This window comes from Lissotriton vulgaris, chromosome 1_2 (genome assembly GCF_964263255.1).
Source record: "Lissotriton vulgaris chromosome 1_2, aLisVul1.2, whole genome shotgun sequence".
Classification (NCBI taxonomy): domain Eukaryota; kingdom Metazoa; phylum Chordata; class Amphibia; order Caudata; family Salamandridae; genus Lissotriton; species Lissotriton vulgaris.
Window position 1 is genome coordinate 216,902,788 of NC_141686.1, and position 288,358 is coordinate 217,191,145.

General features: G+C 45.1%; 1 protein-coding gene across 2 annotated transcripts; it reads right to left on the bottom strand.

The window, feature by feature from the left end:
* Window positions 1-5,609: 5,609 nt before the first annotated feature.
* LOC147735036 (E3 ubiquitin-protein ligase ZFP91-like) lies at window positions 5,610-140,161 on the bottom strand. Of its 2 annotated transcripts, XM_086953136.1 has the most exons (11): window positions 139,735-140,161; window positions 124,121-124,152; window positions 112,239-112,457; window positions 95,267-95,303; window positions 76,774-76,860; window positions 73,696-73,815; window positions 73,489-73,539; window positions 67,958-68,036; window positions 52,477-52,591; window positions 41,104-41,203; window positions 5,610-8,512 (listed from the first exon to the last, which is right to left on the bottom strand). In XM_086953136.1, the coding sequence occupies exons 1-11, from the start codon at window positions 140,097-140,099 to the stop codon at window positions 8,056-8,058; spliced, it is 1,662 nt and encodes a 553-aa protein (XP_086809262.1). In that variant the 5' UTR covers window positions 140,100-140,161; the 3' UTR covers window positions 5,610-8,055. The 2 variants fall into 2 exon arrangements, with proteins under 2 accessions (XP_086809262.1, XP_086809263.1); XM_086953137.1 differs by lacking the exon at window positions 112,239-112,457 and having other exon boundaries at window positions 139,735-140,144.
* Window positions 140,162-288,358: the final 148,197 nt, after the last annotated feature.

A 288,358-nucleotide genomic window follows, 5' to 3' on the forward strand; every position in this document is an offset into this window, starting at 1 on the left:
AAAATAAAAATTTTTACAAAAAAAAAGTGACTAAGGTACGAGCTCTAACCGGATCTGCGCTTGCTGGCGCGGAATAAGAAAGAAATAACCTCGGCGTGCATGGGTGACGCATAAGTAGTCTCTGTGACATCATCTCGGCGCATAAGACGCCAGCGATGGACGCAGAGCCGCACAACACCACCTACCGCCACGCAGGGCTACTGCTAACGAAAAACGTTCCAGATCCAGTCTGACGCCTGGGAAAATTCTAAGGTAAGGAATCTATCTCGGACATGTCTTTCAGATTTGCCGTCTACAGCTGGTCCGAATATTTGTTCACCATTGAACGGAGTGTTTAATATGTTGTTTTGTACCTCTGGTTTGAAACCGGAAATTCTTAGCCAGGCATGCCTTATTTCAGTGACCCTGATCATCATCTGTTTGCTAGATGTTTTTGCTGCATCTAGGGCGGATTTTAAACACGTGTTAAACATGTTCTTTCCTTCTTCCACTAAGTGGCTTAACCTTCTTTGGAATTATTCTGGCAGATGTTTTAGTAGTTCACCTACTTCCTCCCAGTGTTGATATGCATGTCTATTGATTAATGGATTTGAATTTGCGATGCGCCACTGAATTGCCGCACTTCTTTCCACCTTTCTTCCCTTGAGAGCCATTCTTTTGCTCTCCTTGTCTGGCGATGACCACACATTAGTGGGTACATTAGCTCTCTTCCTAGCTGTGGAAGTTACCATAGAATCAGCTGGCACTGAACCCCTGATATACATAGGATCCTTAGAGGAATGTTTGTATTTTTTCTCACCCCTTGGTGTTACAACCTTGCATGTAGCAGATCTTTTAAAGGCTTCCTTACCCTGGTCCAGCACACTTGGTAGCATGGGAAGGAATGGACTCCTTGTTTGTGTAGGCGGCAAGGTCTCTGTGATTTTTCCTCCTCTAACTGCAATCCATAAGTGTCTGCTGCCTTCTTTATCACCCGATTGTACATCCCAATGTTATCTAAAGGTGAGGGCCTTAGGGTGGGTCTACCTCTTCTTCTGGTGATTCGGTGGCGAGATCTTGCCACTGCATGGATTGCGCCTCCGAGGTTGACGAACCGTGATCGGTTTGGTCTTCTTCCTCTCCCTCGGCCTCAAATTTGTACTCTTCTTCCTCAACCAGTTCTAGCATTGTCGGCAGCTCTAGTACTTCGACGTCTTTCGACTTTGGTCGAAATTTTCAGGGGAATTTTCAATTGTTTCATTTTCTCGTCGAAATCTTTCTTGCGTTGCAAGATAATCGCCCTTTCGGCATCAAACCTTCCCTTTTCTTTTCCAACTCAGACGCTTGTGTTTCGGTGTTGGTGCCTTTCTTTTGGAGCTTGTCGAAATCGCAGCTGGTTCTCTATTCGACGTCAAAGAGTCTTTCGTGAATGCTCTTCGAAGACTGTCTTTTCTAGGGTTTTCGGTGTCTGGGAGTCCTTGTCAAATGAACCGACGGACTGTTTGTCTTTGGACGCACTTGCAGTCGTTGAATGTTTTTAAGCTAAGGCTCCTTTCGAAGACTTGGAGTCACTCTTTCGGGGGTCATCTGACTGTTTGGAGGTTGATGCTTCTCTTACCTCCTACGTAGTTTTCTTTTCGACTTCGATGTCTGCGTCCTCTCCGCGTTCAGGTCCTTCGGCAACGTTGTCAACTTCTTCGCTGGAGAGGCCTAGGTCTCGAGGTGACTGAGGTGGTCCTTGACTCTGCATGTTGTGATTAGCTCTTCTCTGCCTCTCTCTCACCCTTAACGTCTTCGGGGTGAACGGCGAGCATGCGTTGCAATATTCGCTTCGGTGGTCCAGCGGCAGGCAAAGGTTACAGACCGGATGCTGATCCTTCTGTGCGTACTTGTGGTGACAATTGTCGCAGAACTTGAATGGTGTCTTGTGCATTACCGAACACAGGGAGCCCCCTGTATGTGCATTCTCAGTAGGACGTTAAAGCTCTGGTCTTTTTCCTTTTCGCTGTGTCCCGGTTCACCGACTCGAGGGCCGGTAAAACAATAGTTATTTTCTTGGTGTTTGTTATTTTTCGTCGATTCTTCTCTCCCAAATTCTGGAGCTCCTTCCGTATTGATCCAGTCCCAACGACGCAAAAAAAGAATCTGTAGATGGCGACCAAAGGTGATCCGTCGATGTCACAGAAGGCCACAAACTGGTGGTATGTCGACGTCCACTGGCCACAAAAAAAGTAGAAATACTACAATTCCGGACCCAACCACTAGATGGAGGAATAATGCACAGCATAGTAAATCCAGAAAAGATTCACGCTGCAAAACTAGTGTTGATAGTCACACACATATCACACTCTACATTGGTGGAACCAATACAATTTATCCAAGGGGCATCGTTTCTAGACCCTTTTCCCCAAGTCATTCTAACAGCGGATGCCTCTTACAGGTTGGGTAGCCCATCTGCAACATCCAACTATACAGGGGATATAAAGCACCAGAGTCTCCATATCAACTACCTCAAGCTTCAAGCTGTACACCTAGCAATGAAAGCATTCCTAATTTACCTAAAGAACAAAGTTGTCCTAGTCGGGACGGACAATATGAGGGTGGGTGGGGGAGGACAGACTCTTCAGCTATTACGCTTAGCAGAGACAATATAGCGTTTAACTCTACATCACAATATCTATCTCTTAACTGAACATATTCCAGGAACGAGCAATCAAGCAGGACGCAGCAACAAGTCCATGAGTGGTAACTTCAACCCAGAGTCCTACTCACATACTTTCGCTAATGCGGGTTCGCTCAAATAGACCTATTCGTAACCCCAGAAAATGCAAAATGCCAAAACTTTGCAGCCAGATTCCCACACCCTCAATCCAAAGGCAATGGATAAATTGGTCAGAGATATATGCATACGCTTTTCCCCCTCTCCCACTACTTCCATTTGTGGTCAGGAAGATACAATAAGCTTCACTCACACTAATACTAGTGGCACCCCCATGGGCTCGTCAACCATGGTTCACCACTCTACTGGCATTTTTTCAGGTGCCACACGAGAAGCTTGCTCTCCACCCGGACCTTCTCGCACAGAACCAAGAAGAAATAAGACATCCCAATCCCAAAGACAGATCTTAGAATATGGCTCATGAAGTGAGTTTGGGTAGCTTAATCTTCCCCAAAATTGAATGGATGTTCTTGAGGAGGCGCGTAAACTAAAAACTAGACAATCTTATGAGGCCAAACAGAAAAGGTTTGTTTTGTACTGTCAAACCAAAATTTGCAATCAATTTGATGTACAAGTACAACCATTATTTGTTGTCTTTTATATCTACAAACATCAGGTCTTGCCGACACTTCTATACAACTACATTTGGCTGCAACTTCTTAGCTACAAAAGAGGCAACATACATCTTTGTTTAAAGTACCGGTCATTATGCTTTCATGGAGGGACTTAAAAGAAGTATCCCTCGCAAACTACCACAAGCGCTAGTTTAGATCCTTAAATGTTGTCCGAACAAGTCTCATGGGTCCTCCTTTTGAGCTACTGCATTCCTGTCAACTTCAAATTTTATCTTGGAAAGTTGCTCTTTTAATAGCAATCGCTTCACTTAGACGAGTTGGTGAACACCAGGTATTAAAATGAGAAGAATCTTTCTTTCAATTGCACAAAAATAAGGTAGCTTTAAGAAACACCTCGAAATCCCTTCCTAAAGTGGTCTCTCCTTTTCATGTGAACCGACCTATTGAATTGCCATTGATCTTTCCAAACCCAGACCCTGGGGCAGAAAGAGCTATTCATACTTTAGACGTTAAGAGCGTTAATGTATTGTATAGACAGAACTAAAAGTTTCGAAACGACAAAGCAACTATTTGCTGCTTTCTCACCTTCACACACTGGAAGATCAAGTTCAAGAAATCGAATTGCTAGATGGATAGTTAAATGCATCCAAACAGGTTATGCTGAAGCTGAACAACAGGTCTAGTTACCCCGAAAACCCACTCTACTAGGAAAGTTGGAGCTTGAATGGCATTTTAAGGGAATATTCCAATTGCTGAAATAGGCAACTCGGTCTACACCACATACTTTTACTAAACATTGTGTAGATGTAGCAGCACAACATCGACCAATGTTGGACAGGCTGTACTACGTACTCTATTTCAAACTACTGCAGCCCCCACAGGATAGCCACCGCTTTGGGAGAGGGACTGCTTTACAGTCTATGCAAAGCAGGTGTATCTACAGCCACACGTGCCTTGAACAGATTATGTTGCTTACCTAGTAAGCATCTGTTCTTAGCATGTAGTGCTATAAATTCACATGCGCCCTTCCTCTTTCCTGGTTACCTGTGAGGTTGGTAGTTTCCATTTATTTCCATTAATCACATGGTCAACACATGTTCTACACTATTTTGAACTACATTTTCACCCATTTGCTATAAAACAATCTAAAGATGGACTCGATGCCCATGCTCATGTTACCGACAGGAGGAGTCACAGACTACGACTAGAAAATAATTCTTTGAAGAAAAACAACTTGTAATCATTTGAGCCCAACACTAGAAGGCAGACTTATGCAAAGTATGTGAATCAACAGCACTACATTGCATTGTAATTGCATGAGTGCTACTCACCAAAAAAGTGCTTCGACATGCCAAGAACAACAGACGCTTATTAGGTAAATAACAAGCCTTCTCTTCTAAGGATCAATTGGTTGATCCGTTTCTGCTAAAACTGAACAAGTGGAGCAAACTTAATAACTTAGAAGTAATGGATGCAATCTGCAAATGTATTAGTGATCTGTACTATAGCCCCAAAGGTCTGTTATAAAATTCAGGTGGGGGATCTTTGTTTCTGTGGTGGATTTGAGGAGGCTAATTTGGTTCAAGTTCTTGTTTCGTGGCCTACTTTGCGTTTGTTCTGGGAATTTGTTTTTGAAAATATGTATCCTTGGATCGGGTGGAGAGAATTTTTTAATGTTAGCGTGCTGCAAATGGAATTATACGATCGGGGATCCATTCCGGCGCGGACTAGCGGATTTGGCTGCTACCCAGGACATAGGTGCTTAATTTATTTTTTTCCCCTCTCACCATGTTGCTCCCCTCCACATGTATATGCACTTCAGCTTTGTATTACATACAAGGAATCCATATCTGGGTTGCAGATCTGTTTTGCTGCTCCTCTGGGTGTATCCTTAGTTTAAGCCTTATTCTCACTTCCTATTGGACATGTAATCTATGTCGTTCACTTTCTCTGCTCGGGTTTTAAAAATAAATAAATAATTTAAACAAAAAAAGATCGTAAAACAAACAAGGAGACCCCTCTCCCCGATCACCTGCTTAGATAAACTCTGCACTCACATCCGCAGGTTTCATGTTCGGTAATGTTTTAAAAATGCTGCTGTGTAGTTGCAGTATTCTGCATTTTGCCCATCTTCCACTTAATTTAATTAGCATTAATGACAAATCAATATAAATTTCAGGTATCTTGACAGCATAAACATCTTTCCCATAACGCAATATGCTCTGCGAGGACTTGTTTTCAATTAGAGTACAATAAATCCATCTACATTCGTGTTGAGCACTTTAAAAAAAAAAGCAGATATGCATTTCTTAATGAAACATAATGGACACGAATAGTACATGTTTGTGCCACTCTATATTTCTTTTCTTGCTGCAAACTATTGAAATAAACATCACAATATTGTGAGAGGGGAAAGGTGGGAATCTGGTGGAAAAGTGCATTTACAGGATGCATAACAAACAGAAAAGAACATTGGAAAAAACATATGCTAAGAGAAGACAGAGGCAGTGGCCGTTCACAAATAAAAGACAGATTACAGATTCCCAGGATCGAAACAGTGGTACAAGGACATGCTGGTAGAACAATTAGGAAGGTGGTAACGCACTCGATGTCTGCGTGTATTATTAATTCTCAGTGATCCATTTCCTTTTCTAACAAAACCTCCATTTGTGAATCTTTTACATAACCAGCCCCCAGGGGCTCCCTGACAGTCCAGGAAGGGATACTTCAAAAATCCTCCCAACTATTCGGCTGTGACTTCTGTTGGCATCCTGGGCTGAGTTCTCATAAGTGAATTGGAGGTCGGTTCTAACAAGGAAACATTTGGATTTCATTGGCGAATTAAATAACAGCTTCCCACATCCATTATATTAAACTAGACTAGGTATCGGACACATCTTTTCATTAAAACTGGGCGGCACAGTTAGTGTTATGGACTCAGACTTAAGCCCCAAACTTATGCACCTGACCAGCGCTCTTCATACAAACATTGGCCCATTCAGAACCATTGACATAAAATTGATTTTGCCAAAACATGGAAAGATTTAAGTCCCTTACACCCTCAATCTTTTATTGAAACTACTATTCACTGCTAGAGGGAAACTGACATTGCATGAAGTCAGTAATCCATACACATATCCGTGGTCTTAGAGTTAGAGGAGGCCACAAGTTAAACAAAACGGAATTTAGGTATGGTTGTCGCATATTTCTTTCTAGGACTTGCAGAAAGACTACCCTTCCTCTGTTGCAATTCATAACAGCCACAAGACTACCCAATTTCCTTCGTTCCCAGACAGGCATAAAAAATATCCTTTCAATAATAAATACAATGGATTTAAACAGAATAAACTCCTCCCCTTTCCGCAACAAAAGAAATATTTACATGTCAAAGTGCACCAATATGATTTTCTTCACAACTAATCCAATTTCTTCTTTCAACTACTGTAAGGGGTGGGTCAAATAAAGTACATTACCCCAATCTACCCTTTGTGTTTGTCATTAAAATTCCCAAAACGTAGGATTTCAAGTGAAGCAAATATAGCGTTTTTCCTCCTGTTAGCGACATTACTGTTGACTTTCTATCACTATGCAGGCTATTTCCAGTGCATACTTCCTACACAGTGACATTTAACCATGTAATGGGCATAGGTGGCTAATCTCAATGAAAACGTTAATCGTTCATGATAAACCTACTGGGAGGTACTGCTGGGACGCTCCAATACATTGCCTGCCTGACTAATCAACAAGGTGAATCCCAAGTGTCTATTTCCTATGGATTTCGCCAGCAGCAGTTTCATCCTTAAGTGAGACTGGTGTGGTGAGGTGAAAATCAGAAGAGATTTCCTATGAATCGTTCACTGGACAGCAGACTTTCAGACAAGTTACATGGGCTGTAACATACTGTGCACCAGGAGCCCTACCGGCAATTTTGAAAATGAACTGCCTTTGTTTTTTGCTCTGTCCCCTAGTCGTACTTCAGTGTTGTACTCCGGGCAGTACGGGAAGGGTAATGAAAAAGAGGACGCTGATTGGGAACTCTGTATGTAGCGAGGAAGAAAGGATAATATCATAAATCCACACACAGCTGGATTCCTACATGATACAAACTGGCCTTCCCACCAAGGAACAATAAAGTGCTAAGTTCAATAGCCCAAAAAAGAAATGTCTGGCATCGACCCCCAGAGGCACATATGATTGCTAAGATGGCGTTAGAAAGGACAGGCTTCAACAGAATACAGCTGGCGAATTAAAACAAAACGTTAAAACATTTCTTGAATCTGCAGCATTTCTTCTGGGTCCAACTTTTCCTCCTTTTATAGAAAGGTGCCCAAAAAAACGATGGTTTGAAAAATGGATGCCACAGCTATTGCCTCAAATTAGTCGATCGAGGAGCAATCTCACCAGGAGAATGTTCAACAACTACCTACAGAAGCCTGGATAGTTAATTTGGGCTACACCTGCCCCAAACAAACAACAAACTGATTTTCCCCACCTGAAAAAAATAAATAAATGTATATTTATAGTCAAGCCTTTACTCTCACTTCATCTGTGGCACACTCCTAAAAACACGGAATGGAAAAATGCAGAGAGGACCGTAGAGCTGCAAAACGGATCCATATTTGTCTATGGTAGACATCTCACTGAGTATACTAATGTTTAGTTTTTTATTGGTTTAACTTCCTCCTCGGTTTCCTTACATGTTTAACTCAATGTTTTCAAGGTCTAGTTGTAAAGAGCAAGGGAAAATAGTTATTCTGTGCCCACAAATCTTTTTGTGTTCTTTTAAGTTCCAGCAGAGTCGGCAGAATCTTCTATCAAAACTTCTGTTGTGGCACCCAGGATGCCAGTACTCATTACAAGTCCTTCCATGTTGCTTCCACACCCAATGAGCATTTTAGTTTCGCTGGCCACATTCATTCGGTCCATTGGGCTGCAGAAAACATCACCCGCGCCTGGGAGTAAGGAGAGACCCTGGGAATCAGTGGTAGGTGCAATAGACTCAGGGTTGGAAGCCAATATGTCTGTACTTGTTATGAGGGCTCCTGCATTAGCAGCCAAAGCCTCAGCAATAAGCACTTCTGGGTGACTCTTGGCCTTGTGAGCCACCACACTGTCCTTCTTTTCAAACTTCTTGCCACAGATGTTGCAGGAGAACTGGTAGAAAGAATCTGCATCATGCTTCTTCATATGCCAGTTAAGGGAAGCTTTCTGACGGCAAGTGAAACCACAGATTTCACACCTGTAGAATTAAAAAAAGCAAAATTATAAAGTTTGAAACTGTAGCATACAAATCTAACAAGTTACTTACTCACAAATATACTTTATGATTAAACCAGCTATCAAGGTAGATACACATCAATTGCCATAACCAAAACTGTATACAACAAAACAAAATCAAATTACTATTTCTCAATTGACATAAGCACACCGTGGGGTGGATATAGGGGCACAGTCTTTTGAATGGAAATTACCGGTCCAAATATGAACGAATTAAAAGGCCACATGCTCTGATTATGGACCAGAGTGAGAGGAAGGATAATAGCGATAATTTCGTGCAAGTCTAGCTCTCTATAAGGAATACTTAATAATTCCGGTCCACTTACATGTGCGATTCATACAACACTATTCAAGAGAATCTCGTCCCCTTTCCGATCCATCAAAAGGCACATTGTATTTCCTTTTTAAAGATGGGATACTAAACTCTCAAACTGACATAATAGTGGCAGTCCAAACTTTACACATACTTTTTTTACGCCTGAAAAACGAATGGAACATTCCCAAATAGAGTACAAGCAGGAAAAATTCACGCTGCATTTAAGCTAGGGGGGTGAAATTGCCCCTATCAGATTGCATGGGTTTAGCAGTCGGCAGCTGATTTTAAAGCTTGTATGAGGCATTCGATAACAATGAAGGCATGTTCACCTATATCCAATCTGCTGGCTTCATGTGAGACAAGGACGTTTTCATGATGGGTTCACTTAAGATTTCCATGATAGAGAACTAGAAGTAAGAAATGCGTTACTTACCTGTAACTGCAGTTATCCAGTATTAGTGTCTTTCATAGATTCACATGCCTGAATCATTCCCCGTCGTCGAGACGGGAGCCTCCGGTAAATAAAAAAGTAATGTCCTAAGACATACATAAAGAGATTAGGTCTAAGGGTCTCACCTTAGTAACCTATCTAGGTCCTTATGCAGGAAGGACCAAATAGAGTAGGCTCCAGGGTCCCACCTTGGTAGCCTGAGTCCTTTTGTAAAAAAGGACCAAAGTAAAAGAAACAACCAATCAGCAACTACCTCCCTCTAGAACCTTCCTGTGAGGAGCCTCAGTCTTTCAGATATTCGTACGCACCAAGTTGGTAGGTGTAAACCTGTTAGAGAGAGGTGAGTCCTGCCAGGGGAGGCGGGAGGGTGCATGTGAATCTATGAAAGACACTAATACTGGATAACTGCAGTTACAGGTAATTAACGCATTTTTTATCCAGTATTTGGGTGTCTTTCATAGATTCACATGCCTGAATCAGAGTAGCAAGCAATACAATATGCACATCCTGTGTTGATACAGAACGTATACACCTGCAAATAAGGAACATTTGTGACTGTATAAGCAACAGCATACAATGTCATGCAGAATCTAGTAATAAAGAAATGTGCATACCAGTCAAGGATGGCGGGAAGTAGGAGGGCTCACCTCACTGGAATAGATGGCGAAGCACTGCTCTGCCCACTGCTGCGTCTTTCGTCAGCTCGGCATCCAGGCAGTAGTGCCTGGTAAAGGTATGCGGGGACTTCCAGGTCGCCGCTCTACAGATGTCCAGGAGTGGCACTCCAGTAAACAGTGCCGCAGACGTAGACATGGCCCTGGTGGAGTGGGCTTTGGCCCGTGAGTCCAGGGGTCGTCCTGCCTTTTCGTGGCAGAGAGTTATAGCTGAAGAGATCCATCTTGATATACTTTGTTTTGATAGGGGCATGCCCTTCCTAGGTCTGCTGAATGCGACGAAGAGTTGGGATGACTTCCTGAATTGTCTTGTTCTATCAAGATAGAATTTGAGGCATCTCTGAAGGTCTAAAGAGTGCAGCGATCTCTCAGCCGGAGTAGATGGGTTCGGAAAGAATGATTTAAGAACCACGGGCTCATTTAAATGGAAGTCCGAAGGGACTTTGGGTATGAATCGTGGGTTAGTACGCAGGATGACTCTGTCCTCTTTGAATTGTAAGAACGGGTCCTGGATGGATAGGGCAAGCAATTCGCCTACTCTTCTGGCCGAGGTTAGTGCCAGTAGGAGGGCTGTCTTCCACGACAGGAATTTGATATCCGATTTGTGGATAGGCTCGAAGGGATGCCTCATCAGCTGGTGGAGAACTACGTTGAGTTGCCACGTTGGAGGGACAGGTTTTGGTCTAGGGAAGGACCTAAAAAGGCCTTTTAGGAATTGTTTAATGAGCCTGTCCGCCCACAGGGAGGGGCCCCTAGAAGTTCGAGTGAACCTAGAAATTGCTGCCAGGTGGACCTTGATGGACGCATGGGCAAGGCCTGAGTGCGCCAGGTGTAGAAGATATGGCAGGAGTTGTTGGGGAGTGACCTGGAAGGGATGTAGACCTTCCTTCTCACACCAGACGCAGAAGCGTTTCCACTTGAGAGTATAAGTCTTTTTTGTGCTGTCAGCTCTAGCGTTGGACAGGACGTCTTTGCACTCTTGTGGTATGTTCAGATGACTGAACTCGCGGTAGTCAGGAGCCAGGCTGACAATTTCAGAGGGCCCAGGTTCGGGTGGAGAACCTGCCCGTGAGACATCGTGAGTAGGGTCGGGTGGCTGTGTAGGCGAAGAGGCGGATGGACCGATAGACGATGGAGCTCCGTGTACCAGTGCTGCCTCGGCCAGGATGGGGCGATGAGGATCAGGGTGCAGGGCTCCGATTTCATTTTCCTGATTAACCTGGGTATCAGTGGGAATGGCGGAAAGGCGTAAGCAAACACGTTCTGCCAAGCTATGGAAAATGCATTCCCTAGTGTTCCTGGTTGGGGAAGCCTGCTTGCGAAGTTTGGGCATCTGGCGTTCTCCCTGGTGGCGAAGAGGTCTATCTGTGGTGTCCCCCACTTCGCGAAGATGTAGTCCAATGCACTCTCGTCTAACTCCCATTCGTGGGACAGGGACTGTTCTCTGCTGAGGGCGTCCGCCAGGATGTTGTCTTTGCCTGGAACGTATTCGGCTTTGAGGGTAATGCCATGTTGTAGAAGCCAGTTCCAAACTCTCTGAGATTCTCGAGAGAGAGAGAGAGAGAGAGCGCGTCCCTCCCTGTTTGTTCAGGTAGTGCATCGTCGTGGTGTTGTCTGTCCTGACTAGCACTGGGGAGTTTCGGATGCGCGGGAGGAACGATTGGAGCGCCAGGAAGACTGCCCGTAGCTTCAGGATGTTGATGTGGAGCTTGGATTCTTGTGGCGTCCATTTCCAGTTGGTCTGTAGTTCTTGCAGGACTGCACCCCAGCCCTCCAAGGATGCGTCCGTGGTGATGATATGCGGTTGCGCCGGAAGCAGGAACGGCAGTCCTTGCGACAGGTGTTTGTCTGATCTCCACCATTGTAGACTGTTGATCATAGGTTGGGTGACTCGTAAGCGGTCCTCGAAGGATCCCGCCGCTTGTGTCCACTGTTTTGACAGTTCTTCCTGCAGGGGGCGCATTTTTAGGCGGCAGTGCGGGATGAGTAGGATACATGACGACATCATGCCGAGGAGCGACTTGAAGATACGGACAGTCAGAGTCTTTTTGGATGCCACGGACCTGGCCAAGGAGATGAGTTTCGACTTTCTCTCCTGTGATGGAAAGGCTTTCGTGCATTCCGTGTCCAGGGTCGCTCCTAGAAAAGTGATGACTCGGATTGGTGTTAGGGATGACTTTTCTTTGTTGAGGGTCAAGCCGAGGCGGCGGAAAAGATGCAGACAGGCGCTGGAAGATGCGGCTGCGGCTGCTCTCGACGGAGCCTTTACCAGCCAGTCGTCCAAGTAAGGGAAGACCTGGTGACCCTGCTGGCGGAGATAGGCTGCGACAGGAGAAAGGCATTTCGTAAAGATCCTTGGAGCAGATTTGAGGCCGAAGGGGAGGACGCGGAATTGGTAGTGTACCCCTGCGACTGCAAACCTTAGGAACTTCCTGTGTCCCTTGAGGATAGGGATGTGGTAATAGGCGTCCTGTAGGTCGAGTGATGTCATATAGTCGCCTTTTTCCAGGAGTCCCAGGATCTCTTGTAGCGTGACCATCCGGAACGACTGCTTCTTTAAAAACACATTGAGAGCTCTCAAGTCGAGGATCGGTCGCCATTTCTTCCCCTTCTTGTGGATGAGGAAGAAGTGGGAATAGAAGCCCTCCCCCTTCTGGGCGTGTGGAACTTTTTCTATTGCGCCCTTCTGGAGCATGGAAGCCAGTTCTTGTAGAAGCAGCCGTAGGTGTTTGTGAGGACGCTTGACAGGCGGTGTCCGTGGGGGGTTTGAGAGGAATTCCAGAGAGTGGCCGAATTGAAGAAGTTGTAGAACCCACCGGTCCGTTGTTATTTGCCGCCAATTCTGAAGGTAAAAAGAAAGTTTTCCTCCAAGTCGCAAAGAAAGCGATGGTGGAGGGGCTGGCCAATTGGTAGAGTCATTGGCGATTGCCTGCTGGTCTCTTCTGCCCTTTTCCTCTGTAGGACGATTTGTTGAAGGAGGACTGACGTCCCGACTGGTTTTGGCGCTGTTGGAATTGCGTCTTACCCTGTGAGTATGAGTAAGAGGACTTATTTTGATAAGAGCCTCTATAGGAGGATTGTCCCCTCCCCCTGTTGGTACGAAAGGACTGATTGCGAGATTGCAGAGTGCCTAGGGCTCTGGCTGTGTCGGTGTCCTTCTTGATTGCAGTGAGGGCTTCGTCAATTTTCTCGCCGAAAAGATGATCACCATCGTAAGGCATATCAAGGATTTTGGTTTGGACCTCCTGTCTGAAAGAGGTGGCCTTAAGCCAGCCTTGGCGTCTAAGGACAGCTGCGCCTGCCAGCTGTCTGAACCCAGTCATGGCCACGTCGATGGCGCAGTCGATCAGTTCGGAAGCCGAAGTTTGGCCCTCAAGGAGGAGCGAGTGTGCCTCCGCTTTTAGATCGTCTGGCAGGTCAGCAAGGTAGGGCGCGATGTCCGCCCAAAGTTGGCGGTTGTAGCGCCCGAGAAGGGCAATGGAATTGGCGATCTTCACCGTCGTCGCAGAGGTAGTGGAAAAACGTTTCCCAACTGCATCCAACTTCCTGCCTTCTTTATCTGGTGGTGTCGATAAAGGTGATGCAGGGTTACGCGAGTTCTTCTGTGCCGCCTGGGTGACCACAGAGTCCGCCTTGGGGTGACCTGTAAGGCATGCTGGAGCAGACGATGTAGCTCTATATTTTTTGTCCAGCCTGGGTACAATGACCTGCAGGGAAGCTGGAGACTGCATGAGCTGTTTGCCCTGTTTGAGGAGGTAATCGATGATCGGGATCGATCTTGTAGTTTTCTTTGTTGGTTCCTTAAAGTCATAGAGGAAACAGTCGGTTTCCTGAGTTTCCATGGACATATGGAACCTTTTGGCTGCCCTTTCCATAAGGTTATGGAAACCTCCAATATCTGCCGGCGGAGACTCAGAGGATTGTGGCTCCGGAGAGGCTGTAGAGTGAGTGACGTAGTCTTGGTCCGCATCCGCGTCTGTATCATCGTCTCGGACTTCCCCTTCTTCATGTTCCCTTTCCTCATCCTCGGACGAGACGGGGTCTTGAGCCGGGTCCTGTGTCCTAGGAAGAACCAGTGGAGGGGGCTTATGTCTTGGTACCTGCGCAGGAACGGTCACAGCTGGTTGCGGAGTTGACGGAGCAACAGGAGTGGCCTTCTGTGGAAACCGCTCTTTGTAGTCCTGAATGAGAAAGCGCAAGTCTGAAACTAAGGAGGCTGGCAGGGACACCATTGGAGTCCCCTGGGTGTGAACCTGGGTAGACACAACTGGAGGAACAGATTCTTCGACCTCCTGCTCTTCGTCCGTACTTTGGCACTTGACAATCAAGTCTGAAGGGCTAGTGGCCTGGGTAAACATCTCCTCCTCCGGTTCTTGGTCCTGTAAGAAGCAGGATGGCGTTAGCTGTTGGACCTTACTAGGTGATGTCATCTCCGGAGTAATCGGAATTTTGGTGATTCTGATGGAGACATGGGATGTTTGAGCGTCCATCGCATGTGAAAGGAGCTCAGATTCTTTCCAGGTACCAGCCGCCATCGATGCTTGTGACGATGGCTTCGTCAAGGAGCTTTCCATTGCTGGTTGAATTTTGGTCTTCGTCGACGGTGCGTCCGTCGACGACGCTCTCGTCGACGGTGTCTTTGGTAACTTTTCCGCTGTCGACTGCTTCGTCGTCGGCGCCGTCGACGATGGAGCGCCCTTCGTCAACGGAGTGCCCTTCGTCGACGGCCTCGTCGACGGTGTGACCTTGGTCGATGGTGTCGTCGTCGACGTCCTCGTCGACGGTGTCGTCGTCGACGGAGCAGAGGATGAAATCGGTCTTCCCGCTGACGACGAGTGAGTTAGGGTCGTCGATGAGGAGGACGCCGACGATGCCATCATCGTCGATACCGTCGTCGATGTAGAGACGGTCTTTAGCGATGAGGTGGTCGCCGATTGCGCCGTCGTCACCGCAAGCAGTGGTTGCTTCCTGTGGACAGGAAGGTCCTTGCTAGACACGGCAGGCTTGCCCTCTGAAGACTTTTTTGACTTCTTAGGAGGGGTGTCTGAGTGGCCAGGCGAGGAAGCCCTAGGCCTCTTCAGGGAAAACTGTGAGGCGCCAGACATGCTCTCACCTTCAGAGATCAGGTCGCCTTCCGGTTTGTTCTTAAGCCTGTTCAGCCAAATTAGAAGTCTCCCTTCCCGGTCTTTCTGGGTCTTGAGGGAGAATTCACGGCAAATCCTGCAGTCTATGGACTTGTGGTGAGGATAGAGGCAATATAGGCAATCCTCATGTTCGTCGTCCACATGAAGCCTCAGTTTGCCACAGGAGGCACAAGGACGAAAAAGTGCTCTTTTCTTGCTATCAGCCATAGCCAGAAAGTCGAAAGAAACTGTAAAGTTTGAAGAAAATCCAAATTCCTGAGGAGAACTCAGGTGGAGACTCCCTAGCACAACGTGCGGTAGAAAATCTGAGAGACTGAGGCTCCTCACAGGAAGGTTCTAGAGGGAGGTAGTTGCTGATTGGTTGTTTCTTTTACTTTGGTCCTTTTTTACAAAAGGACTCAGATAGGCTACCAAGGTGGGACCCTGGAGCCTACTCTATTTGGTCCTTCCTGCATAAGGACCTAGATAGGTTACTAAGGTGAGACCCTTAGACCTAATCTCTTTATGTATGTCTTAGGACATTACTTTTTTATTTACCGGAGGCTCCCGTCTCGACGACGGGGAATGATTCAGGCATGTGAATCTATGAAAGACACCCAAATACTGGATAATATAACCTTTCCCTCAAGGAAGTTTCACAGAAATTCTTGAACGCGTAAAGGAACTCGTCCCATCCCCTCTATCAGTAGAGTAGAGGGAAGGCACATATAACGTGCACCTGCTAGCTCACAAAACACGTTTCACAAAGAAGCTTGACCCTCTTGGCCTCCTGATCTGGAGCGTAAGATTACACATTATAGCCTTTCAAATGGGTGGACTAATTTCCTGGTAGTCGCAAAACAGACATTGGAAATTGTGGTTAATTTGATGTAAAAAGAATCAAAGAGTGAACTTGAAAATATGCCTGTATAAATTATCTAGCTGGAATCACTTTGTTACCTTTTCCCCCATATACTATCAAAAAGCTATGAGCAGACTAAACTAGCCCATCGTGACCACCAAGGTAATGTCTTTTTTGGGCACCCTCTGCACCTTGTTCCTCTGGAGGTCAAAAAAAATAAAGCTTGTTGATGCAGCTAGGGTCCAAGTCGAAGTTCAGTAGTGGGCAGCTCTAGCCAAGATGCGTTTTCTGGTCCGGAAGCTACAGAAACACAGTTGGCTTCACCCTTTAAACCATCTCTGAACCAAAGGTACAAAGGAGAAGCAGGGTTAAAGTCTCAGTCCTTCTCCGACAATACAGACTCTTCTTGTTCCGATATTTCTCATCCAGGTTCCGTTTGCAGTATCTATTGGTGGGCATTAGTCATCAACTGGGGACAATTTTATAATCTTTCAAAATGGCAGTACTAACGAGCCACTGTGTGGAGCTCAGAATTCACACCCAGTGGCTGTCAATTTAGCTGCAGCTGCAGGAACTTAATAAAAACAAGCATTTGCAATGCAATAGGTCTCGCATTTTACAAAGTTTGACCTATTGGTATTGTAAATAACAATGCCTTTTATTAATGCAGGTTTTTTAAACACAAATAAAAGGGATTGTCATTTACAATGCCAATAGCTCAAAATCTCGCAAATGCGAGACCTATTGCATTGCAAATGATTTTTTCCATCTGGCTTCATTACTTTGTGCCGGGAAATCTTCAACTTCTCAAATTCATAAATTTCCCAAGCTGCTGTGCAGTTAGTCATTCTTGGCTTACTAGCCAGGTTGGCAGTGTCTGTTTCCTGGGGTAGTTGGGCACTGTGTTTCCCGGTAGGTGGGTTAGAGTCTGTTTCCAGGATAGGTGGGAAGAGTGTGTTTCCTGGGGAAGGTGGACACTGTCTGTTTCCTGGGGTAGGTGGGTAGAGTCTGTTTCCTTGGGTAAGTGGGCAGTCTGTTGCATGAGGTATATGGGAAGAGTCTGTTTCATGCGGAAGGTGGGCAGTGGCTGTTTCCTGGGGTAGGTGGGCAGTGGCTGTTTCCTGGGGTAGGTGGGCAGTGGCTGTTTCCTGGGGTAGGTGGGCAGTGGCTGTTTCCTGGGGTAGGTGGGCAGTGGCTGTTTCCTGGGGTAGGTGGGCAGTGGCTGTTTCCTGGGGTAGGTGGGCAGAATCTTTTTCTTGGGGTAGGTGGGCAGTGTCTGTTTCCTGGGGTATGTGGGCAGTCTTTTTCTGGGATAGATGGGCACTTTCTGTTTCCCTGGGTAGGTGGAAAGAGTGTTTCCTGAGGTAGGTAGGCAGTGTCTGTTTCCTGGGGTAGTTGGGAAGAGTCTGTTTCCTGGGGTAGTTGGGAAGAGTCTGTATCCGGGGTAGGGAGGCAAAGTCTGTTTCCTGAGGTAGGTTGGCAATGTCTGTTTCCTGGGGTAGGTGGGCAGAGTAGTTGTCCTGGGGTAGGTGGGATGAGTCTGTGCCCTGGGGTAGGTGGTCAGGGTCTTTTTCCTGGGGTAGGTGGGAAGAGTCTGTTGCCTGGGGTAGGTAGGAAGAGTCTGTTGCCTGGGGTAGGTGGGAAGAGTCTGTTGCCTGTGGTAGGTGGGAAGAGTCTGTTGCCTGCGGTAGGTGGGAAGAGTCTGTTGCCTGGGGTAGGTGGGAAGAGTCTGTTGCCTGGGGTAGGTGGGAAGAGTCTGTTGCCTGGGGTAGGTGGGAAGAGTCGGTTTCCTGGGGTAGGTGGGAAGAGCCTGTTTCCTGGGGTAGGTGGGAAGAGCTTGTTTCCTGGGGCAGGTGGCCAGTCTCTTTTTCCTGGGGTAGGTTGGCAGTGTCGGTTTCTTAACACGTTCATGTGCCAGCTGAGCTCTATGTGCTTCTTACTGTTTCTAATTAATTCTCTATTGATTGTGGCTGCATTTTGAAGAGTTTTTTGTCATTTTGTTTTCTCCAGGCTCTAGTCCACCCCTGATTATGTATCTCATGCACCTGGTGATTACTTTTAATGCCATTCTCTGCTTAAGTCTCGCCTGGAGATACCTTAAGCTGTCTCTTCAGCTGCAGGTGATCAAAGCTATTCTTACATGAACAAATACTTACAGATACATATGTGTAAATGGCGATTGATTCGCCCTCTTTGTTGATTGCCTTATCCATCTGTCATTCACATTCACGAAGCATGAGCAATAGGTCACCCCACTTCAGCCATTGCTTTGTGAGGGACATGGTTTTGCCTGATTGCCTGAACACATCACCCGAAAAAGAAAGTGAAGTTCATGCCAGGATTAGCAGGTCAATAGTTTACTTTTTTTCTTTTAATTCTTCATATATTTTTATTTTTTTAGTCATCCTGGTGTGCTTAAAAAAATTTCTTCAGGTTACAATAATGAAAAGCAAGGAGTAGTTTCTGTCCTGTAACTCCAGTTCTGTAGTAGGAGTATCTCTGTTATAGTCATAATCTAGTGAATAGTCCCGCCCATGTGCGTGGACCCCGGCAATCAAAAATAATCTCTTAAGTTGTCAAATCATGCAGACACTGCAAGACACTTAAGAGAGAATTTAAAGACAAATAATGCAGCCTATATCCACAGACTACACTGTCCAGTACTTCAACTAGAAATTCCACCAAACACCACCACACACAACACAGCCTGCAGTTTCTACCATAGAGAAACTTGCCTCCACCAGTAAAAGACTCTGGAATGATAGAGAGGAAGGCATGGACAGACAAGCCCCATAGGCTGCCATTATGTGGCTTAAATAGGATACTGTGCCTTTAAGAGAACTTTCCAGAACTTTCTCCCAGTATCCCAGAATGCATAGCAGGTCCCTCTTACTTTCAGTTCTTTTTGAAGGCGTAGCACGCCAGACCTGTAGCATTCCTTACATGAAGAATTATCTCCACCGGGGAGGAGGGCGGGCGCTTATGACTATAACAGAGATACCCCTACTACAGAACTGGAGTTACAGGACAGAAACTACTCCTTCTGTAGTAGGGGATCTCTGTGTATAGTCATAATCTAGTGAATAGAATGGCAAGCCCATCCCCACACCAAAGCGGCGGTGGAAAAAAGAAATTAACACCACTATCGTGCGAACAAATTCCGCAGCGAAGCCTGTCCAACCTGAGCATCTGCCCTGGCATCAGTGTCCAGACAGTAATGCTTAGCAAAGGTATGAACTGACTTCCAAGTGGCTGCTTTGCAGATTTCAGCAATCGGCACGTTATGGAGCAAAGCTGTCGTGGCAGCTTTGTCCCTGGTGGAATGAGCCTTAGGCTTACCTCCTAAGGTCTTATTAGCTTTTTGGTAACACAATTGTATGCAGGACACAATCCACCTAGAAATGGCCTGCTTAGAAGTAGCAAGACCCGTCCTGACTGATCCATAATTGATAAACAACTGGTCAGACCTACGAATATCTTTGGTTTTATCCAGATAAAATTTCAACACCCTCCTAACATCCAGGGAATGGAGAGACCTTTACGCTGGAGATGAAGGATTCTGAAAAAACGTAGGCAAAGTTATGGTCTGGTTGACATGAAAATCAGAAATAACCTTGGGAAGAAATTTAGGGTGAGTACGCATAACAACCTTAGCAGCATGAAATACAGTATAAGGTTCTTGGCAACACAACGCCTGAATTTCACTCACCCTGCGGACCGATGTAATGGCCACGAGGAACGCCGCCTTCCAGGACAGGTGCTGCAACGAAGCCTTATGAATAGGTTCAAAAGGCTCCTTCATCAACCTGGACAGCACCACATTCAGTTCCCATGAAGGCGAAGGAAGCCTGACAGGAGGAAATACTTTCTTCAAGCCTTCCAGAAAATCTTTGATCACAGGGATCTGGAAAAAGGAAGTCTGTGAAGGGCATTTCCTGTAGGCAGTCAATGCAGCGAGATGAACCTTAATGGAATGAACATTAAGTCCAGACTGCGCCAAATGTAGAAGGTAAGGAAGGATGACATCTTCCTTGCACGTCGACTGGTCATGGTTCTTAGACTGGCACCAGATACAGAACTTCTTCCACTTGTAAGCATAGGAAGTCCGAGTGGAAGGTCTCTTAGACTCCTTCAGTATGTCCATGCAATCCTCGGGCAGATTCAGATGGCCATATTGCACTATCTCAGGAGCCATGCCGCCAAACTCAAAGACAAGAGGTTGGGGTGTAACATCTGTCCCCCGAACTTCGTGAGAAGGTCCGGCCTGCACGGCAGCCGATTGTGAGGAAGTAGAGACCGGTGAAGCAAGTCCGTGAACCACCACTGTCTGGGCCATTCCGGGGCAATGAGTATCATCCGAGCCCTGGACCGGGCCAGCTTGATGAGCACCGCCGGAATCAGGGGAAGGGGAGGAAAAGCGTACAGAAAGCTGTTCGACCAGTTGATCCATAACGTTTCCCCAGCGTTCCCTGCTGGTAGTACCTGGAGGCGAAGTCTCGGCATTTGCTGTTTTCGGCGGTGGCGAACAGATCTGCGTCTGGAATTCCCCACCTTGCGAAGACTTCTCCTAGTACTCCCTCGTTTATGACCCATTCGTGGTTTTCCTGAACCAGTATGCTCAGTGCGTCTCACTGAACATTCTGCACACCTGGCAGATGGGTAGCCGTTATCGTCAGTCCTCTGGCTAGGAGCCAGTGCCAGATCGCCTGCGCCTCCTGCGACAGAGTGCGTGATCTCGAGCACCCCTGCTTGTTGAGGTAATACATCGTGGTGGTATTGTCCGTCTGTACAAGCAGAGAGTTGGTCTGGAAGGACGGAAGAAAGGCCTTCAGTGCCAAGTGAACAGCTCTGAGTTCCAGGAAATTGATGTGATACGTGGCCTCCATCGGAGACCACGTTCCTTGAATGTGTAGGTTTCCGGAGTGCGCTCCCCACCCCAGGAGAGAAGCATCCGTCACAACAGTCTGCATGGGAATGTCCTTGTGGAAGGGAACCCCTCTGAGGAGATTCTCCGCTGAACACCACCACTTCAGAGACTGAAGAGCATGCAGAGACAGTCGTATCTGGTCGTCCCAAGATCCTTTCCTCTGATCCCACTGGTCTTCCAAGCACTCCTGCAGCTGTCTCATGTGCAGCCGTGCGTGTGGCGTCAGGAAGATACAAGAGGCCATCGATCCCAGTAGAGAAGACACCGTCCTCACTGTTGTAGATGGAGTTGTCATAAGAGCCTGAGCCTTCCGAAGGAGAGATAATCGTCGCTCTTCCGAAGGAGACACGCTTGCTGACAGCCTATTGATGGAGGCTCCCAAGTACTGTATGCATTGGACCGGAGTCGGGACAGACTTGGACATGTTGATGTGCAACCCCAGCTTGTTCAAGAGAACACACGTCTTCTGGAAGTGTGCTCGCGTTTCCGAGAAGGAGGATGCCTTGATCAACCAATCGTCCAGGTACAGGTAGACAAACACCTTGTTCTTCCGTAGGTGTGCTGCTACCAAAGCCATGCACTTCGAGAATGTTCTCGGCGAAGACTTTAGTCCGAATGGGAGTACTGTGTATTGATAATGATTGGCGCCGACTTGGAACCGCAGGAACTTCCTGTGTTTGTGTGCAATGGGCACATGGAAGTACGCATCCTGTAGGTCTATAGCACATATCCAGTCTCCCTGTTGCAACTGAGGATAAATCTGATGCAATGAATGCATGCAAATCTTTTCCCTGCAAATTCATCTGTTTGCCTGTCGCAAGTCCAGAATGGGCCTGAACTCTTTCTTGTGAACCAGGAAGAACCGGGAGAACAGACCTCTTCCTCTCTGAGACAGAGGTACGTCTTCTATCGCCCTTTTCCTTAACAGGATATCTGCCTCCGCCTGAAGCTCGCGCAGCTGAAACTGCGAGCTGACCGGTGGAATTGCTGGAGGCGTGCTGGTGAACCGAAGACTGTATCCATTGCAAACAATATTCAGCACCCACTTGTCCCGAGTAATTTTTCTCCACTCGGCCAGAAAAAATTGAATGCTTTCCCCTACCGGAGTGGGTAACAGTTCCGGGGAAGTAAGCGCTCAGGGCCTAGACCCGGCCGGGCATTTGGTCGCTGGAGCCGATGGTTGGCCTCCTCTGCCCTTCTGGCGTTTCTGGAACGGCTTACGGAACTGTTGATGTTGCTGTGACTGTCCCGAAGGTTGGCCACGTCCTCTGCCCTGCCCACCGAACCGCCGTGTGAATGGGCGGTAAGATTTCTTCGCTTCCTTGGGCTTTTCCAGGCCCACAGCCGTGAGCGTTTCGGCCTCCGCCTTCATGGGGGCCATTTCGTCATCCACATGTTTCCCAAAAAGGGTCTCGCCAGAGAATGGAAGGTTGGCTACCCTTTGCTGTGCGTCCGGTTTTAGTGACGTAAGGTGGAGCCAGGCGTGACGTCGCTGGTTAACTCCATGGCAAAAACCATGTGCCGCTAATAGGGATGAGTCTGCTGCAGCGCTGATAATCTGATTCGCTACCAGCATCCCTTCATTCAGCACTTCCTGAAAGTCCTCCCGCTTCTCGCGAGGCAAGTGTTCCGCAAACTGCTGGAGGGAGTCCCAGAGGGCGCGGTCGTAGCGTCCCAACAAAGCCGTGGCACTCGCAGCCTTCATAGAGGTCGCCGATGTTCCACATACTTTCCTTCCAGCTGAATCCATCCATCTAGACTCTTTATCCGGGGAACCGTGGATGACGGGGTGGTGGCATGTTGTTTGCGGGCCGCCGTCACAATTACAGAATCCGGAAGAGGTTCCGCCCTTAGAAAGACCGGGTCCGAATCGGGAGCCCAGTATTTTTTCAGCAAGCTCGATGGAGCCGCCTTTGTCACCGCAGGGGTGAGGAAAAGGTCCATGGCCGGTTCCTCCAGGCCCGGCACCAGAGGCAGCAGTGGACGAGACAGGTGTTTCTGGTGCAGTGTCTCGAAAATGACTGATGTCTTAGGCGTGGGCAACGTCAAAGATATGCCCAATTTTGCAGCGCCTCTCAAAAGAACATCATGGAACGCCACCAGGTCATTAATCAGAGACACCCTCGTGTCCGGTGATCCCGACAAGGTCGGAGAGTAGTCCCTGCTCCCTGAGGACCTCGTGCGAGAGCGAGATCTGTGCCTCCTATGGCGGTGTCTCGACCGTGTGGACGATCTGTGGCGCGATCGCTCCTTCCTCCTAGAGCGAGAGCGTGATCTGCCAGCCAGTGGCCGCTCCACAGGTTTCCGTGGGAGAGTCTTCCTCGGTTCCTCCTGGGGTCTAGGTTTCGGTGTCCCCTTAGGAGGTGTCGGCAGAGGAGGTAATGACGTGGACCTCGGCGGAGGGACCGGAGGTATCACCAACCGAGGGGCAGGCCCATGCGGTGGAAGCGGTGGTAGTGGTTTGCTGCGTTTCCCTAGGTGCAAAAACTACAGCTAGGCACTTTGCCATTAATGGGGCAATTTTTAACTGCAAACTTGGTGTGACCACGTTGTATTTTGCCCAGTTTCCTGTCGCAGGCACAAGGCCGACCCACACAAGTGAGGTACCGTTTTTATCGGGAGACTTAGGGTAATTCAGATTTGTAAATCAACTGTTATTACCCATTGACTTTTTATGCATTTCTCCCTTCCCAATGAAAGACATTGTGTAAAAAAAAATCATTTTGAAAAATGACTAATAATTCTCATGCTAGTATGAGTATTCCCAATTTTGAAAATGTGCAAATATATACTGTTTCTAAACGCTATAATTTGTACCCAATTCAAAAATACATAGGTGTCTTTCATACCGATTTTTCCCTGTATACATTTTTCAAGAATAAGTGCTCTATACCCGGTAAATAATAAAATACCATTGCAAGTTGCTGCTCAGTTTTTGGCTCTGGGTTCGTCGGGTTCTTGGTGAAACTACAAGTCCTATATATCCCCACAGTCAGGAAGGTCAAACGGATGTAAGGGTGTATTGCTTTCTAAGAGCTGTCAAAACTGCAAGAAGTTACAGGTGAAAACGTTGAGACAAAAGGCTGTTTTTTTCAACTAATTTTCAATTATTCCAATATTTAACTGTTAGTTTCTATAAAGAAACTTCATGGATTTAGACAAATGACCCCTTTCTGAATTCAGATTTTTTTCTACGTTTCGAAAATGTATAGCTTTCCAGGATCCATTATTGCTTTCAAACTCATTTCTACCATTAACTGGAAGGAGGTTGAAAGCTCTAAAATTAGCAAAAATAGGCTATGTCCCAGAAAAATGCCAAAACTGTGTGAAAAAATGTTGGTTCTCTGACAAAAGACTGTCATTCGCTAAAAGCAAAGAAAATGGAGATTTTAGCCCCACAAACTTTTTTTTATAACGTTTGCAGGGAAAACCCCAAAGGCTTTCATTTGCAGCCCGTTTCCCCATTTTTCAGAAAAACACAAAAATGTCACTGTATTTGCTTAATTTCTGGGACCCCTCCAAGGGAATCCACAAACCCTGGGCACCTTTAGAATCCACATGAAGTTGGAAGAAAAGGACGCAAATTTGGCGTGGATACCTTATGTGGTCAAAAAGTTACAGGGGCCTGCCTAAGCGCGCACTACCCCAAATCGCCAAAAAAAGGCTTAGCACAGGAGGGGAAAAGGCCTAGCAGCGAAGGGGTTAAAGATGCAGGAAAACACAAGCCAGACCAATAAAATATACTATTATCTTAGGGAGGTAGTCTTCCCAACAGTCAAATCTGGAGGCAGCCACTGACCTGGGTAAAAATAGCCTCTACTGGTTCCCAACTTTAACAGTCATTGCATAGTAGCCAATCCCAACGGTGGCAGTCAGTAAGCAAATAAAGACTTTCTTCACACTCCTAGGTCTTCAGGGTGCATAAAACGTTCACCGTTGTGGGGACTCCTGAAGGAAAGGTTTCACAAATAATACTGGCCTTCAGTTAGACTATAATCTGTGTCCTGTATCCATCCACTTACTATCATCCACACAATGAGAGGGTCTGGCTATTTGGAGGGATTTTAGTTTGGAAACTTTGCATCTCCTCCTAGTCATGCACAAAATTTGAGGATCCACTCAGGCAACTGTCATCAAAATAAAACATTAGGCTGGTAATAAGTCAGGGTGGAGACAGTTTGGACAGCTCGGTTTTATTATGCCTGCTACTGCACAGTCACATGGCTGGGTTTTGTTCAAGGAGCATTTTTGCTACCTTCACTAGTAGCATTCTTCTGACCATTGAAAAAAGGATCACACTTCCATTACGGGTCTCCCATACTGGGTTAGGTGGAAATTCCTATAGACATTTTCATTATTCTAGTGTTGTCTCTCATTTCCCTTTTTCACTAAAAGAGAGAGAGTTACCTATGATGAGAAGTGGGTACACTGACGATTGTCAGCCAGCAACCCCGTTGGCGGTTTTACCGTGAGGGACTCTCTCTCTCCTTCCACATATTTTCACTGGATGAAAGGTGGGGTGTTTGGATGGTAGTGGACATTTTGTACCTTTCTACACTTTCAATGAAAAAGTGACAATGTGACTTAAATAAACAGTTGGACTGCATACATGTAAGGGTATAGTGAAAGTTTTTGCAAACCCTAATTTTTGTCACATATAATTAAGATTTAGTGTCTTGAGGGTGAGGCCATATTTGGTATATTAGGACAACTAGCTAGTCAGGAGCCATGTTTCTCCATCAGGCTAGTTCGACCCATAGGGTGGGCTACCTGGTGAAAACACAAAACTTAGAATCCAACCAGCTTGGCTTTGGCAAAATTAGGCTAATTGGGTCAGGGTCATGCCCACGTCCCACAGAAAGAGGTCAAATAGAGGTTGTAGACACCCTAAAGGTAAGTAGACCACTGGCTACCACCAGTCACTCCGTTTTAAGTCCCTAAATGTAGTATTTAGGAGGTACCTCCGATGCCAGGGACTCAGATTCAATGGATCCAGAAGGGGAGGACGACAGCCGATTGACACCGTGTACTGAACACTGCTGTGGATTTTAGCGAGTGACTCGTTCTGCAGCAGAACAACTACTAAGACAACAGGTAGACTGCCAACCCTTCACAAATTGCCAGTAATCTTCCTCGGAGTGGAGGCGCTACTCCCCTGAAGTCCTCAAGCACCAAAGAAGAGTCTAGTTCACTAAGCTGCTGCTCCCCGGCCAGCCTGACGCAGCAGACCCCCAATAAGAGGTACCCGGGCTCCTGAAGGTTAGCTCCGTCTCCCCACTGAGTGCGAGGACACCCAGACCAACTGGAGCCGCACAGGACGAATACTCTGGGTACTAGACCCCTTGCAGCAGCCAAGGACTAGTCCAGTTGGGACTCTAGCAGCACCGAGACTGAGCTGCCATAGAGGGCTGTCCGCACCGCAGGCACCCACTTCCAGAGTGGCACAGTAATACTGATTTTCTGCACCCTCAGCAGGCGAGAAAGACAACCAATAAGGCCTTTGGACTCTCAGAGCCCAGCCGACCTTTCACTCTGCAACTAAGCGCACCAGCCTAGGTACCAACAACCAGCTGTGCCCTTTGTTTCCAGGACCTTTGTGACCCAAGCCTGCCGTTGGGAGCTCTCAAACGTGTCCCCAAGACACCCTCTGCAGCCTGTTTCTAGGCGGTACCCCTTCTTTTCTTTCCACTGGCGTAGCACGCAAAGCTACCAAGTCGACCAACACCTCTACACCTGGACACCCCAGTCGACCAACACCTCTACACCTGGACACCCCACGGCAGGTATAGAATAACTATAGGTGGTACTTAGGACCTTGGCCCCTGCAAACCTAAGTCCTGAAGGAGATTCTCCCCCTTCCTCCCTACCCCCCAAAAAACCGACCATAAATAACTTTGCTTTTTCTCCCATAGGAAAGCATTGAAGCAAGACTCATTTAAGTGAACAGCAGTGCATGGCGAGGGACCGAGTTATGGTTACTTGAGATAACTAACTGGTGAATTTGTGTTTTCTTTTTTTTATCTACCCTATGTTTGTTGCTGAAAATTTCACCCAACTCAAATATTCTTTAACCTTTGAGTTTTACAGTGGTTTTCTATGTTTTTAACATAGTATTTTTTTTAAATCATACTGAAGGCCTGGCTTTTGGCTGTGAGCAGTGGGAGATTTGCTAAAGTGCCTGCCTTTGAGAAACCATCCCAGAGGCAGCCATCCCAACACTGGTTGTGTCTGGTTGGAGGTTGGCCGAAGGGGCCTCAATCCCATGATGTGCACAGCAGGCCTGTGGGCAACCAACTCTGAGGCAACCAACCTCACACTGTGCACGGCGAGAGATTGGCCACAGGCCTCCCCTCTCTGCAGGTGCCCAACCCCTTGCTGTGCACAGCTTTTGGCCATGTCCAACGAGGGGTTGATCACAGGGCCTGGCCGCCAACCTACACAAAAGCAGCCAAACACCCTACCCCCGTAAGCTGCCAGCCCAATGTTGTGTGTGTTGTAGGGTTTGCCTCTGGGCTTCAGGAGCCCCCAATCCCACCCCCACGGCCAAAATATTTATATTAAGGTGGAAGAGAGGGGCTGCAGTCCCATTCACCAAGCCTGAACAGGGCCAGAGGGACCCAATTCCTGGGGCACAATTCCATTAAAAAAGGGAGGGGGCCATGTGGCCACCCTTCAGGAGCCCCCTTAGGGCCGTACCTTATTAAACAAGCATTTGCAATGCAATAGGTCTCGCATTAGTAAAGTTTGAGCTATTGGTCTTGTAAATGACAATTTTTTTATTTATGTGTTGGTTTTGAAAATAGCTAAATTAATAGCTTTGTCATTTACAATGACAATAGTTATAACTTTTGCAAATGGGACACCTATAGCATTTGTAATGCAACATGTTTTGTATTTACGTGACTTAGATGTATTGATATTACAAATAACAATGGCTTTTACATTTATTACTTAATACTTAAATAAAAGTGATTGTAATTTATAATGGCAATAGCTTAAACTTTTGTAAATAACTTTTATGAAGATTATGTTCAGTGTATTTTATTGTGACGAAAATCCAAGAACAGAAGTGAAATATTAACATCTTTTTGTGACATTTGTAATAAAGCTGAAACATTGAGAGAACATATTTGAACCAGTTGTTGTTGAATGGTTGCAGAGATTGATGCTGTGGAGGCCGTGACTGATGCTGTGGAGGCCGTGACTGATGATGCTGTGGAGGCCGTGACTGATGATGCTGTGGAGGCCGTGACTGATGATGCTGTGGAGGCCGTGACTGATGATGCTGTGGAGGCCGTGACTGATGATGCTGTGGAGGCCGTGACTGATGATGCTGTGGAGGCCGTGACTGATGATGCTGTGGAGGCCGTGACTGATGATGCTGTGGAGGCCGTGACTGATGATGCTGTGGAGGCCCCGAGTGATGCTGTGGAGGCCCCGAGTGATGCTGTGGAGGCCCCGAGTGATGCTGTGGAGGCCCCGAGTGATGCTGTGGAGGCCCCGAGTGATGCTGTGGAGGCCCCGAGTGATGCTGTGGAGGCCCCGAGTGATGCTGTGGAGGCCCCGAGTGATGCTGTGGAGGCCCCGAGTGATGCTGTGGTAGTGCATAGTGATGCTGTGGTGTTCCAGAGTGATGCTGTAGTGTTCCAGAGTGATGCTGTAGTGTTCCTGAGTGATGCTGTAGTGTTCCTGAGTGATGCTGTAGTGTTCCTGAGTGATGCTGTAGTGTTCCTGAGTGATGCTGTAGTGTTCCTGAGTGATGCTGTGGTGGTGCTGAGTGATGCTGTGGTGGTGCTGAGTGATGCTGTGGTGGTTCTGAGTGACGCTGTGGTGGTGCTGAGTGATGCTGTGGTGGTGCTAGCTGTGGTGGTGCTGAGTGATGCTGTAGTGTTCCAGAGTGATGCTGTGGTGTTCCAGAGTGATGCTGTGGTGGTGCTGAGTGATGCTGTGGTGGTGCTGTGGTGGTGCTGAGTGATGCTGTGGTGGTGCTGAGTGATGCTGTGGTGGTGCTGAGTGATGCTGTGGTGGTGCTGAGTGATGCTGTGGTGGTGCTGAGTGATGCTGTGGTGGTGCTGAGTGATGCTGTGGTGGTGCTGAGTGATGCTGTGGTGGTGCTGAGTGATGCTGTGGTGGGGCTGAGTGATGCTGTGGTGGGGCTGAGTGATGCTGTGGTGGGGCTGAGTGATGCTGTGGTGGGGCTGAGTGATGCTGTGGTGGGGCTGAGTGATGCTGTGGTGGGGCTGAGTGATGCTGTGGTGGGGCTGAGTGATGCTGTGGTGGGGCTGAGTGATGCTGTGGTGGTGCTGAGTGATGCTGTGGTGGTGCTGAGTGATGCTGTGGTGGTGCTGAGTGATGCTGTGGTGGTGCTGAGTGATGCTGTGGTGGTGCTGAGTGATGCTGTGGTGGTGCTGAGTGATGCTGTGGTGGTGCTGAGTGATGCTGTGGTGATGCTGAGTGATGCTGTGGTGGTGCTGAGTGATGCTGTGGTGGTGCTGAGTGATGCTGTGGTGGTGCTGAGTGATGCTGTGGTGGCGCTGAGTGATGCTGTGGTGGTGCTTCCCTTTCGCCCGGGGCCTCAGAAGCTCTAGGACCGGCCCGAGTGCACCTGCACTGGCGCTGCAGAGTCCGGGGCAGGTACAACCCTGCACATGAGCAGCGGAGTCTCTTCACTGCGCCTGCGCCAGGGCTGCAGAGATTCCCTCTCCGACGTCTGCCGAGGTGACCGCCACCTGCAGCCGTGCTAACCCTACATCCCTACATCCGTGGCAACTCGGCCTCGGCCACCCCAGGGGGTACTCACCCCAGCCGGTAGCCCCATCCATGGCACACAGGCCCTGACCACCACCGAAAATGATCTGAGATGGACTGTTATCAGCCAAATCACTCTACCACCAAGAGGTGGAGACTTGTCCAAACTTCTAAATAAGGAAGAGTTGAAATGGATACTACGAACTAATAGCTTAAACTCTGGACTTAACCAGCAAGAGTACTGGACCAATCTAACATAGATTACTGTGAATTGGGTCCTTTACAGTTAATTTCGAAGTGGAATGTGTGGAGCCTTAAAATGTGCATGCTTTAATTTGTCTGTTCTGTCTTCCACCATACAGTGCCTTTTTATCGCTGTCACTTGCTCACTTGGATCTCACCACAATTCCTCTTTGGGACTCTCCCTCACTTAACATGGCTGCCACCAATGTCCATCCTTTATTTTCATCCCCCAGCCATGTGACTGCTCTGTCCAACCTCTGGGTCTCCACTCACTTACTAGTTGCCCTGGCTCGAAAAGAGAGTCCTTCCTTTGTGTTTATCCTAGCATGTGACCACCCCCTCCAATCACATAGTTATAACTTACTTCCTGGCCGGTTTGCCATTGCACCAGCCCGGGAAGCGACTGCAGTCTGCCGTGAAGGTAAGCTATGGGCAGTTCCCTTCCTAGATTCTGCGGGGATTTCTCTACTCCTAATATGCCTCCACCCTTTCATGCCCCTAGGCTCCCTCTGACGACTATGCCCATTGCTGGCGCGTCGATACTCTAACGGGGTAAGCTCCTTTTCTGCACGCCCCGTTTTGCACGTTCTGCCGTTAATTCCCGGCACTTACTAGTTGTCTCTCCCTTGAGGAGATTGTTCCCCGACGTTAATCCCGACGCATTGTAATCCCGTTTTACATTTGCCCAAGTGTTCGAGAACCAACTGTTCTTCCACGGGTAAGTAACCGCCCCACAGCGCGGTTCAACCACCTACTCTCCGATGTGTCCAATCTGCTCTTAGACCTCCCGGTCTCTTACAGGTCACCACTGCAGCCCTCACCGTGTACCGGCCGGTACCCACTGCGTGCCTCCCGCTATCGGGGTATGTTTGAACTCGTGCGGCATGCTCTCTAGGCACACATTAAATCTTTTACGAACCGTTTTTTATCAATTCATCACTGATCACTGCTTGCTTCCCGTCCACCACGGTATGTTGGAACTTGCGTGGCAGGTTCTCTAGGCACGTATTAATTCCTCTACGCGCCGTTTTCATCACTAATCACTGCGCTACCACTACCGCGGCTACCCACGCCTTGACACAAGTCAGTCACCACGATTGTAGCACCTCCATTGGAGTTATTCACATTCGCCGGAATACTCTATTATAGATCGTATGTTCACACACCCACCAAGATCATCCTTGCCCTTACTAGGGACAGTGATACCGGCTTGAAAACGTTTTTTGCATGAATGGCGCTGTCTCAAACAAATGGTTCTGCTAAACCTTATATTCTCTGCAAACTACCTGATTTTAATTCTTACTTCACCTTAAATTGCACACCCAGGATATAGGCCTATAAGGCAACACTGAATGTCACACATGTCTTATATTATGATCATTGACAAATGTAAACCAGTAGTGATCACTAAAATGCGTCCTCTCTTGGACAAATCTCTTTATTTTTCCCCTTTTTCCTTTAGGCTATCATGGCTAGGAATAATTAGGCTTTATTCAGTCCTGATGATGATCCCTGTAACTGTGTAGTGGGATCGAAACGCCGTCAACAATTGCTACACCATATACTGTTTTCTGTACTAATCACTATAACTTAAGTAATGGTGTGAATGCGAATTCTGTTATTGCTATATGCACAGAAACATAATAGCTTTTTGCCTAAATACTCTTTTCTGCTTTCTATCCACTCTGCTAACCATGACAATTTGTAAACGTTTGGGTACAGGCTTGTTCCCTCCTCCAAGAAATTGTTGAAGATATTTTACAAAAACTGTGTTGAGAATTAAATATTAGACCTCTGCCCGGCTGGGCAAGTCAACTGAGAATATAGTATCCATTGTGTCTATATTTATCCTTTGTGTATAATCATTCCTTGCATAGGACCACTGTTGTTTTCACTCCTGACCACCCCGGGGCCACTGACCCCAGCCTGTATGCTCCCCCCTGCCCCCATCCATGGTACATCGGTCTCGGCCACCCCAGGGGCTCTGGCAACATTTCCACCAATGTGTTTCCTGAGGGCTATCTGGCAGACACAGGCTTGCTTCCTCCTGCCGTTGTACACTAATACCAGGAACTTGTGCCCCGGCACCCCTACAGTGCCCGTCAGCCACTATGCACACCCTGCAGCTCCGCCAAGCGTGGGAGGGAGGCTCTCAGAGTTGAACTCTCACCGCTGACTAGTAATGCGATCTTTAAGTTCGACCCCCGGCATGGCAGACTGAACGATCTCCCCATCATTCCGGGGGTTATTATTGAATGAGTGAGTGCGCTTCTGAACTTATGCCCGCACTCACAGGTAATAATGTGGACGTAAAGGCGGGTGATTCCCGTGAAGAGTGGTTGACGATGTGGCACTGTGGCTGGATCTGCCGCCCGGTGGTAATGTCTGCGTTATTGTTGCACTTCGAATACAAATCCTGGGCTGTCGGATTCAGTGCCACAACGGTTGGCTTCTGCCTGGTTTAATGCTGTTAAGTATGCTGCACCGAGGTACTCGTCTAGCAGCTAACATTGTTATTGTAACATAATTAAACGGGGTACAGACTGACAAGCTGCGGCCAATAACGCCGAATCATATTAATAATAATCGCCTCTGCTCAAGCACTGCAGGGCCTTTGAGTCACCGTGTTTTCGTGTGTTTCCTGTCTGAACAGCTTGAAAGACTGCATTGTTTTTCAGGATTTCGTTTGCGTCAGTGCCCGGCCGGGCTGCTGCAAAAACATCCAGCCCCACAAAAAATAGGAAGCGGCTGGTTATTTTAGCTGCAATAAACTCCCATCCAACACAGAGGAAATGAACAATATCAGAACAAGCGCTGTGGTGCAACCTAAAGTGAGGTGCCAGTGTTGTGAAAATAAAAGCAAATCACTTAGGTTTCCCATGCGTGAAAAGAGGGGAAAAAAAACACTTTAAAAAAAAAATGTAAACTGCTGTGCATATAGAGCACTCTAAATGCTGGTAGCAAATGTTGAAACACGACGGAAAGGAAAAGCAACGAGAGAAAGAGAAGGCAAGAACATGCATTCTAGTGGAATGCTCACACAAAGAACCAGCCTGTTTACCAGCGCCGCGCGCCTCGTGAACAGCGCCGCGCGCCCCTCTGCAGACCCCCCCTGCATTCCACGAGGCGCGTGTCGCGAACCGGCTTTGTCTGCCATGCAAAAGCACACGCGCCCAACGTTATCCTATGGGACAACACTGCGCGCGGCCTGGTCTTGTCTCCACATTCCGGCTAAACTGACAGCTATAGTGCGCTCTGCGAGAGCGCGCTTTCGCATGCTTTTTGCAGTGAGCCCTAAAAATCATGTCCCCGGGAATTTGCTTTATTTTTAAAAAAAGGGGAGAAGGGCCGGGCCTTCCTTTCTCGAGCCTACTTTGGCCTCAGGAACCCAATCCCCCGGGGCCCACATCATTTTAAAGGTGGGTGCCCTGCAAGCACAATGCTAGGGGGGACAGGGGAGCAGCTATTTAGGCTGCTCTCTCTGGGTGGGAGCAATTAAGACTTCTGTTTTCCTGCCCCCATCAGTGTGGACAGGGAAACAGATCTCAAGTCTGTTCCCACCCGCTGGGAGCAGATTTAGTGTTTGCTTCCATTTGGCCGGAGATTCCAAAATGCTTCTGTTAGACCGGAGAAACATGATTCGCTGTCACGCCAGTGTGGGCAGGGAAACAAATGTCTCGGGGTGGGCTTCCTGGGACACATCAAGTTAGCAGGCCCTGGGGCCTAATTAGGCTGACGCATGCTTCCCTCTCTTTTTTATGCCTTGGCCCTAGAGGCTGGGGTCCTGGGCACTCAGGAGGGTCAGGTAGAGGTGTCCATGCACCCCATAAAAGAAAAAAAAATACATGATGCATCTCCCCCTTATCCCACCCTGGCTCTTTCCTAATAAACAAGCAAAGGAGCCTGTGCTCTTTTCTTTTTTTAAAAACAATTTGCGGATCATTAGCGTATTCACGACAAAGCTAAAAAAAAACACTAAAAAGAAACATGACCTCTGGGACCCTACCACCAGGCCTACGGGGTATCCTTACCCTGCCTCCATATGTCTGCTTTTTTGTTGTTTTGTTATTTTTAAGGATTAAGGACTCAGCCACGAGTTCAAAGATGGCTGGCACCTCTTCCTTGCTGATGTAGTGGCAGCCAATCAGGTCACAGCAGAAGATCTATCGGATCCACAGAGGCTCTGCGTCCCTTGATGTACACGTTTTTGAGCATTACTCAAAAACTACTGAACAGATTTACAACAAAAGCTCTCTTTCTGGATGGAGATCTAGATTTGTGCAAAATTTGGTGTAAATCCGTTCAGCGGTTTGAGCTGTAGCTGCGTTTGAAATTCGCATGGAAAAAAATAAATGGCGAAACGAGTTTTGGGACCCGAATTCTTTTTCAGCCCCTGCTAGAGGGTTCACCCCAAAACTTTACATGTGCAAACTAGTCAAAAAGTAGTACTTTTTCTGAATGTTTCGTGGAGATCCGTAAAACAGCACCAAAGGTATCAGTAACACAAAAAGGCCCTCTACCTATGGAAACATGATCCTAACTATAACTACACAGCGGGGACTGCAACCAGGTCAAAATTAATAAATATATAATACACATACATTTATACACATACATATACTCCCACATACATCTTTAGCATACTATTCATTAAATGTATGTATGTATGTATGTGTGTGTGTTCCTATATAGCGCTCGACTTACCCTAGGGCATCTCGGCGCTTGCATTGGGAACCCGTCCTGGCTTTTCCCTGTTAGATAACCCGTACTGGGCATCCCCAAGGTGAAAGCCAGGCATCCCGCCGCGGGGGGCCGTTTTGGAGATTAAGCAAGCTTATTGCCCAGAGCTGCATAGTGTGAACTCATGCTTAGAGTAGGCACCGAAGCGAGAATTATCGAGTTTGTGGACAATTGGGCTCGAGACCCTGCCGCGTCGGGAATTGAGCCCTGGTCCGACCTCTGCTTCGGGGTATGCCTCCTCTAACCAGTGAGCCACACTTCTCCACGCTTTTAGTAAAAACTGGAAGTGTTCAAGTTCATTGTCTATGGACCCTGCGACAAACAGTTAGCAGAAGAACGGATGTGTGATACAAAATGTTTATATTCAATGGTTTTGTGCAGTGTCTGTAGTCAAACAATTCTTAACAGTTCTGCATATGGCATTTAGACCTTCACAGAACTCATAGGAAAAGGTATAACGTTTATGTCATATGTATCACACTTTTTCATGCTACTTGTGAGGATGTTTTGCCCGTTCCCGCTTTGATTAGCGGTGGTCTTAATAAGAGCCTGTGCTGTCTGATATAGATAACACAAGACCACACAGAAACCTAAATAAGCATTTGCAATGCAATAGGTCTCGCATTTAACAAGTTTGAGCTATTGACAATGTAAATTACAAAGCTTTTTATTTTTATGTTTTAAAAGCCAAAACATAACTAAAAGGCATTATCATTTGCAAAGCTAAAAGCTTAAACTTTTGGAAATGCGAGACCCCCGCCTATTGGCTTTGTCAATGCTTGTTTTCATCATCAGAACTGGACCCAGAGGAAGTAAGAGCGAAATGATAGGTACACACTATAAACATACTTCAGAATACAAAACAAGCCTGACAGAGTGAGATAAACAGGATGTGTAGGGCGATGAAAGTGTGAGTCAGGAACTGGAATCCATGTTAAGCATCCTTGGCTCCTAAGAACGCCTTTGGGACATTGCACTCTTCATTTTTTCCCAATAAACCAAAGCCGTTGTGGGCAAGAGGCTGAATCCTTTGCTAATGCCGACATAGCTGGAATCCTGCTTTCGTGCAGGCAAACCCCGTTAATGTCTCCGAAACCTGAACCGCCATCACCACATTCCCAGAGAGTCCCCGAGGGGGTAGGGGCAACTGCCTCCCCTGGGACCCGTATCTGGAGGGAGCCGTAACTCCTGCGCCACGTGCCCCTGGCGAAAGAAGGGGGGTTTGGTGGGGTTGGAGTCACAGACTAGGGAACGCAGTGGCGTAACATAGGCTCCTCGCGGTGGGGGTGGGGGGTGGAGGCCAGCTCCAAGGGGGCTCTCCGCACAGTACACTGTCCTATAGCTTAACCTGTTATATATTGAACACTTATGTATTCTATATATATTTAGTGATAGCGATCTCACAGCTTTATCTGCAGTGATAGTGATCTCACATCTATATTTGCAGTGTTAGTAATTTCATACCTAGATTTGAAGTAATGGTGATCTCACACATATATGTGCAGTGATAGTGATTGCACACCTACATATGCAGTGATGGTGATCTCACACCTATATATGCAGTGATGGTAATCTCACACCTATATCTGCAGTGATGGTTGATCTTACACCTAATTCTTAAGTAATGATTATCTTATACTTATGTCTGTAGTGATAGTGATCTCACACATATATCTACAGTGACAGTGATTTCTCACCTATATGTGCAATAATGGTGATCTCACACCTATATCTGTAGTAATAGTGATTTTACACCTATATTTGCAGTGATAGTAATCTCACATCTACATCTGCAGTGATGGCTTATATCTGCAGTGATGGTGAGCTTACATTTATTTTTGTAGTGATCGTGATCTCACACCTATATCAGAAGTAATGGTGATATTTTACCTATATCTGCAGTGATAGTGATTTCACACCTATATCTGCAGTGATGGTGATCTCACACCAATATTTACAGTGATAGAGATCTCACACCTATATCAGCAGTGATAGTGATGTCATACATATATGTGCAATAATAGTGGTTTCAAACCTACATCTGCAGTGATACTGATCTCACACCTATATCTGCAGTGATGGTGATTTTTTGCTTTCTATAGTGATAGTGATTTCACACCTATATCTGAAGTAATATCTGCAGTAATTGTGATCTCACACCTATACCTTCAGTAATGGAGATCTCACACCTATATTTGCAGTGATAGTGATCTCACACCAATATCTGCAGTGATGGTGATCTGATACCTATATCTGCAGTAATTGTTGTAGTCAAGAAAAAAGAATAGTTCATATTTGCCCAAATTTTACGTAGAGTACGGACCCAGGAGACTCCGTCAAATTCCGTAAAATAAAACCAAGCAAGCACTGTGCTAAATACAAAGTGCTGCGCCCATATACATTAAAACACGAGCATTACTTAAAATAATATTTTGGGGTTTTCTGTAGGTGGGCGTGCCAAGGAGAGCCTTTGCAGTATAGAAGGTCTCAAGGCTAGACATTTGATCAGTGTTTAGGTTCACTGCTTTTAAAATAGGAACCACTATCCTCTGCTTGCATTGATGACCCCTGTTTGCGGGCCCCGCTAGACTCTGTGTCTTGGTGTCACTGAATCTGCTGCACCACTGATGCACACGCCTTAATATGAAGTATGAACCATGCCCATTCTGTTATTAGGATCTCTGCTAACATTCCGGGCACATTTTAATAGGAGCCCCGGCAACTCTGAAGCAATAATTATTATTTTTTTTAACGGAGAGGCAGGTAGCAGTAGCCGTGGCAGTAGGTGTGATAATGATAAGGTGGGGGCACAACAAACGTGCATGAATAACTGCTATGCAAGGGCGGGTAGCAAACGGCAGCAATGCCGCATAACATGTATGAGCCATGTCTATGCTGTTAATCTAATCCCTACTAACATTTGGTGCATACTTGCGTATTGTGTATTTAAATCCATAAACCCCGCTATTAGGGAGGATATTAACTTGCCAAGGAGAGCTTGTGCGGCACAGAAGGACTCAAGGCTATTCATGTGAGCAGTGGTTAGGTTCAATGCTTTTAAAATAGGCACCAGGGGCCTCTGAGTCTCCCATATGCTACATAAAATCATTGGTCTTGGACTCAAGGGGGTGGGGGGCCCTAGAGGATTTGGGGCTTCTTCTGATTGGCAGAGCCCTGCTTTACACTCCTGCAGCAGCTTTAACTAAAAGTCAGCAGAAACTCTGCACACCAGTCCTGGTTTTCAAACCAGCAGCACTCCGACTTCTGGGAGTTGTAGTTGTGCTTTGGCCGCTGCAAGCTTGAGCCTACCCTGATTCAGCATCAAGGTGCTATAGGATAAAAAGTAAAAACTTGGTCTTGTACTTTGAAGATATGCCCCTGCATGTGAAATTCAGATTAAAACCAATCTCTCGGATGCGTAGGAAAGAGATGTAGCTGACTGCATGAAATATTTTCATTATAGCCCATGGTAGGCCAGTACTGTCCGATACGGAGTACCAGCACTTTTCTAATTTGAGAGGGAGAGTCCCTCACTTCTGAAGAAAAAGTCATATTTTTCACTGGAGATTACCGGAACTTCTCAGAATCAAGCAGGCACTCTGATACAGGGTACCTGCACTTCGATTTTCCATTTCAAGCACTGCCCATGGCCCAGTGCTTAATGTTATGGAGTGCGCTCTAAATACATCACCACTTAATAAAATCATATTACGAAACAGCAGAGGCGCAGAGGGAGAGCACATCTGTCACTGAGCGGTGAAGGTTTTGTCACATAAATGGAAGGATACACTAAATATTAAATCGGTTCTACAACTCTGGCTTTTCCCTCTGCCCAGCCGGGGAGAAGCTAAACCTATGTTTTTAATGAACCTGCTAATTTACCGGGTATACACCATAATACATTTCTTCCTGGACCATAAAAAACATGGAGTTATTACTGAGTTTTGGAGTACTTGTTACATTGACCATGGCAGGATGAAGGGCTTGGTTGACTGTACTCAGAGTCGAACGTACACAAATATGTCAGCAAAATTCTCACACATACTAGCTATATAGGATAATTGCATCCCTGATTTTTTTTAAATGCTGTTCTATCACTGCTTTATACGAAATGACATGAGCACCGAGTTACATGAGATGCGATTTCTTAGATCGGTGTGGAGCAGTGGGCACACGGTCGGAGTAGAAAGGCATAATGTATACTCACCAGTGTATTCGAACAGGACTTCCATGCAGGAGCAGAAGTATTAGCGCGAGGATACCTTTACAAGTAACAGTTGCGCTTAATAAGTAAATAAATGAATGAACTGGCCGCTATGCATGGGCCTTTTAGGTACAGATTACTGACGAGCAGCCATGGAGGGTGTCTGGTTGGCGGCTATGAAACGCCTGAGTCTAGGGGGGCCCCAGCTGCGGCTGCTGTACAGGGTAAGGACTTAAAATGGTCATTTAAGAGCAGAGAAGACCATACGGACAGCTTTGTATACAAAAGTAATAACAATGAGCAACTGTCGGTCAGGATACGTCGAGGCAAGAGTCTTAGAGGTAGTACACCCCCGTGGACGGTGCCCGCCGAACGAGGCATATAGAAAACCATGCCCCAGTCTGCATCTCCAGTATATTTATTTACTGGTCTGCACGCACTGCCAGCTTCCGGGTGATCTGTGACGTTGCACTTGACGATTGGTGCACATTTAACTAATTAGAAAGCGTGGGGGCGGGGTGAGGAGGTTGACGTCACAAGCGAGCACCAAGGTCTTTCGACAAAACACCGCTTAATCGTCTGAGATGGGTAAATGCGTTGGTCGGGTCCTGTGAGGTGTGTGTGTGTGTGTGTGCCCGTGTGTGTGCGTGTGTGTGTGTGCCCCCGTGTGTGTATGTGTGTGGCGGCGGGGGTGGGGGGGAGGTTGGGTGTCTCTATGTGTGCGTGCATGTGCGCTCGTGTGTGTGTCTCTGTGTGTGCGCTCGTGTGTGTGCGCGCATGCGTGTGCGGAAGCAGGGGGAGGTGTGGCTGTGTGCGTTGGAGCTTCCCAGGAGACAGGAGATGTGCACACGCGCGCGTGGCCCGCTCCGATCCCATTCTTGAAGATGCGCGTGGCCATCTCTTGTCTCCTGGGAAGCTGAGCCGGTGACTATAGGTCACTTTCGCGCAGTAATGGCCACGAGACCTAAAAATTAAAATGATAGCAATTATTAAAATTAAATCTAAGTTATAACTTCTCTGTAAATCATAAGTTACGTAACTCAAGATTTCAGCCAGATATCACTTGAACCCAGAAAAAAAAGGAAAAAAACAACAAAACATTGTTACATCAACATTTGCCCTTCTAGATCTGTACAGCACGGTCTACTGAGAATTCTATGCTAGTACTACAAACGCCTTTAAACCTAACTTTGGGAACGTCAAAATCGTTTTTGGTACAAAAGAGTTTTTGCTGCATTTGTCTTCCTTTAGTTTGAGCAAAAAGGGACACCCATGCAGATGATTATTAATGAGTGTTAACCTTAAGTACCATCAAACACTAACTTCTATATGTAAAAAAGATATTCATACTGATATTGTTAGGATGAAGAATACATTTCAATGTTAAATCATTTTAAGATGACAGTTAAACAGAGAAAACTAGGTGGATAGCTAGATACAGTGCATCAGCCATAAGAATTTAAAGACCAACAATGCCATATTTATTTCCTTGATGTACCATTGAAGACTAGGAAGCACTGAACGTTACAAGTAGCAGCAAAACTTTTTCTCCGAGTGTAATCATTAGCTCATATTGCATGCTAGACGCTATGAGCTGCACAGAAGCGAGTAAGCAAAGGATTAATATATCAGTGTGTTTTTACCAGTAGATAAGTGTCAGAAACAAAACCTAAAGGAGAGAGTTTAGTGACTAATGGCACCAGTTACAAAGCTCACCATAGATGTATAGGTAGCAAATGTTAAAGAAAGCAAAAAGAAACCATGAGATCATAATGAATTTTAAAAACCTATTACAGTCGACACACAAAGCTGGTTTCATTGGGGATGTGGTTATACTATATTAAGATGCTGAACAAGATAAGGTACAATCAGTTTTGCCTTCTTTTTGCAAATATAAAGTTATGAGATCCCTCTTCAAAAGACAAAACTGCCCCAAAGATTACAGTGTGTGATGTTTAATTACTGATTAAGCCATAGCTTTATGTCAATGACATCTATGTCTATTTGAATTTGAAAACCTATTTCATTAACAATCCCCAAAATTAGATGGTTGGCCAAGAAATCAAATAACATTAAAGACAGTGCAAAGCAGATCAACACTTGGCAGAAACATAACCCATGTTGACAGAGGAAGCATGGACCAACGTACCAAAGACATGCAAAACCTATGCTCATCCACTCCTTTTTCATGACTGGCATAAACAATCAATTAAAATCTCAGGATCAGAATGCATGGCATGAGAAGGAAAGTCAACCATTACTCACTGTAAGGGCTTTTCTCCTGTGTGGATCATTCTGTGAACAGCTAAATTATGGGAACTCTTGAAGGCACGGGCACAATATTCACAAATATAATCCCGTTGGTCTGTGCAAAATAAAAAAAAAAGGATGATTTCAAAACATTACAAAGTAAAAATCCCATAAAAAATTTAAAGGTCAATGCATAACAGGACGTTAAACAAAAATTACACCCATACCTGCAAATATTAAAATTAGCTCTCCCCTGCCAGGAAGATTACATTAAAACAGTGAATCGCTGAGCTATGTGAAGACATTTCTTTAACTAGATATCAGAGATGAATTATAACTTCATATTCAGGGACCGGTTTAATAAAGACAGAGCAAGAGTTCTCAAACAATAGCAATTAACAAGTGATAAAGAAATAAAAAGTGGTCTAATGTTCCCATGTTCTGCAAGTTGCATAAGAATCTGTCGACCATTACAGTACTGCTATGGTATTTTCCATAGACTGCCTTCAGATGAAGTAAAAAATAGCCAAAAATATGAAGAAGCAAGGCTTTCGGAAAAGTTACTTAATTTGAAATACAGGTTCTTCATTAAGTAACAAATCCATAAAAAAGCAATCCTTTATTTTTAGGGCTTTCTAATCTCTGTGGTCATTTCAAGGTAAGAATGTGAAAGAAAAACCTGCTAGAAAGTAAGGATTATGGAGAAAGGATGGAGGTGAGATTGTTTTATTAAAACATGAAACCAGTTTTGTGAGAAAAATGTTGAGTTCGGAGAGAAAACATTTAAGACATTTTGTATGAGGAAAAAAAGCTTGTATTTTGTTCACCCTTCTAGCAAACAAGACTGCAACGAGAAAACACATTCTCTATCAAAAGTAACTTCATTGAATTTATAAAAACTGAATAATCCTGCACATGGGCCTTCTATCCAGAGTTTATGGCTCGTATTGAAGTTCCATTGACAGAAGCCATCAGACAGTCATGGGGGTTACTTGACTGACCTTCACAAAGTAAAGACTGATTTTGCTAGATAATGGAGGTGCAGAGTGGTTAGTTCTCTTAAAGACAGATTTTCTTATGAATCTGTTTCTCCGGGAACTAAATGCAAAATAAATGACGTTTCATGACAAACGGAAGCTGTGCTTTTGGAGAAAGTTCATGCAGAATGCAGGAATTCTGTATGGAGGCCAACAAGTTCAGCACTGGCAGGAAGAGTCTGCCAATACTAAAGAGAAGATTCAGCCTGCAAGGATATCGCTTGTGTGGATTCCCTACTTGGAAAAGTAATTTGGGAATCCACCACTAGTGTTGGCGCTCTGGAAACTCCAGCATGCAAAACTGTTGACGGCACAGGCAAGCAGATCTAAACCAGGCTTGTTGAGACCCACTGCTTAAAGAGACCTAGTGCCATCTTTGGGTGGAGACGCCATTTGTGATCAGCTAGGCATAGACGGCTTAGTTTGTCCACCCTGGTGTTCAGAGAACCTGCCAGGTGTTGAAACACCAGGGATATGCCCTTATGTTCCAGCCATGTCCAGAGACGTACGGCCTCTTGACAAAGGGACCATGGCCCCACCTGCCCTGTTTGTTGCAGTATTACATGGCAGTGGTGCTGTCCGTAAACACCTGCACTAACTTCCCCTTGACAAAGGGAAGATATGCTTTCAATGTCAACCGGACCACTCGAAGCTCTAACAAACTGATGTAGAGCCCCTATTCTGCCGAAGACCAGTGTCACATGATCTCCACCTCTCCCAGATGGCCGCCCCATCCCAGGAGTGACGCATCTGGCACCACTGTGTGATATGGTTGGAGAAGGGAGAGGCGTTTGTCTCTAAGCCGAATCGCGGTTTGTTAGCCACCACTGCAGGTCTTTTGCAGTTACCTTCAAGATCTGGACCATGTCGGAGAGATTCCGCTGATGCTGCACCCACTAGAACTTCAAGTCCCACTGCAGAGCCCAAATTCGCCATCTGGCGCTATTTACCAACAAAGTAGGGTGCAGGAAGCCAAGAGTATGTGTAGTCTCAGAGTCATTCTCACCGAAATCCAGGGTAGAGGCTAGAACATCGTAATACTAACCTGAATCTCCTGAACTCACTGCTTGGAAGGATATGCCCGAAACTGCACTGTGTCCACAACAGTCCTGATGAAATGGAGCGTCTGAGGATTCAGGTGGCACGTTTATAAAGAACCCTAGCACATGCAGGAGGTCCCCTATAGTCTGAAGCTGGGACACGATATCCTGGGACGAGGACGCCTTCAACAGCCAGTCGTCGAGGTAGGGGGAAGACTGAAATATCTAACCTGTGCAGATAAGCTGCGACCACCGCCATCACCTTAGTGAACACTCGAGGGGCGCTGGTAAGGCAAAAAGGTAGCATGGTGAACTGAGAGTGCTCTTGGCCTACCTTGAACAGCAGGTAACACCTGTGGCCCCGCAGGATTCAGATGTGAAAATACACATCCTGCAAGTCCAAAGCTCTTTGTTCTAAGGCAGACAAGACCTGAACAAACATTAGCATCTCGAACATCTGCCTTTTGAGGAAGAGATTAATTGTCTGAAGATCTAAAATGGCCTATAACCCTTTGGTCTTTTTCTGAATCTGAAAGTAGCAGGAATAGCAACCACTGCCTACTTTTGAAACAAGGACCTTCTCTATAGACCCCCTTGGCCAGGAGAGTTGCAACTTCCTCTTGGAGTAAAGGTAAATGATCATCCGTCAGCCGCTATTGAAGTCGCGGAATAGGAGGAGGAAAAGAAAGAAAAAGCAGAAACAGCCCTCCTGAATGATCAGCAAGATCCACGTGCCTAATGTTATGGACCTACAGACCTCCAATTCCACCTTGATATTCCTGCCGGTTCTCTGGCCAAAAGTGGAGGTTTGGATCGGGGCCTTTCATCTGCTGGTCGCAGAGGCGGCTAGGCCTTTGAAGCTCTCTTCTTGAGCATTTTTACTCATTCTGGGGGAGGAGGGGTGACACCTCCGCCCAGGATGTGCTTTGTTTCAGGCCTCAGAGAGCATGGGCTCTTGACCCAGGGGTCCAGAAACATGCCTGGTGGTTGCAGGCTGCCTAAAGCCAGTCAGAGACCACACCAGGGTTAGTAGGTTTCCAGGGGGACCTCTGAGGTGCCCTCTGGGTACATGTTTCAATAAATCTCACACTGGCATCAGTGTGAGTTTATCGAGGGGAGTTGTTTGGTACCAAACACTTCTTCGTGTTTAGTGAAGCAGTCCTGGTGCTAGGGAACTCTATGGATTCACTGGCACTTACAATATTTAAGAATAGGCTTGTATATTGTAGGGGCATATCAATTTCTAATTTCTAATTTAAAACATTTGTAGAGCGCGGCGTGCACCTGACGGTTTCTTGGCGCTGGTGGAGGGTATTGGCTACAGAGACAAAAGTGAGACCGGTAATAGAGCCGGGAAGGGAGGGTTACACAGGGAAAGCCTGTTTAAAAAGAAACGTTTTCAATTCCTTGCGGAAGGATACGTAATGGGTGGAAGCACGAAGGTGGTCAGGAAGGGAGTTCCAGAAAGTGGGGGCCAAGGTGGAAAAGTTGGACCCACCCCACTTTTTGCGTCTGAAGCGTGGGATTTGAAGAAGGGACTTGGTGGAGGATCGAAGTTCTCTTGGGGGAACGTATTCTTTTATAAGTGAAGAAATGAAGGCAGGGGCGGTGCCTTGACGGGCCTGGAAAACCATACAGGCGGTTTTGAACAGAGAACGTTCCTTGACAGGTAGCCAATGAAGCTCCCTGAGGAGGGGTGTGGAATGGTGAAAGCGTGGGAGACCAAAAACCAGCCGAGCAGCTTGGTTTTGAACCAGCTGTAGCCTTCTTAGGCTGTATGCTGGTATGCCATTATAGACGGCGTTGGCATAGTCCAGCCGTGATATCACGAGAGCGGCCATGATCATTTTGAGTGCCTGGGGGGTGAAGAAACGGGCGACAGTGCGGATAGTTCGAAGGGTAAGGAAGCAGGAGGAAACTACAGAGCTGATTTGAGAGTGAAGGGTGAGCTGATTATTCATTTTAACCCCCAGTGTTTTCACCGTGGTTGAGGGGGTGGGGGCGGGGCCAAGGGTTTGGGGCCAGAAGAGGGAGTTCCAGGGACTGGAAGAACCACCGGTAAGAACCAACTCGGTCTTGTCCGGGTTCAACTTGAGATGGTTGTGGTTCATCCAGTCCCTGATGAATGTCATGGTGTGCTGAAAACTGGAGACAGAGAGGGGGGAAGAGGATAGATCGAAGATGAGCTGGAGGTCATCCGCGTAGTTAAACACGGTGACCTCCAGCTGCTGAAGAGCGAAGATGAGGGGAAAGATATAAAGATTAAATAGTAGGGGAGACAAGGAAGAACCCTGGGGGACACCGCACGTGACGGGGAGTGGGGTGGTTGTGAATTCACCTAGCCGGACCGCCTGGGTGCGGTCCCTCAGGAAGGAGGAAAGCCACACCAGGGCGGAACCCTCAATTCCAGCCGCCTTGACACGGGACAATAGGATGGTATGGTCTACCGTGTCAAATGCGGCGGAGAGATCATCGCCTCATGCAGATATTCCCACACCTGAGATATAGTGTACCTGTCTTAGAGTTTATAAGGCCTGCCAGAGGGGTGACTTACTTATATCTTAGACAGTGCTGCTGGGCAAGGTACACAGGCAGTGTGTCATGTCGACTTTGACGTTTTTGTCTGCACCAATGCATGCATGCTGCAGTGGCAGTTTACATGACCTAGGTGAGGGGTCCCTAAGGGACCTTCTTCAGTCCCAATGCTCTAGGTACAAGGGTACCATTTACTAGGGACTTACCGTTGAGTCTGAAGTGGCAATCATGGTAAAGTTTTAAGAAAGGAGCCCTGGCACAGAGAACATGGTTGGCAGGGACCCTGTTCAATTACAATCAAAACCACATTTTCCAGGCAAAAATCAGAGCGTCTGCTGATGGGAGTCCCAGTCTTTAAGAGGGTCAAGGCAGGCAGGTCCTCCGGGTGTCCCAAGGTTGCTGTCCGCAGGAGTCGCCGGATTTAGGCAGGAGCAGGTTCCAGGATTGACAGGCCAGCAGGGCTTGGGCCAAGTCAGTTGTTGTCGTCGTCCTGTTAGCAGCTGCGCAGCGGGTGGTCTTCTTCTTGATCTTCTTTCTTCTTGTGGTATCGGGATCTGAGGAAGGAAGGTTCAGTGAGCCCCTAAATACTGAATTTAGGGGCGTTACAGTTAGGGCAAGGACCAATAGGTCTCTGTCCTGGGGTGGGTACACCCCTAGCCTGCTCCTCTCCTGTGGGAGGGGGGCAGGAGCCTAGCTGGGATTGGGCAGGGCTCCACATCTTCAAGATGGCCGGAGCACGGGGTCGTGCTTCACCTCATCTCCCCCACCTGAGAGGCGGGGTTGGCACAGGCTGGCACACCCCCGCCTTCCTGACGTAGTTTTTCCTGCTAGTCTTCCCGCCAGAGTGGGGGGTCAGAACTGGTGGGGGCCAGTTGCTGGGTACAGCAAATGGTCTGGAGAAGCTCACAGAGGCGGCATGCCTTTGAAGCTTCCCCCTGCCCATCCTGGGGGAGAAGACCTAGCACCTCGTCCAGGATGTGCAATGTTGCAGGCCCAGGAGAGCGGGGGACTCTCCATCCAGAGGTCCAGCAACATGTCTGCTGTGTGGCAGCCTCTGCAGCCACTCAGCCTAGACGTGGATTGTAGGTTAGGTTTTCAGAGGGCATCTTTAGAGGCCCTCTGGTGAGATATAGATATATATAGCCTGTATGCTGTGTTAAGTTAGCATGAGCTTTTTAGGAGTTTAAACACCATTTTACCTTTCTGCTGCTTTTGCACACGACACATAGTTGTTGCTTTAGCTTTGAGCCTAGTAGAATGTTTTTGATTCATACGAGAATAATATGTTGTTACACTTATATCAGCCTTGCTTGGCGAGCTGTGTCTGTACAGTGAGTGCTGAAACCTTCAAGGATATCTCAACACAGTGGTTGTTGTGAGCACTGATCTTCGCACGTTCCTAGACATAACATACATGCAGCCAAGTTCTGGCTTTAGGCGCGTTTTACATTGCTTTGCACAAGAGCATACAAACACACTTGATGGTGCTTCGCATGCAGAAGAGCTGGTTGCTGATGATGTGATCCCTTACCACTAGGATCTTGAGGTATGAGGCCGCTCTGCTAAAACCCACAAGAGACTTTCTTAGATATAATATAATATACTAGCTAGGGAGGGTGAGAATTAGGTTTTGTTAAACCCTATTCATTTTAGCATAATACTATGCTTTCACCGTTTGTGTTCTATGGACTAGTGGACTAGTGACTATGCTGACTACACTGCATTAGTGAATAAACATTTCAAATATGCACGTGTCCTCTTTTACTCCTTGTTCTGGATTGAAATGATTGTATAACGAAAGAGTGTTCATGTGTTCCACGTTACCGGAGGTGTACTAAGTCCATGTTCTGGTTTGTCTAAGCATTGGGAGTGTATGATGACCAATGAGACACTGATTGCTAGTCTGGTAGGGGAGTTTTGGCACACCCTAATTCACCGAGGTTCCAAGCCTCTATGCACAGTTCTGTCTGAGCACGGAATCGCTGCGACATGGTGCCCAATCGTTGGTGGTCTTATTGCATGATACTTGAGTAGTACATCATTCGGTCCTTAACCCCTTGGATGCTAATGACAAGGGTAACTCGTCATGCACTTACCATTCATTTCAATGGAAATTACAGCAGAATAATAATATTGCCTTAGCACTAAAGGGGTTAACACCTTCCCTATTGTTTCCGGTGAACAGTGGTGTCGGACAAACCTACCTGTATGCGTATAGGTCCTTTCATGCTTGAATCTTTCTAAAACGGTTTCATTGAGTTACTACCCAGTTGTGCTACAAAGTTTCCTTTGTATCTTTTTTCTTTCTGTGTCACTATGGCTGCGGTGGACATTGCGCAACATAGCCGCATTGCGGTGCGCAATCATTTGCAGAATTATAATGTCTCCGAAGATCGCTTGGGCGTGATAATGGTGGTGAGTGCAGGGGTGGCTTACCCGTATGAGATTTTTTACTCATGGGTGACCTTCCCAGCACTCCCACGGCTGTGCCACAGGAATATGCTCCGTATAGGGCACAGGAGATTGCTATAGATACTTGGCAGCATCGAGTTTGGTTTAATGGCGCCCTACCCCATTCATTATCAGCTTCGAGGTTAGGTCCTTTGTCCATTCCAGGCGCAACTTGGCCTGTTTTGGCTGGTTTTACACCTCATCCACTGCATGGAGCATGTAACGTAGCTGAGTTAAGACGACTACATGTAGTCGCAATTAGCGTGATTAGGTCGTTAGTGCAATACATTACCCGCAATCTCCCGGGCGGAGCCCCGGGTGGTGCGGCGCTTCCTGCCGGACAGGGCAGAATGAAGCTCAGTCCCGTTATGGTCAACGCAGTGATGGGCAAGCGTCCCCAAGAACAGGATGAATTTCCTTTCTGCGGGCTTGCCGAAAAGTTTGCCCAATTGGAAGCGGTATTTCCTAACGTGTCTCCTGGTGAAAAACACAGGATTCTGACAATTACCTTCCAGAAGGATTTGACTCCCGAAATCGGTGACTGTGAGACCTGGGGAAAAACGTTTGCGGCGGTCTACGCAAGGTGTTACGGCACTCCGTCTATGACTGTCCTGCCGACGGTCCTTAAACGTGTTCAGGATGAACACGAACTGGAGGCTGTGGTTGAATTGGGTATGCGTCTCTGTGGCACCTTTGATGTGGTTTCCGATCTCATACTTGCGAATGTCAAGGGGGATGCGGTGAACTTTCAGGTTGCCAATGCTTTGCAGGCGATTCCCAATGCCGAAAAACCACGGCAGTTAGCGAGGATTATTAATAATAATAATACTGATATTTATAAAGCGCGAACAGCTACCTCGCGAGGAGGTGTCCCGGCGCTAAATGAGCAGTTTTAGGCAGAGCGAAAGGGGGGAGAGTGCTTAGGTTTTCTGCATAAAGAGCCAGGTCTTTAGTTGCTTCTTAAAGCTAGATTCTGTTGTGGCAGATTGGATGGTGGAAGGTAGGGCATTCCAGAGTTTTGCCGTGCCGGTGGAAAAGGACCTGCCACCAAGTCTAGCTTTTCTGGCTCGTGGGACGAGTAGCTGAAGCAGGGAGTTGGATCGCAGGCACCTCTCCTGATGGTATCGGGGGAGTGTAAGCTTTAAGTAGTTGGGACAGGTCCAGTTTAGTGCTCTAAACGTCAGAGTTAGAGCTTTGAATTTTATTCTGCTACCCACTGGGAGCCAGTGCAGCTTGCGCAGGTGCGGAGAGACATGCTGTCTGAAAGGGATGTGTTTTATCAGTCTCGCAGCCGCATTGTGGCGGCTTATAGTGGCCGCAATAGTAGGGGTCTCAAGCCTTTTTCTACTAAAGAGAAAAGACAACCCCAAGAGCAGAAGTCGGAAACCGACGACCAGCCCATGTCCAAAAAACAAAATTGGCCTAAAAAACAAAAACAGGGAAAGAGACAACAACAGAAACATCAGTCTCGTCCTGCGTCTCCATTGCCTGCGCCCACAGAACGTGTTTATGACATGCGCGATCGCACGATGATAAAATCACCTGATCGCTTTCAGGTTTCTGATCAACGCTCTCCTCGTTCTTTTCAGGAGTCATCAGCTTTTTCATCCGGTGGTGGAGGAGGTGGCAGGGGTCGGGGCGGCCAGCAAGGACGCGACCAGCCCCACCCAAAAGACTGCAAAGGCAAGCAGGACGATTCTACACCGAAGAGACCCCAGTTTCAGAAAAAGAAAGTCGCTGCTTTAACAGCACATAGCTATGACACAGATAGTGGGAACCAAGCTTCGGAATCAGACATGGGCTCTGACCTTGCTGGACAGCGCAGCGGAGATTACCATAGTGCGTGAGGCCCTGCCTCCACTACTGAAGGTGACAGCGACTGACCGTTATGTTGTTGTGAAAAGAGCTGACACTAGAGTAGCTCCCCATGACAGGATCTATGAAATAGTCTTATTCATGGAGGGTAACATTCAACGCACCATAGAAGGGGTATTTTGGTAGAATCTTAAGACTACCTATGACATTTTGTTAGCGGAGGCTGACTGGCCCCCACCTTTTGTGCTCGCAGCTCTGAGAGGGGAGGAGGTAATCTCCCTAGTTTCGCGTACACAGTCTCGAAGGAGCATGCGCTGAATTTTGCAGAAGAGTGGGCTAAGGCCCTTGCGTCGGCTCTGTACCATACTCACTGTGGATGGGATCAATTTTCCCCTCACCACGAGATTCCTTTGCGGTCTATGCCTCAGCCTCAATATCCCTTGAAATCCTTGAACAATTAGAATATCAGGGTGTTATTGAAACTTGTGTGTCACCAATGAATAACCCCCTTTTTACTGTGATTGTTTGGTATTGGAGTACCGGCATTTAAACTAGCATTGCCGTACATGTGCAGTACAGAATACTCAGGGCTCTGCTTTAGTGGATAGTCTTGTGTGTAAGCGGTTTAAAACCACGCTTGACATTTCCAACGGTTTTTTTGCCCACCATTTGGATGGTCTGAGTTCCCAATGGACCTCCTTTACTTGCGGCGGTGTCAAAAACATTTCAAACGTTTACCGATGGGCTACAAGAATAGTCCTGGAGTGTTTGCTGCCCGCATAGTCTCTCTCTTAGAGAGAGTTGACCCAGATGCTTGTTCATATGTGGATGACATTTATCTCACGGATGATGAACTGTGGGAGCATCTGTGTCGAGTTGACCGCTTAATTTGTAGGTTTGCGGACTTCGGTTACAAATTCAACTTTGCAAAATCGCACATTGCAGAGTACACTGTGATGTTCCTGGGCTACGAGCTCAACAATGAAGGTCGAGGATTGGCTCCTCACTTCTTGGAGAAATGTGCACAATTGGAGCACCACAGCATCACTCTGGAGCACCACAGCATCACTCTGGAAAACCACAGCATCACTCTGGAAAACCACAGCATCACTCTGGAAAACCACAGCATCACTCTGGAAAACCACAGCATCACTCTGGAAAACCACAGCATCACTCTGGAAAACCACAGCATCACTCTGGAAAACCACAGCATCACTCTGGAAAACCACAGCATCACTCTGGAAAACCACAGCATCACTCTGGAAAACCACAGCATCACTCTGGAAAACCACAGCATCACCCAGGGCCTCCACAGCATCACCCAGGGCCTCCACAGCATCACCCAGGGCCTCCACAGCATCACCCAGGGCCTCCACAGCATCACCCAGGGCCTCCACAGCATCACCCAGGGCCTCCACAGCATCACCCAGGGCCTCCACAGCATCACTCAGGGCCTCCACAGCATCACTCAGGGCCTCCACAGCATCACTCAGGGCCTCCACAGCATCACTCAGGGGCACCACAACATCACTCCGCGCCATCACAGCATCAATCTGTGCAACCATTCAACAAGTGGTTCAAATATGTTCTCTCAATGTTTCAAGCTTTATTACAAATGTCACAAAAAGATGTTAATATTTCACTTCTGTTCTTGGATTTTCGTCACAATAAAATACACTGAACATAATCCTCACAAAAGTTATTTACAAAAGTTTAAGCTATTGCCATTATAAATTACAATCACTTTTATTTAAGTATTAATTATTTTAAAACATTAAAAGACATTGTTATTTGTAATATCAATACATCTAAGTCACGTAAATACAAAACATGTTGCATTAGAAATGCTATAGGTGTCACATTTGCGAAAGTTATAACTATTGGCATTGTAAATGTCAAAGCTATTAATTTAGCTATTTTCAAAACCAACACATAAATAAAAAAAATGTCATTTACAAGACCAATAGCTCAAACTTTCCGAATGCGAGACCTATTGCATTGCAAATGCTTGTTCATGTTTGATGTTCTCTCTGTAAATCTTCCTGCTTTCGCTCCTATGTTTTGTTAGCACTTAAGCTATTAAATAAATTACTGGTTCAAATGAGATCAGCCTCTTATCTTTAACAAAACTAAGAACATTTTCTGTCAATATGCAATCAGATCAGTGCCTCCCACCAGCTATACTCATTCTTGTGTATTGTTTCTGACTCTTGCTAAGTACTTTGTAAAAAGCACTACAATAAATAAAGGTAAGTTTGCTTAGGCAGATGGTATTTTCTTTTTTTAACAATTCCTAAAGCACATGTGCATCTTCTGAATAGGAAGCAACATCATTACCACGTATTTCATAACTTGAAATAATTATTTCTCCTTGTGGACCCTTTAGCCAGACAGTCCTTGGCTATACCTAATCCTCACTAGAAACATGCCATCTGCCTGGAATATCAAACCCGTCATCAGTGCAGAAAAAAGTACCTAAAGCAATCAGTCATCAGTGCAGAAAGAAGTACCTGTATGGTGCTTTGCATGCCGCAACAGCTGCTTTTGTAGTCTAAAAAGTCGTCCACAGGAAGGATGAGGACACACATACTTCTTCTTTAAAAGGTGTTGGTACTTGATGTGGTGCTAGAAGAGACCAAATGAAGTGAGCTTAGACATCAAAAGTATAGTTAGCCATGAACTGCTAAAATACACCAGTTATTTACTAGCATAAAGTATGTACTTACCTTTAACAATCGTCTACGGCAATGGTAGTTTGTGCAGATTCACAAGTTTGCTTCTCTGCCACCTGCTGTCTCATCGTGGAACAATTGCAGAAATACATTTTTAGGTCTTGCCTATTTATCCCGCAAGGGTTAATAGACTAGAGTATAGAGGGTCATTCAAGGTCTGAAACCATCGCACAGATTACGTTGAGTGCAAGTGCACATGCACGCGCTTTTTACCATTTGCTCCCGAGCCGCCTGCCTCAGAGAGCTTCACTTCAAAGGCATCCAGTCCCCCGCCCCCTGCTTCACACTTCATGGCCGCCAGGCCGTGTCTCGCATTTCTCCTCCCCCTCCCCACAGCAATGCCAAGAGCTTGTTATAATAATATGGGTAAACAACGGAACATACACTGTGGAAGCAATAAACTATAGTAACACACATTAAATGCTATTTAAAATAAAAACATCATAACTTGTCATTGTATTTCTAATCCATACATACATGTTTCAGAGTGTTACATTGACATTTTAACTTAGTCTGGAAATCTTTCTGGTTTGCCCGCGTTTCTTTGCCTTCTCGTATACTTGCAGCACCTCATGTTGCTCAACATTCTGTTTCCTTGAGCGTCTGAGCCCTAAAAAGGGCTCTGTTCTTGTTTGGTTACTTCAGGGCACCAAATTTCTAGTCGACCGTTGTACTGGCATTAATGGTTATGGTCAATGAACGCAATTTTTAAATATTTTCTTTCTATTTCCAAGTAGTAGTTCTTTTCCCACCTTCACAAATGTGATGAATGGAAATATTACACATCTTTTGCATTGATTTTGCTTCATGGAATCTAAACAAGACCACCCTGTCTGTGCATGTACTTTTAGTTTTTAAAAGTTTTGTGATGATGAGGTCTATTTTCTTTCCTGAAATGTTTCACTTTCACAAATGTTTGAAATCAGTTTCTTTCAAATTGAGCAGTGCGTTTACATTTTTGTGTGCACGATTGGCCAAATACATTATTTTTGGACACATGGCATTGTCCTTTCCACAGTACGTGACTATCCTGCTTTTATTTTATGTATTTACACCGTCCAACTGCTTTTCGGTTTAATTCTATAAAATCCACGGAGCGAGGGGGGGCTTCAGTGCATGTGAGCGGGCGCGTGCGCGCACCACTCAAATGCTTCCCCCACCCTCCCCTCCATCACTTTACCTGCTGGCATTCACCCCTCCCTTCTAGCCCAGTCCTTGTCACCTTGCCGTGACCCCATAAGTTTCTGCTGCTTTTTTAATCACCTGATTGTATGTGCCAATGTAATCTGGGGGTGATGGCCTCGAAGGGTATGAATTCCCAGCCTCCTCAGGAGATTCGGAGTCGAGATCTTGCCATTGGAGGTCTTGATTCACTGAGCTCACCGATTCTGCGTATGCTTGTTAGTCTTCCTCGACGGCTTCCCCGAAGAAGAATGATTCTTCCTCTTCGATCAGTTCGGGGTTTCTTGGCGGAATTGGTTCTTCACAACCTTTTCGCCTTCCGTTTTCTTTGTTTTCGGCTTTTGTCAAAGTCTTTTTTGCGTTGAGGGATATTCGCCATTTCGGTTTCGAGCCTTCTGCTCTTTTTTTCTATCTCAGTCGCGTGTGTTTCGACGTTGAGATTTTCTTTTTTCCCGTTTTTCGGCTGTCTGGGTTTGTTTGGGCCTTTCTTTTTCGACACAGAGGCATCCTTTTCCAGACTGTCTTTCGACGTCTGTTTTTTTGAGGACCGTTGCCGTTCCGGCGTCCTTATCCAAGGATCCTACGGTCTGTTTAGGTCTCGCGTAGAGAGAGACCTAATGCCGTCCATCCACAAAGCTGACTTTTACGATCCGGATTTCGAAAGTGCACGCCTCGTGCACGAGCTTCTGCCTATCAGCCTTTCACTGACTGGCTCTTCAAAGGCTCTGCTCCCCGCCCCCGCCTGCACTTCACGGCCGCTAGCCTTCTGTCCCTTAATGGAGAACTACGCATTAACAGCGGTTAGTGTGTCCGCATTAACGTAGGTCTTTCTAAAGAAAGATTCTCTCTGAGGCACAATTTCTATTCAGACCCAGCACCTTTAATTGCAGCACCGCGTTTTCCTTTTCGCCGGCTAACTTGGTGAGAAATGACAGTCTTATGCGCGTAATGATACCTCAAGTGTCCCACAGTCATCCCCCAGCGTGCGCTGTGCCAACAAGCCTTTGAAGTGAAGCCTAGCTTCACTTCAAAGGTATCCGCTACCCCGCCCCCTGCTTCACACGTTTCTCGCATTTCTCCTCGCCTCCCTTGCCCTTCAGCGTGCCTTTTCCCAATGTCCAAAGAGTCTGCGGCTACGTTTCTCCTCAATGTCCTTCCTTCTGTTGTTCACCCTGCACCCTTTCTTCCTTCGTTCTTTCCTTTCCTTCTTTTGGCCCGTCAGCCTCCATCCTTTCTGTCCCTCTTCCTTGTTCATATATATTTCCGTTCCAACTGCATTTATTTATTATTTTTTTGCTTTTCCTTTGCTCGACTAATAGCACGGCGTCTGTGAAGCGGACGCCATACTTCATGTTTTGGACGGCATTTATATTACGGCCGCCTTATCTTTCCTTTCCGTCGCTGCCTCTATATTTCTGGCTTTCCCCCTCCCTCCTTGCGATAGGAGCCCTCCTCCTACCCTCCGAGCACAAACGCAGCTGTGGGTTTCCCAGTACACGTAGGAGAGCTGACACCCACACTTTGCATGGCAAATATGCTATCAGAACATATTAAACAATGTAAACAAAATTACAAATGCTGATCATACTAGGAAAAAATTCCCAATATGATACATTTTAAATTTTATTTCCATTGTTTAATTTGATGGCATATTTTTTGTAGGCACAGGGGAGAGCTGACACCGAAACTCAAATCGGTGTCCAGCTCACTAAGTCAGCAGCTATGTAGCTTACATTACACCCTCTCAAAAGTGTAGCTGACCCCGAACCACCACCAGTATGGCTGCATTTGAATGCTCCTACTTGGAAGTGACTCAAGAAAATAACAACGGAAGGTGAAGTGCTAGCCCATACCAGCAAGCAGTTTTGTCCGTGGAGGAAGAAAGAAAGCTGATGCGTTCGTTGGGCTGTTATTTTATGTTTCACATGTGCGTTTAAAGCATGCATATGCCTACAAAATAGCACAGGCCGTCGGCCACATCACTTTGCTTATTTATTTTGTATTCCTTTAAAAAAAGTCATGCCTTGCAAGATCCGCTTTGCTGTACAGCTTGTTATTATTATCACTCTCCTACTGACTTTTTTTCTCCCCCTCATCTCACCCTCTTAGTACCTCTCACTCATCATCGTTCTCCTCACCAGTCTTTAGTTCACCCACCCACTTCCTTCACTCGTTGAGCCTGCCTCTCCCTCACTTGAAGCTTCTCTGATCATCTGTGTTTGCTGCCCTCTCACCACCAGCCCCCCTCACAGCCTCTGCTCACTAATCCAGACACTCATTACACCTTTATCAGAACCTCTCCTCACCCTTTCACCATCCACCTCCTCACCCCTATCTTGGCGTCCCTCTCTTCACTCCAAGTCGGGACCCCTCACTTTATTTTTCTGTTAGTGACTCGACATCATTGTCCTACCATCTCAATTAGTCCATCTCTTCATCCCTCACTTTACTTGTCTGTTAGTCGCTCCCCCTCCTTATTATGAACCCCCTCATTCTTCACCAATCACTCGCTATACATTTGCTAATGCTCCCCATTGGGGCTTCTACTCCTCACTAACAGTCCCTCCCCTCACCTTAGTTTACCGATCCTGTCCGCTTTCCCAGACTCACCCACTGTTTCCCAAACCTCAATTCCGAACTACTCCATAATAATTGTTTACCTACATTTTTCCCATCTCCCCCAACCCTCTTCTGTTACTGCCCTCTGCTTATTCCTATTTAAGCGTGTCTTTTCTCCACCGCTCACCCTTCCCTTATAATCCAGATGCCTTCCTTTGCCCGCAATATTACCTCTCCTCACTGGCACTGATTGCAAGGGACACAATTTCAAACTGGGTGTAATTTCTCTCTTTCCCACGCCTTCTACTTCCCTTGCTACGACATCTTTCAATCCCTTTATTCCTCTTTTCCAATCCCGCCGATGACGTTTTTCCTTTTCTACCTCCCACCACTCTAACCACTCTCCCCCTCACTCATTCCATTGACATTGTTCCTACCTTTTGCCCCCCTTTTCACCACCTTGCTATTACCCCCATCACGTGTGTGTGTGTGTGTGTGTGTGTGTGTGTGTGTGTGCGTGTCTGAAACAGTTTATCTCAGTGTACACTGGCATGCGAGGACGTGTTTGTATGCGACGATGTGGTTGTATGCGAGTATATCTGAATAGTGTTGAAAACCCATCCCTGCATGTGTGCATTGGAAGTGTGTGTGTGTGTCTGGTGTGTATGCATTCAAGGATAGTCGTGTGTGTATATTCTATGTAATGTGTAAGTGTGTGTTAACCGATGTTGGTGTATGCATTCAAGAATCCATCTGTATGTGTTTTTGTGTATGATGATGATCTTTTTGTGGTGGTGTTATCTGCATTCAAAGACGGAGTTGGGTGTTTTTCATTTTAATGTATCTTTTGTTTTGTGTGTGTATCATGCCTGTGTGTAGCATAGACGACGATTTATCTGTTCAATAATGTTATCTCGCCTATATTTATATAGTAATTAAACAACAGGGGGTGGTGATGGACAGAGTTTCTGAATTGAGCTGAATACTCTCACCCAGTCAAGAGATCAGGGCTTAATCCAACACCGTTTTTTTAGCTCACTGCACCATCCCAGCTCAGAACCTGGCTATATGCAAATTAGTCTGTCCCTGGCCCAGTGCATCATGGGAACAGGGCAAACCAAACTACCAAGCCAATTCTTTCACTGGGAAGGAAACAAGCTTCCGGGGACCGATTTCTGGCATTTCAGCCGTCTTCGGCCCGGCTTGCTTGAATCCTGATGGTGCAATGAGCAAGGGACTCACGTCTGAGTATACCCTTCCACGCTTATGGTGGACAAAATAATTAAACAACAGGGGGTGGGGATGGACAGAGTTTCTGAATTAAGCAGAATACTCTCACCCAGTCAAGAGATCAGGGCTTAATCCAACACCGTTTTTAGCTCACTGCACCATCCCAGCTAAGAACCTGGCCATATGCAAATTAGTCTGTCCCTGGCCCAGTGCATCATGGGAACAGGGCAAACCAAACTACCAAGCCAATTCTTTCACTGGGAAGGAAACAAGCTTCCGGGGACCGGTTTCTGGCATTTCAGCCGTCTTCGGCCCGGCTTGCTTGAATCCTGATGGTGCAATGAGCAAGGGACTCACGTCTGAGTATACCCTTCCACGCTTATGGTGGACAAAATAATTAAACAACAGGGGGTGGTGATGGACAGAGTTTCTGAATTAAGCAGAATACTCTCACCCTGTCAAGAGATCAGGGCTTAATCCAACACCGTTTTTTAGCTCACTGCACCATCCCAGCTAAGAACCTGGCTATATGCAAATTAGTCTGTCCATGGCCCAGTGCATCATGGGAACAGGGCAAACCAAACTACCAAGCCAATTCTTTCACTGGGAAGGAAACAAGCTACCGGGGACCGGTTTCTGGCATTTCAGCCGTCTTCGGCCCGGGTATTCTGCTTAATTCAGAAACTCTGTCCATCACCACCCCTGTTGTTTAATTATATTTATATAGTAGCATGCATCTGAATTAGTGGTCTGTCTTGACTGTCCATTTCTCCAATGCTTTTGCATATTGTGTTGACCGGAGTTGATTTTGTGCAATTTGCTGTGTCTAATGCAGTGTGTATTTTATCAGGTACTTTTATCTGGGGCTATGGGATAAACTGAAAGCCATTAGTCGTCCATTGTGTGAGGTGATTTAGGGGTTGGAACCATCAAAGGCGGAATAGTACAACACTCGGCGACCCCGCAATTAATCTTACCGCTTGAAAAATATTGTTACTGAAACTATAGGCATCATTTAGATTTAATCGAGCTGGGACTTTGTTAGGAGTGAAGGAAACACCAGGCTTGCATTGTTGGAGCCTCTGCTGGCTCTGCCTGCAAAAACATCATACCTGGTGGCCTATCAGCCACTGTGGTCACCTCTCCCTACTTCCTACCAGCTCTACATTTCCATGTCTTGCTGTACATTGAAGGAATGGCCGTCCAGGGCAGAGTAATCAAGTGAGGACTAAATGCATTGTTTGTTTTTTTTATTTCAAGAAACAAACATACTTTGGGAGCTTGTTTCTTGAAAACATAATTTTTTGAGTTCATGCATCAAACATGACTGTTGCTCAGCAATCATCTGTGCCTTCAGTGGTTCCACTGAAGGCACACGGGTCCTCCACCATAGGATCGGAGGCTAAACGCACCAATGACTGAAGATGGCATCTGCCAACACCTGCTGAAATGGGGTGCGCACTCCAAGCAAAGGTATCCCTTCATCGCCACTGTTTGCAGAAAATGGACACTTTTTTAAAAATCCAACCCTGCTCTCTAGAGATGTGGCCTAACGACCTGAGCGGCCATCTAAGTCACGTAAATACAAAACATGTTGCATTCCAAATGCTATAGGTGTCACATTCGCGAAAGTTATAACTATTGGCATTGTAAATGACAAAGCTATCAATTTAGCCATTTTAAAAACCAAGAAATAAAATATTTGTCATTTACAAGACCAATAGCTCCAACTTTTCTAATGCGAGACCCATTGCATTTCAAATGCTTGTTTTGTTTGGCTGCAGCTGTGATCGCCGAATGCTTAGACGGCGAGGATCCCTTTGGAGGTCTAGAGTCTGATTTTCAATCAATCAATCAATCAGAGAACTTGTAAAGCGCGCTACTTACAAGTGAGGGTCTTAAGGCGATGGGGGGTGTGGGGGTGCTGCTACTGTTCGAAGAGCCAGGTCTTGAGGAGTCTTCTGAACGAGAGTAGGTCTTGGGTCTGCCGTATGTGGGTAGGGAGGGTGTTCCAGGTCTTGGCCGCGAGGTAGGAGAAGGATCTGCCACCGGAGTGGAAGCGGAGTCTGCTGTTCAGGTAGGCTGGTCTGGCGTTGTGGAGTGCTTTGTGTGCTTGGTTGAGGAGCTTGAAGGTGATCATCTTGCCGACGGGGAGCCAGTGTAGGTTTCTCATGTGGGGGGTGATGTGTCTGCGGTGGGGGACGTTGACGATCAGTCAGGCGGTAGCGTTTTGGATGCGTTGTAGTCGTCGTAGGTGTTTGGTTGGAATTCCTGCGTAGAGTGTGTTGCTGTTGTCCAGTCTGCTGCTGACGAGGGCCTGTGTCACCGTTCTTCTTGTTTCGGTCGGGATCAACTTGTAGATCCTGCGGAGCATGAGGAGGGTGTTGTAGCAGGAGGAGGACACGGCGTTGACCTGTTTAGACATGGAGAGGGAGCAGTCTAGGATGAAGTCTAGGATGAATCCTAGGTTGCGTGCATGGTTGGTGGGTGCTTTTCCCAATGTGGTCGACCACCACTAGTCGTCCCAGGCTGAGGGGGTGGGTCCGAGGATGAGGACCTCCGCCTTGTCCGAGTTCAGCTTCAGACGGCTGCTCCTCATCCAGTCGGCGTCGTCTTTCATTCCCTCGTGGAGTTTAGTTTTGGCGGTGTGTGGGTCCTTGGTGAGGGAGAGGATGAGCTGGGTGTCGTCGGCGTAGGAGATTATGTTGAGGGCGTGATGGCCGGCCACTTGTGCGAGGGGGGCCATGTAGACGTTGAACAGCGTCTGGCTGAGGGATGAGCCCTGGGGGACACCGCAGATGATGTCGGATTGGAAGGGTGTGAGGCGGACGATCTGGGTTCTGCCGGACAGGAAGGACGTGGTCCAGTCAAGGGCCTTTTCTTGGATCCGGGCTACTAGGAGACGTGTCTTTACGGTGTGATGGCAGACCGCGTCGAAGGCGGCTGACCGGGCCAGGAGGATAAGGGCTGATGTTTCGCCGTGGTCTAGTTGGCGCCTGATGTCGTCTGTGGCGGCGATGAGCGCCGTCTCGGTGCTGTGGTTACGTCTGAATCCGGACTGAGATGGGTCCAAGATGTTGTCGTCTTCCAGGTGGCGAGCCACTTGCAGGTTGACGATTTTCTCAATGACCTTTTCCGGGAACGGGAGATGGGACGGAAGTTCTTGAGGTCCTTGGGGTCCGCGCTTTGGGCTTCTTGAGAAGGGCGTTGATTTCGGCGTGCTTCCAGCTTTCCGGGAATGTCACTGTTTTTAAGGAGATGTCGATGACCTTCCGTATTTGGGGTGCGATGGCTGCGTCTGCTTTGTTGCATACGTGGTGTGGGCACGGGTCCGACGGAGATCCTGAGTGTATGGAGTTCCTGACCTTGGGTCTCTCGTCGTCGTTGGACCAAGAGGTCATGCTGGTGGTGTTCACAGGGGGGAGGGGCAGGTGGAGTCTGGCGTAGTATGGGTGGTCGTGGTGTTGAAGCTGTCGTGGATGTCGGCGATCTTGCTGTGGAAGAAGAAGGCTAGGGGGTCACATAGCTCTTGTGAGGGCGGGATGTCGTTGGCGCTGGGGTTGGAGAGTTCCTTAACGATGCTGAAGAGCTCTTTGCTGTTGTGTGCGTTGTTATCCAAGCGGTCTTTGAATGAGGATCTCTTGGCTAGTCTGATGAGGTGGTGATGTCTGCGGGTGGCGTCCTTGTGGGCTGCGTGGTTGTCCGCTGTGCTTTCGTGGAGCCATATCTTCTCCAGTTTCCAGCATGCGCTTTTGGTGAACCAGGTGGCTCTCTTGCTGGTGTGGCTGTTTGAGGGTTTCTTGAGTGGGGTGAGGGTGTTGGCGCAGGCGTCGATCCACTGTCTGAGGTTGCGGGCTGCGGCGTCTGGGTTGGTGGGGTCGGGGGGTGGGTTCTGGGCGAGGGTGGTGATCAGCTGGTCTTCTGTGACTTTGCTCCAGCAGCGGCGAGGCAGCTGTTGGGTGTGGTTGGTTTCTTGAAGGTGAAATGGTTACAGCGGTGATTGGTCCAGTGGAGTTCGGTGGAGTGGTCGAAGGAGACATGGGGGCCTGTGGAAAAGACGGGGTCCATTGTGTGGCCGGCGGTGTGGGTGGGTGTGGTGACGAGTTGTCGGAGGCCGAGGTTGTACTCAGGGTGGGGGAGTTGGCGTCGTCGTTCGCGAGGTGGAAGTTCAGGTCCCCGAGGAAGAAGTAGTCCGTGGAGGCGAGTGCGTGGGTGCTGGTGAGGTCTGCGATGGAGTCGCTGAACTGAGCCCGGGGTCCAGGGGGTCTGTAGATGAGTGTTCCTCTGAGGGTGGTGTTGGGGTCGGTGTGGATCCGGAAGTGCAGGTGTTCGAATTTGAATTTAAAAATATTTATTGAGCGCTCGTACATCAAGCGGTTTCATGGCGCTGTAGAGGAAAAGGATACCTGAATGAGAGGGTGATGCGGCTTAGATTTTAAAAACCTGTGCAAACAAATCGGTTTTCAGGGTGCTCCGGAACTCCAGATACGAGGGCGTTGATCTCATTTGGAAAGGTAGAGAATTCCAAAATTGTGGAGCAAGAACGGAGAACATGGAGCCTCCCATTCTGCTCTTCTTGAATCTGGGCACCACCAGTAGGGAAAGAGAGGAGGATCGGAGTTGTCTGCAGGGGATGTAGGGGACTATTTTTGACGTGATAAAAGATGGGGCTGTTCCTGCAAGAGCCTGGAACGTGATACATCCCATCTTGAAGAGGGCCCTTTCTCTAATTGGGAGCCAATGGAGGGATCTAAGAAGGGGAGTGGTGTGGTGTGACTTGGGTAAACCATAGGCCAGGCGGGCAGCTTGGTTTTGCACCAGTTGGAGCCTCCAGATGCCGTAAGCGTGGGCGCCGTTGTATAGGGCATTCCCATAATCCAGCCGGGAAAGGACCATAGCCATCGGGATCAATTTAAGGGCTGAAAAGGAAAAAAACGTGAGATCTTGCGAATGGTGCGCAAAGTAAAAAAACAGGAAGAGACCACTGTGAGTGTAGGGTCAGTTGTTGGTTGAGGGTGATTCCCAGTGTCTTAACGGCGGGAGAAGGGGGGGGGACCAAAGGAGGGGGACCAGAAGAGGGGGGACCAAGGGTTGAGTTTGCCGCCAGTGAGAAGGAGCTCTGTCTTATCAGGGTTGAGATTGGGGTGGTTAAAGCACATTCAATCCCTGATAAAGACCATCACCGACTGGAAATTTAAATAGAATCTGGGGAGTTAGAGAGGTTAAAAATGAGTTGGAGGTCATCGGCGTTGTTAAAACACCGTGACCTCCATCCTCTGCAGAACACAAATGAGCAGGCGGACGTATAAATTAAAAAGAAGGGGGGGGAGCGAGGAGCCCTGAGGGACGCCACATAGCACTTTGGGGGCATCGGAGGAAAAATTTGCCAGGTGGACTGCCTGTGAGCGGTCGCTCGGGAACGAGCTGATCCAGGCGAGGGCAGAACCTCCAATGCCTGCCGCCTCGACACGGGAAAGGAGGATGGTGTGATCGACCGTGTCGAAGGCGGCCGACAAATCGAGGAGAACCAATGCCTGAGGGAGATTAGCATCTTGCAACACTCTGTTCGGCGGTGTTGAGGGTGTCATCTGCGTGGGTGGCAACCTTGAGGGTGGACTTGTGGACGATGGCTATTTCTCCTCCGATTCCGCTGGCGCAATCCCTGCGGGTGATCTTGTAGCCGCCCAGGATTGTTATGGCGATGTTGGGCGCCGATGAGTCGTACCACCAGGTCTCGGTCAGGAAGGCCACGTCTGGGGCGGAGGTGTTAAGCAGATCCCAAAGCTCGACGGCGTGTTTGCGTGCGGAGCGGACGTTGAGGAGTATGCTGCGGAGGTGGTTGGGTCCAGTCCTTGGAGGTTTGGTGTCGCAGGTGACTCTGTAGGTGCGGCAGGAGAAGGGTCCGTGGATCCGTTTCGGGGCTGCCTGGAAGCAGTTGCGGTTTGAGCCGGCGTTGAGTGCGTGGAGGGTGCTGGCGTCGTAGTGGATTCTGGTGTTGTGGCGTCTGCAGGGTTCTGGCGTCTGCGGGGTTCTGGCGTAGGGCGCGGTCCAGGCGCAGACGGGCTTGCCTTAGGCGCGCCTTTGGAGCGCACTCTGCCCGCGGCCGCCATTATAAGGGGAGGTGGGAGGGAGGAGCAGCTGGGTGGCAGGGGGCAGTGAATGGGCGCGGGCTGCAGGGGCAGCAGTGGCGGGAACTGCGGGGAAGGGGAATGGGCACGGAGACTTCTAGTTTTTTCAAAGTCGACGACTTTTCTCCTTCGAAGTCTTCTTCTCGACATCCACGACAGCAACATCTCTGTCCACGTCATCTTCTGGTCCTTCGGCGACGTTATCTTCCTCCTCATTGGAGAGGCCCAGGCCTCGCAGCAAAGGTGGTGGTCCATGGCCTTGCACATTGCAGTTGGCTTGTTGCTGCCTTTCTCTCACCCTCAACGTCTTCGGGGCGAAGATGCAGCAGGCCTTACAGTCGTCGCTCTGATGGCCCAGCAGCAGGCACACGTTGCAGACCGGGTGTTGATCCTTTTGAGCAGGGGTCTCCAAACCGGTCCTGGAGAGCCGGATCCATGCCAGATTTTTAAAATTACTACATGTATCTCAATGGGAATATCCCAAAAATCTGGCATGGATCCTGCCCTCCAGAACCGGTTTGGAGACCCCTGCTTTTGAGAGTATTTGTGGTGGCAGTTCTTACAAAGCTTGAACGGCATCTTGTCCAATACCAGGCCCAGGGAGCCCCCTGCAGGAGCATTCTCCGATCGTTGACGAAGATCTTGTTTTTCTTCCTTCGTCGAACTGGGGTTGTCTTATGATTTGAAGTTGAAAGTGTAAAACACCGTCCTACCGATTTTCCTCGATTCTTCTCTCCAATCTTGGGAGCTCCTCCGTATCGATCCAGACCCAACGGCGGAAAAAAAGAATCAGAAGATGGCTACTAAAGGTGGGCGCTTCGGAGGAAGCCCGTCGACGACACAGAAGGGCACCAAATGGTACTACGTCATCGACGCCCACCAACAACAAAAAAATACTACAATTCCGGAACCTACCACTAGATGACGGAATAATGCACAGCATAGTGAATACAGAAAAGCTTCACGCTGCAAAACTAGCATTACAGCTTTTCATCTCTTTGAGCATAAAATATTTTTGTCCACGTGTTTGAGCTTTCCTTGCAAACCCAAGTGTCAAATCTGCAATGGAAAACAGCTTTTCCAATGGTGAGTGATAATTTCAGCTCACAGAATGAGACCGATTCAAGCTTCAAGTGCCCACACAATATACTTCATATAAGGTTCTCCCAAGAACAACTTTTCTCCAAGCCCGCATTTTTGAAATGCGGTTCAAGACTGCTTACACAGGGGCTACACAAGTCCTCACTGCTTTTGGGTCCTCAGAAGTATTTAACCTTATCTTCTAAGCTGGAGAAGACAGAAAAAAATCCTCCCTAAGGAGTCAGAAGGAACATGGCGGCTTCTAGCTAAGATTGTTTGTCTGGACCCATTAAGAGAGCAGGCATATCTATCTGGGCTGACTTGGGGGACGCAAATGGAATCCATCCGTGGGAGCTGTTAAGAGCCAAGATAGGGTCTGGTTTGTCTTAGTTTAAGTATTTAAAACTTCAATCCTGGTTTGATGCAGAAAAAGGGGGCATAAGAGGAGACTGGGACATAGAGATTCTTTTCCAATCAGTCCAGCTAATGAAGAAAGAAATCTCCATTTGGTATAAGAAGTTCCTAGACGCAGAAGACATAGCAATTCCATCACAATCATCAATCTTGAACTATTCCCCTGTTGAACCCACTATAGTTGATCTTTTAGAACCATCTCTAAAACTACTTTATAAATTCATCAAACCAGCCAGCTTAAAGAAAAATCACTTCTTTGAAACTAACTGCCTTTACTATACGCCTGCCGGAATTGCTAAGTTTGCCCCACTGCCCACACCAAAATACCCTAGATGTATGGCCTTTAACGCCAATGATATCCACATCTTCTAGGAGTGTCCTGAATTAGGAGCGTTCTGGAAGGGGGTGGAAGATTCTCTGTGTGGCATTTTTAAAGTAAACATCGAGTCAATATATCATTAGTGATCTTTGGCAACGACGGACTATCCACCTTGGACCTATCGCAGACACATAGAGGGTTGTTGCTATACTTGGTGCTGCTCGCCCAGAGAGAAATATGTATAAAGTAGAAAGATTCCCATCCCCCAATCCTATGATTACACCAAGCCCCCATAAAAAAGGGGCCGGTCGGGTCGACCTAAGCAAGTGCAGTAAGCTAAAGGGCACCCAGGTAGAAAATGACAGCTTTTTAAGATCTGCAGTAGCTTATTGGTGAGATGAGAATCCCCCCCCCCCCCCCCCCCCAAAAAAAAAGTTGGAGAGGACAGTCGTGGCAAGTCCCTAGCGTGCCACAGCCACATTCCGGTCAGTGTTCTTACGGAGTCCAGACTCAGTTCTGGAAAATTGTCCATGCCACGGATCCAAAGCATGCACTCCTCCAGGGATCCTGGTAAATCAGTATAAAACAAACCAACTGCCTTGCATCAGGCTAAGCTCCTATGTGTCTGCCACTATGACAGTCCCAGGGATCACTGTAACAGACTAGGCAAATAGCACAACAGGGATGCCATGCATCTGCAATTATTTAAGGCATGCCTGTTAAGGAAGACAATTCCCTGTGAGGTTAGGAAAATTCAGAACTCTAACCTATGCAGCTGTCAACTTTTCCCTGGAGTGAGCTCTTCATACTTTGTCACCTCTTCAGGGTCAGGCAGTCACATGATCAAGTGAACTGATGCTTTCAGCTTCACATTGGTTGTGCACAGCTGCTTAGTGTCTCACGTAGATGCCACTACTCAAAGGGAGAGGACGTAGCCTTACGGCTAGAGTTGTTGACCTCGAAGCAGGGGAACCGGGTTCGAGTCTCGCCAGCGACGCTCAACATCCTGTGATTCTGGGCAAATCACTTAATCTCCCCTTGCCCAACAAAAAAGAATGTGTCTGTTTGTAACGCCACTGGTGCTCATGTAAAGCGTTCTGATACCTGATCTATGCGGGTCTAGTTCGCGCTATATAAAAAACTCAAAAAAAAAAAAACAGCAACAAAAAAAACCTGGCGGTACAAAAGGGGGTGACGATGGACGGAGCATCTGAACCGATCAAACACTCACACCCAGTCAACAGATCTGGGTTTAATCCATCACCGTTCTTTAGCCCACTCTGCCACCCCAGTTCAGACATGCCCATATGCAAATCAGTCTGGCCCTGTGCCTTATGGGAACAGTCCAGCCCTTACTGCCAAGCCATGCCTTCCCTGGACCGGATTCAAGCTTCCTAGGACCGGTTTCTGGCATTACAGCCGTCTTCAGCCAGGCTTGCTTGAATCCAGTGGCAAAGTGAGCCAGGGACTCACATCTGAGCATACCCTGCCAACTTATGGCGAATAAAGCGGTACAAAAGGGGGTGGTGATGGACGGAGCATCTGAACCAATCAAACACTCAGACCCAGTCAACAGATCTGGGTTTAATCCATCACACATCTACTCAAACCTAGGACAACTTTCTTTTGGGTTATACATTTAGTGCCTCTGTTATGCATTCAATACGCTGAAAGACCTGTTAAAAGCCGGTTATTTGCAGCACAAAATGATAATAGAAAGGAATTAATTTTCTTTTCCAACTGCACCTATTGTAAAAAGCTCAGAAATTAGCAAATTTAGAAATACATGCTTTTTGCAAGTGTGCTTTTTTGAAGCTTTGAATGTAAAGATTTTAAGATGTTCACAATGGTAACTGGCTCCAGGAGATTAAATCCCCAAGCAGCCAAGAGAAACCTATATATAACATTGTATGGGCCAGAGAAGGATACAGAAGTTGGTACGATGTGAAAATGATTTTGTAGTATTTCCACCCACTCACCTTCTCATGTGTTAAGCATTAGGAGCAGACTACATATAACCCCTGGGCATGATTACCACCATGTCCAAATTAAAATATTAAAAAAGGGAATCTAAGAATCGTTTAACAGTTTGAGAATCGTTTTTAAATTAAATGCAAATTGACAGGTCACACACCACAACAAAGTTGTGACTGAGTTTACCCAAATTGAGAGCACTATTCTTCTATAGCAAATGGTGGAAATCCAGTTTAACAAACCTCCTCTTCAGCGACGACACGCCACCAAAAATAACTCACAATTGTAGGGCATACTGGAGAATTCGATGTAAGCAATCTGCTACTAGTGTACGGTGTAATCTTGAAAAAGTGTAGAACATGTATTCACTGACCTGCAGATAGCGTGGATGTGCGAGTACAGTGCCACAGCCTTCCATTTCACATCGTACATACTGAATAGGCGGTTTCTTTCTAAAATAGGAAAAAGGCAATTAGATAATTAACATAAGTAAATAGTCATTAAACATAATTATATTTGTAAACAGTTAATTTAAAGTCAAACAACCAAAAATGTGTTACAAGTATAATCAATGGCTTAGCATTAGCAGCCATAACATAAAATAAGTAGCTAAAATGTCCAAATCAAAATTCCTTCGTTGACAGAGCACAAGCATTCATATTCTGCAATCATTTTGTAGTAACTATTAGAACAGTGTGTACTGTCCTCTCTGTTCTAAAGAAAATCAAAGCTCCTCTATCCTATATGTACAATTAATTTTCAACAGAAGAGCTACTTAATTTCTTGTTATCCTGCTTCTACATCAAAGGTACCACCTATAAATTCACATCCTCTAGAATCTCTCATACTGTAGGTTCACCGAAGGAATGGTTCCTTATCTCCAATGCCTTGTTTGCTTATAGAAATATAAACAACGTATCAGCCTATAAAAACTGCAAATATTGGCAAACTTAATTTATTTACTTTCAAAAATGAAAATCCATTTTAAATATATAATTGTCAACGGAAAACTGGGTGCCAAGGAAAACAACTCTTTCTCTAACATATGTGAAATTACAAGAAGGGAAAGGAAGCAAGGGAAATGCAGCTCGATAGGTTGCAGTCATACTAGGCTCAAAACGGATACAATGTCTTTAAAGCTCTCCGCCCTACAGTATCACATTATGCCCTTTAGGTAGCAGTTATTGCGTTTGTATTTTAGTCACAGAATACTAAGTATATTAACTTCCTTTCCAACTTCAACTTAGGAGTAAGGTATTGTATTGTATTGTAATTGCATTTATATAGCGCATACTACCCCTGATGAGGCGTCGAAGCACTTTTTCGGCGAGTTGCACGCTAATCCGGGACCCAGGATTAGTGTTGAATTAATATAGTGATACATGCAAGTACATTTTAAGTGGTGGATAGCTTAGTCAGTTATTTGGATTTGGAATGATAGAAGGATAGAGGAGGACAAAGGTTTGTATTTATATAGAGCTTGTTGACGCACGCTATTCAGGAAGCCTACAAAGGATTAGTGGTGAATTATGAAGTAATTTCAGTGGTGGATATTAGTCAGTTACTTGGAGTGAGAAGGATAGCTGAGGGATAAAAGGGGAAGAGAGATTTGCATTCATATAGCACTTGTTACCCCTGATGGGTGTTGAATTGCTTTTCTGGTGAGTAGCACGCCACTCCGGAACCCATAAAGGATTACTGTTGAAAATTAGTAAAGTAAAAAAAATAAGTAATTTGAGTAGTGGATATGTTATTCAGTTGTTTGGGTAGTATATTAGTATAGTTTAATATGGAATTTGAGAATTGAACAGGTTAGTCTTAATTTCGATTGAAAAGGATAGTGGAGGGATAAAAGAGAAAGATTTCTTATTTTTTATAGGTCTAGCAATAGGAGGAGGCTTTTGGATGAGTAAAAGGAGTGTTGCTGCTATACCGATTTCTATAATTATAACATTTCTTACTAATGTAGCCATGTCCACTTTAACTCTGGTTGAGTGGCTTTTGGTTTGCCAGACATTGTATTATTTATTCACTTTTTGGTAGCATAATAGAAAGCGGAAGAGTATTCACTTGGATTGAGACTGTGTGGAAAGGCCCAACGGTTACAAAAAAACTCACATTTTCCTATATCTTTTATGATATATCTCAATTCTGGAATTCTCTCCCTCTGGAGGTTAGATCACTGACCTCCTACGCTTAGTTTAGGAAACAGTTAAAGACTGGCTTTTCTGCCAGGCACATGACTAAACCTCACAAGCGGCAGTACCTCTGGACTCCATCGCCATGAAATTGTTTGGTGAACATGCGCTTTACAAGCTCAATTAACATAAAAGTTAACATAACCCAAGCTACAGAAGCAGTTGTGCTGTAAGGACGGCGTCCACTCATTCAATCTACTTGTTAAGAACAAGTATGTCTTTCCTAATAGACCCATCCAGCGTTGGGTAGCTAGCCTTGGTGTGGGTTAAAGCTTCCCTTTTGCCCATACTGATCTTTTAAGAGAGAGCCTCCGGTCACACAATGTCAATGTCCTGTTGGGGTTTGAGGTTCGCCCCCCCCCCCCCCCCCCCCCCACCAGGTCTCAGCTACACAACATTTGTTTGCCGCGCAGCGGGAGCACCCACAGAATTTCTAGGGCACCTCCGGATGCACAAGGTCGGTGGCGATAGCTAGGAAAAACCAGTACGATACAGTCACTAAGTAGTACAGGCAGAATGGTAGATGACTAGGAGAACAAAATGGTGGGCGAACAGCATATATCCACTCACCTCCTTGCCCTGGTCCACCCGCACACAAAGGAATAGGTACAAAGCAAAAGGCAAAAGCATTCAGTAGGTTCTAATATCAGATAGAGCAAGATATCAAGCAGAAGGATGGCAAAAGAAAGAGAGGGAAGAACAGGAGAGGTTAGTGCTAAAACAGGAGATGAAATCCCTGCCTTATAGTCTCTGGACTCAGTTCTCAGAATCCAGGCATTCAGGGTATGCCCTAGTTTTCCTCGAGGGTTGCATGCACCACCCTGCAATGACCAGAGGCTTCCCCAAGTGTGGGAGACTACTCCTGCAGTAGTCAAGATCAGGCAGGTCTGTGGCAGACCAAGCCCGGGCAACACCCAGCCAACACCAGCACCCTGTGAAGTTGAGCCCAAATTCCTTGTCCTGCCGTACACCCAAATTCACTCACTTCTTCGAGTGGAACGGGCACAGTGCGAGGCAGCGAACACAGTGAGGAACTGCTGGTGCAACAGTGCTAGGGGGCTGGAGTTGAGAATGAGGATGGGGGTTGGAAGAACGTATAATTTTGATCAGTTACTTGCTGATGAAAATTCGGGAAGATCAGCAGCACTCCCACCTGCGCTCTCCTTCCATGATGTGGGATGCTCACATGGTCGGGCACAAGCACAGCATCAGGGGGAGGGGATTGCTAATAGTCTATTTCCCACCCGAGACCTGAAGGGAGCTGTCTTACGAGATCTACACCATGAAGTGCAATTGAGATGGGTGATGACTCACCTAGGCCATTCTCCTCAAACATGAACCTGAGAGGTCAGGAACAAAAAAAATCAATTCTAGATTGAGAGGAATTAACTGGAGAGAAGAATGTATATTCCTGTAGAGTTGGATTGCAGGCTCTCCAGGAGTCCATTAAACCTCTTTGTTTTATGATAGAAGTAAAGTGGGAGTGCATAGAGGATGATGTAAATTTAGAAATGGAATATCAATAGAACAAACATATAGTAAAGGGTGGTGAAACCACAGAAGGGGTTGAAAAAAACAGACGCAAGGCAGTCGACACACGGGAAAGAAGCAGACCACAAGAAAAAGGGCTTCAATTAATTCTTGAGTACACAAATTACAGTTTGAAGAGAGGTTGTCATGAGAAATTAAGTGTTCCTCTCCACAATTTTCCACTTCCGCTACCCTTTCACTGCACTGCTAACTTTCTGCCTGGGTACAAGTCATTATTACTGCCCGAGTGCTCATCACAGCAGGCCTGGGTTTTCAACGTCCTTCACAAATTAAGTGGGGTACCAATTTAATCTAGAGAAGTTTGGAAGTGCAGGTTGGTAGGAATGTTGTGATCCCCACAGTGTCTGCAACTTTACCTCAAGAGAAAATGAGAGCTTTCAGCTAAAGTTTGACGTTTGCATGGAATTCTGGTAAGAACTTGGGGTTCGTCCTAAGATGAACTCTACTTGTAGACCTGGAAAAAAAGTGCCGGGGGTGCAAGAGCCTGCAATTCATGAATACTCCTGAGGGATGTAATAGCTACAATAAAGGCAGTCTTCCATCAGAGGAATTGTACAGGACCAGAGTGTAGTGGTTCAAAAGGAAGGCCCATGAGCATATTTAGGACAACATAAAGGTTGTAGACGGAGAACACTGGTGGGATGACTCTTGGAATGCGATTTGGTGCAAGGTTTGTGTGCTTTGGCTTTGACCATATTCACAGCTCTTATAGTCAACTTTGCATCAGGGGCGGTGTTGAATCGATGTAACACCTTCTCAACCCTCTTCTTCCAGAATCTAAGACCTCTGGACTGGGATGCCTGATGACTCTGCATCCTCTTCTTCTTTAGCACTCAGGGGGTAAGCTATGTCGAAGATGCCCTCTGACCTCCTCCTCTCGATGTGAGCCCAGAGCCTGTCTCTCCATGGGTGAGAGGCCTTCTACTGAAAGGCCAAACAAACACCTACCACTGAAAGGCCAAACAGAAGGTGTAGATGTTGTCAGGGAAAGACAGATTACAGGCCACGGGGAGGTTGGAGGAGGTGTATCTGTCAATGAACTAAGGGCAGTTCCTTAACCCCTTCCATGCTCATGACAAGGTCAGCTCTTCATGCAGTACACTGGTTGTGTGCTTAGGACGAGCTGACCTCGTCATGAACAATGGGAATTAAATAAGTTCAGCACAGGAGGGGAATTCCATCAGCAGCCAAGGTGTTAAGGGCATCCATCCCATCACCATCCGCGTCTTTTCATTCTCTAAAGCCGATAAGGGCCCAGAGAGCAGGGAATCAGGTCTTCAATAAGGATCTCCTAAGCGCATTGAGGGAGCGGAAAGGGATGACCATTCGACCTTGCGGGCCCAAAGCAAATAAACTTGGAGGCGAAGAGTCCAGGAGCATTGTTGATACACATCCAAACCAAATGGGGGAAAAGGAGGAGAAAAACAATTTAACAATAGAGTCGGTAACCAGGTGCATCACCAGCTAATGGAGAAGTCACACAACACCTTGTGGCTTGAAAGATTTCTTAGAACAAAGACAGGCTGCAAACAGGTGCATTTACAGCCACACATGGTATTAACATGTCATTATAACCTACAGTTCCGTAGCTGGTTCTGGTTGTCAACCAACAAATACTATATATTTCTTGAAAACAGAAAAGTATATTACTTTTGTACATTGGCCATCCAGACAAAATATGAACAGGCCTTGGGGCATCTTTCTTTGACTAATTATAGTGCCACTTCGGCAATACGAGCATTTCCAAATATTCCAAAATAGAGGTTGATAATGGACTAAAAGTTTGCCTTTATCTACAAAATCGCATCTAAAAATTGTGACTAAGTACTGGCACACTGTTGGCCTATGCTTGATGTCCTAGTGAGTTATGTGGTCAACAGCTAAAGTAAAACCTTTACAATAGGTATAATTCTGGGACCAGACTCTAGATAACAGACCGCACAGAATGTGAATCATCTATAATAGGTGCATGTTCAAAAATCTATCCTACAGGGATACTCTCACAGCTATTTATGAATAGAGAGAAGAACTCATTATTTTGGAAATAGTTCTTCTTATGTCTGTCACAAGCAATAGCATGCATCTCTCCGTCCAGTAAGAAAATATTTGGTATGAAGCAGAAGATGAGTGAATACCCAGGCTACTGCAGACTCACCTTCTTTTGGGCAGCCGAGGAGTTTTGTCATCTTTGCGCCGCCGGCCTCTTCTATTAGGAGAATGAGGAGAAAGACATGTAGAATTAATGATGTGAGCAAGCATCAACATTACTGTGCACATATCTACAGCATTTTGGAAATATAAAGTAGAAGCAAGACGTATGAAAGTAGGTGAATGAATAGACACACTACTGATAATTACTCACTTTCTGGGAAGATCCTCCACTTCTCTAAGTGCATTTTCTTCCTCTTTTACTTCTATCTCTACTTTGATTTCCTTTTCCTCTTTCCCTTTACCGATTTTCCGCCGGGGTTTTGGAAGATCCCTGCAGGCACACAAACATGCTTGAATCAACACGTGAGGTCAAATGACTATAAGAACATAAATGTGTTCCATACTCCAGGTAATCATGCAGTAGTGAATGATGCCCCATACTCCTTCAACATCTTGCCAAAATATGCAGGTTCCTGGGGTAATGCATACCTCTCAAAAAAACAGGTTAGGTTTGAAAAAAATATCCAGCCAGGGTCTTTTTAGTCTTTATTATCTGTTATGTGTTGACCTTCATTTTTAAATGGAACAAGCAAAAGAACATCATTAGAGATGGATGAGCTCACATGACATGCACAGATGTAGAGGTCTGTGGTTTAGGATACCCAGTTTCATAATCAGGGATTTTTGAAATGTAAAGTTAATTTGCATAAAAGAAAAATTCGACCCGTTTTGACAACTGCAGTCACAGGTGGAGAGTGTTCTGTAATTTCTGCACATACAATCTTAAACGCAAACTTTCCTTTATTGAGGAGTGGCCTCTTAATCTCAATGTATAAATAGGTTCATCATTCGTATCTTCTCTTGAACAGCAATCACAACATAATAGTGAGTGCAAGAAACAAATGGAAAAAAATAAGTAATATAGCAGGAAAAGCACGGAAGAGGATAAGAAAAAGGAGCATGAAATAGTGAGGTGAATCGGAACTCTGAGTTGAGAATCTTCAATAAAAATTGAATTGAGAACTTCTTCAGCACAAACAGTTTTTGTTTTAAAAGCCAAACGAAACTATGGGTTTTTAGGACTTCTTTTTATTGGATTTAAAGCATCTCTCCAACAAATGCTCAGATTTGCATGAAATGAAATAAGGAAGATAATTATGATTATTATTAACCTTGTAGAGCGCCTGGTTACTCCAACAGCCTATGGCCCCAAGATGTAAGATGCCTACTTCCAGCCCTCCGGGGGGTGCTGGAAGAACCAGGTTTTTAGTTTTCTCCGGAAAAATGTCTCCGATGGGCAAGTCCTAAATTCCACAGGTAGGACATTCCAGGCCTTAGCCGCGAGGAAGCCAAAGGAACTGCCTCATGCCCGTACTTTCCGTACCTTAGGCACAATCATCTTCTCTTTGCCCAATGACCACATGTTTCGAGCAGGTCTGGATGCAGTGAGAAGGGGCACAGAAATCTTGGCCCTTTCTCGTTGAGGATCCTACAGCCAAAACACAAGAGTGACTAGCCTGTATAGGGTAGCCAGTGTAATTCCCTCAAGGCCTCCCACACCGAGACCCGCCTAGAGATATTCAGCATTAGCCGAGCTGCAGCATTCTGAACCTTCTGCAAGATGTTCAGATTTCTTTTAGTCACCACTAGGTAAAGGATGTTACAGTAATCTTGACTGGACGTAACAAGGGCCTGTACAATGGTTCTTTTGGAGTCTAGTTAGAGAAGGCCCAAGATTTGTGGCAACATTTTAGGAATACCAAGGCAGGCCACAGCTGATATCTGCTCTGAATAAGAGGGTGTCGTCGAGCCATACTTCCTAATTCTTGACCTTTACCTTGGTGGTCGGAGTAGGCTCCGACTCCTCCGGCCACCACAAATGTGACAATAAAGAGGGCTGCTTGCCAACCACCATCACCTCAGTCTTTCCCGCATTCAGCTGCAGGCAGCTGAACTTCATCCAGTTACCAAGCTCACCCGTGTAAACCTTCAAATCAGATGTCGTTCCTGCCCCCTTTTGCTCCAGAGCAAAAATCAACTGGGTGTCATAGGCATATGACACCTGTTTCACCCCATGTCTCAGCACAATATCTGCCAGGGGGCGCATGTAAATATTAAATAGGGTATAAAGAAAATTGTGCAGGGAAATGCACCATTTTATCACATTTTTAAAAACTGTTCTCAGTGCAGAACTCCCCTAGTTCACGTAGAGACAGTTGTGGCCGATTGCTCACTACGCTTATACAAGCAAACTGAGGATTTCCCCCCACAACCCAACATTTTCAAAGTTCGTCACCCAGCATTGTACCTTCTACCACCAAGAGCTACCTGCTAGTGCGTGGACCAAACCAAATCTCTTGGAACTTGGCTTTCAGACTGATTTTGTTGGGCTTAGTAAATTTGAACATGTAAAGGAGGTCCATTGTAAACTTAATTGGCTTTCAGTGAAATAGAGAATGGAGTTTCAGTTGAGTGCACTGTACCTGGTTCACTGGACTTCCTTTACTCTGTCTCCCACTTTACACAATGGTTTCTAGTATTAGGAAAAACCATATGGGAGACAGAGTCTATTCTGCCTCAGTCTGACCTGTATCTCACATTCTACCTCCTTCCCTAAAGTCTTGAAGACAATTTTTTTTCAATATATGCGTCTTTTTCTTTCTTTGAGCAAAATAGAACCAGTTCTTGTGCCAAGATGCCCTTGATTTAACATGCTTTATTAATTTACTAACACATACAATTTTAAAGAGGGCAATAAAGTACCAGTGTGTATTGCACTCAGTTATCCAGATGCTTCATTTCACCCAGAACAAAAATCTTCATTCCTAATATCTACACAAATTTAGAGCAACCATGGATGATCAGAAAATTGCTAATTGGAGCAACTGTCTCAATGACAATTGGATTCAGAAAGTGGCAATTATCAAACTAATGTGATATATTCCATTTGTTTTAGGCAATACCCCCAATGGGTAATCACAAACGAGTTAAGAAATTCTAAATGTGTGAAATAAATCAATATCCTATTAACCTGGTGTACATATAAAGTGCCTGTATGGTGCTTGACTATTGCAAGATTTTTATGTATTGAGGGGTCCTTATATTTAAAACGCCATCCTAAGCCTTTTGGAGCATGGCATGGATTTTAAATAGATATTTCACACTTCTGCTCACACGCAATGGTCAGAATCACAACGCTTAAATAGGCAAAGGTATGTTCCATATAAATATTTAACAGGCACAGATTCATAAACCCTAAATTCATACAAGAAGAGGGAATTGGCAATACCTTTGAAGATGTGGTTTGTAAGTTTCATCCCTGGGATCATCTTTGAAAGGGGTTTCTTCTTCACTGATTAGTAACTCATCTTCGTCACTAGTGTACAGATTGGAGAAAAACAAAACATAACTGAGAAACAGGCATGAGACACCATTCCTACAATCGGAAGAGATGCCAAAACCATTACAAGTTATGTTGTGTCAGGAAGGTATACCATGCTACAGTCTCTGGGATACTGAATAAAGTGCCCACCCGTATATGTTCAGCACCAAAGTGCTCAACCTCCATAGAGGTTGGATTAATCTGGTCTAGTAAAATATAATCCACCATAATGGCTTTTGTCGTCCTTCAGTTAGCTACCTAAAACTCATTCTGGTAGGAGGAAACTACCCGTTTCACACACTGTGCATTATAAAGTAGTATTCCACTCCTGGAGGCAAGCCGGATGTGGGAGTAGTAGCAAACAAATGTTTGAAAATAATCTGCCCACATTGAGCGCACACCAAAACTCCTTGACATACATGACTATTCATACTGTAAAAATCAGTAACTGCGAACAGAACACCATAAAGTTATTTTGTGCGCATAAACAAATGACATTCTCAACCAAGCACAGGAAATGTCCTTTTATCCTGCTGAAGAGTGTTTTGTTTGATAAATAATATTCTGTTCAGTTAACTAAAGAATTAAACAACTGTGTGGTTGAAACAATTCATATTGCAATATTTCCCTCTGTACAATGATATCCAAAGTCTTTAGCTCCTTTTTTCGTTTACTCTGTGTCTATTTTATTGGTTTAGTCTTATCTGTGTAATACATAATAGCTTGTTTGCCATCATAAATTTGTAAAGGGTCTATAAACGTGGAGGTTGGAGTGGGTGGAAAAACAGAATCATTTAATTGACATTAAAAAGAGAAATAACCTTTGACTAGCAACTTAGGAAGACATGTGCAACATCACCTTATCAAGGTCTGTTTAGATATGGTTGTCTTTTGATTTAGGCTTGAATCTCCATCAATCACTTTAGCAAGGTGATGGCATCCTTAAGTAACAAATAATGTTCACTTCATAAAACAGTGTATAATGGCTTAAAAGGAATTAACAGCCAACCTACTAAAGGCATATTTAGATTGCAGGTTGGTTGGTGGGGTAAGCAGAGTAGTGGGTAAACAAGTTTGATGCCTTATAACACATTTCCACCTAGAAATGATGCTACCAAATCATAGTTTCTATTTTTGGCATAACAGGTTTGTGTTGCCAGTCTGCGAATATCTCCAAGCATCTTTGCAAAAATTGTAAATAGCCAAATTAAAGGATTTCAAGAAAATTCAACAACTTATGGTCACAACATGCTTTAACCCTTCTGTATGTTCATTAAAACTGTCAGGGTTAGCAACTTCTTGTATTTTGTCAATAGGTGCATAGGACATCCGAGTATGCAAAGGTCCCTGATCAATGGGCAAACAGTAGATGCACATACTTGTAAATAATGTTTTGGAATCTACTGTCTTCGGTGCAACAAATCTATAAATGGTGACTCGAGATCAAAAACGTTAGGTACGAGAAGTTCCATTCTGATAGCAAGGCATCACTGTGTTCCCAGGACTCAACAGGCCCCTTTCTGTTTCGTCTGATCATGTGCGCTCCCCACCCCTTGTTGGGATGATTCTGTAGTTCTGGAGTTGGGGGGTCTAAAAAGGCTGTATATTATGATTTTCTTTTTGTTTCTACCATATTATTTCCTTGTGAACTCATCTTTTAAAACAACTATTTTCTTCCCAACTCTCCGTTGCTTCAGCAGTGTCTCTGCAACCATTCCTGGACCGGTCTCATGTGGAGCTTGCCATTTGACATGAGTGGTATGCTAGATGCCCTCATACACATGAGTTTCCCCACTGTCCTTACTGTACGAGCTCGCACCTTCTGGTTGCAGTGAACTTCTTGTGCCATTGCCCCAACCCTTTTCTCCATGGGGTAGGCTTTCTACAGTCTAGAGTCTAGTCTGACTGCTAGGAAGCTCTTTTCCCATTCTGGGACTGTGAACTACTTTTCCAGGTTGACTGAGAAACAGAATTTGCGTAGTATTTGCATGATCTTGAATGCGTTGTTTCTGATTGCAGGTATGATTTTGCCTTTAAGAATCAGTTGTTCAGACAGGGGTAGCTATGTATTCCCTTTCTTCCCTACGGGTGGCTTATTAATATTAACAAGCATTTGCAATGCAATAGGTCTCGCATTAGGAAAGTTTGAGCTATTGGTAATGTAAAAGACACATTTCGTATGTATGTTTTGGTTTTGAAAATAGCTAAATTAGTAGCTTTGTCATTTACAATTCCAATAGTTTTAACTTTCGGAAATGTGACACCTATAGCATTTGTAATGCAATATGTGTTGTATTTACGTGACTTAGATGTATTGATATTACAAATAACAATGGCTTTTAATGTTTTAAAATAATTAATACTTAAATAAAAGTGATTGTAATTTATAATGGCAATAGCTTAAACTTTTGTAAATAACTTTTGTGAAGATTATGTTCAGTGTATTTTATTGCGACGAAAATCCAAGAACAGAAGTGAAATATTAACATCTTTTTGTGACATCTGTAATAAAGCTTGAAACATTGAGAGAACATATTTGAACCAGTTGTTGTTGAATGGTTGCACAGATTGATGCGGTGGTGGCGCTGAGTGATGCGGTGGTAGCGCAGAGTGATGTTGTGCCCCTGAGTGATCCTGCGGAGTGATGTTGTGGTGATGCGATAGATAGAGTGAGGGAATAGATAGATAGGAGGGCAATAGATAGAGGGAGGGAGGGAGGGGAATAGATAGAGGGAGGGAGGGAGGGGAATAGATAGAGGGAGGGAGGGAGGGCGATAGAGGGAGGAAGGGCGATAGAGGGTGGGAGGGCGATAGAGGGAGGGAGGGCGATAGAGGGAGGGAGGGCGACAGAGGGAGGGAGGGCGACAGAGGGAGGGAGGGCGATGGAGGGAGGGCGACAGAGGGAGGGAGGGCGACAGAGGGAGGGTGGGCAGTAGAGTGAGGGAGGGTGGTAGAGTGAGTAAGGGAGGTAGAGTGGTAGAGTGAGTGTGGTAGATTGGTAGAGTGGGTGCGGTAGAGTGGTAGCGTGAGGGCGGTAGAGTGAGGGGGGTAGCGTGAGGGGGGTAGCGTGAGGGCGGTAGAGTGAGGGGGGTAGAGTGAGGGGGGTAGAGTGGTAGAGTGAGGGTGGTAGAGTGAGGGCGGTAGAGCGAGGGCGGTAGAGCGAGGGCGGTAGAGCGAGCATATGGAGTGTGGCGATCTGTCGCTAGATCGACAGTGTGTGAAATCAAGCATGAATTGAGGTGGCTAGAGAAAGAACACCAGAAAAACTTGTGGCGGAGTGAGGCAGCGGCACACGGTATGCTGGTGACCAGTGCGCGTTAAGGATACAAAGCAGCAATCTGAACCAAAACTAAAATACGGATGGGTTCATTCCAAGGGGGCCTTAGATATGGAAAAGACACTGGCTGAACCGGATTAGAGCAGGCTACCGTGGCATACAAGCCCTAGAGTTAAGAAATGAATCACTGTGGGCTTTGGGGTGGAGATTAAGAATGACCTTACCACAATTTGGACAGGCACCCAATTTAATTGGTTAGAAAAGTGATGCTTAAAGTTGAGGGTCCAAGTCTAAAAGGTATATTGGACATCAATTTCACACCGGCCAGGGTAGCACTTGATCTTTGGAGGGATATTGTATTTGAGTTTGTGGTTTTGCAATGTTAAAAAGCGATGGGTTGATTCCGCACAAGTGGATACAATAAAAATAATTGATTACCTGAACTAAGCAACAATACAAAAGTTGACAGAAGAACAAAGGAAATATTATAAGCCCCATTTGCTGGGTGCAGAAATAATAAATGTGGTAATAGAAATGGTAATAGGTAAAATGCTAAGTAGTGACGGCAAACTTATAGATATGTCCAAACGATTGCCAGCACCATGGTAAACAAGCTTATGGAAGGTAGTGAAGAAGCAAGATCGGTGGTTTGTTTACTCTTTTTATGAGAGAAATATTGCCGATATTGATCACTAAACTAGGGAGAGACCATGCAGAGAGATCATCTTACAGGCCATGCAATGCTACTTATTAGTGGATTAAAAACGTGGAAAAAGAGGCAGAGCTAAAGCGCTTTCTTACAATTGCCCCGTGTCAGTTTATGGTCACAACAATGTATTAAACTGGATGAGACTGTACAGCGATAGGTTCGCGGGTGATATTTTGCATGGTTAAGTGATGCACGACAACTGATAACGTGGGCACTTTAACGGAGAAACCTTGAATTGACATCCATATGGAGTACGGACTATACCATTATCTTATTCTTACATCCGCTGTTTTCTTGAGTGCATTAGGATCGCAGTACTCAGTGCCTAAAAACTTCCGACCACCTCACACTGACCACTCTGGCTAGAGAAGTCTGCTCCGTGGTCACAACATTGGGCATGTTAAAATCAGCAAGAATCCTGGCAGTAGATTAGAATGGCTGTCTTTCTAGATTTAAACGAGGCTCTCCCCAATCGCTGGTTGGCCACCGACCCGTTAATGTGCCAGACATGCAAGTGCACCAGCACGATGACCCGGGCCACTTTTGGCATGAACGGAAACCACTATTAGAAGTCCATCAGTATCCCAGACTCCGAAAAGTCTGCCAATAGTTGCTTTTTTAAAATTTTATATAGCGCTTTACATGTGCGCCATTCACATAACAGAAGGAGACATGGGGCAATTATGTCATTTGCCCAGAATTACAGGATGTTGAGCCAACGCCGAGACTCGAAGACGGCAACCCTGGCCGTTAGTCCACATCCTTTACTCACAAGTGTACAATGTACAGCCTCTCCGGCCCAAAGTGGAGCGGATCCCGAAGAGCGTCCAACACCGCCACGGATGGGAAAGGGTGAAGACTGTGCTTGAACGGACGTCTCACTTACCGCGCTCTCAGTGCAGGCTAGAGGCGGCGGTTGGAGTGGGGAACTTGAGCCGTGTAGGTAGGCTAGAGGGGGAGTTCTAACTCCGTACCCGCACACCGAAGACAAACTTTCTCCGGGGAGGCGACGGAGCGAGGTGGGGGGGTCTGGGGGGGGGGGGGTTTGTGGTGGGGGGGTAAGGGATTGAAAGCGTGCGATGCGCGCGTGCAAATCTCCTGTCCTGCGTGCGCATTGCCTGTCAGTCTCTTGCGCGTGCCCAACTCCATAACAATACTTCTTGCTGGTGGCAGCGCTTCGCGCTGCGTTCGCCAGGCTCTCCATAAAAAAGGAAAACATTTTTTTGGGGGAAATAAATTTACACCTCCTCGAGGCAGGTGTAGCAGATAAAAGTTTATTTCGCCAAACCTTTCCAACTCTGCTTATATGCTGTACAGTACAGGACACATGAAATCTTGGAAACATTTTGATTTATGTGTAAGCCTAGTATTTAGATTGGGCTCGGGGTATTTGCGGAACATTATCTTTGCTTAGTTCTGCTGGGGTGTAGAATTTGCCCATTTGCAGTGCTTAATTTGAGCTGTTGCTGGCAGGTAGGGCCCACCAGCACATATTTTACCTCATCGAGTTGGACCCAGAACAAGAGAGAAGAAGCATTAAAAATGCAATAGTTCTTCGCTTTCATGAAGTTAAAGCCATTCATACAATACCATTAGCAAACCCCGTTCAACATCTACATGGCCCCCCTCGCACAAGTGGCCAACCAGCACAACCTGAACAGCATCTCCTACGCCGACGATACCCGGCTCATCCTCTACCTCACCAAGGACCCACACACCGCCAAAACCAACCTCCACAAGGGAATGAAGGCCGTCGCTGAGTGGATGAGGAACAGCCGCCTAAAGATGAACTCGGACAAGACCGAAGTCCTCATCCTCGGCCCCACTCCATCTGCGTGGGATGACTCCTGCTGGCCGACCACACTGGGAACAGCTCCAACACCCACGGACCACGCACGCAACCTAGGATTCATCCTCAACTCCTCCCTCTCCATGTCCAAGCAGGTCAACGCCATCTCCTCCTCCTGCTACAACATCCTCCGCAGGATCTACAAGTGGATCCCGACCGAAACCAGAAAAACAGTGACCCATACCCTCGTTAGCAGCAGGCTGGACTACGGCAACGCATTTGCTTTGTTGCCAAAAAGGAGAATACCATCAAAGGGCATGTCCATCAAGGTGTTTGGACATCCCCCGAAAAGCCAGTTGCCCTCAGCCAGGCGTGGCGCCTAAGCGCCACCGTCTTGGAAATCGCCCTGCCCAGGGAGTCGGCTGTATCAAGCCCACAACCGATGGTGAACTTAGCTGCGTCCCTCCCAGCTGCGATAGCCTGGGCGAGTACTGTCTGGGCCTCCTCCGGACAGTTGGTCAGCACCTGCGCAATCGTGTCCCACACAGAGTGGAAGTAACGACCCAAGAGGCATGTGGTGTTCACTGACCGCAGCCCTATGCTGGCAGATGAAAACAGCTTCTTGCAAAGCTGCTCCAGCTTCTTGGATTTCCTATCTGGGTGTGCGGAAGGTCATGCGCTCTGAGATGCAGAGGCTTAGACAACCAAGCTCTCAGGGGTGGGGTGTTGGGAGAGAAAGAGGGGGGGGGTCGCCCAGGGCCGGGTGATGGCTTTTGGGGCACGTTCCTGTCCACAGGAGCCCTGTGTTGGGCCTGGACCAAGTGCCCAAAAGAAAGTCAGTCAGTGCATCATTAAAAGGCAGCAAGGGCTCGGAAGAGGTTACCGCCGGTTGAAGCACTTCTGTCAGGAGGTTAGTCCTGACAGCCACTGTAGGGAGTTCGCAACACCACTGCGTAACTTGCTCCCACCTTCGTAGACACGGAAGGAGGAGACAGCATGCCAAGGTTAGGCGAGGTGTCTAGACCACGGGCATCCCCTAAATCCTCCGCCCAGTCCGGGTCATCACCGCACTGTTGTGTGAGAGGGTCCTCAGACCCCTCCCAGTCCTCCCCTAAAGTCTGTGAAGCAGGCTGAAAATAAGGACGGACGGACGTCCGGTTCAGGGCTGAAACCGGGGAGGACGTAGACGGTGGCACCGGACGACAGTGCTGGAGGTGGGGTCGAAACCGGTGGAGGTGTCGCCCAGGATCCGAGCCCGGATCCAGGGAGGTACTGCGGTGCCCTGGCCAGAGCCAAAGGCATCGCCAGGGTCGGAACCACCGGCATCGGAAGGGCAGGACCTCCAGTCGGGCCGCGCGTCGCGAAGGAGAACCGGCAGGGCCAGATGGCCCAAAGAGTCGTACCATGGCAGCAAGAAACTCTTGCACCTGTGCAGCCGTCGCCGGACCCGGAAAAGGTGGGTAGGCCGGCAGCGATGCCGCAGGCTCCGCGGAGCTGCGGGGGTGGCACCACCCGCAGCTGCTCCTCCGGAGCTGCGGGGGCGACACCACCCGCAGCCGCGTCACGCGACGGTTGAGGAGAAGTCGAAGAGCGACGGCTTTTTCTTCGAATGCTTCAACTTACCTCAACCGAGTGCGAAGACTTAGATCCAGAGGAACGATGGTGACAGCTCCACGACCAGTCCCTCAACCTCCCTCGGGGCAAGGACCTTGAGCGGCGCAGAGCCGACTGCTGGACTTCCACGCTCCCGCAAAGTTTCTGGTGCCATGGCCCGGGGCACGACTAGTAGTCGTGGTAGCGCCCCAGGCAGTAGAGACACAGGTGGTGTGGGTCTGTCACCGACATCATGCGGTGACAGTCTCCACAGTTCTTGGAGCCTGGCATACCTACGACACCAGGAGTCGAACGACTCGAAGAAATTAGGTAAAAGGCCTTGAAAAAACTGTTAGTCTTTGTTACTGGCTTGCTGAGCACCCTACTCACAAATACCGGAACCAGGAAATGAATGAGCCGTCGCCTGTACTCAGGTGCGGAGGAACGTGGAATCAAGGTATTTGACAAGTGAGGAGTGGATTTGAAATTGGCGGCGGTGAAAAGATTTACTTGAGGAACCGAAGTCGAGGATAACGGATAACTTGGAGCTACTAAAACCGAGTGACTGAGTATAAACGGGTGGGTATACTACAATTATCAACAACAAACTATTACGAGAGGGTCCAAGGGATATAAGGTTTAAAGACCCGTGCCTGATTATTATCCCCAGCACCTTAAATATGTATAACACAAAAACACAGGGGGTCTAACAGCCTAATTATGTAGCTGCGCTGTCAATCCGAATTACCAGAATCTCGGAGTGTTTGAATCACATGGAGACAGCGTATTTCAACAGAAGGTGAACACTATGTGTATAGGAAAAACCAACACAGTACAGATCATTCACAAATGTTCAACGAATCCAGAACATTTAGCAATGGGTTACCATCAAATTGACTTGGTGATCAGTCCTATCATCTGGCCAAACCCAGGTGTGAGTTAGGCTAGTCCCCTGATCATTGGGACATCAAGCGCCACACCATTTGTTGCTGGTAAAGGATTTGGTCCACCAACACAAATGAACCATCAATGATGGCTGATCTTTGATGGTTGAGTGAATAATATACTACAATTTGCACCACGCCATAGGATATTAAGATTGAAAGATTGGGACTGATTCAACTCCATTGTCTACATGACTGTCTGACTTATTCTAGACTTGTGGGTGATGATACACCATCGAAGAGGAACCCTAGACTAAATACTTCGGAGCCCTGAGGAAGCCGGTTGGTTATCCTAACCACAGCGAAACGTGTTGCCATAAGGGATTGGAGTTGAGAAAAGAAGAAAGAAAATCATCAAGAGCCCAATGGATTATTATTGTTGTGTTCTTGATTGGATATTATCTAAATTAGACTTTAATGATTGGTGTGCTCACAACATTATTTAAATAGTGTTCAATCCTAGGATTGTATGTGGGCAAGTGGTTTTTTCTCTTCTCTTATATGATTTGGAAGCACCTAAAGGAACTGTGTTCAGGACATTATATCTAGTGTGATTACTATATGAGTGACAGTGTCTCCTGTACACCCAGTCTTAGTGAACAGTGTGATAATCCTCCCAGGGGTCAGTGTCCTGTGGCCTATCCTGATCCTCATCCTGTGGGTCAGTTGACCGTGGTGGAGAATTTTTGGATGTGATGGGTAATTTGGGATTTGTGGGGGAAGGAGGTGGAATGTACGGTGGCGAAGGATTAGTACCCACACTTTTCTTTTTGAGAGGAATGTGGTAATCCTCTGGCTGGTCTATTTTCCGTATTTTTGGAAGGGTGGCATGAATATGTCCTGTATCTGGGTTTATCACCAGCTTTTTCTGTTTAGGATCCGAAGGCGAGGCATCGGGCAAAAGTTCTTTAGACAGAGTGTCTTCGTCCTTACTCGCCAGATTCAGCGTCGAAGGTTTCTGCTCCGAACCTTTCGGTGCAGACGGTGGATTCTTCTGTAACAATGGTACTGTCACAGAGATGTTTCGGTTTGGGGTTAGGTGCCGAAGGTGGTGGTTAGGCACTGAATGGGGTTGGCTCAAGCCCGAAGACTTTTCTTTGTGTTTCGGTGCAGTGCCTGAGGGCGGGGCATCTTAAACTTTTTGTTGGCGTCGGCCTTGGCCCGAAGGCAGAGGTGGGACCGGAGCCTCTTTCTTTGTTTCTTGAGGGGGCACAGGGATGTCTTTACTCATGGTACGCTGACCCAGAGAAACCTGCTCCTCCTTCTCCATGTCGGAGTCGACTTAGGACACGGAGATATGCTGTTCTTCTTCCTCAGCTCCCTGAGCGTGATGTTCTGTGTTGGAATCTTCACCGAGGATGTCCAGTGCGGAGCCGCTTTGATGCTGCATCCTGTGACGTTGAGCCTAACGGTCACGAAGCGTCATCTTCGATCGAACCAATTGACACCTGTTGCAGACTTTCTCGTCGTGTTGTGGGGACAGGCAGAGGTTGCACACTTCATGCGTGGAAATTTAGCACAACACCCTGGGCAGAGTTTAAAAGGAGTCCATTCCATCGACTGCTATCGCTGTCGGCGCGGTTAGGCCTGACGGCCCGCCGCCAGTTTTCCAATCGAAGTGGTCTTGAGATGAGACTCTGAGCGAAGACTGGGAACCGCGATCAATAAAAATACAGCAGAGGGTAGTGGATTGCGTGTCGTAGTGGTCCAAGAAACAGTGCCGAACCGGAGCACAGCAATACAAATCCGAACCCGATGGCAGATAAAAACAATCTAAAGATTGAGTCGATGCCCAAGCGCACCATCACCGAAAGGAGGAGTCACCTACCTCGTGACTAGAAAGACTTCTTCAAAGAAAAACAAAGTGCAAACATCCGGACCCAACACTAGATGGCGAGCTATGCACAGCATGTGATCTACAGCTCACAAGCCTCGAACATACGGCTTTAACCAAGTACAACGTACGCTGAGCAGGTTTGGTCAGACACACACAATATGCAACAGAATTTCTTGCAAAAGCCCACACAGTCTATAGTTACTAGTGGTGCATTGCTTGGTCCATTTCTGCGTGTTGTGCTTCGTAGATAGCTGTCAAGTTTTATTTTTTTATTAATTTGTCCCTCATACATAATGTTAAGTAGGTAGTCAGATAAAGCTGAATTCCCAAACTCTGATGTGAATTGATCACTGACCAGGTGTGCTTCTTTGCCGCTACAGCCTCTTTATCTGCCACAAATGAATGAATTTTTAATATTTCTGTTTAAAACCATGCTTATTCATCTGAAGAGACCCAGACTACAAATCAAAACTTTGGAAACACGTTAAGATGTATGACCTCCCAGTCCCAGCATATTCGGAGGGATTTATTTCATGCCAACAGATGTTTGCTAAGGAGCCAGGTTCAGATGAGGACAATGCATGTATACATTTCAGAAATGATCCTTTAACCACCAAGGACTATATGAAGACCAAATTCCAGGCGTATTTGCGCTTCGCGAATTGATTTAGGAATTTCAAAGACAGACGTGCAAGCCTTAATTAACAATAAATACAATAATTAAGAGTCTTTTCCCTTGGTGATGGGTGAGCCATATGCAAATGTTGGTAGTAACTGGGCTCCAGAAACTTTAAGATGTTCATACGACTGGCATCTTAATGAATTACATAATTACTTAAAAGCGTACATATATTAAATATGATATTTTTGCTCTTAAAACATTAAAATTACTTTTAAACAACACTTTATTATCGAATAAAATTCCCAGATGTTTGTATGCTGTCACCACCTCAATTTGCCCTTCTCTCTCTTTCCAGGGTCGTGTCTTAGAATACTGCACTGCTATTTATCTCGACAAGATTCTTAAAAATTATTATTAAAAAATGTGAACTGTCCCAGAACACGACAGCCAGACAGGCATTTATTTTGAAGAGAAACGGTTCTGTGCCCATCACCACTTTACACTGGCTTTTAACCCAACAGGTATTTTCGCAAAGCTCTCTCCGTGGGCCACGACGCCTTGTACGATTTAAAGCAGAATATTTTATACTAGAGGTCTATGTATTATTTAGCAAGTCATAAATGGAGATCAGATCTCGGAACCCTGCTTAGAGTAGCAAAGTTTAAGTGCAGCTCTCAAGGCGGCAGAGGATGTTCTATGGCACAAGCCGCATTGGAATTTACTGCCATTGTCCCTACAGACTCAAACCTCGCAAGTTTAGAAAACTGTTAAAAATATGGCTTTCCCAAAAACATCTGCCGTGAATTTTAACCTTATCCCTTTTGGGGCAATAGAATTTGATGGCACCATAATACATTTTGGGTGAACATTAGTGCTCTACAGATAAAAAAGTAACTCTATATACGCATAAAAGTAAAATAGTGCTCAGTTAAAAGAAGGCCCTAACATTTGAAAGGTGGCACCTTGTGGCTAATTGCTGCTCTATTGCACAGCTCTCCAGTCACCAGAAAAGTGACAGGGGAGCTAACTACACAGAATGGGAAGGTGACAGGGCAGTGAAGAAAATTCAGTGCGTCAACAGAATCGTAAAAAACCCAGTCGATAACACCACCATCAAAAACACAGCACCAATGTGGTCAACCAAAGACTAAGCAGGCTCCAACTGAGGCAGGTACCCTAGGCAACAGCAAGATGACAGAAAACATTTGAGTGCCATGCACTCTACAAGTAGGTTATAGTGGACTATAAAGTAGCCCCAACTCTGTACCTTCTTGCAGCAGACAGCGGGAGCAAGGTCTACTCCAATCTGTTGTAGGCACACTGCATGTGAAATATGGGTGGAATCCTAGCAGATACCCCTAAGGCAAGGCCAATTACCATAAATTAAGTGATAGTTGGTAACCCTCTATTGGCACAAGAGACTCACATGCTGGCAAAAGATAGCCTAGAGATAATAAAAAAGTATTTTGTATCCCCTTGCCTGAGGGCACTGTCCAAAGTATGTAGCATACCTGTGTAGCAAAAAAGAAAATGTCGAACTAGAGAGAAACAAAAATCAACCAAAGTCATTTTAGTCCAAATAAAGGAAATCAAGCTTTCCTTGTGGCTAGTGTAATGTTAAGCAAATAACCAATGTGGTTCTAAACGATAGGGTCAATCAAAGAAGTAAAATAGATTGCAAGTGCATGAATTTCTGAAAAAACATTACAAGGAGGGAGGACCAAATTAGGGAAGCTCACTAACAACTGAATTTCAAGGTGCTCAAAAGAGTTGGGACAATTACACAAATTATGTTTTGGTGGGGTGGAGCTTCAAGCAGGTGCTGGACTGAGCTGCAGGTAGTGTTTTTGGGGAGGGGTGGGGGGTTGCTAGTCTGGAGCACACATTTTTAAGTTTAGTCGTCTCTTCCGTGTTTCTATATGCTGTATGTGTAGATAGTTGTTGAGTTGGCCCCAGACAGTAACGACTGTGCTGGAACGATTTGTCAAAACCTTAACAGTTTTAACTTGGACTGTGTATTATATAAAAATAAAGTCACTTGATACGCCAATTTTACCACACCCTTCATTGCATTTCCTGTATGGCCACGTTCATGACTGATTTCATGTACATACTTTTACAACATCAAGATAAACACATTTAGGGAAATTAGATTCTTGGCTTCTAAATATAACAAGTATCTTAAACACGATCATCATGTGTAATCATTCTTCTCTTCATAATAAATTGTTTCGGATAAACTTACAAATAGTGGTAAATTGCCAAGTAAAAGTGCACATTTCTGTCTAAATTGCTATACATTTCAAAATTTAAAAAAATTAACATCTGAGAAAAATGTAAATACTGGAGAAGTATTGTGGCGATACTTAATAATTTATTAGGCCACATTTATTTTCATAAAGTAATACAGCCTGATAAACCAGTAATGCACACATTCACACACTTATTACTGCAAGGCAAGGTCAAATTTCATGTACTTCTACAGTACAATAGAAATTACATTAGAAAATCATTTTAATGCCTCGAAGACTGCTTGTTACAATGCCTTTTCACAGAGAAACACCTCTGCCGCTTTAATGTGATTTTAGAGCACTGCACAAATTTAACCCATTGCTTGCCAGTTTAGCTTCAATGCATGTAAACAAATACATATCAAAACGACCATGGCAAATGTCATACATGTAGATGTGTAATGCGTTACTTCTTACCAATAATGAGGGAGGCTAGGATTATCATGACCCACTTGAAACGTAGTCTCTCGTGAGTCATGGCCCCTACAAGGACTGTACCCCTTCAGTATCTAGACCAATTTTTAGACGCAAGTACAGTAATGCCATTAAGAGTATATGGCATTGGGAGTTTTTCCATTATGAACTCCACAGCAGCATAACTGCTTTACTGAAATCTGGGAAGTTTGGTATCAAACTTATCAGCACATTAAACCCACAATGATGCCAGTGTGGGATTTAATGAAAAATGCACTCAGAGAGCATCTTAGAGATGCCCCCTGAAAAACAACCAGCCTCTGGTGGTTTCCGTGACTGGGACACACCAGCTTGCCACCACGACACATGAGCCTCCGCTCCCTGAGCCCAGAAACAAAGCCTTTCCTGGGAGGAGATGGTCAAACCTCCCCCAGGCCAGGAAGAGCCATCTATTGCAGGGGAGTTTAACCCCTTCGACGCGGATGACAAAGCCAGCTCGTCATGGGCGTTACCTGCGCTGCGCGCATGACGAGCTGGCTTAGTCACGTAACCCGTGATTTTCGAATATTCAGCGTGCAGCGAGAAAACCCGCTAGCGCGCAGCGGTTAAAGGCCTTGCCGCCTTTGTAATGCGACCTCTTAGCCTCTCCTGCTATCAGGAGCAGGCTCCCTTCCTGTCTCCCCTCCTTTTCGGCAAGACGACAGACAGGAAAAATTAGCACAGCTCAGAAAGTGGCCCCACCTCGGCCAACCCCACCCTCAGGTGGGGATGGCGAGGTGAAGCACACTCTTCAGTGCCTGCTAACTTGTAGATGGCAGGCACTCTCCAATCAGGGAGTGAAACATCGCTAAGACACCTCAAAGGATCATGTGAGGGACAGACTAAAAACTTGGTGAAAACACACAAAATAGTTGTTTTAATAACATATGAGGGGATAGAGACTGCCCTTAGTATTGCTAATAAAGTTGGGCACATTTGTTTTGATAGCAAAAGTACACGGCCCCTTTAACAATAAGCGGAAGAAGCAGCGAACACAGAGTCACGTGTCCATGTCACATGACTGATGCAACGCTATCTCCAACTACCGCGCCCAGGTTCAGCGTTCATTCGGGCCGCGGTGGTGACAGGCTAGGTAGCCTGCGGGGAGCCGTCGGCGTATCAGTAAGTGGGAACCTGATCTAGCAGTATATTGGGTGGGTTAACAGACCGAGAAATCAAAGATCTTTCACGTTTGGACATTCGGGAAAAAGACATTGACTTTGTCCTTATTTTTCAAACAACTACAGATAACGCGGCGAGAAGATAACCCCCTGCCGTGTCCGCCCATGCAGCGCGGTGACAAACGCCTTTAATAAGTTAGTTGAGAAGCCTGTTTTATCTTCCATGTTTTTAAATACTTAACGGAGTCCAATGGAGGTTCCGGCTTTTATTAGTGCAATTTGCTTCAATACTCAATATTTTTTCGTATTCCCAGTTGGGTAATAGTTCGGGTTAAATAAAATAAACTGAACCTCATCCTATTCACCAGATAACCACTCTGGCGGAACGTGATAATTGCGCCTGCCACATACCAGCATGTTTAGGAGACAGATATTGCTACACGTTGCTTACAAATAGAAGCAGAATGTGCTTGGCATGCATATCACTACACACACCTGTTCCTTAATTTAGATCACTGGTACTGGTGTAACTTGGTGAAGGGAGTAATATGATATTGTTTTGACAAATGGATTCCCAAGGGTGTAATATTTATCATAGAAATGATTTATCCTTTGCCTTGTCTGATACATTTTCTCTTTACAGGTAACTGGCCCCTGGCAAATAGCGGAGTGTGCCTAAACGGCGATAGCCGTGAGTACAAGTAATAAATTTGACTTTTTTCACACTAATATCCTCACGGTCGGGTGCACCTTAGCGGGTACATACCGCCGGAGGATCACACTACTGGTCCTGTAGAATGCTGAGTACCCCGCCTCTTTAAGCAGAAACATGTCGACCAAATTTGATTGAGGACTAGGGGTCTCTAATTAATGAGACCAATCCTATGAGTCCACTCATCACCTGTTTTTAACTAGTGCTGGTTGGACTATTAATAAAATAGTTGACAGTCACAACTATGCATTTTTTAACTCCCCCTTTTTTGCACTCACTTAGCACAATTGGGTTATTTTCACCACTTCAACACACACAAGAACCAGCTCCGCTGTAATCAGGCGTTTTAGCACACTGGAAGGACGCTAGGTCCTTCCAGTGGGAACCCGATGATTAAGCACGTCACCACTAGGCTGGTGAGTGAGTGTTCTTAAAACAACTATTTTGTGTGTTTTCTTCATTAAGTTTTTAGTCTGTCCCTCACATGATCCTTTGAGGTGTCTTAGCGTTGTTTCACTCTTTCGTTGTTTATTAATACTAATATTAGGGTTAAGAGAGTGAACACTTGTACCCTTACTCTCTTGTTGTTTGATTGGGACTCTCCAATCAGGATCAGGTATTGTGCCCACTCCCCCATGTGGGGTGAGCACACCAAGGGAGACGTCAGCCTAAAGTCATTAGCCCATTGGCTACTGACCTCGAGACGCCTAAAGCTCCCCCTAAATAAAGTATTTAGGGGGCTGCCGTGAACCAAGAAGACAGGTTCCCGCAACCCAACAAGAATTGGGCCGAAAGAAGATACCCAGCAGAGTAGACTGCGGAGAAAAACTGACTTAGCCCCAGCCCTACCGGCCAGTCTGCAGTATCCAGAGATCCTAGGCCAAAAGTTGCCTTGTCCTGCAGCCAGCGACCTCCAGAACCCCTGGGAGGAATGACTGCCTTCAACAAAGACCGGATCTCCTGTGAACAGCACCTTTGTTCAAAAGAACAGCCAAGAAAGACTCCGAGCCTGCTGTGGACATGGAACCCAAACGCCTGAAACCACTACTGCACCCGACGCCTACAGCCAGAGTCAGAGTGGCTCACTGGTCCCAGCAAAGTCCTCCAGCGCTCCAGAGTCCGATGCCAATGTAGGTGACCCCTCCAGGACTCCCCGACGTCGCCTGCTGCCTCTGCACGGAGACCCCCCCAACCGCGAGTGGCCCAGTAAGGTGAAATCCAATCTCAAAAGACAGCCCTGTATCTAGCCGCCCTGGAGAAAAAAACCTGAGGTGCACAGACGTCCCGAGCCCTCCAACTTACCTGCCCAGCTGTTGGTTCATCTGGAACTCTTCCGGGACCGAGCCTGCAGCTAAAAACCAACACCGAACATCCCCATTGAAAATAGGGCACCAGACGCAAAAACAGCACCCTGCACCCAGCCGCTGCTGCATGTGTACTTTTGGTGCTAACTCGGATCCCCCTTTGCCCTGAGCTTAAACCCCAGAGCTTTGCTCCCACAACCTTGAGGCACGCTCGCGAGCAGCCACCAGCCGGAGGCTTCCTATCCCCCACTGGATAACATAGGGCCTCAGCCCTCTGTACCCGGCAGCCCTAGCGCTGCTGAAAGTGTTTTGAAAGTGCCAAGGCATTGGCCTTGGGGGGGGGGGGGGGGGGGGGGGGGGGGGACACTAGTTCTAACCCCAGAATACCTACTCCCACTACAAGGTTCTCACCTGTTAACCGATAACTTAATTTCTCTCCATAGGAATACACCGACTGAAAAATGTTTTAATTGTGGACTTGCTTTTGTATTCAACTTTGAAAATCTGCCAAGAACTAAACATTGCTTACTTACCTTTTTTCTAGGAAATGTCCCAGTGTGATATCTAGGTGCATCACATTGAGTAGAAAAAGTAATCCAGAAAGTAATTCAAAATAATCCACAGTAATTTCCACTGTATTGAAAGAATTTACAAACCGGTAACAAATTCATTTTCATTTAGCTTGTCTGTATTGTTCAACCCGCCTTGAAATTTATCAAATAACTCACATGTGCCAGGATTGCTTGGTTCTAGGAAATAAATGCAGCTAAATAATATTTTTCAGTCTTTGAGTGTGTGACATCATTTGCTGATTGAGTGTGTACAACAAATGATTAACACTACCCTCTGGTAAAGCTTTACTGCTCCCCCACACTACCACAAATAGAGAGTAAGGTGCTATCTACTTTCACCTCTGACTATCTTTGGGGTTCCACTGGACTGTGCACACTATACCTCATTTTGGTATAGTATATACAGAGCCAGCTTCCTACATATATGTCAACTGTTAGGCATTTTGCTCGGCTTCTGCTTTTTTTGATCCTTTGAGGCTTCTTCTTATCCCTTTTTTCTTGCATGATCCTCCTGATCTGCTTGATTGTTTTATTAGGCTGTCTCTGCCCATGGCCTTCACTGCCCTTTCTCAAATTTCTTTCTAGATTGATAGCTTCTTGAGGTCTCAGGATAAAGAGGCAGTTGACATGGAGCTGTAGTCCTACATATGTGGAGTGATGTTACGGTGATGTCATAATGTTTATTTTTGTTCCTTATTGGTGTAAAGAGAATAAATGTGTTTCTGCTAATAATCTTTAATAAAAACACAGATTTTCTCAGCACTAAAACTGTTAGTTCCATCAACCTCTTATGCCAAAATCAGTTAGTCTGATGGCAGCCAAATTATCAGAGTAAAAGTTTTGAAACTACAATTCTTGAATCGACTAATTTTATGCACAGAATCAGGATTGGACATGGGATTGAAGAGAAGAATGCATGGTTGGGTCAAACTAAGCACATTTTATGAACAATGTTGTTCAGATGGTCTGTCACAAGAGCACGGACACGAAATAACAAGAGCCATTAGGGTTTAATAACAGCCATTTAAAGACACTGTAGCTAAAAGGAAAAAGTAATGCAGTGCAGTTGACAATAGGCTGCACTTCATACTGTTTGAAGTAAATTTTAACCTCTGAACAATTCAGCAATTTAACATGCACACATACATGCATTTTATAAATCAACATGAATCTTACCTGATTCCGATAACAGGCAAATCAGAGTCTTTTACGTCTAAAAGAGAAAAAACAATTAGTGGAGGTTCGGCCGGAACTGGTCTACTATTGGAATAAATGTAATACAATATTAAAGAACGCACCCTGTTGGTTGCACCTATGATATAAGTAAGAATGCGTTATCATATTTATAGAGAAAACAAGCACCAATGTTTATTTGTGCAAAAACAAAAAAACAGAAAATAATTAGCATTACCGGGTTAATAGCTAGGTATTCAAACCTTTCTCGAACAGGGATGTGGAATTCCTATAGCCAGATGCCCAGGACATATTGTTTGGGGTCAAAGGCAACAAGTTTTCATGTGTATGTTGTTCTTGGGACAAGTAAGCCCAACACCCTGCAGCACAAACCCTTGGGCTGCCAGTTTGCAGTACCACATTATGGATCAGGGAAGGGCACAGTCGGCAATTAAGGTAATATTTTTGTCCACATGTCACAGCTACTAATGCTAAACTAAAACTAATGCTGTTCAAACTTATATTCGTGGTTCATTAATTGAAAGCCTTTATTATTAGGGAGCGCTGTAAGTAATTGTGGTAAGCTCTGACTGCACGATTGACAGTGGTTCCTGTATAAAAATGTGTACACACGTTTTCAAAGTTTAGCAATACTATGTATAATGCTCCCATAATGGTCTCAGATTTGATGCACATATTTGCAGAAGCTTGAAAGTAAGATTGAGGATTCTTTGCTTTCAAAATAAAATGTTCATAAAAAATGAAAGCTGGAAAAAAAACATTTAGCTAAACTACTGTAAAATTTCAGGTACCATATCTTTGCAGCATCATTTAGTAACATGTGTTAATGCATGCTAGTATTTCCCAAAAATATTCATAAAGGAAAATCAGTGTAACCAGTTTCAATAAGATTATGGGAAACAAAAATAAACAAGCATAGGCAAAGCCAGTGGGTTTAGAAATTGGTTGGTAGCTTTTTAGTTTTAGGTCTCGCCTGTCGATGCGCATGCGCATCGAGCAAGCGAGACTATAGGGGCTCATCCACTCTTTATCCAACTGCAAGGAATCGTGGCGATTCCTTGCAGTGCCCGTGACTTTTAAGGTCAATGCGCATGCGCATTAAGCTTATGCGCATGCGCATTGACCTTAAAAGTCACGGGCGCGTGCACGTCCGTGTTTGTTTACCCTTGCCTACTCTCTCTCTCCCCTCCCCGCCCCCGTTCCGCCCCCTCCCCTTCCCGCCGTGTCGCATTTCTCCTCCCCCCTCCCCTCTCTTCCCTCCGTCTTCCTGCCATGTCGCACCTCTCCCCTCTCCGCCCCCTCCCCTGCCCGCCCCCTCCCGCCCGTGTTTGTTTACCCTTGCCTACTCTCTCTCTCCCCTCCCCGCCCCCGTTCCGCCCCCTCCCCTTCCCGCCGTGTCGCATTTCTCCTCCCCCCTCCCCTCTCTTCCCTCCGTCTTCCTGCCATGTCGCACCTCTCAAGCCAAAGCGCTGTTGGAAATGCAGCAAGCTTATCCGTGACCTCCTTTGGGTAGCCTCGGGCTTCGTTTACTCTACCTGTCTGGGCTGTTGTAGGCAATCCCACTGTCCTCGCTGTGGGCCGCCCCTGAAAGTTGCGCTCGTCAGTCTCTCAGAATCTCTGGGTACTGGTAGAATGTCTGCAGCATGCTTTTGGGCAGTCTCGCTGCACTTCCGGTGGGCACTTTTGTCTGGTCTGTTCTGTTGGAGCCTCACACCCTCCATGGCAGTGATGCTGGCAGTCTTATTGCCCTGACAACGGAGGTCTCCTATGTGTTCCTGCCGCAGTCTCTCTGTCTAGTCTATGAACAGTGGCTACGAGGTGCTCTGTTGCAATCTCACTATCACCCCTCTGCCGAGCTGTCTACACACTGCCCCCAGTCTTTTAAATGGAAGGTGTTTTAAAGCCGCTCTTCATCCTTCCTTACTTGCGTCCTCTTCTTTCGTTTCTCCCCTCAGGCCCTACAATAAACGCTCCTCTCGCCCGTCTGCTCCTTTCCAGGCGCCCCCAAACCCTGACGGAAACCCCTCACAATCCTCTCTGAACCCCCCTTTATTGTGCTACTGCCTCCTTCACTCCTCCACATCACCCCATGCCCCCCCCCCCGACTCCCCTGCCCCCCATCTTCAGGTTTATTTCAATAATCCTTATTCTCCTTTCGTCTCCCCCTCGCCCCCTCATACCCCACACTGTCCGGTCAGCCGGCTGCCCTTCGTTCTCTCCCTCTCCCTTCTTCACGGCCCTCCCCAGAGTCCTCGCGCACCTGTGTTCACTCACACCTCCATTCTGGTCTCTCTCCTGTCACTAATGGCTGTGTTCGCATCTTGCTGTCACCGTGTCAAGTTGGTTTAATCATTTGGATGCTCCGTCCCGTCTTCGCGCCCCTCCCCCAGCACCCCGAGAGCCACTGAGCCGAGATGAAACACAATAATGGAGTCTCTCAGCTGAATGTTGTTGGATGTGGTGTAGTTAACAGCACCCAGCCGAAGCTAACTGGTTGGGTGACGTAGCTCCTGCCCCCCGTGCCCCCTCCCCACACACACACACAGAGCGAGGCTCTCCTTACAAGCCGCCCCTGCTACTAAGAGAGGGGCCTAGACCATGAGATTGTGAACTTGATTTAGTTAGTGTTCCAGGACCCTGCCTCTTTCTTTCGGGCGCCTGGAGGGATACACAATTGTGCAACCGGTAGACAGGGGGCCTCTGTCACAGCGACCTGGCCAGGGCTGGAGTGTTCGCACTAAGCACCCCATTTGTTCCGGGGTATAAGCCTGTTTTTTTAAGCATTACTCTCACTCACCCTCACTCACCCTCACTCACCCTCACTCTCACTCACCCTCACTCACCCTCACTCTCACTCACCCTCACTCACCCTCACCCTCACTCACCCTCACTCACTCTCACTCTCACTCACCCTCACCCTCACTCACCCTCACTCACCCTCACTCACCCTCACTCACCCTCACTCACCCTCACTCACCCTCACTCACCCTCACTCTCACTCACCCTCACTCACCCTCACTCACCCTCACTCACCCTCACTCTCACTCTCACTCACCCTCACTCTCACTCACCCTCACTCTCACTCACCCTCACTCACCCTCAACCCCTCACCCTCACTCACCCCCACTCACCCTCAACCCCTCACCCTCAACCCCTCACCCTCCCTCACCCTCAACCCCTCACCCTCACTCACCCTCAACCCCTCACCCTCACTCACCCTCACTCACCCTCAACCCCTCACCCTCACTCACCCTCAACCCCTCACCCTCAACCCCTCACTCACCCTCACTCTCACTCACCCTCAACCCCTCACCCTCACTCACCCTCAACCCCTCACCCTCACTCACCCTCAACCCCTCACCTTCACTCACCCTCAACCCCTCACCTTCACTCACCCTCAACCCCTCACCCTCACTCACCCTCAACCCCTCACCCTCAATCACCCTCAACCCCTCACCCACCTTCACTCACCCTCACCCTAAACCCCTCAACCCCTCACACTCACCCACACTCACCCACACTCACCCACACTCACCCACACTCACCCACACTCACCCACACTCACCCACACTCACCCACACTCACCCACACTCACCCACCCTCACCCACCCTCACTCACCCCACCCTCACCCACCCTCACTCACCCCACCCCCACTCACCCTCACTCACCCTCAACCCCTCACCCTCACTCACCCTCAACCCCTCACCCTCAACCCCTCACCCTCCCTCACCCTCAACCCCTCACCCTCAATCCCTCACCCTCACCCACACTCACCCACACTCACCCCCACTCACTCACCCACCCTCACTCACCCTCACTCACCCTCACTCACACTCACCCATCTCACTCACCCTCACACCCACCCTCACCCTCACTCACCCTCACACTCACCCTCACTCACCCTCAACCTCATGCTAAAGATTTACAAAAAAACCCATTAACAATTCTAAAAGCACTAACTCTAATGCTGCGAGACCTATTGCATTTCTAATGCTTGTTTCAATGTGTGACTTTTTTTGGAATGGTTTTTGTAAAACCTTATTGATGGGGGAGCGGCCGGGCCCTCACCATTATAACAAACATAGGCAAAAGTAAAAATTGGTTTTGGTCTCAAAAAGCACACTGCCACAGTAGTTACAGGCCCTGAACAAAACTACTTTGTGTGCCAATATTCTCCTTGTGAAAGAGCAGAATGCTGTCACTCACAGTGAAGCCAGCCGATACAGAGAGAGGGAAACAGAATTTTAACCCCTTCGATGCCGATGACGAGCTCAGCTCGTCATCAGCCACGGGTGGCGTCTGCTGATGACGAGCTGAGCTCGTCATGTAACGCAGCTTTTAAAGAAAAAGCCGCACAGCGCAAAAATCGCCGCAGCAGCGATGCGGTTAATAAACACAAAAGGTCATGGTCAACGCCAGACCAAATTAGGGGCCCAATTATTAACGAAAGTCTCAAAAGTGCACCTATGGTATATAGATGTCCTTACAATAAGTGCAGCTACACGGCTTTCAAGAATTGCCAAGGATTTAAAGAAGGACAAGAAATAGTACGCATATAAAATATTTGTGAACTGCATTTTAGCATGAGCAAATATGCATGTGTAGATTTGCTCATGCGAAAAGCTGAGTGTTTGCTTGTTCACTTCCCTCCAACCATGTTTTTCCCCAACTCTGGAAGAAGGTTTACGTTTGCCATAGTCAGGAGTAAATTTCCAACATTTCTCAGTACGGGAAAAGATTAGAGAAGAGTGGTTGAAAACCCCTAAAATATGCAAGTTAGTAGGTTTGCACAGACTCAAAAGGGCATTCTAACCCTGGAACTATTGCTTACCACTACCTTCAGCCCCAGTATGTATATTTGCGGAAACGTGGCAACATAAGGGGATTACAAGTATTCAAAAGCTACTAAGGTATGAGGACTGGCACAATCAGAGAGGCTACGTCAGAGCTCTTATATAATGAGATTGCGGCCATAATTTGTCGCCACACTACAAGCCAACATAAGGATAAGTGGATTTTGTTACGGGACAAGTAGATTTATTAAGCAACCTGCCCCATCCCACACCCCTGCTTGAGTCTTAGCCAGAAACGTTCTCAATTGAGTTGTAATGCAAGAGTTCCTGACCTTGAAGATTGCAACAAAAATTGCTTACCTGTTCTTGCATTTCCCATGACCCACTACGAACAACATGGCAAGATGGACAGACTCGGTTGCTTAGCAGGGAAAATACAAAGTTGAATTGTGTGGCCACAAAATAGGGAAGTGCTGATAAGTAGGTTTGTGTGTACTTGTAATGGAAGAGAGCTCATCTCCTTTTTAAAGACATGTAATCAAGTTGGCTTAAGCATTTCAAACTATTTGTAGAATAGCAGAATGCAGTGTTGTGATCCGGTTCATATGTTTTTAAAACTTTGCATAATACCTACACATTTTAAGTCTATTCATGTCTGAATATGTATATTATTGCAGCTTATTTAAATCCTAACGTGGGTTCTTGTAAATTTTGTCCAAATAACATACCTACATTTTTCTTCTTACATGAGACTGCTAAAGCCCTAACATTCATTCATTACTTTATGCACTCTGAGGAAACAGAGTATCATCATTTAGGCCTTAAGAGCAATGCCCTTAACTTTTTTAAGGTTTACATCTAGCCACATGAGAGAAATGTAAAGTATAAACAAAAGACTACAGATAAATTCTAATCTTTTCAATGTTGAAGCTGTCGGATAACAAACAGAAAAATGGAATAAACCAATCAATCAAACTTTATATTGGTTTGATCAGGTGTTCAATATAAATACTAACATTCTGGTATCCTGGGTTTTTAATGGCAAATGTAAGAAAAAATGAAAAACAAACAAAATTCTGAGAATTTCAGTACATAAAATCAATGTCCATCATGGAGTGCTATACTTTTAATCTCAGTACAAAAATGAACCGCTTGTGACTACCAAAGACCAGGTCAATATATAACATTTTCCCACCAGCTGCAAGACCTAGAGACCATCCTTCACCAACAATACCCAAGTTGTGTCAAATCCAACAGTTAGTAGGATTTAGACTTCTTGAAATTCTATTCTTCTTCCACAATGCATTTTCAAGACATAGGCTAACTGCCCACTGTCAATAACGGTCTCTATGAACTTCCTAAAAGCAAGAAAAAACACAGTAGCACAAGCTAACACCTTTCACATAAGCGTTCTTTCACCTATAGTGTGGGTCAAATATTGAGCACCTTTTCCGTTGCAAAGTGAGCAGGCATTTTGTAAAATGATATGCCTTTCATTCCAAGCAGCTGGTAGAAGGAGTAATAAATACTTGCTTAACAAGTCTCAAATTAGTTTTAAATAATGCTTATATCACCGGTGTATTTATTTATGTAACACAACAAGGGCACCCAATCGAGTCAGCACAGGACCTCGGGGAACATATTAGTGAGAACAACAATGGTCCCATGCATGGAGGAATTATAAACAAAGGATAAATATAGACACAATGGAAACTATATTGTATATTAACTTGCCCAGCCGGGCAGAGGTCCATTATTTAATTTTTGACACAAATTTTCAGAAAAAATACCTTCAACAATTTCTTGGAGACGGGCACAAGCCTGTACCCAAACATTTACAAATTGTCATGGTTAGCAGAGTAGATAGAAAGTAGAACGAGATTCTTAGGCAAGAGCTATTATATTCTGTGAATATAACAATAACAGAATTTTCATTCACACCATTACTGGAATTATAGTAGTTAATACACAACACAGTATATGGTGTATTAATTGTCGACGTCGTTTCGATCCCATTAAAAAGTTACAGGGATCATCATCAGGACTGAATAAAGCCTAATTATTCCTAGCCATGATAGCCTAAAGGAAAAGGGGAAAAATAGAGAGATTTGTCCAAGGGAGGACGCATATTAGGGAAAGCTTCAAGCTTACATTGTACATGATCTTAATATAAGACATGGGTGACATTCCGTGTCGCCTTAAGGGCCTATATCAATGGTGTTGTGCACAAGAAGTGAAGTGAAGTTTATACATTGGAAGAGAATTTAAAGCTTACCACTGTAAGGCATAACCGTAAGGTATGTACTGTTTTTAACAAAAGAATAAACACATTGTGTATGGCAGCAGCATTCATGCAGTGCTCGCGTTTTCAAACGGATGTTATTACAACAAGGAGAGTCATTCTGGGAATTCATAGTGCCCTGCGGGTGTGAATCCAAAATGTAAGCCATACGATAAATAGTTCAAACATGTTAAAGGATCTTTCAGCGATTGTGAATATCCCCGTGTACGAGACTTCAGGTTGGCAGTAAACCTGAGTTAACAGTAGTGAGTGAGGAGTGATTTAGAATGGAGAACGACGCGTCTAAGAATTTTTATAGTGCCTGGGGAGCCCGTGAAAACATGCAGCGCGAAATACAGTCTTACCGCGATGAACAGCTTGCACGCAGTGGTGCCGGCCGGTACAGGGTAAAAATTATTGCAGTCGTGACCTACAAGAGACCAAGGTGGTCTGTAAGCAGTGTGTAACCACTGGGATTGGAAGAGCTAACAGAGTCGCGAGCGCGGGTTCTTACCCGTGAAGGAACTCGTCGTTCCGTATTAATCCGTGCAATGTTCCAGCAATGGGACGGGGAACAGTCTCCTAAACAAAGGACAGCTGGTGAGTGTCGGCGATAAGGGAGAACCATGCAGAGTGAAAGCGAAACGCGCAGTTATTAGGCTTACCCCGTTTTAGATCAGACGCGCCAGCGGTAGGCTTGGTCGTGTCAATTGGAGCCTAAGGGGATAAAAAAGGGGGAAGGCGTGTTAAGGATACGGGTGGATTAAGGCCCGAATATTCAAAGGAACAGTGCAGCCTGGAGCTTACCTTCACAATGGACTGCAAACGCTTCCCGGGTCGGTGCAGGGGCAGGCCAACCAGGAAGTAAAATATAGCTCAACCATGATTGGAAAAGGGGGTCACATGGTTTGAGTAAAAATAAAGGAAGGACACGGGGGCGGCCATGTTAAGTGAGTGGAAGTCTCATTGACCTATTGTGACAGTGATTTGGATGACCGGGTGACAGGGTGAGATCATGCCGTGGTAGTGGTGCAGATAAAAAACGGGTTAAAACATACACAGATTAATGACCCACACATTTCACTTGATAATTGACTAAATGAGCCCAATTTGCAACGGTCTATGTTAAGTTGGTCCAGTCCTCTTGTTGGTTGAGTCAGTTCGTAGTATCCATTTCAATTCTTCCTTATTGAGAAGTTTGGACAAGTCCCCACCTCTGGGGGGTAGGATTATTTGGCTGATCATAGTCCATCTCACATCATTTTCGGTATGCCCTTTGTTAGTAAAATGTTCAACGAGAGGGGCTTTTTCAGTTTTGCATCTAATCCTACTGCGGTGTTGTGAGATTCTCAGTTTAATCTTCTGTTTGGTCTGTCCCACGTAGATCAGATTGCACGGGCACAGAATTGCATAAACCAAATTGCAGCTGTTACAATTAGTAAACGTTCGCATTACATTTTTCGCTTCACCAAATTAGTTTTAAATAATGCTTATATCACCGGTGTACTCCTTGGAGGGTAACCCTACTTGCAGATGAGCTAAACATGTTGCCGATGAGCAGAATAGCGAAGACGAATCACAACCACCACATGACTGGACTACCACAGCAATAAAAACAAAGTGTATAAGCAACCATATTGCGGCTAAAAATGCTAAATGCATGTATTAGTGAAAAGGTACATGTGGTTGCCTGTTTGTCTATAAGACGCAACATTAACAAATCAACATTGGCAATGGCAAAGATAAATGCTGCTTAAGGCTAGACGTAGTAGATAAAAAGAGCAAGTCACGATAAATATAACAGACAGTACTCGTATAGCTTTCAAACATTTCTGGACAGGCTGAAAAAAGGGGCGACATTGGAGATCAAGCAAATGTAGGACACAGATGTAATAAAATAGTGCTTATTTGACCACAAATTCAATTTCTATGCGTAAAACAAACATGGATTTTCAGTTTGTACCGAACCTAACCTAAAATCAAAGAAAGTAATCTATTCCCAAAAAAATACTAAGTGGTGGAGAAAGAATTTCAGACGCCATTCAAGCTCTCAAAATCAAGAGGCATAGGTTTTGTTCATTCAAGCAAAAGGCATCCCTTTAGTGATACCACACCATTCGCTAGGGAAATCAAACATGGTCACTTAACAAAAGATGGATGAGCAAGCGCAACAACTTCTGTTAACCAATTGGGGTAAAAGCAAACCTACCTGGTGGATAGGTTTGCTTCCCCCCCAGCCAATTGTAAAAGCAAAGGAACTTTACAAAGCTATAGGACCTAAACCACTATAAAGCATGCTCCAGTTCTAAGATTAAGGAAAGAATGTAGGATCACTTATTTATTCCGAACTCCAGCCAAATCTATCGCTGTTTGGCTAGACTTCAATGTACTTTAGTCAATCAACGGAACAAAACGGTTCTATATTGGAGACCTACCATTTAATTGGGGCCATGATCATGCAAACCTGGCTAAAACCCTGAAGAGCCATCAACCCACAAAGACTTAAACAAATTAAAACATCTTTCTAACTGTAAGAATATGGATTAATAGCAGGCGAGGATGAGAGCCTTTCCCAAGTTATAAAGTCAAATCTTGTGAGGTTCAACACGAAAATAAAACAAAAAACTGGTCTTAACCCCTGGTAGCTATGGAACATAGTGGACAGGCTTACGATAAGGAAAAGTGTGCATCATACAAAAAATCAAAAAAGTCGAACACACAATAAAAATCATGAAACCAATTTCTAAAAATAGATTTTAATTTGAACAATATCACAAAAACTACTAACATACAATAAGGGCAACCAGAAATATGAATTTGTAAGGTTGGAGGATAAAAAGTGCCAAAAAAATTAAATGTAAAGTATCAATTCTGAAATAATTATTCGCAGATGAGTGGGACTTAGACACAATTTCAGGTCCTCTACGATGGAGCGATAGTTGGATACACACTGCCAAAAACCTTACCTTTTCACTTGGCAATGGAGGTTGAAAACATCAAGTGTGAAAAGGTTGTGGGCTGTATCTGGTGAAGTATTCTAGAAGATGGACAGTCGCTGGTCAAGGTGGGAAAAGATAAGATACATGTGCGAAAACTGACATTTTACAGCAGCTATTGTACTAGACATTTAGGTACTTTTTAATGTATTTGCCCATCCAAGATTTCTACTCTCAGAGCTAGTCTTCTTTGGATCTCAAATCCGCCAGTGAGGGAAGTCTGGAAGCTGTATTCAACGACGTACATTCAAACTCAGACACCTTTGTCACAAGGTCCAGCTGAACCTCGGAGATCTTGGAAGTCCAAAAATATTCAACGTCCCAACTTTTCAGATCTTCTGGAGCAGTTCCTCTTGGCATTTCTAAGGCTCCCAGGACCATAGGAACAGCAATTAGCAACCACGACACACTCCAGCAGTGGCCATCAAGAGGGTCCAGTACAGGTCCAGTTGCTACTAATTAGCTGGTTACCCCATAAAAAGGCCTTTTGCAGTTTCTTGTGTCCCTGTAGTCACACAGGTGGTCTGCAAATTGACCATTGGAGCTCAATTCCTGGGTACAAGTGTGAGCAGGTCCAGCTCTTCAGCACTCCACACAGGTCACAGACAGCAGGTTCAAATCCTCGTCTGTTCTCTGAAAAGTCAATTTTTCACTTTTGATGAGATAGTGGTAAGCTGCCACTTTTGTAGGATTATGTAGCCAGTGGGTAGAGTGACTTCTGAATACTCCCTAACCAAGTTCCCAAGGGCAACCTTCCCATTTATTCGACACATCCTTTTTGCCTTTCTACAAACTATCCCACCGTGAACTATTCCGAGTTAAATCCACCCATGGTGGGACCTTTCTGCCATTGGAGGTAGCTGGTGTTCCCACCATGATGTGTCTAGGGAAATACTCATTCCCATCCTCCTCAAACCCAACTATTTTCTGGGGCTAGTTAGCCACTCACTGGGTTGGTTGTTCAAGATGTCTACAGCTGCCTTAGGGAACAACTACTTATTTTCCCCACATCTAACTATAATGGGCTTTACTTGCACTGCTCTATTTAAAAAAATAATGAAGTTCTTGAATCCTTCACATGCTGTCCTTCCTGAGCTAAGAGAAATTACATGCCTCACACTCAGGTCTTCCTGCAAAAGCCTTAAGGTTTTGTTTCTGCTCTGGAAACACTTTTCACATCTCATTAGACACTGTAAGAGGGCGGCTGAAGGCAGGCTAATGCCAATCATGCTGCGGTTTCAGGAAAAGTAAAACAATGTATCATCCAACTTCACCATAAAACTTGATTTTTGGGAAACATTAAAAATATATGTCGAATCATTTCTGAGAGTATCCCAAAGTAGAGCTAGCAAAAATTGCATTTTAATTGCGATATAGTTTTCCTTTTAGGATCAGCTACAGCTCTTTACAATGAAAATAGCCTTTGAAGGCTAGTGACACAAACATGCCAACACTCATGTCTTCAAAGCACCACTTTTAAACAGTAGGCATTCCATTTCTTATGGGCTACAAGGGATATTTAGGGGAGGCATTTCACATTTAAACATAGGGTTCTTTCCTGTAAAATAGTGTAATTTTGGACGGTTTACTTGCCGGTTTAAAACTGTAGCAATCAGGCTACACATGAAGGCCTATAGCCAGACTATGCTATGTCAGTCTGGTGGACGTCACAACATGCGCTGCAGTCCACAGGTAACATTTAACTCTCTAAACAGCGTATGTATTATGTATTCTCCTGCACCATATACTATGGTCTTAGCAGGAAGATTAATATCCCAAACCAGGATTAACAATGTTTTAGGGTTAAGATCACACACTGGGGATTGGACAACAGTACCACAGTGTGTACAGTTAAAAAAAAAAAGCAAGCACAGTCAGCAAAAAATAAATGTGATCATGCAAAAAGAGTGAGGTCTTGTTGGACTTGGCCCTTTTGGCAAGTTCACCCCGAACCTTTTTGCTTTGATATGTGACTTGGTGTTGGTTGTTTTTGGCTGCTGTGCACTTTAACACTGTGTCCCAGTGTAAAGTACGTGCGTGTGGTGAGATTGGCATGCCCTCCCATAGGAATGCATGGGAAAAGTGTGTGTCCATGGTAGTTCCTGATGCGTGGGGAGTGCAGGCTCGAGTTTGGTATGTGCGAACTCGTGAGGGTAAGTGCTGTGAGATGATGTGTGCAGTGTTAATGTGTCTAGTGTGGAAGTGCCACTTCTAGAAGTTGGCATGTCTGTGTAATAAATGTGAAGTGACTGTCTGGCTTGTGATTGGCTGGAGATGGCTGGTGAGCTTTGCTCCAGGAGTCAGGTTGGGTCTGCCCCGGTGGTGAATAGGGAGATTTACAACCAGATGGGTGGGAGGAGTGCACCTGGGATCTGAATAGGGCTGGGCCTTCCCTCCACAATGCTGGCTCTGCCCCTGTGGTACGTCTGATGGCCCTCGTCTGTCCTGTGAATGGGGAGAGGGGCTGAGCACAACAGAGTGCTCCAAAACCAGTTGCATCTGCTTGTTCCTTAACCCTGCAGCCTTAGTCAAAGGAAATATGAGTATAAAAGAGGGTCTGTGACCCCATGAAAATGTGTACTCTATGTTCCTAACTTGAGGGGGGCCTGCTGCTGCTGGGCGCCAGGAGGAATCGCCACTGGGGACTGCCTCCCTGTCTGGAGGGCCCTGTGAGCTGGCCCCTGGGCCCAGCCTTTGCCCCCTTTGCCTTCCTAAGAACTTTGCCTAGACGTGTGACTTTGTTTTCCAAAGCGCCTGGGAAGCGCTTTATTTCTACTTTCCAGGAGGAACACTATCATTAAAACCTGCAGCGCCGGGCTGCAGCGTTTGGAGGGATTCCCCCTGTCTAGGGATTCCTCCTCTTTGTGCTGATTTACGGCGCGGTTGCCCACCGCGCTCATTTGCCATTTTTTTCCACATCCCTAGCGGGTGCCCACCCCGCCAGGGACTTCGTGTGCTAAGCAGCGGGTGCCTACCCCACTTATCTGTGTGCTAGAGCGGGTGCCCACCCCGCATGTCCGGTATTTCTTAGTTTCGAGGGAGCCTAACCCTCATTATTCCCCCCCTCACCCCCCCCCCCACCCCGAGAGCGAGCCGCTGACGTCAGCCGGCAGAGACTCCTGCGGCGTCATCAGAGTGGAACGCAGGGAACAGCTCCACCTGAAGAGTTTCCCTGGCGCTCGGGAACCAGGAAGCCCCACCCCCAAGAAAGACCATCCCGCGCCTTGAGAGGATTCGCCCAGAGTCAGAGGCTCCCTCCCGAAGTCCCGGTCCCAGAGAAGCGGAGTCCAAGTGCCCACGAGAGCGGAGGCCCCGGAGAAAGAGAGCTGACCGGGGAGGCGCCCAGACCGGTGAGGGGGCTCCGGGCTGACATAGTTGCTGGCACAGTTGTATTCAGAGCCCATGAGGGCTCCGGGGGCCATTGTTGTCAGAGGGTGCGTTGGGGCACATTGCCGGTGCCCGCCCCCCCCCTGCCGGTGCTATCTTCGTTCTTGGGCCACATTGTCCATGTAGGAGTCCCAGAGCGGGGCTCCGACGTCAGGGGGCATTGTTGTGTATTTCGAGCCCACGAGGCTCCACGTGCATTGGGGTTATCAGAGCCTGAGAGGCTCCTGGGGGCATTGCTGCTATCAGAGCCTGAGAAGCTCCAACGTGGGGCATTGTTGCATACCGAGCCCCGTGGCTCCCACATTGTTTTGGGCACTCTGTTTATTTAGAGCCAGGGTGCACACAGTTCCCCAGCTGCCCAGCACTTAGTGGGCAGCGGCATAGTTTAGGCCCTATGAACCTGTGTGCATTCTTCTTTGGCTGACTGCGCAGCTCAGCCCTGACATTCTATACATTGGGCCTGTGAGGTACTGAGAGGCCAAGTTGGCCTGGGGTCAGTTATGTGATTTTTGGCGCAAATGTGATTACTTGCCTAATGTGATTTATGCATAATATGCAATGCTTTTTGCCTATACCTCGAAATGTGTGTTTATGCTTAGGAGGTTGTTTTTCCTAGTCTAGGTTATGCTAGTGAGTTCATGGTTCCCTGCGTGATATATGCCTATGGTGTGTGGGATTGCGTAGCGTGTACCTACCTTCTACCAGTGGTTACTGGTTGTGTGCTACATTTGCTATTTGTTGCTACAAGTATTCTGTGTTCTAAAAGTGATATTTCAACAAAGTGCTAGTTCTACTAAGTGCTGATTATGACAGTGGTCCATGTGGCCCTATCCTGTGTAAATAGTCCCCTGTAAATTCTGCCTGTGGCACAGGGTAAATTGTGTGTTTATCTAATATGTTTGGTATAATACAAAGGCTATTTTTATATATACAACTAATCAATGGGGAAGGATCTCTTGTCCCGCATGAACCAGGGTATGCAAGAAGTACGCGAAGTGTCTCCAATAAAAAACCCTCATGCACGTGTTGGGAAGTCGTGGTCGTGGTCGCGGTATATACCACGACCACGACTTCCTAACACGTGCATGAGGGTTTTTTATTGGAGACACTTCGCTTACTTCTTGCATACCCTGGTTCATGCAGGACAAGTGATCCTTCCCCATTGATTAGTTGCATTGAATATAGGAAACTGAAGGATCAGCATTTCCTCCTCCCTCCTTTGATTAGTAAATATTTTTATATATAACCTTGTGTGGAGTTTCCTTTGTGGTGGGCCTTGGGTGTTGTTGCTGGGTGCGCGTGCAAACGCTTTACACATTGCCTTTGAGATATGCCTGACTGCTCGTGCCAAGCTACCAAGGGTGAGCAGGGATTATCTTTGGCGGGTAACTTCCTTGCCCTGACTAGAGTGGTGGTTTCTGCCTGGCTTTGGTGGCAAGACTTAGCCAACCAGAAATTCCTATTTCTAACAGGTCTATACTGAAAGTGCCCCAACTGTGCACTTCCAGTTCTATGACTTTCAACTGATTACAATCCTATACTTCTCAGCACATTGGAAAATAGGGACCTCCTATCAACATATGATCTTGACACATTCCTAGGATAACACCTGCTGGTTTATGACCAAAGTTTGCCGTCCTTATGAGCACACTTCTGGTTCGCAACTAATATCTCTACGGTCACTGTTAAACAGCTGTCACTGGCATCTCTTAGAATGCATTATTAAACAATTAAAATCAAATTATGCATTATAACTTTCCTGCAGCCATGGCGATTTAATTAATATTTTCACCTCTGGATCTGAAGGTTACACATTAAAAAACGGGTGAAATTTCATTCCTACTTTTCTTTCCCATGAGTAAATGGCGAGGACAGCTTGCAAGTCAAATTTCTTTCATAGAGCTTATATATAAATGTGGCAACACACTTGCCTCTGAAGGAACATGTACAACCACTGACAGCCAGAATATACAAGACTTATACTAACAAGATTATGCTATCTTATGTATAAATGTACCAGCAAATCTCACAGTAACCCAATGTTTGCTGCTATATATAAAGTACCCAACTGTATCTGAAAATCTCTTCCCCCGAAGATATTAGGTCTCTCAACACAACCTTGCAAAAGCCATAAACTGGCAAACACGTTAAGATCTCAACTAAATGCTCTCAAAACATAATTCATCTTAATTGCCATACCCAAACACTCACCGAACATCTCAGAATGGATGAAACCACTAACAGCTTGTAACTGCTTCCCACACATTATAGATTCAACAAGATCCACTGGAACAATGCTGAACAAGAACATAAACATGCAGGAGAAAAACAGCTCTATTACCAAAGGAGCAAACTTCCACATGAACATCTTAGGAAAATTAAACGCTTACTTCCCCCTGAGGACTTCAAGTCAGCTGTTCAAGCACTAATGATTCCCAGGTTGAACTATGTAAGTCCAAACTGATACTACTAAAGGCCTCTCTTAACTCTGCTGCTAGACTCATCACAAGATCTAAAAGAAACTATCACATCACTGCCGATCCGAAGTCTTTAATCATTTGTAAATTTTTGTTTTTTGTGTCTTGAACCCGGTAGTGGTTTCTCTTAGGGATTCTGTCATGACTTGTTCTGTCCTTGATGATGATGACGATCTTTATACTACCTAGCTCCTTAAACATTGTAAAGCACTGTGATTCTCATTTGGTGCCTGTTTGCACTATATAAAACCAGGGCTCGAAAAATAACATTTTACAAGACCCGCAGGTCTAGTAACTTAAAAAAGCTACTCAAACTAACTAATGTACTTGACCTGTGAACTGGTCTCAACGCAATTGCCACAGTTAACTTTACAAAATCCTCCAAAATCGGTCACCGAAAGAAAAGTAAAAGTAGGCAGACAAACTGACTTGTCAAAAGTTGGTCTTCCTACATTTACTTTTCTTTCTGTGACTGAAGTTAGAGGATTTTCAGCTCGCCAGAAAGGGTGAAGAGGCTCTATAAATAGCTCCTGCTGATTAAATCTTGCTCGCCATTGCGAGTGGAATTTTCGAGCCCTAAAAACTTTATAAATTGACCAACTTAATTCTTTCAATTCTTTGCACCTTTTCATACTTTGCAAGATTAGTTTACTCATGCAAACAATTGCTAAACCTTAGTTTAACACACATACTATTTCGTTCGCATTCTAAAGCAATGACCACTGCGCAATAACTGGCGCAATATTTTAATGATCGAATTTAGGACATCTATATACAGATTCCATGTGTACCGTATTTTACTTTTGTTGAAAGCAAGATTTATTTAGGAGGCTAAAAAAAAAACTGAACACACCATGACACAATAGTGCCTTTCAAAGCTTAAACAGGCCTGGTATGTGCTCAGCAATTTTTTAAGTAAATAGTTATGAAATTAATGTGTTTTAATTTACAGCTTAGACAGAGGCAACTGAACCATAACTAAAAACTCTTAATATCTCTTACTGTCACACTGGACCCACCGTAATCCAGAGGCTCTGTTTCCGGTTCAGATTTGCAGATGAGCTGCAACGAGCCAGTCTTGGAACGTGAGTTACGTGGACTCAGAGCGTCACAACGATGGGGTAGGGTGGAATTGCGGGAGCTGCAGCGCCGGCCGCGTCCAGCCCGTGGCTCTTTCATGAGGGAGGCTTCATGGATTATGAGTGCCGAGACATCTTCCTCCACCTCCCGCTTGGGATCTGTAGCAAAAGAAAAACCCAGAGCGAACAGTGAGGGTAGGCCAAAAGGACAGAAGCTCTCAATGCCCTTGAAATGGGATATGAGCTGCAGCTATACCTCTTCACCTCCCAGGCTGTCCCTCTGAGAAAGTCTGGGTCTTGGTATTCTTAGAGTCACTACCAACCGTAAGGTGCTTTATCCAATAAGGTGCTTCTCACAATATAAGCTGCTCACAAGAAATCGTTGAGAATTTGGGTTGCAACTAGGCATTTCCAATGAAGCCCTCATATATGAAGGGACATTAGCACAGTTCTCTCAGATTCCAGCTTATAATCAGTCTCTTCAATTACTATTCCACCAGTCACTAACTATGGCACGTTTAGTAGATTTCCACCATAAATATACACTGTCGTTTAAATTCTTAATGAATGTCAATGCTAACCATCCCTATTGACGGATACATTAGATTCCTGCAATATGTTCTGCCCATTAATTGCCAAAATCTATTAAAGACCGATTTCACATGTGACCTCTCAGATTCCTGCCTTTTCTAATCTAATAGATTCTTTACAGGCTTTATTTTTTCCCATATAAGCCGGGCAGCCATCCTCCTCCTTCCACACAATCATTCTTGCACTCAACAATTCCCGAAAATAGATGGCCGAGTACATTCAGAATGTCACATGCTATCGACACTGAACCATTGAATGTGCTCAAAGAATCAGGAAACACACCAAACAATGCCAGTCAACAGCTCTCACTTTTTAAACTTCTACCGTTGATAGATACCATCTAGCATCACAGACTTCTACCTGATTCTAAACAAGAATCCCATAGGTCGCCCAGCTGCCTATTGTATTGGATTTTAGTAGTGAACAACATTATTCCTTCTGGCATTACAGTATTCCTTCAGAACTTCCACATTAGATATCACAGTTCTCCCTTTGGATCCTCACTTGACCCTCACTTTGGTCCAAATGCCTTATTTGATTCTTCCATGATGTTACTCATCACAAGTTGCAGCAGGAGGTAAATAACTCATCAAATTTGTTTTCCAACGCAGCTTTAACTTTTGCTCTCTCCAGGAATTTAGAGTGGTCATCTAGACTAGTGACAGATGCACTCTGGATTTCCCTTAAATCACCATACCCCAAATGGCTTACTCAAACCGACCGAAAACCATTAGTTCTTTTGATGAAAACCGGGTCAATTGCTCATTCAACTACTTTGGGAATCATAACAAGGGTTATTGGATCATGCTCGCTTCTTGTCATGCCATTCGGCTCCGTTCAATCCATAAATTGATATTTCTGCTAGGAACCCAGTTTAATCCCGCTGATATTTCTACATGCTATAATTGAGAATGCCTCCAAGTGTTGCAGTCTCTATTTCAACTGCCCTGGATCAGCCAGGAGGAAAACGGTCTCTTCCAACCTAGGTTCCCAGCATGGAGAATTATAGTCCATTTTAATTTGCCACAAGCAAAAACTTCCCCATTTTGAAATAATGGAAGTGCAATTCTGCTTTAATCTGAATAACAATTTGGAATAAACTGCCATTTGATTATTTGATTATACAAAGTGGCTGTAAACACAGATCACACCACGCCGGTTTAGATCACATTGTTGTTCCCTACTTGGTTTCCGCTGCCTGCCTGGAATGAACAAGCAAGCACCTCCCACCTGCGATTCTGCCAAAAACCAAGAAGATCCAATTCAATATACTTGCCACCTTCTAGCGGTTCTTGGTGTTGTACAAAGGATTGTCATCCTGATATTCAAATTAGTAAGTTAAATATTGTGGGACTTTAGGAAGACGGGTCTAAAAAATAAATATAGGCCTGGTTCTCAGTTCAAACGTAAATCGACCACTACATCTGGACTGAATTATGTGGGTACATCCCATAACTTTAACATTGGACAGAAAATGTAGATTTGGCAGGCTTTTATGGACAAAAAAAAAAAAGAATCTAACAGACTGGAAATCTAGGTCTACTCCTGAAGCGGACAATTAAAAGTCAAGCTTGTGAAGAGAAATGCAATGGAAATCTAAAAGTTATCTCCAGTGTTCAAAAACTGTAAGCTTTACTTCATTCAAGTGGGGGATCTGCGACTCCATTCTGCTACAAGTGTATAATGTGTGTGTTGTATACTGCTGAACTTTCAGTTGCATGACCTAGCTTGTATTAACGGAGGACATTGCCGTTGACACAGAATAAAAGCTCCGAGCCCAATCTGAGCCAAGAAAGAGTCCCAGATACCAGAAACATGCAAAGATAAACTGACCAAACATTAATGTAAGGACAGAAGTAAAGTTACATGGGACGAGCAAAGATATATATGTTAAAACAGAGGTCTTTACCAAGTAGAAGTTAAAGTCCAAAAACACAGCAACACTGATAACAGACCAACGAAACTCCTCTAAACAGAGCTCATACTATATTAATACATATAATGCCACAGCATAAGCACTCCCTGCCATTTGGCTAATTTGATTCTATGGAAATAGCACAAACAAAACAATTTTCAGGTTGACATGAACGACAAATGAGTTACAAAGACTAGAACGCAGTGCACTGCTGAAGCAATATCAAAAACTATGCATGAACATTCCCTTGCCACAATGCAAAGATGCAACAAAATAAATCCACCCAATTAACACACAAAGCCACTCTAGCGAGCATGAACACATTACAATAATAAAAGCAGTTTCAATGCAGCTGCAACTTTCACACAATTACATAACGCAGGGCAACACATTTTGCCGCTAACACAAAGTAGTGAGATTGTCAACGGTAACATATGCATACAGCAATTCTAAATCCAACCTACTCTGTGCACTACCTTGGTGCCAACTCTATGGCTACCAAGCCAAAACAGACAGATTAAAATGGGCTTGCCTCTGTACCAACCAATACCTCATCGGTGTAGCAATACCTCCAAAACAATTTCCACTGGCTGCATGTTAACAAGAGACACTGCTCATAGAAGATTGATAACACAGCAAATGCCTCTGAAACAAAACACTCATTTAACCGAAAAGAAAGCTTCCCCACCTACAAGCGAGTAGCACAACTTGGTTGGACAGAGGTGGCTGACCAGGTAGAAACAAATGCACATATGACTCCAGCAGAAGTAGTAACTTGCTCTCAAACAAAAATGTGCCTGTGACAATAGACCCTTGCAAAGCATCTAAAGGGGTCAATTTAGAAACCAAATTGGCAAAGATTAACAACTGCTAGCTCTAGATCTGTATCCTGCACTTCCGAATACCTATCAGTACATATTCCATCGGCAGTTCATTATCATTGACTTATGTAAGACCCCTGCAACTTCCCTTGCCAAAGCCCAGCACAGATACATCTATCAGCAAAGTTAACAGATGTAGTATAACCACACCACACTGCAGCAGAATACAGGCATCATGCCCCAGAATGGCACTGGCATGCAATGCTCATCGAGTGATGCTAACCTTGAAGGGACTTCCATACTCTAGTTGGCTTGCATGTCTACATTGTTCTCTCCTCACAACATTTAAACTGTGCTACAAGATAGATGCTCAACTACAGCATATATAACGCTCTCCTAACCACAGATGAATGTAACCAATGCCACCAGATATTGCTGGACCTCTCATCTGGTTTCAATACAGTTGAGCATTCAGTCATCATCCGCTCCCTTGAGTGATGAGTGGAATTCAACTGTTATGTTCTTCACTGGTTCTCGTCCTACTTTTCCAATTAACACTAGTTAGCCGACATGGCGCCATCCAACGCCACAAAAGATCCCCATCCCCTGTGGAGACACCGAGGGCTGAATGAAGTCACCTGTCAGCCCTCTTCTACATGGGAAGAACTCACAGCTAACATCAACATTCACCAAAATGCACATAAACACGCAGAACAAGAACGCACATCATTTTTCTCCAAGAAATCACATCAATGAAATAGTTGGTAGTGCTTAGGTCATTATCTTGCCAGCTTTCAGGAACGCTAATTAATTGTTTTAACAGGACTAAGCATTAGTCGATTTTTTGTATGTTTTGTCATTTCTACCTTCTTGCAGTTTGTGGGGAAAACAGATCTGAAGCCTATGGATAAAAACGGAAAGCAATACAATTCTGAAAACTAGACAAAATTCCAAATTCAGCTGGGTAGTTCACTCAAGGTTTTAATAAAGTAGCTGAAATAAAATGATGTTCATTTATAAATAACTTTTTAATCTGCAACTTTTTAGCGCGATGGTCAATTTAGCAAATGAGAATACCGCCAAATCCGTCAGACCCTTCTGCTCACAGCAATATATAGCGTTTGTTAGTTGTCCAAATACAGGTAATAATTTTTCATTGCGTTACAACCATGCATCAACATAGTGAATAAACATGGGTATAAAGGCCACCAAGGCATTGCTTAAATGTGCCCTAGGCACGGAATTTAGGAATACTGGTCATTGCATAACTCTGAATTTGGGTCAAAAATAGAGAGAAATGCAACTGACAATAACAAAGGTTATACTATTCTGTGTTCCCACACTTCTCCCACTAAGTGTAACCAAGCCTTTTCTACATGACACTATACTTCCTAAAATGCAACATGGAAACATCAACTTTTTACCATGGAAAAAGGACCATTTGGGGTATATATGTATCTGCAGTATTTGGGCTCAACCAAAAACTTAGCCATTCCGGAAAACTAGACAATCCGGTGAATCTAGTGTGGTTTGGCTTGCATGGATCCCACTAACTTCTCTAACCCCGCATCTCCTGTAAACTTTCCTTATATTTCTGTGATGTAAAGATTCTGAATGTGCAGGAATCTACAAAATTCCTTTCACACAACATTTACACTTTTCCTATTGAAAACTATATTCCACTTTTGTAGCTCAGCTAGAGCCGCACAAGTAATAGATTTAAACCGCAACCATTATGAAATCAATGTGGTCTTCACATGCTCCAAGGATTTGTCATTCCCACCCCTCTTCTTTTTTTACTGGTATCGGAGCTTTCTGCCCCGTAGGAGCAACCCCCTCAAATCTGCACCCAGGATGGCAGAAAGACTGCTGGGCCATTATTGAGAGGGGGTACAGGCTTATGACGGCGAAGGGTAACTTCCCCCCCTCCCCCCCAATGGGGTAGTTCGCCCCTAACAAGATCACTGGTGACTAGTGGACTTTCCATGACTCCAGAGGCATATTGGGAGTAAATTCAGCAATCACCCACCATTCAGAACAGCTGATGGGGTAGTTTTGGTGTTGGAGCACAGCCCAATGCTAGGGCAGTCCGTCCCAAGTCCAACTATATGAATAAATAAAAATAAAAAAAATCATTCTTCGCTGCACCCCTTGCAACTGAGCTTTCTGCACTCCTTCAGGCCCAACTATCCTTTGTCTGCTCTCACTTTGTTTACTGTGAGGTCACAATGCTGTGCATCACAGCCAGAAAAACAAGCATTCCAGTGCCCATTACAGGAACTGGAAGCCACACTTGCGGAACGAGGCACACGCAGATTATGCGCATGAACAGTGCGACAGGTGTTAGCCCCGCCCCTCCCATGAATGATTCTCTCAGGCACTCATGGTCTGCTAATGGATTGAGCGTTATGAGGTTCAAAAGGAGCAAAAGATATTTAAATTACATGCAAACATTAAAAAATAGAACTATGCTTAAAGGAAAGTAAAAACCAAAATTACAACACAACGTAAAAAAATTGGCAAATGTGACAAACAGAACGGAGATCGGAGTAACATTTGTCACAGCGAATGTGACGATAAACAGAAACGGAGTGATTCAAAACTCAGACACTCATGTCAAATGTGACGATAAACAGGATTGGACCTTGGAGAGGCATTCGTCACAGCAAATGTGACGATAAACAAGAACAGAGTGACTGAAAAAATGTGTGCTTGTGTTATGGGCGGAAACCAATGAAAACGAGGGTGAGTGCATCATAGAGGTGGTGGGGAGAAGCTTAACAGTGACAGAGAGCAACACCATATTAAGCATTAACTTTAAATATCAAAAACTTTACACAAAGCTCCAGTACCGTAGTTTATTTTTTTTAAAGACTGTAGGTAATTATTGAGCGGGCGCCGGGGAGAACTATTGGGCGGAGAGTGGGCAGTAAGACGTGCACTGACCGGCAAAATCATTAACAGGATCTGGCACTCATCCATACCCCAGGTAATCGTGACAAACAGTATGCCTTCCGGTTTTCACAAAAATTGAAACAGAGAATCCTTAGAATTTTTTGCAATTAAGTTTCTACCCAGAATGTTAAACCTCTGTACAGCAGACGTTGATTCAGTCTTTTTCATGGAGATTAAGTCAATATTAAAGCAGGAACAAAACGATTCTACGTCTCTTATTAGGTAGCACCAGGTTAAAACAAATAATGCTTGGTCAAACTAGCCAATAATCTTGAAAGTATTTCAAGTGTTACCTGGGTACAGTGTGGCGATGAAGAGCCAAGGGACTACTAGCATATAATCTCTCATTCCAACATAGCGCTGCGGTACATTCCCGATTTCCTCCCGTCCTAGAAAGGACCGCACCAGCCATGTAGCTAACTTACACGGCGCTCTGAGGCCATGAAGACAAGAGACTAATGGCCCACAGATCATCTATAAAGTTAGCTGCATGTTTGCAACACTTAAGGCAAAAAATACAACAATCCTAAAACACAGGCCGAAGCAAAAGAAAAAACTGTGCTCCAAAACGAAAATAAATGGCCAGATGGGAAATGCTGAATGTAAGAGGACCAGGCTCCATAGGAGGCAGCACCACAGCAGAAGGAGGGACAAATACAACTGATTACCCATAGAAAAGCAAGGATTTTTCGAAGGGCACGTACAGGAAAGAATGAAAAGTGATGGCCTTGCTCCAAGCCCACAGAGTAGATATAGCAGGGCATGCGCTGCCTATACGAGACCTGAAAACCCCTTGGCGCAAGGGAAGCTCTACTTTTGAAAAGAAATTGCTTCTAGTGCTTGCATCTTCTCCTCTAATGAGGACGACCCAGTGACATGCCACTATGGAGGTAACGAGCTGAATACCAATTGGTCATCAACCATATTAAAGAGGTTAAAAGTGGAAGGCAACATACAAAAGTAGATCTCAGATTGGTGAAATCTCTCACCATGCATTAATTGCCCTGTAAACTGCAGGAATTAGTAATCAGTGTCCCATCACCGAATATGGGCTGCGTAAGCGAGGAAGTAGAACCAAAACACGCCGGGGATCATATAGTAAGAAAGGCCAGGTTAGCACAGCCCTAAGGTAGTTAGGACTCTCGCAGCAGACATAGAAAAAAACAGCCAATAGGTCTCTCTTTTGGGACCTTATAAGTATTTAGTTATGCAGCACAATATCCTTGATGCAACAACAACTGTTGCATGGCTAAACACTGAAAGTCCCAAAGGCGAGACCTATTGTCTATGCCAATACTTGTTTAACTGCATGCGCGCTAGCGGGTTTTCCCGCTGCGCGCTTAAAATTTAAAAATCCTGCGTTACGTGACAAAGCCAGCCCCTCATGCGCGCAGCGCCCATGACGAGCTGGCTTTGTCATCCGCATCGAAGGGGTTAAACGTATGCTGATAACATTTTGTACAATCTCACGCAAACACACATTCAAATACACATACACTGGCTCGCAGACACACAGAACCAATATGTACATGCTCTCAGACACACACATCAGGAGAAACTTATCAGAGGCAGTCCTCGGCATGCACTTGTGTGTGAGGTTTTGTTGGTGTTTGGCTGCTCCTAGTTCGGGGACGTAGTTGAAGGATAACAGTGTACAGAATAGGGGTGTTGGGGCAGAATGAAGAGGCAGGACAAAACGGACAGGGTGAAAGTGAATAGAGGGCAAAAAAGGGAGAATGGACTGAGATGCAGATAGAGAACAGAAAAAGGAGGGTGAAAAGAAGGAGAGAAGTAATCCGAATAGGTAGAGGGAAGAATAAGGTTGGGTGGAGGAGATTCAATAGAAAACCCAGGAGGACAAAGAGGGCAGAGTTAAGGGAGAAGGCAACAATGAAAGTTAAGAGGACAGGAAGCGTAACCGAATGGGAGAAGAAACCTGAATAGAGAGCGAAGGCAAAATTCGAATTGGGGTCAGAAGCTAAAGAAATAAACGGCAGAATGAAAGTGAGACAGATTACATACAAGGCATGCCCAAAGATTTCCAGAAGAATGCCTCATAAGCTGCAACAGTTCTGGGATTCAAGGAGTATTTCTGGAAAACTGTTGAAATTTCTATTTGCAAGAATGTGGGGGCATTTCAGCATGCATAATGAATGCATAATTGTCCATGAAGAACAATGTGAGTAACATTGTAAGCTCGTGCTATTACAACTTACGACTGCTGCGGAATATTATTCCATATCCTCCCCTGAGCCATCGCAGAACGGTAGTTCATGCCCTAGTAATCAGTAGGATCGACTATGGGAATGCACTGCTGGCCGAAGTAGGATCCACACAGTTAGCAAAGCTCCAAGTGATCCAAAATATGGCAGCAAGGATAGTACTGAATCGTCCACCAGGTACCCCATCGCTCCCTTTACTGAAGTAACTGCACTGGTTGCCGGTGAAGAAGAGAGCCTTCTTCAAGACCTGCTGCCTGGTCTTTAAAGCTATGAGGGAAATTAGCCTAAAATATCTACAAGACAAAATTTGCAAATGGACATCAGCTTGTAATTTGTGATCAAATGGTAAAGCCCTACTAGCGATACCATGTATCTACCGTAATCGCCTGGGAGGTAAAGCCTTTTCGTATGTAGGCCCTAAATATTGGAACTCCCTACCCGAAGGGTGGCGAAAGTCTCCTTCATACTTGACTTTCAGGAAACATCTTAAAGCCTTCCTATATTGTTGATTCACTCTGGTATCCTAACTTTCGCTCTCAGGAAAAAGGACTAGGCAGCGCGGAGATGTCCCCGGGTGATTCAGGCGCTTTACAAAAACCAAATAACAATAACTTCAATGAGTTTTGTGTGGCGGATTTTTTTTAAGTACCAACGTCTTTCTGCGTTGTCTCCCTCTGATAATGTCTTCCTGGGCAGTACGTTTTTTGCATACAAGCTTGAAAACCGATCCGACGAGGCTACTGAAAATGGGCACCTTGAATTCTGGAGCCCAGGGCTGGGATCGGACAAGCAAAGGAGTCGGGGGTGGTGACGGCAGCAAGCACGCGAGTGGTGCGCGCGCCCAAACTTAAACAAGCACTGCCACGGGCCAAGACATGCGCTGCTGACGAGAGAGGAAAGCCAGATGGCGCCTCTGCTCGTAAGCGTGTGCCCGCGCGAATAACCGCAAGCTCTAGGCTACAAGGTAGCATTTTCTGAAGCCTGTTTACTAAAAGTTTTGCCAGAGAAGCGCATGCGCTGGCTCAAGCGCGACTTAAAAAGAAGGGGCTGAAATAAAGAAAAATATGCAACAAGGACTTTTCCTCCATCAGCAAAGAGAATCATACATCTTGGAATGATCCACTGGCTCCTGTAGAGAATTGGCTGGGGTTCATATAGGGTTTCAAAGTAAGAGAGGTCCACAGACTTCCTCACTTTCATACTAGTAAGGATGGAGCAAAGATCTATTCATGATCATGTGCACGTGGTGCTGGAGGAAGAATGCACTTTCAGAATTCTTTAGTGCCAGCAGACTTTCTGCGCCAACACGGATAGCTCTATTATTATGGTTACGGTTTCTAGTCAGACTTTGACACAATCTTTTTTTTGTAATTTTCTTTACCTTGGAAAGTCTCTCAAAAGATGGTCGATAAAATACTATACATGTACACATTTTTTCCTATTTGGTACTATTGTAGGTGGAAAGTTCGGCAGTCATAAAACTATGTTAATTTTAAGAGTTCTTCAGCAAATCAGTTAACTTACACCAGGTAGAAGACGATCCCAGGTATGTCCAGTTTGCCCTCTTCATGATTAGACAGGTTTGGGTAAACACCAGTAGAGTTATAGCTCCTTTTGAGTTAAATCAGTGGCTTCAAAAGAGGCTTCATGCCACTGAAATCAGTCAGCGTGAGCTTAGGTGTTATTCTAGTTCTCACTGGAAGGAGATCCTGGTGCCAACTGCCAGGACTGAGCGAGAAGAGCACTCTCAGTCTGAGACATGAAACCATTCGATTAAGGCATAGCAGGCCGCCTGGCCTTGTATTCACAGCTAAGACTGAGGTTCATGGGATGATAAACGAAGAAACATTGAGTATGCCCTTTATTTATGGACAAGATGATAATAGCCAATGAACATAAAAAGAGATAACTGGTGTTCATCCTCAGGCACTCTATCCACAAACAGTGTGGGACAGTTTAAGAAATTTAACATTACCTGCACCTCCACGTCTGACATAAGAGGCACAGGTGAGATGGAGTAGAGTGTACAATGGGTTCAGACAATAGGAATGTCCTAAGTAAATATGGGTATGGGAGTACCAAACAATGTGCAGAAAATGAAATCTGATGCAGATTAAGAAAAGGTGACCAGTAAAGAGGAGCATACCAATGCCCACGTCCAGTGTCTCTGTTCAACTTAGACTATCTCCTATGGGTAAAACAAAGTTCCTTCTCTAATACAGTGAGGTCACACAAGAAGTCTGGATAAGTAGAGGGTCATACCTTTCTGTACGTAAAAGTTCTACAATTTTGCTCAAATTGCAAGCTCTGCCCTCTCTGACCAATGTTTGAAGATAAGCCAGCATTTAGGGGATCTGCTTATTTAGATCTCACCTGAAACAGCACGTGTTGTCAGTGGTGAGATTTTCTGCAAACTAAAAGGTGTTTGGAGCCCACCCACTGCTTACCATTTGTTTGCTACACTGTCAGCCTCATTTCCTTGCTTCTCATTTGTCAGTGACGATTTCACTTTCTCTTTTATAGTTCGTCTCTTCCACTGAAGCATGGACCAAGTACAGATCAATTGCTCTATTACTGTTCTTCCACTGCTCACGCCTAAACTGAGATACTTTTATTCTGCTTCCCCCACTGCTGTTGCTTCCTCGTCATCATTGCTTCCACCCTCTGGTGTTGTTGCTTGCCTCCCTCCATTGCGGTTTGCCCCCCTCCAATAATTTTGGCCTGCCTCCCTCCCCTGTGATTGTTTGCACCCCTCCTGTCTTTCTGACTTGTCTCACCCTCCCTTCACATTCCTGTCATTGTTGTTTGCCTCCCCTTCCTTCCTTTCACTTTGGCTTGCCCACGCCCCACTGCATGCAAGAAACAAAACACGGACCCGGGCAGTGCTGGTCAAGTCAAAATGCCTAGTTTCTTAATTTTTTGCCATGTTGCACAGCAGCCACACTGCTGTACAAAATGGCTAAAACACATTGACACAGCCTATAGTTCTTGCATGTCAAAGCCAATTAATGCCTGACAAGAGACGTCAGCATTCTGAGATCTACTTTGTAGCTCTGCTGGTAACGTACACTGCTTGCCACTCAAGTATTATGCACTGGAATAAAGTTGGGTGATCCAGAAATGTATGGAATGGGAATGTTTAACTAGACACTTGGTGCTAAAAGAGAAAATCTTTAACCGAGGAATTTATGCACAGACTCAAACTGCTCAGTTTTAATAACAAAACTTAGAGTATTCGGAAAACAATGAAGCCCACAATATGCAAGCAACGAAGCAGAACAATCGAAAATGCAAAAAAGCAGTGCCCTTCAGGCTTACCTCTCTGGGGAGACTCGTCTTTTTCTACATACCTGAAAATGAAGAAGAAAAAAAAAAGGATAGTGTTAATCCAGGTAACCAATCGTGCACTTACATGCTAAATGTGCTCTTCTACTGTTTATTGCTAAACTGAAAATATGTCCAATACCGGAGGAACAGTAGATGTTCTAGCCCATCATTTCTGTACCCATGACTAGTGTTTCAATTACCTACTATCCCGCCACTTCAAGGTCAGAATAAAGATAAACATTTAGATCAACAACAACAAAAAGAAGCAAATACTGGCAAAGTCAGTGCCAAGCTATTGGTTTTGCCAATACTCACTTGGACAGCATTACTTTTAAAAAGTTACAAAGAAAAAAAAGACACTTGAAAATATTGGACGCCAAATGCATATAGTAAGGTATTGTGAAAGTGTGCAATGAATTTTTAACCTTTATAACAAGCATTTGCAATGCAATAGGTCTTGCAGTATTAAAGTTTGAGTTATTGGCATTGTATATGACAATGTGTTGCATTAAATTTTTAGCAAAGTCTGTATTGGTGTATAAAGATGATTTGCAAGATGATAGCGATGGAGTGGGGGATGGATGGATGGATGGATGGAGTGGAGGGGATGGAGTGGAGGGGATGGATGGAGTGGAGGGATAGAATTCACGTGTGCATTAAAAAGAGGAATCTAAGGATAGAAATAAACGGGGCACCCTCCACTAGCATAGTGTATATAAATACTAGCCCCATTTATGCACCGCTCATTTTATTGTAGTGGGTGGAGCCCTACCTTCTGTACTCAAGCGAAAGGGGCAGCCTTATCCCATCTTAGGTAGTGAGATCCAGCAAACTGACTGATGTAACAGTTGACAAACTTGGAGACAGCAACTTACTCACATTCCTTCATATACAACATTCCCTAACTAGCACATATCCTGCCCCTTTCGCCTGCTTACCCTCACACAGAGGAACACTCAGATGACGAAAAGCACGGGGAACTGTACGACGTGTTCATTGCACCCTTGAATCCGTGAGGTGTCTCCTTTTATGCACGGGTGAACAATTGTGGCTTATGTGGTACTTCTCAGACAGGGCACCAGAACAAGCAATGCCCGCTTACCACACTGCCCATTGGTACACGCTCCTCACGCTACCCTTTCTTATACTTCAAACTTGGTGGGGAGATCAGACGTGATGACCATTCAGTACGTGGCCTCTCTGCTGAGGTGGCAGCAAGTGTGTCCACCTCAGCAGTGAGTCTTGATGGACCCTCTGCGGCTCCTTGTTCAGCACCCTTCTCTGCTATGCCTCCACTTTTCACACGCCCCGGGGGCCACTGACACTAGTGAACGGGCCCAGCAGGGAGGGGTGAAGTGGGTGGGTGTGTGTGTTACATACCCTGCGGCTCCTTGTTCAGCACCCTTCTCTGCTATGCCTCCACTTTTCACACACCCCGGGGGCCACTGGCACTAGTGAACGGGCCTAGCAGGGAGGGGTGAAGTGGGTGGGTGTGTGTGTTACATACCCTGACTCAGCCACCTACCCCTCTGTTCCTTCCCCCACTGCATAAAAGACTGTCTTACAAGCAGGGCCAACAAAAGTGTACAAGTCTGGGTCCTGGGCATTTTCTGCATAATAATGAGTTTCCCGCACAATCACCAACAGATGCACGAATTGCAGAGTTAAACTGACAGGTGTCTGTTTCTTCGAGAGGATCATAATTTACAAACAGCTGTAAGATGGCTGTACTCTGGTATTGGATTGGCACCATAGGGGTACATATCAGACAAGACAGAATTACTGAGGACAACACACAGGCATAACGCCTCCACAATAAGTACAGCAATATGCTGCATTCTGTGCCCTATATTGCCACATTATGTAGTCCATGCCGCACAATTTGGACATGTACCGTTCATTCATGCCATTGGCCCCGGCTAGAGGGTAACCCACTAACCCTCATTAAAGCCCCCTCCAACAAGCCCATATATTTCTTTGGTAAATAGCTAATATTCACCCAGGCAGGTTAAAGCATTGATGGAAAGATTGGGTTGGACGATGAACTCCCAGCGCGTCTGGGTGAAGGGTCAGTGACTCCCAACGACATCTGCACCGGAAGAAAAGGGAGTCTGAGGACCCAAACTAAGGCATCACTATCCGAATGTCAAAACATTTCCACGATTAGGGAGTCGAGACGGTTTCCTCGGTCAAGTCCACACTGGTGACGTGTACGAACGTGGGGGGGGGGGGGGGGGGGGGGGGGGGGGTCCCACTCCAGAAACAGTTTATTACTCCGTCTAATGGAGGGCCATGAAGCCATCACCAAAGTCCTGTGAAGTAAAGCAAAAATACAGGAAGAAATACGGGTGCATTGAAGGCGGCGTGCCTGGGAAATTCGGGCTTGAATCCCGGCTCGCACACTGAAACCAACAGTGTGATCCTGGTCAACCACTTCACCTCACCAAGCAGTCCGTTTTTAATTGGCAATTTTGGGAACATTTAGAAGAATTTGCGTGTGCCATAAAAATGCATATTCACTAAGAGGTAACTCTCTAATTATATCATTGCGTAAGTAAAAAAAAAAAAACTTGCTTTGCGTCTGGCAACCCTATCAGGACCCATGCCTGTATAGCTAAATTTACGTTTAGAAAATTATATTGAAAGATACTGGCTGCAAACATTTTTATATAAATGTACCAATCTTAAAAACATGTTGAACCAATAAATTAAAATATCCTTGAGTCCTACACCTTTGGAAAGGATCATTTACGTGATCACGCTGCTTGATACAGCGCCACGCAGGCGCAGTGCATAGAGGCGAGAGGCGATAGCCGTTCTGCTTCTAACCTCGTCCGGGACTTGGATTCAAGACATACGGGCCGCACATCGATTTCTGCAGCAGGTGCGGGGATCACTAGAGGCATTTCTCTCTCGGAGCTGCTTCATATAGAACCTCACGGCTTTCGGCGCTAGTCACGCTCCGAAATTCGGAGTAAATTTATTTGAAAAAACGTCACGCAGAAGATCAGAAGGGGCTCAATGAGCTGGGCATTCCACCCTCGCCCACAGACCTCTTCACCACGTGCATGGACCACCTGAGCCTTTACTCCACGCCCATCACATGTGAAACATAGCGCCTCGCAGGTCTTACCCGAGGAAGGAGAGTGATTCGCCAGTCTCCTTGTTCCACGCCGGGCAGCTCATGGTCATACAGCTGCGCACATCAGCTGTAATAAAAACCAGCGCTGCAGTGAGCACAGCTGTGGACATTACCCGTAATAAACAAGAGGAAACAAACGGTGCATTACAAGAGGTGCTGTTTTTAAACAAGCCGGTCAGAGGCCCGTGAACTCTGCTGCTTCAGTCTTTTGGCTTTGCAATACCAGCGGCGTGGTCTGCGGCTCACGCACTCGCTTGTGAAAGCGTGCTCATCATCGCAGAGGAAACATAAAAGTCACGTGAACTGTTCCCGAGGCGCGGGTCATGATCTGATTCTGCCACTACGGTAGAAGCTCTCGCGAGCAACCTCTCCCATTCACAATGCTGTGCGCGTGGCCAGCTCGTCTCCACTCATTGTCGGCTGAGCCGACGACTATAGTTCTCTGGCAAGAACGCGCTCCTAGCCGAGACCTAAAAAGCATGTTTTTTTCCAGGCGCTTTTCATCCAAGAAACTAACATAATTTAAAAAAAGCCAAAGCATTTGGTTCAAATGAGATTTTATTTAGAAAGCTGAAAGTCCAGAAGGTATCCGCTAAGCTGGAGCCCGTCGGGGAGAAGCATACATGGGACAGAGCTGGAAAACACATACACTCAAGAGTGTTTAATCAAAAAGATAAAAGTAGTTCTCCAACAGTCTGCTATGGATAAACACAAGAGACTATGTTCCAGGGGCAGTACAAACACAAGAAGTACTAAGCAAGCGATCAAATAAGAAACAAGCAAATTTGAGTGATAAAGCCAACACTGGTAAGCAACGGGCGGGCTTCACTCTTAAGTTCTTGTTAAGTTAATAATAGTATTCAGGGCAGACCTATTGTAAAAAAAATTGTTTTTTAAAAACACAAGAAGTTTAAGAATTCAAAGAAAAATGCTACCCAAGACCTAATTAAATTTCCTTTGGACCCAGCCATTTGGTACTAAGCAGCAGTCCAGTGCGCAGATTCATGCATCTGACCCACATGCCTCAACAATAGAATAGTGGTTGGTAGCGTTATTCCAGCAGGGAATGACGCACTCAAAAAGCACTCAGAAAAAATTTCCTTTCAAGGTTTGGAATTTTCAAAATAAAGTTTTATTCAAATTTTTTTTTTCAATTTATTGAATCATTCGTTTCATTTGCAATCAAATGTTAAATGTTCATCATTTATAATAGATAGCCCAATGCATTTCGGGCAAATAAACAACTATAATGACAAATATACATGGTGATTAATGATTATTCAAAATTACCATTGAGTTTCATGACACTTCATTGAGAACCTTCAATTGAAAAATAAATGAACTCACAGTCTCGTCTGATAGCCCAAATGAAACACGTGTTATTTAGCAGCATTATAATTGTAGAAAACTAAACGCGCACATGTACGTTAAAGAAAAATTATAGAAGCACAATGATCCTCCATTTTAAGAACACACAAAAGCGAACAGAGTAAAGTGATGTTCATACATTGGTTCTTAAAGATTTTTGGTTCTAATTTAAAGATTGTTCGATTGAAGTACGGGCCTGTTAAAAAATAATATCGGGAATTGTAACCTACAATTCGTAAGAAACTAAGTCAGGCAAACAATAGTCGGTTGGTAAAGACTCGATATAAAACGTACCCTGAGTTACGGCTGCAGCAGCTTGCTCTGCTGTCAAAGATATTGAAGTCCAGTTTTGCGGGCAATGTTACGGGCCGAGTTCTAAAAGTAAATCAACAAACCCAACCGTTAAGGCTAGATTGGCAAAGGTACAAAGAGATTAATACTGAAAGCGGTGTACCAAATGGGTCGTCAGCGTTCACTCACCCGTGTGAAAATCCCGGTGAACGGTTTTCCTATCGAGCACGCCGTGGAAAGCAGCGTGTAGATTGTTGGTTGCAGACTCTGCCGCTTTTAACCCGGAAGTATGAGTTGCGGTTCCGGTGGAAAAGGTAGTAAAAATCAAAGCCGGACGAATCTCTTCAATCATCACACGCACACCCATAGGTGGAGTGAAGTTAAAACGAAATACGTGCGTGAATAGGCAAGAAGGAAAATAAATTTCAAAAATAGAAAATAAACCCGCAGGGGGACATTTGAATTAAAAGGGCAAGACGAAGGTGATGCATAACCGTGTAAAAAAAGGTCTACACTAAGCTCCACTGTCAAAGTCCATAGTCAAAAACCACATAGGTTATCATATGTAATTAAACACTGATAAATATCACTGAAAACAATTCAAAATTAATTCAAAATTATTTACAGTTTAAACCATTTCAAAATGGATAGCAGTTATTCATAGTTCATATAAAACAAGTATAATTTTTGGAAAGCAGTTTTATAGGAAGCAGTTCAGATCCATCCGGTCATTGAGACCCTTCGGGTGACATGTATTTAAGAAGGTCGTCCAAAATATTTCCCTGCGGAATAGAAATTGTGTGTTGTCTCTGCCAGGTAATATTGGTATTGTTTCCAAGATCAAAAATCTCAACTGGCTTGGAGTACGATTGTGAATATTGAAGTGGCTTGCCAATGGCGATTTGCTGTTTTTTGTTTGAATGTTACTCTTATGTTCGATTATGCATGTCTTGATTTTGCGCTCGGTTTTTCCAACATAAGCCAGGCCACACAGGCATTTAATGAGGTAAATGACATTGCGACTGTCACAGGTTGCAGTGACAAGTAATGAAATGGAAGTGCCTTTGCTTGGGTGTTTGATTTCTTTGCCCTTGATTATAGCGTTACAGTTACCGTAATTGTGGCAGGGTAATGTACCCCTAATGATTCTGATCGCTGTTGTGTTTTTTTATTGAGAATTTCTTTGATGTTCTGGGACCTTTGAAATGCAAATCTAGGTGTGGATTGAAATATGTTGTTGAAATCATCTTCCATTGCCAAGAGTGGCCAATTTTTAAGTATTATTCGTTTTATCTTCGAACTTTATTTATTTATTTGCTTTTATAGCGCAAGAATCAAGCCCGATTGGGTTATCTCCGCGCTTTGACTGCAACAACAGGTGGCGAGAACTACTTAACAGGTGGCCTGAAAGTGCAAAAGGGACAACCAATAGTTATATCTCCATAAACAGATTCGTTTTTAACATTTTCCTAAATGCAAGGTGATTGGAGGTCTGTCTAAGGATAAGCGGCAGGTTGTTCCATAAAGTCGGCCCCACTGAGGAGAGGGCTCGGCCGCCTTGTCTGGTCTTTTTAATAGAGGGAGGTTTAAGCAGGAGTTGGTTACTTGACCGTAGATCTCGTTCCGGTTTGTAAGGCTGAAGTAATTGAGCTAGGTAGTTGGGGCCGTTTCCAAATAGACATTTATGCACAGTGCAGCAGATTTTAAATTTAACCCGTTGGCGTATTGGGAGCCAATGTAGTTCTCTCAGTAGGGGTCCAGAAGATGTTCTTGGGGGGGCATTTAGAACCAGTCTGGCCGCCGTGTTCTGGACCACCTGCAGTCGGTTGATGGCATCCTCATTGGCTTGTATCAGAAGTCCATTGCAATAGTCAAGGCGACTTATTACAAGGGCCTGAACCAGGGTCTTTCTGTAGGTGTCCGGTAAAAGAGGAAAGACTCGCCTGAGTAGTCCAATGGTATGAAAACAGGCTCCTGCAATTACATTTGCATGATCTTTTAGGGTTAAGTTTTGGTCCAGTTTCACACCCAAATTTTTGATGGTTGGTTTTGGGGAGGGTACAGGTCCCAAGTCCTGGGGCCACCAGTCGGGAGACCAGAGCATGCTAGCTTTCCCAAAGAGCATCACTTCTGTCTTCCTGACATTACACTGGAGGTAATTGGAGGCCATCCAGTTGGAGATGGCCCTCATACCTTCCGCAAAGTTATCCCTGACATTAATGTTTGGGGCATGGAAGGGGTAGAGGAGTTGTGTCGTCAGCGTACGACACTGGTGTGAATCCGTACTTCCTCACAATCTCAGCAAGGGGGGCCACATAAACATTAAATAATGTGGGGCTTAGGCATGAGCCCTGTGGCACCCCCTTAGTGAGCGCCCTGGAGATGGAATGATAGGGGCCCAGGCTGACAGATTGTGAGCGGCCAGAGAGGAAGCTTTCCAGCCATGCAAGCGCTTGACCTCTAATGCCCACTCCTTGTAGTCGGTTCAACAGGATTTTATGTGATACAGTGTCAAAAGCAGCTGACAGGTCTAACAGCACCAGAATCATCGAGCCTCCTCTATCCTGTGACATCTTGATGTTATCGGTCACGGAGAGGAGTGCAGATTCGGTGCTGTAGTTGGGCCTGAACCCAGATTGAGATTGGTCCAGGCCCCCTGTCGCTTCTATGAAACTGGAGATCTGGGTGTTAACAAATTTCTCAGCCAACTTAGTCAGGAGGGGCAAAAGGGAGATGGGGCGGAGGTTGGAAAGTTCCGTCCAGGGAGCGGTGGTGTTTTTACGTATCGGATTCACAGCCTCTTTCCACTGTTGTGGGAGTTTACCTTCTTTGAAAGAGAGATTGAGGATTTTTGTAATGATTGGGCATAATGATCTGCTCAGGCTATTGGTTAGCCTAGCAGGAAGAAGACCATGAGGGGAGCCAGATTTCATGTTGTTTAAAAGTGTAAGTATTTCACTCTGTGTGACTTCTGGAATGACTGTAAGGGTCCCTATGGAAGTTTCATTGCACAAAGTACTGGGGTCTTCCGGATTTTTAGGGTGTTTGGCCAGGATCTTGTTATAAATAGTGTCGATTTTGTCCTCAAAGAATTGGGAAATATTATTGCACAACTCTTGTGAGAAAGTGTCAGGACTTTCGCAAGCCAAGGGGTTGGTAAAAGTCCTAAGGATTTTATATAATTCTCTTGTAGAGTTGGCGACTTCATCAAGCTGGGACAGCAGGCAAGTTTTTCTTGCCTTTTTAATGTTTTTGTAGTAGGTAGATATAGCCTGCTGATACAGTTCCTTGCTGGCGGGAGAGTGATTCTTTCTCCATTGTTTTTCTTGCCTTTTTAATGTTTTTGTAGTAGGTAGATATAGCCTGCTGATACAGTTCCTTGCTGGCGGGAGAGTGATTCTTTCTCCATTGTTTTTCCAGCTTCCTACATTTTTGTTTCTCTGTTTTTAGTGATTCGGAGTACCATGTTTCTTTTTTGGTGGTTAAAGGTTTTTTGACAGTCTTTTGAGGAGCTAAAGAATTAATGGTATCCAGAAAATGTTATTTAGTTTGGATAGAGCCGATTCGATGTTGTCAGAGTCAGAGATGATTGGCTCTTTCCAGGTTTGTTCAAAGGAATCCGGAGTGATTTTATGCCATGGTCTTTTTCCGTTGAGTATTTTGAAATAAATACCATCCGTTCTTGGTTGAGTGGTTTTGGATAAGTTTGTAATAGTGCTCGATCTGTTTTCATAATTTTTAATTTTGCTTCCTCAAGAATCTCCACAGGATACCCTCGCTCTTTGAATTTTGTAATACATGTTTGAACACTTACATTTAAAGATTCCTCTGTAGTAGAAATTCTTTTGATTCTTAACAGTTGTGAGTAGGGTAAATGTCTTTTCAAAGAAGGTTGATGGAAAATCTGAAAATGTAATAAATTATTGCGGTCTGTGGTTTTAGTGAATATGCTGGTTTCCAGCCTTCCTTCATTGTTCTGTATTAGTACATCCAAAAAGGATATTTGATGTCTTTGTATGTTGTGGGTAAATTTAATCCGGTCATTTACGTGATTTAGAGTCTCTATTGCTTGCAACAGTTCACTTTGTGTTCCTTTCCATAAGATAAATATATTGTCAATATATCTCTTATATAGTAGTAAATTCTTTATCCAGTGGTCCTTGCACAAAATATTGTCCAGTCCAAATCTGTGCATGAATACATTGGCATACGCCGGTGCGGTGCAATTGCCCTTGGAAGTTCCAGAGCTTTGGATGAAATATTGATCTTGCCACACGAAGTAGCTGTGATAAAGTGTAAAGTTCAATAGTTCCATAATAAACACTTTCAGACCTTCGTCCATGTCAGACGGCATCAAAAAGGATGCAGTGGCATCTAATCCCAAGTTATGTGGGATTGAAGTGTATAATGATTGAACATCAATCGTACACAGAAGCATGTCAGTGGTGAATAATACCTTATGATCTTCCAGAATCGTTAAGAAGTGAGTGGTATCTTTAATGTATGTTGTCAACGCTATAATCAAGGGCAAAGAAATCAAACACCCAAGCAAAGGCACTCCCATTTCATTACGTGTCACTGCCACCTGTGACAGTCGCAACGTCATTTACCTCATTAAATGCCCGTGTGGCCTGGCTTATGTTGGAAAAACCGAGCGCAAAATCAAGACATGCATATTCGAACATAAGAGTAACATTCGAACCAAAAACAGCAAATCACCATTGGCAAGCCACTTCAATAATCACAATCATACTTCAAGCCAGTTGAGATTTTTGATCTTGTAAACAATACCAATATTACCTGGCAGAGACGACACACAATTTCTATTGCGTAGGGAAATATTTTGGATGACCTTCTTAAATACATGTCACCCGAAGGGTCTCAATTACCGGATGGATCTGAACTGCTTCCTATAAAACTGCTTTCCAAAAATTATACTTGTTTTATATGAACTATGAATAACTGCTATCCATTTTGAAATGGTTTAAACTGTAAATAATTTTGAATTAATTTTGAATTGTTTTCAGTGACATTTATCAGTGTTTAATTACATATGATTACCTATGTGGTCTTTGACTATGGACTTTGGCAGTGGAGCTTAGTGTAGATCTTTTTTTACACGGTTATGCATCACCTTCGTCTTGCCCTTTTAATTCAAATGTCCCCCTGCGGGTTTACTTTCTATTTTTGAAATGCATTTTCCTTCTTGCCTATTCACGCATGTATATCGTTTTAACTTCACGCCACCTATGGGTGTGCGTGTGATGATTGAAGAGATTCGTCCGGCTTTGATTTTTACTACCTTTTCCACCGGAACTGCAACTCATACTTCCGGGTAAAAGCGGCAGAGTCCGCAACCAACTATCTACACGCTGCTTTACACGCTGCTTTCCACGGCGTGCTCGATAGGAAAACCGTTCACCGGGATTTTCACACGGGTGAGTGAACGCTGACGACCCATTTGGTACACCTCTTTCAGTATTAATCTCTTTGCACCTTTGCCAATCTATCCTTAATGGTTGGGTTTGTGGATTAACTTTTAGAACTCGGCCCGTAACATTGCCCGCAATACTGGACTGCAATATCTTTGACAGCCGAGCAAGCTGCTGCAGCCGTAACTCAGGGTATGTTTTTTATCGAGTCTTTACCGACCGACTATTGTTTGCCTGAATTAGTTTCTTACGAATTGTAGGTTACAATTCCCAATATTTTTTACAGGCCCGTACTTCAATCGAACAATCTTTAAATTAGAACCAAAAATCTTTAAGAACCAAGGTATGAACATCACTTTACTCTGTTCGCTTTTGTGTGTTCTTAAAATGGGGGATCATTGTGCTTCTATAATTTTTCTTTAACGTACATGTACGCGTTTAGTTTTCTACAATTATAATGCTGCTAAATAACAAGTGTTTCATTTGGGCTATCAGACGAGACTGAGTTCATTTATTTTTCAATTGAAGGTTCTCAATGAAGTGTCATGAAACTCAATGCTAATTTGAATAATCATTAATCACCATGTATATTTGTCATTATAGTTGTATTTATTTTTCCTCCTACAGAATAACTATGCCCCTGAAGAAGGGCAAAATTGCCCGAAATGCAATGGGCTATGTATTATAAATGATGAACAATTAACATTTGATTGCAAATGAAACTAATGATAAATTGAAAAAAACTTTATTTTGAAAATTCTAAACCTTGAAAGGAAATTGTTTTTCTGAGTGCTTTTTGAGGACGTCATTCCCTGCTGGAATAACGCTACCTACCACTTTATCATTTCTTCCAAGACTCAGAAGGAAGATCTCAAATTGCACCTACATACATTTACTACCTTCTTACAATTTACAGTAACCACGAGTGTGATGGTTCTGCAACCAAATTCTGTTCAACAATAGAATATCCTTCCACGTACCCAAGAGGAACCTCCGCTCCGCCGACCTCGCCCTGGCAGAGGTCCCCCGCATCCGCAGAAACAGAACAGGCGGGAGAGCCTTCTACTACTTCGCAGCCAAGACCTGGAATGAGCTCCCCTTGAACGTCAGGCGCGCCCGACCCTGCACACGTTCAGGAAGGACCTCAAGACCTGGCTCTTCGACTGATCCAGAGTTGCCTCCCCCAGTATCCCCCCCCACTAGTGCATTGAGACCCTCACGGGTGAGTAGCGTGCTTTACGGACCCCATATTGATTGATTGATGGGCCTCCTGAAGAGACTTCTTTCTAGTAATGCTAAGTACACCATATGCCTCACACTCGAGCAAGGTGCAGTATCCAGTGTGTGCCAAAGTCTAGGCTTCCGTGCTGCATGTGGAACACGTGAGATTAAACAAAATCAACTCAAGTCTGCTCTTTAGTTAAAACCTGTAGGAAATATGCTTGTTTCTATGCTTTTAGAGATAAGATGGGAGAGGCAGAGAGAAACATTGAGAACACAGCAGGCAGGCATGCTTGGGGAGGAAGAAGCACATGGGAGAGCTCGAAAACACATGTACTCCTACGGAATGCTCAAAAAACTCGAAAAAACTGAATCCAGATGCGAGCCATGGATCAATGGCAGCTATGCTTTAGGTAACAGACAAGCATAAGAAGAGGAAGGAAAGCCATTGAAGAAGTGAATAAATGAGTGACAGAAAAGCCAACCATTGAAAAGCAATGGACTTAAAAAAAGCCCACTCTCAAGAATTGATATTGTACACAATAGGTCTTAGATAACTGACCGAAAAAACAACTTTTTAGTCAATACCTAAAAATGATAAGCAAATATAGCAAGGAAGTAGCCACTCCATCCATATGGGACCACTGTACAAGGAAAAATGCCAAGCTATTGATGTTTATACATGATAGACAACTTTTTAGCATTCAATTTGGTGGGGTAAACAGTAACAGATTGGGGATGGGCAGAAAATGAATGCCATTCTTTTTTCAATTACACGCAGGCTTCTTTAGAGAAGATGAGATTAAAATAAGGAAAACTGCTACTTGCTCTATGCTCAACTAGCTGTCCTATCTGGGCTATGCTGTATAGCGTTCCACAATTTTCTTACAAGACAAGTATAGGAAATCTGCCTCTTCTGCAAGTATAACCCATATTGTTCATCTTTTATGGCCCCAGTTTTGATGGCTTAACGTGTCTGTGCTCCCCTTTGAACATCGTTACACCAATTTTTTCACAATTAACACATGTATTTGCGTATTAGTACCTAGCTCATGGAGTAGAAAGTGCACGCGGCCCTAGAAGGTAAATATCACCTATAGACTTCAGCACCTAATATGCATCTGGGAAACACGGCTTTAGGCCTACCATGTGTAGCACGACTGATGTAGTGAAAAACATGCAGATCGAAACATGCAGTGCAACCTGCCCGAATAATCCTTTTTGACAAACAAAAATAGGCCTTGTAGCACATAAAGTAGAGTGTATGCTATTTTATAGTGGGCAATGTAGAAAATTAATGTCACCATGTCCCTACAGTAACAAGACCTCAAATGATATTTTCAATGGGTCAGGCTTGACTATCCTATACAGAAAACCAGTACAGTCTAAAATGATAACATTGCTATCTCTGATTGAGGACCACCTAGAACAATAATTAAACCACAATTTTTAATAGCTATTGAAAATACAATTCAATTGTGAAGTTGGATTTTTAATAGGTATTATGGAAAAGTAACTTTAAAAAAATGTTATCTTTACCCTGCTTGAAGCTCGTGAAGTTAATGTGCATTAGCTCTCCAGTAACTGACCAGCCTCTAGCTGTCACTTAATGAAGAGTGAAATTCCTTCCAGGTACCACACAATAGACCACTCTGACTGACAGGTCAATCTGAATAGGCAGGAAAGACTCCTCTGAGCTCGGCTGTCCCTCCTGTTGACACAACGGTGTCCATATCTACCCAAAAGACCTGTCTGAATTCCATGTAACAGATTGATACCTTGAAAGTGACACAAATGCAATTCTTGTGTATTACCTGTAAGGGAAAACGGAGTCCTTCGACAACCAGACATCTGTCTCGTTTCTTGTTGGGTGTGGAGAGCCTGCTTCAAACTGGATTTCAGTGATAGATGTGGAAGGACACTTAATTTCTATAGCATACTTTCCTGCACATCCAAAGTAGCCCACGTAAAGAGTGGTTGAATACTTTGGGAATTGGCCTGACACGTTGCATTTTGGGCCTGTGGGCAAACAGAAACTACTGAAGAAAGTAGGTAGGACAGGGCCTGGGAACTTTTACCACATTTGTTAGGGAGTGCCCAAGGGATACCCCACCCACTAGGTAGTACAAACCATAGATATGGAACCCCAAGGCTCCCTCCTCAGAATGCTTTCTGGACATGGGGAAGATCAGAAAAGGACAGGAACCCTGAAGGACCGGACCCGTTCCCTCTTGGAAGCAGGATATGCAAGTTTACTCAAAATGTTAGTTGGCCACACCTCCTGTGTGGCTATATAGTCACAACACGCTGCAAGAGTGGCAACTGTGACTGGAATTTCCTGTTAGCCTCAGTTTGACACTCAGAGTCTCCAAGTTCCTTCCCTGGAAATTCTTCCGGTGAGGTCCTGCGGGATTTAGAAGTGTAACCCTATGGTTGTTTGGAAAAGGAGTCCAACCAGCAGTTCCACAGAGTCAGACTGAATGTAAGCTTCGTTCCATGCACAGATCTCTGTACCTCTGAAAAACTACTAAGTCTCACCGAAGCAACAGCACCAAGACGGCACTCCTCACCGCAAATGACAACATACTTACTCTCCTCGACTGAGCGGAAACGTCAGCCCTCATCCTCCTGGACCGCTCTGCCGCATTCGACACAGTCTCCCACCACAACGTCTGCACGAGACTCCAAGATGCCGGAATCCGTGGCAAAGCACTAGAGTGGAGACACTCCTTCCTCACTGACTGAACAGTCAGACTCCCACCATTTTACTCAAAGCCTTCGGAGATCAACTGCTGAGTCCCTCAGGACTCCTGTCTAAGCCAGGCCATCTTCAACATCTACATGGCCCTGCTCGCAGCCATCGTCAGAAACCACAAACTCAACATAGTCTCCTTCGCTGATGACACAGCTGATCCTCTCCAACAACAAACCTACATCCACGACAGGATGAAGGCAGTAGCCGCCTGAATGAAGGAAAGCTGCCTAATACTCAACTCCAACAAAACCAAAAAGTCTTCATACTGGACTACACTCCTTCCACTTGAGATGACTCCTGGGGCCCGGCAGCACTCTGTACCCCCCGCCCCCACACCCACTGACAACACACAGACCTCCGCATCATCCTTGACTCCTCGCTCACTATGAACCCCCAAATCAACACTGTATCGTCCTTCTGCTTTCACATGCCCTGCCTACTCCGAAAGACCTTCAAATGGTTCCCCACCAAGTACAGGAAAACTGTCACCCAGGCACTCGTCAGCAGCAAGCTCTACTACAGGAATACGCTCTATACCGGAACAACTCAAAAACTCCAAAGGAAATTGCAGCATCCAGGGTAACGCCAACAGCAGCACCCTTCTCATCTACCTCGTGTATTGTCCTTGTCCCTGGCTGTTCGTTTCTGTCTAATTTGCCAGGTTAAAGTTGTTTTGGCCCTTCATTATCATACGGCGTGTCATGCTTTTAATATCCTTTTAGCTCCCCCCTTCCTTATCCTCCCCCAACCCCAGGCCCACATCAACAAAACCATCATCTGTGTAAGGCATGAAAGCTATTGGCAATTTAGGTGAGCTGGGGAGATCTGGGGATGTTTGTATTCAGGGACCAGTCCCTGCTTATCCAGTTACTGACCAGTAAAAACACATAGGACCCCCTGCTGCATCTTTAACTTCACTCCCATCAGCAAGGGCGCCCAGTTTTTATAAGCCCACGACCAGGGTGCTATCTTAGAGACGGCAGACTCTGGTAGTGTGTAATACTAACCCTGCTGCTCATGAACCTACGTTTCATCTCTCACACCAGCCCCTGCTGCACATATCTTAAGTATGCACAGCTCACATGAGCTCTTGGTCGTACCCAGTTATGCATCATTCGCATGAGGATGTGCATCTCTCACGAGAGCCAGTTCTTTCACATCCTTGGTATACACAGCGTGCTTAACACCTGTGCGCAGCACTCGGTCAAGCTGTTCACAATGCAGATATACGCCAAACACACACACGAGCTCCTATGCTTCACATCCCTCGTGTGCATCACTCACAAGTTCCTGTTGGTAATACCCCTCGTGTGCATCGTTCAGGTCTCTCCCCTGAGTGTGCAGCCCTCTCATGTGCTCCTGCTGTTCGCACCCTTCATGTACATCACTCACTCACATCAGCCTCTGTCGGTGCTGGTCCAGCGCATCCTGTGGCATCACTGGACTCTCCTCCTCCTCCTCCTCTTCGTCGTCTTCTTCCCGCACCACCAATGCAGCATCTTCTTCCTCCTCCTCCTCTTCCATGTCAGGTAGTAGGGCCACCCGCCCGACTCCCCGTCGCCTCCTCCGGGGACACTCGGCCTTCCTGCGGCGAGAGACAGAGCCCCCGGGGGGAGACAGGGGAGTCCTGCCCCTCCGCAACACCCTGCAGCGCCCCCCACCCGTCTCTTCCACCAGCAACACCCCCTCGCACTGTTCTTCGCCGGACCGTGCACCTTGCTGTGACCGCACCACCTCCGTCGCCCCCGAGCCCCCCGACATCAGCCCCAAACGGTTTCCAGCAACACCAGGGCAAGGAAGGGTGCGCGTGACGCCGCACGCAGCGCGCTGACGTCGCCTAGCCTATCGGCACGTTGCGGGATTGCCTGGTTCGCGAGAAAAGAGCCCGATCCGCTCCAGAAATACGACCTAGAACTGACTTTAAAGACGGTATGATGTGAACAGAGCACTAAATGGAACAGCGTCGGTACCGCTAGTATAAAACGACCAGATTCTGAACTGTGGCAGAAGAAAAGGAGGTTAAGGATCCATTTTAGTCCAAAAGCAGACTGTATGGCGATTAATTTCATAGCTGACAAGATTTCAGTGTGCTTAATGTTTGACATTTGTACCTTTTTCGTGTACCATTTAAATGCCTTGCACGTGAAAGTAGGGCACAACAATGTCTATATAATAAAACAAGCATTGGAAATGCAACAGGTCTTGCATTTGCTTAAGTTAGAGCTATTAGCTTTGTAAATTGCAATGTTTTTAACCATGTCTGTATGTGGTGTGCAGTGGAATTGTGTGGGTTGTCTAGGAATTGTTAGGTTTTTTTGCAGAATTATATAGCACAAACTCGACCCAAAGGTATTGGAGCGCTTTACATGAGCACCAGTTATATTACACAAGGACACATTCATGTTTGGTTGGTAGGCACAGGGAGATTAAGCGATTAGCCCAGAATCACAGAATGTAGAGTCGACCCGCAGGCTCAAACCTTGGTTTCCCAGCTCCAAAGTCAGCAGTCTAGCCGTAAGACCACATCTTCTCCCTGTGTGTTATGGAAGGGATTTGTGTAGTGGAAGTATGTGGCATGGTGTGCAGTGAAATTATGTTGATAGTAATTAAATGGTATTGAATGCACTGGAATTATGTGAAGTGGAATTGTGTGTTATGGAGTGGAATTATGTGGAAGGGTATTTATTTGGTGTTGTGGAGACATACGTAGTGGAGTTTAATTATGTGGAGAACTGTTGAATTTTGTGGCATAATGTGGAATTCCGTGGATTGAATGTATGTTGTGTAATTGTGTTGCTGCGTTGAATTATGTGTTTTAGTGTCGAATTATGTGGTGTGGATTGGAAATGTGTGGAGTTGAATAGTGTGACATGGAACCGTGTGGAGCTAAGCTCCAGATCTGTGTCTTTGGGTAAAAAAAAAAGACTAGGCATGATACAGACTGAAAACCATAAATTGCAAAATAGAAAAATAGTAGAATATAGATCTTCTCTGCCTACGCTGCCTATACTTCAGCATCAGATGCCCCAACCTCCTGCACTTCAGCAAGACCCTAGAGACAGACCTCTTGCAACAGGACATTTTATCATGTATCACGCACATACGCTTTGGCTCGTGGAACACAATGTCAAGATGTACATTAGGACTTCCACTCTTATCCAGGGATAAGATACTCCTCTTGTGAGTTTACTCAATTTGCGCCCTCATACATCTTAATACCAAAACAGAATTACTCCTTAAAAGTAACCTCAATCGGACATAAAGAACAATCATGGATAATCAGATAATATGTGAAACAATAAATCTTTTTTCTAATTCAGATCGCAGTGGATTTATTTTTTAAAAGACCATGGGCCATATTATCAAGCAAGGGCTATACATTATCGCCGGTTTTATCGGCAGGAAACTGCCGCTAATGCGGCGATAATGGGCTTGATAATATGCCCTTGTGAATTCCCATAGAAGCCCAGGTTAACATCAGAACCTGGGCTTCTATGGGAATTCACAAGGGCATATTATCAAGCCCATTATCACCGCTTTAGCGTCAGTTTCCTGGCGATAATGTATTGCCCTTGCTTGATAATATGGCCCAATGTGCTCCAATCTTTGCAAAAATGTCTGATTTGCACAGAAGGGGTGTACAGTGTAGGTTCAGAATAAAACACATTAACAACTGACAAAAGCACAACCTTTGGTGGTACCATATTGAAAAAAACTGAATAGAAAAATGCGTGATAGCTGCAGTTAGCCAGTTAGATATTCTTTTAGAAGCAGAATCTATGGATAAAATATATTCGGAGGTTTCTTCTTACTATTTTTTCAGAAATTAGCACGTGATAGAAACCTGACACAATTATTTGGCCTTTGTGCCAAAGTATAGGCAAACCCAACACAAACTGTCTGGAAAACATGTTTCACTCACTCAAATAACACGTGGAAAGAACAGGATTGTTGTGGGATATATTATACTTCATGTATGTTCATGTTAGTGATAAGCAGTACATAATTCTCACATTAGAAATAATTACATAAAGTTATCGTGCCAATCAGAAACTGCAAAAATATTCATTATCAACATAGATTCAGTGGAATACTTGCACCACGATTTAGTCCACAACAGTCAAATCAAATGGCTGCTTAAAATGAAACAAAATAGAGTTCCGATTGTAAGAATTCCTGAAAATTGTTTTGCTTCCCGATTCCCATTCTTGTTGCCACAGAGTTTTCGTGAAATAAAACAAAAAAAACACCGGTTGAACATGCAAGGTGATGAAGTGCAATTGAACACTGTGCAGTCTACTTGTTTACAACACAATGCACTTTACCTAGGAGAAATAACAGGAAATAATCAACGGTATCAGCACCTTATCATAGATCACTAAGTTGAACTTAAAAAAGTTAATAAAGGAAACAAATAAAAAGACAGCCTCTTACAATGATATATTTCTTTTTTCATGAACATTGTTACTATATTTGCTAATTGCCCTAGGGATACTCTGAGAGAACACGTACCTAGCTTGGCCGTGCATAGCCCAAGTATAACCTTTCAAGAAGTAAGTTTTTTTATAGCACGGCTGGCAACTAACATGACTGTAGGAATCAATTGCACACTGTTTTTAACGGTACACAGTCTAAATATTGAGTTCATATATATCGACCTACAAAAATATCGATTAGGAAAAATCGAAGGTATAGAATATCGAGGTCAAGAATATCGTTGGACAGAATATCGACCCTAAGGTAAGTAATATTGATTTTTTTTTATATCGATGTAAGTAATATCGAAGTTAGTAATATCGATAGCATATATATTGATGTAACTAATTTCGATGTTACTAATATCGATATGTGTATTATTGTTATGTATTTTATTATGTATGTGTAATATGTTTTTGTTAAGTATTTTAATTGTTTTAAATTATATGTGTACTATTTTTATATATTAATAATGTTATTTTTAAGTAAATTTTATGTTTTAGCACCAGAGCGGGTTGTGGGTTTATAGGGGAATCGGGTGGGAATTAATTTAAATATACTAAATTAATTATTAATTTTTAGGAATTATGAATTAATTTTAATTAATTTTAGTTTTTATTTCTGTAGCGGGTTGTGGGTTTATAAGGGAATTGGGTGGGAAGTAATTTAATTGTAATTAATTAATGATTTATATGTATTTATTGGTATGGATAATTATTTTATTTATAATTAGTAATTAATTGGCAATTCATTATTTTAATTGATAATTAAGTTTTTTAATTGGTAATAAATGTTATTAATTGTTAATTAATATTTTTAATTGATAATTAATTTTGTAATTAGTACATTCTTTTGTTAATTGGCCATTAATATTTTTAATTGGTAATTACTTTTTATTAATTGGAAATTGTTTGTAATTAACTGGTAATCAATATTTCATAAAAAGTATTATTTGGTATGAAAAAGAATGTTATTATTTAATAATTTTCATTGTGAATTAATTTTAAATAATTAATATGTTTTGTAATGAAAAATATTTGATTGTTTATTATTTATTATTTGGTGACTAATATTTATTAATCAATATTTTTTGGTATTGGTATTTATTGTTAATTTATTGTTAAGTAATTATTTGTTTGTAAATGATGTAGATTTATGTAAAATTCAATTATTCATTATTTTAAATATAATTTTTTTTAATGAGTTTGTTATATTTAAATTCTATGCTTTCCAATGTTTTCCTTTCTGTTTCACTCCCTGGAGTTGGAATAGTAATTTTTACCTGTACGCTATCCAACGCTTTCCCTACGGTAGCACCCTCTGGAGTTGGAATAGTAATTTTTACCTCTACGCTTTCCAACGCTTTCCCTACTGTTGCACCCTCTGGAGTTGGAATAGTAATTTTTACCCCTACGCTATCCAACGCTTTCCCTACTGTTTCCCCCTCTGGAGGTGGAATAGTAATTTTTACCCCTATGCTATCCAACGCTTTCCCTACCGTTGCACCCTCTGGATTTGGAATAGTAATTTTTACCCCTACGCTATGCAACGCTTTCCCTACTGTTGCACCCTCTGAAGTTGGAATAGTAATTTTTACCCTTACACTTTTCAACGCTTTTCCTACTGTTACACCCTCTGGAGTTGGAATAGTAATTTTTACCCCTATGCTTTCCAACGCTTTCCCTACTGTTGCACTCACTGGAGTGGGAATGATAATTTTTACCCCTACGCTATCCAACACTTTCCCTACTGTTGCACTCACTGGGGTGGGATTAGTAATTTGTACCCCTACGCTATCCAACTCTTTCTCTACTGTTTCACTCTCTGGAGTTGGAATAGTAATTTTTACCCATCCACTATCCAATGCTTTCCTTACTGTTGCACTCACTGGAGTGGGAATAGTAAGTTTTACCCACCCACTATCCAACACTTTCCTTACTGTTGCACTCTCTGGAGTGGGAATAGTAATTTTTACCCTTACGCTGTCCAATGCTTTCTCTACTGTTGCACTCTCTGGAGTAAGAAAAGTAATTTTTACTTTAATACTGTCCAACGCTTTCCCTACTGTTGCACTCTCTGGAGTGTGGATAGTAATTTTTACCCCCACTCTATTTAACACTTTCCCTACTGTTGCATTTTCTGGAGTGGGAATAGTAATTTTACGTCCTACGCTATCCAATGTTTTCATTATTGTATTTTTTTTAAATAGTAGTTTTATTTATTTTTCTATTTAATATTTGTTATATATTTTAAATAATGTAGTATTTAATTAATTTAAAAAATATTGAAAGTATATATATTTTTCTAATTTATTAAATATAATGATTTACTTTTTTATGTTATTATTTTATGTGTGTAGATGTATTCGTAATTTATAGTATTTTTAAATAATTTATAAGTAATTAAAATAATTAATAAAATGTATTATTAAGTAAAAATCTATTATATATTTAATGTTTATGTTAAATTAATGTATTATTAATATATATGTATTATGTATTAATTGTAAACATTAATTAATATTTTTAACTATGTTTATTTTATTTCTAAGTATTATTTACTTTATTTTACACATTATTTTTAAAAGATAAAAAACGATATTTTTAATAACGATATTTTTAACATCTATATTTTTGTTTCGATATTTTTGTACTTACCATGTTGTAGATAGGATGTCAATATACTTGCCTTCGAAATTCCAGCGTCGATGTTTCTGTAGGTCGATTTTCTGTCTTTCGATATTCTGTCATAGATCCGTTTTTAACTTGTTTTTTAAATACATTTTAATCAACGTTAAATCAACCAACAAATCAGTACATTTGCTCGCGAATGGTATGCATTTTAGCGGTCGTGCCACTCTTTTATGATTTAAATTAAATCAAATAAAAGCAATTTTTCAATAGCAAAAAAGAAAAGCACAACGCTGCTAGCCCTGGAGTGTGATAAACTGAAGGGTTAATACATGCAGCCTTTAAAACAAAGTTGGTTAGAAGCAGCACACCAGTGCCGTATGGGAGGTTTAAGCCAGGGAAGGTTGATGTGACAAGTAGTTCCTAATAATCCGTTGGATCTGCACGTTTGCTGGGCAACATAAACTAGGAGCTTGGTGCCTAGGCTGATTCCAGAAACCCCCACGGGATATGTCAGCCTGTAGACCAGCTAGCTCACAGTGGCACCGTAACCCCCCCATAGCTTATCAGGGAGTGAATGATTTCTGGCAACCACTGAACATGATGGAACCAGATCAGAAACTTTCGCTCAGTCACTCATGCTTACTTGTGCTCAGAGAAATATAAAGAATACACAGTGGGACGCTTTCAATATATTTATTGAACCAAAGTTATTCATGTGCTGCGATAATCAGCAAACTGAAGCAGATGAAAGTGATTCCAAGCACCGGAAGCGTAAATAGTAGATACAGTTCTACCATGGTGCTAAAACAGTGTATATATGCAGACATATAAACAGAGCAGTAATCTGGCGTACTCCTAGAATATGACACTTTACTCCGAACATGTTTACAACGCGTGCCATTATCCCACATTTTTTACTCCGCAGGGCTTTACAATGCAATCCATTACAACACATTCTCCATTACAACGCAATTTGCAATGCAACTCCACCAGCCCACGACCAGGGTGCTATCTTAGAGACGGCAGACTCTGGTAGTGTGTAATACTAACCCTGCTGCTCATGAACCTACGTTTCATCTCTCACACCAGCCCCTGCTGCACATATCTTAAGTATGCACAGCTCACATGAGCTCTTGGTCGTACCCAGTTATGCATCATTCGCATGAGGATGTGCATCTCTCACGAGAGCCAGTTCTTTCACATCCTTGGTATACACAGCGTGCTTAACACCTGTGCGCAGCACTCGGACAAGCTGTTCACAATGCAGATATACGCCAAACACACACACGAGCTCCTATGCTTCACATCCCTCGTGTGCATCACTCACAAGTTCCTGTTGGTAATACCCCTCGTGTGCATCGTTCAGGTCTCTCCCCTGAGTGTGCAGCCTTCATGTACATCACTCACTCACATCAGCCTCTGTCGGTGCTGGTCCAGCGCATCCTGTGGCATCACTGGACTCTCCTCCTCCTCCTCCTCTTCGTCGTCTTCTTCCCGCACCACCAATGCAGCATCTTCTTCCTCCTCCTCCTCTTCCATGTCAGGTAGTAGGGCCACCCGCCCGACTCCCCGTCGCCTCCTCCGGGGACACTCGGCCTTCCTGCGGCGAGAGACAGTATCTTTTTTCTAATTCAGATCGCAGTGGATTTATTTTTTAAAAGACCATGGGCCATATTATCAAGCAAGGGCTATACATTATCGCCGGTTTTATCGGCAGGAAACTGCCGCTAATGCGGCGATAATGGGCTTGATAATATGCCCTTGTGAATTCCCATAGAAGCCCAGGTTAACATCAGAACCTGGGCTTCTATGGGAATTCACAAGGGCATATTATCAAGCCCATTATCACCGCTTTAGCGTCAGTTTCCTGGCGATAATGTATTGCCCTTGCTTGATAATATGGCCCAATGTGCTCCAATCTTTGCAAAAATGTCTGATTTGCACAGAAGGGGTGTACAGTGTAGGTTCAGAATAAAACACATTAACAACTGACAAAAGCACAACCTTTGGTGGTACCATATTGAAAAAAACTGAATAGAAAAATGCGTGATAGCTGCAGTTAGCCAGTTAGATATTCTTTTAGAAGCAGAATCTATGGATAAAATATATTCGGAGGTTTCTTCTTACTATTTTTTCAGAAATTAGCACGTGATAGAAACCTGACACAATTATTTGGCCTTTGTGCCAAAGTATAGGCAAACCCAACACAAACTGTCTGGAAAACATGTTTCACTCACTCAAATAACACGTGGAAAGAACAGGATTGTTGTGGGATATATTATACTTCATGTATGTTCATGTTAGTGATAAGCAGTACATAATTCTCACATTAGAAATGATTACATAAAGTTATCGTGCCAATCAGAAACTGCAAAAATATTCATTATCAACATAGATTCAGTGGAATACTTGCACCACGATTTAGTCCACAACAGTCAAATCAAATGGCTGCTTAAAATGAAACAAAATAGAGTTCCGATTGTAAGAATTCCTGAAAATTGTTTTGCTTCCCGATTCCCATTCTTGTTGCCACAGAGTTTTCGTGAAATAAAACAAAAAAAACACCGGTTGAACATGCAAGGTGATGAAGTGCAATTGAACACTGTGCAGTCTACTTGTTTACAACACAATGCACTTTACCTAGGAGAAATAACAGGAAATAATCAACGGTATCAGCACCTTATCATAGATCACTAAGTTGAACTTAAAAAAGTTAATAAAGGAAACAAATAAAAAGACAGCCTCTTACAATGATATATTTCTTTTTTCATGAACATTGTTACTATATTTGCTAATTGCCCTAGGGATACTCTGAGAGAACACGTACCTAGCTTGGCCGTGCATAGCCCAAGTATAACCTTTCAAGAAGTAAGTTTTTTTATAGCACGGCTGGCAACTAACATGACTGTAGGAATCAATTGCACACTGTTTTTAACGGTACACAGTCTAAATATTGAGTTCATATATATCGACCTACAAAAATATCGATTAGGAAAAATCGAAGGTATAGAATATCGAGGTCAAGAATATCGTTGGACAGAATATCGACCCTAAGGTAAGTAATATTGATTTTTTTTTATATCGATGTAAGTAATATCGAAGTTAGTAATATCGATAGCATATATATTGATGTAACTAATTTCGATGTTACTAATATCGATATGTGTATTATTGTTATGTATTTTATTATGTATGTGTAATATGTTTTTGTTAAGTATTTTAATTGTTTTAAATTATATGTGTACTATTTTTATATATTAATAATGTTATTTTTAAGTAAATTTTATGTTTTAGCACCAGAGCGGGTTGTGGGTTTATAGGGGAATCGGGTGGGAATTAATTTAAATATACTAAATTAATTATTAATTTTTAGGAATTATGAATTAATTTTAATTAATTTTAGTTTTTATTTCTGTAGCGGGTTGTGGGTTTATGAGGGAATTGGGTGGGAAGTAATTTAATTGTAATTAATTAATGATTTATATGTATTTATTGGTATGGATAATTATTTTATTTATAATTAGTAATTAATTGGCAATTCATTATTTTAATTGATAATTAAGTTTTTTAATTGGTAATAAATGTTATTAATTGTTAATTAATATTTTTAATTGATAATTAATTTTGTAATTAGTACATTCTTTTGTTAATTGGCCATTAATATTTTTAATTGGTAATTACTTTTTATTAATTGAAAATTGTTTGTAATTAACTGTTAATCAATATTTCATAAAAAGTATTATTTGGTATGAAAAAGAATGTTATTATTTAATAATTTTCATTGTGAATTAATTTTAAATAATTAATATGTTTTGTAATGAAAAATATTTGATTGTTTATTATTTATTATTTGGTGACTAATATTTATTAATCAATATTTTTTGGTATTGGTATTTATTGTTAATTTATTGTTAAGTAATTATTTGTTTGTAAATGATGTAGATTTATGTAAAATTCAATTATTCATTATTTTAAATATAATTTTTTTTAATGAGTTTGTTATATTTAAATTCTATGCTTTCCAATGTTTTCCTTTCTGTTTCACTCCCTGGAGTTGGAATAGTAATTTTTACCTGTACGCTATCCAACGCTTTCCCTACGGTAGCACCCTCTGGAGTTGGAATAGTAATTTTTACCTCTACGCTTTCCAACGCTTTCCCTACTGTTGCACCCTCTGGAGTTGGAATAGTAATTTTTACCCCTACGCTATCCAACGCTTTCCCTACTGTTTCCCCCTCTGGAGGTGGAATAGTAATTTTTACCCCTATGCTATCCAACGCTTTCCCTACCGTTGCACCCTCTGGATTTGGAATAGTAATTTTTACCCCTACGCTATGCAACGCTTTCCCTACTGTTGCACCCTCTGAAGTTGGAATAGTAATTTTTACCCTTACACTTTTCAACGCTTTTCCTACTGTTACACCCTCTGGAGTTGGAATAGTAATTTTTACCCCTATGCTTTCCAACGCTTTCCCTACTGTTGCACTCACTGGAGTGGGAATGATAATTTTTACCCCTACGCTATCCAACACTTTCCCTACTGTTGCACTCACTGGGGTGGGATTAGTAATTTGTACCCCTACGCTATCCAACTCTTTCTCTACTGTTTCACTCTCTGGAGTTGGAATAGTAATTTTTACCCATCCACTATCCAATGCTTTCCTTACTGTTGCACTCACTGGAGTGGGAATAGTAAGTTTTACCCACCCACTATCCAACACTTTCCTTACTGTTGCACTCTCTGGAGTGGGAATAGTAATTTTTACCCTTACGCTGTCCAATGCTTTCTCTACTGTTGCACTCTCTGGAGTAAGAAAAGTAATTTTTACTTTAATACTGTCCAACGCTTTCCCTACTGTTGCACTCTCTGGAGTGTGGATAGTAATTTTTACCCCCACTCTATTTAACACTTTCCCTACTGTTGCATTTTCTGGAGTGGGAATAGTAATTTTACGTCCTACGCTATCCAATGTTTTCATTATTGTATTTTTTTTAAATAGTAGTTTTATTTATTTTTCTATTTAATATTTGTTATATATTTTAAATAATGTAGTATTTAATTAATTTAAAAAATATTGAAAGTATATATATTTTTCTAATTTATTAAATATAATGATTTACTTTTTTATGTTATTATTTTATGTGTGTAGATGTATTCGTAATTTATAGTATTTTTAAATAATTTATAAGTAATTAAAATAATTAATAAAATGTATTATTAAGTAAAAATGTATTATATATTTAATGTTTATGTTAAATTAATGTATTATTAATATATATGTATTATGTATTAATTGTAAACATTAATTAATATTTTTAACTATGTTTATTTTATTTCTAAGTATTATTTACTTTATTTTACACATTATTTTTAAAAGATAAAAAACGATATTTTTAATAACGATATTTTTAACATCTATATTTTTGTTTCGATATTTTTGTACTTACCATGTTGTAGATAGGATGTCAATATACTTGCCTTCGAAATTCCAGCGTCGATGTTTCTGTAGGTCGATTTTCTGTCTTTCGATATTCTGTCATAGATCCGTTTTTAACTTGTTTTTTAAATACATTTTAATCAACGTTAAATCAACCAACAAATCAGTACATTTGCTCGCGAATGGTATGCATTTTAGCGGTCGTGCCACTCTTTTATGATTTAAATTAAATCAAATAAAAGCAATTTTTCAATAGCAAAAAAGAAAAGCACAACGCTGCTAGCCCTGGAGTGTGATAAACTGAAGGGTTAATACATGCAGCCTTTAAAACAAAGTTGGTTAGAAGCAGCACACCAGTGCCGTATGGGAGGTTTAAGCCAGGGAAGGTTGATGTGACAAGTAGTTCCTAATAATCCGTTGGATCTGCACGTTTGCTGGGCAACATAAACTAGGAGCTTGGTGCCTAGGCTGATTCCAGAAACCCCCACGGGATATGTCAGCCTGTAGACCAGCTAGCTCACAGTGGCACCGTAACCCCCCCATAGCTTATCAGGGAGTGAATGGTTTCTGGCAACCACTGAACATGATGGAACCAGATCAGAAACTTTCGCTCAGTCACTCATGCTTACTTGTGCTCAGAGAAATATAAAGAATACACAGTGGGACGCTTTCAATATATTTATTGAACCAAAGTTATTCATGTGCTGCGATAATCAGCAAACTGAAGCAGATGAAAGTGATTCCAAGCACCGGAAGCGTAAATAGTAGATACAGTTCTACCATGGTGCTAAAACAGTGTATATATGCAGACATATAAACAGAGCAGTAATCTGGCGTACTCCTAGAATATGACACTTTACTCCGAACATGTTTACAACGCGTGCCATTATCCCACATTTTTTACTCCGCAGGGCTTTACAATGCAATCCATTACAACACATTCTCCATTACAACGCAATTTGCAATGCAACTCCACCAGGGCATTGTAATGGGGAATGTGTTGTAATTGTTTGTGGTGTAAAGACCTGCGTTGTAAAAGTTTTTGCGGAGAAAAAATGCTGGGTAATAACGTGTTGTAACACAGTCATTGTAAAGGATGTTTACTATACTCCCACTATGCAAAAGCCTACTCTAAGTGTACCTAGAGTGTGTGTAGGTGTGAAGCCAAGAATCCTCTCTAGGGGCGTGCCAACCCCATTAGCTGGTGAGAGACAATGTAGAATACCGTCTTGGTTGCGATCTGGACATCCGCTCCCGGAAATGTCAGACCACTGCGTGATGAAGTCTCAGCATACAGGGACCCTCTGTGTCAGCTGAACTGCCACCTCTGCTAATCTATTGGGATGCTCATTCTTTATAATACAAAGCAGCTTTGCAATGCACTTTTTAGATCAGCGATGTTATGGATATGTAGATAGCTCTGTCGCCCCGTGGATGAAGATAGAACAACATTTGCACATAGTGTGTAAAGAGGCCTTGTACATGATGTTCGATGCATCGTGATAATGTTGTGCAAAGCTAGAGGTGTAAACAAAGTCGTTTCAGAGGACCAAATCGAGCATTGTCGTGCATGCAAATATAAGCTAAGTTTACTGCAGAAATGTTATTGTGAAAAGATAGGACAATGTAAGAAAGGAGCTACTTTGCTACATTGACCAAACCCAGGAACATAACAGGTGGGGCGGGCAAGCAGTGTTGTGGGAGGGGGTTGCGGAGACGGTAGGTGTGCCAACCTGTTGACGCTACTTTGCCAGACTGATAAAATAAATATGGAACTGAATTGAAAATGTCAAACTCCCCCATGGTAAGCAGGGCTGCCTCTAGCACTATGGGTGGGAGCGGAGTCACACAGAGGGGTCAACCCGGACTGGGAGCAGCGGAAACACTTGCAGCAAACATAGAAAAGGGACTTGCCTTAGTTGCTCTCTGCCACAAAAAGGGAGGAGCAGAAAATAAATCAGAATACCTTTGGGTGGGCATGTACCGAAGTTGTAAAAAGTAGCCGGTGTCCAGCAGCGTAGCATTTACATTGCAAACACTGCAGTTCTGTCAGAGAGTGGTGAGAGGGCGGAAGCTACAATCAGCTCAAAGCAACATTAAAAAACAAAAGTTCTAAGAAACAACAGATTAAGAAAGTAAGCATAGGGAGACTGTGTTTGGCCGGCGCACCTTAGCTTTGACCAGAAGCGAGGTATCCTCTGCATGCACAACATAAGAGGCAGCAAGGAAGAGTGACGCAGGAGTAAACCAATGGTAAGTATAAGGCGAGAATAAAGTCATTTTGTTGAATACAACACGTCTTGCTGCAAAAAACATTTGAGAAGGGTGTTGTAAATGTCAAACTTCACAGAGCTACGCCGAATAGAGGTGTCAGTCATTGTTCGTTCTGCTCTTACCAGCACTAGAGCCTGTAAGTTTCCCAGTTGTGTGCATGGGTAGCTAATCTAGTCTAGGTTTTATCTTTGCATCCTTGAAGGTGTTGTAGTCATGGGTTTATAATGAGATGAAAGAGGACTACAAATCCTAGAATGCACAGAAAAACCTGGTCTAGATGAGCTACTCTACTTGAGAGCTTTGAAAATTGCAACACTGGCTTGCCTTTCCTGGAAAAGGCAAGTTTCAAAGGTAAAACGGAAAGGTAGTTGGTGAGTTGAAGGAGCGGAGTTCCAAGATGGCGTAATAAGGAAAGGACTTATAATGCAGACCTGTCAACTGCAGCACATCTAGAGTAAAACTAATGACAATATATGAGACCAAAAGGCCTGACAGCCTGAAAATCATCCCTGCCATGTTTCTGAGGTCCACGCGTTTTGTATTACTCCAGTCCAGGGTTTTTCCATACATGCCAACATTTTAGAGCAGGCAAGTGTGAAAAAAAAAGTAGTTGGGAGAGGGAATTTTCCCCATTGACTCATAAGGAAGCAAAGGCAATCTGCCTCAATCTGGTCTATTGACACATATGGTGACAACAGCCCTGCCAAGTACCACCCATCTTGTGTTAGCCTAATGCATTTTAAGGCACCTCCCTGTATCACTGCATTAAAAATACTGATCACACATTTATAGTGCCTCTTCACTTGTCAAGGAGCTTTGTTGTAAAAGCGACAAGTGCACATCCTGCACTCGTTTGTTTACCTTTTTAATGTGATGCAGGCAAGTGACCCGGGTACAGAGCGGAGATGGATGACCCTCAGGGCTTTTCACTATTTAATTCAGGCGCTCCTCTTCATTGGGTTTTGTCTGGCCCCCCATTGTCTGTGCTGCTGTACTTGGGTCATGCTCTCTTTATTTGCAGGATGTAACTAATGGGTAAAGTCATGCAATATCAGCAAAATAACAGCAGGGTCATTTCCGCACCTGGACATCCACGTTTACTGGATATACAGCTGGCCCTCTCAGCAGCACATTGCATGTAGCCACCTTTTTAATATGACTGTGTGAGAAGGTGGTTCTGACCATTTGAGCCACCTGGATTTATTGCTGGACTCCCCCACAGTGAAATAATGATAACATTAACTGCATGTGGATTTCACCGGTGTCCGCCTTGTGAGATAAGGCCTCTGTGCTGCAGCCATGGTAAGGGGTACCAGCCTGGTTACATGTGGACATGTGTGCACAGGCGTGCGCACCCATATGAAGGCTGCACAGGGGAGATTCCTGTCATGAGCAGCCCAGGAGCAGGTACAGATAGAATGGTGTGGCAGGGATTATGCAGAGGTGGGTAGTGACATGGAATAGGCTTTATAATGTGAGGAGGCATATGTAAGGGAAAGCCAGTGTGCTTTACTGTTTCACTGTAGGAACGCTACTCTCCTACGGAGACAGAGATCACATGGGGTAGTTTCAGTTCCCTAGGCCCTACAAATTACAGGCATGCACCAAAGTACTCTGTAAGTTGTGTAAAAGTATGTATTCTGCTGAGTCTAAAGTCATATCTGCACTGCTTATGGGTGTAGGAGAGTAGGGTCTGCTATCCTATGGTCACCCCAATTTTTGCTTTTTGCTTCACTGGTTTTCGACTTACTGAGGCTGTGGGCCTGCTAATCAGACCCCCAGCCTGCTGTTCTCTCTCTAAATTTATAATACATGTGCTATAGGTACATACCACAATTGGAAATGGGCTCCTTGTCAGCCCCTGTACCATGCACTATAGGTGCTCAGGGCATAGGTGCCACCAAGGCCTACCAGGGGCTGAAGCATAGCTTTTGCCACCCCTGGCTGGTTCTTAAATTGACACAACTGGCTGATCACTCAGCTGGGGCAAGTGGGTGTAATCACCCCTTGCTTAGATATAGTATACCTATATCTAAACCTATATCTGGACACATATATAGCCTGTAAGCCACTCCTATGGAAGGCCTCATCAATCCTGGAGGCAGAGTGCGTGGTTTTATGTGAGATGGAGCTCTGGCATGAGCTGAGCCTGTCTCCCTAAGCTGATCCGGGATAATGCCATACCATATACTCTTAAGCGCCTTATAATCCTCGCGGTTATATAGCAACTTTGGTTTGGCTTTATCAAGACATGTCGTGTAAGGTGTCATACGAATTGGAATACTACCCCCTCGCCAGTTCTGGCGACGGGGGTAGCATTCCACCCTTCTAGAGGGATAAGACATGTTACTTTACTGAAACGCGGTTGATTTAAAATGAGCCTCAGATCCACAAAATGGATGCCCCTGCCACAGACACGGGTCTGGCCTCCTGCTGCTGACCGAAACTCAGCAAATGGTGGCCTGGACAAAGGGTTTCCTGTCGCAGGGCGGTGTTAAACCACCCCAGACAGGAGATAGTGGATTGCAGCAGGGAGGTTTCAAAGAAACCAGACACTGCCTGGGGAGCACAAGGCTGCCCCTTGCATAATCCTGCCAAACCGGTTCTGGGGCCTTCCAGCCCCAGTCCCAGCGCGGCCTGGATCAAAGGAAAGGGGTGTAACCACCCCCTTCCTGGGTCCCACCCATAGGAGGGGACCTAGCAGGATGTCCAGCCCACAAGATTCGAATAAGAGTGGGAGCAGTGCCAATGCAACTCAGATCATCCTGAAGAAACATAAGAAACGAATTCTGGACCCTTCGACATTCTATTCAACATAGAAGCCTGAAGAATCTCCCTTGTGGTCAAGGAGTGACCACCCTGTGCAAACAGGCACCATCCAGCCCTCGACCCTTGCTTTGTTGCAGTTCCCGCCGGAACTCGAGCGACAGAGATCGACGAGATCAAGCTTGCCTGCCTTCTCCCAGCCCGATCCACAGTCCCTGCAGAGCTGAGACCAGTGGAGGCGACCGGAAGCGTGGGGCACGCCATCTTGAAAAGGCCACACGACGCTGACCGTGCAGCCCACGAGTGATCCTCGAAGCTGTGCACCGGGGTTTGAGAAGCCCCCACTCCGAGCTACACTTGCACCAAAGCTACCCCCTCCACACTCGACGAGTGCTGCGTGGGGCCCTTCTGCTTGTGGCGGCTCGACGCGTTGGCCCGGTCACTTGCCAGCTGGCTTGTGGCCCCTGTGCCGACGAAAACTTGAATACGACTTGCTTTTCTGGTTGCTCCAGATCTGCACTAGCTCCTGTGAAAAGGAGCCCCCACTCTGACCCTCCTGGTTCGAGTGATAAGCAATCTCCCGGTTCCGCGTGGATTGCTTTTGCCAAGTGCTGTTTGCTGCAATCTTGAAGCCGACGGTGCTGACGGCGAGAGCCTACGTGGGACAGATCGTGACCTGCTCCTGGACATCGCAGATGCCCCAGAGCCCACGTGACAGCGGAGAGAAGCCTATCAACAACCACCTGATTGCGCCCGACATTGCCTGGTTCCGTCCTGGTTCCACCCTGGTCACTGCTGAGTGACCCAGACTCTGTCCCCTCTGCTTTCAGGTACTTTTCTACTTCGATCCACCCTTGGATCGCACCGGACACTTCTGCTTCACAGCGCCTGCAGCTTCAACAGCTCCAAGCACCAAGAGCCTGCGTGTCAAAACCCGACGCCACTTCGACCCTGTGCACCCACGGCCTGTGGGTGAGGTAACATTGCAACGCCGGTGTTCCCACACTGGTACACACCTCTAGGGTCTGTGTCTTGAGTTTGGTTCCTCTAGGTTCAGCGGAAGTATCTTTTAACTCACTTTGTGTAACTTTTACGCACCATTGACATTGCATTGGTGCAAGCCGCACTTTCCGTGCTGCACCCGAGTTCCGTGGGCTACTCCCGACTTCAGCATTGCTAGTCCTGACTGCTCCCAGCGAATCTCTAGGCCCTAGGCCTAACCACTGTTCGATTGGTATCTCTTATACCACTTTTTTAGTATATGGTTTAAGTGGCCACCGGCCCTTATCCAAAATTGTGCAACTTTGTATGTTATACTGTGCTTTTGATTTAACGCTTGTGCCCCTTTCCTCATAAAGAGAACTGGGGAGTAATTTAGTAATAAATACATATATTTTTATAATATATACTTGTGTGGTGTCTTTTCATTTGATTACAGGATTGTATTTGGTAAAACAGCTCGCTTAACACGACCTCTTAAGTTAAGCCTTTAAGGCTGCTTAGTCCATGCTACCACTAGGATAGCTTGTCTAACAAGGTTGACTTACAACCAGACATCTCTGGGGTTTGTTTGGACGGATACCAAGTGGTTCCAGAATTGGAAACACTACATATCAGTCCAACTTCTCACAATGGGTCATCCACAAGAGACATATTCGTCTGACTCAGCTCATAACCAGAGTCTAGCCAGGTGTGACCCAACCAGGCTGGATTAACTACGTTCACCCCAAGCTGTAGCGTCAGAGTCCTAGCCCTTCACTGCAAGCATTCCCAAGGGAGAAGTTCTTCTTTTTAGGAGGGAGAGATGGTGGTGAAGCTGCAGGCCTACTCTGGGCCAGGGCCATGATGGCAGCAAGGGGAAAAGGGCCTTTTTAGAGACCATGTAGCATGAGACTGGGGTGAATGTTCTGCCATTGTGCAACATTCCGTCCATCAATTGTTGTTTATGTATTTGTCACCCCGAGTGGGAAGGGTATGCTCAGACGTGAGGCCCGTGCTCTCCATGCCACTGGAATCAAGCTATCCTGGCTGATGGCGGCTGATAGCCAGAAACCTGTCCTAGGATGCTTGATTCCGGTCCAGGGAAGACATGGCTTGGCAGTTCGGGCTGGACTGTTCTCATGAGGCACAGGGTCAAGACTGATTTTTATATGGCCATGTCTGAACTGGGGTGGTGTGGTGAGCAAAATAACAATGGATTTAACCCAGATCTGTGACTGGGGTTGAATATTTTGCCATTGTGCCACATTCCGTCCATCAATTGTTGTTTTTGCATTCGTCACCCCGAGTGGGACAGATATGCTCAGACGTGAGTCCCGTGCTCTACTTGCCACTGGAATCAAGCTAACCAGGCAGATGACGGCTGATAGCCAGAAACCTGTCCTAGGATGCTTGATTCCGGTCCAGGGAAGACATGGCTTGGCAGTTCGGGCTGGACTGTTCTCATGAGGCACAGGGTCAAGACTGATTTTTATATGGCCATGTCTGAACTGGGGTGGTGTGGTGAGCAAAATAACAATGGATTTAACCCAGATCTGTGACTGGGGTTGAATATTTTGCCATTGTGCCACATTCCGTCCATCAATTGTTGTTTTTGCATTCGTCACCCCGAGTGGGACAGATATGCTCAGACGTGAGTCCCGTGCTCTACTTGCCACTGGAATCAAGCTAACCAGGCAGATGACGGCTGATAGCCAGAAACCGGTCCTAGGATGCTTGATTCCGGTCCAGGGAAGACATGGCTTGGCAGTTCGGTCTGGACTGTTCCCATGAGGCACAGGAACAATAATTGAGCTTAGAGGGAATACGGAAAGGGTCGCCCTCCACTCACAGTCAATAATATACAATGAGACCCAGTCCAACTGGCCTGCCATTACTTAGCAGCACCACAGCTAGGGAAGAATGGGAGAAGCTTAGTACCCTGAAAAAGAGGCAGGTCAGGATTGCTTTACATGGGGCGCTTATGACTGAATATTACAATGCAGGCGCGGCCCCAGCTAGTCTCCTTGTAAGAATAGAACCCCGCATCTTCCTTGACGATAGCAGGTTTAGGCGAGATTGGAGCTTCATCGCTAACAAGTGCACTAGAGATTGGCTGATTTTGATTATCAGCACGGCCAAGCGGCTGAGTGAGGAACTATTGAAAGAAATACTGGAATTGGAAGAATCCATACAGAGGGACACCACACTGTTGGATACCAAAGAACAACTCCAAAGGATCCAGGAGGACCTTTCTGAATACAGAAACTATATGGTAACTCAAAAACTGAAAGGCCTCACCCGTAATCTTGAGAGATATACACATGAATGGGCTTTTCCCTATGTGAAGGACGAGTACTACACAGCTCCCCAGGAATCTCAGTCCTTTGGAGGAAGACAGAGGGGCCGAGGGGGCAGACAACAACCAAGACGGACCCCCAACCAGTGGACCTTCGACAATACGTCCAGTGAGGACGAGGAAGAAACACCTCAAGGTAATCGGGTGAGATTCCAACAACAGAATCAAACCAGTGAGGACTTGGGGGCACTCCTCAGGTCTTTTTTAGCCCAAGGCCAAAGAACAACCAACCGGGGAGGTGGTCAAGGAGGCAGAAGAGGCAGAGGAAATCACACCAATCAGCCGAACCAGCAACGCCAACAATGGCAGACGTTCTCGCCGAGGCTGACCCGCAGCAGAGGCAGGACCCAGAAGTAAGCGGCAACATCGTAGTGAATCTCTCTGATCATGTCCTGTCTGACAATGAAAAAAGAGTACTGAACAAGGGTTTGGGATTCGTTCCTACTCCTACTCATGACGCATTCAAATGCAGAATTGAGTTTCAGGAAACAATGAGAAAAATTAAACTCAAAAAGTTTTTCAAAGATAAGCAAACATTAGAGAATACCACCTATACCTCTAATCTGAGAAATCCTTCCACTTTCTGCCCGCCCACTTCTGTGGTAGGCCCAGAAATAGTGGTTTTTGAGTCTCTGGTCTTACAGGACATAGAAAAAATAGAAAACACGAAGAGACAGTTCCATCATAAAAACATGACTAAAGAAGACTGGGAAGCAGTTAAAAGCCTCCAAAATAATCACACGCTGACTATAAAATCGGCGGACAAGGGCGGTGCTATCGTCCTTCTTAATACCACTGATTACGAGGCCGAAGTACTACGCCTCCTGAGTGTCAGGACCAATTATGTACCGCTTAAAAAAGATCCGGTGGAAGAATTGTCAAAAACCATTCGCGACATGGTTGGGATCGCTAAAGAAAGAAAATGGATTTCGGTTAAAGAGGCGGAGTTCCTTGTAAATACCAGCCCCAGGACTCCGTCTTTTTACATCCTCCCAAAGATCCATAAACCCACTCGTCCACCCCCGGGTCACCCGATTGTGGCGGGTATTCAATCGATTTTGGAACCACTATCCCAGTACGCGGATTACTTTCTCAGAGAATCTGTAGTCACCCAAAAGTCCTTTGTCAAAGACACGACTGACATCCTAAAGGTACTTGAAGACATCCATTACGACCCTACAAATGAATTCTTTGTCACTATTGACATCGAATCCTTGTACACTTGCATTCCCCAGGACGCGGCGCTGGTGGCAGCAGCCCGCGCCCTGGGTGACCAGGAATGGTTCTATCACACTACACAGACCTTCGTGCTGCAGTGTATAGAGCTAGCCCTTACCAAGAACTACTTCTGTTACAAAGATCAGCTTTATCTACAGGTGTCTGGCACCTCTATGGGGGCAACTATGGCACCCAGCATAGCTTGTATCTATGTTGGACAGTTCGAGGAGCACGTCATCTATCATAACAACAACCCCTTCCAGAGCCAGATCCGGCTCTGGAAGAGATATATAGATGACGTGTTCTGCATTTGGTCAGGAACGGAGGAACTCTTGTTGGAATTCCTTAACTGGCTGAATGCACAAGATGAGAACCTTAAGTTCACTTGGACATATGACAGACACAAAGCAGTGTACCTTGACCTCGATATTGAATACAGTATGGGCACCATTAACACCTGTGTACATCAAAAACCCACAGACAGGAATTCCTTGCTCTCGTATGATTCCTTTCACCCAAGAGCTTTGAGGGACAACTTGCCCGTAGGGCAGTTCCTGAGGTATAGACGTAACTGTTCTAACACCAGCACCTTCTTGGAACAATCTGAAGTATTGACTTCTAAGTTGACCAATAGGAACTATCCTATGAAGGTAGTAAAACAAGCCAAAAAGAGAGCTCTCAACACCCCTAGGAGTGCTCTTTTAGAAAAGGCTACCAAGAAGAGGGACGACTGTATACCTGTGGTCATGACGTTTGACCCTATGGCCACCAGAATCCGCCAGTCCATCCGTAAACATTGGTCCATCCTATCTAACAGTGAGTTCCGCATGCCACCCCCGAGATTTGCATTTAAAAGGGCGACCAATTTGAAGGATAAACTGGTACACTCAAAGGCCCCCCAGGCACCAACTGATCACAATTCCACTGTACCCAAAGGTCACTTTCCGTGCGGGACATGCTCTGTATGTCCACTCACCAAGAAAAGCAAAAGTGTGAGTCTCACATCAGGGAAGGAGTGGTTTCAAAATCAGTTTAGTAACTGTAACTCCACACAAGTGGTATACAGGCTAACGTGCCAGTGTGGATTGCAGTATATAGGTCTGACTTCGCGCAAGATCAAAGTGCGCATACAGGAACATCTCAGCACAATAAGAGCAGGTAAATTAACAACAAAGCTCGTTCAGTACTGCTCTACTGAAAAACACACCTTTCAGTGGACAGTGCTTGAGAAAATCACAGGCTCCCCCCAGAACATTGATGAGATCTTGCTGGCTAAAGAATCGCGCTGGATCTATAATGAGAAAACTGATAGAGTTGGGCTCAACGAAATCATTGAATGGAACAGGATCAAACTGTGAACCTGGGTCTTATGTTGCATCACTCTGGGTCCCCCTCTATGTTTTTGGGTCATGCCTGCGGGCCAAACTTGGGTTCACGATCTCCCAGTTGGATCAAGGAGTGGTTCCGTGTAAACTTGCCCTTCCTGTGCCCAGAACCCAGTCTCTCCACATTGGATGCCCCTTGATGATTATTTCCTTTCCAGCACAGCACTCCCTGACTGTGTGTTACTCTGGAGCTACGGGGGTTCTTATTACACTACTTTCAATATGCTCAGGGGGGTGAATTGCACATGATATGGTCTATGAGGACAGTGCTATACCTAGCATATCATTCATTTGCTTATTAACTATTTGAACTAATCAGTGTGTCCTGTTTCACTTTTTACATATGGGGGGAAGTTCTGACATTCTATGGCATTATGTCCCTGGCCTCCTAGTCTTAATACCCAGTATATTTGCCAGGGCAACGTCGCAGTGGTATAGCACCTTACCCCCTCAGATAGGGCTGGGCCAGTGTACACTGCTGTAGTGAGTGAAGCCTATTGACTAGGCTAAGATGGCCGCCACGCAAGGAGTCGCGATCACGTGATGTGACGCGATGGGCGTGGCTGCACCGGCGCTGCGTTCTTGAGTGCTCCTGGTGTGGGCGTCCGACACGGCTGAGGAAAGGCGTCTTCCCAGTTAGTCACGGTGAGACGGATTGTGAACAAAGCGCCAGGGAAGTACTCTTTCGTTTTTCGCTCCATGGGCTAAATGTTATATGCTTGAACCCGCCGACTCCGCGTAGCCTCACATGTTCAGTTTGAAGTGGGTCACGATCGTGACTGGTAACTCTAAGCTCGCTCTGGCTGCGCTATTACTGTTATGTGGGTCACTCTGGCTGCGTTATTGTTGAGATGTGGGTCGCTGAGGGAGGGGCGCTACATCATGGTATTTACAACCAGCACCCTAGTGGTGTACCTCCACTAGGTTGAATAACCCTTTTCAGCAGTATGTGATAGTAGCGTTAAGCGTGTATGACACTTGTTGCTCAGTCTCGAGTATAGGTGTAGTATACATGAGATGCTTCATGGCATAACAGCATAAGGAAAACTACAACTGTGTATTTGTTTCTTCCATTTTGCAGATATAATATTTTTATTACAAATCAAGGGGCACACTCACGTTTGGAGTATCTAGGGTCCCAGTTTGATAACGGAGTGGCTGGTATGCATAGCTTTGCTGCTCCTGGGTAAATATTCCTCACACTACCACTTGGCATATACCTTCATAGTATACCTCTGGCCAGCCTAAGTCTACATGTTTTAACCTTGTACCTGTTCTCCATTGACAGCACGTTACAGAGCTGAGTGTCCAAAAAGAGTGAAGTGGCAGCACTTGAGTGCAGCCCTGATGAAACTGCTCTACGTTATACAGCAGTGAAACATGTCGGCACTGTAGGTAATGGTATGCATGACTAGCTACCAGCCTTTTTAATACTCAATAGCACGCAATCACCACCCTACGAATAAAAGTGGATAAGGGATTGGTGTGTTGTGTGTGGTTTTAGGCACTCTATCATTATGTTTGTGTGTGTTTGTCACTAGCAGAGTTTTCTGCACTTCACTGCAGCACTTTATATGTTGTTTGTTTTGGACACGTCTTCTTTTCTATCACCTTTATTTTCCCGAGGAGCAAGTGACCACCGATGATGAGACAGGGGCCTGTCTGGAAATTGCATACCAGTTACCCCGCTTGGTGGTGTTTCCGTGAGGGGTCACTTGCTTCTCGCACATTTTTCCTCTATTTAGAGTAAAGTCCAATGTGTGGTGTGGACTGTTGTGAACAACTAAGAGTGAGGTCACTCTGAGATCTTCGCTCTGTTGGGTTGTCTTGGAGAACAGATATTTTAAACAAGGCAGAGCACAGTGCATTATCTCATTATTATGTGGATAAGAGAATAGTGGGGAGTGGGATGTATTTGACCCCCCATATGTCACTGATAGATTTGCTCGCCAGTTGGACTGGGTCTCATTGTATATTATTGCCCATGAGGCACAGGGTCAAGACTGATTTACATATGGCCATGTCTGAACTGGAGTGGTGTGGTGAGGAATATAACAATGGATTAAACACAGAACTTTGGCTGGGGAGAATGTTTTGCCATTGTGCAACATTCCGTCCATCAATTGTTGTTTTTGCATTGACCGGGGTCGCCAGCGGAGCCCAGACTGGGGGCGCGAGACAAGAGGCAGCCCGACGGTCCGAGCACGGCAGGAGAGCTGATGCGCGCGTGGAGGCGTGAAAATCGAGGCTGGGGATCTCAGGCCTGCCAGCTGTGAGCAGGCTCTGCCTCTATTGGTGACTTGCAGCGGTCTCCGTTGCTCTCCCCCTGAGGCTCCCAGCTGGCGCCTGTCACCCGCGGCACCGGTGGGTAACATCAGCTGTCCGCATAGGTGAGGAGGCTGGGGGCAGCAGCGCGGAGGAGGACAGGCCCTGCTGTAGACGTCAGCGCCATTTTGTGGCCGAGGGGGACACACTCGGCTGCCAGGGGTTGTGGAGGTCACCCCCTGGGCCCAATCAATAGACATGTGGCCCTCTGACGAAGGAGGTGGCTGGGGGGATTGTCAGCTACCCCCCCTGATCTGCATTGCAGGGATTATTGGTGGGACTTCCTATCTAAGTGTCATCAGTACCCTCTGAGTGCTCCACATGTGCCCCATTTGCTTGAAGGGGCTTGCCGAGCTACAACACTGACTGTCTTGCTCTAATAGCGACGTGAGCCCTCAGAGTGCGTTCCCCGGGAGTGTCCTGACCTGCGCCTGCCTCAGTCCAAATGTCCCTTAGCAACGGACCCAGAGGTGCATATCAGGCCTCCATGAGCCGGCGGCTAGCATTGGAAGAGGATCCTATTGCAAGCCCCAAGCAACTCCAGGGGATCTCGTCAAGCAGTGAAACTTTTGAAGCCTAGAAATACATGGTGGCGGCTGGTGCTGTCGGAGGGCGGCTGAACATGGCTAGCTCACGGAAGAAGGGAGAGCGCACGCTCACCGACATGATGATCAAGGGCCTGCCCAAATGTGACAGAGGACCCTCTTCCCCAGGGGCGTCAAAGCACACTACTGCTCCGAAGGACGGAGAGGTGCCCATAACTAAGTCCTTTCTGGAATCCCTGTTCAACTCTCTGAGGGAAGACTTTCTTATGTTGAAACAAGAAGTGGCTGGGGAGGTCCGTGAGATAAGGAGAGAGGTGGACGGCCTGGGCGAGCATGGGGCGGCCATGGAGGACGCGGACCAGACCAAGAGCGAGAAAATGTAACAACTTCAGCAGGAGCTCCTTAGCCTCGAGGACCAGCAAGTAGACCTCCAAGCGCACGCAGAGGATCTCAAGAACAGATCCCGCCGTAATAACATTGGAATCCGAGGCATGCCAGCTAAGGAAGAGGGAGTGAACATCACTGCGTACCTACAGGACCTATTTCGCGAGATCTTGAGGGAATACCAAGGCTTCGGCATCCGCATTGACAGCGCGCACAGAGTAGGGCTGGCGCGACGCGCACCTGCTCCGCCCCCCGGATATACTGGCCTTCCTCCCATACTTTCCACTGAAGGAGAGAATCCTATGCAAAGAACGCCAGAAGCAATCTCTTCAATACAAGCGACACCCAATAGCGCTTTACTAGGACTTATCGGCCATTACACTTCAAAAGAGGAAAGCCTTAAAGGTTGCCACAACAGCATTGTGCGCCAAAGGGATCCCGTACTCTTGAGGACACCCCTTCCGACGGATCTTCAAGTGGAACGGTACCCTGCACCAATTGAGCTCACTCAAGGACACTTGCGCCCTGTTGGGACTTGAGCATGATGAGGGGCCTGCCTCACCAGGGCCCTCCCAGCAACCCTCACAGGGAGGGTGGCAAAGAGTAGGCCGTGAACGGTCACCTGCAACGGAACTGAAACCGGACCCAGCCACTATGGTGCAATAAAGGGCCCTGGCCATCCAAGAAGTTTCCAGAGACACATTGGCGGCAGATTGAGCTTTTTGAATGTTGGGGGGTCTTTAGCATTGCAACAGCGATGGTCGGGGGAGGGCGGGGAGCTGGGGGGGGGGTGGTGGGGGGGAATCACCGTGGCTGATCGCTCCTTCAGGTAAGTTCATCACAGGCCTGCAATCTTACTTTCATGGCTTGGGACTATGACAAACTGTTGGGGTTTTCTTGTTGGGGTTGGGGGGGTGGGATGGGGGAATATGGGAACGCAGTTTGGGGAGGTTTGGGGGTAGCAAGCAGGGTGGGGCCAAGGGGGGGTGTGGGGAGGTGGGGTAGAGGGGGCTGGGGGTTGGGGAGAGTGGGAGGGAACCAGTGTGTCGACAAGGTCCGGGACTCGAGGGAGACACCCTAAGGGGCGGCCCTAAATAGCAAGGGCAGTTATCACGTTTCGATCAAACAGGGGCCACACTACAGGTCATCACTCTAAATGTAAAGGGGCTCAACAATCCCATTAAAAGGAGAGCGGTCCTCTCATATCTGGAAAATTCAGGGGCCGCCATATATTTACTTCAAGAACTCACCTCCTCACAAATGATTGGCATAGGATGAGGTCCCGCGCATTCCCCCAACAGTTTTTCTCCTCCACTGCCGGCAAGAAAGCGGGAGTTGCGATCCTATTCGCCAAACACTTCCACGGACAAGTCATGGACGAGGTCGGTGAGATCAAAGGTAGACTCCTCGCCTACAACATCAAGGTGGGTGGCAGACCCATGACAGTGTAAGTAAGTAAGTAGGTAATAGTTTATTTGCATAGTTAATTAAAACTATTGCAATATAAGCTTTTAAAAATTAAAGTCGATATGTAAAAACAATATATCACTACAACCTTTAAATTCCATCTATATACAAATGAAGAATTTGTCACCACAGACAGTTTTTCCTTTCCAATTAAATCATAGGATCCTAGTTTTTTAAACGACCGAGAATAGGTTTAAGTTCTATCGTAAAATTATTTAACAGACAATTAAGAATCTAGTCTTGGCAGTTTCTTCACCTCTACCTTCATAAACTTCCCAAGATACAGTTCAACTGAGGATCGTGGAGTATAAGAGTTATCTAAAAGACAATTACGAAACCAGTCTTTAACATTTTTCTTTTCCACTACCATCAAGAACTTCTCAGAACTACAGTTCAGCTGCGAGTGGTGGTCTGCGAAGAATGTCTGAATGACAATCAAGAGTCAAGTCTTGGCATTTTTTTTCCACTGCCTTCATGAACCTCACAAGACTACAATTCAGCTGAGGATCGTGGGGTGCGAAGCAGGCAAGAACTGCCTGTCTTCGTGTGTGAATTCCACGTCGGTTAAAATGTTTTTTTAGCAGATTCTTTCGTTCTTCCAGCAATTTGTCACAGGAACCCAGCAAATGCATCATGTCCTCAGGCACCGTACCACATAAGCGAGAGAGGGAGCCCACCTTATCCTTTAACCAGTGGGGAAGGTGCAAAATACAGGGTAACAGACCCAGCCTGTACTTTAAAAATGTAATTTTGACTATTTTTGAGTAGCCCAAGTCAAGGTAGCTCTGTGGAGCCTGTGTTGAAAACGTGTTTAGGATCATCCAGCCGTGTGATCTTTTTGCAAGTGATGCCTTATCTTCAACCCATGAGAGATGTTTAACTGTTTTCCTAACCAATCTTTTAAGCGTAATATGGCTTGTGGGAGTGTCCCAAAGCTGATGTAACCCAAGATTTGACAGGCTCCTTTTAAGGTACTTTGCGGCCGGTGAAGCTGGGTGTTGTACTAATTCCTCCATAAATAGTCATTTAAGGTTCCTTATTTGGTTTTGCACGTTTTGTCCCAAATATTTATGTATGCCCCCTGTCTTACCAGGAGCTGTTTCTGGATGCCAAAGTCGAGCCTAATTTGAGCCAAAGAGGTTTGTTTAGGCAAGCTAAAAATAATCCTCTACGCAGCTATAACTGTGTTGTCCAGGATCTTGGCATCTCTACCTATCAGTATTTCGCTCCCGTAAGTTATTGTTGGCAACAGTTTAGCTCGCATTACATGTGTCAGTGGCAGGAGAGATGGGCCGGTAAGTTTGCTGTTTAATGTTTTTAGAGCAATTGATGTGGCAACGCCTTCGCCTCTGATGCTCATTTTCTGAACAGCAAACTGACCACTGTTATCAATTTTTACACCTAGATACTTATATACTATTGTATCCTCAATACGAACATTATTCCAAAACCAGGTGAATGACTTGTTCCTTTTCTTACTGATTGTCATTGTCTGTGTTTTCTCCAAGTTTATTGTCAATTCATTTATGTCTGAATATTGCTGTGTTGCATTCACAAGATGACTGACAAAGTTTGTCTCGTCCTTTACCTTGCTCGCCCAGGCACGGACTTCCATCAAAAAAACTCTTCCACCCTCGTGTTTTAGTCAGCGCCGGTCGTGGCAGAAGGCGCTCGGCCGGCAAGTTCTACACCCAAGGCCCTCAACGAGGCAGCAAAAAGACCACGGACCCCGTCAGACAGAGAGGTAGAGGATGAGGCCAACCTCTGGTCACAACAGGTGAGCCTTTTACCTTTACAACACCTCAAAGTGGGGGGCAGGTTGGCACTTTTCGAGCACACTTCGAGAACCATTACCTTAGATGCCTGGGTGTTACAAACAGTAAAGGGTTTCCAAATAGAGTTCTACAGTACTCCAGTCCAAGACACTCACCCCAAACCACTGTTTTTCGCACAAGACAAGGCCGCACTTATCGACGAAAAGGTGAACGATCTTCTACGGAAAGGAGCCATAGTACCCTACTGCCTGCATCGGAGGGGTTTTCTCAGCAACATCTTCCTCATGGACATGACGTACAGCGGTCAGCATCCCATCATAAATCTCAAAGATTTCAATCAGTGGCTGGTCTATCGCCATTTCAAGATGGAGGGCATCCATCTTCTGCGCGACCTCCTGCAACCCAACGTTTGGATGGCACGCCTGGATTTAAAAGACACATACTTAACAGTACCAGTTCACCGTCCACACAGACGATTTCTTCAGTTACTCTGGAAGGGCGTGGTCTACGAGTTTGCGACCCTTCCGTTCAGCCTTTAGTCAGCCCTGTGGTGCTTCAGGAAGGTTCTCAAACCAGTTGTGGAAACACTTTGGGTAAAGGGGCTGCGTCTCATTGTCTATGTAGACGATATCCTACTTCTGGAGCAGTGCCCCTTACGTCTAGACGCCCGGCTCAAGGAAACAAAGGATCTACTACAAAACCCGGGGTTTATCACCAACGACAAGAAATCTCTTCTGACCCCATCCATACAGGTGACCTTCCTGGGGTTTACCATCGATTTAGTGGCCCGCACCCTGAGCCTTTCCTCGAGGAAGTTTGTCAAAATTCACAGAGAGCTCAGACGCACTCTAGCTCGCTCCTCCACCTCGCTGAGACAGATAGCATGCCTGGTGGGTCTCTTGTCCTCGTCGATCCAGGCTATCTTCCCGGGCCCGCTCCACCACAGGGCGCTACAATGTCTCAAGGCCGCCCATTTCCACAAGGGCCTGCAATATGCAGACCAAGTTCCCCTCACTGAGGAGGTTCGCATGGAGATGAGATGGTGGCTCAACCATAATGAAGCCTGGAATGGCAGACCCATTTTTGGCTGTGACCCGGATCTAGTGATAGAGTCCGATGCCAGCAAATCGGGCTGGGGGGCTCGTTTCGGGGACTCCTCTACCGGTGGAAAGTGGTCTGTCGCAGAAGGTCAGCTGCACACCAATTGTCTGGAATTGATAGTGGGCTCCTTCGCGCCACTGTGCTGGACCAAGGACAGGATATCCTGTAACATCCTATTGAAAATGGACAATTTCTCGATGATGTGTTATATCAACCACCTTGGGGGTAGGAAGTCCAAGGCATTGGTGAATTTGGCCAAGGATCTGTGGACCTTTTGTCTCTCCCACCACATCTCGGTGATGGCGGAATAACTCCCAGGGGTGTCCAATGTAGTGGCGGACAGGTGCTCTAGAAGTTGGCTAGACATGGGCTTGTGGCAGTTTCAACCGCGGATTTTCTAGCGATTAAATGACATGTGGGGCCCATTCTCAGTGGACCTCTTTGCGTCCAGGTTGGATAACCAGCTCCCAAATTTCTACAGTTGCAAGCCTGGTCCGGGGACACTGGTTATGCTTTTCCCCCCTTTGCGATGATCACAAGGCTCAAAATTCATATTCGCAGGCAGCAAGCGAAGGTGGTTCTGATCCCATTATTGGAGGTCGCAAGTGTAGTTTCCAGTTCTTCTGGAACTTTCTTGGGATTCTCCAAACTTTCTACCCCGCAATCCTTTTCTTCTGAGGGATCCTAAAGGTCTCCTCCACTCCCTCCTCCAGCAGGGTGACAATACCTCTAGTGGCCCGGCGGATTTCAGGCATCGCTGGAGAGTCAGCGGACTATCGCAAGAAGCTCAGCGATTGCTGGGAGCAGTGTGAGTGGACAGCACCAACAAGAGATATAGATCAGCCTGGGTTCGATGGGTCGGTTGGTATGTTCGGAACGATTACGATCCCAAGGAGTGTGAGGTGGTAGTTATCCTAAACTTCTTGGCATCCCTAGCCTCTCAGGGTTTAGCTTATCAGGCGATTAATTGCTATAGTTCAGTGATTTCAGCGGGCCATATGCTGCTCTAAGGCCGCCCAGTCGGGGAAGACCCTATGGTTTGCAAACTGCTGCGGAGTATACGCTTGATGCTTCTTTCTGAACGTAGATATTCACCTCTTTTGGGATGTTAACAAGGTTCTCCACTTGCTCAAATCCTGGTAAGCCAATAGATATTTGTTCCAAAAAGTAGTTTTCGCAAAGCTGGCGAGGCTATTGTGCCTCATTTCCTGTCACAGGGTGTCCGATGTTCGAGCTCTGGACATTTCAGTCGGAGTCTACACCCCGCAGGGAGTTACCTTCCACAGCAGAACAAAGTCGCACTCTAGAGATCATTCCAGATTTACGAGGAATCGTAAATCTGGAAATGCGTGTGAATGCCATGCCTCACCAAAGGAGGCATAGGAGGCGCAACAAGGAGAAATTGATTCATTTCTTCCATTTTTTTTCTTTCTATGCGTGCTGCATTCTGCCCCTTCGTTTATATGTATGTCATATATATGATTGATTTTGGTATTTTTGTTTGTAGATTTCCCTGACAAATGGCAAGTGTAATGCCTGAAATGCATTGACTCAGGCGGCGACAGGGGCGAGGAACTACCAAGAAACCAAGCCTCTCGCAGACGGAGATGGAAAGAGCTAAGGGTTTAAAGGCTGTGACAGACATGATGCAGAGCAGGAGATGATCGTCAGAGAACGGATCTGGATCTAGGAAGGGGTCTGATGGGTCAGACTCGTCCAGTAGCAGTAGGGTTAAATTACCGGATCAGATTATTTACTATGCTGTCTGGTGCCTTTCCTTTCCTCTTTTTGTTTATCTTGTTTTCCCTACTGGGCTCAGGGCTCTTGGGGAGGACGGGGAGGCCGGCTGGGTGGGCCCCTGGGTCCAGGCCAGTTTGACCACTTAAGGCTGACATGCCACGTGCAAATCTTATTGTCTTGCTTTGGTTACCAGTGGTGACTGCCACGCTCCCTTTATGTCCTTACGTTACTGGTTTGGGAATTTTACTTGCTGATGCAGTCCTATCTGCGGTTTGGTCGGATGTCCGTTGCCAGACCGTTCTGGGGTCGGGGAGTTGTCCTATGGGGATTTTTTGTTGTTATTTTTTTGTGTTCTAAATGCGGAGGGTGGTGCTATGATAGGGAGAACTCATGGCTGGGAGCACAGCAGGGAATACTGCGGGGGGATAACCGGCGGTAAGTTCACGACCATTTTCCTGCAGAAGTCGGATATATGCCTATAATGATCGCCATTACGCGAGGTATTTCTACCTTCGGCTCTAAACGTGCTGTCCAGTTTCATAATCTTGACTTGACTATAGAACAGGTATTCTATTGAAATCAATTTTGCTGCCGTGTACATTGATTCAACACCGCAGTAGTCAGGAGGAGCTACGCTGGCAAACAAGATGGCTGCTTAGGCTCCCGGCTCCGCCGACCTCCGTATCCCGCCACAAGATCCTGTGCATTATCCTGATTTTACGCCCAGCCCCTGTGTAAATGAACTGTTCCTCATTCTGATGGTGAAATCCGGAAATTTTTATCGGCTGGTTTGACGAAGTTACATCGAGTTGAAGATTGCGGCCTACTCCAGTGGTGAAGCCGGGGCCTTGAGTATCTGCAAAGCCAGGCTGCAGTGCAACAACATTGGCTGAGAGACCCAGGCAGGGTCCGGTCAATCGTAGTGGAGGCTTCTTTTACGCCCGAATTTGGCGGCAATTGTTTTCATTGCTCAGCATTGATGGAGGAGTGACTTTGCTTGCTATTGACTGTGTGTGGGGGTTCCCGCCGGGTTCGGTGGGTCGGGGCCCCGGCCTGCGGCGTTAAGCCGGGTAAACGTGGCTGCAGAGAACAACGGGTTTGCCCTTTCGTGATCCTGTTTGTCCCCCCCGGAGATGCCAGATTCACCCGGGGAGGTGATTGTGATTGGTATCGGGCGTGAGACTATGGATCGAACGGTGCCTGAGCCATCGCTGAGGTCAATCTTGGCAAAAATTTGGGCGTTTTACTCACAAGTGGATGTTTTATTCAACAAACTGGATGCAAGCCTATCTGAGATGCTGCTGGTGGTACCGGACCCTGCCCCACTGTTGGAACAGCAATCTGCAGCCATTCAAGCCGCTGCCATTTTGACTCCGTGCGAGGACCCCGTGGGGAAGTGCAGTGCATATCTATGTATTGTGAGTAACCCCCATAGAAATATAACAATAAACAAGAACAAAAACATTGTCTCTGAAATACCTGAGGTTCCGACTCGAGCCAGAAACGTCCCACTGGGAAGTTGGGTTAATGGGTCTATACGGTGGCGCAAGAATCTCTCCGGGCCGCCCCGTCTCACCACACTCCCATGCCCCCCCATCCACACTACTCTCTGCAATCTGAGGCCCTCTGTGGTGCTCATGTGGCCTCTAGCCTGTCTGCTTCACAGGACAATGTTTCTCGCACCACACGCCATTCATTAGCCATGGTCCCTTGGTCTGGTCATAGTCCCCTCAATGGGCCTTTGCCCCTCTGCGTTTCCAAGCTTTTGTTTTTAGCAGGGACTGGTTCGTTGGTCTCCTTCTGTGGTCTCCTCAATATGCAGTACATGGCAGGCCTCTGTTAGGGACCACAGCTGATGAAGTTTTTCCTCCCATTGGAAGATGATGTGGAATGGATGGCTCCAGGGGTACGAGATGCCATGGCCTGGAAATAAAAAGTTACTTGTTGGAATTCTCATCATCTTTGTAATGTGAGAGCTGACAAGTTTTCGTAGAGCATCAGTAAGTGCCCTCTGAATTGTAGGGGATGCTGTTCCCTGGCTTTGTGAAGAATTCTTTCTTTGAGTTGGAAGTCATGGCACCTACCAGTATGTCGCCTGGACGGGTGTTCTCCATTCACGGGATGCACACTCTATGCACCTGTCAAGCCGTATATCTCTGTCCAAAGCTGATCCCAATATTTGGTGGAAGGGTCCTGTAATATACACTCCTACATCTTTACTCTCTGCGTTGGTTGGGGCCTCTCTGATGCGTACGTTATTACTCCTTGACTGGTTTTCCAGGTCCTCAGCATGTACTTGTTTGTTGATGTGTTGGTCTCTAAATCTCTTGACTTCTTGTCGTGGCTGTTCTATTTCTTCATCATGGCTGGACTCATGGTCTCCCAGGGTGGAGACTCTGTCTCCACCCGTCTCTGCTAAGTCCCATCAGACCTATTTTAGTTCACTAGATAACTCATTTTTGACCATCTGGAAGTAGTCTCTAAGGAAAGCAAAAAAGGCCTCTCAAAAGGAGCACATTACTGGGCCCTCAGCGCCCTCAACATCTGCTGGTGGGTCTAGGTCTGGGGTTAGTGATTGATCTCCAGGTTGGGTCCCAGTGGGTTTGGTCAACATTTCTTTGAGGGTGTGCTCCTTTTTAGGTCTCGCCTGAGCCAATGCGCTTGCGCATTGCTCCGGCGAGATTATAGTAAGCTGAAAAGAAAAGTCTACCAAAACTGCTGCGGATGCATACAGTTCATGTGTTCATGTGATCTATGTGCGTGCACACCATCGCCAGCCACATAACACACCACCATTTGTCTGTGCCTCAGCATCAGACTTCAAAGGATGCCACTCCCCCGCCCCCCGCGTGCACATTGCGCACCACCATTTGTCTATGCCTCGGCATCAGTCTTCAAAGGCTGCCGCTCACCCGCCCCCCCCCCCCCCACCATAGCAATGCTGAGAGCTTGTTTATGGACGAAAGTGAAAGCCTACCATGCTTGTTTACAGTAGCCTTGCTCCTCAAATGCTGTTGATGTGTTGCCATCTCTCTAGGGACACTCAGCTTGAAAACACTCGACTTGCTATCTGCAATGCTACATCTGCTATGCTTTGCCTCTAGACACGTTGATCCCTCGCAGACTGGGCTGACTCTGCCCCTCCTGATTCTGGAACTGACCAATGCAGTCATCACGCAGTCTCTTCTCTCTGTCTTATGATGACTGCCCTGCCACCATTTACTTCGGACCCTCACACCTCCTCTCCCTCACACCCCCCTCAGCCTCACCTTCACACACCCTCACCCTAACACACCCTCACCCTCACACACCCTCACCCTGTCACCCTGGCCCTCACACCCCCTCATCTTCACACACCCTGACTCACCCTGACTCACCCTCACCCACCCTCATCCACCCTCACACCCCTCACCCTCACAACCGTGTCACCCTCACTCACCCTCACCCTCTCACACCCCCACACACCCTCACCCTCACACACCACATCACTCAGGAACACCACCACATCACTCAGGGACACCACCACATCCATCACTCAGGGACACCACCACATCACCCAGGAACACCACCACACCACTCAGGGACACCACCACATCACTCAGGGGAACCACTCAGGGGCACACCACATCACTCAGGGACACCACCACATCACTCAGGAACACCACCACATCACTCAGGGACACCACCACATCACTCAGGGACACCACCTCATCACTCGGGGACACCACCACATCACTCAGGGACACCACCGCATCACTCGGGGACACCACCACATCACTTGGGGACACTACCACATCACTGGGGGACACCACCACATCACTCGGGGACACCACCACCTCACTCAGGGACACCACCGCATCACTCGGGGACACCACCACATCACTTGGGGACACTACCACATCACTGGGGGACACCACCACATCACTCGGGGACACCACCACCTCACTCAAGGACACCGCCACATCACTCGGGGACACCACCACATCACTCTGGGACATCATCACCACTACTCTCAGGAACACCACCACATCACTCAGGGACACTACCACATCACTAAGGGACACTGGATCACTGACAGAATATCGACAGTCAAAATATCGACTTGCCAAAATATCGAGTTAAAAATAAAGAATGCCAGAATATCGACTTCCTATCTACAAACAGGTAAGTACAAAAATATTGAATCCAAAATATCGATAGGAAAAAATATAGACAGTCAAAATATCACATTTTTTAAATATCTTAAAAGTAACTTAAAACTAATATAATAATACATATAATTAATTTAAACATACTTAAAATACTTAAATAAAGTTAAAATTAATAAATAATTAATGTAACTTAAAAAAATCCATTTAATTAAAAAAAATATATATATATATCCATATTATTAACACAACATATACAATATTTTTTCCGTAGGATAGCAAGAGGGTTACATTTAATTTACTATTCACACTCCAGAGAGTGCAACAGTAGGGAAAGCGTTGGATAGCGTAGGAGTAAAAATGACTATTCCCACTCCAGTGAGCGCAACAGTAGGGAAAGCGTTGGATAGCGTAGGAGTAAAAATTACTATTCCCACTCCAGTGAGTGCAACAGTAGGCAAAGCGTTGGATAGCGTAGGGGTAAAAATTACTATTCCAACTCCAGAGAGTGCAACAGTAGGGCAAGCGTTGGATAGCGTAGGGGTAAAAATTACTATTCCCACTCCAAAGAGCGCAACAGTAGGGAAAGCGTTGGATAGCGTAAGGTTAAAAATGACTATTCCCACTCCAGTGAGCGCAACAGTAGGGAAAGCGTTGGATAGCGTAGGGGTAAAAATTACTATTCCCACTCCAGTGAGTGCAACAGTAGGCAAAGCGTTGGATAGCGTAGGGGTAAAAATTACTATTCCAACTCCAGAGAGTGCAACAGTAGGGCAAGCGTTTGATAGTGAGAGGGTAAAAATTACTATTACCACTCCAGAGAGAGCAACAGTAGGGAAAGCGCTGGATAGCGTAGGGGTACAAATTACTATTCCCACTCCAGAGAGCGCAATAGTAGGGAAAGCATTGGATAGCGTGGGGGTAAAAATAACTATTCCCACTCCAGAAAGTGCAACAGTAGAGAAAGTGTTGGATAGCGTAGGAGTAAAAATTACTATTCCTAATCCAGAGAGTACAACAGTAGGGAAAGCGTTGGATAGCGTAGGGATAAAAATTACTATTCCCACTCCAGTGAGTGCATCAGTAGGGAAAGCGTTGGATAGGGTAGGGGTAAAAATTACTATTCCCACTCCAGTGAGTGCAACAGTAGGGAAAGCGTTGGATAGCGTAGTGAGGTTCCGTGAATTCCGAACCCGTTTTTTAAATGTCATGGTTTTGTTACAAATTTATAGTAGCGAACCGTAACTAGTGAGTTCGGCAAGTACGAGTGGTTTCGTCATGTTAGACCGATGGATTCACTATGTATTTGAGGATTTCGTCCCGAACCATGGGTTCCATTTTGTGCATGGCAGACATTTTGTGGTTGCCCTCACATAGGCCGATGACTGCGGCCGAACGAGTCCTTAGTACATGTACACGTTAGCTGACTTCTGAATGAACCGAGTGAACTGACCTCGTTGCCTGAAGCTGACCTTTGCTAAGCCAGTTCCTTGCCCGGTAGCTGATCAAGATCGAGGATCAGAGCACAGGACATTGTAAAGTTTGGTATGCACACACACCCTTTATCCTGCTTCTAATCTGTTTCTGTTTCTTCCTTTATGGGCTCTTTATGATATGGGTTGTGGTCCTTTTATTATGGGTTTGTCCGGCTTGTGTAAGAAGGAATGTTGGGCTTTCCTGTATAATTAATGGTGGGCCGGACAACTGGAAAGTGGGTTTGTCGTCATGCGAAACCCTTTGTAATAATACCTATGATTGGACAAATTGTAAATAGTGGGAGTTTGTCCAGAATGTGATTTTTGGCATAAAAGAGGATGACTCGCCTTACGAATTTGAGCAGTCTCCTACGAATATACCTGTGTTGTACTCCGTGGACTTCTGTTTCTGGCTGCAGCCAATACATTCGATCTTTGACTCCACCGAGAAGTATCCCGTGTCTCTGTATTCTAAGACAGGTGAACCCAAAGACTTTGGGCGTGCCCCTGGTGCTGCTAGGTTCAAAAACCCGGTTCTTCAGTTGGCACCCAACGTGGGGAGACTTCAGTGGTACCGGTCCAAGCCTGAAGATCGTGAGGAGCTTCGTGAGGAAATTCCGGAAGAGGGCCCCCACTTCATTGACCCGGTATGTCGAATGTGGACTGAAGGTTTTTGCTGCGAGGCTTCCCGTTTTCCGACGGCTACGAAGAACTGCTGTCCTGACTGTCGCCCTGTCTTGGACCCTTTTGTGATGATTTGTACGGCCAGACGATAGACGGGTCTTCTGGTGGCGTGACTGATACCTTAGTTAAGTATAAGTGGGTCGCTCCCAGTCCTTTGTTTTGGGTTTCTTTGTGTCTTTGATTTTCTACTTGCAATTTCCAAAGCCGAGGGACTCGTATATTTATGAGACTATCGTTTTTTGATAATCCCTTGAAGTTTGAAGCTAGATTAGTGAGCGAAGATGCCTGGTCTTAGCAAAATTAGGAATTTGTTTTGTTGTAGTTGTAACAGGGTTTCCCGATTGGAGGACTCGTGTCCGATACCTCCAGTTGGAACTCCAACTTATGAGCTCTATTCTAAACATGGCGTGGGCCCCATTACGTTTAATTAAGTATGGGTCCGCTATACTAGGAAAGACGGTGTCTTACGATGACCCCAACATGGTAGTTTTGATACTGAGATTTTAAATAATTTGGAAGCTGTATTATTCAGGAAGAAAGCCCGGCCGGCAATGTTTGACTCTTTCCGCCTTTGGTGCAAGGAAGCCAAACAACAAGAAATTAAACAAGCTAAAAGAGATAAGCGAGAAAAGGGTGCATCGATAATGCAAGCTGCTAGGCAGTTTAAAGAAAATGAAGAGGATCAAGCGATTGAGGAGTTGCATAGGCAACATAATATGGCCATCGATAAATGTTATCCAGCTTTGCCACCTCTTCTACAAGGTGCAACGAAGGACCCTGAAAAGGATCCTTTGATGTCACATTTGTTGAGATTACCACCTCCTTATGTGCAGAGTGCTACGGCACCTCCGCAACCTCTAGCTGTCAACCTCTTGTTGTTGCTCAGCCACCAGCTCCTCTTCAGCTGGTTCCTCCTCCTATGGCGCAGCCTCCTCTGGGGCCGCCAACTTTGCTACTAGTTCCGCCTCAAACTTCCTTGTCTTCCTCTCCTGTACCTTCGATTTCTCCTGCTACTACTCCTACGTTTCTATCAACTCAAAATACTTTGTCTCCTGTCCTTATGACAGTTTCTCCTTCTGTTCGACAAAGAATGACTGATACTGTTACTGGTCTTTTGTCTCCTTTCTTTGGGTCATTGAGTGTGACCCCTGTTTCTGCGCGTAAACAATTAAGTAGCCAGCTGCCTAGTCCCGAAGAATGGGCAGTGTTAGACCTTTTGGCTCGTAGATGGGTTTCAAATGTCTTGAGATATAATCTAGAGTCAGTTATGGATGTCTTCCAGCAGTGGGAAGCACAGAAGCAAAGGTATGTTTTTAATGTTGTATGTACTTTCCTCCGTGAAGAATGGGAAGATAATGAGCTGGGTCAGATCCCATTGGAGTTACTTAATGTACAGTCCGATTTTGCGAAAGGGACGATAGTGGGTCCCGGTGCTGAAAAAGCAGTTGCGACTGTACTTGCGTTTAGGAGCGATTTTCCTTCTCAGCTACTGTTTGAGCCTGATCTTTCTGTTAGGAGGAATGTGAGACAGTATCCAATGAGAAAAGTTCCTCCAGTATGGCACAATGCGGTACCTGCTCGAGCGAATAATAATCCCCCGGCTGTAAAAGCACATTTCCAAAGAGTGTGGGTACATGTTCCGTGGAAGAGAGCTGAGGTCTGGCTCTCAAACAGTCTTTACCTGATCCCCGTAAGAATCCAGCTGGATATTACAAGGAGTTGTCCCAGACAGTTGACGCATGCATCATGAATTTAGCTGAAATAGACGTGTTGTTGGGTAAAGTGGTTCCTTAATCTTTGTGGGCGAAGATTTGTCATGAGAATCATGCGCAAGAGTTAGGTGATACATGGGCGAATATTGTTGCTGCGGATGGTAGACAGGTTGGTGGAGCTAAGCCTGAGCCTTTAGTTGCGGAATTACCTGGCAGAATTATCAATCTTATGAAGACGATGATGCGGGCTTTATGAGTGAATTGGGATAAGTTAGCCACATGCAAGCAGAAGAAAGATGAAAGTGAGTCTGATTTCTTCACTAGGTTTGAGGAGACATTCATAGATCATAGTGGTCAGGATATGAGTATATGTGGAGAAGTGTGGCTCACTGGTTAGAGACGGCAGACCCGGAAGCTGAGATCGGTCCTGGACCAGGGTTCAATTCCCCGCCTCGGCGGGTCTTGGGCTAAAAATTCCACGGACTCGATAATTCTCGCTCCGGTGCCTTCTCGACTCATGGGTTCCGACTCTGGGCAATAGCTTGCTTAATCTCCACAACGGCCCCTCGCGGCGGGATGCCTGACTTTCACCTTGTGGATACCCGCTGGGGCTATCACACAGGGGAAAATCAGGACGGGTTCTCTAAGCAAGCGCCGGGAAACCCACTGCGGGTAGCTGTGCGCTATATAAGCTCAATTACATTTACAGTACGGAAGGTGATCAGAGGTTGTTTGTGGACAAGTTTGTCTTTAATCTACTACCCGAGCTTTGTAATAAGTTGAAAGATTCTGAGAGTTCATGGGCTGTTTCTTCGTCGGCCCAGATATTGGCGACTGCACAATACTACGAGAACAGGGATAAGGATGAGAAAGATAGAGCAGAGAAAAAGACTAAAGATTTAAAGACGAAGGTTCTTTTGCAACAGGCGTATCCGCCTATCTTTAATCAGCGTGAGTTTCAGCAACCTCAGCAGTTTTAGAGAATATCACAGAAGCACGAGTCTTTTCAGCAGTGTATTCCCGTAGGCCCTAATCAGTGTGCGTACTGTAAGGAAGAAGGCTACTTCAAAAATAGTTGTCCGATTTTGCTACAGCGTGCGAATGGTGTGTCTGGTGTGCGAGGTCGAGGTGTTCAACAAGTACCTAGAGGTAGAGGACGTGGTGTGTTCCCCCAGAATGGACGTTCCTTTCCTCCACAGAATTCTATGAATTGTTTTGATCAGCAGAATGTTCCGACTGGCAGATCTACTCAATACTATGCTGATGATTACTATGTTGAGAGTGAGAATACTGACTGTAATGATTGCTAGGATAGCCATGGACAAAGAGAGGGAGTAGTGTCAGTTCCAGTAGACCAGAGTGAACCTTATGTTGCAGTAGTTACATCGGGTGTGGTAGAGCCTTTTCTTTTGGATACTGGTGCAGCGAAGAGTTCTATCATGCACTCTAAACTCCCTGGCTTAACGAACGTTTCGGTAGGATTCTCTGGCGCCCCAGTTCGTAATCCAGTTTCTAGTCCTTTGTCTCTTTCTATCGGTCCTTGTGAATTGGAAGCACTCCTCATTTTGACGACAGGTTGTGGTGAGAATTTGCTGGGTTTGGATTTGTTGAAGCGATTGAATGCGACATTGCATTGTTCTCCTTCGGGAGTACAGCTTACATTGGGTAAGAAAGTGATCTCTCCGATGTATCTGTCTAAAGATCGGCTTCCACTGGATTTGCGTTCTCTCCCTGATACTCTTTGGGCTACTGGTCCTAATGATGTGTGTCTTTTGGAGATTCCACCTTATGTCGTGACGCTTAAAACAAATGCTAAATTACCACGTATTCCCCAATATAGGATTTCTAGCGATGGTGAAAGAGCGCTTTTAGCGATCATCTATGATCTGATTGAGAAAGGTGTGATTGAAGAAAGGAGAGGTAATGTGTGTAACAGTCCTGTTTTGCCTGTCCTGAAGCGTACTGACTCTTCTCAGCCGCCTGTGTATAGGTTTGTGATCGACCTTCGAGAAGTTAATAAGATTGTTGTGCCACAGTTTCCTGTTGTTCCAGACATTACTGCTTTGCTGACTATGATCCCTGCTTCAGCTGCCTGGTTTTCGGTTATAGATCTGAAGAATGCTTTCTTCAGTATCCCAATTGCCAAGGAGAGTAGAGGTATTTTTGGCTTCTCTTTGGGAGGCCGAAGCTTCCGGTTTAAGCGCGCTCCTCAAGGTTATTGTGAAAGTCCTTCCATCTATAGTCAGGCTTTGAAAACACAGCTTGATACGATTGTCTTGCCTGCTGGTGCTGCTCTTATTCAGTATGTGGATGACCTGTTAGTTGCTGCTGATGATGAGAAAACTTGTAAAGAAGCTACTATTTCTTTGTTGCGACATTTGTCTGACCTTCATCATAAAGTGTCACCTTCGAAGTTGCCGTTTTGTCGACAAGAAGTGACCTACTTAGGTCATCTCTTATCGAAGGAGGGAAGAAGGTTGACCCCAGAACGAATTCAAGCGATTGCACAAATGACTGTGCCAACCACACAGAGAGAAGTGCGTGCTTTCTTGGGTATCACCTCGTATTGTAGAGAATGGATTCCAAACTTTTCGTTACTTGCGAAACCTCTGTTGGCACTTACTCTTAAGGATACTCCGAATCCTCTTCCTTGGTCTGACGAATGTCAGAAGAGTTTTTCTGAATTACGTGATGCATTGTGTTCTGCTTCGGTGTTGGGTACTCCCGACTACAGTAAGCCTTTTACACTCTATGTTCACGAGAGAGAGGGTTGTGCATTGTCAGTTTTGACGCAACAGTTTGGTGACAAGCAGCGTCCATGTGCATATTTCTCGTCGACTTTGGATCCGGTAGCCAGAGCGTTGCCGAGTTGCTTGAGAGCTACAGCGGCAGCAGCTGTTTCTATTCGACAGTCTGCTGGTTTGGTGATGGATAATACGTTGGTTGTGATGGTTTCACATGCAGTGGATACTTTATTGAACAGAACGAAGACTCAGCATTTGACTAGTGCGCGGTTGTCAGGTTATGAGTTGACGCTTCTGGCGAGTCATGTGCACATAAAGAGATGCAACACGTTGAATCCAGCTACGTTGTTGCCGATTTCTGTAGAGACAGATGTTCAGGAACAGCATGATTGCTTTCTCAGGACAGAGGAAGAAACGAAGGGTAGAATTGATCTGAAAGATACTCCTCTTTCGAATTCTGATGGTACCTTATGTGTAGATGGTTCATGCTTTAAGCTTCCGAATGGCGATACGACAGCAGCATATGCGGATACGACTTTGCATACGATTGTTGAAGCTTCACGTATTCCACAGAATTCAGCTCAAGCAGCAGAGTTGATTGCACTGACGAGAGCGTGTGTGTTGTCGAAAGGAAAGAGAGTGACTGTGTATACTGATAGTCAATATGCGTTTGGTGTTGCCCATAGCTTTGGGCGTTTGTGGAAGGAACGTGGATTCCTTACTTTTCATGGTACGAAGATTCAGCATGGACAGTTAGTGAATGAACTTCTTGAGTCACTTACGTTGTCGACGCAAGTTGCGATCGTGAAATGCAGTGCACATAAGAAGATTACAGATGACGTTGGTCGTGGTAATGCGTTTGCGGATGAAGTAGCGAGAGAAGCGGCAAAAGATGTGACGAGTCAAATGTATGTTTCAGGTCCAGCGAGATGGGTTCCGGATCGAGGAATGTGTGAAGATACAATAGAGAGTGTGAAATCGATTCAGGCTGAAGCTACTGAGAAAGAGTTGAGTGTGTGGAGAGAGAGTACGGGAATGTTGGATTCGACTGGTTGTTGGATTGAGTTTTCAGAACACCAGCGATGGTTGTTGCCTGACGCGTATGTGCTTCCAGTGGTTACAATGGCACATGGAATGGCTCACATCAGTGCGAAAGGGATTTGTAAGTTGTTGGCTCCTGTGTGGGAGACTAGTGGAATTCCTAAATGTGCGGAGAATCTGGTCAAGAATTGTATGGTTTGTCTGATGTATAATCCTGGCAAGGGAACCCCAACTCCAGCTGGTCATTTTGCGCCTCCGACGTATCCATTTTTGCAATTGGATTTTACCCACATGGAAAGATGTAACAATCTGAAATACGTCCTTGTGGTTGTCTGTGACTTTTCAAGATGGGTAGAGGCTTACCCCTTAAAAGATAATACTGCCTTATCCACAGCTAAAGTCTTGCTCAAGGAATTTTTCCCTAGGTTCGGTTTGCCAAGGATGGTGTGGAGTGATAACGGAAGTGAGTTTGTGGGCCTGGTCATGAAGAGAGTGTGTGAGGGTTTGGGCATAAGGCAGAAATTCCACGCTGCAAATCACCCCCAATCAACTGGTTTAGTCGAGTGCTATAATGGCACCCTGAAGCTTAAGTTAGCCAAGATTCGGGCGAGTTCTGGTCTCCAATGGCCCGATGCGTTGCCGTTGGCACTTTTGTCAACTAGAACTACAGTACATTCTCGAATAGGACTTAGTCCAAATGAGATAGTGTTTGGTCACCCGGCAAATGTGTGGGGAGTGCCAAGACCAACAAAGTTTAGCGACATTGAATATCCTGTGTTGATTGATTACTTGTATGACCGGACGGCTAAATTGTGTGTCTTACATCAACAGGTTCATGATAACCTCCCACAAGCATCTGAAGATCCAGGACACACTATTAATCCTGGAGACTGGGTCCTAGTTCGTAACTTTCAGCGGACCAAGAACGTTCAGCCCCGTTGGACTGGACCACATCAAGTACTTTTGGCAACACGAATAGCAGTGAGAGTCCACGGCAAGAAGAATTGGATCCACGGCGTACATTGTAAGAGGGTTCCTTTACCTCTGCCACACGACCAGTGGATCTGTGAAGGTATTGGTGATTCAGAGACAGAAAGTGTGCCGAAATTTATGCCAATTAGCAACGCACATTTGGTATGGACAAGGTCTGAGCGAAAGGACGATGATATCTTGCAAGCAGCTGTGCCTCCGCCTTTGAGATTGGACACCACTGAGCCTGAATTGTTGTTCCGAGATCAGGCGGTGCCTGGTAAAGGCCGCTATAATTTGCGACCAAGAAACAATGGACTAATAAAGAAATAATTCCTTTCTGTTTTTGAAAACTGCATTCTCTCGTCCAAGAAGCTGTTTTGTTCTATTTTTCTTTTTCGAACTGCCATCCGGGTTCAGCTGTAGGTTCGCGGTATCAAGACTTGGAGTGGCAAACCATGTAGACGCAAGGTCGACTGTTCTGGTTTGTTCTAGGGCGTTCCCTGGACTTACAGAAGCACACTTGAGCGAAGAAAACCAACTGCCGCGAACAGCGCGGTTAGAGGATGGAGTTTTTTGAGATTGAGAGAGTTGTTGCAGAAATGAACTTTAAGATGAAATTGTGTAAATTGATTTGTAGCAAATGTTTCTTAATAACGTGTCTTTTAGTGTTTCTTAGCATGACGTTGTCTTTGGTGGGTTGGATTGTTTTTTCTACCCAATTGACATTTGCACCCACCTCCCAACCAATGTCTTTTCCTACTACTACTTCTTTGCATTCTTTTCATAGTTTACCTGAACATGAACTGATTAGGAGGTCAGAGTTTATTAATAATTCCTTTGTACAGCTTTTGCATCAACACCAGTTGGTAGTGAACACCACTAATTGTTGAGTGTGTGGTCTTATGCCACATACTACGGATAGAGGTATTCCCTATTTGGTTCTGCCATTTAGCTACAATGGGTCTGTATGGGCATATCAGACGATGTTTATTTATGACAACGAAGTCTATCCCCTGCGTTCCATGAAAGATAGCTCGAGTAATAGTGCCTTAGTGAAGGGAATAACGGATATGATCAGAGATATTGATACATATGAGACTATTCCTAAGGATGAGGCATTAGCTTATATCGGATGGAACGTGACTGGATATAGTGTTAATCTGAGTGAAAAGCAGCGACGGAAAAGGTTACCTCCGATTTGGATCGTACCCCATCATGGTCATTTTGTCTGCAAGGTAATGGCAAAAATCCGAGAGCTCAGTTAGGGAAGAGTGTTTGTACTCGGACGTATGTTTTTGCGACCCAGACTTCCCCACCGTTTTTAGCAGCTAAGGGCACGTATTTTGTTTGCTATGACAGAGCATACACATGGTTGCCCCCTGATTTTTTGGCAACCTATTATGTTGCATATTTGTTACCCCCTACGTATACTGCTGCTGCAGATTACCACAGAACGAGAGTTGTTAGAGGTGTCTTCAATCAGGAAGATACCACGGGACAAGAAGAGGGAGACTTTCTCAAGGGTTTCCTACCGTTTTGGGGACCTATGGCTAATAGTAGAAACATACGGCAATTGACGAGAGTGGTTGAGTCCACCATAAATGAAACTGCCGGTGCCCTTAGTAATTTGACTGCTGATCTTCAAGCGGATCGCCTTATGACGTTACAGAATCGTATGATTTTAGATGTCATACTTGCAGATCGAGGTGGAGTATGTAAATTGATCCAATCAAGTTGCTGCGTTTTCATACCAGATAATGCTCCTACAGTATACCAGGCCATTTCCAAGTTACATTAGATCTCCAAGTCTATACATGTGGACGAAGGAGATTGGTCATTGACTGGATGGTTTTGGGGACTGTTATCCACTTGGGGATGGAAGATTCTGAAGATCATTGGGATGGCTTTAGCGATTCTTTTCTCGTGTTGTCTCTGTATACAGTGTGGTCCTGCCATATGTGGCCTTTGTGCTACTACGTGTTAAAGGAGACCTGTCTCGAGAGAAGTACTGAGTAATAGGATGATGCTACAGTAGCATCTTGATGATCTGATAAATATTGACATCGATTCAGATGCAGACTGAGTGATTGCCTATGTAAGGGCAAAAGGAGGGTATGAGGTTCCGTGTATTCCGAACCCGTTTTTTAAATGTCATGTTTTTTTTTACAAATTTGATAGTAGCGAACCGTAACTAGTGAGTTCGGCAAGAACGAGTGGTTTTGTCATGTTAGACCGATGGATTCACTATGTATTTGGGGATTTCGTCCCCAACCATGGGTTCCATTTTGTGCATGGCAGTCATGATGTGGTTGCCCTCACATAGGCCGATGACTGCGGCCGAACGAGTCCTTAGTACACGTACACATTAGCTGACTTCTGGATGAACCTAGTGAACTAGTGAACTTTGGCCGGCCGGTTTCCCGATGCCCAGTTCAGTCAATGTCCTCGCCAAGAATCTAGGGGTCTGGTTCGGGGAAGACCTCCGGTTTGAGGGGCATATCAAGAAGCTGGCAGGAGGCTGTTTCGGGACCCTTAAGGCGTTGCAGAAGTTTTTTCCCTATTTGCCTGCCTCAGCAAGAGAGTCAGTGGCTAGAGCTTTAATTCTCTCGCGACTTGACTATGCCAATGGCCTGCTGAGTGGATCCCCGGCTTATATGGTGAGACATCTCCAGGTGATCCAAAACGCAACCGTCAGACTGTTGGGTAATATCCCCAGTCGGGTTAGCGCTAGGAATCACCTGCAGAGCCTGCACTGGCTGCCAGTCTCCCAGAGGATTACTTTTAAAATCTTGACCCTGGCCCACAAAGCCATTTATGGACAAGGCCCCGCCTACCTGATGAAACGATTCAGGCGCTACTCTCCTAAGCGACCTTTGCGCTCTGCCGCCCAACATCTGCTTCAGGTCCCCCGCTTCCGGCTTTCTCGGCTGGGAGGGCAATTGGTAGCGGTGAAGGCCGCTTTGGCTTGGAATGAGCTCCCTCTATCCATGCGAGCTACGGTGAATTTTATCTCTTTTAAAAAAGGGCTGAAAACCCATTTGTTTCGACTAGCCTTTTAGTTTTTGTTCTGTGTAGGGTAGGCTGTTTATTCTGCTTTTTCTTTTTCGCGCCAGGATACCCTGGCAGTAATAGAGCGCGTTATAAAACTGCATAATAATAATAATAATATTAACTAACCTCGTTGCCTGAAGCTGACATTTGCTAAGCCAGTTCCTTGCCCGGTAGCTGATCAAGATCGAGGATCAGAGCACAGGACATTGTAAAGTTTGGTATGCACACACACCCCTTATCCTGCTTCTTATCTGTTTCTGTTTCTTCCTTTATGGCCTCTTTATGATATGGGTTGTGGTCCTTTTATTATGGGTTTGTCCGGCTTGTGTAAGAAGGAACATTGGGCTTTCCTGTATAATTAATGGTGAGCCGTACAACTGAAAAGTGGGATTGTCGTCATGCGAAACCTTTCGTAATAATACCTATGATTGGACAAATTGTAAATAGTGGGTGTTTGTCCAGAATGTAATTTTTGGCATAAAAGAGGATGACTCGCCTCACGAATTTGAGCAGTCTCCTTCAAATATATCTGTGTTGTACTTCGTGGACTTCTGTTTCTGGCTGCAGCCAATAAATTCGATCTTTGATACCACCGAGAAGTATCCTGTGTCTCTGTATTCTAAGACAAATGAACCCGAAGACTTTGGGCGTGCCCCTGGCGCCGCTGGGTTCTAAAACCCGGTTCTTCAGTAGGGATAAAAATTACTATTCCTACTCCAGAGAGTGCAACAGTAGGGAAAGCGTTGGATAGCGTAGGGATAAAAATTACTATTCCCACTCCGGTAAGTGCAACAGTAGGGAAAGCGTTGGATAGCGTAGGGGTAAAAATTACTATTCCAACTCCAGAGAGTGCATCAGTAGGGAAAGCGTGGGATAGCGTAGGGGTAAAAATTACTATTCCCACTCCAGTGAGTGCAACAGTAGGGAAGTGTTGGATAGCGTAAGAGTAAAAATTACTATTCCCACTCCAGTGAGTGCAACAGTAGGGAAAGCGTTGGATTGCGTAGGGATAAAAATTACTATTCCTACTCCAGAGAGTTCAACAGTAGGGAAAGTGTTGGATAGCGTAGGGATAAAAATTACTATTCCCACTCCAGTAAGTGCAACAGTAGGGAAAGCGTTGGAGAGCGTAGGGGTAAAAATTACTATTTCAACTCCAGAGATTGCATCAGTAGGGAAAGCGTTGTATAGCGTAGGGGTAAAAATTACTATTCCCACTCCAGTGAGTGCAACAGTAGGGAAAGTGTTGGATAGCGTAGGAGTAAAAATTACTATTCCCACTCCAGTGAGTGCAACAGTAGGGAAAGCGTTGGATAGCGTAGGGGTAAAAATTACTATTCCCACTCCAGTGAGTGCAACAGTAGGCAAAGCGTTGGATAGCGTAGGGGTAAAAATTACTATTCCAACTCCAGAGAGTGCAACAGTAGGGCAAGCGTTTGATAGTGAGAGGGTAAAAATTACTATTACCACTCCAGAGAGAGCAACAGTAGGGAAAGCGCTGGATAGCGTAGGGGTACAAATTACTATTCCCACTCCAGAGAGCGCAATAGTAGGGAAAGCATTGGATAGCGTGGGGGTAAAAATAACTATTCCCACTCCAGAAAGTGCAACAGTAGAGAAAGTGTTGGATAGCGTAGGAGTAAAAATTACTATTCCTAATCCAGAGAGTACAACAGTAGGGAAAGCGTTGGATAGCGTAGGGATAAAAATTACTATTCCCACTCCAGTGAGTGCATCAGTAGGGAAAGCGTTGGATAGGGTAGGGGTAAAAATTACTATTCCCACTCCAGTGAGTGCAACAGTAGGGAAAGCGTTGGATAGCGTAGTGAGGTTCCGTGAATTCCGAACCCGTTTTTTAAATGTCATGGTTTTGTTACAAATTTATAGTAGCGAACCGTAACTAGTGAGTTCGGCAAGTACGAGTGGTTTCGTCATGTTAGACCGATGGATTCACTATGTATTTGAGGATTTCGTCCCGAACCATGGGTTCCATTTTGTGCATGGCAGACATTTTGTGGTTGCCCTCACATAGGCCGATGACTGCGGCCGAACGAGTCCTTAGTACATGTACACGTTAGCTGACTTCTGAATGAACCGAGTGAACTGACCTCGTTGCCTGAAGCTGACCTTTGCTAAGCCAGTTCCTTGCCCGGTAGCTGATCAAGATCGAGGATCAGAGCACAGGACATTGTAAAGTTTGGTATGCACAAACACCCTTTATCCTGCTTCTTATCTGTTTCTGTTTCTTCCTTTATGGCCTCTTTTATGATATGGGTTGTGGTCCTTTTATTATGGGTTTGTCCGGCTTGTGTAAGAAGGAACATTGGGCTTTCCTGTATAATTAATGGTGAGCCGGACAACTGAAAAGTGGGATTGTCGTCATGCGAAACCTTTCGTAATAATACCTATGATTGGACAAATTGTAAATAGTGGGTGTTTGTCCAGAATGTAATTTTTGGCATAAAAGAGGATGACTCGCCTCACGAATTTGAGCAGTCTCCTTCAAATATATCTGTGTTGTACTTCGTGGACTTCTGTTTCTGGCTGCAGCCAATAAATTCGATCTTTGATACCACCGAGAAGTATCCTGTGTCTCTGTATTCTAAGACAAATGAACCCGAAGACTTTGGGCGTGCCCCTGGCGCCGCTGGGTTCTAAAACCCGGTTCTTCAGTAGGGATAAAAATTACTATTCCTACTCCAGAGAGTGCAACAGTAGGGAAAGCGTTGGATAGCGTAGGGATAAAAATTACTATTCCCACTCCGGTAAGTGCAACAGTAGGGAAAGCGTTGGATAGCGTAGGGGTAAAAATTACTATTCCAACTCCAGAGAGTGCATCAGTAGGGAAAGCGTGGGATAGCGTAGGGGTAAAAATTACTATTCCCACTCCAGTGAGTGCAACAGTAGGGAAGTGTTGAATAGCGTAAGAGTAAAAATTACTATTCCCACTCCAGTGAGTGCAACAGTAGGGAAAGCGTTGGATTGCGTAGGGATAAAAATTACTATTCCTACTCCAGAGAGTTCAACAGTAGGGAAAGTGTTGGATAGCGTAGGGATAAAAATTACTATTCCCACTCCAGTAAGTGCAACAGTAGGGAAAGCGTTGGAGAGCGTAGGGGTAAAAATTACTATTTCAACTCCAGAGATTGCATCAGTAGGGAAAGCGTTGTATAGCGTAGGGGTAAAAATTACTATTCCCACTCCAGTGAGTGCAACAGTAGGGAAAGTGTTGGATAGCGTAGGAGTAAAAATTACTATTCCCACTCCAGTGAGTGCAACAGTAGGGAAAGCGTTGGATAGCGTAGGGGTAAAAATTACTATTCCCACTCCAGTGAGTGCAACAGTAGGCAAAGCGTTGGATAGCGTAGGGGTAAAAATTACTATTCCAACTCCAGAGAGTGCAACAGTAGGGCAAGCGTTTGATAGTGAGAGGGTAAAAATTACTATTACCTCTCCAGAGAGAGCAACAGTAGGGAAAGCGCTGGATAGCGTAGGGGTACAAATTACTATTCCCACTCCAGAGAGCGCAATAGTAGGGAAAGCATTGGATAGCGTGGGGGTAAAAATAACTATTCCCACTCCAGAAAGTGCAACAGTAGAGAAAGTGTTGGATAGCGTAGGAGTAAAAATTACTATTCCTAATCCAGAGAGTACAACAGTAGGGAAAGCGTTGGATAGCGTAGGGATAAAAATTACTATTCCCACTCCAGTGAGTGCATCAGTAGGGAAAGCGTTGGATAGGGTAGGGGTAAAAATTACAATTCCCACTCCAGTGAGTGCAACAGTAGGGAAAGCGTTGGATAGCGTAGTGAGGTTCCGTGAATTCCGAACCCGTTTTTTAAATGTCATGGTTTTGTTACAAATTTATAGTAGCGAACCGTAACTAGTGAGTTCGGCAAGTACGAGTGGTTTCGTCATGTTAGACCGATGGATTCACTATGTATTTGAGGATTTCGTCCCGAACCATGGGTTCCATTTTGTGCATGGCAGACATTTTGTGGTTGCCCTCACATAGGCCGATGACTGCGGCCGAACGAGTCCTTAGTACATGTACACGTTAGCTGACTTCTGAATGAACCGAGTGAACTGACCTCGTTGCCTGAAGCTGACCTTTGCTAAGCCAGTTCCTTGCCCGGTAGCTGATCAAGATCGAGGATCAGAGCACAGGACATTGTAAAGTTTGGTATGCACACACACCCCTTATCCTGCTTCTTATCTGTTTCTGTTTCTTCCTTTATGGCCTCTTTATGATATGGGTTGTGGTCCTTTTATTATGGGTTTGTCCGGCTTGTGTAAGAAGGAACATTGGGCTTTCCTGTATAATTAATGGTGAGCCGGACAACTGAAAAGTGGGATTGTCGTCATGCGAAACCTTTCGTAATAATACCTATGATTGGACAAATTGTAAATAGTGGGTGTTTGTCCAGAATGTAATTTTTGGCATAAAAGAGGATGACTCGCCTCACGAATTTGAGCAGTCTCCTTCAAATATATCTGTGTTGTACTTCGTGGACTTCTGTTTCTGGCTGCAGCCAATAAATTCGATCTTTGATACCACCGAGAAGTATCCTGTGTCTCTGTATTCTAAGACAAATGAACCCGAAGACTTTGGGCGTGCCCCTGGCGCCGCTGGGTTCTAAAACCCGGTTCTTCAGTAGGGATAAAAATTACTATTCCTACTCCAGAGAGTGCAACAGTAGGGAAAGCGTTGGATAGCGTAGGGATAAAAATTACTATTCCCACTCCGGTAAGTGCAACAGTAGGGAAAGCGTTGGATAGCGTAGGGGTAAAAATTACTATTCCAACTCCAGAGAGTGCATCAGTAGGGAAAGCGTGGGATAGCGTAGGGGTAAAAATTACTATTCCCACTCCAGTGAGTGCAACAGTAGGGAAGTGTTGGATAGCGTAAGAGTAAAAATTACTATTCCCACTCCAGTGAGTGCAACAGTAGGGAAAGCGTTGGATTGCGTAGGGATAAAAATTACTATTCCTACTCCAGAGAGTTCAACAGTAGGGAAAGTGTTGGATAGCGTAGGGATAAAAATTACTATTCCCACTCCAGTAAGTGCAACAGTAGGGAAAGCGTTGGAGAGCGTAGGGGTAAAAATTACTATTTCAACTCCAGAGATTGCATCAGTAGGGAAAGCGTTGTATAGCGTAGGGGTAAAAATTACTATTCCCACTCCAGTGAGTGCAACAGTAGGGAAAGTGTTGGATAGCGTAGGAGTAAAAATTACTATTCCCACTCCAGTGAGTGCAACAGTAGGGAAAGCGTTGGATAGCGTAGGGATAAAAATTACTATTCCTACTCCAGTGAGTGCAACAGTAGGGAAAGCGTTGGATAGCGTAGGGATAAAAATTACTATTCCCACTCCAGTGAGTGCAACAGCAGGGAAAGCATTGGATAGCGTAGGGGTAAAAATTACTATTCCAACTCCAGAGAGTGCATCAGTAGGGAAAGCGTTGGATAGCGTAGGGGTAAAAATTACCATTCCTACTCCAGAGAGTGCAACAGTAGGGATAGCGATGGACAGCGTAGGGATAAAAATTACTATTCCCATTCCAGTGAGTGCAACAGTAGGGAAAGCGTTGGATAGTGTAGGGGTAAAATTTACTATTCCAACTCCAGAGAGTGCATCAGTAGGGAAAGCGTTGGATAGTGTAGGGGTAAAAATTACTATTCCCACTCCAGTGAGTGCAACAGTAGGGAAAGTGTTGGATAGCGTAGGAGTAAAAATGACTATTCCCACTCGAGTGAGTGCAACAGCAGGGAAAGCGTTGCATAGCGTAGGGATAAAAATTACTATTCCTACTCCAGAGAGTGCATCAGTAGGGAAAGCGTTGGATAGCGTAGGGGTAAAAATTACTATTCCCACTCCAGTGAGTGCAACAGTAGGGAAAGTGTTGGATAGCGTAGGGTAAAAATGTCTATTCCCACGCCAGTGAGTGCAACAGTAGGGAAAGTGTTGGATAGCGTAGGAGTAAAAATTAATATTCCTACTCCAGAGAGTGCAACAGTAGGGAAAGCGTTGGATAGCGTAGGGGTAAAAATTACTATTCCAACTCCAGAGAATGCAACAGTAGGAAAAGCGTTGAATACCATAGGGGTAAAAATTTCTATTCCCACTCCAGTGAGTACAATAGTAGGGAAAGCAAATACTTCATATATAAATATAAATAACATAAATATTATTACCAATTACAAAATAATTAAAATATATTACAATTTTATAAAATATATTAATTAATCAATTAAAATTACAAATAAAAATTAACTAATAATAAAGATTACCTACTAATACTAATTGTTTACCAATTACCAATAAATTAATTTACAATATAAAAATAAATACAAATTAGACACAAATAAAATATTTAAAAAATGTAATTACTTACAATTAAATTACTTCCCCAGCTATTCCCCTATAAACACACAACCCACTACAGAAAACAATGTAATAAAAGTAACATATTTATCAATTAATCAATTGCAATAAATTACAAATTATATTTTAATTAATCACCAATTAAAAATTAATTAAGAAATAATTCTAAATAAATACCAATAAGTAAAATAACATATTTAATTATTTATAATTAAATTACTTCCCACCCTATTCCCCTATTAATCCACAACCTTCTACAGAAAATAAATTACTAACATTAACATATTTATCAATTAATCAATTAAAAATAATTACCAATTATATTTTATTTAATTACCAATTAATAATTAATTAATAATTAATTCTGAATAAATACCAATAAATAAAATAACATATTTAATTAAATATAATTAAATTACTTCCCACCCTATTCCCCTATAAACCCACAACCCGCGACAGAAAATAAATGACTAAAATTAACATATTTATCAATTAATCGATTAAATTTAATTACCAATTATATTTTAATTAATCACCAATTAATAATAATTAACAATTAATTCTAAATAAATACCAATAAATAAAATAACATATTTAATTAATTATAATTAAATTACTTCCCACCCTATTCCTCTATAAACCCACAACCCGCTACAGAATTATATTACACAAAAATTAAAAATTAATATTAACTTACCTTAAATTCGATATTTTTGTTGTCTATATTCTGTCTAGTCGATATTATGTCCATTCTATATTTTTGATTTGATATTATGTCCATTCTATTCGATATTAAAATTTTCTAGTCGATATTTCGGTTGTCTATATTAAGTCTAGTCGATATTATGTCTATTCTACATTTTTTACTCAATACTATGTCTGGTCGATAATAAAAACTCGATATGTTGACTCTATACCAGGGACACCACCACATCACTCAGGAACAACACCATATCACTCAGGGGAACCACCACATCACTCAGGGACACTACCACATCACTCAGGAACACTACCACATCACTCGGGGACACCACCACATCACTCGGGACACCACCACATCACTCTGAGACACCACCACATCACTCTGGCAGTTTACTGTAGGAGACGTCTGGAATCGAGGAGTTTTAGCTGGGTGAGAAGGCCGCAAGCTTGTGCCCTGGGTGAAAGGTCAGCTAATAAGGTGTGGCCCGTGTCCATGGGCCACTGCCTCCCCAGGGGTAGAGCCTGTCAGAGTTCCCATCTCGTGCCTCTTCCCACTTCCCCAAGGTCCTGTATCCCTTCAGTTGTTGTGCCTCCTCACAGACTCCTGGCCAGCTGTGTGGCTTAACTAGCCTTCCTGACTTGCAGCGCCCCTTGGTGTCTCCCTGATATGTGTATCTCAGTTCTTAGTCTATAAGGTGGTCACTCAGCCACTACCAGGGTCTTCTTCCAGGATTCACAAGCCCCCCTGGGCACCCCCAGCCGGCGTTACAGAGAAAAGGTTTCATTTGCCCCTCCAAACTCAGCTCATCGCAGTGTTGATGCAGGGGCCTTGATCTAGGGGTCTCTAGGCTGCTTCGATAGTTGGCGGGTGGCATCTCATTGCAATCTACGCTGAAGGGTCTGCCTCCTTGGGCCCTCAGGTACTCACTGCCCAGTAGGTGGTAGGGCTACAACCACAGAGGGCCACATACTACGATAATCCCTGGCAGTAGGCATCTGCTTTCTGGCAAAGTCGCTCCCACTGCTCTGGAGGGGATAAGAGAAGTTCTGTGGTTGCCATGGGGGCCTGGGCTAGCTCCCAGACCTGGTCTATCTATGTGCGTCAGAGGGGCCCTGGTCAGGGATGCTTTGGGGGCCCCTGGGGTTTGCTATATTTCCAGCAACCCCCGACCCCCCGGGGTGGTGGGCCGGGGTGTGCAGCACAGGAGCAGCTCTGCATCAGGAGAGTGGGGATAAATCAGTTTATCCCTGCGAGTTCGATGCTACCAAGGTCCTACTTGCAGACATCAGTTCCTAAGTCTGCTCCTGAAGCCACAGGTGCTTGTGTTCTCCCTCTGTTTGCGGGCGCCAGCTGTGGCTCATTTCAGGAGCTGCAGGTTTGACCACTCCCGCACTTCCAATGCTACTGCCATTTTCTTTTGTGGCCTTGCCATTTGTTTATGCACTAGGGCAGCAGGGCCAGTGGTGCTGAAGGTGGACTTAATTTATGAGAATTTGCGGACGGTGACGGCAGGCTGTATTATGCAGGCACCCGTTGTCCTATACTGGGCTGCTGACTTTGCCACGCCACAGCATGGCCGACTTCACTGATGCTACACTGCAGGCTCTGCCATTTTATGGAAGCCCGGGACGCTCTCACTGCAGCTGCGGCGGGCGCGATCTCGCCTTGTGGGACCGGATCGCCAACTCCAATGGTGTCCCCAAATGTCTGATGGGCTCCCAAGTCAACGTGGGCACCACCGCCACTCGCTGCGAAGTGGTCAGAGCAGGTGGCAGGGCACGATTAGCGGCAGGGATGGAGCGATGGGGAAGTCCGTCCTAAAAGCCAGCCAACCTGGCCATGCCCCAGGGCAGTTTAAATTTAAAGGTCGAGCTTTTCCAGTACAGCAAGCTTGTTGGCAATGGCCCTTTTTGTAGGGTTACCCCAAACCATTTGCCTTCCTCCTCCTCTTTTTCTGACCTTGTTTTAATTGGCTCTAGGACTCTTTACCACTGCCGACAAATGCTAAAGTGCATGTGCTACTCTCCTAAACATGTGTACAATTGGTGTATACCAGGTTAGCATATTTGTTGTTTTGGTAAGTCCCTTGTAAAGTGGTATACCATATACCCAGGGCCTGTACTTCAAACGCTGCTAGTGTGGTCTGCAGCACTCATTGTGCCACTCACAAAAATAGCCTTTCAAACCTGTCTCAGGCCAGCTACTGCAGTGCCTGTGTGTGCAGTTTACTGCCACTCCAACCTGACTTGACAAGCATTAAACTCTCATATAAGTCACCCTAAGGTAGGCTCTAAGTAACCCTAATGGCAGGGTGCTATGTAAGGAAAAGTTAAGACAAGTGCTTTGCGTGTCCTGGTACCAACAAACAGCCTATTTTGTTTTTCTCTTCTGTGAGGCCTACCCCTCTCATGAGCTAGCATTGGGAATTCCTTAATGTACTTTTAAACTCTAATTGCGGAACAGAGAGGAGTTGCTTTTTCAGATTTGATATGTTTGGAATGGTAATGATAACTCCTCCTTACTGGAGAAGTTAGATTTAAAATTACTATTTTAGAAATGCAACTTTTAGAAAGTAGACATTTCTCTACTTACTGCTCTTTGTGCCTGACAGCCTGTCTCCAATACACATCTGGGTTGGGTGACAGCTATACTATGTGCATTCTCTCTAGACAGCCAAAAACACAGGACACTCATCTGCATTTGCATTCATCTGCATACTGATGGATCTTCCTGGGCAGAAGGAAGGAGTGGGAATGACACATACACTTCAATAAGTAGAGTTCTGCCCTCACACAAAGTACTAATCAACACTCCCAGGGTTAGCCTGGCAGACAGGACTGGGATGAGAGGGATCCTTGTGCACTTCAGAGAGTTCTTATGAAGTCACCCCTACACAAAGGGCAGTTTTGGGTATAAGTACTGGGGCTCTGTCCCCACCAAATCAGACACTTCGGACCTGTAACCAGACATTGCTGGCACATTGCCAGGAGGACTACTGAGCTGCCAGGAAGGACTACCACTTTGCTTACTGCTCTGCTGTGTTGAGCTGCTGCTTGTTGAGATGCAGCAGGGACTGCCACTTTGCTACCTGTCTTGCTGGCATGCTGCCAGCTGCCCCTTCCTTGTGCCTATCATCCAGTGTTCTCCAAGGGGTGTTGGCTTGCCCCATGTTCCTCTGAAGTTTCAGGACCATCAAAGACTTTGTCTGCTTGTTTTTGTGTTTACATAACTGCAAGAGCCCCGTTCTCTGAGAACAAGTGCAACGCTAGGGCTCAATCAATCAGGGGTTTATGAAGCACGGCTACTCACAAATGCGGATCTCAAGGCACTGAGGGGGTGGGAGGGGAGCATCTGATCTATCTAGGCACTAGAGTTCAGTCTTGAGATCCTTCCTCTCCATTCTACACAAAAACAGAACTCCCTATGTGGAAGATCAGTGCTCTAATCGTGTACTAATGACTCCCTGTGCCCCCTTCAAGGACCAGTGTCTGCATTGCAGATCATTATATCTGTGCTTTATCATTTTGGTCTTGTTTTATTGAGAATACAGTTAGCTATTTCTATAAACCTGTGTGGAGTCTTTTTGTGGTGTATTCATTGTGTTACTCTGTGTGTGTGTTGCACAAATACTTTACACATTGTCTCTGTTGATAAGCCAGCCAGCTCCTCGCCAAGCAAACTAGAGAGAGAGAACAGGTTATCTTCATTGGATATCTATCTTCCCCTGATTAGAGTGTGGGGGGGGTTCTGCCTAGGTATTTACCATAGCCAACCAGACACCCCTTTTCTAATAACACTGCAGAGCTTTCTGCATCAGCTTTGGCAGCTATGAGAACTCACAATACCCTTTCATTGTCTGTGCTACTGAGTGTCCCTGTCAGAGAGGACTTTTTCCAGAAAGAAGTGTACAGTGTAGCTGCTAATGATGTCATCCATGGACATTGACCCTAATAAGTCTAGACTATATGGTGCACCTGCATCAATGATCAGCATTATTGCTAAAAAGAGAGAGAGCCCTAGGTGCTTCCAACCCTCATATTCTGACCAATGCCAAGACTAAACAAGAGGTCATCAAACTTTTGTATGCCAAGCCAACCCCCCTCCCCCCCACACTGATGTAAATAAAAAATCTGTCAGTCCCCTTCCTTCCAAGCAACATAACCTGCATAAACCTTTAACACTGAATGTTGGATACCACCAGAATATTGTGGTAGAAATCAAGGGCTTACAAGCTAGAAGGATACCTGAAATAAGAATATATTACTTAAAAGAATTAATTAGCTGGGCTGCATTATTTCCTATGATCTCAAAGACATTGTAATCATATAGTGATTACTGCTCCTAGTTTTCTATATGCTCAGGTTCCTTGTATTAATAAAACACCCACTACTTTTTTGTCTCCACGTGCCCTGCATAAGGAGCTCACTCCTGGGGGTGTCAGAGTGGGTTCTTGAACGTTTGTGCAGACACCTTTGTAGTTTAAAATTTGAGAGTGGTACAAAGTGTCATATAAGGTGCTTTGTGCAAATATTCATAAAGTAAGATTTAACCAAACATCACGGTGCTTAAGTAAGTCTGGCGTAATGCGTTGTTGAGTAAAGTGCTTTGTGCAAATATCCCTAAAATAAATCATGTCCTAACATCTCAGACACATTGTGTATATTTAGCAAGATATATTGTTGCATACATGTAGAGGTTACTGGTAGCTTGGTTGTGGGGTGCCGTTAACAGCCATATTGACAAGGTGGGATAGTGAAGTTCTTGATCTTACTTGCCAAATCCCTACCATCAGCCACACCGGTAGGTAGTTGTGATCATAACTAACCTTAGTCCTTTCCACGAGCACCCTCAACCAGGCTAACTCACCCTTGACCGTCCTGATTGAACAGTTCATGCCTGGTGTGTTTAGTAGTCTGTTATCAGTTTTTGGATACACAGGTATGACTCATTGTCTCTGTATAATGTGTGTTTGTGATGACAAGTACTCCCACACCCTACACTGTGAGTAGCACAATAAAACAAATGGAATGTACGTGAGAGAGGGGCTATGGAGAGATGAGGGCACTGGTTGAGGGTGGTAGGGAGGGAATCTGTGAAGAAGGAGACCCGCTGGGGGGTGCTAACAAAGATTGTTGCACCGGGCGCTTCCAGTGCTAAAGCCGCCCTACCTCTACTGCTACCCTGCCATTCTCCAGAGCTCTTCTGCAGGACATCTCCCTCATCAGACATCTATAAGTTCCTTGATGTCGACTAGCCATTCACCTTTGCCCGTCAGTTATTAGAGCCCTCAGAAAGGTTTAGCTTTGTCCAGACACAAGGGAGCATCCAGTATAAGTCAAAACAATACATTTTCAGGCACAGAGTGACGCATAAATTACACAAAAAAAGAAGCAGAGAACTCTGGGTAGTTCCTAAGTTTAGGTGTAGAGCAGCTCCTGTATAAAGCACCCTACAACACCAGCAACACTCTGAATTTGCTGACCTGAAATGTCTGCTTTTCTAAAAGTTAAATCTCTCTTACGCGTGTTAGGGTTTGCTTTCATTCATTCATTTCGGGTTGGCTTGTGACTGCTCGGCATCGATAGAACTGTGCTAATCCTATGCTTAAAGACTTTGCTGTAGAAATGGCAAATTACTTTGTACCTTTCTATCTTGGCGTGGATGGCAGTGTGCTAATCTTATGCTTTAAAACGTTGATAGAAAAGCAAATAATTGAGGTGCTGTTTGTGTTGTAAGGTACCCAAATCTATTGTGGCCTTGGGGACCCCCCCAGGGCCAAATATATTTTAAAGGAGCGAGGGTCACGTGCCTCCCTTCCCAAGCCTTGATAGTTCCTGGAGACCTCCTCTCACAGGGCCACTAATTAAAACTAAAGGGAGAGGGGCACAGATCCCCCCTCCCTGGTCCGGTTGCAGCCCTTGGGATTCCATCCCTGGGGCCGAGCTCTTTTCTTTGGGGTGGGGGGGCACATGGCCCCTCTCCTCGATCCAATTTCAGACCTACGGACACCGTCCCCCAGGGTGAGGACAGCAAAAGTGGCTGCCATGGTGCCCACCCAGGGCACCCGCCACACTATAGTTGGGGGGGGGGGGGGTCAAGGGAATGCCCAGAGACCTCCCCAAATTACGCCAGAACTGCTAACATAATGGGGACTGACTACACCAGCTGCCGCTAATATACTGTGGCATCATCCACAGACAGGGAGACCACATGTGTGGTCTCACGATCCTTATTCTCCCACCTCGCAATACCGAATGCAACATGCACGTTAGAGGTTCCATTTCCAATGCGAATAATAATGGCAATGGTCAGCAGTATTGTCTAGTTCCTTGGTGTAGGAAGAATCAGTGCAACATTGTCTCGGTGATTTGGATCCTTCCCACAGGGCACTTGAAGGGCAATTGCACCCATTTAATATAGGCCTCCAAATGCCTAACTTCTGCAGCACATGGAATTCCCACTAGGGGGAATCAAATACTTGTTCTATTTCGAGAAATGCTAATGCATGGGGGTCTTCCCTAAATTCCGGTGCCCGCATAACCAGCGAGAGCAGACATAAATTACAAAGGGTATTCCTGCGTAGAATGAAACCACATTGATCTACATGAATCAGAGACATCAAGTAGACCAAAAGCCTGGCCACCAAGTGTTAGAAATGGGGGGGTCTCTGGTTGGCTGAGGTAAGTACCTTTGACCAAATAGGGACTCTTCTTTCTAGTCAAGGTAAGGGAGTTACACACTTTAGATTACTCCTGCTCATCCCCTTGGTAGCTTGGCAAGAGCAGACAGGCTTATCCCAAAGGCAATGTGTAAAGTATTTGTACCAATACTCACAGTAACACAGTGAAAACACCATAAATGGACACCACAACAGTTTAGAAAAATAAAATATCTTTATCTAAAGTACACAAGACCAAAACGACAAAAAATCCAACATACAGGTACTTAGTAGAATGTCTTTAAAAAGGTTGTTGTAAAATTAACTTGTAGATGATAAATGCAACACTTTAGTCTCAAAGTACCTGGGATGTGTAACACAAAACAATCAAAAGGGGCGCAGAGAAGGCGATGGGTTGTTTCTTCCTGCGCTTCGGTTCCAATATGACAAAATGGCGCCTCGATTCGTTGCGACGATCCGGTGCGATGCAGCAAAATGGCGTCTCTGCTGCGATGCGACAACGTAGAGGCGATGCGAGCATGCCCAATGGCTGCACCGCAAACTCAGTGGTTTTCTGAGCTGCGACAGGCCCTGCGATATGCTTCTCTGGTGATGCGACGACACCATCAGTGACGGCGACATGCTTCTTTGGTGCTGTGGGGTATCAAAGAGGGGGTTTACCCAAGAGAAGTCACTGGGACCTGGGTCATATTGTTACTGAGAGAGAAGGGTTCCCAGTGAGAATTGACTAATTACCACAAATTAAATAATGATAGTAGTACACTTAATGAGTCTACAATGTTTTATTCACAATGTAGACAAAACCGGGATATAGTATCCAACATTACTCATTTTGAAAGGTTGAATAGTGCCCCTGGGAGTAAGGGAGAAGTGATAAAGTGAGGATTGTGCAGGTAGGGAGTAGTGACAATAAAAACAGACAAAAATCTGACACATTTATAAATCAATTGAAATGTACAGACGATCATGAATCCAAATGTATCACTTAAACAAACACATGCCCCACGTAGTACATTATATGTAACAATTTCAAGTGGGGGGCTGGAACATAGGGGACAGTTGTCGACGTTTCGACCCACAGACTGTGCAGGAATTAGTGGAGCCCTTGCGGCGGGGTCTTCATCAGGACAGGTAGGGGACTAGCAACCTATTAATGTCAATAATTGGGTACAGATTACTAGACCCATTCAAAACATTCCATAATTAGATTATTTTAAATAAGCACACAATTGGAGAGAGCATACCTAAGGAAACGTCGACAACTGTCCTCTATGCTCCAGCCCCCCTGTACATTTCAATTGATTTATAAATGTGTCAGATTTTTGTCTGTTTTTATTGTCACTGCTCCCTACCTGCACAATCCTCACTTTATCACTTCTCCCTTACTCCCAGGGGCACTATTCAACCTTTCAAAATGAGTAATGTTGGATACTATATACCGGTTTTGTCTACATTGTGAATAAAACATTGTAGACTCATTAAGTGTACTACTATCTTTGGTGCTGCAGCAGCGATGAGCGGTGGCACACTTACTCAGCGATGTGACGGCCCTGCAACACGCTTCTCCGGTGATGCGACGGCAAACAGCGGCAGCAGCGGCACGCTTCCTTGATGATGCGACAGCGGCTGCTGTAGTGGCGCCACGCTCCTCTCTCTTGCGTTGCGCTTCCAGCTCCCCACAGCAAAAAGGTCTCACACACAGTTACCGGCCCTCCTGGCGACTCGAACTCCCAGCAAGGAAGTTCAGGGAAGCTGGGGGTGAAGTCCTTTTGTGCCTGGGACTTCAGAAACAGGAGGCCAGCCCTTCTAAGGCCCTTGGAGAATTTTCTTCTGATGGACACAGCACACAGCAAAGTCCTTTTTCAAGCAGGGGACACAGCACACAGCAAAGTCCCTTGGTCCCCCCTTGGTAGAAACAGCAAACTGCAGGCCAACCCCAGAAACACAGCAAGGGCAGTACTTCTCCTCAGACTCACCAGCTGATCTTCTTTGGCAGGGATTCCTCTTGATCACAAAGTAGTCTTGGAAACTTGTATATCCCTTTGTTTCCCCAACAGGAGGCCAGCTCTTCTCGGGCCATTGGAGACTTTCCTTTCAGGACAGAGCACACAACAAAGTCCTTGTCAAGCAGGGGGACACAGCAAACAGCAAAGTCCCTAGACCTTCCTTTGGCAGAAATAACAACTGCAGGACAACCCCAAACACAGCAAGGACAGTACTTCTCCTTCAGCTTTTATCCTCAGCAAAAGTTCCTCCTTGGTTCCAAAGTAGTCTAAGGTTCAGGGGGTTCAGCTCTCATAATTATACGCCAATGGTCTTTGTTCTTTATGTGCGAGGGGTCCTGGACCCAGTACAAACCAGTTCTGGGTGCACTCTGCCAGTGCACAACTTCTTCCTTTGTCAGTGTGGCCCAGGTTCAGCAGACGCACCACAGGAGGTGGAGCCAGCATTGTGGAAGGCAGGCACAGCCCTATTCAGGCCCAGGTGCTACCCCTCCCACCACTCCAAATGCAGATAGGTCTATTCAGCATAGTGCTGCCTCACCCAGACTCCTGGAGCCACCCCAGGCCCTGTCACTCTCTAACCAGACAGTCAATCCACAAACAGGCAGAGGCACACAGAAAGGTTGAACAAGAAAATAGCCACTTTCTAAAAGTGCTATTTTCAAACAGAGAATTTAAAAACCATCCTTCCTAAAATATGTGTTATTAAATTCTGAGTTCAGGGATACCGGACTCCAGGTTTCCATTTCACTCCTTTGAGAAGATATGCAGGTAAACATGTTACACAGCATTTCCCATTCTGGTCTATGGACAAGATAGCCTTTCAATAGTGAAAAACGAAATTGGCAGTATTTCTCTATCAGGACATGTTACCCACACTAGTACATGTCCTACCTTTCACATACACTGTACCCTGCCCAGGAGGGGGGGTACCTTGGGCCTACCACAGGGGTGTCCTAGGTGTAAGAAAAGGGAAGGGTAAGGCCTGGCAAGTGGGTACACTGGCCAGGTCAACAGGGCGGTTGACAAACTGCACACAGGCATTGCAGTGGCAGGCCTGGGACATCTCTTTAGGGCTACTCATGGGGGTGGCACAATCAGTGCTGCAGGCCCACTAGTGGCATTTGAATTACCAGCCTTGGCACTCCGTGCACTTTACTAGGGACCTACTGGTAAGACAAATATGCCAATCATGGATAACCAATCACAATAACAATTTACTCAGAGAGTATGTGCACTTAAGGACTGATCAGCAGTGGTAAAGTCTCCAGAGTCCTATAGCCAACTACCAAAGGTCAGGAAAAATAAAGGAGGAAGAAGCAAACAATTTGGGGATAACCCTGCAAAAAGGGCCTTTTCCAAGATTTTGCTGAGGATTTTACAACAAAGTTCAGCATAGAGAGCGGGCAGTAAGAGGAGACCTCCTTATCATCCGTATCCGGTTTGGGTAACATAACTATTAGTGCCTCTCTCATTGATTCGGGCAACTGCCCTCTCTTGTACGCCTCATTTTACACTACCAGTAGGTGATCTGCAAATGAGCTTGCTCTCCTCTGGTACAGCTCAGCCAGCAAGACATCTCCTCCAGGGACTTTAGCCTTTTTCAGGACATGGATAGCCACCACAATTTCCTCTTTAGTGAGGGACACATCCAGTTGTTCCCTGCCCTCTCTGGGTAGACCAGTTGTGGCCTGGGGAGGGAGTTCTTTGGGGCAGTGAGGCGGGGCGAGGGAGGGGCATGGTGGGGGGTAGTAAACACCGGAATATGGATGAACTGAGGTAAGTAAATATTTAAATAAATAAAACGAATTTCGTTTTGCGCGCTGCATCGCAAAATGTAACCCCTAAGGTAAGCCATAGGTAGCCCTTAGAGCAGGGTGCTCTAAGGGCTACCTACGGCTTACCTTAGGGGTAAGCCATAGGTATAATTTTGCCAAATGGTATGTATTAAGGCAAAATAAGGAATCGCAAAATTTGCGATTCCTTATTTTGCGATTGCATTTAAAGAATCACAAATTTTGCGTATCCTTAAATGCAATGTAAGAGGCACCAAAAAAGTGCAATTTGGCCTTAACACCATCGCTGCTGCAGCAATTCCCCTCCTATGCTGCTTATTCTGCATTCCCATTGTTCATGACGAGCTCAGCTCATCATCAGCACAGCTCAACCGTGCCTCATGACGAGCTGAGCTCGTCATGAGCATCGAAGGGGTTAAGGAATCGCAAATTACCACCAACTTTAAGTTGGTGGTAATTTGTGATTTCTTTGACAAATTCACTTTTTTGCATTTTTCAAAGTGCAATGTGGCGAACATACATGCCCTGAGGCATGTATGTGCGCCACATGTGCACCCATGCTTATGTCCTTTTGACACCCCTGCACCCTTGAAATTATTCTCAATTTGTGATTCTCAAATTGCGATTCGCAAATTGAGTATATCTTCCCTTTCATTCTTGTGGGCCTCCGGGCCCATAGGAATGAATGGGAAAGTATTCCTAATTGCGATTCGCAATTTGCGAATCGCAATTAAGGAATATTAAGAAATCGCTAAAAAATTGCGATTTTTTTACATACATCCCAATTTGCAATTCTCAAATAGCGATTTCTAAAAAATTGCTATTTAGAATTGCAAATCAGGATGTTGATACATATGGTCCCAAGTGCCTTCTGTGAATTCCAAAATGAGTAAGTGCCTTCTGTGAATACCAAAATGGTAGTAAGTTTAGGATTTTGTCTTAAGTTAGTTCTGTGAATCGGGCCCATAGACTAGCATTGGGAATTCCTTTAAACACTTGTAAGCTGTAATTCCTGGTTTGAAAGGAGTAGCTGCATTATGTTTCATATCTTTGGAATAGTAATGAGAAATCCTCTTTAGTGGTAAAGATGGATTTAACATTACTATTTTAGAAATGCCACTTTTAGAAAGTTTACATTTCTCTGCTCTTAACATAACTTGGTGAGCCTGCAGCCTGTCTCCAATACACGTCTGGGGTGGGTGACGGCTAAACTTTGTACATTCCCTCTAGACAGCCACAAACATAGGAAGGGTGTGTGTGACATAAAACACATCTGAAATCTGATAGCTCTTCTTGGGCAAGAAGAAAGAGGGGGAGCTGACACTTACACCTGAATAGGTAGTATTCTGTTTCACACACAAAAGACTTATTATCCCCCACAGGTAGCCTGGCAGACAGGGCTGGGATGAAAGGGGACCTGTGCTCTTCAAGGGCCTGCTTTGAAGTCACCCCCACTTCAAAGGAACATTTGGGTATAAGTACTGGGTCACCGACCCTCCCAAGACAGCGCACTTCTGGGCCTGCAAAGAACTCTGCCAGGAGTAAGGACTGCTGTCCTACTAGGATTGCTGCTCTGTCTGACTGCTGCTCTGAAGGAACTGCTTTCTGCTTAGCTGAGCTGCCCTGCTGCCAGCTGATCTGTACCCTTCTGAGGACAAGGACTAGGCCAATCTCACTTGAACCCAGAGTGACTCCAAGGGCTTGACCCCGTTCTGAAGTCTCAGGGCCATCAAAGATTTCCTTCAACCCTGCAAAATCACCTGCACTCTGCCATCTGCAAATCCTGCTCTGCCAATCCAGTCAACGTCCCTTGATATTTGATTGCTGCTGTCCAAAACCATCGAAATCAACATGTTGCGTGTTTATCTAGGTTCCTGATCGATACTGTGACCTTATGCCCCTATTCGGCTATAAATCCATTTATTCCCTATATTGGCATAACCGTTCAAGTGCGATTTTCTGAAAAGTCATCTCTGGCCTCACACGAACAGAGCCACATTCCAGCATAGTTCCCTCTGCCACTTCCTTTGCGACCAATTAGTGCAATGACAGAGCAGTAGTCACTATCTGATATTCCTAGATAACACTCCGAGTTCTTCAACAAGATAAAAACTTAGCAAACCTGGAAATCCCCGCTTGCTATGTTTTGATTAGTAATAGAACTCTAATGAGCAACTGATAACTATCACTTCCTAGTGACATCTTTAATTGACGTCTTATGTCCAGCAAACTTGCGTCAAACCTGGCACCTGTCAGGTATAAATATTACCAACGTTGCCTTAAGCAAAGTGAGCTGTTGTGAGCTGCGAGCTACTGATGCTGGCTGCCTGCATGACCCTGTGTTGGTAAATCTAGCACTCTGTCGCTGCAGCCTGCTATCCTGTGGTGGTGAAGCTGCTGATACCATTATCGCCGCCAAAGCGCGAACTATGGTGCAGTACGCTTAAGGAGCTGAACAGACGTCCCTCTGCGAAGACATCCAGCAGATTCCAGCTGCCCGCGGACGCTGTCCCCCCTCCTTCCTCGACGCGCTGAAGAGCAGCCGCTGCCTTTCTCGTGCAGAGAAATCCAGCCACGGCGTTTCCGGTTTACCCTCGCTGGTGACTGGGATATCGAGAGAGACCCATGAAGGAGATACCAATCCTCCATCATTCTATTCAGAGGTATGGTGTTGACTAAACTTTTAGACGAGAATTCTTGAAACAAACCTTGGCAAAACCAACTTAACTTAAAGCTACTTACTTACTCCCCTTTCACGTGTTAGGCTTAGGTCAGGCACACTGGGGTAGGCTTAGTTAGAAGCACCAGTTGAGTATGTTAGCCTAATGTATATATGACTGTATATATGTTTTATTACTTTTAAACCATTGTATGGCTAAGAAACCATATCAATGCTTTTACAGTTCTATTTCGCAATACTTATCTTACTGTACGTACTTTTTATAATAACAATTATTGCAATTGTGGCAATACATTTCTCTTGTACGAGAAGAAAGACTGTTCAATAAATGTTAACCCCTTTATTGATAAACGCCCGTCTCTCTATTCTCTACATCTCGTGAAAGTTAACTGCACTAGACTGACTGAGTGAAATACATGTCTATTGTTTCACACGACCCTAGAGATTGACTCTTGATCTGAGGAGCAAAGTTGTCATGTTGCACGGTTGTTGGAAAACTGAATCCCTTCTTGTCTGTGCCAAGGAAGCTGATCACTTCCTATGCAGAGAAGAAAGTTTCCAGTGACCTCTGAGCTAGTTGGTAACACAACCCAATTAAGTTTAGCATAGTCAGTGGAGGCCTGGAATATCCGCAGTTCCACGTCGATACTACTGTTTATGTTATTCCAATGTGCAGGGCCTAGTGGGAAACTAGGAACTACACTACATGGCGCCCAAACGTTTGGTAAGGCGATAAACTAACGCAAGACTTGTAGAGTAACTCAGTCGTGCATATTTCACACCCCTTTCTCCCGTAAATACTCCAATAGACGTCTGGAGTGGGTGAAAGGTTAAAATCCGCCCGACCTTAGTAGGAAGAGATTCCTATGTAAAGCTCTGGTTTATTCAACGTTGAAGGATACAGTGTTCCAAAATATTGTGCACCTAATCTTTGTCTCCTTGGAGACCTACTCTGCAAAACCTGCATTTATACAATGTCAGTAGAAAATAACGGAACCACTGGGGGCGCAGCAGATGCGACTCAGCAAGGTCCCGAATACACAGACCCAGATGCAATAATCATCCCGGCACAGTTAAGAAAATCTATAACTTCAAAACTTATAGTAAACGGACTGACACCTCAGGGTGGTACAGTAATTTTCGTGATAGAGGCTCACGAGTATCGGCAGACAGAGGTATTCTATTCATGGATAAACTTTCCAGCGGTAAACGCTATAACAAAAGAGTTTCACTATTACAAAATAGAGAAACCTCCGGAAGAGTACGCTCCTTTCGAGGAGATTGAAATTCCACTTAAATTTCAAGAGCACCTGCTCTGGTTTAATGGCGCCCTAAAACATAATGATCACATAACTAGGCTCGGTCCACTAGGTAGACCAGGAGCCACGTGGCCGGTTCTAGCCAGCTACACACCACATCCTGACATTGTAAAAATGTCTAAGGAAGAGCTGTTAGTACAGCTAAAAACATTAATAAAAATACATAGGCAATTAGTCCAATATGTAATGCGGACTGCAACAGTCCAGCCAGCTGTTAATACACCACAGCTGACCCCTCATCAGGGGAACACAAATAAAATTACACCACAGAACATACAGTCATGTCTTGGTAAAACACCCGTAAAACGGGAACAAATTCCTTTCTGGTTAGCACAGAAAATCACTCAAATAGAGGCAGTATTTCCTGATACTACCCCTATTGAGAAACACAGAATCTTGACCATCTGCCTTCCTATGGGAATCGCACCACACGTGGAGGACTGTGACACTTGGGGTACAGTCTTTGCTTCCATTTACACAAAAACACACGGTGTTCCGTCTATGGCGGTAATACCAGAAGTGCTAAAACAGATTCAAAATGAATTCGGTCCAGAGCCCGCTTTAAATCTAGGTATGAAATTACTGAAAGACTTCAAGCAGGTCACGGCTATATTATTAGCCAACATTAAAGGAGAAGCAGCATCTGTGGCGATTCGCCAGAAGTTGAAGGAAACAGATATAAAAGATCCTGTTGAGCTTGCCAAAATCATAGAAAAGTGCTATGAAGAATTAGGTAGAGACAGCTTGGGTGGAAAACCGGTAAAGCCCCAACTGCTCGAAAATCCTGAAAAATTATTTATTAAAAATAATTTAAACACTCCTAAAAAGAGCTGGGATGGAAATAAACAATCCACTCCCAAGGAAAAAGTTTTCCAGTCCAGAGGAAGGTCTCCTCGACGGAGGGAAAGAACTCCGACTCGAGAACGACAGTCTCCCCAGAGGGAGCCCTCTGAGAAAAGATATAACCTTAGAAATAGGGATAATCTAAAAAAACCTGATAGATATCAAAGTATTGATACACGTCCCTCTCGATCTCTTCCACAGAATTCGGAAAGAAGAGGACGGTCAGACCCAGGAGAGCACACCAAGTCCAAAGACAAGGAACCTGCTCAAAATAAGAAATCTCAATTTCCTAAAAAGAAGGTAGCCAGTATTAGAGTAATCAACCATGCCGAGAATACTGAGGACACAGTTGAAAAACGGGGAGTGGGCATTGACAATGTTGGACAGTGCAGCAGAAATCAGTATAGCGCGCAAGATCTTGATGAGTCATCTGGAGACAGTGGACACGAATGAATTCATTCAGGTTGAAACTGCCGACGCCAGACTTAGCGAGCCCCATAAAATATACGAAATAACATTGCGTATAGAGGGTGATAAGACTAGGAAAATTAAGGGTCTATTTTGGGATAAGCTCTCAAAAGGCTATGATATTCTGTTAGCTGAAAAAGATTGGCCCCCAGAGTTTGTCAGGGAGTGCCCTCGTGGCGAAGAAGTGATTATGCCTGCCTTCTCGAATCACATTCCGATTCACAAAAAATATACATATGCAAGGAAATGGACAGTAGCCCAGGCACCTGCATTATATAAAAATCATGTAGGATGGGATGAGGATTCACCTCCTCACAAAATCCAATTAAAAAGTGAACCAACTGCCCAACGGCAGTATCCCATAAAGCAAGAAGCTAAAAAACAAGTCAGGGAGATCTTAGATCAACTTGAGTACCAGGGGGTGATTGAAACATGCACCTCTCAAATGAACAATCCTTTCTTTCCTGTCTCCAAGCCAGACAATTCATATCGTCTAGTTTTGGACTACACCTTAATACATGTTGCAAAACTTTTGCAGTACAAAACTCGCATAGTGCAGCCCTAATGAATAATATAGTTAGGAAAAAATATAAAACGACATTAGACATTTCTAATGGTTTCTTTTGTCAGAACATTGCCCCAGAAAGCAGATATTTGACCGCTTTCTCCGCATTTGGGTCACAGAAAAAATTCTGTCAACTCCCACAGGGGTTCAAGAACAGCTCAGGACTATTCTCAGCTAGGGTAACAGCGTTACTACAAATCTATGATGATGAAGCATTATCTTACGTAGATAATATTTATCTCACAGACGACGACTTGGATACTCACTTGAAAAGAGTGAACACCATTATACTTGGGTTCGCAGCAGAGGGTTACAAATTCAACTTTAAAAAGTCCCGAATTGCCCATCTGACAGTACTATTTTTAGGGTACGAATTATCAAGTGAAGGGAAAAGCCTAGCGGACAACTTCTTAGAGAAGTGCGCTGTACTCCAAGCTCCAAAAACGCTGAAGAATTTACAATCCATTCTAGGTTTTCTGAATTTCGGAAGAACTTACATTCTAAATTACGCAGAGAGGGTTAAACCTCTCTACGAACTAATTAAACCTGATTTTAAACAAATCAATTGGACTCAAAAACACACAGAAACTTTGAGATCACTGCAAACAGACATGTTAGCAAAAACAAAATTAGATACACGTGACAACACACGTGATCTTGTAATCCGAGTCATCCCAGGAAGATGCGGATTCACGTACCTGACCTCTAATGAGGGAGAAAAGGTACCAATTTCAATTAAATCTCACTTGTACACACAAGCAGAAAAAACATTCAGTCCCACAGAAAGAACTGTGAAAGCAGTGCAAATCGCATTAGCAAATGAACGAGAACTAGCAAACGGCAAACGGATTAATATCCTTACAGCGGAATCCGCCTTCGAGGCGCTATTCAGCCCAGTAAACCTGCCTACAGTGTCACTGGATCCGAAATGGATACAGTGCATAGATTCTCTAGGAGCGGAAGACGTGAAATACTATTTCGCCCCGCAATACGAAGAACTGAATGATTTAGAATATGAAGAAGAATATCCTCTGCCAATCGAAATTCTGCCTCTCCCACAATACGCCTGTATAATCTATACAGATAGCTTTGTACAGCATTTCAACGTAGAGAGAAAATCCTACGATGCAGCATGTGCGATTATTAAAGGTCGTTGGCTGTGCGGTAAATTCAGACCGAAAGTAACAAAAACTGAATCTGTAAGAAACTGTTCGGTTCAGAGAACTGAAATCAGATCTTTAAAGATGGCGCTCTAAAATGCAGAACGTGAATTCCCGACACTTATAGTGTGCGATTCTCATTTTTGCGTCAACTCTTACAACAATAAACTGCAGAGTTGGATCGAAAACGACTACAAAGATGACACAGGTGCCACAATAAAGCATAAAATGCTCTGGAAACAGGTAGCTCTTTTATACAAAGAACTACAAAAGACTCACGTGATTCACGCACAGAGTCTTCGACGTGATGGCGTTCACGTTGCAGGGAATTCATTGGCTAATACAGCCACAGCGGAAGCAACTAAACCGGCTTCCGTAGCCACAAAAAAGCGTACAGATAAGTACATAGACGGGGAAACCATGCTGGCAGTAAAAACGACCGTAAAAGGCGACTGTGCAGCACTACCCGTGAACTATCCACTCAATTATGCATACATAATCTATGCAAACTCCGTTCCTTTTGCTCGAATCCCTGGAGTGGGGGACAGAGTAATTCCAAACAGGAGCAGGAGGGGCTTCCTATTACTGGAAGCACACATGGGGTTGGGTCTGAAACACCAAACAATCAAAGCCTCTCTGAAAGAGTTGCAATCAGAGTACTGGTGGCCAGGAATGAGTATAGATATTCAATGTTTTGCTCAAAATTGTGAAGACTGCAACAGAGATCGCAGTAATGAACAGGCCAGTGTAGTTTCAGGATCCCTTCTAGACAGCATAAGGCGGTACGAAAAGCACTTGAAAAATGAGGCCACCAGCGCTCTGCTGACGCTAGAACGGTTATAAAAGATTTGCGAGTCAATATCGGCACATACGCAATTACCACGTTCCATTCTGATCAGGGTCCTGCTTTCAGCTCTCGAGCCTATAAGGAGGCCATGGCCAGCATGGGAATTGGGTTGCGGTATTCTTGTCCGTCATACCCCGGAAGGGAATAGTGTGGTAGAAAGAAAAAACCGTGACATAAAGCAATCTATAACAGCGAAGGTATTAGGTTCAGGCGCTGGGTGGGTCAAACATTTAATAAGTGTCCAGACTAGTCTTAACAACATGCCAAGAAATTCTCTAAAAGGTTTCACCCCATACGAACTATTGTTCGGAATTAGAATGCGAGTTCAGGACCTCGATAGTCAGATGTCAGTGGTACAAGAAGAAACAACAGACTTTGACATCAAAGATCGTTTGGCTGTTTTACAGGAACTGAATGAAACAAGAAAATCATTAAGCAACATAAAGTTAAAGCAACAGCCAAGTACCACTGACGAGGCACCACCCGCAACAGCCCCAGCAAGGCCTGTCTGGATTCCAAAGATTGGGGATCTAGTCAGAGAAAAGATCGCGGTGAAGAAGGAATTTGGGCCTTCTTACAGAAAAGCAGTACCTGTCTTGGCAGTCACCGGAACAAGATCAGTTGTGCTACCGCCCCTTGCTGGTAAAAAGGAGAACAGAGTTGTGTCCATCGATCTGGTAAAACCACAAGCATGTGGCCTATAATCAACTGTAGGCCCAGTGGACTCCCAAGAAACAACAGAATACCCAAACTTGCAACAATCCAAGAGGTTCAAACTGAAAGACTCATCACATTCGATCAGCCTGCAGTGCACAATGAAGGACTATGCAATAATGCCATGGAACTCGTGCCTCTTGAAACACAGATTGAAACAGTTCGTCAAGAAACAACACCAGTCTACAATGATGTGGCATCAGAAAGTGCTACCGAAAGACAGATTGAAATAACAATCCCATCAATTGACAGAACTGCCTCTGGTTATTTCATCAACTTCGACAACTTCTCTGAAGATTTAAACGACCCCGAAGTGATGCCAGAAACAAAAAAGACTTTTAAAGAAAAAGCAACGGAACTCTTTCATCAACTAAAGGAAATCTACCTTATTTCCCCTTGGCTAGAGTTCTGGTTCGGTCTAGGTGTATTTTTCCTCCTGCTTTGGCTCATCATGGTACTGTGTTTGGGAAAATTCATTGAAGGAAAATATATTACAATGGACACAGCAAGTCAGAACATCAACCTAGTCCTGAAACCACACAGATCATCCCACGTGAAGAAAAGAGAACTGTCAACAGTAAATGTCACAGCAATTCCAATACCTGGTGGGGTAGTATGGGAGAAAACAGACTATGAGATCTATGGTCCGGTCGAAATCCTGAAGTATCCTCATCAACTAAAGGTTTCCTTAAGTGACTTTGTGACACCAAGTACATTCTCTGATGATTGGGACTTTAACAGTATTAATGACATGATGTCTGATTTAGTAATGTCAGCTAGATTCACAGATCATGATTATTTACAAGGTTCATCTAGTTATGAGCAGTTATTCTGTTATACCCACTATGGGGATCATTACTTGCATAAATCTGCACAGCCTAGAAATGTTTTTATGTATAATCAATGGGAACATTGTTCTACACCACCTAAAAGCAGTTCTAAAGCATTTTTTGAGAAATTCAAATACTTCTCAGGGTTTAACACCAGTGATGCAGAAACATTTTATTACAAACTGTTAGATAAAACAGGAATGAAAACAATGCTGACAAATTCTAAATTGATATATTCAGAAGCATTTTATGACAAAAAGATGACATTTGGTTTTGATTATTGGAAAAATAATATTGAAACGAAAACAATTTGGGGTACAAAAGATTGGCAGGTGCAAGGCATTGAAGCACTATTTAGAACCTGCATGATACCAGAACAAATGTTATTTTTAAATGACACAATACACCAAACATCTTGTCTTGGCCTAGCTAAGAACAAAGACCTTAAAACACCGTCTATACCAAAGCCAATACCTGAGAATGCAACCGCAGATATTGTGTTAGACGTGTCACAAATTTTACATTTCAACAGAACACATCCTGATTGGAAAAAGTAGTTAATCTGGCCTACAGACACAAATAGCTGTCAAGATAGATTCCTGAATAAAACACAGGGGTTAAAAATGACCAGATTAGACTCAAGATACTCCCAGAGACAACATCCAGGGATTATAACAACATACAGTGTAGGGAAACTCTGCCTTGAATGGCTAACTTCGTCCACACTGGCTGAAATTAAGCAACACTTGTCTTTATTAAAAGATGGTGCTGATTTGCGCGATTTCATTCTTGGACCACGCAAACAGCGTCAAAAGCGTTTCATAGCGACCAGTATCTATGCTGCTTACAACGAGGCTTGGAAAGTAAAGCAAATTGAAACTGCTGAAAAAATACGAGAAATTGATCGTATTAATTTGGAGAAATCACTTTCTGTGGTAGACAATGGGTTAACGACTCTGTCTTCCAGAATATATTCTTTGGACAATATTGTATCCTCTGCCTTTGATGTGATAGACAGAGATTTGCTAATGTTACAACATGGCCAGTCTCAATTACGCTCTATTATAGAACTAGGCTGGACGCTGCAAAATCTTCGTTCAGGCTATGTGCCTTGGCGTTTAATCAACACAACGTCATTATTTTCCAGTTTTAACCTTACTGATAAACAGATCAGTTTGGCACAGAAAGGAGCAGACTATACAATCCTGAGCATCGAAAAACTCGAGAGATTACCATTGACAATGTCAGAGAGTCCTGTCATTGAATGGATAATACACGGAATTATCACAATTCCGATAACAACTTTCCGATTTAAAAAGTGCCTTGAGTACATACCTGCTGGCCAGTATGAACAATTGGGTAAAGGATATGTAAAATCCGAATGGAAATTACCATACACTCATTCTTGCTAAAGTGACAGTGACAAAAATGTATTTCTTAGTGGTGAGAACTGTAAACATTCACTAAGCGGTATACTTTTGTGTCAGGGTATTAATTTACACAGAGCATGTGATGGAAATTCAAAAAACCTTTCATGCCACCAGCTAGTCACACCTGCAACTCAGATAGAGCCCTTCTTTATGCAACTCGCAAACGGGAGTTACATTCTTAGAACGGATCACAGATGTTGTGGCCTGACGCCAGGGAAAAGTTATCTAGTACAAGTTACGTCCATGGTCAAATGTTGTATGCAAGCATTGTTCCCGAGCGGGCCTCCAGACATAGTGACTCCCCTCTGGCCTCGTCTGAATCTCTATTCTATACGAATTGATACATTAAGCAAAATGAAATCTGTACTTTTACAGACAACCGTGCCTATAACGTCATCTAAAGAGACGTATGATCTTCTAGTCGCAAGGACGGCTACTGAGGTTCATGACCTTTTATCAACAAATTGCCCCGTGCATTTCGTAGAAATGTTCAGCCAACTCCTTAACATGTCTAGTGCAACAAGCATCCCAGGCATATTTAAGACAGTCTTTACGGGACTGCTAACACCCTTCCAGGCAATTTTGGGAATCTTTCCTAATTTTGTGCACTCCATTTTTGGCGGCATACCATTATTTTTGGGACTCGTCGCAGGGATTCTATTTTTAACCCTCCTGCTACGTTATGGCAAGCCTCGGCTCAGACATAGCTCCCATGGGAATGGAAGAGACAATCCTAGCAATGCGCTACCGGGACAGGATAACTAACGTCCTCGGATTGGCCAGGCTGAGAGATCTAAACATGACCTGGTTCCATTCATTCAGACCGATATGGCAAAATTGCATTTTACCTGTGCTACGGTGTATGCTTTGCGGCAATGAATGCGTGTTGGACATCTGTCTTTCACTTCCATCAGCAGTACCAATGGACGTCGATACTTTGCTCAGTCCAATAACGGCTCACGCATTGTGTTGTCCCCAGCGGCTACCAATCCTGATGACGGCATTCGTGGAGACTCCTGTACTACAGCCAAGTGGTAACAGTGGAGCGAAAGACAAAAGCAACATCATCCAGGTACAACGTTCTGTGAGCATTGCTGGTCCTGCCTTCGATGACAGCAATCATTCTCACACCTGCCAAGTTACAGCGCTATCTAATTTGGTTGAACTATCACCTGATTTTGTAGACCAATTCTTTGAGAGCCTGTCTGATATGATGTTCTCACCCACAGAGAAACAATAACTTTTGAGAAGCTTTCCGACACACAGTGTTCCCATGAACTCTGAATTCGGCCTTCAGTTTTGATCAACAAAACTGCCAAGAGCTTTGGAAATCTATTTTCTTTGAATTGGACAATTTTTTCTAATATTGACCTTTTTTGGCACGAACAATTCTTTGCTTAACGTAAAAACTATTCTTAGAGAACAGAAGCTTCACACTTCTATTTCTAAACACATCTAGAGACATAACAACATTACACCATCCTCTAGCACACATGTTATTACAATGCATTTTATGTGATGATTTATCTCGCTTTTCTTCTGTCAGAGATACTTCATGTGTAATTCCTTTTGCATAATCGTTCATTGATTTCATATGCAATAATTTTTTGAATGATTACTATGCTTTAAAAAAACGTACAGTACCTAAATTCCATGTATTACAAGTACGCCTATTTCGAATGCATTTATGTATTTTGGGGTGGGCAATGTTACACATGCATCTTATTGCTTAGTTTTAGTAATTTTGATGGACATTAACCCGTGGAGTGGGTGTTGCGTGTTTATCTAGGTTCCTGATCGATACTGTGATCTTATGCCCCTATTCGGCTATAAATCCATTTATTCCCTATATTGGCATAACCGTTCAAGTGCGATTTTCTGAAAAGTCATCTCTGGCCTCACACGAACAGAGCCACATTCCAGCATAGTTCCCTCTGCCACTTCCTTTGCGACCAATTAGTGCAATGACAGAGCAGTAGTCACTATCTGATATTCCTAGATAACACTCCGAGTTCTTCAACAAGATAAAAACTTAGCAAACCTGGAAATCCCCGCTTGCTATGTTTTGATTAGTAATAGAACTCTAATGAGCAACTGATAACTATCACTTCCTAGTGACATCTTTAATTGACGTCTTATGTCCAGCAAACTTGCGTCAAACCCGGCACCTGTCAGGTATAAATATTACCAACGTTGCCTTAAGCAAAGTGAGCTGTTGTGAGCTGCGAGCTACTGATGCTGGCTGCCTGCATGACCCTGTGTTGGTAAATCTAGCACTCTGTCGCTGCAGCCTGCTATCCTGTGGTGGTGAAGCTGCTGATACCATTATTGCCGCCAAAGCGCGAACTATGGTGCAGTACGCTTAAGGAGCTGAACAGACGTCCCTCTGCGAAGACATCCAGCAGATTCCAGCTGCCCGCGGACGCTGTCCCCCCTCCTTCCTCGACGCGCTGAAGAGCAGCCGCTGCCTTTCTCGTGCAGAGAAATCCAGCCACGGCGTTTCCGGTTTACCCTCGCGGGTGACTGGGATATCGAGAGAGACCCCTGAAGGAGATACCAATCCTCCATCATTCTATTCAGAGGTATGGTGTTGACTAAACCCTTAGACGAGAATTCTTGAAACAAACCTTGGCAAAACCAACTTAACTTAAAGCTACTTACTTACTCCCCTTTCACGTGTTAGGCTTAGGTCAGGCACACTGGGGTAGGCTTAGTTAGAAGCACCAGTTGAGTATGTTAGCCTAATGTATATATGACTGTATATATGTTTTATTACTTTTAAACCATTGTATGGCTAAGAAACCATATCAATGCTTTTACAGTTCTATTTCGCAATACTTATCTTACTGTACGTACTTTTTATAATAACAATTATTGCAATTGTGGCAATACATTTCTCTTGTACGAGAAGAAAGACTGTTCAATAAATGTTAACCCCTTTATTGATAAACGCCCGTCTCTCTATTCTCTACATCTCGTGAAAGTAAACTGCACTAGACTGACTGAGTGAAATACATGTCTATTGTTTCACACGACCCTAGAGATTGACTCTTGATCTGAGGAGCAAAGTTGTCATGTTGCACGGTTGTTGGAAAACTGAATCCCTTCTTGTCTGTGCCAAGGAAGCTGATCACTTCCTATGCAGAGAAGAAAGTTTCCAGTGACCTCTGAGCTAGTTGGTAACACAACCCAATTAAGTTTAGCATAGTCAGTGGAGGCCTGGAATATCCGCAGTTCCACGTCGATACTACTGTTTATGTTATTCCAATGCGCAGGGCCTAGTGGGAAACTAGGAACTACACTACACTACAGAAAAGACTTTGCACCGATCGGAACTGATGCATTGCCCTTAAGTGCCGATGCAGGAGCTGATCGACGTCATCACCTCGATGGACTGTGGGGTATGACAATAACAATTAGAGTGGCTCAGCGGTGACGCAGCAACTGCATCGTAAAGGGGTTTGACACAAAGCCATCAATCAGCCATGTGGATCGGCACCGACGCTTCACCTCCATCCATGGATTGATGACGACGCCGCGCCTCCTTCACTACTCGAATTGAGTCATCTATTTCGACGCTTGCTCCATCCGTGGTACTTTCTCAGTGTGAGTCTTGTAGCTGGTCTGCCCTCCATTGGGGTCGGCCTAAACTTTGGATTTGCCCCAGTCCAGCACGACCTCAAGTAACCCCTAAGCACTTTTAACTTCTAAGCACTTCTCTTTGATTTACTCTTTAAAAACTCAAAATTCATAACTCTAGTTCTACTTATTGGAATTTTGTCATTAAGGTCTTGATTTACTCATACAATTATTTGCTGTTGTTCTTAGACAGTGTGGAGTATTTTTGGAGTGTTATCATTGTGTCACTTTGTGAGTGTTTTGCAAAAATACTTTACACATTGCCTCTTTTGATAAATCCTGACTGCTCTGTGCCAAGCTACCAGTGGGTGAGCAAATGTTACCTTTTAGTGTGTATCTACCTTACCCTGACTAGGATTGGGTTCCCTACTTGGACAAGGTGCAAACCTCTGCCAACTAGAGACATAACAAAATACCTCCCCTATGAGCCAATAATCATCCTTGTAGCCGAAAATGGGGTCACTAGTGCTCAGATCGGCGCCCCTCTGGCATAACTATAGTAGGCGGTTACGAATCTCAGTCAAATCCACCTTCTATGCAACTGGCCAATCCAGTCACCCCAGGTATGTGTTTCCTGTAGGAAGTAGACCAAGATCCCATACCACCTCAGGTACGAATACTCCCATCTCTTCTAAATGGGCTGTCCAAGGCCACACATGTTCAACATTAGGAACTTCAATGCCTGGTCCATGCCTGGTCCATGTTAAGTGTTCTGATCCCTATCCTGCATCATCCTTCCCCCACCCACCTCCTCATTACCCTAATACACTGCAGTCTAACATTCAGCATCCTTCTTTTTTGCATGTTGTAGAGCAACCTTGAAGTATTAAACCTCAACTCAAATCCCAAAATTAACTTCGTGAAAACCCCCTCACCCATGGACAGTGCACCTCAAAATTCCAGCCCACAATATCCGAGCATCCCACTTGTGCAGCAAGGCCCAATGGCACTCAAGCCTCCCCAATGGGACCACATCCCTAAATAACTTTCAGCCAGCTTGCATCTTGAGGTTTGAAGTCATAGTGAATTAGATAATACCACCTAAAAAACTTCTCCCCAACCTCGCAACATTAGCACATGATCAACATCGCTCCCCCAGTATTACAACAATGTATACTGGGGGAGCGATGTATACTGAATAAATAAGTATACATCACAATAGACTCCATTTTAGCTGTGGAACTGTAGTCTATGAAAATATGCATCAGCCACGAGTCTCAGTGTGTAGCATCTCTTGTTCGACAATCACCAAAGCAGGTACAGGACCCCAAAATCCAGGGTGGCTCACCTCTTACCAGAGCACCCAGTCTCTTCCATTGCTCATGCTAGCACATGTCTGGGCTGTCACTCAGGTAATCATGGTCCCCCCCCATGGGCCCTAAATGATTCACGATCCTTCCCATTTGTCAAGCCCCCTTCTGGGCACCGAGTCTTTAGAGTGCCTGTGGAAGCAAGTTGACTGGTGGCTGACACCACTACCATCTGTCTGGTGGTTCAAGGGTGGCTTCCATTTCACTCCTCCAAGCATGTTTAGCCAGTCATTTGTCTCCTCTGAGGTAACAAAAAAGAATGTTCCAATATATTACACTCTAAGTTTCTCAGGGAACATTAGGCTGTTCCCTTAGTCTATTTTTGGTTGGAAGAAAATCCCTACGTTGTTGCTGCACCTTACAGGTGTAGTCTGGGAAGACCATGAAATTCCTCTCCTCAAATTGGGGTGCCCCAAGTACCCAGACATGCTATAACAGCCCGTCACTGATGGTGTGAGGTCATAGGTTCCAATGCCTGGTGGACACGCTCTGAAGTGAAGAACTTGGATAGTTTTTGCAGTTTCAGGGTAGTTGTGATCTATTCCTTTAGGTACAACTCTACAGATTGTCCCTCTGCATACGCAGGGAAGCCCACAACTCGAAGGTTGTTCCTTCTGGATCATCTCTCTGCATCCTCGATTAGTTTCTCTTTTTGTACTGAGACCTTCTGAAGTGTAGGCACTGTCTTTTTTAGGGCCGCCACTTCCTGCTGGAGTTTTGTGACATATCCTTCAGCCTCAGAAACTCTCTCCAAAAGTCTGCATGGAGAAGGCCCACCTCAATAGCCATGGTGTCAATTTTGACCAGCATGACATTATGCAAACCTTTTATTGCTGCCAATATGATGGCTAATTTAGGGCCCCCCAACGCCGCAGATGTGACAAGTTTGGCCTGCTCTCCCACAGCACCCTCCTGCAGCATCAGGTGAGCATAATTGTCCATTTTATTGGCCTGCACGGATTTGAGAGGCTTGTCTTTTGCCATCGTAGTCACTTAGGGATGGCGCACCAGGCAGTCTTCACTGGCGGATGCCCACTCCGGATCCCAATATTCATGATCTGGCCATCATTCATCCCTGGGGCTCTAGGGATACAGGGCCTTCCGTCTCAGCCCAATGTATCCGATAGAGGGCCCACAAGATCGTGTCCCCTCCGAGTTCTTCACCACCCACTGGTGCAACTCTTCCTCACTGATAGACAATACAAAAAGCAGTCTCTCCCAGCCTTGCACCCCACCAGTGGCCTTCACCTTCATGGGGTACACTGGTCTCCAGATGCAGTTACTGGTTGCATACAGAGTTTTCAATTATTGGTACAGCAGGTATTTGGGCGGACCACTTGCCCCGACACGTTCTCCAGTCCCCGCAAACTGCAGGCCTAAATCAGGTCCCCGCCGCACAGGCTGCAAAGCTCCACTGTTCTTCTGCTGCTGCCCCGTCCTCAGGGCCAATGCAGCTGCCTGGCTGAGTGAAGGCTGCGTGGGGAAGCTAGAACGGCTTCAACTGTGCTGCTCCTTAGTCTACCCTCAAAGTCCAGGGCACCCCCATCCTAATAATGTGCCCGTCAACTGCAGCCTAGCACAGTCACGACACAGGCCTGCTGCACTGGAAGTCCTTTCGTGCCACCCAAGGGTTGCTCCCCAGCTGCCACAGGGCCCCTGCAGCCAACCGGCCAGGGGCTTCACTTTCCTCACTGCATGAGGGAGTCCTTTCCAACTTTGGTGCCCCCTCTGCACAGATCTGCGTAGCCGCCGCAAGCCAGCGAGGTCCAGACTTCGGCTCCCAACTCTGAATGCTACCGACAAGTCCCTGCAACCTAGGGGTTCTGATTCCCAATCGCAGCACTGACAGTCAGAGTGAGTGCCAGGGGATTTTTCCAGACAAGTGGGGCTGTTCTGAGCAACTGCAGACCCTGGATGCTGTAGGATTATTTAAACACTGGCGGAAACTCCCCCTCTAGATATGAACTTTGTAGAGATGACTAATGTAGAATGTTAATGGTTGCCTAGCAGCTTAGAATGTTATCTCTTGAGAGATGAAACTGAGCTGTGAAGCAGGCTGTGGATGAGCTGGAGGTTCCTGTACTTACTCTTCAATAAAGACTACAATTATAATATTTCTTGGACTCATCTTTACATTGGCGATGAGGATTATTGGTTCTCCAGGAGTTGGCAAAAAGGCAAGTGAAGTGGACAAAGCTTGATCAGACATTTTAAACAAATTGCACCTGTAAAGGAAGGAAAAGTTAGTTTAAAATAAAGAAACTAACATAACAAATTAAAATAAAAACCTTCAATTCTTGACAAAGTTAAGTCACCAGATTATAAAGATCGAAATCTTTGTTTTCTTTGTTTTCTTCGTTCTCTGCAGATTTCCTCTTTAAAAGCAGTTTCTTCGTTTTCTGCAGATTTCCTCTTTAAAAGCAGTAAGTGAAAGTTTTCCTTTTATCAAGGGTCGCGATTCAAAATCAGATAAAGTACAACGGGTGAAACACAGAAGTGAAGGGAACTTATCCCAACCTACTAAGATGGCCGCCAAACGTCAATTACGCTGATTGATGAGGTGACGTAATAGATGCGACGTTCAAAGAAACAGATCAAGAGTGCGCGCAAGCCGGCGCTGCATGAAGAAATGAAGATGCATCCCAGGAGCAGTTGAAAATGACCGGTGTTTACATTTAACACGACGATGTCTCAGTTAGCTCCCTCAGGTCAGAATCCAGGAAATAAACTTGCAAACACAAAGAACTTGACGTCGCGCTTTGTCAGATATCGTATCAATCCTTCAGAATTGCCATTCTCAGCGCTGTCACTTCCATAAGGTAGCGTTTCACAAGCATTATTAACATTTTCATGGCAGAAGGCTTGTAAATATAGGCAGCAATTCACACGAACTTCCAGATATTATTTTAAAAATCTCCAATAAATTAAAATAGTCAATCTGAATGCAAATTAGTTCGAAGTTGAGTTCAGAATTCAATCAGTTGAATGCAGAATTTAATCAATTACTCACAAATCGGTGGATGATGTATTTAAATTGTTCCAAAATCCAAGGGTGGAGGTACCCATATGAAATGAGTTTACAAATGCTTGAAATAAGGTTTACCACAAAAGTAAATTTAGTTATTGAAAGATACAAGTTTTTCTGTAGGGTACAAAAAGTTGACGTAGATATAGCGTCATATGTTGGTGCATTAAGAGGGTTGTCACTGACTTGTCAATTTGGCACTTTAACAGACTCACTTATTCGTGATCAGATAGTTAGATGTACTAATAATAAGAGAGTACGTGAAAAGTAATTGATTAAAGATTCTGGACTAGAAGAAGCTATTCAAATAGCAAAGGGGTTGGAGCATAGTGACATTTGGATTAAAGAAATGGATAAATGTACAAATGCTATTGTAAATAAGGAGGGTGCATTGAAAGTTTCTAGTTCTAAAGATTCTGAAATTCATGCAAATATTGCTGAAACCAAAATAACCAAACCTTTGGCTAAAATTCATGATAAACCCAGTACTAAAGTTTTTGATAAGAATAGGGAATTTCGCCAAAACAGTGGCTTTATTAATGTGCGACCTATCAAATGTTACCGTTGTGGTGCACCCGGTCATATTGCTTCCAGTGTGAAGTGTATGGCCAGGAACGCAATATGTAGGACATGTGGTAAGACGTAAGAGAGGCCATCTTGCTAAGGTTTGTAAAACTAAAATTCCTTCTGTTCATCAAATTGATGATTCTTGTGAAGATGTTTGTGAATTTATCCCCTCTATTGATAATGTCAAGGGTTTTCAACTGAATGTTGGTGTTGAGGTTGAAATTAACAATATTGATTTGTCAGGTATTCCTAGGGAGAGTACTGACAAGCTAGATAAACCTCATTATGTTATCAAGTTTGATACTGTGGGGGTAAACATGTTAATTGATTCTGGAAGTTTATATACCTTGATGTCAAAGGAAATGTACATTAAGTCATGGGGAGTATCTGCTAATATAAATAACTGGGATCCATCAGATATCAGAGCTGTAGGCTATGGGGGAAAGAACATTGACATTTTGGGTTTAAAATGGATGGTGATTGAATTTGATAACAAGAAACTCTATGGTAGGTGTACCTAACTGAACAAGGTTCAAATTTATTGGGATGGCGTCACCAGAGAGATTTAGGTATAGTTTTAAATCCTAATGCCACTGTTCCAGTTCAGTCTATATGCTTAGTAAATAGTGAGGGTTATGATTCCTTAATTATGGGAAAGTACTCTGATGTCTTTTGTGATGAATTGGGAAAGTTGAGAAATTTTTCTCATAAAATTATTCTCAAAAGTAATGCTACTCCCGTAGTTCACAAAGTTAGATCTGTTCCCCATCTCATTAAAGGTCCTTTACAAGTTGAACTTGATAGGTTACTGAATTTGGGGATAATTGAGCCTATTGAGGCTTCTGAGTGGCTTGCGCCCATTGTCGTCGCACCCAAGGATGGGGGAAAGAAGATTTGTTTATGTATTGATCTTCGCGATCTAAACAAAAACATTTGGGTTGATCGCCAACCTCTACCAAACATTTCAGAGATGTTGACGGCAATGGGCGGGGGGTGTGTTTTTAGCGTCATTGATATGTCGTCAGCATATCACCAGATTGATCTCAATGAAGAATCTAGACATTTGACATCATTTGTAACACCGCTGGGTGCTTTTCGTTACCGTAGGATGCCATTTGGACTAGCTTCGGCCTCAGCGGTGTTCCAAAGGGTCATGGGAAAAGTTCTTCATGGTATAAATGATGTACTTTGCTTCCAAGATGAGGTGTTAATTGTCGGCAAAGATTTTGATCATCATGATCAAGTGATGGAAAGTGTCTTGTGTAGAATGAGAGAACATGGGTTGACTATTCAGAAGGAGAAATGTCAGTTAAGGAAGGATGTAGTTAATTACCTTGGCCACGAAATTTCCAAGGAAGGAATCAGACCAAAGAAAAGTATTGTCTCTGCCATTAGAGATGCTCCTGTTCCTTCTACTAAAGATCAGTTGAGGAGTTTTCTCGGTTTAGCGGAGTATTGCTCCAAGTTTGTGAGAAATTTTACTAATATTGTGGAACCATTGCGGATATTAATGAAAAGTGGTGTTGAATTTGTATGGAGTGATGCTTGTGGAAAAGCATTCCAAGATGTTAAAGATGGAATATTGTCTGCACCCAGCCTTGGACACTTTGATGTTAGAGCAAAAACTTTTATCACCACTGATGCGAGCGCTATAGGTATTGGTGCAGTTTTAACACAAGTATGTAATGGAGAAGAAAGAATTATTGGGTTTGCATCTAGAAGACTACAGGGTGCTGAGAGGTCATATTCAGTGATAGAAAAAGAGGCCTTGGGATGTTGTTGGGGGATTAAACATTTCAAATACTTTGTATGGGGTTTACCATTTAGACTTCGTACTGATCACAAACCTTTAGTTCATTTGTTTAAGGGGGGCAAAGGTTTAGAAGGGAGTGTTACTCCGAGGATATCAAGGTGGATTTTATCAGTTTTAGAGTACAATTTTGAAGTGGAATACATGAAGGGATTGAAGAATATAGTAGCGGATTGCTTGTCGAGAATACCTGTTGTTGTGAGTGATATTGAGTCTGAAGCTGATGTTGAGGAAGTGAGATATACTGAATAACAATCTTTTGGGTTGGAGCAATGGGATGCTGCAATAATGGAAGATGAAGTATTGGAAAGAGTTATGTTTTCTATTTCTAATGGATGGGATGAGCAATTGTGCAATGATTTACGGTTTAAAGGTTACATTAATGTTGCAGAAGAGTTAAGTGTAAGAGAAGGGAAACTGTGGAGGAGAGACAAATTAGTACCACCGAAGAATCTTAGATCTAAAATTCTCATCATGGCACACGAAGGTCATTTGGGGAGAAATATGACTAAGCGACGTGTACGTCAGTCATTCTGGTGGCCTAGTTTAGATAATGATGTTGAAGCAGTTGTCAAAGATTGTTATGCTTGTGCTGCTAGTGACAAGACCAAAGTTTTACGTCAACCTCCTATTTCTTCTGTAAAGTTTCCTGAGCGTCCTTGGGAAAGGTTGTCTTTAGATTTCATTGGTCCTATTTCCAAGTTGGGAACAAATTGCAAATTCTTAATGGTTTTGGTGGATTATCACTCCAAGTGGTTTGTGGTTGAGACATCTGAGAGTATTACAACTGAAAAAGTAATTAAGTTTCTTGAGAAGGTCTTCTTGAATGAGGGGATTCCAAAGGTCTTGGTGTCAGACAATGGTCCGCAATTAATTTCTAGGAAAATGGTGGAGTTCCTGTGTGGGAAAGGGATTAAACATGAACGAGTTGCTTTATTTAGGCCACAAGCCAATGGCTTAGTTGAGAGGATTAATCGCCTGATCTTGGACAATATACAACTTTCTTTGTGCAATGGTTTGTCCTGGTCTGAAGAATTGAAGAAGCTGATGTGGTCTTATAGGGTAACACCACATTCCATGACTGGAGTGTCACCTTTCATTTCTCTTAAAGGAAGGGAACCAGGTTTGAAAGAAGTACCAGGGTGGTTGAAAGACAGGGAATGTGTATGGGTGAATCGTGATGAGGTTGGAGATCAAGTGCTTAACAAACAAATCATTGCTGCCAAACATTATGATTACTTAAAAGGTGTCAAATTTCCTAACATAAAATCTGGTGATTGGGTTGTAGTAAGACGTGGAGGTTTTATTGTCAAGGGTGATAGCAAGTTCTCTAAACCTGTTCAGGTGAAGGAAGTGAAGAGGAATGTGGTGATTCTGTGTGATGGGACTACTTGGAGTTTGGGAAATGTATCTAAGTGTTTTTCTCCTTGTAGTTAAATTGATTTTCACTCATTTTGCTGTTCTGTATAATAGTTTCCTTCAAGTTTTTGTTGTGAGATATATAAGGGGGAAGGTATGTAGAGATGACTAATGTGGAATGTTAATGGTTGCCTAGCAGCTTAGAATGTTATCTCTTGAGAGATGAAACTGAGCTGTGAAGCAGGCTGTGGATGAGCTGGAGGTTCCTGTGCTTACTCTTCAATACAGACTACAATTATAATATTTCTAGGACTCATCTTTACAAACTTATTATTATATCTACTTCACTTTCAATAAAAGAGCTACCTAAATGAATATTGGGTCCAGCTTCTTTTTACATCTTTGCACTGAAGACGGTTTTACAGAGCAGTGTTTGCTGAAGTAGAGAAAAAGAAAAAAATGAAATAGAAGTAGAACATACTGGATGCTCCACCATTATCTATAACCACCAGTCAGTCTGCCTCTACGGGCATCAGAATGAAGATTGCTCAAAAGCTGTCAAGATCCATGGCCCATGCTCTACTGTATATACCAGGCAGGTATGCAGGTGTACTCCTTAGAACTTCTTAGGTTGCGCGAGTCTTCCTTCATAGAGGAGGTCCACAGTATGTGCAGAGTTTGAGTGCCACTTCGTGTGAAGTTGCAACATTTGCACTATGCAAAATGCACAAGTGGAGTCAAGACAGACTCCATGTCCAAGAGTGCCACAGCATTGTCATGAGATAAGTTATGGTGGCATCCATCTTAGATCCAATGAGTATTAGTTTTTCATGTTTACAAGAATTCCTTTCAATTGAGATACTTAGCCACTGAGGGCCCGATTCACAGAACTATCTTAAGACAAAATCCTAAACTTACTACTTTTGGTATTCACAGAAGTTAGGATTTTGTCTTAAGACAGACTTAAGACAGACTTAAGACAAAATCCTAACTTGAGTCTGTCATAAGTCTGTCTTAAGACAAACTTAAGACAAAATCCTAACTTCTGTGAATACCAAAAGTAGTAAGTTTAGGATTTTGTCTTAAGTTAGTTCTGTGAATCGGGCCCTGCATCCGAAATCTTGTTGCTAAGAGATTAGAACTACTATCGCTTTCATCTAGACTTACCAATGGCTCACTGGATAAAGAGGATTATTCAGGGTAGCACTGCTGGTCAAGGATGTAGACGTTCGTTCATTTACACGTTGGCACTATAGTCAGACTTTAGGCACAGTATTGCATTTATTATTATTCTCAAGAGGAGCGTGGAATCCTCAACTTATTGTGAGCCTTGTTTATATTACTTTGAGTTACAACTGGTATTAAGATAATGCCAGTGGTGGGGAAGTGAATGTATATTATCAAGAGGAAAAGCACAACACTAGTGTGTCTTCATTATGTTATAGCTGATGAACTTATTGTATTGAGAATCATTCAATGGACTTGATTTACAAATTACAATGTAGTTGTCTACATAGAAATACAAATGTATATCAGATGAACATAGTGACTTGGAGTGTAAGTGATAAAATACTAAGGGGCATATTTACAAATAAAGTGGCAAAGCATGGCGTTAAGCCAAGAAGGCTAACGCCATGCTCCATCACTTTCGAAACGCAGGGCTGCACCATATGTACAACAATATGGTGCAGCCTTGTGTTTCCCCCAGCGCTGGTGCTAAATTTAGCTGCCTAGCACCAATGAAGACACCCTTGCACCATAGTGCAATGGTGTCCGCCTTGCAGGGAAAGATTGTTTATGTGCAGTAAGGTGTCCCTTCCTGTACATAAATAATCTTTAAATGCCGTTTTATACATTCTATGTGTGCTGCTTAATGCAACACACATAGAAGTTGCAAAACATAGTTTATTTAATGATTGTTTATGTGTAGGGAGGGACACCTTCCTGCACTTAAACATTCAAAGGTGTTTTGTTGATCCATGTGTGCTGCACAACGTAGAACACAAAGAAACAGCAAGAAATCAAACATTTCTCCTCGTTGCGCCAGGGTAAGACCAGGTTTTCCCTGGTCTTAGTTTTGGCGCTGCCCCATATTTATGCTACCCATGTAAATATGGGGCAGCATCAAAATTAATGGGTGTTGCTTTGGAACTCCCACAACAACTCCCATTGCCCTCCCCTTTTGCGCTATGTTTAGCGTGAAAGGGTGTCTTATTTACAAGGCAGCGTTATGCCACGTTAAGTGGCTTAAAGCTGCCTTGTGAATAAGGCAAAACCCCTGTCGCCACTCCAACATCTTTAAAAGTGGCATTGTGGTGGCGGTAGGGGCTTGTAAATATGCTCCTAAAAGTGTTAGGTCTTGATGCAGATTTCAATGCTACAGAGGTGCAGGTAGAACCCAGCTGTGCGGAGAGCCTTAGTGAAGATAGCCAGTGTGTCTATTTATCTCCCTCTAGTTCATTACCCTTTTCCCAGGTCCACTGCTGACCAGATTAAATAGTCTTCGCATGGTTGCCAGTGGGTTCACGCAAGTGATGAAACTGGCATCGTTCCTGATTTGGACAACCCGGTTAGAACAAACCTGACATAAGCTCAAGGGATGTAGGAGGTATACTAAGGTCTACAGAGGAACCAATATTAGGAAAGAAAACTGAGATTTTTCTGTCTTTATCAGATGGAACACCATGGACATCATGTAGGGGTCAACAGAGGTTGCACCCACAACCACTGGCTTGGTCTTTGCTACTCCTAGCACTGCCTTTTAAACCCCTGCCCTTAGAGGTGGCAAATTCAGTGTCAGAATCACAGCTGCAGCTGGGGCTCGACTCTCTTTATTTTCTGTCAACTTTCTATAACACTAATAGTAAATAAATAAAATATATTATTCACTAATAGTGTAATACAAGTACTGTACAATAAAGTGGAATATGCCCTTCCATGCCAGCTCAAGTAAGTAAAAAATGCTTTTAAATGTAGTTGTGTGAGTGCTTGCGGGTGACAGCGTGTTTATGTGTGAAAGAGTGTACATGTGTGAATTTGTGTGTAGTGTGTGTGAGTGAAAGTGGAGGTCAAAGGGCGTGTGATGTCACTTCCACTACCCCTAACATTTGGATGAATTGACGACCATGTGGAGCACACTTCCTGATGGCAAAGATAAGCTGCTTAACCTCTGAGTCTACAGCAACTTTTTCAATTTCTTTGGCATGAGATGCTCCTCAAGGGATCAGCTTTCAGAGCAACATCCAGATAAGTCTTCACATGCTGTCTGTCAAGCCAGTTCCATTTGTGATGGTGAATGCAACACTTTTTAGCTGTTTGAAGACAACAATACTTGTGTCGGCTTCCAGGTCTGGAGGGGAGAGCATGCACAGATCATCCTATGATAGTTATGAGCTTATGTATTTGTGTTTTATCATGAGCTCAGATCTTTTGACTGGGTGTGAGTGTTTGATTGATTCGGATGCTCCGTCCATCACCACCCCCTTTTTGTACCACTTTTTGCCGCCATAAGTGTGGCAGGGTATGCTCAGACGTGAGTCCCTTGCTCACTTTGCCACTGGATTCAAGCAAGCCGGGCTGAGAACGGCTAGAATGCCAGAAACCGGCCCTCAGAAGCTTTTTTCCGGTCCAGGGAAGACATGGCTTGGCAGTTCGGGCTGGACTGTTCCCATGAGGCACAGGGTCAGACTGATTTGCATATAGCCATGTCTGAACGGGGGTGGCAGAGTGGGCTAAAGTATGGTGATGGATTAAACCCAGATCTTTTGACTGGGTGTGAGTGTTTGATTAATTTGGATGCTCCATCAATCACCACCCACTTTTTGTACCGCTTTTGGCCGCCATAAGTGTGGCAGGGTATGCTCAGACGTGAGTCCCTTGCTCACTTTGCCACTGGATTCAAGCAAGCCGGGCTGAGGACGGCTGGAATGCCAGAAACCGGTCCTCGGAAGCTTGTTTCCGGTCCAGGGTAGACATGGCTTGGCAGTTCGGGCTGGACTGTTCCCATGAGGCTTAGGGTCGGATCTATGACGTTACAACGCAGGCTATTACAACGCCTGCTGTTACAACGCGGTTTTTACATCGCATACCATTACAACGCATAGTGCTTTTAGGCGCTGGATAGTGAATTATTTAATTTACTATTCCAACTCCAGTCCCCGTGGATAGTAGGGAAGGTGTTGGATAGTAAATTAAATATATTCCCTATCCTAGAGCGCCCCCCAGCGCAATGCGTTGTAATGGTTTGCGTTGTAATGGTTGCGATGTAATGGTAGTGCGTTGTAATGCTTGCGTTGTAAGTGATGTTTCCCACAGGGTCAGACTGATTTGCATATAGCCATGTCTGAACTGGGGTGGCAGAGTGGGCTAAAGTATAGTGATGGATTAAACCCAGATCTTTTGACTGGGTGTGAGTGTTTGATTGATTCGGATGCTCCATCAATCACCACCCCCTTTTTGTACCGCTTTTGGCCGCCATAAGTGTGGCAGGGTATGCTCAGACGTGAGTCCCTTGCTCACTTTGCCACTGGATTCAAGCAAGCCGGGCTGAGGACGGCTGGAATGCCAGAAACCGGTCCTCAGAAGCTTGTTTCCGGTCCAGGGAAGACATGGCTTGGCAGTTCGGGCTGGACTGTTCCCATGAGGCACAGGGTCAGACTGATTTGCATACGGCCATGTCTGAGCTGGGGTGGCAGAGTGGGCTAAAGAACGGTGATGGATTAAACCCAGATCTTTTGACTGGGTGTGAGTGTTTTTGATTGATTCGGATGCTCCGTCCATCACCACCCCTTTTTTTACCGCTTATCATGAGCTCAAGTAATATCATATGATATTATAAGCAGGGCACGAGTCGGGGGTACACACGGGTCGACGGCGTCCACCCACAATTTTCACAGGGTGAACGCTTTCCACCCTGCCAAGAATTAGGGCCCCACTGAATAATGTGCTGAACTAGTCCCGGTGTAATTTCCAAACACTGGGACACTTTCAGCAGCGCCTGCACGTTGTCTGCTTTCCGCCTGTAACAAGCAACAATGTGCATGCTGGGACGGGGTTTTCTTATTTAAGACTCTTACTAGGCCCATTACAAAGGATGAATTTGAGGTGTCATCAAGCCTACTTTTGTTCGAGTCTCCTGGCTGGGAGGAGTCAGGAGACTCACACCTGGATGCAAATGAAGCTGGAGGGAAAACAAAGGCTCACACTTTGTTAGCACTTCACAAATACTTAGGAGAGGCCGCTTTTGACTTTGTTTAGTCCCTATTTAGGAGCTATCCATGCACTGTAAAATTGTCAGATGTGTTGGGTCTTTCCCAGTATTTAAACAAAACAAATTGCATTTATATAGCGCTTACTTACCCTGAGGACACATTGAAATAATCTAAGTATCACAATTTTTTCATGTACAGCCCTACTCATCCCAATGCAAGGTGTCGGAGCAATAAATTACATAAGTTTGTAAATTAATGTACAGGATGTGTAACATAAAACTGGTCAATCACAAGGTGTAGAAGTCACATATTATCTTCCATAGCTCACTGTGATATTATCCTCTTAATGCGCTCAAACATACACATGATAGATCTGCTTAACATATATGTGAGGCTTTTAGATCTGATGTTACTTCTTGTGATGCCACTTCCTGTAAAGTCGTGGCTTGTGATGCCACTTTTTATGATGTCAATTCCTGTGATGCTATGTGTGATGTCATGCGGCGTGATGTCATACACCATGATGTCATGCCCCATGATGTCATGCGCAGTGATGTCGCACGCTGTGATGTCGCTCGCCGGGTTCTCGTGCGCTGTGATATCACTTGCATACTGCCTAACTAGGTTAGTCCCCTCCAATTCTTTTTTTAGGACTTTTGCCCTGATTATAATTACAGTAGTGCAGTCACTGAATGCCTTAGGACTTGGTGAGTGTGAAATGACTGAACCTACAAGTATCCTACATCAGGGAAAGTGTAGAATACACCAATTGCCCTATTTATTTATTTTTATTTATTTTAGCGATTTGTAAAGCGCCTGGTGACCCGAGGGCATCCCCGCGCTGTAATCTTGAAGGCGAACCTGAGGGCAAAGAGGGGGGATTTTTATTTAGGAAACAGAATCGTTTTCAATTTCTTCCTGAACAACAAGTGATTGGATTCCAGTCGGAGGGTACGGGGGAGAGCGTTCCATCTCGTGGATGCATTAATCGAGAAGCGGCGGCCACCCGTACGTGTCTTCCTATGTCTAGGGACATTGGCCAGATTCTCATTCTCCGAGCGGAGGGACCTGGAGACTTTGTAAGGAGTAACCAGGTCTCTTAAGATGTTTGGGCCGGAACCGTTAAGCAGCTTATGTGCAGTGCAGAGGGTCTTGAAATCGACCCTTTGGCGGATTGGAAGCCAGTGAAGAGCCTGGATTGCTGGCCTGGCTGATGCTCTGGAGGGGAGATTCCAAAGTAGCCGGGCGGCTGCGTTCTGCGTTCGCTGGAGTTTGGACAGGGTAGATTCTGGTGCTCCGAGGTATATCATGTTGCAATAGTCCAGCCTTGCGAGCACCAGGCCTTGTACTAGGAGTTTCCTGGATAGGGGCGGGAGAAGTGGGAGGATCTTCCGGATGGAGCGCATTAGGCCAAAGCAGGTCCCTGCTGTCTTGGTAGCTTGAGTCTTCATCGACAGCTCGGGCTCTAGCCATACTCCTAGGGTTTTAATTTCCTGTTTCGGGGTGGGGATTTCCCCGAAAACGGCTGGCCAGACCGAAGGAGGGATGGTGGACCACTGCTTGCCCAGAAGCATGACCTCGGTCTTTGACCCGTTTAATTTGAGTGCTGACTCACACATCCAGGTGTGGATATTTTTAAGGCAGTTTTGTAGATTGTCCGGGTGTTTGTCCAGTTGGGAAAGTGAGACGACTAGTTGGGTGTCGTCTGCGTAGCTTACTATTTTAATCCCGAAGGGGGTGACCACATCTTCAAGGGGGGCCATGTAGGCATTGAATAAAGTTGGGCTTAATGAGGACCCCTGGGGGACCCCGCTCGTGAGGGGGAGGGTGGCAGAGTGGAAGTTGCCATCCCACACCTGGAACGAGCGCCCTGAGAGGAAAGACTCTATCCACTTGAGCGCTGAACTTGCAATCCCTGCCGCAGCTAGCCGATGAAGAAGGACACGATGGTTAACTGTGTCGAAGGCTGCGCTTAAATCCAGGAGGATCACTGCCACTGATCCTCCTGAATCCAGGATGCATCTCGCCTCCTCGATGACAGCGAGGAGGGCGGAGTCCGTGCCATGACCTGGACGGAAACCCGTCTGGGACTGCCGTAAGATGTTGTTGGCTTCTAAGTACCGTGACAGTTGGCCATTGACCAATTTCTCGGCCACCTTGCTGATACAGGGGAGGAGTGAAATAGGTCTGTAGTTCGCCAAGCTGGGGTTTCTTTAAGAGTGCCTTAACAATTGCGCTTTTCCAGCTGGGGGGGACCGAGCCTTGGGAGAGTGATATGTTTATGAGCTCCGTAATTGTGGGCACTACGACTGGGGCTACAGTTTTGAGGAATCTGATCGGGGCGGGATCTAACGGGGATCCGCTTTTCATTTTGGTCAAAGTGGATTCTACCTCGTCTCTTGTTACTGCTTTAAAGGAGGTGAGCTGGGGAAGCAAGCTGTTTACTGAGTAGTTAGTGGAATCCTCAGTGTTCGTGTTGTTTGGTAGGCTAAGAGGGGGCAGTGATGTTAAGATGCGATCGATTTTAGCATTGAAGTAATTGGCCAGCTCATTACTTCTGTCCACCGGAGGTGTGTTAGATGAGGGTGGAACAGGTTTTTTCAGTAACTCTTTAACGATGAGATAGGATGAGATAGGATTCCCTTGCCGAGTTAGTAGCGTTTTTAATCCTGGTGTCATAATGAGAGGCTCTGGCGAGTTTCAGGGAACCTTTGTATGTTCTCAACGCTTGCTGGTACGCAACTTTGCTTGCGTGCTGCCAGTCTTTCCTCCATATCCGTTCTGCTTTTTTACAGTGCTTACGGAGGGTCCGGAGTTCCGGAGTGTACCACGGGGCAGATCCTGGTTTATCGTTCTTATTCTCGCGAGTTTTTATTGGGAGGATGGAGTCTAGGGAAGTGGTAATCCATACTCTGAATTTACTGTCCGCAGTGGTCGGGTCTTCCGAGGGGGTCGGGATAGATGAGTTCAGTGTTCTGGTCCAATCATCTGTGGATAGTCTGACCCATGCTCTGTCTTTAATATAGGTGGTGGGTTTGTGGAGTTTCTTGGGAACTCCTGGGAGGAAGAAAGGAACCATGAAGTGGTCCGTCCATGGGAGAGGAAGGGACTCAGTGACTTGAAGAGTGATGTCATTCGTGAACACTGGATCAAGCAGATGGCCTTTGGAGTGCGTGGCACCGGAGTTAGCTAGGTGGAGGCCAAATGCCGCCAGTTCTCCAATCAAGTTGACCGCTCCTGTATCTAGGGGGTCATCGAAATGGATGTTAAGGTCCCCTATTATGGAGAAGTTGGGGGTGGAGTGGGCTTGAGATGCGATAGTCTCAAGAAGAGCTCTAGTGAAAGAGCTCGTATTGCCGGGGGGACGGTAGATTAGGAGTCCCACTAGTGTGTGGGTCGGACCTACGTAAATGGTAAATTGAAGGCTTTCGGAGTCCGTGAAATGGGCGTCATTGATTCTACAGGCGAGGTGGTCACGGTGAATAATCGCCAAGCCTCCTCCTCTACCCAAAGGGCGGGGCTGGGATTGTACCAGGAAGCCTGGGGGAGTAGCCAGGATGACGTCTGAGTCCGAGTGGTCTGTAATCCATGTTTCTGAGAGGAACAGGATGTCAAGCTCATGATCTTCTATAAGATGGTTAATTAGCAGTGCGTGTCTGGGGAGAGAACGACAGTTCAAGGTGGCTAATTTGAGAGCTGTGGGCAAAGTAGGTCGGCTGGGGAGTTTGAGCTGGGCAGGGCGGCAGCGAGTACAGGTAGTGTATGGTCCTTCAGGATCATATATATAATTGCAGGCTGTGTCAATAGGGGGTCTAAGACTAAGGAGGTCCCGGCGTGAATAGGTTACCACGGGGGCAGCCTGGTCCGGCAGGGGTTCTGGCCCTAGGTCCGGCTGTGCGCAGACGGGCGCAGACGGGCTTGCCTTAGGTGCGCCTTCGGCGCGCAAACGGCGCTCCCGCTGCGCTCGTCCGCTGCGCTCGTCCGCTGTGCTTCCGGTGACAGCACATGATGTAGGGGGCAGGGGGGCGTGGCCTACAGGGGGCGTGGCCTGAGTTCTCGCCGGCTTGGCGTTTGTGGCAGGGAAATGTTCAACAGCGAGTGAGCGCTAGGTCCGCTGCTCGCTGTATTCCCAAGTGAAGGTGAGTGCCCTGGCGCTTATTAGTGCGTGGTGAGATAAAATACAAGTAATTCAGTGACACAACAATTTTCTCAACAAGTTTTAAAACCTCCCAGGTTCCGCCTCAGGAGTGCGCGATCGTTAGATTAAAGTTGCTTGTAAGCAGCGCTTTAAATACCGCGTCAGGGGGGCGTGGCCTACAGGGGGCGTGGCCTGAGTTCTCGCCGGCTTGGCGTTTGTGGCAGGGAAATGTTCAACAGCGAGTGAGCGCTAGGTCCTCTGCTCGCTGTATTCCCAAGTGAAGGTGAGTGCCCTGGCGCTTGTTAGTGCGTGGTGAGATAAAATACAAGTAATTCAGTGACACAACAATTTTCTCAACAAGTTTTAAAACCTCCCGGCTTCCGCCTCAGGAGTGCGCGATCGTTAGATTAAAGTCGCTTGTAAGCAGCGCTTTAAATACCGCGTCAGGGGGGCGTGGCCTACAGGGGGCGTGGCCTGAGTTCTCGCCGGCTTGGCGTTTGTGGCAGGGAAATGTTCAACAGCGAGTGAGCGCTAGGTCCGCTGCTCGCTGTATTCCCAAGTGAAGGTGAGTGCCCTGGCGCTTGTTAGTGCGTGGTGAGATAAAATACAAGTAATTCAGTGACATAACAATTTTCTCACAAGTTTTAAAACCTCCCGGCTTCCGCCTCAGGAGTGCGCGATCGTTAGATTAAAGTCGCTTGTAAGCAGCGCTTTAAATACCGCGTCAGGGGGGCGTGGCCTACAGGCGGCGTGGCCTGAGTTCTCGCCGGCTTGGCGTTTGTGGCAGGGAAATGTTCAACAGCGAGTGAGCGCTAGGTCCGCTCCTCGCTGTATTCCCAAGTGAAGGTGAGTGCCCTGGCGCTTGTTAGTGCGTGGTGAGATAAAATACAAGTAATTCAGTGACACAACAATTTTCTCAACAAGTTTTAAAACCTCCCGGCTTCCGCCTCAGGAGTGCGCGATCGTTAGATTAAAGTCGCTTGTAAGCAGCGCTTTAAATACCGCGTCAGGGGGGCGTGGCCTACAGGGGGCGTGGCCTGAGTTCTCGCCGGCTTGGCGTTTGTGGCAGGGAAATGTTCAACAGCGAGTGAGCGCTAGGTCCGCTGCTCGCTGTATTCCCAAGTGAAGGTGAGTGCCCTGGCGCTTGTTAGTGCGTGGTGAGATAAAGTACAAGTAATTCAGTGACACAACAATTTTCTCACAAGTTTTAAAACCTCCCGGCTTCCGCCTCAGGAGTGCGCGATCGTTAGATTAAAGTCGCTTGTAAGCAGCGCTTTAAATACCGCGTCAGGGGGGCGTGGCCTACAGGGGGCGTGGCCTGAGTTCTCGCCGGCTTGGCGTTTGTGGCAGGGAAATGTTCAACAGCGAGTGAGCGCTAGGTCCGCTGCTCGCTGTATTCCCAAGTGAAGGTGAGTGCCCTGGCGCTTGTTAGTGCGTGGTGAGATAAAATACAAGTAATTCAGTGACACAACAATTTTCTCAACAAGTTTTAAAACCTCCCGGCTTCCGCCTCAGGAGTGCGAGATCGTTAGATTAAAGTCGCTTGTAAGCAGCGCTTTAAATACCGCGTCAGGGGGGCGTGGCCTACAGGGGGCGTGGCCTGAGTTCTCGCCGGCTTGGCGTTTGTGGCAGGGAAATGTTCAACAGCGAGTGAGCGCTAGGTCCGCTGCTCGCTGTATTCCCAAGTGAAGGTGAGTGTCCTGGCGCTTGTTAGTGCGTGGTGTGATAAAATACAAGTAATTCAGTGACACAACAATTTTCTCAACAAGTTTTAAAACCTCCCGGCTTCCGCCTCAGGAGTGCGCGATCCTTAGACAAGGTGAGTGTGGAATTTTCGAGAACATGGAGTGCCCTATGGCAGGGTGAGTGCAGAAGTGCAGAATGCATGGGATTAAGCATGGGCGGAAAATCCGTTACGCTTGCGGATTTTGCAGATTTTCGGTAAATTCGCAATCCGCGAACGCTCGCGAATTTACAGAAAATCAGCAAATTCGCACGCAGCGGATTTTTTTTTCTTGGTGATACAATTTTGCAGCGCGCGGCGTTTACTTACCGTCATTCAGCGTTTGCCGAGTTGTTTTTCTCAATATTTTACGAGTGCTGCGCCATTTTGGATCTTGCTGCGGGATCCGGCTGGAATTTGGCGAGCGCGATTACGTCATCGCGGCTTGCCAACTTGCACAGCAAGAGTTTGTCAACGCGAGTACGCCGTGATCACGTATAGCGGGACTTCGCAATTGCGAGCTTGTAGATGTGGCGAGCAGCAACAATCTCGCACTCGCGAAAATACAAAATTTGCAATTCTGCACAAGAAATCCACCAGCAAGTAGCATAAACCTTCTGGAAATGATGATTTTTATCTGAATAACTCCTCAGGTTGACATTTGCCTGCACTTTTTTTGCGAGGAGTCCATTTTGGGGAGAGGGGGTGGGAGGAAGGAAGTCCCCCACAGTCTTCAACTTCCTGTTCCTGTGAAGCAGGCTCCTCCCATTGCTTTGTCCATTTCCTGGTCACTTTTCATTTGGATCTGGAGCTGGAAGGATTACTTTTTGTGGATGCTGCTGGATATTTGGATTTGAGGCATTTTTGACTTTCTTTGGATCACTTTTGGATTAGAAATTTCACAAGTAAGTTTGTTTGGAGCATTACAGTTGCTGCAACTACAATTTTGTAATTTTCGATTTTTGGGCTTTTTTGGGGCTTTTTGCCCAGGGGTACTCAGTGGTGGGTGCACGGAGTCTTTCTGTGGGGTGTTTTGAATTTAAACATCATGTAGGGGCTGGATGGCTTGGGATTGTGCTGATTTTTCTGTGATTTTCTTTTTTTTGGCCTGTTGTTGTGGCCTTTTCACCAGGGGTAGTGAGTGTTGCATGGGCCTAGTCTTTCTGTGGGTTGTCTTGAATTTAAACATCATGGAGAGGCTGGATGGCTTGGGATTGTGCTGATTTTTCTGTGATTTTCGTTTTTTTGGCCTGTTGTTGTGGCCTTTTCACCAGGGGTAGTGAGTGTTGCATGGGCCTAGTCTTTCTGTGGGGTGTCTTGAATTTAAACATCATGGAGGGCCTGGATGGTTTGGGATTGTGCTGAATTTTCTGTGATATTTGTTTTTTTGGCCTGTTGTTGTGGCCTTTTCACCAGGGGTAGTGAGTGTTGCATGGGCCTAGTCTTTCTATGGGGTGTCTTGAATTTAAACATCATGGAGGGCCTGGATGGTTTGGGATTGTGCTGATTTTTCTGTTTTTTTCGATTTTTTGGGGTGTTCATGGGGACAGGCCATGTCAGTGGGGACCATTTTGAGTGCTGCTACAGGCCCTGGCCATGTGCTGGGAGGGAGGGCGCCATTTTGAATGCAGGCAGTGTTGTTAGGCCTGCAACCATTTTGCCTAGTTTTCAACCTTTATGCCCAGGAGTAGTGAGTGTTGCATTGGCCTAGTCTTTCTGTGGGTTGTCTTGAATTTAAACATCATGGAGGGGCTGGATGGCTTGGGATTGTGTTGATTTTTCTGTGATTTTCGTTTTCTGGCCTGTTGTTGTGGCCTTTTCACCAGGGGTAGTGAGTGTTGCAAGGGCCTAGTCTTTCTGTGGGGTGTCTTGAATTTAAACATCATGGAGGGCATGGGATTGTGCTGACTTTTCTTCGTTTTTTCGATTTTTTGGGGTGTATAACTGAACTGATGTTCCTCTGTCTTCCATTGCTTTTAGGTGCACAAGATTCAAGAGAACCACCAGTGACAGGAAGAAGCCCTGCAGCGGTGTGTGTGTGCAGCATAACGTCACGCGACGTCACGTCTGGCCACAGACAACTCTGCAACTTGTGCACCTGCGGTCTGCTGTTCTGGCCTGCTCTGAAGAAGATGGCCCCAAAATAAGGTCCCCGTAGCTCCTCTAGCAAGAAAGTTGCCAGTAAGGAGCAGAAGAAGCAAGTTACCAAGGAGGCTGGTGAGCCGGCCGCCACGTTTTTTGGGAGTAAAAAAACAAGTACGCCTGCAGCAGCAGCGGGATCTGCTGGGGACCAAGCTGGGAGCAGCACCCCCACTCCATTGGGCTCAGTGCCGCCACCACCACGCCAACTTAAGTCCAAGCCCTTGAGTGCTGCAAAGGCAGTCAGTGTTCTTCTTCAATCACCATCGACCAGTGATGTTGGCTCATCGCAAGAAAGTAGCAGCAATGTCCCTGAATCAACACAGGTTGTTGTAACTCATCTGACAAGTGTTGAACAACCACAGCCGCAACAACAACCACATGTGCAAGTACAAGCCCAAGTATATGTGGAAGGAGAGGCAGCGCAAGGAGATGCGCAAGCAGAGGTGCATGGAGGGTCACAAGTGCCCACAATAGTTGTTCCTCCCGAAGTAGGGGTACATCACGAAATCGACAATCAAGCCGAGGTATCATTTGAGGAAGCCACTCCTCCTGATGATCCTTCATTGTCTTCTACATCCCTAGCAAGGAAAAGATCAAGGGGGGTGTCTACATCTTCTTCAAGCCCACCTCCTTCTGATGATCTGGATGAAAATTGGGAACCACCACGGCCGTCTGAGAGTGAGGCACACCATGATCTGACAAAGGTACTTAAGCGTAAAAGGAAGGTCGTCGAAAAACTCATAGTTATGGAGTGTGATGAGGCTCAACAAGAAGTGGCGGATACTGCTGCTGATAAAGCCTCTCACGACGACGAGCCAGTCATCATAAAGGTCACCGCAGCCCCAGCGGGCATGCAGCAAAGAGACATTTTGACCCTAGCCCGAGAAGCTGCTGAGCGTGATGATGATGTTGACGAGGAGGCAACAATATTTGGAGTTAACTAGTACACCAACACGTACCGCTTCCATATTTCTTCCTCGCCAAAAGGGACCTCCATCCACCTCGACCTCAATTAGTGGTGGTGAAAGTGCACAACGTACTAAAGTTCGGCAATCCACATCCTCCACTTCATCTGGCATTAGCAGCAAGACCACCGCCACCAGAATCGCCGCCTCCTCCGGCCCCCACAGACAATTCAAGTCCCCAGCTTGGGACTTCTTTAGTGTTTGCCCAAAAAGGGAAAACTTTGCCATTTGTAGCATTTGTAAGGTTGCAGTTAGTCGTGGTAAGTTTGGTACCAACTATGGTACCGGAGGCCAGAGAGGTCATCTTAAGAGACAGCACGCTGTCCAATGGTTTGCGCACCTACAGGCGATCAAGGAAGCCCTAATTGCACGTAATAAAAACGTTGATTTTTCATCTGATGATGACGAGGAGGAAGAAGACGTGTCAAACACTTCACTTACACCCAGTACCCCTGTCAGCAGCACACCCCATGTGAGCCACACTAAGAGTGTGGGAGAGAGTGATACACCAATGCGAAAAAGTTCATCAGCGAGCGTAACTGGGTCGAAGATATCATCATCATCATTATCCCGTAAATGCTTGGTCCAGGGCAACATTAAAAAGATGTTGTTTACAGATGCGCAATATGAACGCAACCACCTACTGACACGTCTGTATAACACTAAGCTGGCTAAAATGCTAGCTCTGGACCTTCTCCCTTTTTATTTTGTAGAAGGGGTTGGTTTTCTAGAATTAGTGGCAGCGCTCTAATTCTAGACGTCCTGACTCGTCAGAAGCGGTCGCTCCTCCTCACGCTGCCTCCCCGACCTCACTGCGGTATCGTGCATTCAGCTGCTTTGCTGCGTTCTGCTGCGCCCAATTTGATTACTAATTTAATTACATAGCGCTCCATCAAATTAGCTGTTGTGCAGTTTGTCTGAGCAGTTTATTTTAACAGCGTAGCGCTAGTCCCAATTGGACTAATTAGCATACTAGCATAGCGCTAGCCCTCCATAGCGCGCTGTAACGCTGAGCTTTGTCTGTGGTGTCTTGCTTTCACAATTTTGTCTCCCTGTGCCCAAATAGTAGTTTATTTGCGTGTGATTGAAAGTCTGTGCCCCGACTGCCATCTTGTTTACTATCTTGTTGTTGTTTAGCCTCCCCTCCCCGGATATCCACCCTGCCTCCCGCCTCCCAGCTGCTCCGCCCTCCCACAGTTCATCAGGCTCGGTCTGTCCACAAGACCTCTGTGACTGTCCTGACTCATCAGAAGCGGTCGCTCCTCCTCACGCTGCCTCCCCGACCTCACTGCGGTATCGTGCATTCAGCTGCTTTGCTGCGTTCTGCTGCGCCCAATTTGATTACTAATTTAATTACATAGCGCTCCATCAAATTAGCTGTTGTGCAGTTTGTCTGAGCAGTTTATTTTAACAGCGTAGCGCTAGTCCCAATTGGACTAATTAGCATACTAGCATAGCGCTAGCCCTCCATAGTGCGCTGTAACGCTGAGCTTTGTCTGTGGTGCCTTGCTTTCACTATTTTGTCTCCCTGTGCCCAAATAGTAGTTTATTTGCGTGTGATTGAAAGTATGTGCCCCGACTGCCATCTTGTTTACTATCTTGTTGTTGTTTAGCCTCCCCTCCCCGGATATCCACCCCGCCTCCCGCCTCCCAGCTGCTCCGCCCTCGCCCCTCCCCCCCACTATCTATATATGACTGATGTACTTCCGCGCAGCGTTCACGCGCACGGTCACGCCCCATGCGCGCCGAAGGTGCGCCAAAGGTAAGCCCGTCTGCGCCCGCCCGCGCCTGGACCGTGCCCAGCGCCTGTCCCCTGGCCCCCGCCGCACCCAACCCACTAGAGTCACATATGATGCCGCTACTCTCCTCGCCCTCAACCTAGGACGCACACCACAATGCTGCGAAGCCACCTCAGGACGAACCCACGGACCATTCGCCTGCCTCTCCTGCAAGTTCACCTGCTTCAGGACCGTCACCAAATCCATCTCCTCCAAACACACCCCGACTCTAACCACCTGAAGTGCATCCTGCTGAACACCCGCTCGGTCCACAGGCACGCTACTGAACTCTGGGACTTACTCGACACTGCGTCACCGGACATCGCCTTCCTCACAGAAACATGGATGAACACATCATCAGCACCCGACATCGCTATAGCTATACCGGACGCTTACAAGATCATCCGAAAAGACCGCACCAACCAAACAGGAGGAGGCATCGCCATCATCCACAGGAACACCATCAAAATCACGACCAGCTTCGAAGATAATCTTGCGACCGCCGAACATCTCCACTTCCAGATCCACACCGACCCTAGGACCACACTTAGAGGCACCCTCATCTACAGGCCTCCAGGAACCCGCACTCACTTCAGCGATGACATTACGGACTTTGTCAGCCCACATGCCCTCGCCTCAGAGAACTACATTCTTTTAGGAGACCTCAACTTCCACCTTGAAAACAAACACGACTGCAACACCAACTCCCTTCTGGACAACCTGGCCAATCTCGGACTCAAACAACTTGTGAATACCCCCACCCATATAGCCGGGCACACGCTCGACCCTATCTTCACCTCCAGCAAGCACATTTCCTTCGACCGCACCACAGCTCTCCATTGGACAGACCACAGCTGTGTTCACTTCAGCTACAAAACCACCTTGACCCACTACCACCCACAACCAATTCCTCGCAGAAACTGGAACAAAATCACCTCCGACCAACTCCTCACATCTCTCAACCAAAACCCTCCCACCCTCTCATTGGACCCTAACCAAGAGGCCACCAAACTCAAGCAATGGATCACACACAGCGCTGACGAATTGGCACCCCTGAAAAAGCACAAGTTCAATTCATGCAACAAAAAAGCTCCCTGGTTCAATGATGACCTTAAAAAATCCAAGAAGCTATGCCGCACCCTTGAGAAAACATGGAGAAAAAACCCAACCTCTGACAACATGGCCACCCTCAAAGCAGCCACCCGCAAACACCACCAACTGATCCGATCCACCAAGAAATCAGCTTTCAAGGATCGTCTCGACAACAACGCCCACAACAGCAAGAAACTTTTCAACATCGTCAAATAATTCACCAACCCCGCCGCAGCATCTAACGACATCACTCCCTCCCAAGACCTCTGCGATGCATTATCCGCCTTCTTCTACAACAAAATTGCCGACATTCACAACAGCTTCGAAAACACTCCCGGCGAACAACCCTCCCCACCTCCCTCTAACCCAGTGGCCTTCAATCTGTGGGGCGCGACCCCCAGGGGGGTCGTGGAGTCCTTGGAAGGGGGTCGCAGATTCTGCAAAGTGCAGTTCCTGGCATTGGGCTGAGGGTGCTCACGGCGGAGGCCTAATTAACACCGAGGTGTGAAAAACATCAACGCCTCATTAACAAGTAAAAGGTCTTTTAAAGACCTGTCAAGTACTTGGGTGTGACTGTGTGTGTGTCCCTGAAGCTGTTACAGCCGGGCTCACATACACGAGCTGGGGGGAACTGGGGGGGCTGGGGGAGTGGCTGTAGTGTAGCCCTTTGAGTTCAATGGATGTTGCGCACCTGGAGCTGTGGGTCCCGTGACACGTCCCCCGCCCCCAGCAGGGAGGCACAGAGATGCCCTCCCATGAGTGGGAAAGAAGAAGGAAGACGACGCAGAGAGATACTGATTCCCCCTCCCCCCCACTCCCATGAGAGAGGCACAGAAAAGGTGGGTGGATGAATGATGGGTGGATGGATGGATGTAAGGCTGAAGGATGGATGGATGAATGAAAGGGTGGACGGAAGGTTGGATGGATGAAAGGGTGGATGGATGAATGATGGATGGATGTGTCAAAAGATGGTTGGATGAATGAAGGGTGAATGGTTGGATGAAAGGGTGGATGGATGAATGATGGATGTATGGATGGAAGGATGAAAGGGTGGATGGATGAAGGATAGATTGGTGAATGATAGATGTATGGATGGAAGAATGAAAGGGTGAACGGATGAAGGATGGATGGATTAAAGGGTTGTTGGATGAATGATGGATGGATGGATATGTAAAAAGATGGGTGGATGAATGATGGGTGAATGGATGGATGAAAGGGTGGATGGATGAATGATGGATGTATGGATGGAAGGATGAAAGGGTGGATGGATGAAGGATGGATGTCTGGATGGGATGATGAAAGGGTGGATGGATGAAGGATGTATGTATGTATGGATGGGAGGATGAAAGGGTGGGTGGATGTATGGATGGATAAATGGCTACATGGATGAATGATGCATGGATGGATGTGTGAAAAGGTGGGGGATGAATGATGGGTGGATGGATGAAAGGGTGGGTGGATGGATGTATGGAAGAAAGGGTGGATGGATGTATGGATGGGAGGATGGAAAGGGTGAATGGATGAAGGATGGATGTATGTAGGGATGGGAGGATGAAAGGGTGGATGGATGAAGGATGGATGTATGGATGGGAGGATGAAAGGGTTGATGGATGTATGAATGGATAAAAGGTTGCATGGATGAATGATGGATGGATGTGTGAAAAGGTGGGTGAATGAATGATGGGTGGATGGAAGGAAGGGTGGGTGGGTAAAGGATGGGTGAATGGATGGATGATGGATGTATGGATGGATGGATGTGTGAAAAGGTGGGTGGATGAATGAAAGGGTGGATGGATGAATGATGGATGTATGGATGGAAGGATGAAAGGGTGGACGGATGAAGGATAGATTGGTGAAGGCTAGATGTATGGATGGAAGAATGAAGGGGTGGACAGATGAAGGATGGATGGATGAAAGGGTGGATGGATGAATGATGGATGGATGTGTGAAAAGGTGGGGGAATGAATGATGGGTAGATGGATGAAAGGGTGGGTGGATGGATGGATGAAAGGGTGGATAGGTGAAGGATGGATGTATGGATGGGAAGATGAAAGGGTGGATGGATGTATGAATGGATAAAAGGTTGCATGGATGGATGAATGATGGATGGATGTGTGAAAAGGTGGGTGGATGAATGATGGGTGGATGGAAGGAAGGTTGGATGGGTAAAGGATGGATGTATGGATGGAAGGATGAAAGGGTGGATAGATGAAGGATGGATGTATGGATGAAAGGATGAAAGGGTGGATGGATGGATGTGTGAAAGTGTGGGTGGATGAATGATGGAGGGATGTGATGAGATCTAACAGGCGCATTTATGGTTGTCAAAAGTTGATGATGAGGAGAACCAGTTTCTAGAAACTTTTGTCGGAAGGGGGTCCTTACGCCTAAAAAGGTTTTACAAGGGGGTCTCGGCATCAAAAAGTTTGAAGACCTCTGCTCTAACCCATCACCACCAACTAACATCCTCAGCACATGGAACCCAATCACCACTGAAGACACCATCCGCCTGATGAACTCAATCCACTCCGGATCACCAACCGACCCCTGTCCCCACCACATCTTCAACAAAGCAGACTCCATCATCGCACCCCACCTCCGTGATGTCATCAACTGCTCACTCAACTCTGCCACCTTCCCAGAAAGCTGGAAACACGCCGAACTCAGCGCCCTCTTGAAGAAACCCACAGCCGACCCCTCCGAACTTAAAAACAACCGTCCCATATCCCTCCTCCCCTTCCCCGCCAAAGTCATTGAGAAAGCCGTCAACATCCAGCTCGCCACCTTCCTTGAATCCAACAACTCCCTCGATCCCTCTCAGTCCAGATTTCGAGCCAAACACAGCACCGAAACAGCCCTCATTGCAGCAACAGAAGACATCCGAACCCTTCTGGATAACGGAGAAACAGCGGCCCTCATTCTTCTCGACCTCTCGGCCGCTTTCGACACAGTCTGCCACAGCACCCTTATACAATGCCTTTGCAACATCAGGATACAAGGAAGGGCCCTGGATTGGATCATCTCATTCCTCGACGGGAGAACTCAAAAAGTCCGACTTCCCCCATTCACCTTAGAGGCCACTGAAGTTATATGTGGAGTACCACAAGGCTCATCACTCAGTCCCACCCTCTTCAACGTCTACATGAGTCCACTCGCCTCCATCACGCTTCAACACAACCTCAACATCATCTCTTACGCCAACGACATTCAACTAATCCTTTCCCTCACCAAAGACCCTAACACCGCCAAAACTAACCTCCATGAAGGCATGAAAGAAGTAGCCGAATGGATGAAACATAGCCGCCTAAAACTCAATTCAGACAAAATGGAGGTGCTCATCCTAGGATCCTCCCCCTCTGCCTGGGACGACTCTTGGTGGCCTTCCGCTCTGGGCACAGCTCCCACACCCACAGACCACGCATGCAACCTTGGCTTCATACTAGACTCCTCTCTCTCGATGGCCAGACAAATCAACGCAGTATCATCCTCCTGTTTCAACGTTCTTCGTGTTCTCAAAAAGATCTTCCGCTGGATCCCCCTCGAAACAAGAAAGACTGTCACCCACGCACTAGTCACGAGTCGACTGGATTATGGTAACACACTATACGCCGGAATCACAGCAAAATTACAGAAAAAACTCCAACGCATCCAAAACGCATCAGCGAGACTCATATTGGACATCCCTCGCCAAGATCACATCACCGAACACCTAAAAGACCTCCACTGGCTTCCCGTCAACAAGAGGATTACATTCCGCCTTCTCACCCACGCACACAAGGCCCTCTACAAACTAGGACCCGAATGCCTCAACACTCGACTGTCCTTCTACTCACCCACCCTCCAACTTAGATCGTCCAATCAAGCCCTCGCAGCAGTCCCGAGCATCCGGAAATCCACCATGGGTGGCAGATCCTTCTCCTTCCTGGTGGCCAAGACCTGGAACTCACTCCCCACTCACCTCCGCCTCACTCAAAACCACATCTCCTTAAAAAAAGAACTCAAAACCTGGCTATTCGGCAAAAACTGAACCTCCCCTCCCCAAGCGCCTTGAGACTCTCTGGGTGAGCAGTGCGCTATACAAATCCTTGAACTTGAACTTGAACTAAGTGGAAGGTTCCTAGCCGGTTCTATTTTGCCAGAGTTGCGGTTCCAGCACTACATGAAGGTGTTCTGGAGGTGTTTGGGGCAGCTTTGCAGAAGAGTTCTGTTCACACTATACATCTGACAACAGACATGTGGACCAGTGGCGCAGGCGCTGTTACATGTGCATCACTGCACACTTGGTCTCTTTTTCAGGGGTTAAAGCAAAGCTAAACGAAGGTGTTGACCCGGACCAAGTTTTTAAAGCTGCTCGGAAACATGCAACTCTAGCCATGTTTGGTTTGGAGAAACATAACACAGCAGAAAACATTTTGGATGAGTTTAACACAAAGGTCCTTGACTGGCTGTCCCCAAAAAAACGCCAGATTGGTTATGTTTCCACGGATAATGGCGCCAATGTAGTTAAGGCCATGGAGCTGGGTGACTATTTCAGAGTGCCGTGTTTGGCGCACTGTATAAACCTGGTTGTCAAAAAATTCTTGAGTGATAAAGACAGTGCAGCGTACGGGGTAGTGGACACCTGCCGAAAAATGTGCAACCATTTCAGCCATTCTTTTAAGGCCCGGAAGCATCTGAGGAGCCTGCTACATGAACGTTGAATGCCAGTGAAAGCACTCATGCAGGAGGTGGCAACACGTTGGAACTCAACCTTCTACATGCTTGAGCGTCTGTATGAGCAGTATACGGTACTCGATCACTATTTCTTAACACAGGGTACAGCTCAGAAGGACCTGAGGATGGGTGCGGCGCAATGGGACATAGTTAAAAGCCTGACACGCATGCTTCGTCCTTTTGAGGTCTTCACGCGTGCAGTCAGCAAGGAGGACTGTAATTTGGGAAAAGCTATCCCATTGTTGTACATGCTGGAGCACCAACTGAAGGGGGTGTGTTCTGTGTTTCAAAAAGATGAAAAAACCAAGACCCTTTTGTTTTGGCGGAGAAATTATTAAAGCGCCTACAAGGTGATGAACGTCTTAAAATGATCCACTCAAACCAGCATTACATTTGTGCTACTATTCTGGATCCACACTACAAAAAGGCGCTGGCAGGCCGAGCATTCTTTCCTTTTGCTGATGAAGATGTTACAAAGTACAAACAGTGGCTAGCCTTCTCAGCCAAGAGGTTTGAAAGAGAACAGCAGAAAATTGAAGGAAAAGGCAGAACATCAGCATCAGCAGGCCATCCCCAGTCAAAACAATCCACTTCTGCACCTGTGGCTGTGGCACAAGTGACCTCTCAGCCGTTAAAGACACCGGCAACCGGATCATCTGCACCAGACACAACAGTAACATTGGGGGCTGAGGAGGATTGGCTAGCTCGGCTTGGGTTTGGTTCTCAAAAGGTCACAGCAACAGCTAAGCAAAGTGGAGGAACCTTGGAGGAGGACCTTGAGTCGATGGTGAAGGACTATCTGAATGACTCAACAGAGGTCTATGTTAATGCTGACCCATTGGCGTATTGGCATGGGAAAAAAGAATTGTGGCCACAGCTCTCCAACCTGGCTTTAAACTACTTGTCTTGCCCACTCGCAAGTGTGTCTTCTGAACGTGTTTTCAGTGCTGCTGGTGGCATTGTAACTTCCAAACGGAGCCGCCTCTCGCCAAAAAATGTGGAGAGGTTAACAATGATCAAGATGAATCAGCACCTCATACCACCAGATTACAGAGTACGAGAAAGCACACCGGATAAAGACGAGGTGGACAGCAACGTAGATGAGGGAATTTTTTCTCTGTCAGGTGACACTGAGCTCACCCTGCCTAAATTAGCAGAGTCTGATGAGGAAGCCTTATTCTTATTCGTGGACCCTGACACCGAGCCCTGAAAATGAGACAATGAATCAATAACTTTCTTTTTCGTCCTTATTCACTTTTATTCCTGTGTGTCTGTCTTTCTTTGTTGTGCACAGTTAGTCTAATTCAAACTTTAATCACCTAATCACAAAAACAAGCCCATCAGCAGAACTGTCTTCACTTGTTTGCTTATTGATTTGAAGGTGCCGCAGTCTGCATTCCTCAGGTTCACAAGTTCAGAAGAACATGCTCCTCTATCCTACTCCTCCAGACTCCTATTTCCATCAAAGCAGAGGGCTGGTTTACACCCAATGAAGAAAGACTCAGCACTTGTGGGGTTGCTCTACTTCTTTGAGGGTGAGTTGACGGCTCTGGGGCCATTGCTGGGAAGCTCTAATACCGGATAAAAGTGGTTTGAACCAAATCGGAGGCAGAATTTTTTTTTGTGTTTTTGCTGCCTTTCTTGCCTTTGAGGTGCTCTTTGGGGGGTTCCTGGTGTTTGTGGGTGGGTTTTGGGGTCTGGGAGCACTGCTGGGACACTCTAATCTTGATTGCATTTGCTTTATCAGGAAATCCGTGGTGGAAAACTGGAGTTATGGCCTAGCTGCACAGCGCGTTTGGACCGAAGGCCGAGAAATATTGTAAGTTGGAGATTTTGCTTTTGGGCTGTATGGGAGTGTTGTGCTTTTTGGCGGGTGGGTTGGCGGTTCTTGGGGCATTCCTGGGAAGGTCTAATACCGGATAGAAGTGGTTGGGACAAAATCCACGCTGATTTTTGTTGTTGCCATTTCTGACATTTTGCTCAATGTAGCGTTTTCGGGGGCCTGTTTGGGGGGCTTCCTGGTGTTTGTGGGTACGTTTCGGGGTCTGGGAGCACTGCTGGCTATGGATACTTTAGTTTGCAAGAGGTTTGAAGCAAATCCATGGTGGCAGAGGGAAGTTAGGGCCTAGCTGCAGAGCGCGCGCGGAGTGATTTGGGAAATTGGCAAAAAAATGACTAAGTCCCCATTTTTGTACTTTTGCTCTTTGGCTGTTTGGGGGTCTTCTACTCGTTTTCTCCTGGGTTGACGGCTCTGGGGCCATTGCTGGGAAGTTCTAATACCGGATAAAAGTGGTTTGTACCAAATCGGAGGCGGAATTTTTTTTGTGTTTTTGCTGACTTGCTTGCCTTTGAGGTGCTCTTTGGGGGGGTTCCGGGTGTTTGTGGGTGAGTTTTGGGGTCTGGGAGCACTGCTGGGACACTCTAATCTTGATTGCATTTGCTTTTCAGGAAATCCGTGGTGGAAAACTGGAGTTATGGCCTAGCTGCACAGCGCGTTTGGACCGAAGGCCGAGAAATATTGTAAGTATGAGATTTTGCTTTTGGGCTGTTTGGGGGTGTTGTGGTTTTTGGCGGGTGGGTTGGCGGGTCTTGGGGCATTCCTGGGAAGGTCTAATACTGGATTGAAGTGGTTGGGACAAAATCCACGCTGATTTTTTTTGTTGCTATTTCTGACATTTTGCTCAATGTAGCGTTTTCGGGGGCCTGTTTGGGGGGCTTCCTGGTGTTTGTGGGTGGGTTTCGGGGTCTGGGAGCACTGCTGGCTATGGATACTTTAGTTTGCAAGAGGTTTGAAGCAAATCCATGGTGGCAGAGGGGAGTTAGGGCCTAGCTGCAGAGCGCGCGCGGAGTGATTTGGGAAATTGGCAAAAAAATGACTAAGTCCCCATTTTTTGTATTTTTGCTCTTTGGCTGTTTGGGGGTCTTCTACTCGTTTTCTCCTGGGTTGACGGCTCTGGGGCCATTGCTGGGAAGCTCTAATACCGGATAAAAGTGGTTTGGACCAAATCGGAGGCAGAATTTTTTGTGTGTTTTTGCTGACTTGCTTGCCTTTGGGGTGCTCTTTGGGGGGGTTCCGGGTGTTTGTGGGTGAGTTTTGGGGTCTGGGAGCACTGCTGGGACACTCTAATCTTGATTGCATTTGCTTTTCAGGAAATCCGTGGTGGAAAACTGGAGTTATGGCCTAGCTGCACAGCGCGTTTGGACCGAAGGCCGAGAAATATTGTAAGTATGAGATTATGCTTTTGGGCTGTTTGGGGGTGTTGTAGTTTTTGGCGGGTGGGTTGGTGGGTCTTGGGGCATTCCTGGGAAGGTCTAATACCGGAGAGAAGTGGTTGGGACAAAATCCACGCTGAATTTTTTGTTGTTGCTATTTCTGACATTTTGCTCAATGTAGTGTTTTAAGGGGCCTGTTTGGGGGGCTTCCTGGTGTTTGTGGGTGGGTTTCGGGGTCTGGGAGCACTGCTGGCTATGGATACTTTAGTTTGCAAGAGGTTTGAAGCAAATCCATGGTGGCAGAGGGGAGTTAGGGCCTAGCTGCAGAGCGCACGCGGAGTGATTTGGGAAATTGGCAAAAAAATGACTAAGTCCCCATTTTTGTACTTTTGCTCTTTGGCTGTTTGGGGGTCTTCTACTCGTTTTCTCCTGGGTTGACGGCTCTGGGGCCATTGCTGGGAAGCTCTAATACCGGATAAAAGTGGTTTGGACCAAATCGGAGGCAGAATGTTTTGTGTGTTTATGCTGACTTGCTTGCCTTTGGGGTGCTCTTTGGGGGGGTTCCGGGTGTTTGTGGGTGGTTTTGGGGTCTGCGAGCACCGCTGGGAAACTCTAATCTTGATTGCATTTGCTTTTCAGAAAATTCGTGGTGGAAAACTGGAGTTATGGCCTAGCTGCACAGCGCGTTTGGACCGAAGGCCGAGAAATATTGTAAGTATGAGATTATGCTTTTGGGCTGTTTGGGGGTGTTGTGCTTTTTGGCGGGTGGGTTGGTGGGCCTTGGGGCATTCCTGGGAAGGTCTAATACCGGATAGAAGTGGTTGGGACAAAATCCACGCTGAATTTTTTGTTGTTGCTATTTCTGACATTTTGCTCAATGTAGTGTTTTAAGGGACCTGTTTGGGGGGCTTCCTGGTGTTTGTGGGTGGGTTTCGGGGTCTGGGAGCACTGCTGGCTATGAATACTTTAGTTTGCAAGAGGTTTGAAGCAAATCCATGGTGGCAGAGGGGAGTTAGGGCCTAGCTGCAGAGCGCGCGCGGAGTGATTTGGGAAATTGGCAAAAAAATGACTAAGTCCCCATTTTTGTACTTTTGCTCTTTGGCTGTTTGGGGGTCTTCTACTCGTTTTCTCCTGGGTTGACGGCTCCGGGGCCATTGCTGGGAAGCTCTAATACCGGATAAAAGTAGTTTGGACCAAATCGGAGGCGGAATTTTTTGTGTGTTTTTGCTGACTTGCTTGCCTTTGAGGTGCTCTTTGGGGGGGGTTCCGGGTGTTTGTGGGTGAGTTTTGGGGTCTGGGAGCACTGCTGGGACACTCTAATCTTGATTGCATTTGCTTTTCAGGAAATCCGTGGTGGAAAACTGGAGTTATGGCCTAGCTGCACAGCGCGTTTGGACCGAAGGCCGAGAAATATTGTAAGTATGAGATTTTTCTTTTGGGCTGTTTGGGGGTGTTGTGGTTTTTGGCGGGTGGGTTGGCGGGTCTTGGGGCATTCCTGGGAAGGTCTAATACTGGATTGAAGTGGTTGGGACAAAATCCACGCTGATTTTTTTTGTTGCTATTTCTGACATTTTGCTCAATGTAGCGTTTTCGGGGGCCTGTTTGGGGGGCTTCCTGGTGTTTGTGGGTGGGTTTCGGGGTCTGGGAGCACTGCTGGCTATGGATACTTTAGTTTGCAAGAGGTTTGAAGCAAATCCATGGTGGCAGAGGGGAGTTAGGGCCTAGCTGCAGAGCGCGCGCGGAGTGATTTGGGAAATTGGCAAAAAAATGACTAAGTCCCCATTTTTTGTACTTTTGCTCTTTGGCTGTTTGGGGGTCTTCTACTCGTTTTCTCCTGGGTTGACGGCTCTGGGGCCATTGCTGGGAAGCTCTAATACCGGATAAAAGTGGTTTGGACCAAATCGGAGGCAGAATTTTTTGTGTGTTTTTGCTGACTTGCTTGCCTTTGGGGTGCTCTTTGGGGGGGTTCCGGGTGTTTGTGGGTGAGTTTTGGGGTCTGGGAGCACTGCTGGGACACTCTAATCTTGATTGCATTTGCTTTTCAGGAAATCCGTGGTGGAAAACTGGAGTTATGGCCTAGCTGCACAGCGCGTTTGGACCGAAGGCCGAGAAATATTGTAAGTATGAGATTATGCTTTTGGGCTGTTTGGGGGTGTTGTAGTTTTTGGCGGGTGGGTTGGTGGGTCTTGGGGCATTCCTGGGAAGGTCTAATACCGGATAGAAGTGGTTGGGACAAAATCCACGCTGAATTTTTTTTGTTGCTATTTCTGACATTTTGCTCAATGTAGTGTTTTAAGGGGCCTGTTTGGGGGGCTTCCTGGTGTTTGTGGGTGGGTTTCGGGGTCTGGGAGCACTGCTGGCTATGGATACTTTAGTTTGCAAGAGGTTTGAAGCAAATCCATGGTGGCAGAGGGGAGTTAGGGCCTAGCTGCAGAGCGCGCGCGGAGTGATTTGGGAAATTGGCAAAAAAATGACTAAGTCCCCATTTTTGTACTTTTGCTCTTTGGCTGTTTGGGGGTCTTCTACTCGTTTTCTCCTGGGTTGACGGCTCCGGGGCCATTGCTGGGAAGCTCTAATACCGGATAAAAGTAGTTTGGACCAAATCGGAGGCGGAATTTTTTTTGTGTTTTTGCTGACTTGCTTGCCTTTGAGGTGCTCTTTGGGGGGGTTCCGGGTGTTTGTGGGTGAGTTTTGGGGTCTGGGAGCACGGCTGGGACACTCTAATCTTGATTGCATTTGCTTTTCAGGAAATCCGTGGTGGAAAACTGGAGTTATGGCCTAGCTGCACAGCGCATTTGGACCGAAGGCCGAGAAATATTGTAAGTATGAGATTTTGCTTTTGGGCTGTTTGGGGTGTTGTGGTTTTTGGCGGGTGGGTTGGCGGGTCTTGGGGCATTCCTGGGAAGGTCTAATACTGGATTGAAGTGGTTGGGACAAAATCCACGCTGATTTTTGTTGTTGCTATTTCTGACATTTTGCTCAATGTAGCGTTTTCGGGGGCCTGTTTGGGGGGCTTCCTGGTGTTTGTGGGTGGGTTTCGGGGGCTGGGAGCACTGCTGGCTATGGATACTTTAGTTTGCAAGAGGTTTGAAGCAAATCCATGGTGGCAGAGGGGAGTTAGGGCCTAGCTGCAGAGCGCGCGCGGAGTGATTTGGGAAATTGGCAAAAAAATGACTAAGTCCCCATTTTTTGTACTTTTGCTCTTTGGCTGTTTGGGGGTCTTCTACTCGTTTTCTCCTGGGTTGACGGCTCTGGGGCCATTGCTGGGAAGCTCTAATACCGGATAAAAGTGGTTTGGACCAAATCGGAGGCAGAATTTTTTGTGTGTTTTTGCTGACTTGCTTGCCTTTGGGGTGCTCTTTGGGGGGGTTCCGGGTGTTTGTGGGTGAGTTTTGGGGTCTGGGAGCACTGCTGGGACACTCTAATCTTGATTGCATTTGCTTTTCAGGAAATCCGTGGTGGAAAACTGGAGTTATGGCCTAGCTGCACAGCGCGTTTGGACCGAAGGCCGAGAAATATTGTAAGTATGAGATTATGCTTTTGGGCTGTTTGGGGGTGTTGTAGTTTTTGGCGGGTGGGTTGGTGGGTCTTGGGGCATTCCTGGGAAGGTCTAATAACGGATAGAAGTGGTTGGGACAAAATCCACGCTGAATTTTTTGTTGTTGCTATTTCTGACATTTTGCTCAATGTAGTGTTTTAAGGGGCCTGTTTGGGGGGCTTCCTGGTGTTTGTGGGTGGGTTTCGGGGTCTGGGAGCACTGCTGGCTATGGATACTTTAGTTTGCAAGAGGTTTGAAGCAAATCCATGGTGGCAGAGGGGAGTTAGGGCCTAGCTGGAGAGCGCACGCGGAGTGATTTGGGAAATTGGCAAAAAAATGACTAAGTCCCCATTTTTGTACTTTTGCTCTTTGGCTGTTTGGGGGTCTTCTACTCGTTTTCTCCTGGGTTGACGGCTCCGGGGCCATTGCTGGGAAGCTCTAATACCGGATAAAAGTAGTTTGGACCAAATCGGAGGCGGAATTTTTTTTGTGTTTTTGCTGACTTGCTTGCCTGCCTTTGAGGTGCTCTTTGGGGGGTTCCGGGTGTTTGTGAGTGAGTTTTGGGGTCTGGGAGCACTGCTGGGACACTCTAATCTTGATTGCATTTGCTTTTCAGGAAATCCGTGGTGGAAAACTGGAGTTATGGCCTAGCTGCACAGCGCGTTTGGACCGAAGGCCGAGAAATATTGTAAGTATGAGATTTTGCTTTTGGGCTGTTTGGGGGTGTTGTGCTTTTTGGCGTGTTGGTTGGCGGGTCTTGGGGCATTCCTGGGAAGGTCTAATACCGGATAGAATTGGTTGGGACAAAATCCACGCTGATTTTTTTTGCTATATCTGACATTTTGCTCAATGTAGCGTTTTTGGGGGCCTGTTTGGGGGGCTTCCTGGTGTTTGTGGGTGGGTTTCGGGGTCTGGGAGCACTGCTGGCTATGGATACTTTAGTTTGGAAGAGGTTTGAAGCAAATCCATGGTGGCAGAGGGGAGTTAGGGCCTAGCTGCAGAGCGCGCGCGGAGTGATTTGGGAAATTGGCAAAAAAATGACTAAGTCCCCATTTTTTGTACTTTTGCTCTTTGGCTGTTTGGGGGTCTTCTACTCGTTTTCTCCTGGGTTGACGGCTCTGGGGCCATTGCTGGGAAGCTCTAATACCGGATAAAAGTGGTTTGGACCAAATCGGAGGCAGAATTTTTTGTGTGTTTTTGCTGACTTGCTTGCCTTTGGGGTGCTCTTTGGGGGGGTTCCGGGTGTTTGTGGGTGAGTTTTGGGGTCTGGGAGCACTGCTGGGACACTCTAATCTTGATTGCATTTGCTTTTCAGGAAATCCGTGGTGGAAAACTGGAGTTATGGCCTAGCTGCACAGCGCGTTTGGACCGAAGGCCGAGAAATATTGTAAGTATGAGATTATGCTTTTGGGCTGTTTGGGGGTGTTGTAGTTTTTGGCGGGTGGGTTGGTGGGTCTTGGGGCATTCCTGGGAAGGTCTAATACCGGATAGAAGTGGTTGGGACAAAATCCACGCTGAATTTTTTGTTGTTGCTATTTCTGACATTTTGCTCAATGTAGTGTTTTAAGGGGCCTGTTTGGGGGGCTTCCTGGTGTTTGTGGGTGGGTTTCGGGGTCTGGGAGCACTGCTGGCTATGGATACTTTAGTTTGCAAGAGGTTTGAAGCAAATCCATGGTGGCAGAGGGGAGTTAGGGCCTAGCTGGAGAGCGCACGCGGAGTGATTTGGGAAATTGGCAAAAAAATGACTAAGTCCCCATTTTTGTACTTTTGCTCTTTGGCTGTTTGGGGGTCTTCTACTCGTTTTCTCCTGGGTTGACGGCTCCGGGGCCATTGCTGGGAAGCTCTAATACCGGATAAAAGTAGTTTGGACCAAATCGGAGGCGGAATTTTTTTTGTGTTTTTGCTGACTTGCTTGCCTGCCTTTGAGGTGCTCTTTGGGGGGTTCCGGGTGTTTGTGAGTGAGTTTTGGGGTCTGGGAGCACTGCTGGGACACTCTAATCTTGATTGCATTTGCTTTTCAGGAAATCCGTGGTGGAAAACTGGAGTTATGGCCTAGCTGCACAGCGCGTTTGGACCGAAGGCCGAGAAATATTGTAAGTATGAGATTTTGCTTTTGGGCTGTTTGGGGGTGTTGTGCTTTTTGGCGTGTTGGTTGGCGGGTCTTGGGGCATTCCTGGGAAGGTCTAATACCGGATAGAATTGGTTGGGACAAAATCCACGCTGATTTTTTTTGCTATATCTGACATTTTGCTCAATGTAGCGTTTTTGGGGGCCTGTTTGGGGGGCTTCCTGGTGTTTGTGGGTGGGTTTCGGGGTCTGGGAGCACTGCTGGCTATGGATACTTTAGTTTGGAAGAGGTTTGAAGCAAATCCATGGTGGCAGAGGGGAGTTAGGGCCTAGCTGCAGAGCGCACGCGGAGTGATTTGGGAAATTGGCAAAAAAATGACTAAGTCCCCATTTTTGTACTTTTGCTCTTTGGCTGTTTGGGGGTCTTCTACTCGTTTTCTCCTGGGTTGACGGCTCTGGGGCCATTGCTGGGAAGCTCTAATACCGGATAAAAGTGGTTTGGACCAAATCGGAGGCAGAATGTTTTGTGTGTTTTTGCTGACTTGCTTGCCTTTGGGGTGCTCTTTGGGGGGGTTCCGGGTGTTTGTGGGTGAGTTTTGGGGTCTGCGAGCACTGCTGGGAAACTCTAATCTTGATTGCATTTGCTTTTCAGAAAATTTGTGGTGGAAAACTGGAGTTATGGCCTAGCTGCACAGCGCGTTTGGACCGAAGGCCGAGAAATATTGTAAGTATGAGATTATGCTTTTGGGCTGTTTGGGGGTGTTGTGCTTTTTGGCGGGTGGGTTGGTGGGTCTTGGGGCTTTCCTGAGAAGGTCTAATACCGGATAGAAGTGGTTGGGACAAAATCCACTCAGATTTTTTTTGTTGCTATTTCTGACATTTTGCTCAATGTAGTGTTTTCGGGGGCCTGTTTGGGGGGCTTCCTGGTGTTTGTGGGTGGGTTTCGGGGTCTGGGAGCACTGCTGGCTATGGATACTTTAGTTTGCAAGAGGTTTGAAGCAAATCCATGGTGGCAGAGGGGAGTTAGGGCCTAGCTGCAGAGCGCACGCGGAGTGATTTGGGAAATTGGCAAAAAAATGACTAAATCCCCATTTTTGTACTTTTGCTCTTTGGCTGTTTGGGGTCTTCTACTCGTTTTCTCCTGGGTTGCCGGCTCTGGGGCCATTGCAGGGAAGCTCTAATACCGGATAAAAGTGGTTTGGACCAAATCGGAGGCAGAATGTTTTGTGTGTTTTTGCTGACTTGCTTCCCTTTGGGGTGCTCTTTGGGGGGGTTCCGGGTGTTTGTGGGTGAGTTTTGGGGTCTGGGAGCACTGCTGGGACACTCTAATCTTGATTGCATTTGCTTTTCAGGAAATCCGTGGTGGAAAACTGGAGTTATGGTCTAGCTGCACAGCGCGTTTGGACCGAAGGGCGAGAAATATTGTAAGTATGAGATTTTGCTTTTGGGCTGTTTGGGGGTGTTGTGCTTTTTGGCGGGTGGGTTGGCCGGTCTTGGGGCATTCCTGGGAAGGTCTAATACCGGATAGAAGTGGTTGGGACAAAATCCACGCTGATTTTTTTTGTTGCTATTTCTGACATTTTGCTCAATGTAGCGTTTTCGGAGGCCTGTTTGGGGGGCTTCCTGGTGTTTGTGGGTGGGTTTCGGGGGCTGGGAGCACTGCTGGCTATGGATACTTTAGTTTGCAAGAGGTTTGAAGCAAATCCATGGTGGCAGAGGGGAGTTAGGGCCTAGCTGCAGAGCGCGCGCGGAGTGATTTGGGAAATTGGCTAAGAAATGACTGTCCCCATTTTTGTACTTTTGCTTTTTGGCTGTTTGGGGGTCTTCTACTCGTTTTCTCCTGGGTTGACGGCTCTGGGGCCATTGCTGGGAAACTCTAATACTGGATAAAAGTGGTTTGGACCAAATCGGAGGCGGACATTTTTGTGTGTTTTTGCTGACTTGCTTGCCTTTGAGGTGCTCTTTGGGGGTTCCGGGTGTTTGTGGGTGAGTTTTGGGGTCTGGGAGCACTGCTGGGACACTCTAATCTTGATTGCATTTGCTTTTCAGGAAATCCGTGGTGGAAAACTGGAGTTATGGTCGAGCTGCACAGCGCGTTTGGACCGAAGGGCGAGAAATATTGTAAGTATGAGATTTTGCTTTTGGGCTGTTTGGGGGTGTTGTGCTTTTTGGCGGGTGGGTTGGCCGGTCTTGGGGCATTCCTGGGAAGGTCTAATACCGGATAGAAGTGGTTGGGACAAAATCCACGCTGATTTTGTTGTTGCTATTTCTGACATTTTGCTCAATGTAGCGTTTTCGGAGGCCTGTTTGGGGGGCTTCCTGGTGTTTGTGGGTGGGTTTCGGGGTCTGGGAGCACTGCTGGCTATGGATACTTTAGTTTGCAAGAGGTTTGAAGCAAATCCATGGTGGCAGAGGGGAGTTAGGGCCTAGCTGCAGAGCGTGCGCGGAGTGATTTGGCAAATTGGCTAAGAAATGACTGTCCCCATTTTTGTACTTTTGCTTTTTGGCTGTTTGGGGGTCTTCTACTCGTTTTCTCCTGGGTTGACGGCTCTGGGGCCATTGCTGGGAAACTCTAATACTGGATAAAAGTGGTTTGGACCAAATCGGAGGCGGACATTTTTGTGTGTTTTTGCTGACTTGCTTGCCTTTGAGGTGCTCTTTGGGGGTTCCGGTGTTTGTGGGTGAGTTTTGGGGTCTGGGAGCACTGCTGTGACACTCTAATCTTGATTGCATTTGCTTTTCAGGAAATCCGTGGTGGAAAACTGGAGTTATGGCCTAGCTGCACAGCGCGTTTGGACCGAAGGCCGAGAAATATTGTAAGTATGAGATTTTGCTTTTGGGCTGTTTGGGGGTGTTGTGCTTTTTGGCGGGTGGGTTGGCGGGTCTTGGGGCATTCCTGGGAAGGTCTAATACCGGATAAAAGTGGTTGGGACAAAATCCATAAGGAAAAGCCTTTTGGCACTTTTTGTAACTTAGGGTTCGTTAGGGTTAGCCCTAGCAGCAGGATTGCATGTGTTTCGGGGTGTTCTAGATTTTTGCAACTGAGTTCTAGGGTCTTAGAGCACTCGTGAGAATGTGTAATTTTGGTTGCAAGTCATTTGAAGAAAATCCATGGTATGAAAGGGGGGATTTGGCATAGTTAAAGAAAGCCTCTGCCATTATTCTTAACTTAGGGTTAGGGTTAGCACTATTTCTATTGCGTGTGTTTGGGTGGGGGGGTTTTTGAGTCTTGGAGCGATGCTGGCTATGGATACTTTTGCTTGCTTGCAAGTGGTTTGAATACAATCCACGGTGGGTAAGGGGGTATTTGGGCCTACTTTTACTTTCGAAGTACGTTTTGTCACCAGTTTTCTGCTAGGCCTCGTTTTTTGAGATCTGATTGGGGGTCTTCTACATTTTTGCGACTGGCTTTAGTAAGGGTCTGGGTGGGAGCACTGCTGGGAAGGTCTAATTTTGTTCTAAAACACAGTTTACAGTACACCTAGCTTGAGGGGAAAGATCTGCTAAATTAATTTGCCCATACTTATTTATCCTTCAAAAGGTGACTCAGACAGAGTACGCACTTTCAAAAATGTTGTGCTGTCTATTAGGAAAATCAAAGTGTGACTTTTTGCAGTACTCAGCGTACATACCTTATATTTATTTATCAGTGCTGTTTTTCGTTCAATAATTACAGGCCGGGTTTCAGTCTGTGCAATGGGGAAAAAAGGATGGAGTCAGGCTTCACATTAGCGAGCCGCAGATCAGCATCCGCCAGGCAGGCAGTGGACAGGGTGTCTTCTGGTCACCAACATTGATGGTCAGCTGGAATGGAGGAGTGCCGCTAATAAGAGGAATTGTTTGCTGCATGCAACTTACTTACCAAATTCAACAGGACAACTACAACAATACAGATACAGTTTCCATTCTTTTCTTCTATGAGTGTGTGTGACTGCATTTCTTGGATCTCTCTCTGCTTCTAAATTGATCCCTACAGCCATTCTATAGGTTTTACTTCGGCTATTTTTTAAACCTAATTTAATGTAGCCCTGTACTGTCGCATTCTGTCATTCACGGTTGTCGAAAGTACTACTTACTTTTCAGTAACAATGCATTCAGTAGTGCATGCACTTCCTTTATGTCACGTAAAAGATTTATGGTTAGCTTTGTACCCAAAAATGTCTTTATGTTCAAATATTGTTTGTCCATGCTGTGCTTTTTTTTTCTCTCAACAAAACCTACCCAAAAAGAAACCCCCATTCCCATCCATTTTACAAACCCTAACCCTCTTCCCCCGGGCTGTGTGGTTTTGTTGATGTGTGACTAAATGACATCAATAATTCCACACACTTGCTGGGGAGGATAAGGTCATAGCAACAGGCTGGTGAAGGAATCCGAGGATATATTCTAGACTTACTCAGCTTCAGTACTATTTCTTGTAGTAGTAGCCAATGTCAAAGAAATCCTACACAAGTACAAGTTATACTATCAATACTTTACCATTTGTTAGGCTACATTGTGGCACTGTTGTAGTCTAGTGTACTGTCACCTGCTATATTCTCTATCATACCGTTGTAATGCTAAAGTAAGGACAAACCAGGTTTCATTTTCTTTTTTTCCATAGCCATGCAACTGCCACTGTGTCACACCACTAGTACCACCGCAATGAGGAGGAAATTTCATCCGCCCTGGATTGCAACCTTAATCGCCATTTCCAGTGGAGCCAGCCCTGGGCCTAGCCCTACTTTCAAACAGAAATTACAGGTAAGATAAGCGTTTGGTTGGAGCCGAGGTAGTATAATGGAGTATTAGGAGAGACGAGAGATTGACGGTAGTACTACTAAAGTCCTAGGACTATTCAGGAAAACAAACTTACTGTTAAACCCCCACCCACCAGACTCAAAAGCAGTAAAAAACAGGTATGGTCAGATAAAGTTTCAAAAAGTATATTTTTATAGCCCTAACAAAATAATCTCCCGCAAGACCCTCCCTAACCCCAACGATTGTCCTTCAAAAGTCCCCAAAAAACCCAACTCCCAATTCCCACCCCCCAAAAGTCTCTAAAAAAGGGGCAAGGGACACTACCGCAAGGTGCTGTTGACTTTAGCAGCCAGGGCATCATGCTCCTTGCGGAGGGTGGCATGTTCGAAGCGGAGGCCCTCCACCAAGTTCTTATAGCTTAGGACCTCCTGCTCCAGGTAGGACAGTCTGAGGCATAAGCGGCGCCGGCGTGCCTTGCAAATCCTGTGGGGGGCATCTGCTGTCTTTGCTGCTCGGCGGTGGTGTTTGGCTTTGGCAGCCCAGCTCCGTACCGCTGGAGCACTGCGCTGGCTGGCAGCCCGCACGGAGGAGGATGCAGCTGTCCCAGTGGATGTTGTTGTAGTACCAGACTGCGTCTCCTCCTCCTCCAGGGCCACCAGCCGCCGATATTCAGCGACAGTGGCATCCAGCCTCCGTTGCCGGGTCATTCGAGCCAGCTCCCTCCTCCTTGATGGTCTCTTGGATTTGGAAGGAACAACTATATGAAGAAAGAAAGACATAGTCTGTAACCAATGCTCCTTAAGATTAACACAAAATGATTGAGCAGAAAGTTGTGTCACAGTACATGTAGCTAATTGACAGCACAGTACATAACTATTGAGGACAGTATCTATGTAACCTCCGACTTCTTCATCCTTGCTCTAACATTAGTGGGAGTTTAAGGAACAAATTCTACGAGCACTATGGACTTCCCTTACAGTCGACTATGACAGTACACCAGTCTTATTCTTCTTCTTCTCTCTTGTTTAGGAAAATTGGTACGTTATCTTATGCAAGCCGGCATAATGCCAGTGCAGTGAACTTGCACCCGAGAAAAACAGACGCACACCATGGTGAGTGAGACAGACTTGCGTTACTGTACCGGTCCAGTACATGCAGGTGGTGAAGCTCTTACTTTTCTATTATGGGTGACACTGAGAATACTCTGTTAAAAGGGCTACTGCTTAATTAATTTAGCTTTCACCCTACAGTGCAAATGAGTATTAGAAAAGGAAGAAGCTAAATAATCTGATTATCTATCACTTCACATGGGATGTATTTGATGACATATGGGATGACTTTAGGTGCTTTGCTTATTATTGAGTGAACAGTGATACACCCACACATGAATGACGTACTACTACTAAACTAAAGTTATTAAGAGAGGTAGGGAGTGTCCACCGTAATAACCGGATATATGCTGTGCTTGCAGTTGCAATACAAACTACTGCTACTATTCATGGTAGTATTTGGACAAAATTACAACTTCTTTTCCTTGCCTTTCCTACACTGGAACGGACGTGCGGGTGCGGTGTTACATGCTCTTCAAAGTAACACTTAGTTCATCCAGTGACCGTCTACTCTCTCTAGATACACATATGCTATCTAAGAGTCAGATAGTACCATGAATGATCCAGGCATCCATCCATTCAAAGTATATGCACACACATAGTTTCTGTTTCCCCCACCCAGGCTGTTCTCCTTCCACCCATCCTTGCTTCATCATTCACCCAGCCATGCACCATACCATATTCTTTCCTTCCCAGCCACCTCAGGGACCAAGCAAACACATATCATTCTTCTTTGCCAGTCATCATTACATTTCTCGTCCTTCCACACTTACTTACACCCTTCTTTCGCTTTTCGTTCATCCCATCCATCAAGTTCATCTCAGATCTGATTGGGATTCTTCTCGCCAAAAACTTCACAGTTAAGTCGAAGTACATTTAGAGGAGGCTACTACCTGGTTTATTTATAATACACCCGTGCAGAAAGCACACTCTGCAGTCTTCAATCTCAATAAGTAAGGAATATATAGCTTACCTCTGCCCGCCACCACCGTGTCATCCCCCACAGAATTGTCCGGCACTTCCACCGCCTCCTCCCCAGAGTTGTCCTCGTCCAATGACACCACCACCTCCGCGCTGGCCCTGCCTCCAGATGTTCCACCTACAAAGTACATTTAATAATGTTAGAATACACCACTCACTACTATATAATATTTGGTCTAAAAGGAAGAAAGAAATGTGAAAAAACAGTATACAATTTAATAATTTCTGACTGTCTACTCTAAAGTAAAAATGTCCCTTTTTCCAGAGAAGGCTGTTCTCTTGCTGCACTTTTTGGCACAACTGATGAATGCTTGCTTTTTATTTTTAACACGCGCCACTTTTTCTCCTAACAGACAGAAGCTTGACTTCTAAGAACACGAGCAGGATCAAGTTCAAACCAGATGAGAGCTCGGCTCGACCACAAGAAATGTGTCCAATTAATTGTCAGCACTAAGCACTTTTCCATTTTAATTTAAACATTTACTTTTATGACAAACTTGATTTTAATAAATGTGTTTACTTTTAATAAAGCTTTTAAACTTAAATAGACTCTTTGGCTTTTGGTCCTCCAGACTAGAGTGGATGAGCTAAAGGTTTTGCAATTTTTGCAAGCATGAGTCAGTGCCTCTGACATCATTGGGGATCAATCATCGGTGACTTTGGGAGCTAAATGACTCTGCCACACTATCTAGTCAGTAAGGAGATTGGGGGTTCAACAACAAAGTCTGTTATCACTGAGGTATGTGGAAAGTCTAACAGCACTTATTATAATTGATAAGCTAAGCAATGCATTATTTAGTGTCCATAGTCCTGTTTGTGCAGATTTGTCCCTGCAACAGTATTAGAATGGATTGTCCTCCTATCCACACCAAAAGTAAAGTAGTATCTTATTCTTTCTTGGTGGTCATTCACCTTTTTATTGTAGGCAATTGTCAAATCATAAACATTTAGAAGACTTGAAAAGACATTATGGACAATCCCAGAGGACTGCACTCAGTGCATAGAGCTATTGCTGACTAGAATTGGAGTCCAATGGAATTGCCAAATGTGCAATCTTAGTTAGCTACACAGACAGACTAATAAGAATAATCTAGTAATACCACACGGAGTCATAGTCGAGGCAGGATAAGAATTTAGATCCAGTCTACAAAAAGATCAAAGACGATTTAGAAAAAATAGAATGAGGAACGCTGGGAAAAAATAAGTACTCTATATTAAAATTAAAACTTACTGGGGCCAGCAAAGGAGCCCTCGCCTGCCCGATCCTGGCCTGCAACCTGAACAGCACCCTCCTCCTCCTCCTCCTCCTGTGTCCTCCTCTTGCCCCTGGGGGAAGCTGATGTACAACATGAAAGAAAGAAAAACAGAAAACATGGATGATATTTGTCAACCAAATCAAACATTTCAAAAGAACTAACAAAATATTTTGGCGAAATAGCAAATAGACAACTATTCCACCGGATATATTATTGACCAATCTCATGTGGTCTACTACGTTATTAGTATTGCTTGATTTGCGGACCGTCGAATTGGAAACTTCTTATGTAACTCATTAAACAAAGTACTAAAAAGGTTTGCCTAGGATTGGCAGGCAGCAGTCCGCAGCACGCAAAGTGACAGCCAAAGTCCATTGGGATTGCAGATCAGCGACAACACTAAAGTTTCCTACTACATTAACCAGTCATTAAAATACTCAAACTATCAATCCACCACCACTATTTCTTCTTATCGCCATGTGTACAAAGGAAGGACTGGACTTGAGTCTGTAGGGGCTGATTCAGAAGCCCCTTGCGGCTCTTTTGCTCCATTGTTGCGTGACTTTTGTGACGCAGCGGCAGCACAAAAGAGGCGCAATGGTGCGGCTTATATTAACAACGTGACGCATATGGGAGATGCATCACGTTGTAAAGCCCTGCGCCATCAGGGGGCGTTCCGGCGCAAGGGAGGGCGTTCCTGCTCAGGAACGCATCCTAAAAGTGGCTGAGGGAAATCTACAAGATTTCAATCACTCACTTTAACGACAATGATGCGTGACTCAAACCCTGCGCCTGCTTGAAGCAGACGTACGGCTTGACGCAGCATTGGGGAGATAGAGCACCCCAGAGCATTGATGGAGCTGCGCCATCGTTGCGACGCAACTCCAGCAATGCGCCGCCTTTAGGGCACAGATGCGTAACGCTTTGGTGACGTTTTGGGCCCATGGTGCGCCGCATTGCAAATACGGCGCACCATGGGTGATGGTGGCGTGGCGCACAATTACTGGCGCATCCCTGCTACTTTGCAGGGATGCGCCGGTAATTAAAAATCTGAACCTTAGTGTGTAGCATTACGCAGTTCTTTAAACTACACTCATACATAATTTCACAGGCCAATGAAATGAACACAAAATCGAAAACAAATATGCATAGTAGCAACACTACTGAGAAGGAGAGCAGTGCACCTGAAATGCACAGAAGATTTTGAAATATAATTTACCTACAATGTAATGAGCAGCATTATTGCTCTTGGTAAAAAACAAAAAGTTTGCAATATAATAACACAGCAGGAGAAAACAGAGTAGTAAAGAAATATCTACTACTACTCACCAAGCCCGGGGATCTCAAGGCCAAGCAGGTCGAGCAGATCTCGTTCACGGGTCAGGACATCCGTCCAGCGGTGGGTGGCCTGGTTGTAGGTGCATACTGAAACAATAGCCCGCTCCGTGCTGGGCATAAACGAGTTGCACAGCTGTATACACTATGGGGTCGATTAGGATCGCGGACGGACTTGAGTCCGTCCGCGACCCCAGAGTATGAGGGAACGTCCGCATGGGCTGCGGCGTTCCCTCATGTGCGATTAGGATGTGACCGCCACCCTGGCGGTCACATCCTGGATATTTAACATTGCGGCGGGTGCTGCTTCAAGCAGCACCCGCCGCAATGTTAAAAGTGCATGTGTAACATTTACATGCACAAAGCGGCAGGCACCGCGCGGTGCCTGCCGCATTGTGCATGTAAATGCTGGGGGGTACCATAGGTACCCCCCATGTGCACCTCCCACCCACCAACACCCTGGGGGCCCGCAACGGGCCCCCAAAATCAAAAGTACACATGCTTTTCCACGGCGGAAAAACCGCCGCGGAAAAGCATGTTTTCAAATGCTTCCTAATTTGGCCGGCGGTGTCTGATAGACACTGCCAGCCAAATGAGAGCTTTTCCGCCGCGGTTGTAATCCGACCGCGGCGGAAAAGCAGCGGACAGAAACCAAGACCCACCAGCCATCGTAATGTGGCGGTGGTCTTTGGTGAGCCCGCAATGGATTTTCCGCCTCCTCCGGGCCGGAGGTGGCTTCCGCCGGCCCGGAGGAGGCGGAAAATCCTCCATCCTAATCGGCCCCTTAGTGTTCCAAATGATTCACTTTCACCATAGTTTTTACATTTGTAATCCATTTTATTTCCAAATATTATCCAAACTTCATTGTCACGCCAGGGATACGAAATTCATGGATACTTCTGCATTTAAATACTTCATGATTGCCAATCCAGGCTTAAACATGAGCATGTACTGAATTTCGAGTCCTCCAAATTATATAAGCATTACATCAAACCCAATGCATTTCGCTTTACGCTTCATCAGGGGTATCTACGATAAAAAATTCACATGTTTCCATTACTGTTAATGTTACACTTTCAACATGTATTAACATTGTAGTTTGAATCTCCTCCCCACACCATAATTACAAGACAGTTATTCACTACGCAAATACTTTCTAGCTCACACCATGTTCTGTGTTTGTTTTCTAAAACCCTATTAGCATAACAAAACTACCCTTTTAACGTGCATCCTCTAAAATGATCTTTGACTGCAACCTAAGTTGTGAAAAAACGCTATCTCAAACCTCCCCCTAATTAAAACCAATACTTTGCTGTAATCCCAATGCCGCATGAATTCACACAAACTTTAACTCTCTCCCGCTCACATTCCTACCCGACAAGCTCTTTTGTGAGATCTGTTTACACTCGTACCTGATGTCAACCTGCTCCATGACTCGTGCCGTGTTAACCTCCCTTTTGCCCGTCCACCTTCCAACTGCCCTTTTTAAAGCTGCGTGACCCACCCACCTACGAAACCTTGATGCATTATCCACATGTCAAGCTAACTCCTCCCCTTAAACTGTGCTCACCCGGTCATATCCCGCCCCAAACAAACAACAGTGCCTCTACATAAATTAACCGTAAATGTTGCCAACATCTTTCTAAGTGAATATCCATATCGCAAACATGATTTTTGAAGTTATTTGACAATGTCTCCTTAAAATGTCCACACGTGATTTTAGGTTAATCCTTGACATTAACTCGGTGAATGATCCTCGGCGTGACCTTTATATGATCCTTCGTGCGTATTCAAATTATCTGCGGGGTGCTGCCAGGTTGGAACAGATTTTTTATAAGATACATCAAACATAAATCTGAAGCACTCCCTCTCTTGGCTTATGTTAGTTTTTTGGTTGCTATTTATCTGGTTTAGCGTGCATGCACTCGAGTGTGCTCTGCTCCTTTTGCACACTTATACTGTCCATACTGAAACAATAGCCCGCTCCGTGCTGGGCATAAACGAGTTGCACAGCTGTATACACTTAGTGTTCCAAATGATTCACTTTCACCATAGTTTTTACATTTGTAATCCATTTTATTTTCAAATATTATCCAAACTTCATTGTCACGCCAGGGATACGAAATTCATGGATACTTCTGCATTTAAATACTTCATGATTGCCAATCCAGGCTTAAACATGAGCATGTACTGAATTTCGAGTCCTCCAAATTATGTAAGCATTACATCAAACCTAATGCATTTCGCTTTACGCTTCATCAGGGGTATCTACGATAAAAAATTCACATGTTTCCATTACTGTTAATGTTACACTTTCAACATGTATTAACATTGTAGTTTGAATCTCCTCCCCACACCATAATTACAAGACAGTTATTCACTACGCAAATACTTTCTAGCTCACACCATGTTCTGTGTTTGTTTTCTGAAACCCTATTAGCATAACAAAACTACCCTTTTAACGTGCATCCTCTAAAATGATCTTTGACTGCAACCTAAGTTGTGAAAAAACGCTATCTCAAACCTCCCCCTAATTAAAACCAATACTTTGCTGTAATCCCAATGCCGCATAAATTCACACAAACTTTAACTCTATCCCGCTCACATTCCTACCCGACAAGCTCTTTTGTGAGATCTGTTTACACTCGTACCTGATGTCGACCTACTCCATGACTCGTGCCGTGTTAACCTCCCTTTTGCCCGTCCACCTTCCAACTGCCCTTTTTAAAGCTGCGTGACCCACCCACCTACGAAACCTTGATGCATTATCCACATGTCAAGCTAACTCCTCCCCTTAAATTGTGCTCACCCGGTCATATCCCGCCCCAAACAAACAACAGTGCCCTCTACATAAATTAACCGTAAATGTTGCCAACATCTTTCTAAGTGAATATCCATATCGCAAACATGATTTTTGAAGTTATTTGACAATGTCTCCTTAAAATGTCCACACGTGATTTTAGGTTAATCCTTGACATTAACTCGGTGAATGATCCTCGGCGTGACCTTTATATGATCCTTCGTGCGTATTCAAATTATCTGCGGGGTGCTGCCAGGTTGGAACAGATTTTTTATACGATACATCAAACATAAATCTGAAGCACTCCCTCTCTTGGCTTATGTTAGTTTTTTGGTTGCTATTTATCTGGTTTAGCGTGCATGCACTCGAGTGTGCTCTGCTCCTTTTGCACACTTATACTGTCCATACTGAAACAATAGCCCGCTCCGTGCTGGGCATAAACGAGTTGCACAGCTGTATACACTTAGTGTTCCAAATGATTCACTTTCACCATAGTTTTTACATTTGTAATCCATTTTATTTTCAAATATTATCCAAACTTCATTGTCACGACAGGGATACGAAATTCATGGATACTTCTGCATTTAAATACTTCATGATTGCCAATCCAGGCTTAAACATGAGCATGTACTGAATTTCGAGTCCTCCAAATTATGTAAGCATTACATCAAACCTAATGCATTTCGCTTTACGCTTCATCAGGGGTATCTACGATAAAAAATTCACATGTTTCCATTACTGTTAATGTTACACTTTCAACATGTATTAACATTGTAGTTTGAATCTCCTCCCCACACCATAATTACAAGACAGTTATTCACTACGCAAATACTTTCTAGCTCACACCATGTTCTGTGTTTGTTTTCTAAAACCCTATTAGCATAACAAAACTACCCTTTTAACGTGCATCCTCTAAAATGATCTTTGACTGCAACCTAAGTTGTGAAAAAACGCTATCTCAAACCTCCCCCTAATTAAAACCAATACTTTGCTGTAATCCCAATGCCGCATAAATTCACACAAACTTTAACTCTATCCCGCTCACATTCCTACCCGACAAGCTCTTTTGTGAGATCTGTTTACACTCATACCTGATATCGACCTGCTCCATGACTCGTGCCGTGTTAACCTCCCTTTCGCCCGTCCACCTTCCAACTGCCCTTTTTAAAGCTGCGTGACCCACCCAACTACGAAACCTTGATGCATTATCCACGTGTCAAGCTAACTCCTCCCCTTAAACTGTGCTCACCCGGTCATATCCCGCCCCAAACAAACAACAGTGCCCTCTACATAAATTAACCCTAAATGTTGCCAACATCTTTCTAAGTGAATATCCATATCGCAAACATGATTTTTGAAGTTATTTGACAATGTCTCCTTAAAATGTCCACACGTGATTTTAGGTTAATCCTTGACATTAACTCGGTGAATGATCCTCGGCGTGACCTTTATATGATCCTTCGTGCGTATTCAAATTATCTGCGGGGTGCTGCCAGGTTGGAACAGATTTTTTATACGATACACCAAACATAAATCTGAAGCACTTCCTCTCTTGGCTTATGTTATTTTTTTGGTTTCTATTTATCTGGTTTAGCGTGCATGCACTCGAGTGTGCTCTGCTCCTTTTGCACACTTATACTGTCCATACTGAAACAATAGCCCGCTCCGTGCTGGGCATAAACGAGTTGCACAGCTGTATACACTTAGTGTTCCAAATGATTCACTTTCACCATAGTTTTTACATTTATAATCCATTTTATTTCCAAATATTATCCAAACTTCATTGTCACGCCAGGGATACGAAATTCATGGATACTTCTGCATTTAAATACTTCATGATTGCCAATCCAGGCTTAAACATGAGCGTGTACTGAATTTCGAGTCCTCCAAATTATGTAAGCATTACATCAAACCTAATGCATTTCGCTTTACGTTTCATCAGGGGTATCTACGATAAAAAATTCACATGTTTCCATTACTGTTAATGTTACACTTTCAACATGTATTAACATTGTAGTTTGAATCTCCTCCCCACACGATAATTACAAGACAGTTATTCACTACGCAAATACTTTCTAGCTCACACCATGTTCTGTGTTTGTTTTCTAAAACCCTATTAGCATAACAAAACTACCCTTTTAACGTGCATCCTCTAAAATGATCTTTGACTGCAACCTAAGTTGTGAAAAAACGCTATCTCAAACCTCCCCCTAATTAAAACCAAGACTTTGCTGTAATCCCAATGCCGCATAAATTCACACAAACTTTAACTCTATCCCGCTCACATTCCTACCCGACAAGCTCTTTTGTGAGATCTGTTCACACTCGTACCTGATATCGACCTGCTCCATGACTCGTGCCGTGTTAACCTCCCTTTTGCCCGTCCACCTTCCAACTGCCCTTTTTAAAGCTGCGTGACCCACCCACCTACGAAACCTTGATGCATTATCCACGTGTCAAGCTAACTCCTCCCCTTAAACTGTGCTCACCCGGTCATATCCTGCCCCAAACAAACAACAGTGCCCTCTACATAAATTAACCGTAAATGTTGCCAACATCTTTCTAAGTGAATATCCATATCGCAAACATGATTTTTGAAGTTATTTGACAATGTCTCCTTAAAATGTCCACACGTGATTTTAGGTTAATCCTTGACATTAACTCGGTGAATGATCCTCGGCGTGACCTTTATATGATCCTTCGTGCGTATTCAAATTATCTGCGGGGTGCTGCCAGGTTGGAACAGATTTTTTATACGATACACCAAACATAAATCTGAAGCACTTCCTCTCTTGGCTTATGTTAGTTTTTTGGTTGCTATTTATCTGGTTTAGCGTGCATGCACTCGAGTGTGCTCTGCTCCTTTTGCACACTTATACTGTCCATACTGAAACAATAGCCCGCTCCGTGCTGGGCATAAAACGAGTTGCACAGCTGTATACACTTAGTGTTCCAAATGATTCACTTTCACCATAGTTTTTACATTTATAATCCATTTTATTTCCAAATATTATCCAAACTTCATTGTCACGCCAGGGATACGAAATTCATGGATACTTCTGCATTTAAATACTTCATGATTGCCAATCCAGGCTTAAACATGAGCATGTACTGAATTTCGAGTCCTCCAAATTATGTAAGCATTACATCAAACCCAATGCATTTCGCTTTACGCTTCATCAGGGGTATCTACGATAAAAAATTCACATGTTTCCATTACTGTTAATGTTACACTTTCAACATGTATTAACATTGTAGTTTGAATCTCCTCCCCACACCATAATTACAAGACAGTTATTCACTACGCAAATACTTTCTAGCTCACACCATGTTCTGTGTTTGTTTTCTAAAACCCTATTAGCATAACAAAACTACCCTTTTAACGTGCATCCTCTAAAATGATCTTTGACTGCAACCTAAGTTGTGAAAAAACGCTATCTCAAACCTTCCCCTAATTAAAACCAATACTTTGCTGTAATCCCAATGCCGCATGAATTCACACAAACTTTAACTCTCTCCCGCTCACATTCCTACCCGACAAGCTCTTTTGTGAGATCTGTTTACACTCGTACCTGATGTCAACCTGCTCCATGACTCGTGCCGTGTTAACCTCCCTTTTGCCCGTCCAACTTCCAACTGCCCTTTTTAAAGCTGCGTGACCCACCCACCTACGAAACCTTGATGCATTATCCACGTGTCAAGCTAACTCCTCCCCTTAAACTGTGCTCACCCGGTCATATCCCGCCCCAAACAAACAACAGTGCCCTCCACATAAATTAACCGTAAATGTTGCCAACATCTTTCTAAGTGAATATCCATATCACAAACATGATTTTTGAAGTTATTTGACAATGTCTCCTTAAAATGTCCACACGTGATTTTAGGTTAATCCTTGACATTAACTCGGTGAATGATCCTCGGCGTGACCTTTATATGATCCTTCGTGCGTATTCAAATTATCTGCGGGGTGCTGCCAGGTTGGAACAGATTTTTTATACGATACATCAAACATAAATCTGAAGCACTCCCTCTCTTGGCTTATGTTAGTTTTTAGGTTGCTATTTATCTGGTTTAGCGTGCATGCACTCGAGTGTGCTCTGCTCCTTTTCCATACTGAAACAATAGCCCGCTCCGTGCTGGGCATAAACGAGTTGCACAGCTGTATACACTTAGTGTTCCAAATGATTCACTTTCACCATAGTTTTTACATTTGTAATCCATTTTATTTCCAAATATTATCCAAACTTCATTGTCACGCCAGGGATACGAAATTCATGGATACTTCTGCATTTAAATACTTCATGATTGCCAATCTAGGTTTAAACATGAGCATGTACTGAATTTCGAGTCCTCCAAATTATGTAAGCATTACATCAAACCCAATGCATTTCGCTTTACGCTTCATCAGCGGTATCTACGATAAAAAATTCACATGTTTCCATTACTGTTAATGTTACACTTTCAACATGTATTAACATTGTAGTTTGAATCTCCTCCCCACACCATAATTACAAGACAGTTATTCACTACGCAAATACTTTCTAGCTCACACCATGTTCTGTGTTTGTTTTCTAAAACCCTATTAGCATAACAAAACTACCCTTTTAACGTGCATCCTCTAAAATGATCTTTGACTGCAACCTAAGTTGTGAAAAAACGCTATCTCAAACCTCCCCCTAATTAAAACCAATACTTTGCTGTAATCCCAATGCCGCATGAATTCACACAAACTTTAACTCTCTCCCGCTCACATTCCTACCCGACAAGCTCTTTTGTGAGATCTGTTTACACTCGTACCTGATGTCGACCTGCTCCATGACTCGTGCCGTGTTAACCTCCCTTTTGCCCATCCACCTTCCAACTGCCCTTTTTAAAGCTGCGTGACCCACCCACCAACGAAACCTTGATGCATTATCCACGTGTCAAGCTAACTCCTCCCCTTAAACTGTGCTCACCCGGTCATATCCCGCCCCAAACAAACAACAGTGCCCTCCACATAAATTAACCGTAAATGTTGCCAACATCTTTCTAAGTGAATATCCATATCGCAAACATGATTTTTGAAGTTATTTGACAATGTCTCCTTAAAATGTCCACACGTGATTTTAGGTTAATCCTTGACATTAACTCGGTGAATGATCCTCGGCGTGACCTTTATATGATCCTTCGTGCGTATTAGGTGCGCCAGACCCGAGAGTGGTGGTACATGGCCCGGCACACCTTATCCCACCGCTTCCGGCGCTCCCGGATCCCATACCCGACACCGATCCTGCCGCCTGCCATGATGGTCCTGGGGAGGTGGCGCTGAACATAAAAAATGAGTGCGCCCACCTCCTCCGGGCTAAAGATCTTCCTGGGTACGACCTGCTCCCCCCTCAAACGCCCGCACGGGAGCTGGGCACGGGGTGCGGGACCCTTCCCCTTCTCGGGATGCTTCCCTTCACAATGGTCTGGGCGGAAAGGAATAAAGAAAATAGAATAGGGAAGAGAAGAAAAGAAAAGAGTTTAAAAAAGTAGTTTAAAATTAACCAAAAGTAGCAGTAAACACAAAAATATAGGGCTAGAAAAATAGAGGGATAGATAATAAGTAAAATAGATTAAAAAACTTCAAACAAGCAAAGGATGGCAGAGATTTAGAAAGGATACAAAGAGCATGCCCAGAACCATAGCAATGAATGAGAAACAAGATGGCCGCGCCCGTTCACGACCGCGCGGGTAAGTTCGCGCAAGATTTTCCTCGCGTACACTCGCGAAATTGTACTGGCGAGCCGCACACTTTGCGAGATTACACTTACGTCATGCAAACAAGATGGCCGCGCCCTTGAACGACCGCGAGGGTAACTTCGCGCCTTGCGCTACAAGCGGCTCGCGAAAACGCACAAAACCTTGCGAACTAACACGCCGCAAATAAATTCGCGGCTTTCGAATCCGATCTCCCGAGTGTTCGCGCCCCGCGAATCCCACGAAATTGCAGAAAAACGAGTTTTGCAAAACTGAAAGCACTCGGCAGGTGCAAGAATTCAAACTCATCATTAGTAACCATTCCCTGTAGTGCTTCCTGACTGGGGCCCCTCCAGAGTTCAGTTGCTAGTTGCAACAATTGTATGACCCTGCTCTGACCCTCACAGCAGGTTCATAGAATAGCTACAAGTAGGCCACAAAGGTCCTGGAAAAAAAAATTCCTCTGCAACAGAAAGTAAATTACTGATAAGTAAGCAGGTGCCAGACCTGGAATTTTAAAAACAGTGACACATTAATAAACTAACCCCAAATTAATTCATGTCAGTTGAAGCAGGGCAGGTGTGCTTGCTTCCCCCCCCCATAATCTACAGTGATGATGAACCAGAGGGTGGCATTGATGTAACACAGGGTGGCATGGGTGAAACAGAGGGTGGCAGTGGTGAAACAGAGGGTGCTGGGAACCTGTGATCATGAACCAGACGTAGAAACAACATAGTCGCGACCGTTGCGAGCCGACAAGTAAGTTCGCAATTGCGAACTAGTACCAAACCCTCGCGAACTGGCAGAAACCCTTGCGAAAACACACAAAAAATTCCGCGGATTTTGCGGATTGCGAGTTCGCAAATTCGCAAAATTCGTGAACGCCAGATGCGCAAAATTCGCACATGCTTACATGGGATGCACTTGGACATAATGAGCCTAATGGTATATTGCAGGTGTGTGGGAGTTGCATTCAGCATAATGCCCTATGACAGGCATGAGTGCAGGGAAGTGTGCAATATGGAGTAGCTCATTACAGTGTGAGTGTAAAAGTGTTGAATGCAAGGAGTGCACTCTGACAAGGTGAGTGCTGGTGTATGTTTCACGGAGGGCCCTATGACAGGGTGAGTGCAGTGAAATTGTTGCATGAATTTCCCCGTAGAATGAATAGTGCAGCCGGCAATACGGTTCCCCTTATTTTGGTTGTGGGATAATTCTGTCCATAGCATATATGTTTTGATTTTATGGGAGGTTGTTTGGGTTCAGGTTGGATTTTTTCTAGTCCTAGTAAAGTCTATGGGCCAGATGTAGGTAATTTCCATTTACCGATTCTTAAATACCGACTGATACCGAATCGGTATTTCAGAATCGGAAAATGGTATGTAGCAAAAATTCGGTAAAACTTACCGATTCGGAATGACTCGGTATTTCATTACGGTACATATCGAATCGGTAGATTACGAATCGGTAAATTCCGTATCGATGAAACCCATGCATTCCTATGGGCCTCCTGGCCCATATGAATGAATGGGTTTTTCTGAATCGAATCGGAAACCTCAAAAAACGACATGTGAGCCTGCCAACCAATCAGGGACACCCTACACACCCCACAACCTAGGCCCAGAGAATCCAACCAATCAGAATGAGGCACCCCTCCCCAGTACCTGGGAGTGGCCACGCCCATGCAGGTGCACACCAACTGAATAAACAATTGAGCTGAGGTGAGAGGAGCAGAGCATCCACAGCCAAGCAGTGCTACAGAATGGAGTCACATGAAGGCCCAAAGGATGGTGGGGAGAGCAAAAGAAAGATTAAGTTCAGCCAAGAAGAACTTCAGATGGCAGTAGAAGAAATCGTAAGTCACTACAACCAAATTTTCGGGAGACAGTCTCTGCATGTTGCAGAGACTGTGAAGAGGAACATATGGCTTGGCATATAGGGCAAAGTGAATGCCATTGGTGTGACCTACCGGGACATCGAGGACATCAAAAAGCGATGGTATGACCTGCGCATCATAACCAAGAGGAAGATTGCTGCACTAAAAAAGGATGCTGGACTGACAGGAGGTGGCAGGGGCAAAGCACCGAAGCTGACTGAGATGGAGGAGCTTGTTGAAACCACCATGAAGCCAGAATGCATCCATGGGATTGGAGACCTGGACAGCACAGCAAAAGCAACAAAGAAACAAGGTAAGAGCCATGTACCTTAATCCACAACCATTAACCTGAACCAGTACCCCACTGTGTAGAAACATTATACTGCTGCACAGCTCATACTTGGTGCCAGCAATGCATCATGGCACACGTAGTCATGAGTACATAGATGCAATGCATACACTACAAGACTCTGCAAGGCATGCCACAAACATCACCAAACACACAATGTACCTGTGCAAAGGTGTGTAAATAATTTATTCAAGAAATACACACAGGTGAACAAAAACATTGATCCTATGTCAATTTGATTCCACAGGAGAGTCCTCATGCACTCCAGCACCAGCAAGGGAGGAGAGGGCACCAGCAGCTAAGAGAAGGGAGAAAGAGAAGAAAAAAAACAGGTCACAGTGCTGTAGAAGGAGGCAACAGCACCACCCAGGAAGCCTCATCACCAGAGCGAGCCACACACCTGTCCCACAATCACCGTTGTTATTTGGATCTCCTGATGTGTTAAGCACACCGCCTACAACCATAGCAACGTCCAGGTTGGCCATGCAGGGAAGGGCAAGTAGGCCTGATAAGCCCCCTCAGAGGATACTGCAAACCTCTGATTCGGAGGATGAGGAAGTTGTACCTCAAACAATTGCACCTGTGGCCGACAAGGCCAGACCACAGATTACAGCAGGCGCTGCGCGCACCAGTGTCCTTGGCAGGAGGGCACTTGAGGGTGGCGACGGGCAGGAAGGTGAGAGCGTCTTCTGTGGCCTGGAGACCACAATGGTCAAAGTGCAGCGCGTCCAGGCCAAAGCACTGTTAGCCGTGCATACGCAGGTTCGCTGCATGAATACCAAAATGACCAACATGGACAAAGGAATAGGCCACATAGCATGTAGTTTGGAGGCAATATCAAAGGGGATAACAGACATCTCCACATACATGGGTGTACTGTCGGATAAGTTGGACAGGGATCAACTACAGCGTGGCAGGGAGCGGCCGCACATGCGGCAGCAGACAAAGGCAATGAACAGATTTGCTTCTGCTACGTCACTACATTGCCGACGCTCTATATCCATGCAGGATGCAATTGTGCACTGCTGCACAGACTTGACACGGGGCATGGGAAGGGTGACCTCTGCGATGGAGCAAATGCTAATCACTAACAAAGGCAATGCTGGTGACACGGGTGTGGAGGAGACAGAGGGGTAAACCAGCAGGAGTGGCTCCAGCACACCTGTACCAGAGGTGCGCAGGAGCGGCAGGCATAGCCATGCTGAGTCAGGCCCCAGCCGAGATATTGATAGCCAGCCACATCAATCGCGCAATGTGATGTGGTACTGAAAATTCTGGACTCTGCTATTTTGTGGTATCGAAGCTCTGCACTCGTGTCATAAATATCATCGTATCATGACGATTTTGGTACTAGCAGACTATACATAAGCATTTTCGTCACAATCGAGTGACAAAATCCCCCTTAAATCTAAGTTTTCGCCTTGAACCCTGGGTTCCATTTTGTGAGCAACGGCCATTTTGTGATTGCCCTCACATAGTCAAATAACTAAGGCCAAATTCGATCTGCAGGACACGTACACCTTTGCTGACTCCTCTGTGACCTTGGCGAGCTGACTCCACTGCCCCAAGCCAAACCTGTTCGGGCAGTTCCTTTCCCAGTGGCCGAATGAGATTAGTATCAAGGCACAACATATCGTAAACCGTTCATCGCACACAAGCTATGCCTAATCTCACACCCACCTGTGCCTGTTTCTTCTTTAATACCTGTTTTACGAGGAGGAGGTGCCCGTTTTTATTAGAGGTCCGTCGATGTCTGATGAAAGTTCTGGGCCTTGCCGGGTAATCTATCATGGACTGGACAAACTGAAATGTGGGCTTGTCAACATGACTCTGCTTTTTCTTTTTAGTAAAATTTTTTTGTATGGTCAACTGTAAAATAAGGAATGTTTGCCTGAAGCTTATTATTTTGTATAAAAAGTGAAGGCTGGCTTTGTAAATTCGAGCAGTCTCCTGAGAACATACATGCTGTTGTACTTCTAGGATACCTGTTACTGGTTGCAGCCAATAAATACGATCTTTGACTTCACCTAGAAGACTCTGTGTTTCTGTAGTCTGAAACAGGAAGGACTTAGGAGTTTTCTGGTGTGTTCCCTGGCACCGCCGGGTCCATAAAAACCCGGTACTCTAGTGGTGCGTGAACGTAAACACTGACCAATGCCGTAGTTCCACACGACTGCACACAGTGACGGCAACTGAGCACAAGCAGTCATGGACATATGCTTTGATGGACAATGGCTTTTCCTATATGATGATGATGTAGTGACCATTAAACTATACTTGTCAAACACTATACCTGTCTATGAGTCATACATTACCTAGAAATATCGACGTGTAATTTCTGTCCGTCTCAATCTCCCATCTGTTGCTGCTGGTCCTGTTGCTTGGGGGTCTGCATGTTCTTGGTCATCATCAATGTCTTCGTGATGTGTCACCTCCACCTCTGTGCCTTCTTTAGTGGCAAGATTGGGCAAAATGGCCCAGGTACCTATTATCTTGCATCACAGGATGGGGGTGTACTGTCGAGCACCTCCACTCTTGTGGCGGCAGCGAAACCTGCTCTTGAGGAGTCCAAATGTTCACTCCACTACGTTGCGAGTTGACCTGTGTGCCACATTGTATCGCCTTTCGCCTCTGTTAGTTGGGTTGAGGTACGGTGTGAGCACAAAGGAACTCAGGGCATATGCACTATCGCCTAGGAGGGAATGAGAGGTACATGAGTTACATTCGCATGTCACATTCATCTGCCATTCATTTTAGGGTGTGTTACACTTATTTACCTAGCAGATATCCATCACCAAAATCTCCAGCAACAAGCCTTGTCTAAATTCCGCTGTTCTGGAAGATGTAGGAGTCATGCGTGCTCCCAGGAAATTTGGCCACTATGTCTGTGATGATATTGCCGGCATTGCATATCACCTGCACATTGATGGAGTGCGTTTACTTACGGTTTCTGTAGATGTGTTCAGTTGCTGCAGGTGGGCATAGGGGAATGTGGGTGCTATCTATGCAGCCTATCACATGCGGGAAGTGTGCCAGTCCATAGAAGTCAGTTTTTGTTTTTGCAAGTTCCGCAGGTGTGTCAGGGAACCGGATGTAATGTTCCATTCTCTGCGTCATGGCATCCAGAAACTTCCTGAAAAAACGGGACAGACAGCTCTGGGATACACCACCTATTGCAGCTATCACACTCTGGTAGCTCTCAGAGGCAAGCAGGTGTAAGCTACATAGCACCTGCACATGGGGTGGGATGGTGTGGGCCCTGGGTGTTGGGTGATCCAGGTATGGGTGGAGGTCCCTTATGAAGTCCATGATGGTTCTGGGGTGCAGCCTGTACCTCTGATGTATCTCAGGCTCAGTCAATTGGAACAGGGTGATCCTCTGCCTGTACACCTGCTCCTCCATTCTCCATACCCTCTGACCTGCAGCCTATAGCCTTTGCCTCCTCGCTATCACATAGAATTCCGCCATTCATGCAACACTGTTGCATTTTGGGCCCATTTTTATAACCTGCACCTGGTTACCACCTGCTTTCAGTCCATTGTAAATACCGACTCTTAAATACCGAATTTCATTGAATTCGGTATTTTTATCCTTTCCTACATCTCGATGGGTATTTTTTCCGATTTCTTATTTACCGATTCGGTGAATAGGGACTCGGTAAATAAGGTATTGGTAAATATCGATTCGCAAACTATGTAATCGGGAAATACAGATTCGGTATTTTACCGATTCATATTTTCCGATTCGGTACATTGTTGACACCTACATCTCGTTTTCTAAATACCGGTCGGTAACGGCCGATTTTACCGATTTTGGGCCGTTAGCAACCGGTATTCGCCTACCTACATCTGGCCCTATATGTGTAGCTCCATGTCTTAGATTTGTTGTCATTGTTGAGGTGAGCTTCGCTTTTGCTTGTCTTAGTGAATGTATTTTTTTGTAAAAGAGGGAGATGTGTTTGAATCTGTTTCTTCTATCCACGCCAAGGTCTGATGCTACCCAGCATAGTATGCTGGCTCTATATAGACGGTTAGGGAGGTCATCCTGTTTATGTGAGTATGTGAAGATGAGTTGGAGGAGGAGGCTGAGCAGGAAGCTACCAAGCTGCTTGTGTAGCATGCATGTAGACATGTCCTTACCTTACCACTACAAAAGAAGTTACCTACAAGCATCCGGCTTTTTGGTACATCTCCACCCCTGCCACTGCAGATTTTATCTGTCCCCTGAGAACAGTCAGTTTGTTTTGAAACCTAAAGTAACCTCTGGCATTGCGGTTCCTCAATTTTCCTCAGAATCTGGTTTTGGTTTAACAGTGTTTTCATAGTTTCCGTATCCCTCAGATCCCATGACTTCACTCTTCAGTAGCCTTTCTAGTAGGGGTTGGTGAGGGGGAGAAAGGATGCCATCAGGGGTGAATGATCTGATATACTGGAAATGTATCTCTATCCAAGAATCAACGTGAATATATACATATAGGGTAACTAATCTAGAAAAAGCGGCATGGTTCCTAGACATAGAGGAATGATTGTCATTGTGATAAGATGTTGCGAAAACTTTCAGTTGAGTCACTCTTACATCCACACGTCAAGCCATCCTTCCTAACTAGGTTAAAATAACCTTCAATAACTAGTATCTGGGAATTTCAGAAGCAACACCCTAAGTTCCAATTGATTGCATTGTAAGCAGAAAATAAACTGATACAAAGTAACATCTTCTCATTGTCCTAGGTGCTCATAGTGGTTGCACAGCTTCCTACAGGAGCAGTTCATGTATCTTTCACCAAAAACCTTACTGAGTTCTTAAACATAATTGTTATGCCCCTTGCACTATTTGAGAATCCAGCATGGGCCTGTAATGCATATCTGCTCCATCCTGTAAATGTACAGATGTTGCTAGCCAAGTGTTTCTTAGTTTTGTATCTCTGAAATGCCTAGGACATTATACCACTTTTGAACTTACGTCATAGCCAATTCAAGTTGCATGTCAGCATTACCCATCAGTAGCCATCCATCAGTTTTAGTTTCTTCTTATTTGAGGAACCCAGCCCCAGAAGAGACACAGTCAATAGTCTCAGCCTCCATCTGTAAGGCTGCACTCTCTGTCAGGTAATAAGGATTAGCTCTCCACATAGTGGCACTGGTTCAAAGCATCTTTTGTTTCAAATAGTCGCATCAGAGCTCTGCTGTGTCCTCCAAGCCACCAGTTCTAGAGTCTTTAACCCATGCTAGTGGTCAGTCAGTCAAGGATAAGTTTATTGTGACCATTTGGCCTTTAAACTACATATTCATCATAACACAGGGTATAAATACAATTGTTAAAATAAATTTCTTAAAAGCCTAAAAACCAATTACATTATGTTCTTATAAAAACATATTCACATAATAACATACTATACGTCATGATAAAATACCTAAAAATTACGATTCATAAAATGATTACAGACATTCTGCTTTGATCAATTTATCACATCTTAGACCACCCTATTTCATGTCATTGTTCCATAAGAAATCTTTTGGCTACTTGTATAAATTTCGTCAAGGCGATTACACTATCTAAGCTCTGCGTATCCATAAGTACCTCAATTGCTTGCAACCTTCTGTTTATTCCATATTTTAAAAAGAGTGGCCTTAATACCATCCGCCGTACTGATACCAATTTTAGGCAATCCATTACAAAGTGAACGCTAGTACATTTTAAATCTAGCCCACATGTACATTTACCATAGTCATCCATTAGTATATTTTTTTCTATTTACCATTCTAGTGGTGAATATCTGCCCCAGAAGCCAGTGCAGTGTCCCGCTCCCAGTCCTTCTTTTCTGCTCTAGTAGGATCAGGTCAGGATGCTACAGAAGAGGGGGCACCTTGCATATTTACCTGCTCATGTGCTGATGATCTCTCAATATGTCACTCTTTTGGGTTACGAGCAGGGGATCCTCCCTCGAGCCATTCCCATGCAGCCTCTGACATTAGTGAGAAATCATCTCTCCTAATTTTGGCGTGCCAGAAAGAGCATCATGGATTTGACTTCTTTTCAGTTCAAAAGAATTTTATTGAGGTAAATAATATGAAAGAATGCAAGGTACAATAATAACGGTGATATGATGAACTTACAGTAGAAGATATGAGATATAGAAGAGATAAATAAGTAAATTATAATAAGACAATATGCAGTTAAAATTAAGAATCAATAGAATAATAATCAAGTAGGTATAAAACATACTATACATGCAAGTCAATATACATAGTGAGTAAAAGAAATAGCAACCTAAAGAAAGTTATGGAGGTTTTGCAACTTCTTGTTGTAAAGGAGTTAGAAGCAAGGAACGCCTAGCATTCAGATCAAAGAAGGATGTAATGGGGTCCCATATTTGTCTTCTTTTTGTGGCTAAAGCTAGTGGATAAACAAATGTTGTGTCTAACCTATGGTTATAACAGACAGCATACCACCATGCCTGATACGAAAGTTTAGTGTGATCTTTCCAAAGTTTAGTGATTTGCTGAAAGGCTACCGCTAATAGTAAGTCTATTATCTTGACGTTAGGTTACGATGGGCCCAAATAGGAGATATGCTTCCTAAGAAAATGTGAGTAATAGAAAAAGGGTGATTTGAGGAAAAAATAGTATTAATTTGGGACCAAACCTTATTCCAAAATATATGGACAGAAGCACAGTTGAAGAGTAAATGTATCAAGTCTGCATGTGGTGAGGAGCATGTCCAACATGTATCAGAAGAATCTGAATGATATCTGCTAAGGGCGAGTGGCGATATTAGGAGTCTATTATAAATAAAAAATAAAGTCTGAGTGGTGTTTGCAGCCCTTGAAGACTTGCGCAATTTCAGCCACATTTTTTCCCATATATCAATAGACCATGAAACATCAAAATACTCTTCCCATAATGTTTCTGTCTTTGTTTTGGCACGGGGTAGTGATGGGGCGTGGAGAAATGCTTAAATCTTGGAAGCTCTGCTACCCTTAGTCAATAAGGTCCGTAACGAGGATATATCAGAGGAATCCGTTTATTGAGGAGGAGAGGATGCATTGTAAGTAATGTACGCTGAATGTAATGCTTGTGTCAGTAACATGTATTTTGCATGAAATGTGGGGGTAAATTAAAAGAGGAAGCAGCTTGAGAAAATGGGATGATGCGGTCATGATGAAATAATTGATGTACCCAAATAAGGTTACGTTGTCTCCAAGCTTTCCAAAAAATTGGTTTATTATTTATCAGAATGGAAGTATTGTGCCATATAGGTTGTTTAAAAAAGGAGGATTTGAGAGGCGGCGGGAGTATCTTGGAAGTATATTTAAGAATAGGAGTAGATAACGATTGTGGCTTGCGTGAAAACAAAAGATATTCCTCAAAGGTGAAAGGTGAAATAAAGGATTGTTCCAAAGTTAACCATAAAGAAGAAGGTGCGGAGGGATCCAGGGTACACAGACAAAATATCGAGTTTTAAATTTCGATATACAATTATATCGAAGTTTAAATATCGATGGGACATAATATAGAAGGTAAGTAATATCGACAGTCTTAATATCGATATTAGTATGATATTAGTAATATCGAAGTTTTAAATATCGATGTCAATAATATCGAAATAAATAATTTCGATGTTACTAATATCAATTTTTTAATAAATTTTGTGTATATTATATTGTATTTATTATGCTTTATTATTTATTTTTAATGTAATTTAATTAAATATTGTCTTTTAGTACTGTAGCGGGTTGTGGGTTTATGGGGGAATAGGGTGGGAAGTAATTTAATTATGTTAAATTAATTATTAATTAGTAGGAATTATTAATTAATTAATTGAGAATTAATTTTTAATTAATTGAGAATTAATTGATTAATTGATAAATATGTTCTGTAGCGGGTTATGGGTTTATAGGGGAATAGGGTGGGAAGTAATTTAATAATAATTAATTAATTAATATATGTTTGTAAATATTTTTAATTAATAATTAATTGGTAATTAATTAATATTAATTAGTTAATTAATTAATATAATTTTGTACATATTTTTAATTATGAATTAGTTGGTAATTAATTAATATTAATTAGTTAATTACATTAATTAGAGTAATTTTTTTATATATATAATTTTTCGTTATTCTTAATTAATTAATTGGGAAAAAATAATATTAATTTAATAAATTAAATTAATTACAGCTAATGTGCTAACATATTTACTTTATTGTTATTGTTAATTAATAATTAATTGGTAATTAAATAATATTAATTAATTTTGGGTAAAGGAGTATTTTTAGGGTTCAGGGTCAGTTTTGGGTTTTTGGGTAAAGGGGTATTTTTAGGGTTCAGGGTCAGTTTTGGGTTTTTGGGTAAAGGGGTATTTTTAGGGTTCAGGGTCAGTTTTCAGTTCTTGGGTAAAGGGGTATTTTTAGGGTTCAGGGTCAGTTTTCAGTTTTTGGGTAAAGGGGTATTTTTAGGGTTCAGGGTCAGTTTTCAGTTCTTGGGTAAAGGGGTATTTTTTGGGTTCAGGGTCAGTTTTCAGTTCTTGGGTAAAGGGGTATTTTTTGGGTTCAGGGTCAGTTTTCAATTTTTGGGTAAAGGGGTATTTTTAGGGTTCAGGGTCAGTTTTGGGTTTTTGAGTAAAGGGGTATTTTTAGGGTTCAGGGTCAGTTTTGGGTTTTTGGGGTACAGGGATATTTTTAGGGTTCAGGGTCAGTTTTGGGTTTTTGGGGTACACGCGTACAGGGTAAAAATAAAATAAATTTACATTAAATCAATTAAATGAAATTAAAAAAAATAAAATTACATTAAATTATTAAGTGTTTAATTTATTTTAAATGTATATGTATTAGTTTTAAGTTTTTTATTTATGTTTTAATATTTTTATTTAATATTTGTAATATTATATGTATTTTAAAATTATTTTTACATTATTATTAATACATTTAAAAAAACGATATTTTTAATTTCGATATTTTTGTATTACAATATACATTTTTCGATATTTTTGTACTTACCTTTATGAAGATATGACTCCGATATTTTTGATTTCGATATTTTTGTGCCGATATTTTTGTATGTAGATATTCTGTCTGTCGATATTATGTCAGACATTCGGGATCTAGAATCCATTTGGATGCTTGATTTAATAAAAAGGATTTATGATATAATGAAAAATTTGGAAAGTTCACTCCACCTTCTGACTTGGGTCGGGATAATTTGGATATAGACATGCGAAATCGTTTATGTCCCCATAGAAAGAGGGATAGGATTTAATTAATTTTCTTGAATAACTTCAAAGGTATTGAAAAAGGAATATTGGAAATCGTAAAGAGAGCTATGGGTGAGAGCATCATTTTAACCCTATCCAATCTGCCCCACCACGATAGGTAGAAGGGATGCCATTTTGTAGTGAGAGCAGTTACTTTTTGTGTGCAATCCTCCATGCTACGAGCAATGGAACCTGAAAGAGACGAGATAAAATGAAGAACCAGGTATTTAATATAGTTAGGATTCCATGTGAAACCCGAATTAGTAAAGTCAGCTTTAAAAGTAAAATTTAGTAAGGGGCAAGATTTCACATTTGTCTTTATTTAATTTGTAACCGGAAACCTGTGCAAAAGAAGTAACTTCATCCAGAAAAGCAGGGAGGGAAGATTCGGGGTGTGACAGAACAATGTATTTGACTTCTTACTTCTGAAGTTCATGTTTTGTGGTTTTAACAACTTCAGAGGTCTGTCATTGCTGCTTGAGTGAAGTACAGAAAAAAATAAGATTCTGGCCCATGTCTTAGATCTTTGGATGCCTGGGAGATAGAATTCCGGCCTTGGAGGTGCAATGACTGTCCTCAGGGGAGTCCCTTCTCTGGACAGCGGTACCAGGAACCTATGTGCCTGCTCCACCCAGAAAAAGGACTAGCCCTCACAGTCGGGGCGTAGATCTCCGCACATAGGGGTCGATTAGGATTGCAGTGAATCTGCATCCTCGCTTCCACTGCCCCGGAGGATGCGGAGTCACCTCTGCGGTAAATGTAAAGACCCCCGCCACATTAGGATGGCTGGGGGGTCCTCGGCGGACGGGAAGACCGACCGCCGCTTTTCCGCCGCGGTCGCCTTCCGACCGTGGCGGAAAAGCTCTAACATGGTGGCGGTGTCTATCAGACACTGCCAGCCATATTAGGATGAGCTTCAGGACATGCCTTTCCGTGGCGGCAATGCTGCCACGGAAAGGCATACGGTCTTTTCTTTGGGGGCCCGTTGTGGTGAAGGGGGAATGGGGGGTGCACATGGGGGGTACCTATGGTACCCCCCTGCATGTGCATGCACAATGCGGCAGGCACCATGCGGTGCCTGCTGCTTTGTGCAAGCAAATGCACAGCATGCATATTTAACTTTGCGGAGGGTGCTGCTTAAAGCTGCACCCGCCGCAATGTTAAATATACGGGATGTGACCACTAGGGTGGCGGTCGCATC

Bases quoted from the DNA above. Each gene is read 5' to 3' on its own strand.
- LOC147735036 (XM_086953136.1), bottom strand. From the start codon at position 140,099: ATGTCGGGGGGCTCGGGGGCGACGGAGGTGGTGCGGTCACAGCAAGGT. The intron at 41,204-52,476 runs GTACTTCTTTCT...TATTTTGCACAG, and splicing joins GCATGCAAAGCACCATACAG to ACCAACGGGATTATATTTGT. The intron at 8,513-41,103 runs GTGAGTAATGGT...TTAATTCTACAG, and splicing joins ACAGGAGAAAAGCCCTTACA to GTGTGAAATCTGTGGTTTCA.